This window comes from Homo sapiens, chromosome 10, assembly GCF_000001405.40.
Source record: "Homo sapiens chromosome 10, GRCh38.p14 Primary Assembly".
In the NCBI taxonomy this organism is placed as follows: Eukaryota; Metazoa; Chordata; class Mammalia; order Primates; family Hominidae; genus Homo; species Homo sapiens.
The window spans coordinates 99,863,487-100,090,144 of NC_000010.11; the positions used below are offsets into that span (position 1 = coordinate 99,863,487).

Here is a 226,658-nt window from a genome sequence, read left to right on the forward strand (position 1 = left end):
GGATACATGCGTAGAACATGCAGGTTTGTTACACAGGTATACATTTGCCATGGTGGTTTGCTGCACCTATCAACTCATTATCTAGGTTTTAAGCCCCGCATGCATTAGGTATTTGTCCTAATGCTCTCCCTCCCTTTGTCCCTCACCCCCCAACAGGCCCCAGTGTGTGGTGTTCCTCTCCCTGTGCCTATGTGTTCTCATTGTTCAACTCCCACTTCTAAGTGAGAACATGTGGTATTTGGTTTTCTGTTCCTGTGTTAGTTTGCTGAGAATGATGGTTTCCAGCTTCATCCATGTCCCTGCAAAGGACATGAACTCATACTTTTTTGTGGCTACATAGCATTCCGTGGTATATATGTGCCACATTTTCTTTATCCAGTCTATCATTGATGGGCATTTGAGTTGGTTCCAAGTCTTTGCTATTGTAAATAGTGCTGCAATAAACATACGTGTGCATGTGTTTTTATAGTAGAATGATTTATAATCCTTTGCGTATATACCCAGTAATGGGATTGGTGAGTCAAATGGTATTTCCGGCTCTAGATCCTTGAGGAATTTGCCATGTTGTCTTCCACGGTGGTTGAACTAATTTACACTCCCACCAACAGTGTAAAAGCGTTCCTTTTTCGCCACAGCCTCGCCAGCATCTGTTTCCTGACTTTTTAAATAATGGCCATTCTAACTGGCATGAGATGGTATTTCATTGTGGTTTTGATTTTCATTTCTCTAATGACCAGTGGTGATCTTTTTTTCATGTTTGTTGGACGCATAAATGTCATCTTTTGAGAAGTGTCTGTTCATATCCTTCGCCTACCTTTTTACGGGGTTTTTTTTTTTCTTGTAAATTTGTTGAAGTTCCTTGTAGATTCTGGATATTAGACTTTTGTCAGATGGATAGATTGCAAAAATTTTCTCCTATTCTGTAGGTTACCTGTTAACTCTGATGATGATTTCTTTTGCTGTGCAGGAGCTCTTTCATTTAATTGGATTCCATTTGTCTATTTTGTCTTTTGTTGCCATTGCTTTTGGTGTTTTAGTCATGAAGTCTTTGCCCATGCCTATGTTCTGAATGGTATTGCCTAGGTTTTCTTCTAGGGTTTTTGTGGTTTTGGGTTTTACATTTAAGTCTTTAATCCATCTTGAGTTAATTTTTGTATAAGGTGTAAGGAAGGGGTCCAGTTTCTGTTTTCTGCATATGGCTAGCCAGTTTTCCCAGCATCATCTATTTATTTTATTTTGAGATGGAGTTTTGCTCTTGTTGCCCAGGCTGGAGTGCAATGGCATGATCTCAGCTCACTGCAGCCTCTGGCTCCCAGGTTCAAGCAATTCTCCTGCCTCAGCCTCCTGAGTAGCTGGGATTACAGGCATGAGCCACCATGCCCAGCTAATTTTTTTTTTTTTTTTTTTTGTATTTTTAGTAGAGACGGGGTTTCTCCATGTTGGTCAGGCTGGTCTCTAACTCCCGACCTCAGGTGATCCACCTGCCTCGGCCTCCCAAAGTGCTGGGATTACAGGTGTGAGCCACTGTGCCCGGCCTTCCCAGCACCATTTATTAAATTAGGGAATCCTTTCCCCATTGCTTGTTTTTGTGGGGTTTATCGAAGATCAGATGGTTGTAGATGTGTGGTGTTATCTCTAAGGTCTCTGTTCTGTTCCATTGGTCTATATATCTGTTTTGGTACCAATACCATGCTGTTTTGGTTACTGTAGCCTTGTAGTATAGTTTGAAGTCAGGTAGTGTGATGCCTCCAGCTTTGTTCTTTTTGCTTAGGATTGTCTTGGCTTGTCTTGGCTATACAGGCTCTTTTTTGGTTCCATATGAAATTTCAAGTAGTTTTTTCTAATTCTGTGAAGTCAATTGTAGCTTGATGGGAATAGCATTGAATCTATAAATTACTTTGGGCAGTATGGCCATTTTCATGATATTGATTCTGCCTATCCATGAGCATGGAATGTTTTTCAATTTGTATCCTCTTATTTCCTTGAGCATTGGTTTGTAGTTCTCCTTGAAGAGGTCCTTCACATCCCATGTAAGTTGGATTCTTAGGTATTTTATTCTTTGTAGCAATTGTGTGGGGGGGTTCACTTGTGATTTGGCTCTCTGCTTGTCTATTGTTGGTGTATAGGAATGCTTGTGATTTTTGCACATTGATTTTGTATTTTAAGACTTTGCTGAAGTTGCTTATCAGTTTAAGGAGTTTTTGGGCTGAGAAGATGAGATTTTCTAAATGTTCAATCATATCGTCTGCAACCAGAGACAATTTGACTTCCTCTATTCCTATTTGAATACCTTTATTTCTCTTGCCTGATTGCCCTGGCCAGAACTTCCAATACTACATTGAATAGGAGTGGTGAGAGAGGGCATCCTTGTCTTGTGCTGGTTTTCAAAGGGAATGCTTCCAGCTTTTGCCCATTGGCTATGGGTTTGTCATAAATAGCTCTTATTATTTTGAGATGTTCCATCAATACCTAGTTTATTGAGAGTTTTTAGCATGAAGGGATTTTGAGTTTTATTGAGTATCTTGAACCAGTTTTGCATCCCAGGGATGAAGCTGACTTGGTCATGGTGGATAAGCTTTTCGATGTGCTGCTGGATTCAGTTTGCCAGTATTTTATTGAGGATTTTATTGAGGATTTATTGATGTTCATCAGGGATATCGGCCTGAAATTTTCTTTTTTTGTTGTGTCTCTGACAGGTTTTGGTATCAGGATGATACTGGCCTCATAAAATGGGTTAGGGAGGAGTCCCTCTTTTTCTATTATTTGGAATAGTTTCAGAAGGAATGGTACCAGCTCCTTTTTGTACCGCTGGTGGAATTCCATCTGGTCCTGGGCTTTTTTTGGTTAGTAGGCTATTCTTGCCTCAATTTCAGAACTTGTTATTAGTCTATTCAGGGATTTGACTTCTTCCTGGTTTAGTTTTGGGAGGGTGTATGTGTCCAGGAATTTATCCATTTCTTCTAGATTTTCTAGTTTATTTGTGGAGAGGTGTTTATAGTATTCTCTGATGGTAGTCTGTATTTCTGTGGGATCAGTGGTGGTATCCCCTTTATCATTTTTTACTGTATCTATTTGATTCTTCTGTTTTCTTCTTGATTAGTCTAGCTAGCAGTCTATTTTGTTAATCTTCATAAAAGCAGCTCCTGGATTCATTGATTTTTTTTTTTTTTAAGGGCTTTTTTTGTCTCTATTTCCTTCAGTTCTGCTCTGATCTTAGTTATTTCTTGTCTTCTGCTAGCTTTTGAATTTGTTTGCTCTTGCTTCTCTAATTATTTTAATTGTGATGTTAGGGTGTCAGTTTTTGACCTTTCCAGCTTCCTGATGGGGGCATTTTAGTGCTATAAATTTCCCTCTTAATACTGCTTTAGCTGTGTCCCAGAGATTCTGGTACGTTGTCTTTGTTCTCATTGGTTTCACAGAACTTCTTTATTTCTGACTTAATTTCATTATTTACCTAGTAGTCCTTCAGGAGCAGGTTGTTCAATTTCCACATAGTTGTGTGGTTTTGAGTGAGTTTCTTAATCCTGAGTTCTAATTTGATTGCACTGTGGTCTGAGAGACAGTTTGTTATGATTTCCGTTCTTTTGCATTTGCCAAGGACTGTTTTACTTCCAATTATGTGGTCGATTTTAGAGTAAGTGCTATTTGGTGCTGAGAAGAATGTATATTCTGCTGATTTGGGGCGGAGAGTTCTGTAGATGTCTAATAGGTCCGCTTGGTCCAGAGCTGAGTTCAAGTCCTGAATATCCTTGTTAATTTTCTGTCTCATTGCTCTAATATTGACAGTGGGGTGTTAAAGTCTCCCACTGTTATTGTGTGGGAGTTTAGTCTCTTTGTAGGTCTCTAAGAACTTGCTTTATGAGTCCGGGTGCTCCTGTATTGGGTGCATATATATTTAGGATAGTTAGCTCTTCTTGTTGCATTGATCCCTTTACCATTACGTAATGCCTTTGTTTGTCTTTTTTGATCTTTGTTGGTTTAAAGTTTGTTTTTTCAGAGACTAGGATTGTAACTCCTGCATTTTTTTTTCTTTCCATTTGCGTGGTTAATATTCCTCCATCCCTTTATTTTGAGCCTATGTGTGTCTTTGCACATGAGATGGGCCTCCTGAATACAGCACACTGATGGGTCTTGACTCTTAATCCAATTTGCCAGTCTGTGTCTTTTAATTTGGACATTTAGTCCATTTACATTTAAGGTTAATATTGTTATGTGTGAATTTGATCCTGACATCATGATGCTAGCTGGTTATTTTGCACATTAGTTGATGCAGTTTCTTCATACTGTTGTTGGTCTTTATATTTTGTTTTTTTTTTTTGCAGTGGCTGGTACTGGTTTTTCCTTTCCATATTTAGTACTTCCTTTAGGAGCTCTTGTAAGGCAGGCCTGGTGGTGACAAAATCCCTCAGCATTTGCTTGTCTGTAAAGGATTTTATTTATCCTCTGCTTATGAAGCTTAGTTTGGCTGGATATGAAATTCTGGGTTGAAAATTCTTTTCTTTAAGAATGTCAAGGCTGGGCTCATGCCTGTAATCCCAGCACTTTGGCAGGCCAAGGTGGGTGGATCACCTGAGATCAGGAGTTTGAGACCAGCCTGGCCAACATGGTGAAACCCCATCTCTACTAAAAATACAAAATTAGCCAGGTATGGTGGTGGGTGCCTGTAATCCCAGCTACTGGGGAGGCTGAGGCAAGAGAATTGCTTGAATCCGGAAGGCAGAGGTTGCAGGGAGCTGAGATCGCGCTATTGCACCCCAGCCTGGGCAACAAGAGTGAAACTCTATCTCAAGAAAATAAATGTTGAATATTGCCCCCCACTCTCTTCTGGCTTGTAGGGTTTCTGCAGAGAGATCTGCTGTTAGTCTGATGGGCTTCCCTTTGTAGGTAACTTGACCTTTCTCTGGCTGCCCTTAACATTTTTTCCTTCATTTCAACCTTAGAGAATCTGACAATTATATGTCTTGGGGTTGCTCTTCTCGAGAAGTATCTTAGTGGTGTTCTCTGCATTTCCCGAATTTGAACGTTGGCCTGTCTTGCTAGGTTGGGGAAGTTCTCCTGGAAAATATCCTGAAGTATGTTTTACAACTTGGTTCTGTTCTCCCCGTCACTTTCAGGTATACCAATCAATTGTAGGTTTGGTCTTTTCACATAGTCTCATATTTCTTGGAGGCTTTGTTCGTTCCTTTTCATTCTTTTTTCTCTAATCTTGTCTTCATGCCTTATTTCAGTAAGTTGATCTTCAATCTCTAATATCCTTTCTTCTGCTTGATTGACTTGGCTATTGATGTTTGCGTGTGCTTCACGAAGTTCTCCTGCTGTGTTTTTCAGCTCCATCAGGTAATTTATGTTCCTCTCAAAACTGGTTATTCTAGTTAGCAGTTCCTATAATCTTTTTTCAAGGTTCTTAGCTTCCTTGCATTGGGTTAGAACATGCTCCTTTAGCTCAGAGCTAAAGTTTGTTATTACCCACCTTCTGAAGCCTACTTCTGTCAATTCATCAATCTCATTCTCCATCCAGTTTTGTGCCCTTGCTGGAGAGGAGTTGTAATCATTTGGAGGAGGGGAGGCATTCTGGTCTTTGGAATTTTCAGCATTTTTGCGCTGGTTTTTCCTTATCTTCATGGATTTACCTACCTTTGATCTTTGAAGCTGATGACCTTTGGATGGGGTTTCTGTGTGGGGGTCCTTTTTGTTGATGTTGATGTTGATGTTGTTGCTTTCTGTTTTTCTTCTAACAGGCCCCTCTGCTGCAGTTCTGCTGCAGTTTGCTGGAGGTCCACTCCAGACCCTGTTCCCCTGGGTATCACCAGTGGAGGCTAACAGAACAACAAAGATTGCTTCCTACTCCTTCCTCTGGAAGCTTTGTCCCAGGGGGGCACCGGCCTGATGCCGGCTGGAGCTCTCCTGTACGAGGTGTCTGTTGACCCCTGCTGGGAGGTGTCTCCCAGTCAGGAGGCACAGGGATCAGGGACCCACTTGGGAAGGCAGTCTGTCCCTTAGCAGAGCTGGTGTGCTGTGCTGGGAGAATCCTTCTTGTCAGGATCAGCTGTTCTCTTCGGAGCTGGCAGGCAGGAACAATTAAATCAGCTGAAGCTGCACCCACAGCCACCCCTTCCCCCAGGTGCTCTGTCCCAGGGAGGTGGGAATTTTATCTGTATGCCCCTGACTGGGGCTGTTACCTTTCCTTCAAAGTATGCCCTGCCCAGTGAGGAGGAATCTAAAGAAGCAGTCTGGCCATGGCTGCTTAGCCACGCCGTGGTGAATTCCCGCCCAGTCTAAACCTCCTATCTCCTTAGCACTGTTGGGAAAACTGCCTACTAAAGCCTCAGTAATGGCGGATGCCCCTTCCTGCACCAAGCTTGGTCATCCCAGGTTGAATTGAGACTGCTGTGCTGGCAGTGAGAATTTCAAGCCAGTGGATCTTAGCTTGCTGGGCTCCGTGGGAGTGGCATCTGCTGAGCGAGACCACGTGGCTCTCTGGCTTCAGCCCCCTTTCCATTTCCAGAGGAGTGAACGGTTCTGTCTCACTGGGGTTCCAGGCGCCACTGGGGTATGAAAAAAACTCTTGCAGCTAGTTCAATGTCTGCCCAAACACCCACCCAGTTTTGTGTTTGAAACCTAGGGCCCTGATGGTGTTATCACATGAGGGAATCTCCTGATCTGCAGATTACAAAAACCAAGGGAAAAGGGTAGTATCCGGGCTGGGTAGCACAGTCCCTCACGGCTTCCCTTGGCTGGGGGAGGGAGGTCCCCTGGCTCCTTGAGTTTCTGGGGTGAAGCGACGCCCCACTCTGCTTCTGCTCACCCTCCATGGGTTGTACCCACAGCCTAACCCCCGTGAGATGAACTGGGTATCTCAGTTGTAAATGCAGAAATCGCCCGCCTTCTGCATTGGTCTCACTGGGAGCTGCAGACCAGAGCTCTTCCTATTCTATCTTGGCCCCTCCCCTCTTTCTTGTCTTTTTTTATAAAAGCCATTTTAACTGTGGTGAGATGATATCTCATTGTGGTTTCAATTTGCATTTATCTGGTTAGTGATATTGAGCTTTTTTTTTTTTTTCTTTTAAGACAAGGTCTCACTCTTACTCAGACTGGAGTATAGTAGCTCAATTATAGCTCACTGCAGCGTCAGCCTCCTGGGCTCAAGCCAGAAGCCTCCCACCTCAGCCTCCCAAGTAGCTGGGACCACAGACAGGCAGGCACCACCACTCCCAGCTAATTATTATTATTTTTGGCAGAGGTGGGTTCTCTCTATGTTGCCCAGGCTGGTCTTGAACTCCTGGGCTAAAGCAGTCCTCCCACCTCAGCCTCACGCAGTGCTGGGATTATAGGTGTGAGCTAACAGGCCTGGTCCCTTTGCCCAATTTTAAATTGGGTGTTTATTTTCTTTTCAATGAGTTATAAGACTTCTTTATATATTCCGGATACAATTCTCTTATCAGACGTATGAGTTGAAATATATTTTTCTTATTCTGTGGGTTGTCTTTTCACTTTGATAGTGTGTTTCTTGTTTTGTTTGGTTGTTTTTAGATGGGGTCTTGCTCTGTCACCCAGGCTGGAGTGCAGTGGCACAATCATGGCTCACTGCAGTTGCTACGTCCTGGGCTCAAGCAATCCTCCCACCTCAGCTTCCCAAGTAGCTGGGACTACACCACCATGCCTGGCTAATTGAAAAAAATTTTTTGTAGAGACGAGTTCTACCTGTGTTGCCCAGGCTGGTCTCAGATTCCTGGGCTCAAGAAATCCTGCCTTGGCCTCCCAAGGTGCTGCGGTTATAGGTGTGAGCCATCATGCCTGGCCAATGGCATTATAAGCACAAAAGTTTTCCATTTTGATGAGGTCTAATTTATCTGGTTTTTTTTTTTTTTTGGTCACTTTTGTTGTCATTTGAAGAAACTAAAGCCTAATCCAAGGTTGTGAGAACTTTTTCCCATTTTAAGAATTGTGTAGTTCTAACTCTTACATTTAGGTCTATGCTCCATTTGGAGTGAATTTTCGTGTGTGGTTTAGGAAGCGGTCTAACTTCATTCTCCTGCATGTGGATATCCAGTTGTCCTGGCACCATCTGTGCAAAAGATGGTTGTTTCCCCATTAAGTTGTTCTGACACCTTGGTCAATTCATATTTGACAATACATGTAAAGGTTTATTTTTATGTTTTTTGAGACGAGGTCTCACGCTGTCACCAGGCTGGAGTGCAGTAGCATGTTCACTGTTCACTGCAGCCCCAACCTCCCAGGCTCAAATAATCTTCCTACTTCGCCTCTCAAGTAGCTGGAATTACAGGTGTGCACCACCATGCCCAACTAAGTTTTGTATTTTTGTAGAAATGGAATTTCACCATGTTGCCTAGGTTGGTCTCGAATTCTGGGCTCAAGCAATCCTTCTACCTCAGCCTCACAAAGTGTTGGGGTTATAGGTGTGACCTGCTGTGCCTGGCCAAAGTTTTAGACCCTCAATCTATGTCTATCTTATGTCAGTCTCACATAGTCTTACTTATTGTAGTTTTATATCTTGTTCCTTTTTTCAAGATTGTTTTGGCTACTCTGGGTCCCTTGCGTTTCCATATGAATTTTAGGATCAGTGTGCGAATCTTCTTAACTTGGAGCAGATGCTATAGAAGACTCCCAATAGTGAACTGAGGACCAAAATTATCCAGAAGCCTCTACATGGTGAAGGAAAGATTAGGGAACCAGGCAGGTTATTTACTGGTACTAGGTGTATTTTGGAAATTTCCTAAAGAGTTGTTACCTCTGGGGGTGAGGGTACTCCCTACTGCCATGCAGGCCTCAATTTCCAAATGGTTCAGTCAAAAGACTGGATTTAGAGGATTAGAATTCCAAGAAATCCAAAGGTTCAGGAACAGAGGCAGCCAGGGCAGGACTCCAGACAGCTCTATGTAGACCAGGCCCTGGAGGAGAGTTGAAGGTTATGTGTTGTTTCCACATTGACCTAAAGCAATGGAGACTGGCTTAGACTCTTACTGCTATTCAATCCTTCCTTTAAAGGGCCAGTGTCCTCTTTTGATGAAGGCTCCCACAGAACTGACTAGGAAGGGCCATTCAATGGCTTAGGGCCAAAGTCCTTTTGGTTGTACACATGAGCTGGTGTGTTCTCAAGTGGGTATATAGCAAAGGGTTAAATACATGAGCTTTGCTCTCAGGGCTGGGATTGAAATCTGAGTCTTACTATTTCTATCTGGGTAAACCTGGTTGAGTTTCTTATCCTCTGAGCATGAGTCATTCTGTTTTTGAGACGGTCTCACTCTGCTGTCCAGGCTGGAGTGCAGTGGTGTGATCACGGCTTCCTGCAGCCTCAACCTGCTGGGCTCTGAGCATCAGTTTTGTTACTTCTACACACCTTGTAGTGTTCTTTTGTTGGGCGGGGGTAGGGGGTGACATAGGATAATGCAGGGTAAGCCTTGGCACAGTGCGTGGCTCAGTGAGTGGAAGATGCTATTTTGGACAGAACCCTGAGCTTCCCAGAAAGCTTACAGACTCTCTTGAGGACATTGTGTGCCATGGGATGTTCCTTGGAACCAAGGCACTCATATTAGCATCATATATAATACAAAATAACTAAGTAGAAACGTCTGGCCATTCCCTCATATTCTGAGAGTCTTCTGTTTGTTTGCACTGTGTGGCCATGAGGCCTTTGTTCTGGTGTGATGATGCTGGCACTTGGGGTAGATGCCAGTGCAAGAACTCAGTCATTTGACTTAAAAAGGGGAGTAGGGGACAGGGAGGAAGAGGGGAAAGCTCGGCAGTAGAAAAATGGGCGGAGAGGAATATTGAGGGAGAGTTGGACTGATGCCGGAAGAAGTAGAAGTCTTGTGTCGATGTTGAAAAGCAATATTTCCAGAAAGTTCTGCCTTAGATGTCATAGGTGGGGTTGTCGTCTTTCATACCCACAAGAAATCTTCCGTAAAGGTCTGTACTACTCTTCATGGCTTTGAAGTAGGTTTTGTGCTTTAAGAAAGTGTTCTGGATGCATAGAGATGTTGAGATAGGACAGTAAGGCAAGAGGACAGTGGCTGAATCTTTTTCTTACCTATATCTGATGTGATTCCTTCACGCTAACCTCCTGCTGGATCTGCAGAGCTGGAAGGGTAATTTGACGGTGGGTGCTTTGGGTGGAGAGGGTGCTGTGGGAGCAGTGGGTACAAGCTGGTAACAACCAGCTCCTACAAGACACAAACTCCATCCAGGACTGTATTTCCGGGTTCTTCTTCCTCGTGGCTTGAATCAAGAGGGGAACATAAGGGGTCAATGATTTGACCCACAGTGAACTCAGTAGTAAGCACCAAGCCTGCTGAAATGCTTTGCATGTATTTTTTCCCCTTTCCGGCTGGATGGTCCATTGGCACCCATCACTTCTCTGCTGTCTCCTAAGCTAGAAACCTGGGATCCATATATCCTAGATACATAGATAGGTTATCTAGAATAGTAAGGGCTTGTAATCCTAGGCCCTTACTACTCCTCTATCAAGAATGGGCAGGTGTGTTGCCTTGAGCAAATGTTAGTCACATGAGTGTCCACAGTGGTCTCAGGCATTCTCGTGAAGCTTCTATGCTACAGGCAGGCCTGGGGGCAAGTGTGCAGCTACCAGCCTGGAGTCTGGGGCTGTGAGGACCTGCTGGGCACTGGGTTTTACTGGGGTAGTGCTGAGGTCCAAGGTTGAATCTGGGACTCGCTTCCCTCTCTTCCCCCCATGCAGAGGGTGTTCCGATGTGTGCTGCGCTGCCTGCGGCTGAGGGAGGGGTTGGCACAGGTCCTGTGAACATGTCCTCCCTGCCCTCTCCAATGCATCTTTTCTTAATATTTGCATGCAACACCCAGGTGCTGTCATCTCTCACATGGTTTTCTTAGCGCTTAGGGTATTTTCATGCACAGATAGTTTAAGATGTTTCCATGGGGGGACAAGCACTGAAAGTCCTCCTCCAGTATCTCGCAGCTGTCCTGTTGCAGCATGGTGCATGTATTAACTCACGGAATCTTCCTATCAACTCTACAAGGTGGATGCTATTACTATCTCTACCTCAACCAGGGAACTGAGACAGAGGTGGGTACGTTGCCAAGGTCACAAAGCTGCCAAGTGTCAGAAGCCAGACAGTCTGGCTCCAGAACAAGGTGTACAGACTCAGCCTGAGCCTGCAGGCCCGAGTTTCAATTCACAACCCCTCAAAAACTTGATATATGACTTGGGTGAGTACGAATGTCTCTGGACCCCATTTTCCTAGTCTATCACATGAGAGTAGCATAGGTGACTTATCAGCTGCTTTCCTGCAGCCTACCCAATTCAGTGATTTCTATTCCTTAACAACACTGGGTGATCGCTTTACTGTCACCCACCATACTGTCCTCAATCCCACCTCTGCCACTAGCCCTGCCACTTCCTTCCCTGCCCCCAACTGCCTGAGCTGCTGCTCCGTGACCTTGTTAGATAACCTTGTGTATCAGTGTCCACATCTGCAATATCAGGGAAATACTTATCCCCTAGAGATCCCAGCTCTTCTGTTTCGTTAGAATTTCACAGGACAAGATGAAAATAGAGGCAGTCACCTGCAGCATGGACATATTTTGAGTATACAGAGATTTTTTTTTTTTTTTTTTTTGAGACAGGGTCTTGCTATCGCCCGGGCTAGGGTACAGTGGTGTGATCTTGGCTCACTGCAACCTCTGCCACCCAGGTTCAAGCAATTCTCAGCCACTTGATTAGCCAGGACTATTGGCATGCAGCACCATGCCCGGCTAATTTTTGTATTTTCAGTAGGGATGGGGTTTCACCATGTTGGCCAGGCTGGTCTCAAACTCTTGGCCTCAAGTGATCCGCCCACCTTGGCCTCCCAAAGTGCTGGTGGGATTACAGGTGTGAGCCACCACACTCGGCCTGAGTATATAGAGATTGTTGGAATCTTTGACAGAATGACTTTGGGCCTGCATTTCTTCAGTTAGCCTCTCCCATTCTCCCAGATCTGGACATCACTCATTGTCAAGAAGGCCTCCCCAGAAGCCCAGGAAAAACGTTCAGCTTAAACAAACAAACAAAAAAACCCGTTCAGCTTAAACATGGAAATCAAGAAAACATCCAAGGCCATTAGAAATGCTTTTATTTATAAAAGAACTACTTAAATATAAACATCTCTACATAGAAACACTCTTCACAAAAGGACTCTTGCATTACTGCCTTCTGACCACGACCAGCAGACACTGTGGATGTTAGGACTCCACGGTGTCTCCCGACTCCCAGGATTTTAAGGCTAAATGTGCACTTGGAGGAACAGGGGCTGTAAGGCTATTTCTTCCCTTTCTTTTAAAAGACAAATTTCATGGTTTCCCATTCCAAGATAGGCTTCATAGCTGGGGAAGATCTTAAGATTCTTGGTCTAAGGGGTAAGCAAATATCTTCCTGAGACTGGGAGGTATGATCAGGCACTTGGGAATCTGGCTTTGAATGTCATCTCTGAAGCATGGAAGTTAGTGGTGAAAAAAATCTTATTTCCAAGTCTAGGATAAGCTACTTCTGGAATGGCTTATCCCAATTCAAGTAAGTCACAGGTGTTATGTTGTCTGCATCTATGGATGTAACTAAACAGTCATTAGGGTGCTTGGATGAAGAAGAAAGACATCCAGTCTTCCATTAGGCTCAACTGGTTTCAGCTCAAAGCAGAACTAATACTTTTAATGGAATGGCTGGAGCTCTCATACTGTTACTCTAGGAAAATCTATCAATTATTGAGTCCAGGGCAGGGGGGCCACCAGACATCACAGACTGTGTAAAGACCATCAGAAAGGTGTCATTGAGGTTGCGGTATGGTGGCTTACACCTGTAATCTCAGCAGGGAGGCGGGAGGGTTGCTTGAGCCCAGGCGTTTAAGACCAGCCTGGGCAACATAGCAAGACCCCATCTCAAAAAAAAAAGCGGGGGGGCAGTGATTGTACCTAACAAGGGAAGAGAATCTTTCAGATGAAGGGTCAACAGAAAATAAAGACCCTAAACACTTCTAAAAGTAGAACGCAGTTGAATTTTGCATAACTAATCTGGGAATGGAGTAAAAGAAACAAGGTTACAGAATGTAGTGCTTTAGGGACTTTAGAAATTAGGGGCAGTATGTATGAGAATGTGTGCTGGACACTGGAGGTGTCCCAGGAGCTTTGAAGCACTAGGTTTGGTTCAATCCCGACAAACTCCCAGCCATGTGCAAGCACTGCCTCACGGGGTGCCCAGAGCCATGAATTCTTTTCATCTGAGTTGGCATCCGGTCAGCTGAGCATGGAACATGGGGCCACCCCAAACGCCGTACAGCACAACCATTACCAACACTGTCTATTGCTAGAGCACAGCTTCCTGCATACATAGGACACTGGGCTTCTGACTGCAAGTTTCTCCTTTCCAAAAGCCAGCTCTAAGACTTGTCTCTCTTCTCATAGTCACTAAGTCATTTGCAAAGCCCCAGGGTCCATTTCAAATTCTAGAGATTCTAGTGAGCATCAAGGTTTACAACCCAATCGAGGAGAACAAGATCTGTGGTGTGCTCCACCATGCCATGGTTAAGCAACGCAGACAGGGCCTGTGTCTCAGGAGCAGGCGCCCTCTCGGTGGGCCGCCAGAACCCTCGGCGGACTGAAAGCAAAGGCAGCAAGGCTGGGTGGCAGGCAACGTGGGCTCAGGTGTACTCGGTTTTGCGGATATAATTGGAGGGAACGTAGCCCTTCTTCCCGTTAACCTCAGCTAACCACCACTCTGTATTTCCTGTAACATCTTTAAACTCGAGGATCTTGAGTTTCTGATTGGCTGACACGCTCAGCTCATTTGGGTTTCGTGCCTTGAAGGTGTAGACAGCAAAATAGACCTGTGTGAGGGAGAGAGAGAAAATGGGAAATTGCTGGGAGCAATGCCATCCAACAGCTTCGTGCGGTGTTGGGGAGGGTTCCACATCCACATGCCCACATGTGGCTACTGAGCCCCTGAAATATGGCCAGTGAGACAGAGGAACTGAATTTTTAATCTTATTTAATTTTAACTAAAATAAATTTAAATAGGTACATACGGATGATGGCTACCATAATAGGGATGATTAAAAGAAAACACCAATTTGGCCGGGCACGGTGGCTCATGCCTGTAATCCCAGCACTCTGGGAGGCTGAGATGGGTGGATCACCTGAAGTTGGGAATTTAAGACCAGCCTGGCCAACATGGTGAAACCCCACCTCTACTAAAAATACAAAAATTAGCCGGGCGTGGTGGCACACACTTCTAATCCCAGCTACTCACGAGGCTGAGACAGGAGAATTGCTCCAACCCAGGATGCAGAGGTTGCAGTGAGCCAAGATCGCGCCACTGGACTCCAGACCCTGGGCGACAGAGTGAGACTCTGTCTTGGAACAAACACCAATTTGGGAGGCTGAGGGCAGATCACTAGAGGTCAGGAGTTTCAGACCAGCTGGTCAACATGGTGTGAAACCCCATTTCTACCAAAAACACGAAAAATAAGCATGATGGTGAACACCTGTGATCCCAGCTACTCCAGAGGTTGTGGCAGGAGAATTGCCTGAACCCAGCAGGCAGAGGTTGCACCACTGCACTCCAGCCTGGGCAACAGAGCAAGACTCCATTTTAAAAAAACTACCTTTTCAGTCTTTTAGAATTGCTTTAAAGGGTGGAAGACGAGCATACTCTTCCATACCTCCAACACAAATTATGAAAAAGAAAAACCAGAAAACCACAACCAACTTCAAAGAAAAGTTGATCTTTAGATGCCACAAACAAAGATCTCATGATCTAATGCCCATGGAAGGGAGGAGCTCAGGGAGGAGGAGAAGCCATGAGGCCCATGGGGGCCAGAGGGAGGGACACGTGCCCCAAGGGCTGGAGCTTTAGGACCTGGTCAGGGACTGGAGCTGAGACTACAACTACATTCCCTGCTCGAACTCAATCTAAGAAAGGTCCTTCTTTTCCCTTTGATGTGTCTATAATAACTGTCTGCTTGGTAGGCCCAGAATGGGGATGTTTGACCCGGGAAGTAGGTAGTAAGAGAAATCACCAGAAAAACGAGCATGCACAAAGCTCGGCTATGGCACTGAGGAATGTGCTATGGGAAGCCTGAACTGAGAAAGTGGGTAAAAACTGGACTCTTAGAATCCAGACAGTGGCAGAGGCAGCACCTCTACAACCCAGGACACGACTGGGCCTTCCCATGAGGGCAAATCCTTCTGGAGATGAGCTCGCAGACAAACCTGACAGTCAACACAGGAAGATGCTCCACTGAAGAGCGAGCAAAGGCAACAAACGGTGCAGCAAAGACTCTGCAGCTGTGAATCTGAAAATGGCTTTAAAGCATACAGGTTAGTTCAAGATATGGCCAGCTGTGGGTGGCTCACGCCTGTAATCCCAGCAAATTGGGAGGCCAAGGCAGGCAGCGAGGTCAGGAGATCGAGACCATCCTGGCCAACATAGGGAAACCCTGTCTCTAATAAAGTAGTCCCAGCTACTCAGGAAGCTGAGGCAGGAGAATCGCTTGAACCTGGGAGGCGGAGGTTGCAGTGAGCTGAGATTGCGCCACTGCACTCCAGCCTGGGCGACAGAGCAAGACTCTGTCTCAAAAAAAAAAAAAAAAACCCAAAACGTTTGAGATACAAAGCCTACAATCAAACTCATAAACGGGAACAGGCCATTACAAAGAGAATAGGAAAAACTGGGGCTGGGCACAATGGCTCACGCCTGTAATCCCAGCACTTTGGGAGGCCGAGGTGGGCGGATCACTTGAGGCCAGCAGTTCCAGACCAGCCTGGCCAACATGGTGAAGACTGTCTCTACTGAAAATACAAAAATTAGCTGGGTGTGTTGGTGTACACCTGTAATCCCAGCTACTCAGGAAGCTGAGGCATGAGAAATGAGAATTGCTTGAACTTGAGAGGTGGAGGTTGCAGTGAGCTGAGATCATGCATTCCCCATCCTGGGTGACAAACTCCTCAAAAAAAAAATAAAGTATGGTTACTTGAATCAAAAACCAAACAAGTGGATTAAATGGATGTTATACAACTGAAGAATTAGTGAACTGGAAGAATAATGAAGTTGTCATTATAGCACCTTTTAAACACCCAGTGACACAGAGGGGTCCAGGAATAGCCTGTGAAGTATCAGCAGGGGAAGGTGCTCAGAAGGCTCTGATGGCAGAGATTCCTTGTGTGCTTGAAAGGTGTGTCTGTGAGCTCATCTCAGATCACCCCTAGGCCTCAGGCAAGCCACTTCTGCCTCACCCCCGCTGGTACCCACAACACATCTGCTGCCGCCTGTGCCACAGTGGCAGGCCTCTTACGCACTCACCTGGTTGCCTTCTGCCTCACTGCCATCTGGCTCTGTACTTCTGTCTTCCGGAGCCTGGGCTGTTCTTGCACATCCTTTGACGAGGTCTTGACTTTGCCCATTTCGTCCTGGTACGGAGTAGCCAACTATTTCTGGATGCCTGAAGTTCCGGTAGCTCCTCGGCGTGGCAGTGGGTTGCTTTACATCTCTAGCTACATCTGCAGAGTCCCCTGACCTTGGCTGGGAGGTGGAGTCTGGGTCTGAAGGGCATCTGGAAGGACTACTCTCTGAATTACTCGGATTTAGGGATGCACTGAGAGTTCCTTGGTCACATTCTTTTGGCGGAGGAGATGCATCTTGAGGCTGCTTCTGGCAAGACCCCGAGGTAAAGGATACAGCCATGCTGCTGGGGTTGAAGGTCAGGGTGCTGCCGCTGTTCTGGCGTGGGAACCTGGGGGAGGAGCTGCCGTGCTCAGACTCTGTGGAGGAGTGGCTACCCACGGAGGCATCGGAGTGGCTGCGGCGAGGATTGTAGGGCTTTAGGAAAGAGCTGTACACGAAGCCTTTGGTGACTACAAAGGAAACAGGAAATATAAACAAGAACTCTTAGCAGAAGGCTGGACAGACAGAGGGAGCATTGAGAGAAAAAAAACTGATCTAGGTTATTCATCTGTAAAATGAAGAGTAAAACAAAAACTCAAAAGCCAGGCCAATAGTGAGAGACACAAAATAAAATGCCTAGTGACAAAGCGGCTTGGAACACTCAGTCCCAGGATGTGATGTGTGTAGGTAGAGATGAAGAGCCGCAGCTGCCTGCCGGTTCATTCATGTTCACAACCTCACAACAGATGCATGCTCAGGAGGCCCATGGCCAACTGAGAAGACAGCAATGAAAACAATCCATGTCTGGGAACCGGCATGGGAAGAGAATGTCATAGGACACTGAGATCATGCCTAAGAGGAAGGCTTGATGAAGCCTATGTTCAAATACAGCAAGTGTGGAAAAGACCGAGTTAAGAACCAGCCTCGGCAGCGCACGGGAGCTCACGCCTGTAATCCTAGCTCTTTGGGAAGCTGAGATGAGAGGATTGCTTGAGCCCAGTTCCCTGGTCAACACAGCGAGACTTCATCTCTATTTGAAACAAAACAAAACAAACTGGGTACAGTGGCTCATACCTGTAATCCAGGCACTTTGGGTGGCTGAGGAGGGCAGATCACCAGAGGTCAGGAGTTCACAACCAGCCTGGCCAACATGGTGAAGCCCCGTCTCTATTAAAAATACGAAAATATTAGCCGGATGTGGTGGTGCGCACCTGTAATCCCAGCTACTCAGGAGGCTAAGGCAGGAGAATCGCTTGAACCCAGGAGCCAGATGTTGCAGTGAGCCAAGACCATGCCATTGCACTCCAACCTGGGCAACAAGAACGAAACTCCGTCTCAAAAAAAAAGCCTCAGCTCAAGAAGCCCCTCCATAGACCTCCCTGCCCTCTTTCCCACCAGGACACGTGAATCCTTTGCTCTGAGAGTCTGGATATACTGGAAGGATGTTCTAACGTAGGAAACTGTTTGTTAGAATATACACGTAACGTGTACTGCACATGGTTCACTTTAATAAATTGCCCAAGATGACCAAGGGGGCTTTCAGCTAAAACTCAAGTATAAATTAGGGATTGCGTGAGCATCCACGTGACAATTTTTCATAACACTGTCAAGGCACAGACCCAGAGTATGTAGCCTCCATGAGAACAATGGCCATTACTCTATTGATCTTTGATGCATTTCCTGTACCTGACAGCTGATCTGAATACTGTGGCTTCCTGCTACCACTTCTCAAGTTTGAGTAGATAAAAACTGAAGGATGGAGCAGTTTCTTAAACAGCTTGGGACTTTAGGTCCATCTGTCTCTGACCCCAGCAGTAGCTGTCACCTGATGTCACCCTAACAGGCTCCATCCTCTGTCCTTCGTGTCCCACTTTTAATCTCTCGTTCTGTGTAAGCAGAAGTGGGGAGAAAAAAAATCCACAAGATGCTTTTAAAGAAACCAAGAAATGTGACATTTTTCAGTTCTGGGTGGTGAATACATAATGTCTGTCTAGATAGGGACCACAATCCCTACCTAAAATGCTTAGGGCCAGATATGTTTTGGAATTCAGATTCTTTTTAATTCTGGGAAGGTAGTCAAGTACCCATACTACATATTTTGTAAAACCCCCCAGCAGGGTCAGCACCCCGTAATCAATTCTGTTAATGAATATTCAGAATGAGATCCTGTCATTTGCGGCCACATGGTTGAACCTGGAGGACACGTTAAGTGAAATGAGCCAGGCGCAGAAAGACAAATACCATATAATCTCATTCACGTGGAATCTAGACAAGTTGATCTCATAGAGGTTGAGAGTAGAATGCTAGATACCAGAGGCTGGGGGTGGTGGAAGGGGAGGTGAGTCTGGGGAGAGGTTGCTCAACAGGTACAAAGTTAGGAGAAATAAGCTCTGGTGTTCTATTGCACAGTAAGGTTACTATAGCTAATGATAATGTATATTTCAAGATGGCTAGAAGCCAAGGATTCTGAATGATATCTCTGCAAAGAAATGACAAGTTTATAGCCTGGGCAACACAGGGAGACTGTCTCTACTAAAATAAAATTAACTGGGCATGGTCACGCATGCCTCTGGTCCCAGCTACTCAGGAGGCCGAGACAGGAGGATTGCTTGAGCCTGGGAGGTGGAGGCTGCAGTGAGCCAAGATTGTGCCCCTACAATCCAGCCTGGGTGACAAAGCTAGACCCTATCTCAAAATTATCGCACCGTACCCCATAGATATGAACAAGTATGTGTCAGTTATAAACTAAAACTTAAAGTATCTCACATAATTGCAAATAGGAAAGTTCTGATGTTTTTGTGTCATTCATGTTGGAGATGTAGTCATCCACCCATGATGTGAGCAACCTCTTGGCTGAATCAGATTGCAATCAAGCATTTAAAAAAAAATAAGGCCAGGTGCCGTGGCTCATGCTTGTAATCCTGGCACTTTGGAAGGTCAAGGCGGGATGGAACACCTGAGGTTAGGAGTTGGAGACCAGCCTGGTCAACATGGTGAAACCCCGTCTCTACAAAAAATACAAACAGTTAGCCAGGTGTGGTGGTGCGTGCTACTTGTGAGGCTGAGGCAGGAGAATCGCTTGAAGGCAGAGGTTGCAGTGAGCTGAGATCGTGCTGCTGCACTCTAGCCTGGGTGACAGAGCTAGACCCTGTCTTAAAAAATAATAAAAATGAAAAATACATACACATGACTATTCACACCAAAAGGATAAGTTACAATTATAAATAGTCTCACATCACCTTCATTCAGGTTTTGGCAAAAGTGTTTTTAGAGCTTTTTGGATTTTGGAAAAAGGGATTACAGATCAGTATTATCCCTTGTACACTTACTTAAATTCTGTAAATCACTCTCCCTCCAAAAAAGTTGTAAGCTGTTTTTAAAGTAATTCCCTAAATAGTCATGAGGTAAAACTGTCATGGGGAGAAGAAAGCAAATGAAATCCCACAGGTTTTTAATTTCCACAAGACAAATTCATGGAAACTGGAAGAGGTGCTGGGTGCGGTGGCTCACACCTATAATCCCAGCATTTTAGGAGGTCCAGGCAGGAGGACGGCTTGAGCCTAGAAGTTGGAGACCAGCCTGGACAACATGGCAAGACGTAATATCTATAAAATTATTAAAAAATTAGCTGGGCATGATGGCATACCTGTAGTCCCAGCTAGGACAGGAGGATCCCTTGAACCCAGGAGTAATAAGCTATGATTGTGCCACTGCACTCCAGCCTGGATAACAGAGCAAGACTGCCACAAAAAAAAAAAAAAAAAAAAAAAAAAAAAATTTGAAAAGAGGGCAGCTTATTTTGTGGCATACTGGGAACAGGCTAAGAAGGAACAGGATTCCGTGAGGCAGGACTTCCTGCCTGTAAGTGCTGTAAGATATGGCAAGAGCTTGCATGATAAGCAACGGTGTCTCCTCTGGAATTTGTCAAAACAAAAAGAGGTTTTGTTTCAGTAATGATCTTCACTCTCTAGAGAAGGTTAAGGTTATTTTTCAGGTTATTTTTCCCCTTAATCAAAGATACTTTTTGCTTTTTTTTCCTGGCCTAGTCCAGATTCGGGTGCAGCCAAAACTACTATTTTTTTTTTCCAGTTACAGTCCTCTGCTGCTTAAAATTCTTACCTCCATTGTCAATCAGCCAGCGGTTCTGGCTGCCCATGGGGTCTTTTTTCTTAATCACACCCACCAGGTCACCTTCCAAAAGTGAGACATCCAAGTCTTGAGCAGCATTGAAGTTCCGTTCTGCCTGGAAGAGTTTTTCAGGGGGATACCTGGCCAGGAGGGAGGCCCGGAGTTCTTCTGACTGTAGCATGTAACTTGGCTGAAAGGTAAGACGTTAACAAAAATCTCTCAGTGGCCACTACCCCAGCAGCCATATTTCATCCCAACATGTGGCCAGTCTCAGAAATGAGGCAGGGACAGTCAGTCACTGCCCATCTCACTCCCATCAGATGTTTTTGTGATGAAGCCAGCCCATGTGGCTAGGTAAAAATCAAGAGCCCTTAGGCAATGTTTGATGCCTTTATAGTTAAGAAAATTTAACACACACCTATTCTTACATTTGTTTTCTTGTGACAAACGTGATTAAAATGCCACTTAAAAAAAATCAAAATATCTAAGTGATATTAGTAGGTCTTCTTGTATTTTGTTAGGGACATTCTCGGTTAGGTTCATCTATCTTGACTTCCCCACCTGTGAAAGCAAGGAAGTCATAAGAAAAAAGGTAATAATAAATTCAGGCTGGGCATGGTTGCTCACACCTGTAATCCCAGCACTTTGGGAGGCCAAGGTGGGCAGATCACTTGAGGCCAGGACTTGGAGACCAGTCTGGTCAACATAGCGAAACCCTGTCTCTACTAAAAATACAATACAGGCATGGTAACGCATGCCTGTAATCCCAGCTACTCAAGAGGCTGAGGCAGGAGAATCACTTGAACCTGGGAGGGTGGAGGATGCAGTGAGCCAAGATCAGACCACTGCATTCCAGCCTGGGTGACAGAGCAAGGCTCTGTCTCAAAAAATCATAATTCTCCCTTTTAAGGTAATATAAATTAATGTCTATGGGATCATATGGGGCAAAAATATTGTAAGCAAAGATGTATCAGCAGTCCTCTAGCTGGTGTGCCTTATGCTAATTTTTAAAATATGGAAGAACTGAGGTTAAAAAAGACTAACTCCAGGTAAAAAAGGCAGCCAACCATTAACTGTTTAGCTGTATTACTTTTATGAATACATCATAAAAAATAGGCCTGGCAGAATTAATATACCCTTAAATCAGTTTCCTGAATTAATGAACCAATGAATTAATACTGGGTTAATCCCCTCCCCCCCACAAAAAAAGCCTGGGGATGGTGGCTCATGCCTGTAATCCCAGCACTTTGGGAGGCTGAGGCGGACAGATCACAAGGTCAAGAGATCGAGACCACCCTGGCCAACATGGTAAAACCCCATCTCTACTAAAAAATAGAAAAATTAGCTGGGCGTAGTGGCGTGTGCCTGTAGTCCCAGCTACTTGGGAGGCTGAAGCAGGAGAATTCACTTGAACCCAGAAGGCGCAGGTTGTAGTGAGCCAAGATCACACCACTGCACTCCAGCCTGGCAACAGAATGAGATGAGACTCTGTCTCAAAAAAAAAAATGGCGAATGCATGAGCCCATGATGGGTGAGAATGCAACACTATTCTCCATTTATTATGAAATACAGAAACTCCAATAGTGGGATCTGGGCCTGGGGGCCTGGCTGCAGGGTTCCCCCTCTTTACCCCGAGGCGGGGCTGCTGCTCTCAGTTCCCTACTCACCAGGCCCAGGAGTGGCTTTCGAGCAGACTGGCGGTCAATGGTTTTCCTCTCAAATGGCTTCTTGGTAGCTGGAAGAGACTCCGGGAAGAAGGTAAAAACCTGGAGTTGCTGCAGAACTCTGCTGTGCTCTTCGTGGAAGATGGCAATAAGGTTTCCCTCTCTGCCAGCCACTTTGAGTAACTGGGGTCCATGGGAAGAGCAGAGATAGAGAAAAGAAGAAAACACGATAAAAGATCCCAGAGAAAAGAAGAAAACATGATGAAAGATCCCGGATTGACAGTCTCCTTAGAACCACTGGAAGCTAAAGTTCAGCTGCAGCTCATTCTCTGAGCTACCGACACAGCAGCCTGATGCAAGACACAAGTTCTCCAGGGCACTGCCTGCGGGCCAGGTTGGCTGGCTCTTCTGGGAACTGCTCAAGAGGGAAAAGATGTTTCAGAAGCCACAGGCTTCATGACACCATCAAGGGATTAAGATTTCCTGAGGGATGAACTAGCGACACATTCAGTTTATCTAATTCAGATAATTTTTCAAACCATGCTACCATTTTTCCCAGAAAAATACCAGGCAAAGGCTATAGATGACCATCCCACTGAACAGGTAAGAAACTCACCGAAAGCAGTGGCTTTAATTGCTCCAGAGCCTGGTGCACAAAGTCACAGTGGGCTTCAGCATAGCCGTGGACACAGTTGGTGAAGAGGCCCTGGGCGTACTGGTGGAACTTGGGCAGCTCATCCAGCAGCTGTGCATTCAGGGCCTCATAGTTGTTCCGGGCCGACTGCAGCTCCTCCAGGGTCTTCTTGTCCTTTAGCTTTTCTGCCCGTTCTGTACAGTTATAGAAGTCCAGGAGCTTGTCAAAGCGTTTCTGTACCAGCTTATGGGGCCCTGTAAACATGCTCAGTAACTGATTTAAGGGGGAGATGACAAGCCGCTCTGTCCTCTCCTTCTGTAGGGACGAGAAAGGCACATTGCTCAGCTGGACAGCATCCCACATTTGTGATTATCCAAGTCACTCTTAAGGCTGACTTTGTTGTGTCCTGAACCACCTACTTCGTTTCTAGTACACAAGCTAAACCCATACAGATCTACAACAGTATTCTACTAACCCATCACTAGCCTCTACTTAAATACTCCACAAGACTTCTCACTAGATACCTTCAATTCCCACATCAAGGAGTATGTAAAATACACTAATCTCACTTGACCTCCTTGAGGTGATAAATGCTAAGCTGCACACTGATATGATGTGTGCATTAGAAACCAGCCGTGAAGTTTACCTGGTAACATTTATTATGTGTACATGTCTACATAGCTTGAATTTAACTCCAGAGTTAGTTGTTACATAAATCTGAGGTGGAATAACTTTCATACACTCATAAACCTTTAATCATAACTAGGTAATACCCATTTTTTTTTTTTTGAGACGGAGTCTTGCTCTGTCACCCAGGCTGGAGTGCAGTGGCGCAATCTCAGCTCACTGCAGCCTCAGCCTCCCAAGAAGTTGGGATTACAGGAGTCAGCCACCGCACACAGCCCCCATTTTTATCTTCCAAAGAATTTTTCTCTTGGTTGGGAACGGTGGCTCATGCCCATAATCCCAGCACTTTGGGAGGCCAAGGTGGGCAGACCACTTGAGGTCAGAAGTTTGAGACCAGCCTGGCAAAACCCCGTCTCTACTAAAAATACAAAAATTAGGCAGGTATGGTGGTGCATGCCTGTAGTCCCAGCTCCTTGGGAGGCTGAGGCAGGAGAATCGCTTGAACCTGGGAGGCAGAGGTTGCAGTGAGCAGAGATTGTGCCACTGCACTCCAGCCTGGGTGACAGAGTGAGACTCCATCTCAAAACAAAAATTATAAATTTTTCTCTTTAATTCTTTCTAACACACAGACATTAAGGGTAAGGCAATGAATACATAAAGAACATAAACAGGTACTTAGTAGTACTTAGTAGCATCTTATTAAAAATAATGTACAATTAGAACACCTGTCAGCTCCCCAGGTGGGCATGTCTTTTTCACCCTCAGGCCACTTATAGATCCCTACAAAACTATCAAACCCCATCCAGTTTTTTCTACAAGGGATTAAACAATCCCATATATATGGATTTAGAATTTCTCAAGAAATTTGGTCTTCAGTACTTCAAGCAATTTTTTTTTGAGACAGAGTTTCGCTCTTGTTGCCCAGGCTGGAGTACAATGGCATGATCTCGGCTCACCATGACCTCCACCTTCCAGGTTCAAGCAATTCTCCTGCCTCAGCCTCCCGAGTAGCTGGGATTACAGGTGTGCGCCACCACACCTGGCTAATTTTGTATTTTTAGTAGAGACAGGGTTTCTCCATGTTGGTCAGGCTGGTCTCAACTCCCAACCTCAGGTGATCCGCCCACCTCGGCCTCCCAAAATGCTGGGATTAGAGGCGTGAGCCACCATGCCCGGACTTAAAGTAGTTTTTACCATCTCAAATCTCTTTGGTAACATATTAACTATATTCCTAAATATTTGTCTTCAAGGTTTTTTTTTTGTTTGTTTGTTTGTTTTTGTTTTGAGGCAGAGTCTTGCTCTGTTGCCCAGGCTGGAGTACAGTGGTGCTATCTTGGTTCATTGCAACCTCCTCCTCCTGGGTTCAAGCTATTCTCCAGCCTCGGCCTCCTGAGTACCTGGGATTACAGGTGCCCACCACCATGCCCTGCTAATTTTTGTATTTTTAGTAGTGGCAGGGTTTCACCACCTTGGCCAGGCTGGTCTTGAACTCCTGACCTCAAGGGATCTGCCTGCCTCTGCCTCTCAAAGTGCTAGGATTACAGGCATGAGCCACTGTGCCTGGACCCTCTTCAAGTTATTATTCCTATAGTTGCTTTTATTTGATCAGAGTTCATTGCCTAGTTTTCCTTTGTCCTCTGAAACTAAATTAATCACAAGCTATTTTTTAAAAAACCTGTTTGTACAGACACAGGTCCTACATCTCCCTTTAACTAACTGAAAGTCATGTTGTGAATATCAAACCCCAATATGAATATAGCTAAAGGATGACTAATATGCCTGGTGCCCAGGGCCTGTGTCCGTGGAACTGACTTGCATGAGCTGATGTATTTGAGATGACCCTGGGAAGGGGGCCAACTTTTGAAGAAAAAGTTACTTACAAAGTTTGTGAAGAGCTGGTCACTGATGTAGCGATGCACCCTCTCAAACTGCTCCAGGTCCCGGTGTCCTCTCTCCATGCACACATCCCACATGCTCACAGCAGCCACCACTTTCACACATGCGGACTCCTGGAGCCAGTTAGGACAGACACAAGTCAGAACAGACAGAACTTTCCAGCTTTTGTCATACATTCCAAGACTGAATAGCAGTCTTGGAAAAATGAGTTCCATAATTTGAAATTTTCTAACTAGTCTGGTATTTTAGCTTTGAAATAAGCATATTTTCATAAACTATGACTTACGGGGCACAGAGAAAGGCTAAGACTTTTAATTCTTAACAAAACTGTTGAGGGCTTTTATCATCTCTTTAGCATTCCCCTATGTCCCTAATAGGGTTTCTTAATTTACCAAAAAGCAAATTATCAAATTAGAACCAAGATGATTCCTATAGGATTACGATAATGACCAGTCACCTCTCCTTCCTCAAGTCTTGGTTCATGCTGTCGCCATCTCAAAGACAACTGTCCTGCCATGTTACTGATCCTCAAAACCTGGTTTCCCATCCGACCCTGGCACTCCCAATAGCTCCTGCTGTGCTGCTTCCTTTTTTTGTCTTTGCAAAAAAATACTCTCTCACATGATTAGAATTGACTAATGCTTGCTTATTGTCATGATCTCCCTCACCCACCCTCCTAGTAAAAATGCGAGCTCCACAAAGGTAGAGACTTTTGTCTGTTTTGTTTGCTGACTCCACTATCACATAGTCAACTCCTCCTGACAGTGACTGAGTTTGAACTCCAGGTTGGTTTTCCAGGCTTTCTTTCGAGACCAGCCTGGCCAGCATGGTGAGACCCCATCTCTACAATGCTGGGCTGTAACCCAAACAAACTAAATACTCCATTAGTCTATTTCAAGGGCAAAAAGAGAAAAGTCTAAGACTTTTAATTCTTAAAAAACTGTTGAGGGCTTTTATCATCTCTTTGGCATTCCCCTATGTCCCTAATAGGGATTCTTAATTTAACAAAAAGTAAATTATCAAATTAGAACCAAGATGATTCCTATAGGATTAGGATAATGACCAGTTACCTCTCCTTCCTCAAGTCTTGGTTCATGCTGTCACCGTCTCAAAGACAACTGCCCTGCCATGCTACTGATCATCACAACCTGGTTTCCCATTCCTAAGCAAAGTCCCTAAGCAAAACCATCAGTGCCTCATACATTGGTTTGATGCTTTATTTTTATATCATTTTTAGACCTTTTGTCTTTAATATTTATATCTGTATATATAAAGCCAGGGCTTCGTCAGTAAGATAACCCAGGGAATGTTGCTAATTCCTCTTGAGTGGGAGATCTAATGTGAAAAGTGATGTCCTCTTGTTTTCTTTTAAAGGAATGTTATAAAGTCCCCAAATATCAGCCCATATGCCAATGTAGATACCAAATTATCCAGCCAATGGCCCTCAGCTTATGTTCTTGCTGGTTTTCTCGCTGTTAGTCAATCTAATTTTATTATTGGGCAGGCTTTTCATTTTGTGGCATGACAAAACTATTCAACATTTTCTCTCAATTTCTGTCAGCAGTCAGAACTAAATTGATACTTCCATCAGATGGTTTTCAACATTACATATATCCCAACCCAAAATGTATCAGTCACTGCTATGGAGGTGAGCCTTTTAAGGGCTGAGGGCTCAGGTATATAGTGTCACACTTTAGAAAACCTGGGGAGAAAATGGCCAACAGAGGGATATCAGCATGAGAGGGATATTAGGGGAAAGTCCTATGAAGCAGCAAGACAAAGAAACATACTCAGTAGCTGCCCCAATTGTGTGTTTTATTTTTCTTGAGATGGAGTCTCACTCTCACCCAGGTTGGAGTGCAATGGCATGATCTCAGCTCACTGCAACCTCCACCTCCCGGCGTCAAGCAATTCTCCTGCCTCAGCCTCCTGAGTAGCTGGGATTACAGGTGCCTGCCATCATGCCCAGCTAATTTTTGTAGTTTTAGTAGAGACAGGGTTTCACCACGTTGGCCAGGTTGGTCTCAAACTCCTGACGTCAGCTGATCTGCCCACCTCGGCCTCCCAAAGTGTTGGGATTACAGGCATGAGCAACTGTGCCCGGCCCTAGTTACATTTTTAAAACACAAGGGTGGAAGTTGGCTATTTACTCAATAAATGATAGGCCACTGGGTAACCAGCTGGAAAAATAAAGTTGAATCCCTGCTTCAAACCTGATTTACTAAAGTCCAGACAGAGCAATGATTTAATCTTAAAACTTAAAAAAAGATTTTAAAATCTTAAAAAATGGAATGATAAAAGTACTAGAACTCCCTCTCCCTCTCCCCCTCTCCCTCCCCCTCTCCCTCTCCCCACCGTCTCCCTCTCTTTCCACGGTCTCCCTCTCATGCGGAGCCAAAGCTGGACTGTACTGCTGCCATCTCGGCTCACTGCAACCTCCCTGCCTGATTCTCCTGCCTCAGCCTGCCCAGTGCCTGCGATTGCAGGCACGCGCCACCACGCCTGACTGGTTTTGGTGGAGACGGGGTTTCGCTGTGTTGGCCAGGCCGGTCTCCAGCCCCTAACCGCGAGTGATCCGCCAGCCTCGGCCTCCCGAGGTGCCGGGATTGCAGACGGAGTCTCGTTCACTCAGTGCTCAATGGTGCCCAGGCTGGAGTGCAGTGGCGTGATCTCGGCTCGCTACAACCTACACCTCCCAGCCGCCTGCCTTGGACTCCCAAAGTGCCGAGATTGCAGCCTCTGCCCGGCCGCCACCCCGTCTGGGAAGTGAGGAGTGTCTCTGCCTGGCCGCCCATCGTCTGGGATGTGAGGAGCCCCTCTGCCTGGCTGCCCAGTCTGGAAAGTGAGGAGCGTCTCTGCCCGGCCGCCATCCCACCTGGGAAGTGAGGAGCACCTCTTCCCGGCCGCCATCACATCTAGGAAGTGAGGAGCGTCTCTGCCCGGCCGCCCATCGTCTGAGACGTGGGGAGCGCCTCTGCCCCGCCGCCCCATCTGGGATGTGAGGAGCGCCTCTGCCCGGCCACGACCCCGTCTGGGAGGTGAGGAGCGTCTCTGCCGCCCCGTCCGGGAGGGAGGTGGGGGGGTCAGCCCCCTGCCCGGCCAGCCGCCCCGTCCGGGAGGTGAGGGGCGCCTCTGCCCGGCCGCCCCTACTGGGAAGTGAGGAGCCCCTCTGCCCGGCCAGCCGCCCCGTCCGGGAGGGAGGTGGGGGGGTCAGCTCCCCGCCCGGCCAGCCACCCCATCTGGGAGGTGAGGGGCGCCTCTGCCCGGCCGCCCCTACTGGGACGTGAAGAGCCCCTCTGCCCGGCCAGCCGCCCCGTCCAGGAGGGAGGTGGGGGGGTCAGCCCCCTGCCCGGCCAGCCGCCCCGTCCGGGAGGTGAGGGGCGCCTCTGCCCGGCCACCACCCCGTCTGGGAGGTGTGCCCAACAGCTCATTGAGAACGGGCCAGGATGACAATGGCGGCTTTGTGGAATAGAAAGGCGGGAAAGGTGGGGAAAAGATTGAGAAATCGGATGGTTGCCGTGTCTGTGTAGAAAGAAGTAGACATGGGAGACTTTTCATTTTGTTCTGCACTAAGAAAAATTCCTCTGCCTTGGGATCCTGTTGATCTGTGACCTTACCCCCAACCCTGCGCTCTCTGAAACATGTGCTGTGTCCACTCAGGGTTAAATGGATTAAGGGCGGTGCAAGATGTGCTTTGTTAAACAGATGCTTGAAGGCAGCATGCTCGTTAAGAGTCATCACCAATCCCTAATCTCAAGTAATCAGGGACACAAACACTGCGGAAGGCCGCAGGGTCCTCTGCCTAGGAAAACCAGAGACCTTTGTTCACTTGTTTATCTGCTGACCTTCCCTCCACTATTGTCCCATGACCCTGCCAAATCCCCCTCTGTGAGAAACACCCAAGAATTATCAATAAAAAAATAAATTAAAAAAAAATACTAAAACACGAGAATTTTTAAATGTTGGAACAGCAAAGTCCTTTCTACATATGACACAAAACTAAGAAGCCATAAAATGCAAGTTTAAACTCTTAAGCGGAGAAAACACTTTAAGCAAACTCAGAAGTCAATAAACTGAGGTAGGGGGAGGACATCTGCAAACCATCTCAGACAAAGGACTATATCCTCCAATAGATACAGAGATCAACAAACTGATAAAGATGCCAGAATATAGGTAAGTCACAGAAAAATATAATGATATAGACATATAAGAATATTCTCAACTCCATTCCTAATATAAGAAATGACAATTTAAACTATATTGAAATATTTTTTACCTCTCTTGCAGGCAAAGATAAAACCCACTGGTTTTGATAACACTGAGTTAGCAAGGGATATTGCTTGTGGAACTTTTCACCTTTACAACATCTCTGACATTTAACGGTAGTTGTCAAAATTTATACTGCCACAAGATTTGGCTCAGAAGTACACTGGCCTTCAGACAGACTCACATAGATCAGAAAATGATGTATCCACAAGGATATTCCTTGTATGACTAGTTCTAATCTTTTCCAACTACAAGCGATTTAAATATCTGCCAACAGGGGACTAGTTAAATATATTATGACTTGTCCACAGTGATATACTACGCAATTGTAAAGAACAATGGACCAAGGCCAGGCGCGGTGGCTCACGCCTGTAATTCCAACACTTTGGAAGACCAAGGTGGGTGGATCATGAAGTCAAGAGATCGACACCATCCTGGCCAACATGATGACACCCCGTCTCTATTAAAAATACAAAAATTAGCTGGGCGTGGTGGTGTACGCCTCAGCTACTTGGGAGGCTGAGGCAGGAGAACCACTTGAACCCAGGAGGCGGAGGTTGCAGTGAGCTGAGATTCTGCCACTGCACTCTAGCCTGGCGAGAGTGAGACTCTGTCTCAAAGGAAAAAAGAACAATGGGCCTCTGTGTGTATGGCTACATCACTTCTGAAATTTGATTAAGTGTGAAACCCAAGATGCTAGTGTATCTCCCACCTACACACACATGAAATCTCTGATAGGAGGGAAGAACTTAATGGATGGTGACTGTCTCTACAGAAGGTGACAAGGTAGGAGGAATAATTATTTTTACTTAGCCCTTTGGTACCTTTAAATTTTATACCATTTTATTCAGTTTAAAAACTTTTTTTTTAAAAAAGTTAAGGATCCCTTTTAAGGAAATTCTTTTATAAGATCAGATATTCAGGCTGGACATGGTGGCTCATGCCTGTAATCCCAGCACTTCGGGAGGCCAGTTTAAGACCAGCCTGGGCAACATAGTAAGACCTCATCTCTGCTTAAAAAAATTAGCCAGGTGTGGTGGTGTGCACCTGTGGTCCCAGCCACTGAGGTGGGAGGATTGCTTGAGCCCAGGACTTGGAGACTGCACTGAGCTATGATGGCACTATTGCACTCCAGTCTGGGTGAGAGAAAGAGACTCTGTCTCTAAAAGATCAGAGGGACAGGAGTATCCAGTACACTCACAGCATCCTATATTAAATCAATAGAGAAATTAGAGACAAGAATAGAAAGGATGGTGGTGCTGGTTCTGACCTCAGGGAGGAAGCATTGCTTGAGGCAAGGAAAGACCTAGGCTCACCTGATCTCCTTGGCTTCTCTAGATCTCAAAGCTGTTTATGGCTCTAATACCTTTAGAGGCCTTATTATAGCAACTGAATATTAATAAATTGGGAGCTGAAGTGATCAGAAAGCATACCACATAGGAACATTCTCTTACTCGTATTCACTGCTTGTTCTTTCTCGTTTACGTTTCCTGTTTACAGCTTCCTAGCTTTTGCATTCAATATTTGATTTTCAAACTGGTTTTGATAAAATGAACTGTAATAAGTAAAAGAAAAATAAGGTGTGTGTGGGATGAAGGGTGATGAAGACCAAAAAGAGGGTGGAAAAAGTTGGGCTGCTTTGAAATGAATGTGACAACATTGATCTAAATGCTATTACTGTTAAATAACCTACTGGCATCTCAACAAAAAGTATGATGGGGCATAATAGTAATTTGAGTCCAGATTACTCAGCATTCATTAAACAATATGACTGATGAACAGGAAAGGGGACAGAATTACATCGTATGTTAATCTAACTACAGTGATGTTGATGCTCACCCGGATGTGCTGGAGGTAGAGAGACAGGTCTCGGATAAAAGACTTAATCAATCTTTCTTGCATTCGGAAGTTTTTTTCTGTTTCTTCAAATACTTCATCTTTTATCTGTTCAAAAATAAACAAGTGCTGTTAGCAAATCTGGACACTCCTTTAATCTTACTGGCAAAAGTAGCTTGCTTTTTTTTTTTTTTTTTTGTGGAGACGGAGTTTTGCTCTTGTCGTCCAGGTTGGAGTGCAATGGCATGATCTTGGCTCACTGCAACCTCCGCCTCCTGGATTCAAGCAATTCTCCTGCGTCAGCCTCTCGCATAGCTGAGATTACAGGCTTGCATCACCACGCCCAGCTCATTTTTGTATTACTAGTAGAGATGGGGTTTCACCATGTTGGCCAGACTAGTCTCGAACTCCTGATCTCAGGTGATCCACCCCGCCTTGGCCTCCCAGAGTGCTGGGATTATAGGCATGAGCCACCACGCCCAGCCAAAAGTAGCTTCCTTAAAAACATCTTTTGTTCAAATTTTAAACCTTTAATGTTTTCCTGAATCATAGTGAATTGATTTAAACACCTGCATGTGGTTTCAAAAGACCTCCAAAATACACACAGGCCCTCCTTTAAACCTTCTTTGCAAGCCCTCTGCTCTGGCCAGGCTGCCCTCTTCACCCCAGCACTGCCATGTCTGCTGAACCTAGGACTGTTCCTCATGAGGTTCCCCTGCCTGGCAGGTCTTCTCCCTCCCTGTGGCATGCCTGCCCCCTTCCTATAAGGCTCAGGTCAACATGACTCTTGCTCTCACTGAACTGTTTTTCTAAAATACTACAGCATTTGGAGAACAAAATACAAAACCTAACAATGGACTATTTTCTGGCTTATATTTTCCATGAATTGTACCTTAATATATATAGTATAGCAGAATGATGTCTGCAGACTTCAGGTCAACTTTCAGCATCGCCGATAAACTGTTTTTCAATCCATTCAATCTCTTACACTTAACGTTTCCTTCTTTGTAACATCATGTATCCAACTAGGTGATCTCTTAAATTCCTGCTAGCTTAGTAAGTCTACAACTATAGTTTTGTCCCACCAAATCAATTATAAGCTCCTTAGAGGTGGTGAAAACTACCATAATTATTACATGTCAACTGATCTGACCCTCTAATTTGCCTTTGTAACCAGCAGCTGGAGGGCCCTGTCTCCACCAGCTCGTAAAACCGGAGGACGTCTGAGGAAGGGAACCACGCCAATTGACGCCAGGCAGGCTGTCTCATGGAGCCCTGAAAAGCTGTCAAAGATGCGCTAAGCCTTCCAGGATGGGGATCTCACCTGAGGAGCAAAGCCAGTGAGATGCTTCAGGTGACTGCTAACTCGGTTGGATTTCTTGATGATGGAGTGGATGTTCAGTTTGGAAATTTTCTCCATAAGGCTATCTTCATCACCCTTACGGTACTTGAGGACTAGGGAGTAAGTCAGAAAAGCACTTTCCTCAGCATGGGCATACTACAAAATGAGCCATAAAATGAGATGAACACCCAAACGGGAGCTAGTCCTTGTCTTCAATGAGCTTATAACAAAATATTAATCCAAATAATGATTTATGGACAGACATGATATCTGAAGCACAGCAGAGAGACAATGGGCAGCCAGGAGAGGGGCCAGAGACAAGGAGGAAAACAGCAGAGGGTGTTAAGGGAAAGAACTTAAGGAAATCTGAAGTCAATGCCTGGGTCTGCCACTTAAGGTATGGCATTAAATCAGTCATTTTACCTTGAGTCTCATTTTCCTCTTCAATAAAATGCAGAAAGCAATACTTGTAAGGCCATCTTAAATGGTGCCATACACAAATGAGATATTGATATCCAATCGTCTCCCATAGTAAAATGCTATACAGCAGTAATTTAATTACCATGTTAAACATTAGGCACAACCTACAGAAAAGTGTAGAGATAAAAGTAGAAGGGTGGCAAGGGGAAGACTGGGAGGCAGCAAAAAGGTATACCTGGTTGTAGAAGTTGGAGACTACATCGCATTAGGAGATTTGAACCAAGGGAAAGGGCTGGATGACCAGAGAGCTTTAGAAGCCACAGTCAACATCCCATCCTAATGCGGGTGACACAGTTGAAGTAGAAGGCAGAGAAATGATTTTAGATAACTTTAAAGTGTGGAGAAGAATGGAAAGACAAAAAGGTTACACTGTATTATATCTTGATATGAATAATAAATGAGCTCAGCACAGTCACTGTGCTATATATACTCACTGAATGCTCAAGTTAGGGCCTCAAGAGACCTGATGAGTGCATTCAGTGTTATGAAGAAGGAGTGGGTGGGTGGGCAACTGACTGTTTTAGGAGGGGAGGTGAGGGACTCAACCCAGAGAGGTCACTGGGCATGGGCAGTGAAGACAGGACAAGAAAGGTGAGCAGATTGGGGTTTTCTAAAAGACAAGAAGTCCTAGCTTTAGTAGAGGTAGTAAGACATCCAATTAGACACTTAGAAAAAAGTCTATGCATGGACTCCAGAGGAGCTCCATAAATGAGGTGAGGAGGAAACTGCCCGTGCTCGAATAAAACTTCCCATCACCTAGTCTCCACTGTCTTCATATCTCTTGAGAAAGGCTCTTATTGCTATATATTTTATTACAGATGCCTTATTTCCAATATACCATACTTCCGCTTTTTATCGTTACTTCTGCCTTTAATAAATACCACATTTTGGGCCGGGTGCAGTGGCTCACGCCTATAATCACAGCACTTTGGGAGGCTGAGAGTTCCAGACCAGCTTGGCCAACATGGTGAAACCCTGTCTCTACTAAAAATACAAAAATTAGCTGGGCATGGTGCCACATGCCTGTAATTCCAACTACTTGGGAGGCTGAAGTGGGAGAATTGCTTGAACATGGGAGGTGGAGGTTGCAGTGAGCTGAGATAGCACCACTGCACTCCAGCCTGGGGGACAGAGCAAGACTCTGTCTCAAAAAAAATAATAATAAAATATCATATTTCCCCCAAATTCTACCATTTCTTCATCACAGCCCTATTATACCTACCACCTGCCTTGTCCAACTCTAGCGAAGTAATGAATTGTTTTGAGAAGAAAAGCATTCTCAAAGGGCATACCTCCTTTTCAGCAATTATGCTGTTCTTACCCAGGTCCTTTCGCCGTTTATATTCATTAATGTTAACGTTGATTTCCTTGACCGCAAGGACTGCATTGGTTAAAGGCACTTTATCTGGGTGGGATTCTGGGGTGGAATTCAGCAACTCCATTAGCAACAGCGGGTAACGCATTACTCTCTGTACTGGTTTGATGAGGAAGGAGCCCAGGTTAATATAATTTGTGCATCCCCTGTAAGAGAAGGAAAAAAGACTTTAGTAAGCTATCAATAATATAGCGCCCAGCCTGGGAACATCGTGAGACCCCACCTTAAAAAAAACTTTTTTTTAACATAATAATAATGTACACCTATGGGCAGGATTTGTTCCTAAATATTGCTCTCTATTCTTTTACCCTACTTTCCAATTTCAGTCATTCAACATGTATTCATCTAATAAACACCAGGTACTGTTCTAGGTGCTGGGGATTTAATAGTAACCCCAAAAGTCCCTGTCCTGGTAGGAGAAGATAGGCAATAAACAGATAAGTAAAGTGTTCCCTTGGGGATAAGTGCTACGAAAGAAAACCCAGCAAGGTGAGTCTACTTCTAGGTTTGTCTATAAAGGAAGAAAATACAGTTGCTTAAGAGTTAGTTAGGAAAAATCCACAGAAGAAATGAGCGCATACATCAAGCAGCAATGGAACTTACCATTCGTTGTATAGGCTCCTGCAAGGCAGTGGGCATGAAAAGAAAAGAGACAGTTTATTAGAGAGAGAATCTTGAGTTTCACATTTTTCTCAGAACATAAATCATGTGGGACAAAAAATTATGAATGTTTATGGTAACATATTTAGTCTACTAAAAAATGTTAGCCCCGGCCAGGCATGGTGGCTCACGCCTGTAATCCCAGCACTTTGGGAGGCCGAGGCGGGTGGATCACCTGAGGTCAGGAGTTCAAGACCTGCCTGGCCAACCTGGTGAAACCCCGTCTATACTAAAAACATAAAAATTAGCTAGGCATGGTGGCACGTGCCTGTAATCCCAGCTACTGGGGGGCTGAGGCAGGGGATCGCTTGAACCCGGGAGGTGGAGGTTGCAGTGAGCTGAGAGCACCACTGCATTCCAGCCTGGACGACAGAGTGAGACTCTGTCTCTCCAAAAAATAAAAAAATAATAAAAAATAAAAAAGTTAGCCCCTAACTTCTCTTTGATCTACTTATCCATATATCTTTATACCTTGCTTCCCTAAGACCAGGACAATCTCACCTGATGTCTAGAATACCTTAGCTGGGCATGGTGGCTCACACCTATAATCCCAGCACTTTGGGAGGCCGAGGCAGGCGGATCACTTGAGGTCAGGAGTTTGAGACCAAGGTGGCCAACACGGTGAAACCCCATCTCCACTAAAAATACAAAAATTAGCCAGGTATGGTGGTGTGTGCCTGTAATTCCAGCTACTTGGGAGCCTAAGGCGGGAGAATCGCTTGAACCCGGGAGGCAGAGGTTGCAGTGAGCTAAGATTGTGCCACTGCATGCTGACCTGGGCAATAAGCTGAGATTACACCACTGCACTCTGGCCTGGGTGAGAGTGAGACTCCGTCTCAAAAAAAAAAACCCTGTATTTAGTCTTCTCACCTATGCTCTTATTTGGACCAAACCATCCTCTCCTGGCTGCTTTTTAACCTGATAACGCTAACCTAATACTCTATACAGATAAAACTTATTCACATGGACAAAAATACAATCAGGAAACCACTTAAATGATATATATCATGGATATCTTATGTTTAAAATAAGATGTCATCATCAAGTCCAGGCATATACACAGGTATAACTTAGAGAACTAAAGAGCTGTAATGGAAGTTAAGTGGTCAAAACTCCTACTTCAGATCTGCCAAGGAGTCCTGAAGATGCTTCTGGATCTTCTCATCCTTCTCGTAGATTTCAAGCAGCGCAATGGCCTCATCATGATTCTGGCAGTAAATCTTGTATGTTCCCTCAAGCTCATCCCGGTGACCAAGAAACACAGGTCCTTTGGAATACACACAAACATACAGTGTTTTTAGTAAACTTTCTTCTCAGTATACTAAATGTAAGGTACACAGCCAAACTTTAGTACCAGCTAAATCCTACCTATTACAAGAAATGATACTAAGACTATCCATCAAATAGTAAGAAACTTCCATCTAACAGCTTAAAGTTGTAATCATTTAAAGGAAAATTTAGAAAGCCATGTCATCCGTATATGTATGTATTCATTTTTTTTTGAGACAGGGTCTCTGTCACCCAGGCTGGAGTGCAGTGGCACAATCTCAGCCCACTGCAGACTCGACCTCCCAGACTCAGGTCGGTCCCTAGTAGCTGGGACCACGTGTGCATGCCACCATGCCCAGCTAATTTTTTGTATTTTTGGTAGAGAGGGGGTTTCGCCATGTTGCCCAGGCTCATGTATTTGTTTTAGAACAAACACACACACACACAATGTGACTGGCCTCTGAAACAGAGCCTCCAGTCCCTTTGCAGTCGAGCCAAGTCAGACATCTGAGAGCGTTCTCCATGTAGGGATGTAATGAGAACCCCATAAGGAGGACCCCCTCAGTTTCTTATTTTTTTTTCCTGAGACGGAGTCTCTTGTCGCCCAGGCTGGAGTGCAGTGGCACATCTCGGCTCACTGCAACATCCGCCTCCCTGGTTCAAGTGAGTCCTCTGCCTCAACCTCCCAAGTAGCTGGGATTACAGGTACACACCACCATACCCAGCTAATTTTTGTATTTTTAGTAGAGACGGAGTTCTTCTACAGCAGCAGTTTCTAACATTTTTGTGCATAAATAAGACTGGATAAAGTATATTACATTAAAATACCTATAATGATAAATCCCCAACTTATGATATAGTAACCTATATACTACTTTAGTTTTTTTGAGGCAGGGTCTCACTGTTGCCCAGGCTCCACTGCAGTGGTACGATCTTGGCTCACTGCAACCTCCACCTCCCAGGCTCAAGTGATCCTCCCACCTCTGCCTCCTGAGCAGCTGGGACTACAGATGTGCGCTGCCACACCTGGTTAATTTTTGTAATTTTAGTAGAGACAGGGTTTTGCCATGTTGGCCAGGCTGGTCTCAAACTCCTGGGCTCAAGCAATCCACCTGCCTGGGCCTCCCAAAGTGCTGGGATTACAGGTGTGAGCCCCAGCCATATGTACTTCTTTATAAGGTATTAAATAACCAAATGTAGCACTGAGTCTAACAATCCCCATACTGTCACAGCTTGAGGAGTGACACACACTGGTAACATTGGCTGCCTCTGGTTGAGGGTTACTGAAATTTCAAGACATTTGCAACGACCTAATCTGACAGAAACATGTGACTTCTGTTGGTGACAAAGTCACAGCTACTACTATGTGACTTATTCCCTACATTCATACTTTAAATAAATGCTATATTTCAGTTAAAAACTAGTAAAAAAAATAAAGAGGTCATTTTTTTCCCTATCCCCAGACCCCTCATCTAAAGTCAGTTAGGCATAGGAACAGTTCCTAAGCAAACTTCTACAGAACAATTGCCTTCAGAGCTGTGGCCTGAACGTGCGGGTCCCTGGCTTACTATGATGACTCTTCCTCTTGCCCTTCTTTCCTCCTCTCAGTGTATTTGGTGCTCCCTTCTTCAGCTCCATGTTCCACAAAAAAGAGCTCTCATCCTTGTTCTCCTCCCTCCAATATGATACTATTTACTGCTTCCCTACAACCAACCATCCCTACCAGCTGTCCAGGCACGACCCCTCCCCTCAGGGAGCCTATCGCTGCTTCTGTGGACTCACCTCTGTTCTCTCACTGTTGTGTCCCATGGAAGTCCCTGTTCTTGTGCAGAACTTTTTTTTTTCCTTTTTTTAAGACAGGGTCTCCTGCGTTGCCCAGGCTGGAGTGCAGTGGCACAATCTTGGCTCACTGCACCCGCCACCTCCTGGGCTCAAGTGATCCTCCGACCTCAGCCTCCTGAGTAGCTGGGACACCACCACACCTGCTAATTTTTGCATTTTTTGGTAGACGGGGTTTCGGCACGTTGGTCAGGCTGGTCACAAACTCTTGGGCTCAAGTGATCCACCTGCCTCGGCCCTTCCAAAGTGCTGGGATAACGGGCGTGAGTCACCATGCCTGGCCTAAAAAGTTTCTATTTAAATTATTTTCCTTAATGTATAACTCCTTTCTGTAAGAGAAACTTAACTTTTTTCATATCACCTCACACTGCCCTTTCTCACTGGAAGCCTCCCTTCTTTTTTTTTTTTTTTTTTTTTTTTGAGATGGAGTCTCGCTGTGTCACCCAGGCTGGAGTGCAGTGGCATGATCTCAACTCACTGCAACCTCTGCCTCCTGAGTTCAAGTGATTCTCCTGCCTCAGTCTCCTGAGTAGCTGGGATCACAGGCATGCGCCACCACGCCTGGCTCATTTTTGTATTTTTAGTAGAGACAGGGTTACACCATGTTGGCCAGGATGGTCTCAAACTCCTGATCTCAGGTGATCCGCCCGTCTCAGCCTCCCAAAGTGCTGGGATTACCGGTGTGAAACACCGCACCCGGCTGCCTCCCTTTAAAAAAAAAAAAAAAAAAAAATTGTTGGCTGGACGTAGTGGCTCAAGCCTGTAATCCCAGCAATTTGGGAGGCCAAGGTGGGCGGATCCCCTGAGGTCAGCAGTTCGAGACCAGCCTGGCCAACATGGCAAAACCCCGTCTCTACTAAAAATACAAAAATTAGCCAGGCATGGTGGCAGGCGCCTGTAATCCCAGCTACTCGGGAGACTGAGGCAGGAGAATCGTTTGAACCCAGGAGGCAGAGGTTGTAGTGAGCAGAGGTCGTGCCACTGCACTCCAGCCTGGGCAGAGAGCAAGATTCTGTCTTTAAAAAAAAAAAAAAAAAATTGTTTTGAGACAAGGTCTCACTCCACATCCTAGACTGGAGTGCAGTGTTGTGACCATTGCCAACTGCAGCCTCCAACACCTGGGCTCAACCAATCCTCCTGCCTCAGCCTCTCAAGAACCTGGGACTACAGGTATGTGCTACCACACCTGGGCAATTTTTTTTTTTTTTTTTTTTGTAGAAACGAGGTCTCACTATGTTGCCCAGGCTGGGCTTGAACTCCTGGCCTCAAGCAATCCTCCCGCCTTGGCCTCCCAAACTACTGAAATTACAGGCAGGAGCCACAGCACCTGGCCAGAAGCTTCCCTTCTGTCTACTCCTGCAACCTACCAGTCACAACAGTGGGGGTGGGGCTGGCTCCTTTTTCATCTTCACGGCCACTTTTTTTTTGTTTTGTTTTTTTTTAAGAGATGGGGCCTTGCTCTGTCACCCAGATTGGAGTGCACTGTCATGAACCAGCTCACTGCAGCCTTGACCTCCTGAGCTCAAGCAATTCTCTGCCCTCAGCCCCCCAAATAGCTGGAACTACAAGTGTGCCCCACCATACCTGGCTAATTTTTGTATGTTTTGTAGGGATGGTGTTTCACCTGGTTGGTCAGGCTGGTCTCGAACTCCCGAGCTCAGCAATCCACCCACCTTGGCCTCCCAAAGTGCTAGGATTACAGGCGTGGGCCACCGTGCCTGGCCTTCACGGCCACTTTGGAATTCCTAAAGCCACCCATGTCTTCATCTGGTTGCACCATTCTACATTAGTCTGCCACCTTCTTTTTGCAGCCCTTTCCCTAGTTGCATTCTTAGAATCTTCACCATCCAGACATGATTTACATTCAATTCGCCGTTCTTCAACTTCCCTGATAGTCACTGTTCTATATCAATTACAAACTAGCAAAGCTACACCTATAATCTCTTTCAAACTCTGGGTCACGAAATATACTTAATGGGTCACAGTCAGCACTGTTTTGATGAAATAGAATGGATTTTTTTTTTTTTTCTGTAGAGACGGGGTTTTCCCATGTTGCCCAGGCTGGTCCAGAACTCCTGGGCTCACATGATCTGCCCACCTTGCCTCGGCCTCCCAAAGTGTTGGGATTACTGGTGTGAGCCAACACGCCCGGCTGATCAAATAGAAAAGAAAATATCAGAAAACATCGGACATAAAAATTAGCTGGGTGTGGTGGTACGCATCTGTAGTCCCAGCTACTAGGGAGGCTGAGGTGGGAGGATCGCTTGAGCCCAGAAGGTAGAGGCTGCAGTGAGCTGTGATCACACTGCTACACCCCAGCTTGGGAAATAGCGTGAGACTGTCTCGAAAAAAAAAGGAAAACACTGGACATGGTAAAACTAAGCACAGACATACACAGAAACACACATCCTGGGTCATTATGAACAACATAGCTCTCGGCGGGATGTGTTTAAAATCAGGTAAAGCGAGTACTTTCCACCTATGACCATGTACCCAGAGTCTCCCAGTGCTGCTTGATCATTCTCTATCTCAGCCACCTGCCCTTTGCCCGTGGCTCCATAAGGCTTTAACTTGCCCTTCATGGTCTTCTCGGAGCCTTCCCTCATCGGATGTTTCAGACCTCATTTGTTCTTTGTGAATCCCCCACTGAACGCACGCCTGGCCTTCCGTTAGAGCCACCGGCATGGTACTCTCAGTCTTGGCTCCCTCAAGCCCCACCACCCACCATCCCTCCTCTAAAAATTAGTCCTTGCGCCTAGGTCTCAGCCTTTCAGTGTTGAGGCCTCTCTGCCACCTCTGTGTGTCTTCAACACATCGAAGCCTGCTACCCAACTCCTTGTTTGACTTTGGACAAGAAGCGAAGGGAAGAAGAAAAAATAAATGCAGGTGCTATCTTATGGAGGTGGGGCTATGGATATTTGCTTTCATTTCTCAGTTTATTGTCATAATCTAAGGTATAGTACACTATAGACACAGATGCTAAGACTCTCATTTCTGATTTGAATCAGACCTAAGGGGAGAAGGCGCCTTGCAGAAGCTGGTTAACTCCAACCACCTGAGAGCCCCAGGAACGACAACAGGTAATAAACTGGAAGAAAAATGAGTAACTGCTTAATTTAAAATTAAGCTCTTTTAGATAGCAGCCAACTTTATCTCATTTCTTTCTTAATACAAATAAATGACCCAGAGATACTTATTTCAAGTGCCTTAAAAAATCATATACACTGTCGTTTATGCTTCACCATCACACTAAAACTGGGTCACTGTGACTTCCTTCTGCCCAACTCAATGTGTGTATCTCCTTCCTCAACTTCCCTGACCTCTCTGGTTAGACTAAGGGCAAGAACCTCAGGTTCCAGTTTTTCTAACTGTTCCAGAAAATGCAAAAGACACAGTTGTATTCTGTATAGAGGCTAATGGCATTTGCCTGCACGACAGAAAGACTTGAGTTTGAATGCCAGTCCCATCAATTACTAGCCATGTGACCTGGGCAAATTACCTTCCCTCTAAGTGTCGGTTTCTTCACTGTAAAATAGGATAGAGTACCTAAACTGGCTGCAGAGTGGGTCACACCTGTAATCTTGCAGTGTGGGAGGACTGAGCTCAGGAATTCAAGACCAGCCTGGGCAACAGAGCAAGACCTCATCTCTACTAAAAATAAAAAAGCTAGTTGGGAGGCTGAGGTGGGAGGATCACTTGAGCCTGGGAGGTCAAGGCTGAGGTGAGCCATGATCACACCACTGCATTCTAGCCTAGGCAGCAGAGCAAGACCTTGTCTCAAAAACATGTGTGGCGGCTCGTGCCTATAATCACAGCATTTTGGGAGTCTGAGGAGGGAAGATCGCTTGAGGCCAGGCATCCAAGACTAGCCTGGGCAATATAGTGAGACTCCATCTCTACAAAAATTTAAAAACTAGCTGGGCCTGATGGTGCATGCCTATAGTTCCAGCTGCTCAGGGAGCTGAGGTGAGAAGATTGCTTGACCTGGGTAATCGAGGCTGTGGGTGAGCTGTCATTGTGCCACTGCAGTCCAGTCTGGATAACAATGTGAGACCCTGTCTAAAAAAAGAAGAAACAACAGTACCTAAACCTCAGAGGGCTGTCTATTGTAGAGAACAACTGAGATCCAGCTGGACCTATCTTGTGAGGGTATGTGGTGAGAGAAACACTCAGGAAACATTAACCATGCTACAACATCCCAGAGCTGTTTCCTCCTCCCTTCAGGGGGCAGAACCCTGATTTTTTTCCTGTGTCCGTTTTTCTCCCAGGTGAGTCAGGTAAATTCCATCTAGTGTAAGCCAGTGTCATGACCCATTCCCCTTTCTAGCCATCAGCTTAGCTGCATGCATGTCACCCACTTCTGGCCAACGAGAAATAAGGTATCTGATCAGGGAGCTCTGGAAAAGGTTTGCAAACTCTTAAAACGACACAGGGGTCACTCCTTCTGCTGGATGTTGTTGTATATGGTGTCATGGCTGGAACTGGGGTAGCCTCTTGTAATTAGGATTCTAATAAAGCAGCAAAATGATAGGATGTCCCCTCCCACACTGTGCCAGGGCTGGTCTGTAGGACCCACAGAACATGACAGAAGTGATGCTGTGTCATGTTCAAGATCAGGTTATAGAAGACTCTGTGGCTCCTGTCTCAGGCGTGCTTGCTCTTGCGTGCTCTCTCTCATTCTGTCTCTCGCTCTCTCTCACAGGTCACTCTAGGTGACTCATGACTCATGCCACGTCGTGAGGAAAGCCCAGGGAGAGGCTCACGTGGCAAGAAACTGACGCCTGAAGAACTGAGTGAGCTTTCTTGGAAGTAGATCCCTGAGCCCCAGATGATGGCAGTCCAGGCCAACAACTGACTCCAACCTCATGAGACCCTGGGCCAGAACCACCCAGCGGAGCCACCTCCAGACTCCTGACCTACAGAAGCAGCGAGGTAATACATGTTTAATGTTTTCAGCTGCTAAGTTTCAGTGAAATTGTTAAATAGCAATGGATAACCAATAAGTTCCCTTGTTTATAAGAACTAGATGAATGTTTTAAAAACATTTTGACAATGTCCCACATAAATGTATTTTAAATTATGACTCAGTACACATATATTTGAAATGAAAATAAAAGTTTCAGCCAGATGTGGTGGCTCACACCTGTAATCCCAGCAATGTGGGAGGCCGAGGTGGGTAGATCGCTTAAGCCCAGGAGTTTGAAACCAGCCTGGGCACAGCCTGGGCAACATGGCAAAACTCCATCTCTACAAAAAAAAAATTACAAAAATTAGCTGGGCGTGGTGGCACATGCCTGTATTCCCAGCTATGTGGGAGACCAAGGTAGGGAGGATGACTTGAGGCTGGGAGGTTGAGGCTGCAGTGAGCTGAATTCGCACCACTGCACTCCAACCTGGGCGACAGTGTAAAAATCCTGTGTCAAAAAAAAAACAACAGATAAGTTTCAAAAATTGGTAGTTAAACTTACAGTGCATTCTGATATTTTCTTTTGTTTTTTTTTTTCTTGAGACCAAGTCTTGCTCTGTACCCCAGGCAGTGGTGTAGTGGCTCGTGGCGCGATTTCAGCTCACTGCAGCCTCAACCTCCTAGACTCAAGCAATCCTCCAACCTTGGTCTCCCAAGTAGCTGGGATTACAGGAGCCCATGACCACGCCCAGCTCTATTTTTAGTACAGACAGGGTTTCACCATGTTGGCCAGGCTGATCTCAAACTCCTGACCTCAGGTGATCCTCTTGCCATGGCCTCCCAAAGTGCTGGGATTACAGGTGTGAGCCACTGTGCCTGGCCGCATTCTGGTATTTTCTTGAAAAATAAGTTGATCTCATGACCCAGTAATGGGCTGCAACCATGAGTGTGGAAAAACATTGTACTGTATGACATCCAAAACTACTTCTATTGCTAACATCCTATTATTACCCCAAAGTAGGCTGAGACAGAAGGAAAGCAGAGGACAAGTAACCTCTGGACTAAGTACCTACACCTGTATCTTCCCGGAGGCATAGTTACTCAGTATCAGGAAGGCCACTTACTCCTGCCCATGAAGTTTTTTTAAAAAGCTGCTTCTGAAACAACACAGGAGCTCATACCTACAGCATCGCTGATTTCCAGAGCAGCCAATAATTGCTTCGAGACCTTAATCACCATCTGCATATTTCCAAAAAGTCCCTCAAAATCAATGTTTGGTACCTGAGAAAAGGAAACAAAACATAAAAATGCACGGAAATGAGCTTAATGGCATTTCAATCATCTTAGGAACAGCTCTTCAAGAATTGTAGAAAAATTGCTCAAGGTCACTTTCTTCACTCACTTTCATGAAGTTTCCAGACTAGAAATATCCAACATTATCTTTAGTGTCATCCTTTGTCCTTGATCCAACTATTCTCTGCCACCCCAACCAGCACTTTAGTAAAGTGATAATGGAACCAATTTGGCCTACAAATGCACTGGGATACAAATTCCCACCCGCAACCAACATCCCGTAGCACTGCCTACCTGCTGCAGAAGTACTTGGGAGTGAATGCTCCAAGGGTGTAAACCCAAGCCCAGCCCAGCTGGTCAAGTTACAAGCAACAAGGACTATAAACCCCAGGACATTGTTACCCTTTTCTTACTACCTCCAGCATCTAGAAAAGTCCCTAGCCTACTCACATGTTAGTAAGGGTTTCCTGGATAAACTCTATATGAACAGGTACTAGAGTCATGTAACTGCTCACCCCCAGGTTTTGTTACATCATCACTCAGCCTTCTAGCAGGGCCACGATTCAGACTCCCTGGAACTGCTTTCAGGAGCCACAGAAACAGGAAGTGTCCTAGGAGTGACTGCAGTGTCTGGTAGGTTAACAGTAGACTTGACAAGTGAAAGGATGCTGAAGGCTTAGCTGATGACACACGTATGTTGAGGCCCTTGATTAAGAGCAGCAGCACTCACAGTCACAGTTTCTATTTCAAATCCAATAAATCTGTGGCGAAAGCTCCTATATCCTAATGCTTCTGGCCTGGAGGACCATATTCAAGGTCAAACTAACTCTGTCTCCCAGTTCCCACCTGTGCCTGCTGCATGGGTACCATGATCCGCTCAATACACATTTCCAGATCCCGAATGTAGTCTCTTTCTGTCTGAAGAAGTTCTTCTATGACCTTGGCTCTCTTCTCCAGCATCCTCTGCTCTGGATTTTCGGCAGACACAGACCCAGAAGGGGCCACCAGTGATGAAGACTGGGAGGAGAGGAGCGTCATTTCTAGAAGGGAAAAGAGAACTGGTTAGCAGCTCTGGGTGTAAAAGCAGCACCCTTCCACAGTTTGAGGCAAACAGAACCCATTTCCTGAGAACCAAAGGTCTCACTATTGTCAACCCTCAGGAAATCAGATCGCACATGTCAGTTGTAAACAGGGACAGCTGAAGCGCTTAGAAAGCCATCACTGCAGAGAGAACTCCAACCTGTGCAATACCATTTTGAGAATGTGTCCTGAAAAGAAGTAGCTAGCCCACTTTGAGTGAACAAAGCATGTCTACAAGCTCCTTGCAAAAGAGGTTAGAGGGGTCTGACCTTATAAGACTTGCTTTCACTTAATCAGATATAAAACATGGTCCATGATCAAAGCACCAGAAATAACAAGCTGGAAGTTCAAAATACAGATGTAGCACATTAAACAGAATATTATGGGGAACACAGAACAATGCCAACTAAGGGTAAAATAAAAAATAAGAAATTATCCATCTGAGATCTGGATAATTATAGGACCTATCATTTTCCAGTCACTGTAATGGTAGGTCAACACTAGCATATAATGAAATAGGTAAAAAAAATTGTTTAGATTTTCCCTATGAAAACCTTAACCAAAACTCACAAGCAGGTTTTGTTACTCAAATGTCCTAGTAGATACAAACTTACTATAAACATGAAGCTTATCAATGGTATTTTCAAGTATAAGAATCTCTAAGAACTAAACTGCATTATTCTAAAAAACAAATATGTATCCTGTCATTAGCTTTTACAATTATCTGACTATTACTTAGATACACAGGATGAGAGAGTTATCTATAAACATGGAACAGCGTTTGTTCATCTGAAATGAGCATTAAACATGGTAATAAGCAAAGGAAAAGAACAGCAGTGAAACAATCAGCCTCTGCTTAGTCTATCAAATTCTTTATGATCCAATTAAACAACTACAAATTTGGTATGTAAATATACTAGTAAGTCTGAGTACAATTACAGGACTATTTTAACCCAGGTTTAAGAAGCAAAAACACAAGTGTTCAAACTACTTAAGGAAAGTCGGCCTTCACAGCAGATTTTATTCTCCAAAACACTTTCCACACTGCTTTCTCTCAGAAGTTAGGAATTCTGGGACGGGTGCAGTGGCTCACGCCCATGATCCCAGCACTTTGGGAGGCCAAGGCTGGCAGATCACTTGAGGTCAGGAGTTCGAGACCAGCCTGGCCAACATGGCAAGCTTCCATCTCTACTAAAAATACAAAAATGCTAAGCATAGTGGCACACACCTGTGATCCCAGGTACTTGGGAGGCTGAGTCATGAGAATCACTTGAACCCAGGAGGCAGAGGTTGCAGCGACACGAGATAGTGCCATTATTGCACTCCAGACTGGGTGACAGAGAAAGACCCTGTCTCAAAAAAGTAATTCCAGTGTTTTAGAATACAACCCAAATTCTGGTTTCTAGATGCCATTCTCCACTAAAAGGAGGCAGGGTTCTTTGAAGAAATGGCTAATTCCAGGGCTGGGGCAGAGAAGGTATAGCTGAGCCTGAAATGTGGGAGAAAGTGAAGAAGTACTCAACAACATGGTGGGGATAGGTCAAAGGGCACAGAGGCCAGCTTGAAGGGGCTCCCACTGGCCAATCTGGCACAATTTGAGTATAAATGAAAAAGCACAATGGATTATTCCACTGAATAAGAACCTGTAAGTACATATTGATAATATGTAAGTACATAAATAAATGGGGGAGAAGAGAAAACTCTTTGTTATGGTAGAATGTCAGCTGATAAATAAGAGAAGAAATAATGGAGTCAGCAAATCACCATTTTAGGCCAAGTGTGGTGGCTCATGCCTATAATCCCAGCACTTTGGGAGGCCGAGGTGGGTAGATCACTTGAGCTTGGAGTTCAAGACCAGCCTGGGCAACATGGTGAAACCTCACCTCTACAAAAAATACAAAAATTAGCAGCACATGGACTGGCACACACCTATAGTCCCAGCTACTCAGGAGGCTGAGGTGGGAGGATGGCTTGAGCCTGGGTGGCAGAGGTTGCAGTAAGCTGAGATTATGCCACTGCACTCCAGCCTGAGTAAAAAAAAAATCTGGCCAGGTGCAGTGGCTCACGCCTGTCATCCCCGCACTTTGGGAGTCTGAGGCTGAGGCGGACAGATCACCTGAGGTCAGAAGTTCGAGACCAGCCTGACCAACATGGTGAAACCCCATCTCTACTAAAAATACAAAAATTTGTATTTTGCCTGTAATTCCAGCTATTCAGGAGGCTGAGGCAGAGGTTGCAGTGAGCCAAGATTGCACCACTGCACTCCAGCCTGGGAGAACAGAGCAAGACTCCATCTCAAAAAAAAATCCATGTTCATACAAAATACACACTGAAGCTTACTAAGGGGCACAATATATGCAATGTACTCTTAGTTCATTAAAGAAAAAAAAACTGCATGTGGAGAGTGGGGATTGACAGAGAATGAGATAAAAACAGCAAAATGTTAAATATGGGTGAATTTGTATAAAATGTATACAGGAGTTTTCATTGTACTATTGCAATTTTCTGTATATTTGGTATTATTCAAAATAAAACTTAAGACATAACAGAAAAAGCTCTTTCTCGAACTTTTTGGTAGAATGAATGGCAAAACTTGAAGCATAACCCTGATTTCATCAGTGTTCGATTATGATTCTAAATTCATTGTGTTACATATAAAATTTATTTCTAATAGGCTTGTTTTAAATTTTCTTTGTGATCTCAAAGCAACAGACTTTCAATCCCAAATATGGTCTCATTAGTGCCAAGTTGAGAATAGAAACTCATTTTAAATACAAGACTAAAAAGCTCTGGAGAGGGAGAACATTTACTGAATTCCTATCACATGCCAGGTACTTTACAGATTATATCCCTGAACTCATTTAATACTCACATCAGAATTTTTAAGTAGGTATTATTACTCCCATTTAATAGGTAAGAAAATCCAGGCTTGGAGAGGCTGACAAACTTGTCTGAGGTTATATAGTGAGTAAATGGCAGTTGTGGATTTAGAACCTAAATATATTTAAATCCAAATCCTGTGCACTTAATCCTGCACCATTTGGTTTCCCTGGCCTGGAATCTCAATGAGAAAAGGTCAGGGGCTTATTTGCTTCAAATCTTAAAAACTCCCTGGAAACCACTGTGTACTCTCCTGAGAATCAAAATTCTACTAATTATAGTAGTTGAAAACACAAAGTACCAGCAAGCACTTACTCATCAATCAGAAGCCAGCCAGCCTATGTATTAGATTTTTATTTCTTTAAAATGGAGAAAAACAATAACAATTCTTTTAAACTACCAGCGTGCCTTCCCCTGTGCCCCCACCCCCCGAAAATGGGGTTTATAAACTCTTGAGCAGCCTTTAAAAACCCAAACACTTTGGTGTGATTAAAAACCCCTGTGGGATGTTTTCACTATATTGCAGTTTCCTGGACACCATCCCTGGGATTCAGATTCAGCAAACCTGGGTGGGACCGGGGTATCCGCAATTTTAATAAAACCCTAGGTGTTTCCTTCCCTCCTCTTTCTCTTCCTCTCTCTTTAAAGGAGGGGGTTGTTACCCAGACTAGTTTCAAACTCCTGGGGCTCTCAAGCGATCCTCCCACCTCAGCCTCCCAAGTAGCTGGGACTATAGGCATGTGTCACTGCTCCTGGCAACCCAAGGTATTTCTGAAGACACAGGTGACCTTCAGGTGCCACAAACATTTATTAACACTCAAAGAGAGTTTTCAAAGATTAAGTCAAATTTTAAAGTCTGGCTTGAAATGACTGTAAGTATAAAAACTTTTTCCTTTATGCCACATATATTCTAATAAAAATATCTGCTCTAAAATTTTAGTATCTGGGCCATGCGTGGTGGCTCATGCCTGTAATCCTAGCGCTTTGGGAGTCTGAGGTGGGAAGACTGCTGGAGCCCAGGAGTTCAAGACCAGCCTGGGCAATATAGTGAGACACCCGTCTCTAAAAAAATTAAATTTTTAGTATCCCGGACAACAAAGCGGGAGAAGGCGGCCTTCACCCCCAGCCAGCTGTGGTGGAAAAAGAAGCTTTGAATCTTGCACTTCCCCACTATGTAGCTGGGGAGCCTTGGAAATGTCCACTTTTATCTCTTGGCCTCAATTTCCCAATCTATAAAATGAGGATAATAATACTTGCTTTGCAGAGTAGTTGAGGGAGTTAAACAAGGTAATAACCCAACAAACATAAGTCCTTTTCCCACAATGGGCCCGAATATGCCATCTGCACCTGATAGATGGTAAATACACTTGGTAAAATGTACCAAGCAGAAAAGTGCCCTGTGCAGACTCTAAAATTCCACTTTTCTATGAGAACAATAAAATGTGCAGACGAGCTCTTACTTTCTTCCTAGGATAGCCCGGCAGGTGTTAAAGGAGCTGGGACTGTTGCACAAATTTACTTCCTGTGATAAAACAATTAGTTGTGGGGTTCCTTCAGTGATTGTGGCTTACCCCCCACCCCAAGTCCTGATTCCATTCCTTCTCAAGACACCCCCAGCCCTTTCCGGTTAGTACATTATCACCAGGCTCACTTCCTAAAGTTCGAAGGAAGGGAGTCATTAGCCCACGGCTTCCCACAACTCCATCACACACACTTCAGAGTTAAAGAGCAGAGCCATGCGCCCTTCCCTTGCCTCAGAAAGCTGGATCTATCTCTAATGGGGAAAATTTTGAGCTCCCGGCCAGATCCCAGGTGCCCTTGAACAGGGACGAAGAGGCTGCCTGTTCCACTTCCTTCTGTGCTGGCTCCCACACCCCAGGACCTACCTGCAGTGCCCAGAGCTGGCTGTGTGTGGAGGTGTGGGCCTGAGGGTAAGCAGGCGGGACAGAATCTTCCCAGAGCTCTGGAATGCTCCACAACCCCCCAAACTCCTTTGAATAGGGTCGGCATTTCCCCCAGGCTTCCCACATTTACATATGAATCGCGCAAGTCACCCGGGCTATCACAGCAGGGCTTGTCCTAAAGGATGGAGCTGGAACCCTAAGCGTACTGGACTGAGAAGTGCACCAGCGGGCCCAGCAGTACCTGGATCAACACCTTCCTTTCTATTTGGTGTTCTTTCCTAGTCCTAAAACCCTCGAAATTCCACCTCTGGAGTTTGAATCTAAGATTATTATCTCTTCCTTTTCTACCCCATGCTAAGCCTTTTTGTTGTTGTTTTGCGTGGGAAATGGGGAATGCCCTTTTGAGGAAAGAATTCCAAAGGCCCAGCCATCTCTTGTGATGAGAGGCAAAACTGTGAAGTGGGCAGCAGTTGCCTGTTTAGTCTGCTCCTGAGCCTCTTTATGCAGTCTTTCACCCACAGCTTAGCCAAGGGACCCCAAACCTCCCCCTCCTTTAGGCAATGAACCCTAAAGCCATCACAGAGCAGATTTCAGCTGGGTAGTCCCAGGACAGCAAGAACAGGGATGGCAGGAGTGATTCACAGGAACTGGGAGTCCCGCTCACATCTTCCAAACATTTACACTTAAATGAACCAGGGAGAAGAAAGGCACACAACAATATGCCACAATTTTTTAAGAAAATGCACAATTTTGTAAGAAAATGGAGAACGGGGAAAAGAGACGAAAGAAAGGAAAATCTGCAAAAACCCATACATATTTCTATATAAACATATAGGCTGGGCGCAGTGGCTCACGTGAGGCCTGTAATCCCAGCACCCTGGGAGGCCGAGATGGGTGGATCACCTGAGGTCAGGAGTTTAAGACCAGCCTGGTCAACATGGTGAAACCCCATCTATACTAATAATACAAAAAAATTAGCCTGGTGTGGTGGCACACACTTGTAATCCCAGCTACTTGGGAGGCTGAGGCAGGAAAATCGCTTGAACCTGGGAGGTAGAGGCTGCAGTGAGCCGAGATCGTACCATTGCACTCCAGCCTGGGCAACAAGTGTGAAACTCTGTCTCAAAAAAAAAAAAAAATATATATATATATATATATACACACACACACATATATATACATATATATACACATATACACATATATACATCTACACACATATACACACATATACATATATACATACACACACACACACACACACGCATATATATAAAATTATGTAAGTGTAGAGAGAAAGGTCTGGAAGGAAAACACACGAAATTCATCCCAGAGTTTGTCTCAGGGAAGGACCTAGGATTTGGGGGAGAAGTTGAGATCAATGGGGACTCAAACTTAACCAGTACTTTTTAACCTCACAGGAACAAAATAATTAAAAAAAAAAAAGTCATACTGGCTGAGCACAGTGGCTCATGACTATAATTCCAGCATTTTGGGAGATAGAGGCGGGAGGATCACTTGAAACCAGGAGTTCGAGACCAGCCTGGGCAACATAGTGAGACCCTCAGTCTCTACAAAACAAACAACAAACAAAATTAGCTGGGCGTGGTAGCACGTGCCTGTAGTCCCAGCTACTCCGAAGGCTGAAGTGGGAGGATCACCTGGGCCTTCGAGGTTGAGGTTGCAGTGATCTGTGATAGCTCCACTGCACACCAGCCTGGACAACAGAGTGAGACCCTGTGTCAAAAAGAAAAGAAAACAAATATTTATATGGCACTATGTGTGTCATGCACTGTTCTAGGTATTTTACAAATATTAATTTAGCTTCAAAACACCCTATTATTGTCCCCATTTTACTGATGAGGAAGGAAGAAAAATTAAGTAACTGCCCCAGTAAGTAGAAGAGCTGAGATTTCAACCTACCTTGGCTCCAGAGTCTGTGCTCTTTACCAATAGCTATTCTGTCTCTTTTTTTCCCAGGAAGGCAAACCATATGCATTCTAACCTGGAATTCCACTTTTGGGTTTTGGTAGCCATCTGGTAGCTAATAGCAAAGTGGTGCAATTCTAGAGCACAATTTAACCTGATAATTAGAGCCACAGTTTGCCCACAATAAGACTGTGAACAATGATACATTTAAGCATATTTGCACATATTAATATGATTGCATTTATAAAATGCCACCCAATATAACATAAATTACCTAGACAGGCTGGGCACAGTGGCTCATGCCTGTAATCCTAGCACTTTTGGAAGCCAAGGCAGGCGGATCACCTGAGGTGAGGAGTTTGAGACCAGCCTGGCCAACATGGTGAAACTCTGTCTCTACTAACATTACAAAAATTAGTTGGGCGTGGTGGCGTGTGCCTGTAATCCCAGCTACCCAGGAGGCTGAGGCAGGAGAATCGCTGGAACCTGGGAGGCAGAGGCTGCGCCTCCAGCCTGGGCGACAGAGCGAGACTCTGTCTCAAAATAAAAAAATAAATAAGTAAATCCCTCAGACAGAATCTAACCTAGTTGTGTCATACACAGAAAATATGCAACGGTATTCCAGGTAATTTATGGCAGAAATTATGTGAAATGAAGGGAAAGGCCAATTTTATTAAGTCTTTTCATTTTAAAAGTTAAAATCGAGGGCAAAGAGGGATAGGGGAGTAAATTAAAACTTTAATATTTTTTCTACTTAAAAAAAAAAATCGAACCTCAATACTTTATCTACTTTAAAAAAAATCAAACCTTATAGCCCAGAAGCCTGCTTTTAGGAATTTATTCTACTAAATAATTGGACAAGGGCACAAATATGTTCATTCAGGGATGGTCAATGTTTTAAAAAGCTTAGAAGCAACCTAAACAGAAAGAACTAAAATTTCCTCAAAAGGGTCTGGGTAGAGAGCAGTGGAGTGTGCCTGTAGTGCCAGCTACTCAGGAGGCTGAGGCAGAAGAATTGCTTAATTCCAGGAGGCGGAGGGTGCAGTGAGCGAGATCACGCCACTGTACTCCAGCCTTGGTGACAGAGTGAGACTCTGTCTCAATAAAAAACCAAAAGAGCAAAAGGGCCCAGGTAAATAAACTATGGCATGCCCATATAATAAAATACTCTTATAAGGCCAGGCGCAGTGGCTCACACCTATAATTCCAGAACTTTGGGAGGCCAAGGCAGTGGATCACCCGAGGTCAGGAGTTCAAGACCAGCCTGGCTAACATGGCGAAAACCCGTCTCCACTAAAAATACAAAAATTAGTTGGTTGTGGTGGCACGCGCCTATAATCCCAGCTACTCTGGAGGCTGAGACAGGAGAATCACCTGAACCTGGGAGATGGAGGTTGCAGTGAGCTGAGGTTGTGCCAATGTACTCCAGCCTGGGTGACATCTAACGTGAATTGCTGAAAAAAGTTTATGAAAGAATTGTAGTTTTGTTAAAAAGGGAAAAATATTTTAAATGCACATATTTGAAAAGAGTGTTAAAGGTGACAGAAACCGAGTTTTTCCTTTCTTTTCACTTATTCCCATTTCTAGTATTTCTATGATGAATATATAATATTGCTATGACAAAGAATAATAAAGTAGAAAAAAGAACATTTGCTGTAAAACGAGAATGTTCTAACAGTCAGCCCCCAACTACCGTTAGTCCATTTCAAACGTTCTTTACATTTTAATAATCTGAGGTTTCTTTCCTGACCTATCAATCCCTATAAATGGATGAAGAAAATAGGGGCTGGGCGCGGTGGCTCATGCCTGCAATCCCAGCACTTTGGGAGGCCGAGGCGGGTGGATCACGAGGTCAGGAGTTCGAGACCAGCCTGGCCAACATGGTGAAACCCCGTCTCTAAAAAAAATACAAAAATTAGCTGGGCGCAGTGGTGCCCACCTGTAGTGTAGTCCCAGCTACTCAGGAGGCTGAGGCAGGAGAATCCCTTAAACCCAGGAAGCAGAGGTTGCATTGAGCCAAGATCGTGCCACTGCACTCCAGCCTGAGCGATGGAGTAAGACTCTGTCTCAAAAAAAAAAAAAAAAAAAAAAGAAAAGAAAGGAAAACATTGTTGAAATAATATGCAAAATAGAAAGCAAAAACACAACTGCCTGCCTAGCAACGCATCTAGAAGCAGTCTTTCTGCAGCAAACCCTGAGAGGAGGCGATTTGTCTGTACACGTGCTCATCTTCTCCCCAGCCCTGCCTGGAGGAATCACAAACCCTGGTTTTCCGTGTTACCACAACACTCTGGCCAGCCCACCCAACCCCCACTGCTTTTCCTCTAGCACCTACTTTACTTCTACTTGGAGAAATTTTATCCTGCTCTGTGTAAAACTTCCAGAGCTGCAGGGCTCATAGCAGACTTCCTGGATCACCAAACTTCAGAGGTAAATCTATTACAGTTAGGTCCTAAATCTCAACAGCAAGAGGAAAAACGTTCCTGGTGGCTTTTGCTCTGTAATGTCGGTCTATTTTGGCAAGTAGCCTGAAGTAAAATCCCTGCTGGGAGAAATTCCACCTCGGAGACCCAGCTCAAAGCCTCCCTTTCCCCTTTTCATATCCAGGTCCCAATCTAGGCAAACAGGACAACAAATGAGGATCAAGTGCCCAAATTACAGGAGTCTGCAACTTCTTTTTTTTTTTTGAAAAGGAGTCTCACTGTCGCCCAGGCTAGAGTGCAGTGGCACAATCTGGGCTCACTGCAACCTCCGCCTCCCAGGTTCAAACAATTATCCTGCCTTAGCCTCCCGAGTAGCTGGGATTACAGGCACCTGCCACTACACCCAGCTAATTTTTGTTCTTTTAGTAGAGACAAGGTTTCACCATGGTCTGCAACTTCTTATGCTGCAGGATAGTGAGTTTAATACTAGGAGTAACTCAAACACCATTTCTGAACACTCACCAAATACACATAAATCCTAGCATGGTATGCTGATAATCTTAAAACTGTGGGATTATTATTTTTTAATCTTTAGGCAGCATAAGTAAAATAATCGACACAGCAAAGATAATTTTTGTAAAATTAAAGTTATCACTGTTTAATAAGCAAATTTTTATGTCAGTCAATAAAACTTTACATGAAAAGCTCTATTTTCTACACACATACACACAGAATCCGATGTTCTATTTTACCAAGGCTCTTGAGGCAAGGTAATAGTGCTCACGTTTTACAAATGAGGAAACAGGCAAAGAGGAATAAAATGACTTGTTTAAGACCAAACAGCTCATAAAGCAGCATATTCAAAACTGGCCTCCCAAGCCAGTGCTCTCCATTAAACGTCAAGGCCCGTTCTGGATTTTGTGTCTTATCCATAAAAGCATGGCCATTTCCTGCATTATATTTCCATTAACACTACAGTGATGGTTCAAAATTTGCTCAACTACATAACCCTCTATTTTTCTCTCCTACTCTATAAAAATCACTTTCTTCAGTTTATATTAATTAGGCGGTTTACTTTTATTCCTTCCACTTGCTCTCATAACATTTTATATATCTTTTACAACTATCCCACCTTCCTCCCCAAAAATCAGTTGATCTAAATTATAATCGTTTAAAGTTTTAATTATAGGCTGGGTGCTGTGACTCACGCCTGTAATCCCAGCACTTTGGGAGGCCAAGGCAGGTTGATCACCTGAGGTAAGGAGTTTGAGACCAGCCTGGCCAACATGGTAAAACCCCGTCTTTACTAAAAATACAAGAATTAGCCGGATGTGGTGGCGTGCGCCACCAGCTACTTGGGAGGCTGAGGCAGGAGAATCGCTTGAACCTGGGAAGCGGAGGCTACAGTGAGCCAAGATGGTGCCACGGCACTACAGCTTGGGCGACAGAGGAAGACTCCATCTGGGAGCTGGGGCAAGGATATGGAAAGCTGAAATGTCCTCTAAAGCATTCTGTAGTTTCAGTCAAGTTGTTTCATCTGTTGGAACTTCAGGAATAGCAAAATAACTGGAGTTAAACTAGATGGTCTTTAAAGTTAGTTCCATTTGAGTGAATGAATCTAGTCTAACAGGCAAGATATAAATTCATGAAACAAAAGAATAAGACAAAATAGAATAAACTTAGGTAGTAAGTGTTTAGGTTTTATTTATTTAAAAGGGTGAACCTAATCTCTCAAAATAAGGATTACTATATTTCCATTTTTTTTTTTTTGAGACAGAGTTTTGCTCTTATTGCCCAGGCTGGAGTGCAATGATGTGATCTCGCCTCACCGCAACCTCCGCCTCCTGGGTTCAAGCAATTCTCCTGCCTCAGCCTCCCGAGTAGCTGGGATTACAGGCACGCGCCACCACGCCTGGCTAATTTTGTATTTTTAGTAGAGAAGGGGTTTCTCCATGTTGGTCACAGTGGCCTCAAACTCCCAACCTCAGGTGATCCACTCGCCTCGGCCTCCCAAAGTGCTGGGACTACAGGTGTGAGCCACCGCGCCCAGCCCTATATTTCCAATATTTTGATGGTAAAATCTGATTAAACCTAGGATATGGGTGGGGTAAAGTCACTTCATTCCCCTATCTCTTCCCAGACTTCGACTTTTGGGGATATATGTGGAGCTGCTCCTAGATCTTGGGAGAGCAGCAGGTGTGGTGAATAAAGCACTCAGACAATAATTCAGAAGGCCTCACCCTGCCTCCCTCCTACCTGTGTGACCTTGGACATGTTATACAACCTTTCTGGGCTGTTGCTTCTGTGTGTGTAACAAAGGGGTTGGGCCTGTTTGTCACTTTCAGCTCTGAACTCTGACGCGACTTCTCAGTCTTTTTTGTTTTGTTTTTGAGACAGAGTCTCGCTGTTGCCCAGGCTAGAATGCAGCGGCACACTCAAAGCTCACTGTAGCCTCAACCTCCTGGGCTCAAGCAATCCTCCCAAGTAGCTGGAACCACAGGCACAAGCCACCACGCCCAGTTATTTTTTTAATCTTTTGTAGAGATGGGGTCTCACTATGTTGCTCAGGCTGGGCTCCAACTCGTGAGCTCAAGGAATCTTCCTGCTTCAGCCTCCCAAAGTGCTAGGATTACAGGTGTGAGCCACCATGCCCAGCCGACTTCCCACTCTTTTACTTCATTTACTCCTCTCAGTTGGGTATGAGTACACCAACTTCTAACCAGTTCCGCAAGGAACATCACTTACTATGGGAGGCCTCTTTCTAATCATCCAGTTAGTCATTTCCTCTCAGCGAGCCCAGAGAACTGGGCACCTGCCACTATTATGAAACCTGTAACAACAAAGTTTAATGGTCTGTTTCCCTATTAGTCCTTGAACAGGACAAGCCTAGCTTGTCTCTGGGCCTTTTCCATCCTTTCTGCTCACCTACTGTCTTTTAAAGCTCAAATCCCAGCTTCTCCATGACACTTTCTCTAGTCCTTGGATTGCTCTTTCCTCGAAATTCACCTCTTCGGCAACAGGTAATAACCCTTGCTATTTAACTTCTGATACACACATTCTGGGACCCAAAGTAGAATATTTATTGAGCATCTATTATATGCCAAGTACTATGTTAGATTCTGGAAATACCATCTTCATCCACTGCTATCATGGAGCTTAGACTCTACTGGACTGACCTGTGTACTCTGTATGCACTCAACCTACAGTACTTAGCACAGCAAATGGCATTTAATAAATGGCAGCAATTGAGACCAGGTGTGGTGGCCCATGCCTGTAGTCTCAGCACTTCGGGAGGCTGAGGCAGGTGGATCACTTGAGGCCAGGAGATTGAGATCAGCCTGGCCAACATGGCAAAACTCTGTCTCTACTGAAAAAAAAAAAAAATACAAAAACGTAGCTGGGTGTGATGGTACATGCCTATAGTCCCAGCTACTCAGGTGGCTGAAGCATGAGAATCGCTTGAACCTGGGAGGTGGGGGCTGCAGTGTGCCAAGATCACGCCACTGCACTCCAGCCTGGGCAACAGAGTGAGATTCCATCTGAAAAAAAAAAAAAAAAAAAAAAAAAAGCAGCAACTAGTATTACTTAGCAGAGTGCCCTAAGCATCACTCTGCTATGATTGTGATGTTTTGGATTCAATGAAATGCAATATATTTCATTGATTTGTTTCCTTTCAGTTTATGATGAGAAGAAAGGGGTGTCTGACACTGTGGAACCAGGTCTGCTGTGCAGCTATGAATACAAACATGGATCTTCCTCCCAAATATGACTACCAGCACTGTCACACCCCTGTAGCCTGTTGGCCTGGTATTTATGTACAGCCACGGGCACTTCCTGGTTTCTCAGGAAATATCAAATTGGAAAACTGTGGTATCAGGGCGAATGAGTCAGAGATCTGAGGTCCCACCTGAGCATGCCATGATATTGCAAGTTAGTTGCTTTGATTCACTCCCCCTTCCCACTGTACCCCTTAACACCCTCAGGTCCATATGAAAGAAGATACCCTAGAAGAGTACATCTTCCCATCCTAACTCATTATCTTGCCTTTCCTTGATATCTCTCGCTTTTACAGAGGCCTGGGGTCTCCCCAGACCAACATTCCTTCATTGTTGATGGAATGTTATGTAAAAATAACATAGGTAATGGCTTGGGAAGAAAACACATAACCTAGCTGCTGCTGTTTTTTTTTTTTTTTTTTTTTTCTTAAAAAAAAAAAAAAGATCTCACTCTCTTGCCCAGGCTGGAGTGCAGTGGTGCAATCATAGCTCACTGCAGCCTCAACTTCCCGGGCTCAAGCAATCTTAACCACCTCAGCCTCCTGAACTGCTGGGACCACAGGCACGCACCACCATACCCTGCTAATTTTGTTTGTCTAGCTTCTTGAGAATACAACTCATGATCCCAGGAAGCAAGGCTGGATGAGAGTTGGCCAAATTGGAGCATTCCAATCTTGGAAGAGGAGTGCCTAATTTACTCGAAAGCTTCAGTTATCTCCCAACTCTTGAAGAAATATGGCCCTGCATTCATTTCCTCTTGCCTCCACATATTTATTTTTTCCCTCTCCTTTGCCTCTTAACTACCCCATTTATCTTCAAACATTTTCTCCTTTTCTTTTTCTTGACACTTTGAGGATCTTGTTGCATACCAAATAGCTTCAGACATTGACATCTCCTGTAATCCCAGCAGTTTGGGAGGCCGAGTCAGGCAGATCACCTGAGGTCAGGAGTTCAGCACCAGCCTGGCCAACTTGGCAAGACCCTGTCTCTACTAAAAATACAAAAATTAGGGCCAGGTGTGGTGGCTCACACCTGTAATCCTAGCACTTTGGGAGGCCGAGGTGGGCGGATCAGGAGGTCAGGAGTTCGACTCCAGCCTAGACAACATGGTGAAATCCCGTCTCTACTAAAAATACAAAAATTAGCCAGGTGTGGTGGCACATGCCTGTAATCTCAGCTACTCGGGAGGCTGAGGCAGAATCACTTGAACACCAGAGTCGGAGGCTGCAGTGCGCTGAGATCACACCACTGTACTGCAGCCTGGTCAAAAGAGTGAGAGTCCGTCTCCAAAAAAAATAATAATAAAATTCTGATTTCCTCCTGACCTCTTCCAATATTCTTGCCCCATCTCTCTTACTGCCTTCCTCCTCCTGCACTGTAACTGTGGGCATCTCTGAGGCTCAGTTCTCAGGCACCTGCTCCTCTCCCCAGCTGTTCCTTCCCTCTGTACCTGAGCTGTATCTCAGTGATACAGCTATGGAGGTGGCTCACCTCCATACAGGCCCAGCTCTGATTTCTTCCTTGAGCTCCAACCCAAACTCCTACTGGCGTCTAAGATTTCAGTACTCTAGTTCTTTCCTCCACTGTGTTCCTCACCACCTTCCCCACGTCTTTGTCACCACAACCCTATGTCTTTCTCATAGTTTCCCCAACCAGAACTGTTCTCCTTGCTTCTCTCTGCCTATCCCAACTCCATTATTTCTTTAAGTTTCAGCCAAGTTCAAACATTTCCCTACAGTCTTTTCTAATAGCTCAAGCAAAAACTGGTCTTTCGGCTGGGCATAGTGGCTCACGTCTGTAATCCCAGCACTTCGGGGGCCGAGATGGGTGGATCACCTGAAGCCAGGAGTTTGAAACCAGCCTGGCCAACATGGTGAAACCCCGTCCCTACAAAAAAATACAAAAATTAGCCAGGCATGGTGGTGCATACCTGTAATCCCAGCTACTCGGGAGGCTGAGACAGGAGAATCGCTTGAACCTGGGAGGCAGAGGTTGCAGTGAGCTGAGATTGTGCCACTGCACTCCAGCCTGGGCAACAGAGTAAGGCTCCAGGCCGGGTGCGGTGGCGGTAGCTCACACCTGTAATCCCAGTACTTTGGGAGGCCGAGGCGGGTGGATCACGAGGTCAGGAGATCGAGACCATCCTGGCTAACACGGTGAAACCCCGTCTCTACTAAAAATACAAAAAAAAAAAATTAGCCAGGCGTGGTGGCGGGCACCTGTAGTCCCAGCTACTCGGGAGGCTGAGGCAGGAGAATGGCATGGACCCAGGAAGCAGAGCTTGCAGTGAACTGAGATCGCACCACTGCACTCCAGCCCGGGCGACAGAGCGAGACTCCGTCTCAAAAATAACAAAAACAAAAAACAAAAAAGAAAACAAAAAACCTGGTCTACCTTCCAACTGTCCATAGCATTTACTGTCTATGCTATACATACTTCTTTTGTATTTTGTCTCTTCAACTGATCTGCAAGCTCCTGCATGGCAGGTGTTTAAGAGTATAGTTGCCTTCTCTGGATACCTTCAATGCTTGGTACAATGCCAAGTACAGACATTAGTTAATAAACACCTGGTGGACTGCAATTAAAGGAGATATGGGATCTATGTGCTGGTATATTAATAATAAGCTTGAATACAGACTGTTGGAACAGATATCATGTTCACATGTTTGCAATGAAAAGAAATCTTGAATACCAGAGTCCTAAAAACTTTGAGCTGTCTGTGTACTACTTCGCAAAAGTGCCTTCAAATCAATGCAGGTTTTTCTTATCTTGGGAGAAAGACAAAACAGAAGATTTTCCTGCTCCACAGCAATTACTGTCCCAACTTTTAAGGGACTGCTTTCATATCCTTATCACCACTGCCCTCCTAAACTCCCTGTCATATGCTCTGTGCCCCTGCTCCTACCCTCCACCAACCTACCAAATGCAAAGGTCTTTCCCGAGTCCATATCCTCTCTTGCACCTTTGCACCTCTGCTGTCTATAATATAGTTGCAACCTCTGTTGGCAGCCTCCCTCTGACTTTCCTAACACTTTTTTTTTCTGTGCACTCTGCAGAGAAATACCTAACACTTTTCTGATATTCTAAATTCATCTTTGCAGACTCAATCTACGGCTGTGCTTCTGCCTTCAAATGTGGTAATGCTGGAAAAGCATTCTAGGTGTCAAGAGAGCCAGATTCTATTCCTGCCCTAATCCTTGACCCAGTTACCTTGGAAACACATTTCAATTTCTCTGAGCTCTATCTCTTCATTTATAAAATAAATGGGTTGTATTTAAGTGTTTTTCAAACATTTTTTACTGTGACCCACACTTTATTTTTTATTTTATTTTTTTGAGACACAGTTTCACTCTGTCGCCCAGGCTGGAGTGCAGTGGCACAATCTCAGCTCACTGCAACCTCCACCTCCTGGGTTCAAGCGATTCTCCCGCCTCAGCCTCCGGAGTAGCTGGGACTACAGGCGCCCACCAACATGCCCAGCTAATTTTTGTATTTTTGTACACAGGGGGTTTCACCATGTTGGCAAGGCTGGTCTCAAACTCCTGACCTCAAGTGATCTGCCCACCTCGGCCTCCCAAAGTGCTGGTATTTCAGGCGTGAGCCACTGTGCCTGGCCTGACCCACACTTTAGGCTGTAACTCACATTTACATAATACATTTATGTCTATACACATACACATACACAAAGTATTACATGCTTACTTTTACTACATAGAATGTAGTATGAAAGTTTTTTCTATTTACTTTTATTTTTCAGAACTGCTGATTGCAACCCCCAAACAGACTTCAAGACCCAGTCATGAGTGGCTACCCATTATTTACAAAAACATGGGATTGTGGCTATATAAGCTTCCTTCCAGTAATAACATAAGAGGCTCCTATTTTGTAGCCTTCCAACCCTGAACCTTTAGCCCTCTCTAGTTTTGTTTAGAGCCCTCTCTAGTTTCATAGTTTTCTCTGTAAGAGCTCTTCATTTAGATATCCTAATATTATTTACATGCAAAACAGGTAACGTGGAATTTGAAACACCAGGTCCCCTTCTCATCATAACCATGTATGTTATTAGCAAGTGCAAAACCCTAGTGCCCACACTTGGTCTAGTAATGGTAGAGTAGCTCACATTGTACTAATCTCCCTACTTATAACTACCAAAAACACTTTACAAGATTTATTTTTTTAACTTTTATTTACTTTTATTTTTCTAGAGATGTGGTCTCACTCTGTCACCCAGGCTGCAGTATAGTGGCATCATCATAGCTCACTATAGCCTCGACCTGCCAGGCTCAAGTGATCCTCCCACCTCAGCCTTCTGACAGATATTTTAAAAAATAACTATATGCAGGCACTGAAAAGCAATCAAAAGCAGGCAGAATTTGGAGGGGATATGACTCAAAACAAGGGAAGCAAACTAGGTAAGATGCACCTGTCTCCAGTCCTCCCCTCAGGGCACTCCCTAGTCTTTTAGGACGCCGGGAAATAAAGCAAAAGAAGAAAGCCCACATGGGGCAATCTTACTGGGCTGAGCAGCCAAAGGTTCCAGTCTGGGGGCTCTGAAGACATTAGCTATTAAGGGGGAAATCCTGGAAAACAGTAAGCCACAGAGAGGAGAGCCCCAAAATCTGTGCAGAAATGCCTCTCAATCCTTCAACTGTGCATGCAGGTGATGAGACTCCAAGGAACCCCGTGGAAAGCTGGAGGCCAGAAGAGCCCAGCAGATAGATCTTCACCAACTGTCTGGCTCTGGGAAGACACAGTTTGAAATTTGAGTCCCTCCAAGTTAGGAGGTTCAATAAACACTTCCAGTTTTCTGTTGAAACCTCCGAAGGGCCACACCTTAGGAATAAGGCCCACCTCTCAGAACTAGAGGTCCACACCCTAGGACTAAGAGCAAACCCCTAACAGACCTGCCCTAAAAAAACCTCAGATGGAGGCCTCAGGAGAATGACTGATCAGGCCGGTGAGAAAGGAAAGCCTGGGGGAAAACTTGGCTTCCTGCCTGGGGGAGAGGCTGGAGAGCAGCCACTGAACAGAGCTCTGTCTCAGATGGAGGAGGGGTGGCAAGGGGAAGACGGGAGAAGAGGAAGGGACAGGACATTCCACTTAGACAATCAAACTTGAAGTGTTTACGGTCTAGGGTAGATGTCCAACAGGGAGCAGGGACTATCAATCTGGAACTCAGAGACGAAACCATGGAGTGACAGGTGGGTGGCGCAACTTATAAAGGGGAAGGGAGGTGGGCAGATAAAACACAAAGAAATGGCCATTTATGAGCACCTACTATGTTCCGGATATGTGACTGTTTTATTTTTCTATCTCATTATGAGAGAGGTATTATCTTCACTTTACAAATTGAGAATCCGAAGCTCCAAGAGGTTAAGTAATTTTTGTCAAGTTAAGGCCATTTAGTAAATGGTGGAGCTGAGATTTGAACTCAGGGCAGACCAACTCTGATGCTTGTTCCTTTGTGTAATTACACAGTGTTCCCTTGTAATATTCAGGAAGGGCAATGGCGTGAGAGAGCTAACAAAGAACGTTAGAATGCTGAAAGATTTCTAGTAAAGACAGAATTTGTTATAGGTCAAGAAGGATATTAGGGGTACAAAAAGGGGTGAACTAAATATGAATATACTTTCAAAAGTTAAGTCCTCAAAGATAAAGAGAGTTGTAGAAATGGAAATGATATTGGGTGGAACCGAGCTGGTTTCAGGGAGATCAGAGGGCACATTACAACACTGCAGAGAGAAGGGTTTCACTCCTGTTAAGTCAAACAGAATAAACACACTTTGATTACAGTTGGGAGGCTTAATACAATAAGGAACTAAACATAGGAAACAAAGTTCACCAAAGGAACAGATGCGGGGGGAAGGGAAGAGGAACAATACAAAAACCAATATAAAGAATCACAGAATCAGACTTTTTTCTTTTTTAGCTGGAAGGAATTTAGAAGTTATCCAGTCCCTATCATTTCAGAGAGAAAATGCACCTAGGAAAAAATGACTAGCTGCTAAAAACCTCAGCCTCCCAACTAAAGCTGGGTTTGGTTTCATTTTTGTCTTTATAGGTGCAGGTTAAGAGCCTGTTAGGTCCAAAATGGTGCCCCAGAAATTCAAGTTAAGTCAAGCCCATGTTGGAAGACCACCAGGTAAACCACCGGCCATCCCAGGACCATAGCAGGCTTATCTTTTCAGTCTGTGGTGGCCCCTAGTACAAATCTAACCAGCCAGCCCATTCTGAAGGAGACCTAGACGAGAAACTTTCTACTTAAGGGGAGGGCATGAGATGGATTTTTCAGATCATTCACATTCTCTGACTAACCTTTATCCTCTGGTCACAGCCTGGACCCCAAAATTGGCCAGAACCAGAAAGGCCGTTTGGCATGAAGACAACATACAGCATACACACACACGAAAGGTTTAACAGAGAGTTCAGTAATTATAAAAATAACACAGTAGAAATAAAGCTCACTTATGAGAACTGAAGAAAAGATATAATGGCAAGAAAGAAAGAACCTCTACATGATAAAAGACTCCTAATATTCTCATTTCACAGACAACGTAGTTAAGGCTCAGTGAGATGAAGTGATTTGAAAGCTAGAAATAATCTTCTGGAATCCACAAGAGTGTCAGTACTCATCATTCACTTAAGATTCCTGAATGTCAAGGAGTGAACAATCTATAAAACAAATCAGGGCTACTCTGGGCACACTGCCTATGGGGTAGCCCTGCTCTGAAAGGAGCGGTAAAAAAAAAAAATTAAAATGAAGGCCTGGCAATGGTGGCTTACACTTGTAATCCCAGTACTTTGGGAAGCAGAGGTGGGTGGTTCGCTCAAGCCCAGGAGTTCAAGATCAGCCTGGGCAACATGGTGAAACCCTGCCCCTACAAAAAAATAAAAAAGTAGCCGGGCATGGTGGCATGTACCCATAGTCCCAGCTACTCAGGAGGCTAAAGTGGGAGGATCTCTTGAGCCCAGGAGTTTGAGGCTGCAGTGAGCCATGACCGTGCCACTGTTCTCCAGCCAGGGGGACAGAATGAGATCTTGTTTCAAAAAAATAAATAAATAAAAATAAAGTCAAGTCTTCTTTTCCATTAATGTCCAAAGAAGTGTAGAGACTGAGAGAAAAAAAAAAAAACATGCCAGGAAAATGAATTTTAGCTTGATGCCCTGATAATAAACTTGCTGCCTCGACAAGATGAACAAAAACATGAAAGTAAGAAAGGAAAGATACTTGAGATTAGAGACATCTGAAAAAACCAGGAAGCGTAAATAAAAGTTCCCATGAGAGCGCTATCCGAATGTTGCATATTTTTAGCACTGTATATATACTCTTGCTCTGTACAATGCCTTCCAAAGTAATTAAATCTCTAAGGTTGTTCTCACTCAAGGTGCACTTGATAAGAAGTTCAGGGCCCGGGCTCCTTAAGAACACAAGTGCTCCTAGTACCTGGTATAACTACCCTTTAAATCTATCTTTATGCTTTATCTTAAGAAGGCTGGCTGAGTTCATACCTTGGGTTTTCTTGCTGTTTTGCACGAACTCTGAGCGCCTCAGGGTGCTGGGTGCTGTGCGGCGGAGGCAACTATTCCTTCTCCAAGTCTCTGGGCCATTTAATTTTTTCTCTTCCTCTAAATGCCAGATGTTCTTCTCTAATGACGAGCTCTGAGGAATCCCCAAATGATGTCCTCCTTGTTCTCCCCTGGTACACTGAGTCTGCAGACCATCCAGAAGGATCCTGCTGCCCCCATGTGCCTTTGTTCTTGGTATGTCAGTGCCATTATACTCCAAATTCTCCATTTGATGGAGAGAATCTGTCCCTCTGGAATTACGAGATTTATATGCACAGTTTGCAAATAAAGCATCATAGCCTTTATTTTCTGTATCAAAATCACCCTGATCCATAATATGAGTCTTTGCTTTGGGATACATGTTGTCATTTTGATGAACATTCCTGTCCCCTTCATGGTATTTGATAAATTCCTTATCTTCATTGACACCATTCGAATCTGAAAAGCTCACAGGCTGACCATCAGGATAACTCCCAGGAACATGATATAAATTGCTGTGTTCTCTACAATAAAAATTAGTTGCCCAACAATCCTCAAGATTATGGTTAACATTCTCATGGTCTATATACCACAACTGAGGTTGACCTAAATTCGCTGAAGAATCATCCAAACCCCTACAGTCAGTCAACTGTTCAGCTTTTTTAGAGTCCTCAGGATTATAATTCAGATTCTTACAGTCTGAGTAGCCATTTGCCTCCCCGTATCCACCAGCTTTCGAGGTCACATCTGGGCTTCTCGTAGGTGAATTATCCTTCGTCCCAGGGCTGAGACTCTCATAATCTACATTTTCTGGACTCCTATAACCATCATGACCTCCGTGGTACACACAGCCCTTTCCACTTTCATGTGCTTCCCCACAGTCCATATAGCTTGGTTCACTCTGTTCAAAATCCCAGTATCCACAATCCCTTTTTCTGTAGGGCTGATGCTGTCCCTTGGCCCAGTACCTGGGATCCAAGTCATTTTCTCTGTAGAGTCCATCCAGCACTGTAAGGTTCCTTTTCCGTACACTCCCGTAGTCTTCATACTCCCAGCTGGAGTCCCAGTGCCTTTTCTCCTCCACTTCCCTTTCTTTTCTAGCCTTCTGGGTTTCACACATATTCTATGTGCTTAAAGACAAAGGTTTTACTATTCTTTTCCATGGGCCTGGGCTGGGCTGTGGACAGGTGCAGTCTAGCCTAAGGCTGGATTTGTCCTGCTTAAAATGTCTCCCAACCATTCCAGACACTCTTCTCGTTGCTCTAGTCGGAGCGCAGTGAGATGTGGAGTTATTTCAACCTCAGGATCCAATCAGCGAGCTACTCTATCTTTCTCCAGAGGCCAGAAGATAATGAGTAACTAGTATGCATGTGATTGGAGTTGCCAGCTTTGTTTGGTGTTTCCCTCAAGCTGGTCAAACTGGCTTGGCTGCTTTACTTGCTGAAGATAGAGGCATTCTGCTACTCCAAAGGTTTTGCAGGAAAAGTCGTGTGAAAGAGAAACAGCACCCCTTTAGAAGTCCAGGTCAGGTCATATATCAGTCTCCCCCGCCTCTTTAATCCTTTAGTAAGCCACCAGGGGTATAAACAAGTGCTTTCCTTCTCAAGCTGCACCTCCATTCCCCATCCTCCAAGTCCACCTTTCTAATCCTTGAACATCTGAAACCTTTCAGGACTTCATCCCTTAACTTAGAGTCAGGACTCTTCTGACTGCTTTGCTTTTCTGGAATTGAAGTCACCAGTTAGTGTACACTCCAATCGCAAGCTGCTGAAGCTCCCACCTGCAGACAGTTAGTCATACGACTGAAGGAAGAAAAAGTACTTCCTTTTACTTTGATCTGGTGAGTAGGTGATTTTATAGCGTAAACATTCTTCCCAGAATGGAGTTAGGTATGCTTTCACATTTTCCCAGATACTTGTCATGCCAGGGAAGCATCAAAAACATTCATTTCTTAAACCTCTTTTCTAGTTAATTCATACAACATATTTAAGAAGTCGAAAATGAGGCCAGAAATCAAAAAGGCAGGTAAATGGCTATTTAAATCAACAAATATTAGATGGTTACCTATCATAGAGGAGGCATTGTGGAACAGAAAAAGACAAACAAATTAGTCCCTGCCTCTTACAATGCAGAAGCAACACGCTTAAAGAAAGATCTAATGTGATAAGTGCTATGGAGCAAAGACAAACAGCAACAGCACCAAAGCAAAGTCCCTGGCATGGCAAGTGGAGGCTTCAGGGAAGCGGTTGGATGTGAACAGTGACTTCTAGGAGAAGCAGGATCTCTGCAGACTTCACATATGGAGCACTAAGAAATGGGGAATCATCTGAAGGATATAATACGTGGAAAATAAGAGAGGAGGCTGAAGAGATAGGTTGGGGTGGACCCCAGAGGATGTCAATGACATTTATTTTATTCAATGGAAAGCAAAGAGTCATGAGGTTTTTGAGCAGGGGAAACACATGCTAAGAGACAGGCCTTAATAAGATTACTCTTTTAGCTGTCTGGTCATTTCTTAGATATCTAGGAATGATTCCTTGAACTTTAATCCTTATTTGTGAAATAATATCCAGAACCCTGAGGAAAACTGCCTTATATGCTTTGTTAATAATTACATGTTTACTCTTGGGTAACTACTAATTCTCTCTGGAACTCAATCTACCCATCAATAAAATGAGGCAGTTGGCCACAATGACTCCTCGGATTCCCCCAGCATGTTTCTAGATCACCTGCCCCCTCAAACAAAAGGCCAATAAAAAACAAATTGACCAGTGGTATTCATCAGTCAAAGCACATGTGTTGTAAATTTGTGATGCCATGAATGTGAGCTCTCAGGAAAGAAGTTCTGACATGGCTCGTATGGAAACCTGAATAAAATACTCTACGTGGTCAGGCTGCATAAAGCACATAGTTCCCCTGGCATTTAGAGACAGCCCAAAAGGAGTCCGTGAGGAACCCAGGACTGCAGTCAGACTGCTCATATCCGATTCTAAGAAGACCTGCACTCCTTTTTACCATTTTATTCCTAATGCATTTCCTGTTCAAATAAAAAATCCAACCAGAGGAAACAAGCAGTGTGGCTGGGATTAATTGTGCATGAGTCAAAGGCTCAGGCTGACCCTAAGGGTCACCACACTTCCTATTTTTCTGTTCTCAAAATCTGGTCTTGCTCGTGCAGGAGTTCCTCATATTGGCATTTCAGAAGTCTGGGAATGACCACTAGTTATTCTGGAGATACCAATCTAATGGAAAAAGTGATCCGTTCCTAAGGAATCACCTAGGATCCCAGGGGAATAGCTTGTATGACTCTTTCTGATGAAAAACAGAGACTTACGGTTCAGTAACAGGGCTATAAAACAGGGGCATTGAGGCAGAATATGGTGACCCACACCTTTAATCTCAGCAGTTTAGGAGGCCTAGGTGGGAGGATCACTTGAGCCCAGGAGTTTGAGGCCAGCTTGGGCAACAAATGAGACCCCATCTCCACAATAACAAAAAAAAAATTAGCTGGGCACAGTGGCACACACCTGTAGTCCCAGCTACTCAGGAGGCTGAGGCAGGAGGATTGCTTGAGCCTGGGAGGTCAAGGCTACAATGAGCAGTGATTGAGCCACTGCCCTCCAGCCTGGGTAACAGACTGAGACCCTGTCTCAAAAAATAATAATAATCAAATGAATTTTAAAATAAAAGGGGTATTGAACTAAATAATCTCTAAAGTACTTTCCAGGTTCTAAGTTGTGTATGTTTTTGAAGATTCACCTTTACTGTGTAGAAATAACCAATAAAATAGCAATCCATCAGGTAATAAAGCTTATCAAAACAGTTACCCTGTTGAAAATAGACAGGAAAACAAGCTTTATTATATGGGTTCAGGGGGATCTGGCAAAAAAGGAAAATAGCATAATTCTACAGCTTTAAGAAAGCCAGTTGATTTCAAAGCCAGCAGAGTGGGAGTTATGGCACGCTTTTATTCTTCCCCTTCACCAAGAGGCCCATTGTGTCTGAACAGCAGTCAGTCACCAGTGCATTCCCTCTGTGTTCTCGATGGATGGCCTTAGGGCCAGAGGGGGAAAAATCACTTGTTGTTGTTTTTGTTTTTTTGTTTTTTTTTGAGACGGAGTCTCGCTCTATCACTCAGGCTGGAGTGCAGTGGCGCGATCTTGGCTCACTGCAAGCTCCGCCTCCCAGGTTCACACCATTCTCCTGCCTCAGCCTCCGCAGCAGCTGGGACTACAGGCGCCCGCCACCATGCCCGGCTAAAGTTTTGTAATTTTAGTAGAGACAGGGTTTCACCGTGTTAGCCAGGATGGTCTCAATCTCCTGACCTCATGATCCCCCTGCCTCGGCGTCCCAAAGTGTTGGGATTACAGGCGTGAGCCACTGCGCCCAGCCTTGTGATTTTTTAGGACCCCAACTTCTGACCAAGGGATAGGGAATCATAAGTTAAAGGAATGCAGAAATACAGGACCAAGACCCTATTTTTGGGGAACACTGAAACCAAATAATATCAAATTTGTGAAAATGTTGGGCACCTCTCTCTAAGTCTAAAATCTTAGGTGCTGTATAGTATATAAAAATACCAGTGTCAGAATTCATGATGTAGACAATAATTTCTTTTCTAGGCTATAGACAGCCAAGATGAATGTGAGCTTCTAAGGTTTTTTAGAGAAGCAAGCCTAGGTTTCAGATGGAGAGACAGTGTAACTGGAGTAAGGCTTTGGGGTTAATAATGATGCGGCTTCATAACAATAAAAACCTCCTTGTGTGGAATAGGGTCTCATATCATAGGTGAGATAATATTGGATAGTTGGAGAAGGGGAAAGTTGTGACTGGATAATCATGAATGTAAGTTTGCTTTGGGGTGAAAGCATAAGTCTTTTGGTAGCTCAGTAAACCTCTACAGAGAGTGTCCAGAGCAAATTTATTTTTTATATATTTTGGGTAATAAGAATAGGATTACTGAGGAAGAAGCCATTAGCAGTAGGCTCCTTGTGCTTCATGGTAAAAGTTTGGCCCGGGGAGGGAGATGGTAAAACTGGTACATTTGTAATCTTGATTTGTCAGGAATCATTTGGTAGACGTGAGGAAATAATGCGTGGGGACAAGATTTCAAAGGGTGAGATGGTGGGAATTGGACCAGGGTCGTAGCATAGAGCAATTAGTAGAAGGAAGAGGCCGGGCACAGTGGCTCATACCTGAAATCCCAGCACTGTGGGAGACTCAGGCGGGTGGATCACTTGAGTCCAGGAGTTCGAGACCAGCCTGGGCAACATAGTGAGACCCTGTCAAAATAAAAATTAGGTATGGTGGCGCATGCCTGTAGTCTCAGCTACTTAGGAGGCTGAGGTGGGACAATCAGTTGAGCCCGGGTGGTCAAGGCTGCAGTAAGCCATGATTGCACCACTGCACTCAGCCTTGGTGATAGGGTGAGACCCTGTCTCCACAAAAAAAAAAAAAAAAAAAAAAAAAAGAAAAGAAAAAGGGAAGAAATATTTTGAAAGAAGGAATTAGAAGAAAAAAGGAAATGAGCAGCAGAAGTCAGTTTGGAAAGCAGAATGTAATGAATTTATTTGGGAGTTGGAGTTGAAGAATCATCATCATTAGCAAATGAACATCAAGTGCTTGCCATGCAAAAGGCATCATACCAGACTCTTGAGATACCAAAGAGAAGGTGGTACCTACCATTAAGGAACTGTAACCTACTTGGGAATATAAGACAGACTTAGTTTTTTTTTTCTTATTTACTTTATTTTACTTTTTAGAGACAGGGCCTCTCTTTGTCACCCAGGTTGGAGTGCAGTGGTCCGATCATAGTTCACTGTAGCCTTGAACTGTTGGGCTCAAGCAGTCTTCCCACCTCAGCCTCACGAGTAGCTGAGACTACAGGCAATAGCCACCTTGCCTGAGTAGACTTAAATTTTTTGTTGTTGTTGTTGTTGAGATGGAGTTTTGCTCTCGTCACACAGGCTGGAGTGCAATGGTGCAACCTCAGCTCACTGCAACCTCTGCCTCCCAGGTTCAAGCCATTTTTCTGCCTCAGCCTCTCGAGTAGCTGGGGTTATAGGCATACACCCTGCCGCCCGGCTAATTTTGTATTCTTAGTAGACACAGGGTTTCACCATGTTGGCCAGGCTAGTCTTGAACTCCTGACCTGAGGTGATCCTGCGCACCTCGGCCTCCCGAAGTGCTGGGATTGCAGGCGTGAGCCACCGCACCTGGCCTAATTTTTTTTTAAATCAAGAGCATATAAAAATCAAGAGCATAAAAGATAACCCGGTTTTCCAATGTGCTTGACTATAAAATGACCCATAGGATTTTGCCAGGTGCTTTGCTACCCAGATCTTATTTTACCTAGGCCAGGTGCATTCCTTGAACACCTCTGACTTGGGTACTGAGTGAGAAGGAAATTTTAACTATAAAAGTATAGGTAAGATTAACTTTAATCTAACTGTAAGATTAAAATAATCTACAAGTGAATAGCTTATAATCAGATAATCAAGAGTTTGTTATAAAACAATTGATGATAAAATTAGAGTAATTTTTTCAAAATTAAATCATAAATCATATAGAACTGAATTTTAATTTCATTTTTCCAGAAACATATACTGTGCTCTTATCCTTTCTTTACCTCAACTTCTTCTACAATAAGACAGATGCTAACTGTTCAGCTTACATTTTGTGAGGATAACCTGAAAATTGGTTATTTTCAAAAACAAAAGTGGTGATTATTGGTACCTTCTTTTAAGATCTCATTATAATATATTTTCAGGATAGGGACAGTTCAAGAAGGCCTCTGGAGAACATGATTGAACATTCATTGCCCATACCCTTCATCTCCAACAAAGAACCCTTTACTGAAGATTTCTTTTTTCTTTTTTTTTTTTTTTTTGAGACACGGTCTCACTCTGTTGCCCAGGCCGGAGTGCAGTGGTGCCATCACAGCTCACTGCAGGCTCAAACAATCCATGTTTCTATTTTCCCTCACAACTTATTTTTGCTTTCCTCAAATACTTGATGTGCTATTACGTGCCTTTTGGATTCTTTACTGACTTACTGAATAAGCCTTTATTTATTTACTGGAGTTAGGGTCTTGCTCTGTTGCCCAGGCTGAAGTGAAGTGGTATGATCTAAGCTCACTGAAGCTTTGAACTCCTGGGCTCAAGGGAGCCTCCCACCTCAGCCTCCCTAGTAGCTGGGACTACAGGCATTTGTCACCATGCCCAGCCAAAATGAAACTCTAGATTGTCAAACCTTCTTTTATTTCTTATTCTTTGAGACAGAGTGTTACTCTGTCACCCAGGCTGGAGTGCAGTGGCATGATCTTGGCTCACTGCAACCTCTACATCTCCAGGGTTCAAGAGATTGTCCTGCCTCAGCCTCCCAAGTAGCTGAGATTACAGGTGCCCGCCACCACGCCCAGCTAATTTTTATATTTTTCAGTAGAGACGGGGTTTCACCATGTTGGCCAGGCTGGTCTTGAACTCCTGAACTCCTGACCTGATCACTCCTCAAGTGATCCGCCCACCTTGGCCTCCCAAAGTGCTGGGACTACAGGTGCACCAGACCCAAACGAACCTCTATATTGTCAAAACTTCTGATGTCCACTTGTTCTGGTCCCTTGTACCTCCTCAACCAACAGCAGCAGCAGCAACAGCCCAGGCAGCTACCATGTTTTCAGTGTGTACTATGGGCTACGATCAGCACTAGGAAGATGGTAGAGGTTTTCCATTTTCACTACCCTCCAAGGAGGGTATTTATTATACTTGTTTTACCACAGATAAAGAAACAATCTGCGAGTGTGAATAACCTGTCCAAGATCACATAAACTAGTACATGGCAGGGCCACAGTTTGAACCCAGATCTGTTTGATTTCATGGCACTAGACTAAGAAGAATATCTCAAAACACAGTAAATCTTAATTTCCCTCAAACCAAGTGAACAAACAAATAGAAAGTATCCTGGCCTAATTCAAAAGTGGACCACTACCGAGGCAAGCCATGTACACCCCAACACCACCATTCTCTCTTTGTTTCCAGTCCTGGCCGACCAACCCTGCCCTCAGCTGGGCCTCACCAGCCAACCACCATGAGCACACAGAATGGCAGTGACACACAAGACAGCCCAGCACTGAGTGACTCAGTCATTACAACCTATCACCTAAACCCAACAAAGATTGTGACTTGGTTCACCAAACCAATAGGAAGTCAACATTATTCGGGAGGACAGCTTTCACCACAAGTTAAAACAGAGCAACAGTGTAACAGAGAGAGCACTGGAGACCAAATGAGGAAATGACACCTGCCTTCTAGAAGTTCAATTTCTGCTAATAACCAGTTTTCAGGTATGATTACCCTCTTTGGCTGTCACTTTCCTATGTAGGAAATGTGGACATTAATGATTTCTCTGCCACTTTAAGTCTACAATTCTATGATCTTGCTTATTTCTAATCCAATTAAAAGATTAAACTTTCTCTGTTATGGAAAACAAAGTTCACTAGCAACTTGATATCTTTGATAAAGCTAGCAAGATAAGAAAAATACACCTAATCAACCAAGAGAAGAGATAAAAAGAGAGGACTAAATTGTAGGTAAGGATCCTAGTTATAAAAAGAAATTATTGACCAGGTGTGGTGGCTCAGGCCTGTAATCCCAGCACTTTGGGAGGCCAAGGTGGGCGGATCACTTGAGGTCAGAAGTTCCAAACCAGCCTGGCCAACATGGTGTAACCCCATCTCTACTAAAAATACAAAAAATTAGCTGGGTGTGGTGGCAGGATCTGTAATCCCAGCTACTCAGGAGGCTGAGGCAGGAGAATCGCTTGAGCCTGGGAGGCGGAGGTTGCAGTGAGCCAAGATGGGTGCCACTGCATTCCAGCCTCGGTGACACAGTGAGACTCCATCTCAAAAAATAAAAAAAAGAAATTATAGTTGGGCAAGTGGAGAGTGAACAGTTGGTTACAAAAGGGGGCTTCCCCCACCCTTTCTAAGTCCGATTGCCTTTAGGACTTTAAAGATAAGCAGTTTGCATAAAGAGGTAAACTCCCTCAGCTTTATCTCCACACTACTATGACTCAGATCTAAACAAAAGCTGTGAATGGGTTGCCATTTTTGAGTAATAAATCTGTGTACAGAGAAAGTGGCCGAGGAAAGAGGGAGGATGACTTTTCTACTTTTCTCAATGGTAGGACTGCTGGTGAAATAGAACCCTGTAGACAACCATCCCTCCTTCAGCACCCCCTCTCACTTTACACAACAGTCACACTCCACTGGCTCTTTTCAGCAGTCCTGAAGCACCACCTCACCGTGATGTTTGCTATTTGCTCCTAGTGGGTGGGCCATCATGACTATCTGTGTGATGCCCAGAGTGGATAGACTGCCACCTATTCTAGAAGTGAGGATGGAGAAGTAGGATTTGGAAGGAGAGAGAAGAGACAGAGAAGGTAGAAGAAGGGTAAAGGAAAAAAGGGAGAAAAGTGTGCCAAAAAAAAAAAGAGCAAGAATATGTAACTCCCTAAACTTTTGTGGATTCCTCTGTGACTGCCCATGTTGTTGCTCCACTGAGGGTCAACAACTCCTCACTCTCTAGGACTCTGCCCAGTGACATTCTGATTCCTACAGTTCTTGCTATTTTCCAGAGAACCTTGCAAATATCTCTCTTGGCTAACCTATGCTGTTACTTCATTATACTTGCTTACCTCCTTTTATTATACTGAAAGTTCCTTGAGGGCTAGGATGGTCTAACTTGTCTTCCTATCTCTAGCACAGCTCTGTAGATGGTAAAACCTCTTTGCAAAAATTATAACACTGAGAAAATTATAACAGTGAGAAAATTACAACAATGAAAGAGATTGGATCTAAACAACCCTCATCTTGTCTTTAACCTCCAAACTGTCCTTGATCACTCCTGGGCTTGGCCTAAGCCAACTGTGGGAGAAATTTAGTTTACAGTTGAAATGGAAATAGCCCTTCCACTTTCTAAAACTAAACCACTTTTGTAAAACTAATGAAAGGTCACCAAGTCAGAAGGATGAGAGGAGCCTAATTCTGCTAAGATATAGACATAAAGGATTACTAGCCATTATTTAGAAGGTAACAAGATTTGCAACTTCCGCAATCACCCCTGCAGATAACGCCATTACTGTAGAACCTAAGATTAATCTTTTGAGATGTCTTTTCAGGCTTTTGCATTTCTGAGGACTGATGGCTCCACCTGGACCTGCCAACCAGTCCTGTGGTCCCACCCAGAAAGGGACTTGGTACAGGAGGACCACTGTCCACATCCCTATGGTTGCATCCGCAACCAATCAGCAGCACCCATTCCCCTAGCCCCCTGGCCACTAAACTGCCCTGGAAAAACCTCTGCATTTTTTAGACTGATTTGAGTAGTAACTCCATCTCCCACATGGAGTGGCCAGCTGCATGTCAATCACTCTTTCTTCATGCAATGGCCTCAGTGAATTGGTTTTGTTTGTGCAGTGGGCAGGAAGAACCCATTGGGTGATTACAATGGGGTACACAGTAGGTATTTAAATGTTTAATGAATCAATGCATGTAGCATTTATTTGGCACATGCTAGATGCTAGGTAGAGGGCAATCTAGCTTAGAGGTTAAGTGCACAGGCTTTGATAGCCCTGGACTTAAATCCTGACTTTGCCACTTAATAGCTGTATAATCTTGGGGAGGTTATTTAATCTCTCTAGGCTTGTTTCTTCACCTTTTCACCATCAAACCTACCCTGCTACCTGCCTGTGAACCCAAACACTCTGCCTCCCACCTTTAACAATGGAGGAAGGGTCCCTGCTCTGATCCCAGGCCAATCTCTCCGTTGGCTTGCCAGACCCCTCCCCTCCTGACCACTCACTATCTAATAGCAGTGAGGCCTCCTCTCCCTGCTTCTTCAATGTGCCCATTCTAGTGGATCAGTCCCGTAAACTTATGAACGCGTACTAATGTTTCTCATCTTACAAACGACTTCCGCTGGCACCTCAATCCAACGTCCCCTGCTGCCACTACCCTATTTTTTTGCTTTCTTTTATAGCAAAACTCTTCGAAAGACTTTTGAGCACACTAAATGCTCAATGCCTCTCTTCCTTACCTCTCATTTTCTCTTTAATCCACTCCAATAGGGCTTGCATCCCAATATCATCCCTTCAGTGAAACTGCTCTTGACAAGGTCACCAAATCCCACAGTCATTTTGGAGACTTCACCTTACTTGGCCTCTCGGCAGCTTCTGATCCTGTCACTTGCCCTTTCTTTTTTTGAGACAGAGTCTAACTTTTTCACCCAGGCTGGAGTACGGTGGCGCGATCTTGGCTCATTGCAACCTCCACCTCCCATGTTCAAGTGATTCTCCTGCCTCAGCCTCCCGAGTGGCTGGGATTACAGGCACCCGCCACCACACTTGGCTAATTTTTGTGTTTTTAGTAGTGACGGGGTTTCACCATGTTGGTCCGGATGGTCGCAAACTCCTGACCTCAAGTGCTCCGCCCGCCTCGGCTTCCCAAAGTGCTGGGATTACAGGCGTGAGCCACCGCACCTGGCGTCACTTGCCCCTTCGTGAAACCGTTTTTCCATTTGGCTTTCCTTCTCCTTGGCTGGTTGCTTCTTCTTTGCTGGCCCATCTCCCTTGTCTTCCATATTCCTAAAGATTGGAATGCCCCAGGGCTAAGTTCTAGATCATATTCTCCTATACGCCCAATTAACTGGCACACAGCAGGAATTCAAGAAGTATTGATATGACCAGAAATGTGGTTGCTACTTGCAACTCTAATCCTTCCAGTTGCCTAACCTCAGGGTTACCCCTCAGGGTTACCCTTGACTCTTCTCAATTTTTTTTTTTTTTTGAGATGGAGTTTCACTCTTGTTGCCCAGACTGGAGTGCAATGGCACGATCTCGGCTCACCGCAACCTCCACCTCCCAGATTCAAGCGGTTCTCCTGCCTCAGCCTCCCTAGTAGCTGGGATTACAGGCATGTGCCACCATGCCCGGCTAATTTTGTATTTTTAGTAGAGACGGGGTTTCTCCATGTTGGTCAGGCTGGTCTTGAACTCCTGACCTCAGGTGATCCGCCCGCCTTGGCCTCCCAAAGTGCTGGGATTACAGGCATGAGCCACCACGCCTGGCCTCTTCTCAGTCTCTTATACCTCACATCTAATCCACCAGCAAGTCCTACTGGCTCTAACTCAAAATATGCTGAGAGCTGAGCACCTCTCATCCCTACTGCTGCCATCCTGGTCCAAGGTGCTGGCATCCATCCCTTGCCTGGGTCACTGCAGTAGCCTCCTAACTGGTCTCTCAGCCTCTGCCCTGTGTCTCTTCTGTCTATTCTCTTCTGTTAAATTGTAGGTCAGGTCATATTATTCCCCTGCTCAAAACCTTCCAGTAACTTCTCTTCTTACCCTAAATGATGAACTACAACTGTGCCGTTGCTCTAGCTGAACCAGTCTCCTTGCTTTTCCTCAAACATCTAACATACTCTCATTCTTGCTGTCTTATCTGTCTGGAACGATGCCTCCCACCCCCAGAAATGGTTTGGCTGGCCCCCAACAATCTTACTCAAACATTATTTTTCAGAAGGTTTTCTCTGATTTCTTTTCTCCATAGATTGTTTTCCCTTCTGACAAAAAGGCAAAAAAATATACTTAGAGTTTTACTTACTTATTGCTTGTCTTTTCCCATGAAGGCAGAGATTGATTGCTACTGTGACTCGAGATCACTGCCTGGAATACAGTGGGAGCTCAATCATACTGGTTGACTGATGACTGTCCTGTCTTTTGGGTCTTATTACATCTGGTAAAGTGAACAGTAAAAGGCAGCAAGCAGCTCAGGTAGGGGTGTGATGGTGGGAACACTCGCAACTAAGGGTCTCAGGCTATCTGAAGATGAATTATTTTCCTGTACCATGCTGCAAAGCCTCAGTGAAATCTGAAACCAATACTTAAGTACCTCAATGCATTCCAGCTTCTTCACCCTGTGCCTCGAGCTGAGAGTGCGAAAATGTTCACAAGGCCATCCTACAAACTGCTAAGAACAGTGACTCACAGGTCAATTATACCTCAGTTCACCATTCTAAGCTACATTTCTTGACATACATTCAACCATCCATCCTAAAATCAGAAACTAGTTTCTCTCCTGACTTAACATAGCCTATTAACGGGTTCTGATGATGGCTGCTGTCTTATACTAGGATAAAATCCTTTAGAAGTAACTCTGAGCTCATTTTTACTGAGCCAAAAGCCTCAACCAGATGTTACACAAGTTGAAGATACTTGCTTTTTTCCTACATACTGACAAACTAGAAAGAAAGATTATTATTTCCTTTACATAAACTTTCATTATCTTGAAAGACCACAGAATGGGCCAGGTGTGGTGGCTTACACCTGTAATCCCAGCACTTTGGGAGGCTGAGGGGGGGGCGGATCACCTGAGGTCAGGCGTTCGAGACTAGCCTGGCCAACATGGCAAAGCCCAGTCTCTACTAAAAATACAAAAATTAGCTGGGCATGGTGGCGGGCACCTGTAATCTCAGTTACTTAGGAGGCTGAGGCAGAAGAATCGCTTGAACCCGGGAGGCAGAGGTTACAGTTAGCCGAGATTGCACCACTACACTCCAGCCTAGGTGACAAGAGTGAGACTCTGTCTCAAAAAAAACCAACAAAAAAAAAAAACACAGAATGATTTGGCTATTTAATTCTATTATCTGTTACTAGTTTGAGAAGGAATTCTTGTGTGTGGTTTTTTGTTTGTTTGTTTGTTTGTTTGTTTGTTTTTTTGAGACAGTTTCACTCTGTCACCCAGGTTGGAGTGTGGAGTGCAATGATATGATGACAGCTCACTGCAGCCTCGGCCTCCTGGGCTCACCCAATCCTCCCACCTCAGTCTCCCTAGTAGCTGGAACTACAGGTGTACACCACCATATCCAGCTATTTTTGTATTTCTTTTAGGAACGGGGTCTCACCATGTTGCCTGGGCTGGTCTTAAAGCAATCCTCCTACCTTGGTCTCCCAAAGGGCTGGGAGGCATGAACTACCACACACAGGTATGAGCCACCATGCCCGGCTGAGAAATAATTCTTATACCTAAGGGATTCCAAGGAGGCTGCAGAATGACAAATTGCTTCTGCATATAAAACAGTTACACTTTAAAATTTTAAAAATCTGTCTAGAATATTACGTATCACTTTAGTATAAAGACGTTATTGTTCCATATCAGTCATTCTCCAGCTTGTTAATCTACTGGCTGTCTTTAGTGCATCTTAGATGCTACCCAGTAGACTGGGGAAATATTATTTTCCTGAAAAACATGTTCTGATTTAATTTGCAACAGACATCACTGAAAATTACTTGTAGAGTCTCTGGTCAACCTTCCTTTGACATTATCTTAAAGGCCAAAAAGAGGAAAGTTGAGGAGCAAGGTTCCTGACTCACTCTGTAGTTTGGCATCCATTGCACTGATTTAGAACAATGGGGTTCCGGAACTGACCCACACCGAAAGTAGCCATTGGTCATGATTCCAAGGCAGCAGGAAAGAGCATAATTAGCTGTAGAGGTCAATATCAATATGATCACTGGGGTTTCAAACACACATAAATATGAATGATAATATGACTATGTTTTTTTAAATTAATCAACGTGTAGCTAGTGCCTGGCTCATCATGTGTGCTCAAGAAATATACACTGAATAAAGAAATGAATGCACACCCTCTTTTCAAATTCAGGTGTGTGAACCTCACCAAGAGATAGGGTAGCACTAGGTAGTCCTGATCAGAGCTTCTAAAAATAATATGTACTGGGAAACCTGAAAGTCTGAGAACTACCTCTTAATGTTTCTACTGCTTTGCAAGTCAACCTGTTCAGACTTGAAGGTAGTGTGCTTGAGATCTGAACCTTAACTTGTTAATTAGCAACTCATTTGACTGGAAGCTCCTTGAGACCAGCGAGCACATCTATAATGTTCATCGCTATGTACCCAGCCCTTAGCACAGTGCCTGGCACATGGTAAAAATAAATTGAGTATTTCCTGGATGAATGAGTGATTGACCTGAATACCACACGGAAGCCCACAAAATGATGTTTCATTCCCCAACACACAGCAATCATAAATACTGTCTAGTATTCTACCCTGACTCTAGATGATAATTCCAAATTTAAAACTCCTAATTCTCAGTTACAGCCAAAGACTGGCTTATCTAAAACTAATACTGGACTTTTTATTTCCAATAATTGAAGTCTACATTATTTGGATCAGTCTCTCATAGAAAAAAAAAATCTTTAAAATAGAAATCTAAAAGGAGACCTTTTCTGTAATAAGCTAAGATCCTAAAGAACTCCCGAGGGTAAATCAGAATTGGGCCAGCCCTCTTGCTAAATTACAGCTGAGTTCCGATACCTTGGTCATCCAAGGTACAAGGTACACTGAGCCTTGAAATTGGTTTAAGTTGGACCTGGGCTGAGAATGACTAGTGTTTGTTTCCATGTGGAAATTCCTTCTCAGCATTTCTTAGGAAATTTATATGTCTTTCTAAATCAAAAACAAAAAAAACAAAAAAAATCAGCTGAGGACTCTAGGAAACAAGAGAAGGTACTAGGATTCTCCTGAGAGAATAAAGCCTAACAATAAATGCAGAGACATTAAGAGTTTAAAGAAATCCACCAATGTCAAGTTGACGCAAGAGCAGAGAATACTGGCACGCGGAGTAAAATGTTACAAGGTGACATTTCTGGGAATGAGGACAAGAGTGGGTAGGAGGGCCAGGGTCTAATCAGTTAGCTTTGCTCATAGTTGTTGCTATGTAATACATGTGTTTAGAAGAGTGTGTGCTCATGGCCCCGTGTGTTGCCAACAGTGAGTCATTCTTGCAAATAAAATAAAGATTAATAAGCTTACTTGTATAGTATGCTTTATACAGATCTTATAAGGGTAGTCTAAGAAATAAAGTTTTGCAAACAAAGTAAGTCCTTAGCAATTCTGACACATGATTCTGTACAGTGCTAAATCTTGCTCAGAGAGGCAAATGTTCCATTATTTGAAAACCACCCAGTAATGTTTGTCCAGTGTTTTCCACTGCTTAATATTTGCTATATAGTTCTTTATAAATGTTTTAACAGAAGAAATACAAAAGAGATGTGAATATTGCTGTGAAATATCCCTACACAAAATCAGGAACATATCTAAAATCTGAATTAGCACAAGCAATATCAATTTCAATGGCAAAGCCAAAATCAGAAGAAGCAGAAAAAATGTTTTCAACATTAAAAAGAAAATGAGCTTTCATGAGACAACATGCAACCGAACAGCCCTACCCAGAAATGCTTTTTTTTCTTTTTTTAATTGAGACGGAGTCTCGCTCTGTTGCCCAGGCTGTAGTGCAGTGGCACGATCTTGGCTCACTGCAACCTCTGCCTACTGGGTTCAAGCCATTCTCCTGCCTCAGTCTCCCAAGTAGCTGAGATTACAGGTGCACACCACTATGCCCTGCTAATTTTTTGTATTTTTAGTAGAGACAGGGTTTCACCATGTTGGCCAGGCTGGTCTCAAATTCCTGACCTCAAGTCATCCATCCGCCTCGGCCTCCCAGAGTGCTGGGATTACAGGCATGAGCCACTGAGCCCAGCTCCAGAAATGCTTTTGAATACACACTTAACAATTCCACCAACATCAACATAAAATGAAAACCTTTTTTTGATGTATGAAATATTAGTCACAAAACAAAGATCAACACTATCAGATAGAGCAACTAATGCTCTGTGTATTTAAAATACTATTTAAAGGCATGTAAACCAATGGAACAGAACAGAAAATCCAGAAATAGAGCTGCACACCTACAACCAAGTAATCTTCAACAAAGTTGACCAAAATAAGCAATGGGGAAAGAATTCTCTATACAATAAATGGTACTGGAAAAACTAACCATATGCAGAAGAATGAAACTGGACTTCCATCTCTCACCATATACAAAAATTAACTCAAGATGGATTAAAGACTTACATGTGAGGTCTCAAACTACACAAATCCTTGAATAAAACCTAGTTAACACTCTTCTAGACATTGGCTTAGGCAACCTGCAACAAAAACAAAAACTGACAACTGGAACCCAATTAAACTAAAGAGCTTCTGTACAGCAAAACAAACTATCAACAGAGTAAACAGACAACCTACAGACTGGGAAAAACTATATGTAAACTATGCATCCAACAAAGGCCTAACATCTAGAATTTATAAGGAACTTAACAAGAAAAAAAACAACCCCCCTAAACACTGGGCACAGGACATGAACTGACACTTCTCAAAAGAAGACATACAAGTGGCCAACAAATATATGAAAAAAATGCTTAACATCGCTAATCATCAGAGAAGTGCAAATCAAAACCAAATGAGAAACCATCTTACACCAGTCAGAATGGGTATTAAAGTAAAAAAATAACAGATATGTTGGCATGGTTGTAGAGAAAAGGGAACACTTATACACTGTTAGTGGGAATGTAAATTAGTTCAGCCCCTGTGGAAAGCAGTTTGGAGATTTCTTAAGGGGCTAAAAGTAGAACTATCATTCGACTTAGCAATCCCAGTATTGGGTATATGCCCAAAGGAAAATTCTTCTACCAAAAACACACCTGCACTCAGCTGACTCCAGCACTATTCACTACAGCAAAGACATGAAATCAACTTAGGTGCCTATCAACAGTGGACTGGATAAAGAAATCCTGGTATATATACACCATAAAATAGTATGTAGCCACAAAATAGAATGAAATCATGTCCTTTGCAGCAACATGGATGCAGCTGGAGGCCAGTATCCTAAGAAAATTAAGGCTGAAGCAGAAAACCAAATATTGCATGTTTTCACTTATAAGTGGGAGCTACACACTGGGTACACATGGACATAAAGATAGGAACAACAGACACTGGGGACTACAGGACAATGGAGGGAGGGAGGGAGGGAGGGAGGCAAAGGTTGAAAAACTGCCTATTAGGTACTATGTTCTCTTACACAGGTGATGGGATCAATTGAAGCCCAAACCTCAGCATTACACAATATACCCTTGTAACAAATCTGCATATGTACTCCCTGAATCTAACATTTAAAAGTTAAAATAAAATTCTATTTTAAGAGTAATTTAAAATACTAAATATTTGTGGTATTTCTTTCAATTTTTAAATAGTTTTTGACATTTATCTTGTACTAATGCTCTTTTAATGTTTTACATTATCACATTAATTTTCTGATTTTATAGATCTTCTATAGGTGTGTAAGATATTAAGGTTAGGAGAAGCTGAGCGAAGTATATGGAAGCTCTTATTTTTGCAGCTTTCTATAAATCTAAAATTATTTAAAAATGAAATTTAAGAATGTTTTTACGATGTTGATGATAGGGGAAGCTATGTATGTGTGGGGGCACGGGATATGGGAAATCTCTGTACCTTCCTTTCAATGTTGCTGTTAATCTAAAACAGCTCTTACAAAAAACAAGTCCTTTAAAAAAGTCTATTATCAGGTAGAGAATATTTTTACATGTTATTAAAATATATAATCATATCACGACATTGTGGCTCACAACAACAAACCGTGCATTTATCATACACAAATATAAAACCTCTGAAAATGTTAGTGTAATACTAGCACAGGAAAACTTGTCATCTTTGATTATGATCTCTACTACTATTCAAGAATGTGTAAGTAAAAGTTTTTTAAAATACAAGGTTATAATTTAGGAACTCCCAGGAATTCCAACTTCTTACTCCTGAATCTCAAATATTATTATCCTTCAGGAATTTGGAAACATTAGTTGACTACAAACAACTGACAGAAACAAATGCAAATTCTTTCTAGAGTTCAGGTGTCTTCACCTCAACTCTTAAGATTTTCCAAATACTATGACCAGCACACAGTAAGATAATCAGACACACAAAGAGCCTAGACCACAAAAATGAGAACCCATGTGACATCAAAAACAGTCCCACTAACACTGAATATCTTGGAATCATACACAGACTATAAAACAGCTATGCTTACCATATGGAAAGAAAATAAAAACCAAAGCTGGGCATGATGGCTCACATCTGTAATCCCAGCACTTTGGGAGGCCAAGGCAGGCGGATCACTTGAGGCTAGGAGTTCGAGACCAGGCTGACCAACATGGTGAAACCCCATCTCTACTAAAAATACAAAAATTAGCCAGGTGTGGTGGCGGGCACCTGTAATTCCAGCTACTCGGGAGGCTAAGGCAGAAGAATCACTTGAACCCGGGAGGCAGAAGTTGCAGTGAGCCAAGATCACGCCATTGCACTGCAGTCTGGGCAACAAGAGTGAGACTCCATCTCAAAAATAAATAAATAAATAAATAAATAAATAAATAAATAAATAAATAAATGCAGAGTTTTAAGAAGAGGCAGTAGCTACACTAAAAACCTCACTGTGGGTCTGGCACAGCACTGGTCTGACAAGGGGCCTGCCATCTCTGCACTGATTCCCAGGTCCCAAGTAGACCAGTTCAAAGTAACAACAGAAGTAGGAGATCTCTGAAAACTCTGGGAGGTAGAGCAGGCAATTCAATTCAAATCAATTCAGTTAAACTCAACTCCCTTCATTAGGTATTTGAGTCCCTACTATGTATAGAACATCATACCAGGTGTGTGGGAAATGACACACTGAATAATAGATAAAACCTGTCTTCTCAGTAAGCATATTAACAACTAAATATAATATTGATCAGAATTAGATAAATGTTATATTGAAAGTTCTTTAAATCTTAGGCCTTAAATTTTAAAATTATAACTTATACAGAACCAGATTAGAGAAGTAATGCCTGGTGCTCAAACTGGTTAATTTCCACCTCTTGAGGGATAGCTTATATTGTTGGATACACCTTTTATGAAGACAGAAAAAAATGACCTTATGAGAAATTGGCTGTTACTGCAAGGAATAAGTAATTTTATCATATTAGCAATAGATATTATCAAAACACCTTTTGAGAAATCAATCAAATCAACATTAACATACCCAATACTGTATTTGGTGGATTCAAATTTTACAAAGTCTTCCCGAAATAGACTACACCCACATTAAGTCTTTCACAGCACTAAACAGCAATTTTTTTAAAAAGTCAGAACACTTGCTGAATAAACTAATTCTGAAAATGAAGGTCTGGTGAATAAAAAAGAACACCAGTTTTATGTAGTACCAGTCCATTTACCCATTTAAAAACACTGCACACACAAAAAATAAAAATAAAAACACTGCAGTGTTCTTAAGCACAGAAGACATAACATTTTCCATGGAACACTATTAATTCTAAAAAGTACCATTACTGGGAAATTCCTGCTACCTGAAATTTGGGAGTCTTTTATTCTCCCACCTATATATTTGACATGGTTTGGCTGTGTCCCCACCCAAATCCCATCTTGAATTCCTACGTGTTGTGGGAGGGACCTGGTAGGAGGTAATTGAATCATGGGGGGCAGGTCTTTCCTGTGCTGTTCTCGTGACTGAATAAGTCTCACAAAAGATGGTGTTTTGAAAAACGGGAGTCTTCCCGCACAAGCTCTCTCTTTGCCAGCTGCCATCCACGTAAGATGTGACTTGCTCCTCCTTGCCTTCCACCATGATTGTGAGGCCTCCCCAACATGTGGAACGATAAGTCCATTAAACCTCTTTCTTTTGTAAATTGCCCGGTCTTGGGTATGTCTTTATCAGCAGTGTGAACATGGACTAATACAGGAAAATGGTACCAGTAAAGCGGGGCACTGCTTAAAAGATACCCGGAAATGTGGAACTGACTTTGGAACTGGGTAACAGGCGGAGGCTGGAACAATTTGGAGGGCTCAGAAGAAGACAGGAAAATGTGGAAAAGTTTGGAACTCCCTAGAGACTTGTTGAATGACTTTGACCAAAATGCTGATAAAGATATGGACAATGAAATCCAGGCTGAGGTGGTCTCAGAAGGAGATGAGGAACTTGTTGGGAACTGGACCAAAAGTGACTCTTGTTATATTTTAGCAAAGAGACTGGTAGCATTTTGCCTCTTCCCTAGAGATTTGTGGAACTTTGAACTTGAGAGAGATGATTTAGGGTATCTGGCAGAAAAAATTTCTAAGCAGCAAAGCATGCAAGAGGTGACTTGGGTGCTGTTAAAGGCATTCAGTTTTATAAGGGATGTACAGAACAGAAGTTCCAAAAATGTGCAGCCTGACAATGTGATAGAAAAGAAAATCCCATTTCCTGAAGAGAAAAACCAGCTGCAGAAATTTGCGTAAGTAATGAGCAGCCAAATGTTAATCCCCAAGACAATGGGGAAAATGTCTCCAGGGCATGTCAGAGGTCTTCACGGCAACTGCACCCATCACAGGCCCAAAGGCCTAGGAGGAAAGAGTGATTTCCTGGGCTGTGCCCAGGATCACTATGCTGTGTGCAGCCTAGGGACTTGGTGCCCTGTGTCCCAGCTGCTCCAGCCATGGCTGAAAGGGGCCAATGTAGAACTCAGGCCATGGCTTCAGAGGGTGCAAGCCCCAAGCCTTGGCAGCTTCCATGTGGTGTTGAGCCTGCGGGTGCACAGAAGAACTGAGGTTTGGGAACCTCTGCCTCGATTTCAGAGGATGTATGGAAATGCCTGGATGTCCAGGCAGAAGTTTGCTGCAGGTGCAGGGCTCTCATGGAGAACCTCTGCTGGGGCAGTGCAGAAGGAAAATGTGGGGTCAGAGCCTCTACACAGAGTCCCTACTGGGGCACCACCTAGTGGAGCTGTGAGAAGAGGGCCAAAATCTTCCAGACCCCAGAATGGTAGATCCACCAACAGCTTGCACCGTGTGCCTGGAAAAGCTGTAGACACTCAACATCAGCCCGTGAAAGCAGCCAGGAGGGAGGCTGTACCCTGGAGAGCCACAGGGGCAGAGCCGCCCAACACCATGGGAACCCACCTCTTGCATCGGTGTGACCTCGTTGTGAGACATGGAGTCAAAGGAGATCATTTTGGAGCTTTAAGATTTGACTGCCCCACTGGATTTCAGACTTGCGTGGGGCCTGTAGCCCCTTTGTTTTGGCCAATTTCTCCCATTTGGAATGGCTGTATTTACCCAATGCCTGTATCCCCATTGTTTCTAGGAAGTAACTAACTTGCTTTTGATTTTACAGGCTCATAGGCAGAAGGGACTTGCCTTGTCTCAGATGAGACGTCGAACTGTGGACTTTTGAGTTAATGCTGAAATGAGTTAAGACTTTGGGGGACTGTTGGGAAGGCATGATTAGTTTTGAAATGTGACGACATGAGATTTGGGAGGATCCAGGCAGAATGATATGGTTTGGCTGTGTCCCCACTCCAAACTCATCTTGAATTCCTATGTGTTGTGGGAGGGAGCCGGTGGGAGATAATTGAATCATGGGGGCAGGTCTTTCCTGTGCTGCTCTCGTGAGAGTGAGTAAGTCTCATGAGATCTGATGGTTTTGAAAAATGGGAGTCTCCCTACACAAACTCTCTCTTTGCCTGCTATCATCCATGTAAGACGTGACTTGCTCCTCCTTGCCTTCCACCATGATTGTGAGGCCTCCCCAACCATGTGGAATTGTAAGTCCATTAAACCTCTTCATTTTGTAAATTGCCCAGTATCTGGTATCTTCATCAGCAGTGTGAAAATGGACTAATACAATATCTAATGCAAGAATTGTTTACAGGTTTATCTTGAAACTTGTAGGTATAGAAAGTGATGGAGAATCTGGAGTTTGCTAGGGCTTTGGGAATGTAACACTCAGCCAAGGTTCCCTCAGAATTCTTTTTCAGGGACTCTGAAATCAAGGTATCTGGCATTCCCCTGAGAGCTCAAGTACTCATATTAAATGAACACCTTTTTGAGGACTTGTCTAAGCATCTACTTCATGCTGTAGCTTGAGGGTAAATGCTCCTGCTGTTCAGTACAAGCAACCCAGCGGCCTGGCTCCCTAGCTATCCCCTAATCAATTACACTGAATGTGCTCTAGGACCCCTCCTACCGCACCATCTCTTAGTCTGCAGTTCCCTTAGAACTCTGCCCACATGCATAATAGTCCTTTCCTAAGAATATTTTGAATAGAGGTTTCCCTCTCTTTCTGCTATATCATCTTTCAGAAGATTACTTGATTTCCAATAATACTCTTTTTTATTGGAATTTTTTTATTCTATTATTTCCATTCACTTTTATAGACCTAAAGTAGAAAGGGAGGGAGGTAGCTATATGTGCTCAGTCTGCCATCTTGATCCAGGATCTCTGGATCACCATTCTGCTTTTATCTCTTATTAGTATCCTGCTATTCCTAGACCCCCTGGGTTGCTTTCTATTATTGACTTTCCTGATGACACATAAGTTCAAATCTCTGGTACACAAGCCAAAAGTGACATGTATTCACGTTCTTGGGCCCTAGACCAATTGCTGTTGGTTGCCTACCTCTTGTACTCTTCCTATTTATAAATTTTTTCTCCTGTGAGTCTGGTGAATATGAATGAAGTCTCCAGAGGCTTATCATTCCCAAATTAAGGGAAATAATTTGAATTTTCAGTGTGCCAGTATAGGAAGCGGTGAACTATAGTTGTTAGAAACATAAGCTTAAATCCCAACTCCCTTGGCAAGTCACTTAATCTCTTTTCAAATTTAATTTAAAACTTTTTTTTTTTTTAAGAGACAGGTCTCTCTATGTTGCCCAGGCTGCTCTTGAACTCCTGGGCTCTAGTGATCCTCCTACGTCGGCCTCCCAAAGTGCTGGTATTACAGGCTTGAGCCTACTCAATATCTATGTCTTAGTTTCCTCATCTATAGAGTAGCCATATGAATTATCATTGTACCTTTAGGGTAGCTGTGAACATTCTTCCTGTAGGCAAATTCTAACACATGCTTACTAATATGGTAATAAATGTTAGCTATTACTATTATTAAAATCTACTCCCTTGGCCAGGCATGGTATCCCAGCACTTTGGGAGGCCAAGGTGGGTGGATCACTCGAGGTCAGGAGTTTGAGACCAGCCTGGGCAATGTGACAAAACCCCATCTCTGCTAAAAATAGAAAAATTAGCCAGGCGTGGTGGCATGCACCTGTAATCTCAGCTATTCAGGAGGCTGAGGCATGAGATCACTTGAACCCGGGAGGCACAGGTTGCAGTGAGCCAAGATCTCACCACTACAGCCTGGGTGACAGAGTAAGACTCTGTCTCAAAAAAAAAAAGAAAAAAAAGAAATCTACTCTCTGGACAGCAAAGATACAAGATGGAGTTTTCTCATGAGTCTTTCTTAACCTGGAAGTCTTTAGTGCTTAATGGAGCCTGATTAAAGAAAGTTCTACTTAGGGACTTCCCATCTGCACCACTGCTATGGATGCCATAGCAGAATAAGAGACATAAATGTCCCAGAGGTATATGTGTCTCCGAGGTATGAGATTCTTTTTTTTTTTGGAGACAGGGTCTCACTCTGTTGCCCAAGCTGGAGAGCAGTGGCATGATCATTGCTCACAGCAACCTCTGCCTCCCAGGTTCAAGCAATCCTCCCACCTCAGCCTCCCGAGTAGCTGGGACTACTGGGATATACCACCACTCCTGGCTAATTATTTTTTGTATTTTTTTGTAGAAGCAGGGTTTGGCCCTGTTGCCCAGGCTGGTCTCAAACTCCTGGGCTCAAGCAATCCACCCACCGCAGCCTTCCGAAGTGCTGGGATCACAGGTGTGAGCCACCGCACCCGGCAAGGTTTGAGATTCTTTATCTGAGCAGCAAATGAAGTCAGGAGGCTACAGCAGTCATAGGCTCAAAACAGAGTCAGAGGCTCAAGACAGCCTATCTAGGGTGATGAAATAAGAAATTAGGTAGTGAGGCTGGGTGCGGTGGCTCATGCCTGTAATCCCAGCACTTTGGGAGGTCAAGGTGGGCGGATCACCTGAGGTCAGGAGTTCGAGACCAGCCTGACCAACATGGAGAATTCCCATCTCTACTAAAAATACAAAATTAGCCAGGCATGGTGGCGCTTGCCTGTAATCCCAGCTACTCAGGAGGCTGAGGCAGGAGAATCGCTTGAACCTGGGAGGCAGAGGTTGTGGTAAGCCAAGGTCGCGCCATTGCACTCCAGCCTGGGCAACAAGAGCGAAACTCTGTCTCAAAAAAAAAAAAAAAAAAAAAAGAGGCCGGGCGTGGTGGCTCATGCCTGTAATCCCAACACTTTGGGAGGCCGAGGCAGGTGGATCACCCAAGGCCAGGAGTTCAAGACCAGCCTGGCAACATGGCAAAACACTGTCTCTACTAAAAATACAAAAATTAGCCAGGTGTGGTGATGGCGCATGTCTGCAATCCCAGCCATTTGGGAGGCTGAGGCAGGAGAATCACTTGAGCCCAGGAGGTGGAGGCTGCAGTGAGCCAAGTTCATGCCACTGCACTCCAGCCTGGGCAACAGAGCGAGACTGTCTCAAAAAAAAGGAAAAAAAAAAAAAGAAAAGAAATTAGGTAATGAAAATGTAAATCATTTTTTGTCCATCGAGGATGGTAACATATCCCTAAAAAGCCTGGGTAGGCTGTTTCTGGGACTTGTGAGTGTCAAGAAACAATTACATATTATTTCCTCGTCACTTACCTCTTAGTTGCTGGAGTTCCATATTCAAACTTTCAATGTTACTTTCACAGAACTTGAGATCCTCGAGGGTCTCTGCTCTTGATGATTCATCCTGCTTCTCCTCCAGCATGAGGTTTAGCTCTTCTTGAGCTCTACTGTACATATCCAAGTCCCGCTCCATTTCCTCAATCCTCACCAGCACTAAGGGGCATGGGGAGGTCTGGTCCAGACTCCTTCCCATATGACCAGGGCCCTCCTTTTCTAAGGTCTCACAGGTAGGACGGTGTCGAGATAGGAGCTTGGGGGATACCGCATTCGTTCTCTGCTGTGCTGAGGGAGGCAGGGGAGCTGGGCGAGAGGGTCGCACCACCAAGGGTGGTGCAGGTTTTAGGTTCTGGTCAACCAGCAAATGGGGAGAAGTGGATACCGGAGTACAGGGACGAGGTGGCGGTGGCCTTAGGGCCTTTCTCCTTTCCGGCAGCTCCTGCTCGGTGATTAACTTTGAGGAACCTCGGACAATATCCTTCTCAGAGTTAAAGTCCATGATTGAAAAGTGGCGTAAAATTTTATCTGGCTCTGTGCCGGGCCCTGCCAAGCTCTTCTCAAACTCGATCAGCTGTTGTGTCAGCTTCGAGTCCAGGTCAGTGCTGCCGTCTCCCTGTGAATGTGTTGCTGCTTCCATAACAAGCCCTTGGGCTTGCGGACCAGGCTTCATCTCCAATCTCTCTGAGATGGAGTAAACACTGGACGTGTGGTGCTTTTTAGTATAACTTGCTAGGTTGTGGAGCTGAGGACTTGATTGTCTGGGTTTGACTACCCTTGAAGCTGAAACAGAAGAGCCCCTGTAAAGAGGGAGCACTGGCTTCTGAAGAGTTTTTAGCTGGGAATACATTCTTTTGGGAGGTAGGCTGGCATAGTCTCTAGTCCTTGCTTCTAGGGGAAGAAGGTCGGGGTACTGTTCTGAGTGCGGGTGGCTCCCTCCCACTGTAGAATAATACTGGCTTTTCTGCAAGTTGGGATGAAAAGGGACCTGAGGTTGGGAGGAAATACCATTGACTACTTCTGTAGGGTCAGATGTGGGAGAGTCTGTGGCAAGAGGCATTTCCCACTCCACGCCTGGGCTTCTCGGGGGCCCTCCTGCGGTGTCCTCGTCCTGATAAGAGTTTCTGTCTGTGTCATACTCTGAAGTCAGATGACCGAGGGGAGAAGTGGGTGCTTCAGAAATAATGCAGTCAGGCTCCTCGGCCTCATGGTCACTGGTTTCATGTCTTTGTTCCTCTACTCCTAAGGTGTTCTCCAAACAATCCAAAGAAGTTTCCGGGATCCTGGCAAGGCTGCCTTCCTGGGGCAGAGCCATGGTTTCCTCCACCCGTGTGTCAGGACATAATTTCACAAACCGGTAAGGAAAGATGCCTGTCCTGCCCTTCAGGGATCCTTCCAGCCAGCCATCTTCCAAGGTCGCCAGAATTCGGATTTTATCCCCGACCTCGAAATCCAGCTCATTTGGCTCCAGGGCTTGGAATCTGTACAGGGCGACCCCATAGGTCCCTGGCTCCTCCTCATCCTCATCCGGCCCTATCTCTTCTTCTCCTACAGGGGTATCTACTTCACCATTAACAATGCAGTCATCTTGATTTCCAGAACTTACTGACTCATCCACAGTCCTCAGGGGCCCCAACAGCTCTACAAAACCTTCTGGAAAAATGCCTCTTCGGCCCTCTAACTCCCCTTCAAACCAGCCTGGTTCAGGAACTCCAATAATGGTGATCACATCCCCTTCCCTGAAGTCCAGCTCTTCATCCAGCTGAGCAGAAAGCCCCATTAGGGCCCGGGCTTGTCCCATGGAATATTCCGGAATCTGAAACAGGGCGCTCTGGGAGTGCCACTGCCGGCTCTGTGAGGAGAGGCAGAGCTCGCGGACACATGAAGATGGGAAGAAGCCCCGTGCGCCCCAGCAGCTTCGGCCCTGCAGCCAGCCTGCAGTGGGAATGCCATCGAGAATCACCAGGTCACCTAAAGAAAAGAGGAGCAGAGATGGTGACCTCAGTCATCACCCAGCAGAACATTATCACGACTAATAGTGCAACCTCTCATTTTAAACAGCTACCAAATTCAAGGAAATACACCTAGAGCTTTAGGAGCATGAACAATTTTGACAATTTATTGAATTGGAGCAGTTCTATAAACCTGTAGTTTTCAGAGTGTTCCATGGAACCCTACAGGTGGGTCTCCAAGATCCTAGCAGAGAATCTGTGAGGTCAAAACCATTCTCATAATAACACTAAGACTTTATCTACATATTTTACTCTGCTGACTTTTGTAATCTCTGTGAAAAAGCAATGGTGATTAAAACTGCTGGCCAGCTAGGTGCTGTGGCTTACACCAGAAATCCGAGCACTTTGGGAGGCCAAGGCAGGAGGATCGCTTGAGACCAGGAGTTCAAAACCAGCCTGGGCAACATGTCAAGACCTTGTCTCTACAATAAATTTAAAAATTAGCTGTGCACTGTGGCTCATGCCTGTAGTCCCAGCTATTCAGGAGGCTGAGGTGGGAGGATAGCTTGAACCCAGGAGGTCAAGGCTGCAGTAAGCTGTGATTTCACCACTACGCTCCAGTCTGGGTGACAGAGCAACACTTGTCTCAAAAATAAAAATAAAATGGCTGGGCGCGATGGCTCATGCCTGTGATCCCAGCACTTTGGGAGGCCAAGGCAGGCGGATCACTTGAGGTCAGGAGTTCGAGAGCAGCCTGGTCAACATGGTGAAACACCATCTCTACTAAAAATACAAAAATTAGCTGAGCATGGTGGCACGTGCCTGTAGTCCCAGCTATTCAGGAGGCTGAGGCAGAAATTAAACTCAGGAGGCAGAGGTCGCAGTGAGCCGAGATCGCACCACTGCACTCCAGCTTGGGCAACAGAGCAAGACTCCATCTCAAAAAAATAATAAATTAATTAAAAACTGCTGGCAATTCATAAGCAAAGGCAGTAGCCACAAATTACATGAATAGTCACTGTATGGTCATCGTATTCTTCACAACCATGTACTCACAGTTTTTAAAAAAGCCATTTTCAGTTAAGAAGCAATACAAATTATGCACTGTGCTAAATCTCAACCCTTAAGAACAATTCTTTTGTAATATTCTGTGTGACAATATAGGAATTACACATAAAGCACTTTTACTGCTGAGGAGAAGCACGAGTAACTGAGTTATATGCCTGAACCGTCTGTTTATTTTCACATAACACCATTTTATGTGCAAGAATGAATAACAGACAACTATGTTTATTCAGACTTAGATATCTGGCAGATGTTTCCTCCAAAATGAAAGTGAGTCTGAAACATCAAGGAGAACAAATGACAGTATTTGTTGCCAATGATAAAATTCCAACTTCCAAGAGAAAATGAGAATTTTGGAAAACTTGTATCTACTACCATGGGCTTGGCAGCTTTCCCATACTTAAAGATTCTTCTGATGAGATAGTAACAAATATGATTTTTTCACATTGTATGTTGAAATGGTCAACATTTGGAATAACTGAGTAGCTAATTGAATCAATATTTCCTAAATGACAAATGCATGCTGGTATAAAATCATTCATGGCTAAAAGATTCACACTCCAAAAGCAAGATAGATTAATGAATTTTAGTGTAATATTATGAAAGTTCACCGACGTAGTTTCAGATCCCACACTGCAATTAACTCGTAAGAAATTACCAATCGTTGAATTTTGGTGCAGTGTCAACGATGAATATTTGCAATTATTTGAAAAGACTATTAAAATACCTTTTCCTGTCTCCCATTGCATATTTGTGTAAGGCTGGATTTTCTTCACATAATTCCATGAAAACAACACATTGCAACAGATTGAATACAGATGCAAATAGAATCTGGTTTTCTTTTAGTAAGTTGAACATTAAAAATATTTACGAACATGTAAAGCAATGTCATTCCTCATTAATTTTTTTTTGTTTGGAAAGCTATACTTATTTTTCATAAAAATATGTTATTTACGTAAATATGTAATGGGTTTTTAATAGACTGATAAACAAGTTTTAAAAATTCCCAGTTGTAATAGCTAATATGATAAATATCAACAGACACAGCCCACATAAACAAAAGCTCTTTGGGAAAAATACAATAATTAGCCAGGTGTGGTGGTGCCCACCTGTGGTCACAGATACTTGGAAGGCTGAGGCGGGAGAGTCACTTGAACCTGGGAAGTCAAGGCTGCAGTGAGCCATGGCTGTGCTACTTGCACTCCAGCCTGGGCGACAGAGAAAGACACTGTCTCAAAAACAAAAACAAAACAAAAAAACCACCCAAAAAAACAAAAAAGCTCTTTGGGGTCTCAATAACTTTTAAGAGTATACAGGGAGGCCAGGTGCAGTGGCTCACACCTGTAATTCCAGCACTTTGGGAGGCTGAGGTAGAAGGATTGCTGGAGCAGAAGAGTTCAAGATCAGCCTGGGCAACATAGTGAGACCGCGTCTCTATTTAAAATTTAAAAAAAAATTAGCCGGTGTGGTGGTGAGCGCTATAGTCCCAGCTACTTGGGAACCTGAGGCAGGAGGATCGCTTCAGCCCAGGAATTTGAGCCTGCAGTGAGCTATGATGGCACCACTGCACTCCGGCCCGGGCAACAGAGTGAGACCGTGTCTCAAAAAAAAAAAACAAAAAAAAAACAAATCTTTAGTAAAGGGTTCTTTGTTGGAGATGAAGGGTATGGACAATGAATGTTCAATCATGTTCTCCAGAGGCCTTCTTGAACTGTCCCTATCCTGAAAATATATTATAATGAGATCTTAAAAGAAGGTACCAATAATCACCACTTTTGTTTTTGAAAATAACCAATTTTCAGGTTATCCTCACAAAACGTAAGCTGAACAGTTAGCATCTGTCTTATTGTAGAAGAAGTTGAGGTAAAGAAAGGATAAGAGCACAGTATATGTTTCTGGAAAAATGAAATTAAAATTCAGTTCTATATGATTTATGATTTAATTTTGAAAAAATTACTCTAATTTTATCAACTGTTTTATAACAAACTCTTGATTATCTGATTATAAGCTATTCACTTGTAGATTATCTATTTTAATCTTACAGTTAAGATTAAAGTTAATCTTACCTATACTTTTATAGTTAAAATTTCTTTCTCACTCAGTACCCAAGTCAGAGGTGCTCAAGGAATGCACCTGGCCTAGGTAAAATAAGATCTGGGTAGCAAAGCACCTGGCAAAATCCTATGAGTCATTTTATAGTCAAGCACATTGGAAAACTGGGTTATCTTTTATGCTCTTGATTTTTACATGCTCTTGATTTAAAAAAAAATTAGGCCAGGTGCGGTGGCTCACGCCTGTAATCCCAGCACTTCGGGAGGCCGAGGTGCGCAGGATCACCTCAGGTCAGGAGTTCAAGACTAGCCTGGCCAACATGGTGAAACCCTGTGTCTACTAAAAATACAAAATTAGCCAGGTGGGGGGGTGCACGCCTATAACCCCAGCTACTCGAGAGGCTGAGGCAGAAAAATGGCTTGAACCTGGGAGGCAGAGGTTGCAGTGAGCTGAGGCTGCACCATTGCACTCCAGCCTGTGTGACGAGAGCAAAACTCCATCTCAACAACAACAAAAAATTTAAGTCTACTCAGGCAAGGTGGCTATTGCCTGTAGTCTCAGCTACTCGTGAGGCTGAGGTGGAAGACTGCTTGAGCCCAACAGTTCAAGGCTACAGTGAACTATGATCGGACCACTGCACTCCAGCCTGGGTGACAAAGAGAGGCCCTGTCTCTAAAAAATAAAATAAAATAAATAAATAAGAAAAAAAAAAACTAAGTCTGTCTTATATTCCCAAGTAGGTTACAGTTCCTTAATGGTAGGTACCACCTTCTCTTTGGTATCTCAAGAGTCTGGTATGATGCCTTTTGCATGGCAAGCACTTGATGTTCATTTGCTAATGATGATTATTCTTCAACTCCAACTCCCAAATAAATTCATTACATTCTGCTTTCCAAACTGACTTCTGCTGCTCATTTCCTTTTTTCTTCTAATTCCTTCTTTCAAAATATTTCTTCCCTTTTTCTTTTTTTTTTTTTTTTTTTTTTTGTGGAGACAGGGTCTCACCCTATCACCAAGGCTGAGTGCAGTGGTGCAATCATGGCTTACTGCAGCCTTGACCACCCGGGCTCAACTGATTGTCCCACCTCAGCCTCCTAAGTAGCTGAGACTACAGGCATGCGCCACCATACCTAATTTTTATTTTGACAGGGTCTCACTATGTTGCCCAGGCTGGTCTCGAACTCCTGGACTCAAGTGATCCACCCGCCTGAGTCTCCCACAGTGCTGGGATTTCAGGTATGAGCCACTGTGCCCGGCCTCTTCCTTCTACTAATTGCTCTATGCTACGACCCTGGTCCAATTCCCACCATCTCACCCTTTGAAATCTTGTCCCCACGCATTATTTCTTCAAGTCTACCAATTGATTCATGACAAATCAAGATTACAAATGCACCAGTTTTACCATCTCCCTCCCCGGGCCAAACTTTTACCATGAAGCACAAGGAGCCTACTGCTAATGGCTTCTTCCTCAGTAATCCTATTCTTATTACCCAAAATATATAAAAAATAAATTTGCTCTGGACACTCTCTGTAGAGGTTTACTGAGCTACCAAAAGACTTATGCTTTCACCCCAAAGCAAACTTACATTCATGATTATCCAGTCACAACTTTCCCCTTCTCCAACTATCCAATATTATCTCACCTATGATATGAGACCCTATTCCACACAAGGAGGTTTTTATTGTTATGAAGCCGCATCATTATTAACCCCAAAGCCTTACTCCAGTTACACTGTCTCTCCATCTGAAACCTAGGCTTGCTTCTCTAAAAAACCTTAGAAGCTCACATTCATCTTGGCTGTCTATAGCCTAGAAAAGAAATTATTGTCTATATCATGAATTCTGACACTTGTATTTTTATATACTATACAGCACCTAACATAAGATTTTACACTTAGAGAGAGTTGCCCAAAATATTTTCACAAATTTGATATTATTTGGTTTCAGTGTTCCCCAAAAATAGGGTCTTGGTCCTGTATTTCTACATTCCTTTAACTTATGATTCCCTATCCCTTGGTCAGAAGTTGGGGTCCTAAAAAATCACAAGGCTGGGCGCAGTGGCTCACGCCTGTAATCCCAGCACTTTGGGACGCCGAGGCAGGGGGATCACGAGGTCAGGAGATTGAGACCATCCTGGCTAACACGGTGAAACCCTGTCTCTACTAAAATTACAAAACGTTAGCCGGGTGTGGTGGCGGGCGCCTGTAGTCCCAGCTACCAGGGAGGCTGAGGCAGGAGAACGGTGTGAACCTGGGAGGCGGAGCTTGCAGTGAGCCGAGATTGTGCCACTGCACTCCAGCCTGGGCGATAGAGCGAGACTCCGTCTCAAAAAAAAAAACAAACAAAAAACCACAAGTAATTTTTCCCCCTCTGGCCCTAAGGCCATCCATCGAGAACACAGAGGGAATGCACTGGTGACTGACTGCTGTTCAGACACAATGGGCCTCTTGGTGAAGGGGAAGAATAAAAGCGTGCCATAACTCCCACTCTGCTGGCTTTGAAATCAACTGGCTTTCTTAAAGCTGTAGAATTATGCTATTTTCCTTGTTTTGTCAGATCCCCCTGAACCCATATAATAAGGCTTGTTTTCCTATCTATTTTCAACAGGATAACTGTTTTGATAAGCTTTATTACCTGATGGACTGCTATTTTATTGGTTATTTCTACACAGTAAAGGTGAATCTTGAAAAACATACACAATTTAGAACCTGGAAAGTACTTTAGAGATTATTTAGTTCAATACCCTTTTTATTTTAAAATTCATTTGATTATTATTATTTTTTGAGACAGGGTCTCAGTCTGTTACCCAGGCTGGAGGGCAGTGGCTCAATCACTGCTCATTGTAGCCTTGACCTCCCAGGCTCAAGCAATCCTCCTGCCTCAGCCTCCTGAGTAGCTGGGACTACAGGTGTGTGCCACTGTGCCCAGCTAATTTTTTTTTTTGTTATTGTGGAGATGGGGTCTCATTTGTTGCCCAAGCTGGCCTCAAACTCCTGGGCTCAAGTGATCCTCCCACCTAGGCCTCCTAAACTGCTGAGATTAAAGGTGTGGGTCACCATATTCTGCCTCAATGCCCCTGTTTTATAGCCCTGTTACTGAACCGTAAGTCTCTGTTTTTCATCAGAAAGAGTCATACAAGCTATTCCCCTGGGGTCCTAGGTGATTCCTTAGGAACGGATCACTTTTTCCATTAGATTGGTATCTCCAGAATAACTAGTGGTCATTCCCAGACTTCTGAAATGCCAATATGAGGAACTCCTGCACGAGCAAGACCAGATTTTGAGAACAGAAAAATAGGAAGTGTGGTGACCCTTAGGGTCAGCCTGAGCCTTTGACTCATGCACAATTAATCCCAGCCACACTGCTTGTTTCCTCTGGTTGGATTTTTTATTTGAACAGGAAATGCATTAGGAATAAAATGGTAAAAAGGAGTGCAGGTCTTCTTAGAATCGGATATGAGCAGTCTGACTGCAGTCCTGGGTTCCTCACGGACTCCTTTTGGGCTGTCTCTAAATGCCAGGGGAACTATGTGCTTTATGCAGCCTGACCACGTAGAGTATTTTATTCAGGTTTCCATACGAGCCATGTCAGAACTTCTTTCCTGAGAGTTCACATTCATGGCATCACAAATTTATAACACATGTGCTTTGACTGATGAATACCACTGGTCAATTTATTTTTTATTGGCCTGTTGTTTGAGGGGGCAGGTTATAGGCAAGGGATGAGGATTCTGTCTTACGTGAGGCAATTATTAGTGATATTTTATCACTTGTCATAATATGCACTAACTTGTTTCTCTCCTCTCTGTCTTTTCCTTGTCCTATTCTCTCTCTTTTTTTTTTTTTTTTTTTTTTTTGGAGACAGAGACTTGCTCTGTCGCCCAGGCTGCAGTGCAGTGGTGCGATCTCGGCTCGCTGCAACCTCTGCTTTCCGGGTTCGAGCAATTTCTCCTGCCTCAGCCTCCCGAGGAGCTGGGATTACAGGTGCCTGCCACCATGCTGGTAGTGATGGGGTTTCACCATCTTGGCCAGGTTGATCTCAAACTCCTGACCTCGTGATCCACCCGCCTCAGCCTCCCAAAGTGCTGGGATTACAGGCGTGAGCCACTGCGCCCAGCCTCCTTGCACTAATCTCTTATTTTGGCTTTGTTCTTTACTCCCCTCCACCCCCCACCTTTCTTTTCTCCTGTTTTTGTTTTTTTTTTAGGATAGTCAGGGGCACTGGCCACCTGTTTTGATTCTTCTTCTAAGAGACAGACTTGTTTCTCAGTTTAAATATAACTCGAGGCCAGGCGTGGTGGCTCATGCCTGTAATCCCAGCACTTTGGCAGGTCGAGGCAGGCGGATTGCTTGAAGTCAGGAGTTCGAGACCAGCTTGGCCAAAATGGTGAAACCCTGTCTCTACTAAAAATACAAAAATTAGTTGGGTGTGGTGGCACACACCTGTAATCCCAGCTATTCGGGAGGCTAAGGCATGAATATCACTTGAACCAACGAGGCGGAAGTGGCAGTGAGCAGAAATTGCGCCACTGCACTCCCGCCTGGGCGACAGTGTGAGACTCCAGCCCAAGGAAAAAAAAAAAATATATATATATATATATATTTTAACTCAAAACAGTAGGAATAGTCCAAAACAATTACATAGCTTCAGGAAAAGGAAGAAGGGTGACATCTGCTGGAACAAAGATCAGTGGTTCTGATTTCACATAGAATCTCTCTGAGAACAGACACACAAAACTTCACAGACTTATCCCAGAAACAAGATACCCAAAGCACATCAATGAAGCCCAGGCGCCCAGGTTAAGACTAATAAGAATAGCTAGCATTTACTGAGCGCTTACCTACTACCACATGCTTTCCATGTACAACCTCATCTAATCCTCACAATCACCCTGAGGTAGGTATTATATTATTATCCTCATTTTGTAGATAAGAAAACTGAGGCTGAGAGACTTAAGTAACTAGTCCAAGGTCACAGCTATTAAGTGGTGGACTTGGATTTAAACTTAGGCCTGTCAGAATTCTTATCCCCTAAGCTATACTGCCTGCTCTAAATACATATAGACATCTATAAATTACACATATATTTTTTCTCTTATTAATCCTAATGATACTTCTTAAAGGTAAGTAAGTAACAGTGAACTAAAAAGGCACGTGGTAAAACACAACAGATCTCAAACATTATCTCACATACTTTTTTTTTTTTTTTTTTGAGATGGAGTTTCGCTCTTGTTGCCCAGGCTGGACTGCAGTGGCGCAATCTTGGCTCTCTGCAACCTCCACCTCCCGGGTTCAAGCAATTCTCCTGCCTCAGCCTCCCAAGTAGCTGCAATTACAGGTATGCACCATCATGCCCAGCTAATTTTGTATTTTTAGTAAAGATGGGGTTTCACCATGTTGGCCAGGCTGGTCTCGAACTCCTTACCTCAGGTGATCCACCCGCCTAGGCCTCCCAAAGTGCTGGGATTACAGGCTTGAGCTACCATGCCTGGCCCCACATACTCTTAAGGTTTCCAAATCCCCTCCTGACCTATTCCATCATCAACATTTCATTTACAGACACACTGATCTAATGGAAAAAGTGATTTTCAGTCTAGGAAGTTGAAGCGCCATCCCAAGCACTAGACTTAAAAAACAGGAAACCTAGATGCAAGTCTGATAAACTTGCATATCTGGCATAAAACAATACTTTCATTTTTTAGTGATTTTGTTTCCCACCAGTAAATACCTGTTGATGTGACTTGTCACGTATACAAAAAGAGAAATTAAAATCATTTGTGCACAAGCTAAGTTTCCCAGAAAAAGGCAAATTGCATAGGTATAACTAACTTCTCCATCCTCCAAGCCTTGTGTTTCCAAATTAAAAGACAGAGCTAAAAAAAAAACGTGAAAGGCATAGAAGGAAAGCTGACTGGTCAGTGTGTTTACTGGCAGTAGATTATCACAGAGAGGAGAACAAGATAAAACCATGGATAATTAGTACATCTCATTCTAGTCTCTCTTTCCCAGTGTATCCCCCTGCCCACATCCTCTTCCTTTGGATTCCACTTACATCTTTAAGCTTATTAGGCTTAACTGGTTAAAAGGTAGTCAAGATAAAATCTAGATTCCAGGTCCTGGCCTGACCTTGAGTCAGTCTTCAGACAGGTGACTCACGATGCCAGATTCTTTCTGAGAATCTCTCGGATGGCATGCTTCCTAAGAAAAGTTCATGCTACCCACATCCTCTGAACAGCTCAGCGGAAGCCACTGTACTCTTGTCCTTTCTCCATTCCATCAGATATGGACTACAGACTCCACTGGGAGAGCTATGAGTAAGGACAGATAAGGTCCCTGCTATAATCTCTTAATCTATTTCTGTCTACCTTCCCAACACTGATTAACAAGAAAGCATAGAGCTGAAGTAGAGACTGAGTATAAAGTGAAGTGTAAGAAACTCTCAAAACAACAGAGCGTGGTGGCGTTTTCTCTCGTTAATACGTTTTGTTTTTTTTTTGAAACAAGGTCTTGTTCTGTTGCCCAAGCTGGAGTGTAGTGGCGTAAACACAGCTCACTGCAGCCTCAACCTCCTGGGCTCAGGCTCCTGCCTCAGTTTCCTGAGTAGCTGGGACCACAGGCATATACCACTGGTATGCACCACCATGCCTGGCTAATTTAATTTTTTTTTTTTTTTTTGTAGAGACAGCGTCCTGCCATGTTGCCCAGGCTGATCTCAAACTCTTGGGCTCAAGGGATACTCTTGCCTTTGGCCTCCCAAAATGCTAGGATTACAGGCATGAGCCACTATACCCAGCCTCTTATCAATCCTAATGATACTTCTTAAAGTTAAGTAAGGTCTGTAATCCCAGCTACTCGGGAGACTGAGGTGGTAGCATCACTTGAGGCTAGGAGTTTCAGACCAGCCTGGGCAACAACGTGAGACCCTGTGTCTTAAAAAATAAAATAAAATTTGTATAATAAAAAATAAATAATCGCAGCACTTTGGGAGGCCAAGGTGGGCAGATCACAAGATCAGGAGTTCAAGACCAGCCTGACCAAGATGGTGAAACCCCATCTCTACTAAAAATACAAAAATTAGCTGGGTGTGGTGGCAGGTGCCTGTAGTCCCAGCTACTCAGGAGGCTGAGGAAGGAGAATCGCTTGAACCTGGGAGGCGGAGGTTGCAGTGAGCCGAGATCATGCCACTGCACTCCAGCCTCGACAGAATGAGACTCCGTCTCAAAAAACAAACAAATAAATAAATAAACAAAATAAAACAAAATCTAAAAATAAAGAAATTCTCAAAATAGATTTTGAGGATTAAGGTCAAAATCCATTATTCCATTCTTATCACTAAGGGTTAGAGAAGTTTGATAGGTTTTTCTGGGTGTGTGTGTGTGTGTGTGTGTGTGTGTGTGGGTATGTGTGTACATGATTTAAGAAATGAAGCCTGTCCCTTTTGTGCCATATGCCAAAGAGCAAGTAATGATATTAATAACACACCTAATAAGTTCTACTGTTTTGATGACTGAGTCATCACAAAATTGGATTGATCAGAAGCTTCTGTCTTTTAGACACTACTGGTTTCTCTGTTTATGCAGAATGGACTTAAGGATACTTGTTGAAATGGTTTATAGTTTGTTCATCTAATCAGAGTGCAAGAAGGGAGAAATACTTGGAAAATCACTGAGAGATAGCTATGACTACCTGTTTTAATTTATATTTATATATTTATGTATTATTTATTTGAGACAGGGTCTCGCTCTGTCACCCAGGCTGGAGTGCAGTGATGTGATCATAGCTCACTGACGCTTCCAACTCAAGCGATCCTCTTGCTGCAGCCTCCTGAGTTGTTAGGACTATAGGTGCATACCACCATGCCTGGCTAAGTATGACTATCTGTTTTAAATCACTTCCTTTTAAACTGGCTCTGATAAGACAGTAGTAAAATGCGGATGTTTTGCACCTATCTCTTAATTTCCACATCAAAATTCCTGCTCTACTATTATACATTAATAAATGGTAATATTGTTAGCAAAGCCGTACCCAGTTATTTTTTTCTCCCTCCGCCCACGCCCCGTATCAGTTTTTAAAAGAAAAAAAGAGAAATAAAGCCTGAAGTTGGTCAGGCGCAGTGACTCATGCCTGTAATCCCAGCACTTTGGGAGGCCGAGGCAGGCAGATTGTTTGAGCCTAGGAGTTCGAGACCAGCCTGGGCAATATGGCAAAACCCCATCTCTACCAAAAATACTAAAAATTAGCCCAGCGTGGTAGCACGTGCCTGCGGTCCCAGCTACTCATGAAGCTGAGGTGGGAGGACTGCTTGAGCCTGGGAGGCAGAGGTTGCAGTGAGCTGAGATCGCACCACTGAACTCCAGCCTGGGCAACAGAGTGAGACTACTGTCTCAAAAAAAAAAAAAAAAAGAGAGAGAGAGCATGAGCCTGAAGTGTGGCTATAGCATGGGGGCATTGGAAAGATAACACTGGACTTAGAATATGATCAGTTCATATTCTGAGGCCAAGACTTCCCACCTTCGGCCAACAGTCTTTGAATTTTGCTCTCATTATTTATAAAATACAGTTAATAATCCCCACTTTCCTACCTCCCAGGTCTGTGCTGAGGATCAAATGAGAATATATTTGTGAGAAAATACCTTGGAAATTTTAAAATGGTACTAAACTATAAGGCATCATTACGTCCACGCTATTTGGTATTGCCGAGGACTCTCTAGAGGTTAAGCCACTTCACAAATTCAAAAAGGATCTGGTTGTCGAAACGGGCAGACTCCAAAAATCTAATTTCAAATAGTCTACTATTTGATGAGCAGCTTACCTCGATGGAGGGGAAGATTATCCAACTCTTGGGATGTGAATTCACAAATGCACACAAACAGCCTCTCTCCCTCTTTTAGACTGGGAATGGTCACAATTTCCACAAAACTGCTGGGGAATTGTCCTGAAAATAAAAGCAAACATATTAAATTTTAATACTGAGATTTCTTTTCCCGTCTGTGTACAAGGACAAAAACTTTTCTTCTGAGTCCATGTATAGACCGTAACTTGAAAACTCAGGGAATACTCATAATTGGAGAATCTGTTGGAGAAGAAGTATAGTGCACAAAACTAGATGCATGCAGGACAGACAGAATGCAATTCAATTTGGTACGCATTTACTGGGGGCTGCTATAGGCAAAGCACGCTGCAGAGGAAAACATAAGACAGTTTTGGTTTTCAAAGATCTAAAAACCTAGTTCAGACAAAAAGTCGAATTCAGACATAAATAATAATTCAATCCTGAAATCTGGTATCATAACGTAAGTACACAAATTGTTACGGAAGTTCAGAAAAGGTAGGTAATAGGTCAGGAAGAACATAAAAAACTTTATGAAAACAATAGCATTTGAATCTGACGGTGGACAAGGTTTTAATAGGTGGTGGGAGAAAGACAGGGCCTGCCAGTTGGAAAGTATCAGAAAGTCTGATTGATTCTACCTTCTGTCTCTGGGTATATTTATCTCCAGACCCACCACCTTGGTCCATGCCATCACCATCCCTCACCTGGATTACTGCAGCGACCTTCCAAATGCTTCCCTGCCTTCAGTTTTGTCCCTTTCTATCATTCTTAAGTCTGCAGCAGTGAGTTTTCTAAAATTCAAATCTGATCATGTTCAAAGCACTTTCAGGGTTTCCCATTTTCTTCACTCCTTACCATGGCATACTCTGTCTCCCATGATCCAGCTTTTGCTCATCTCTCCAGCCCACCTTTCTCCCTCAACCACTCACACCTCATGCCCTACTAAACTTCTCTAGGTCCCCTGTGTTCTCACATTCCAGGGACCTTCAACAAGCAATCCTCTCTGCCTACCATCTTTCCTTGCTAACTCCTTCTCATCATTTTTGTCTCAGCTGAGATACCATTTCTACTGGGAAATAATTTATCTCCCAAATGTGGGTTAAGTGTCAACAGAGTGTGCTCGAAGGACTCCAACCCAGACTTACATAAATATGAGTACATGCAAGTTAAGGATTGGATTAACACAGATGCATGTGGTGTGGGAAAAGCTTCCACCCTTCCCTAGGCTTATTAATGAAAGAAATCGATGTGAACATATATCTTACAGAATTGAAGAAAGCTAACCAGGTGCGTGGAATGTGGGTGGTAGGTACCATGTAGGGTAAGGGATAACTTTAATAAATTTGGGCCAGCCATGGATCCAAGAAGGAGTGAACAGGATGAATCATGCTCCTTTGAAGAAAATGAAAGAAAGATCACTTCTCAGCCTTTTGCCTAAGATCAAGTGAAGAATGAAAGAAAGGGTAGAAAATGTTCAAAGAAGACAGCCAGAGGAAACAAGGTGGAGAGCACCTTGTGTTCCACAAATCATAAAGCTGGTTATGAAAAGCAGTAGTGCCGGGTGCGGTGGCTCACACCTGTAATCCCAGCACTTTGGGAGGCCGAGGCAGGCGGATCATGACGTCAGGAGATTGAGACCATCCTGGCTAACATGGTGAAACCCCGTCTCTACTAAAAATACAAAAAATTAGCCAGGCGTGGTGGCATGTGCCTGTAGTCCCAGCTACTCCGGAGGCTGAGGCAGGAGAATGGCATGAACCTGGGAGGTAGAGCTTGCAGTGAGCCGAGATCATGCCACTGCACTCCAGCCTGGGCAACAGAGCAAGACTCCGTCTCAAAAAAAAAAAAAAAAAAAAAAAAAAAGGAAAGCAGTAGTAAACAACAGGGTTATGAAGAAAGGAATAACATGTTTTGAGAAGAGGAATAATAGCACTGAACACAAAGGATAAAGACCTGGGAAGGGAAAGCGGGTGAAAGACAAAGACTTGGATAGAAACCTGGGCTGGGGCAGCTGGTGTCTAGTGGTGCAACCTCTTGAAGGAATCAACACAGAGATGGAATGGTAACAGAAATCTTCCCCTAACTGGTAGAGACCACATATGAATACAGTAGGTAAACACAAAAGGATTCTGAAATTTATTGACTTGGGCTTCCCATTTAGCTAGCTTTCTTTTCTTTCCTTCCTTCCTTCCTTTCTTTCTTTTCTTTCTCTTCCTCCCTCCCTACCTCCCATCCTTTCTTATTTATTTATTGAGATGGTGTCTTGCTATGTTGACCAGGCTGGTCATGAACTCTTGGCCTCAAGCAATCCTCCCATCTCAGCCTCCCAAAGTGCTGGGATTATAAGCATGACCCACCATGCCCAGCCTTTATTTTTATTTTTATTATTTATTTACTTATTTAGAGACAGAGTTTCACTCTTGTCGCCCAGGCTGGAATGCAATGGCACAATCTCAACTCACTGCAATCTTCACCTCCTGGGTTCAAGCAATTCTCCAGCCTTGCCTCCTGAGTAGCTGGGATTACAGGCACGCGCCACCACACCCAGCAAATTTTGTATTTTTAGTAGAGACAGGGTCTCACCATCTCACCATGTTGGCCAGGCTGGTCTTGAACTCCTGACTTCAGGGGATCCACCCACCTCAGCCTCCCAAAGTGCTGGGATTATAGGCATGAGCCACTGTGCCCAGCTAGGAATAATTTTCTTTCTTTCTTTCTTTCTTTCTTTTTTTTTTTTTAAGACAGGGTCTCACTCTGTTGCCCAGGCTGGAGTGCAGTGCCAGCCTTTATTTTTAATATGGAAAGAAGTCAGGGCCTGTGGTCCACTATGAGTCTCTTACTTACCTGTAACATCCTCCTTCTTTCCTAGAAGCCAAAATTCATCCACCACTGCCAGCACCTCAATAATATCTCCCACAAAGAGCGGCAGTTCTTCTGATACGCTAGGGCAGAAGTCAAAAATGGCTCGAACCACTGAGCCAGCCTCCATGTTTTATAACCTGGAAAGATAGATCAAGAGAAATAGAAAACATCAATATTTAAGACACTGCAATATAGATCTATTTCTTGGAATGATAAAGCTTAAGATACAAATATACTTAAAATGAAGCCAAAGCTAAGCAAATAAGTTAGTACTTCCTATTTTATTTTTGAGACAGGGTCTCACTCCCATCGCCCAGGCTGGAGTGCAGTGGAGCAATCATGGCTCACTGTAGCCTCGACTTCCTGGGCTCAGGTGATTCTCCCAGCTCAGTCTCCCAAGAAACTTGGGCTACAGGCATGTGCCACCATGTCCAGCTAATTTTTTGTATTTTTACTAGAGGCAGGGTTTCACCATGTTGCCCAGGCTGGTCTCAAACTCCTGGGCTGAAGCAATCTGCCTACCCTGGCCTCCCAAAGTGCTGGGATTACAGGCATGCTCCACTGTACCTGGCCTCATATTTTAAAATATCAAAGTTATTTCTCATTTCTTTTTCCCTTTTTGGGGGCCGGGGGAAACAGGTCTCGCTTTATCACCCAGGCTGGAGTGCAGTGGTGTGATCATAGCTCACTGCAGCCTCCAGCTCCTGGGCTCAAGTGATCCTCCTACCTCAGCTTTCTGAGTAGCTGGAACTACAGGCGCACACCACTGTGCCTGACTTTTTATTTTTATTTTTTGAGATGAAATCTCGCTGTGTGTTCCACACTGGAGTGCAGTGGCACAATCTTGGCTCACTGCCACCTCTGCCTCCTGGCTCAGCCTCCCAAGTGATTCTCAAGGCTCAGCCTCCCAAGTAGGTAGGACTACAGGCATGCACCACCATGCCCAACTAATTTTTGTATTTTTAGTAGAGACAGGGTTTTGCCACATTGGCCAGGCTCATCTCAAACTCCTGGCCTCAAGTGATCTGCCCACCTCAGCCTCCCAAAGTGCTGGGATTACAGGCGTGAGCCACTGCCTGCGGCATTTATTTATTTATTTATTTATTTATTTATTTGTAGAGATGAGATCTCACTTCGTTACCCAGGCTAGTGTTGAACTCCTGGCTTCAGTGATCCTCCTGCTTTGGCCTCCCAAAGTGTTGGGATTCCAGGCATGAGCCACCGCACCTGGTCTAATTTAAAAATAATAATTTCTTCATATATTTTTCATTTGGACCGCAAAGGAATTCAGGAACAAAACAAAACAAAACAAAACAAAAACCCTAGACCTCTCAGTGATAGAAAAGATTCAAGTGTCAGCAAATGTAGGCTTTTCAGAATGCCTGAAGAGGGCAGTAATGAAATTAACATTTTTAAAACACCAGACAACATGGTAATTTTAAAATACAATACTTTAAAAAGTAGAGATTTTAAATATGGCATTTTATTCCCTATAGATCTTAAAGATTAGGATACTAAGGCTCAGTATAGTTAGAAAACATTATTTGTCCAAGATCACAGTGCTCACAGCAGCAGGGCCAGAACTCAAACTGAGGGCATTCTGGTTCCTACCTACTGAGACTATCTGCAAACAAATGTACCACAACCTGAAGAACAGCAGCAGAACTATGCCTCAAAGGCCTAGATGGAAAACCTGTTGGGGACTGGCGCGGTGGCTCGCACCTGTAATCCCAGCACTTTGCGAGGCCAAGGCGGGCAGATCACCTGAGGTGAGGAGTTTTGAGGCCAGCCTGGGCAACATGGTGAAACCCCGTCTCTACTAAAAACACAAAAATCAGTCAGGCACAGTGGCGGGTGCCTGTAATCCCAGCTACTTGGGAGGCTGAGGCAGGAGAATCACTTGAACCTGGGAGGCCGAGGTTGCAGTGAGCCGAGATCATGCCATTCATTGCATTCCAGCCTGGGTGACGGAGTGAGACTCAGAAAAGGAAAAAGGAAAAGGAAAGGGAAAATCTATTGAATGGCTCATGCCTATAATCCTAGCACTTCGGGAGACTAAGGCTAGAGGATCAATTGCAGTCAGGAGTTCAAGACCAACGTGGGCAACACAGCACGACTTCACCTCTATTTTATAAAAAAAAAAGTTAGAAAAGTAAAAATCTGTAAGAAAGGAAGAAAGGACTATGTAGATGGCACCTCCAGACAAGATTTAGCATCCTATGCCAGATCAAGTATATGTTTTTGGTTCACAGAAGTCAGTGGCCCAACCCCGGGGAGTATCCTTGTACTGTTACGGTGTCTGTGCTGTAATAAGACGATGTGTCCATTACCTTGATGCATGTGGCTGGGGAACCTACGTATGTATTGAAGCAGCAGAAAGAGAGGACATAAGTAGTGGACATCCATCCCTCTGTAGACAATCAGCCTTGATGACAGCTACATTTCTCCCTAGGTCTCTTAAAGGAGCAGCTGAAGATCACCAGAGTATCCAGGCCTGAAATCTGTTTTTCTTTTCTTTTCTTTTTAGAGATGGGGTCTTGCTCTGTTGCCCAGGCTGGAGTGCAAAAATAGCTCACTGCAGCCTTGAACTCCTGGGCTCAAGTGATCCTCCTGCCTCAGCCTCCCAAGTACAAGTCTATTTTCAACCATCTCAAGTACTTATTTGGTCTTGGTAGAGATGAATGAGGACTCTACCTTCCATCTCACATACAACCATCATCACATCAAAAAGCATGAAGTGCCTAATTACAAAAAAAGAAAAGGTAGTGGTAGCTCTGTTAATTTTATTTATTTATGAGACAGGGTCCTATTCTGAGGCCCAGGCTGGAGAGCAGTGGCTCACCGTAGCCTCGATATCCAGGGCTCAAGCAATCTTCCCACCTCAGCCTCCTGGGTACATATGGCTACAGGTATGCATAACCATGCCCAGCTAATTTTTTTTGTACCTTTTTGTAGAGACAGGGTTTTACTATGTTGCCCAGGCTGGTCTCAAACTCCTGGGCCACCCACCTTGGCCTCCCAAAGTGCCAGGGGGTTACAGGGAGAAGCCACCATACCTGACCTCTGTTAATTTATAATCCAGCCAGGCACGGTGGCTCATGCCTGTAATCCCAGCACTTTGGGAGGCTGAGGCGGGTGGATCACCTGAGGTCAGGGAGCTCGAGACCAGCCTGACCAACATGGAGAAACCCCGTCTCTATTAAAATTACAAAATTAGCCAGGCGTGGTGGTGCATGCCTGTAATCCCAGCTACTCAGGAGGCTGAGGCAGGAGAATCACTTCAACCCAGGAGGCGGAGTTGCAGTGAGCCAAAATCGCACCATTGCACTCCAGCCTGGGCAACAAGAGCAAAACTATGTCTCAAAAAAAAAAAAAATTATATCCAAGAAAACACTGATGTGGATAAACATATTAGGCATATAATAAATCATTTAGTATATTAATATGGAGTACCTAGAAGATGTTAATAAATCATGCTACACAAACATTACCTATTTAATTTGTACTGTCAAGCAAAAGTAGGTTATCTTTGTGTTACTTATTATAGACTTTTTGTCTATAATAAGACGACTTGAGTCCACAGTGGAAAAGAGAAGTGGTAAGTGGGTATTTCCCACAGATGCTACTAACACATTTTCTCTAAGTATTACCAAAAAAAATCTAATTATAATTACATGCTGCAGAGGCAGCATATATGAATGTAAAGCACTAGGCTTCTGTAGTCAGAGAGACCCAGGTCCACAGGCCAGCTCCACTATTTATTAGCGATTTCACCTTGGACATCTTACTTAAACTCTCTGGGCTTCAGTTTCCTCATCCAGAAAAATGGAGATAATCATACTTTCATAATAACCATCAAGACTATTATAGTTATAACAGTGCCTAACATTCATTGAGTACTTCCTAGGTACATGCATTTACCATGTACTTCCCTGAGTCCTCGCAAGGACCCTATCATATGTTATTGGTTCCCATTTGGCAGGTGGGGACACGGGATCAGAGAGATGATAGCTGTCCAAGGTCACATAGTAAGTCAGAGGTGTAATGGGAACCCAAATCTGTCTGTCTCCAAAGCCTTAACCAGTATGCTAACAGTGTGAAAGCACCTAGGTCAGGGCTGGTATAGTAGCTGCTCAATAAACATTAGTCATTATTACAAAGCATCATTTCCATAATCAACTGCAAGCTCAAATTTGTGTCACTGATATAGCATCATCAGAGAATGTGCTATTTCAAACATATAAACTCTACGGAGCTTACCATTTCAACATGTCAAAACCTGGTTAACTTTGATTGTTTAAAAATAGACACACTCCAGACTTCCCTGACTTCTTTATTAGAAGACCTTGAACATGACTTACTCTTTGGCTGATGGGTCCAAGTTCATTATTAAGACTACACATTACTGTATTAAGCTGTGATACACAATACCAGCACTGTCTATCTTTTAGGCCTTTCTCTTTCAACGTCAGCCTACCCTCTGCTCTCCTCTGTCAACTTTTCCACGCCCTTGCTATATTGCTGTTTATGATCTGCTATGGAGGGGAGACCACACGCATACTACCAAAATTATGTAAAGTTCCTAGATAAATAAAAGTAAACAAGCTCTAAATGCGAGGCTAACAAACTCTACTGTGGTGGGAAAGGACACATGTTCGTGGTAGAGTTTTTCAACAGTTATTTTCATGTGCACTGAGGCCCCTTTCTTACTTTCTGGCTGTCTTCCAGAGGACTGAAGTTGCCAGATGTCAGATTTCCACATAAGGGTGGTGTCCTAAGTATTTTCTTAAAAAAAAAAACACCACACATAATGTCCTGCAAACTTCTTAGCCATCTAGATGTTTATGTTATTAAAACTATTCCTTAACCTTCGGCCAAATTAGATACTATTTTTCTTCTTATACTACATTTTCTCAGATTTCATCTATCAGACTAGATATATCTAATTATCTAAAATATCAAGTAAAGAATTAGCATAAACCCCATATAATTACTTAGAGAACTACCCCATTACACAAAGGGAGTAATGCTTGTAATCTGAAAGAGTTAAAGCTTCTCCCAGAGAACCTTTTCACTCTACCAGAAAATGACTCAGAAGCAGAGGAGAATCTGGCTCAATAAATACTTTTACTGACTGACCTCCTACTCCATTGGAATGAGTGCATAATCACTGAGGAGCACACACCCTAGAAGGGTACTGAAGTCACGGCCTCGCTAAATTACATGATTCATGTGTGAGACCCAAAAGTATGTATAATATGACGAATCTCATCTGTCTTCTCTGCCCTGTATACCCTATGAAAAGCAGCTACTCTTATTCATGCCAGGGCCATTTTAGAAGCCTGAGCATATATTTTGAAACAATCATAAATGGCTTCTATAAGCTGTTCCACCAACTCCAGATAGAAGTAAAAAGAACTGCAGAGGAAATCAGAACACAGATGGGCTTGAGAGAACACCGAGGAAATTACTGCTTATATGGCATGATTTCAGGGACAGCAGAAAAATTTGCTATGAAAACACCATCTTCTTCCCTTGCTGGTGAACGCCTATCTTTCCACCTTTAGGGAGTCATTCTGCATTTGAAATATAGATATATTTGGAAAGAAAATTCTTCAAACCCTTTTAGAATGTAAACTCTGTGAAGGAAGAGATTTATTTCATTCACTGGTCTACAGCAGTGCCTGGCACATAAAATATTTTCAGATTTTTGATGAACAAACGATTTGTTGAAGTTTGGGAAAATATATGAAACTCTTTTTTTATTCTTATCTTTTAAAAATTTTTTTCCAATAATCCAACCTGTCACAATATATGAAACTATTCATATCAAAATCTCAAGTTTTACTTACCTAAAACTAAATTAACCATCTCTTCCCCAAAAATAGTTTTACCTTCCAGCTTGTCTATCTATGTATGGCACTGGCAACAGTGCCATAGCAATGTCATAGAAATCTTCCAGGTCAAGCATTAATGTCTTGGACTTCTTCATCCTCTATGGCAGACGGTACACTAAGAACAACAGCTATTGTATGATTATCTACCAAGTGTCAGACACTGATCTAGGAGCTTAAATCCTCACGACTCCGCAAGGTAGACAGCAAGTCTCCAAAGCCAGGGTGCCTGCATTCCAATCCCAGCACCACCACTGAGCAATTTACTCAATCTCTTTAGCTGACAAATAGCTAAACCAGAACCCGAATTCAGGCCTGTTTGATTCCCATGCCCACGTTCTTTTTATGGCAAACATCACTTTTCTTAAACTTCATTGGTTCTTCCTTCAACATCCTCTAGACTTCCATTTTTCTGTTTCTCCAACATTTAACTATGAAAATTTTCAAACAGTGAGGTTGAAAGAATTTTACACCCACCACCTAGATTCTAGCATTAACATCTTACTGCAGTTACTTTATCACATATTATCTATCCCTTTATTCGTTTATCAATTTGTGTTATTTTTTGGATGCATTTCAAATATATATATTTTTTATTTTGATGCACTTCAAAATAAATCATAAACATTTCCCACCAAACTCTGACATATATATCTTAACTAGAGTCCAATATTTGTTTACGGTTTTTGTTGTTGTTGTTTTCTTTTTTGAGACAGGGTCTCTGTCACCTAGGCTACAGTGCAGTGGCGTGATCTTGGCTTACTCTAACCTCTGCCTCCCAGACTCAGGTGATCATCCCACCTCAGCCTCCTGAATATCTGCGATCACAGGTGTGTACCACCACACCTGGCTAATTTATTTACAGAGGTGAGGTTTTGCCATGTTGCCCAGGCTGGTGGTCTTGAACTCCTCAACTCAGGTGCTCTGCCCTCCTCGGCCTCCCAAATTGCTGGGATTACAGGCGTGAGCCACCACGCCTGGCCAGCAGTTTTTTTTTATTTTTGTTTTTTTAAAGTACCTTTTTCCTCTCCCTACTGGCCAAGGAATTACAAATTCTGGATTTTAACAGAATTGCAGTTCTGTTTTCCCCACTAAAATGGCAGTAAATCTGATTAATCTTTCTAAAATGTCAATTTATATATATAACACAGTTGGATGAGAATTTACAGGTCCTCCTATTTTCTATAATTCATACATTCAATGAATATTTATCAAGCCAAATGGCATCAACCAAAGCCCTATGCAAACTAAAAATCTGGCTTGACTGGGTAAGCTAATCATTTGATGACCCTTCACCCAACATTCTAGGTATTTATTCTCTAATCCTGTTGGTGGCGGACAGTAGCGTTTAGAGTCTCCTCTATTGTCCTAAGCAATTCAACTCCTATCACCAAGTATCTACCCAACTGGGAAAAAAATAAAGCCCGAGCACTAATCTCAAAAGGAGACACTCACTCAGTCTTACCCATTCAATGTGGGGGTCGGGGAAGGACTCAAATCTGCAGTGACTTTTTTTGTGCCTCAAGGATATTTTAATACTTTCTATGGACTAAAGCCTTTGGCAGTTACCTATTAATCCAGCTTTGCTCCAATGATGTGTCCAGGAACCTTCCTGGTGTTGTGTGGGAGATAAGTTATAGTCCCTGCACCCAAGAAGCTTAGTTTAGTCCCCACCAATTCCCAAAACATGTTCTGAGGACGCTAATCTTTGTGCTCCAAGACACAAGAGCTCCATGATCATGATAAACTCCAGGAAGGCTATAAACCATATTTCCTTCTTAGAGGAGCATTTTAAAATTAGCATATTAAAGACTGAAACAATTTGGCAAGAATCCTTTTCAATCTGGCATTTCTAAACTTGTCTGGCCACAGCACGCCGTTTTCAGGCCCCACTTCAGATTTGTGTAACCTTGTCCCACTCCACTTGTCATTCATAAATAATATTCAGGGCAGTCCCATCCAAACGAAATGTCTCAGCTCCCATAAGGCACTGTCCGCTCAGAACTTGTTTTTTGGTTTACTGCTGTTTATTTCCTCCATGGTCAGTCCCACATATTTAAACACTTTCCACACCTGGAGTACTTCCCCCAAATGATGCCACCTCTCCTGCTCAGGTCCACTCATTTGCCATGTCTTAAGTCCTGCAGCCCTTGCTCTTATATCAACCATCTTGCAGATTTGTGAGACATTGGACTGGACATGTAAAAGTTAAAAGCCATGAGAGTAAATGTATCAGAGAAAACATATTCAGAAATAAAATTTACAATGTAGAGCTGGGTGCGGTGGCTCAGGCCTGTAATCTCAGCACTTTGGGAGGCTGAGGCAGGCGGATCATCCGAGGTCAGGAGTTCAAGACAAGCCTGGCCAACGTGGCGAAACCCTATCTCTACTAAAAATACAAAAAAATTAGCCAAGTGTGGTGATGCATGCCTACAATCCCAGCTACTCAAGAGGCTGAGGCAGGAGAATCGTTTGAACCCAGAAGGCAGAGGTTGCAGTGAGCCAAGATTGGGCCACTGCACTCCAGCCTGGGCAACAGAGTAAGACTCCGTCTCAAAAAAAAAAAAAAAAAGTTACAATATGTATCACTGTAAAGTGCTACAACACAGATGAACCTTGAAGACATTAAGCTAAGGCTGGCCTCAGTGGCTAATGCCTGTAATCTTAGCACTCTGGGAGACCAAGAGGAGAGGATCACTTGAGCCCAGAAGGGCAACATAGTGAGAACCCAACTCTACAAAAAATTAGAATTAAAAAAAAAAAAATAGCTGGGCGCAGTGGCAGGTGCCTATAGTCTCAGCTATTCAGGAAGCTGAGGTGGGAGGGTTGCTTGAGCCCAGGAGATTGAGGCTGCCATGAACAGTGTTTGTGCCACTCATTCCAGCCTGAGCCACAGAGTGAGACCCTGTCTTAAAAAAAAAGATATTAAGCTAAGTGAAATCTGCCAGACACAAAAGGACAAATACTGCATGAATGAGGTACACAGAGGGGTCAAATTCATAAGAGATTAAAAGCTGAATGGTGGTTGCCAGGGGGTAGGGGCGAGAAGAGGAGATAGGGAGTTAGTATGTAATGGGTACAGCATTTCAGTTTAGGAAGATAAAAAAAGTTCTGGAGATGAATGGTAGTAATGGTTGAAAAGCAATGTGAATTACTTAATGCCACAAAACTGTAAACTTAAAAATGGTTAAAATGGTAAATTTTATGTTATGTACACTTACCACAATAAAAAAAAATTTTAAGGTATGTCATAAAACGTGAATGTGAAAGAAGGCCTGGAGGACTCAGTAATGTTTATTTTATTTTTTGAGACGGAGTCTAGCTCTGTTGCCCAGACTGGAGTGCAGTGGCTCAATCTCAGCTCACTGCAACCTTCACCTCCTGGGCTCAAGTAACTCTCGTGCCTCAGCCTCCTGAGTAGCTGGGATTACAGGTATGCACCACCACACCCAGCTAATTTTTGTATTTCTAGTAGAGATGGGGTTTCACCTTGTTGGCCAGGCTTGTCTCAAACTCCTGGCCTCAAGTGATCTGCCCGCCTTGGCCTCTCAAAGAGCTGGGATTACAGGTATGAGCCACTGTGCCTGGCCAGTAATTTTTATTAAGCAACATATCTTCAAGTCTGGACATACTTCATTAAAAAATCTCCTGAGATCACAAACTATAAACTTTTACCCTGATAGACACCGATATCAAACAGTTTAATAAGTAATTTCTAATGTGGCCTTTGGAATCAAAGTCTGAACTTGGCACAGATTGAGGATACCGAAAATCTGCCCTTTCAGGTCTGCCCCAGCCTACCCTGTGTTCCCGGAGGCTGGCCCACCAGAACTGAACAAGGCCTCCCCCATCTCTGGCTTTCAGTTGGGTTCAGCCAATGGATGGCACTGGCAGGAGGTCTGAAGGCAGAGGGACAGTGAGATTGTGATATTTACTCCCCTGGCTCTCTCCCTGCTGGGTTGTGAGTTGGCTGCGTTGCTCTATTAAACACCACAGCTACCATATGAAGACCTCCTCAAAACAGCTTTCTCTTGCATCAGGTAACCATTCCATCCCCCACCTCTTCAGGAGCAGGGTGGCTCTCCAGCTAGCCGTGACATATGGTACAATCCTTTGTTATTTTCCCTAAACTTCTCCATTCTGCTTTAAGTTGGACCTCTTCCAATTACCCAATTTGAGTGTGCCTTCTGTTTTCTGCTGGGCCCCTGAGTGATACACGCCCAAAAGGATGACTTGGATTTATGAGAACAACACATGAAAAGAATGGGGATGGCTAGGCGCAGTGGCTCACACCTATAATCCCAGCACTTTGGGAGGCAGAGGAGGGTGGATTGCTTGAGCCCAGGAGCTCGAGACCAGCCTGGGCAACATGGTGAAATCCTGTCTCTATAAAAACACAAAAATTAGCTGGGCGTGGTAGTGCACGCCTGTAGTCCCAGCTACTGGGGAGGCTGAGGTGGGAGGATAACTTGAGCCCAGGAAGTGGAGGCTGCAGTGAGCCTAGATCGTGCTACTGCAATCCAGCCTGGGCAACAGAGCGAGACCCTGTCTCAAAAAATAAATAAATAAATAAATAATAAAATAAAATAAAGAATTGAGCAAAGTATATGGAAAACTATAAAAATAGTTCCCTAAATCCACCATTCTAAATCCAGGTGAGAGGTAAGCACTGGAGACATACATTTTGAAGGTTTAAAAAAAATTTAGAAAAATATTAATGCCTGGGTTCCCTGTACTCCCCTAAATTAGTCAGTATATTCTTTCAAAAAGCACTGGTGAGGCTGGGCACGGTGGCTCACGCCTGTAATCCCAGCACTTTGGGAGGCCAAGACAGGCAGATCCCTTGGGCCCAGGAGTTCGAGTCCAGACTGGGCAACATGGCAAAACCCTGTCTCTACAAAAATATAAAAATTAGCTGGACGTGGTGGTGAACACCTGTGGTTCCAGCTACTCAGGGCGGGGGTATGGGGGAGCAGCTCTGAGGTGGCATTGCTTGAACCTGGGAAGTGGAGGTTGCAGCAAGCTGATCGCACTACTGCACTCCAGCCTGTGCAACAGAGCGAGACCCTGCCAAAAAAAAAAAAATTCAAATTCTGGGGTCCCAGAACAAAACTTCTGAAGGGGTTTCCTTAACTGAAAGACAAAAAACAGCTGTCTCTCCTTTCTTGCTTACTCTACCAGGAGAGACTGCCTACCTGGGAAGAGCTGGGAAAGAGATTCCCTTTCTGTAGGGGCAGTCCAGCGGAGGTTCCTTCAAAAGAATATGCTTCCATGAGCATCCTTATGTTTTGGAACTGCTTTCCAGAAAACATTACCTTTTGGGAACGAGAATCCATTTAAAAAATCTCAGGTCCCAGCAATGAGAAGGAATATCTAACCTTAAAAGCAACTGCACATTTCTCTTGTCCTTGACAATACAAGAGCTCATACAAGACAACACGAAGGCTAAATGAGTAATTTTTTCCCTTCGCATGAAAGGACGAGAGGTGTCAGAAAATGAAGTCTAAATCTGCTTCAGGAAGGAAGGAAATGAGAGAAGCTAGGAAAACAGCACTTCCTCCTATGGTTTATGTCGCTGGAGTTCACTCTGGACAGAAGGTCAGCAGTCACAGCCAGGTTCCTCAGAGATTCTTCAGATAACTAGCAACAGATGAGGGAAAAGCAGGACCCCTCTTGGCCGCAGCATCCCCACATGGCTGAGAAGCACGGCCTGGGCCATCTGCTCTTCAACAGCGGCCTCCTACCCTGCGTGCCCCCAGGACCGCAGCACTGACTCACCACACGGACTCTGGTTCCACAGGGTACAGAATGTCGAACTGGAAGAACAAATGAAAACCCTGCGCTGGCTTAGGTGAGCTGACCAGAGAAACTAGGGTAGGAAAGTAAAGGAATCTGCTGTCCTATACCGTCTGAAACTACTTATATTGCAACACTTTGCTGATTTCAAACTTGGCCCAAGTTGGAAGGCAACAACTCCAGATGGAACAGGATACATGTCAGAGTTTCCACCAATCGTGGAAGGCCGCCTCAGTCCTTCTCAGGATTTAAACTGAGCAACCCTTATCTAAACCACCCGAACACTTCTATAAATTTTTTTTGTTTTACGAAAGACAGAATTTAAAATAAGAAAGCTTCAGGATTGACTCTCACAGTACAGTAGTTTTAACTAATTTACAGCGTCTACGCCACCCATATTAAACTGCTGTTTTCCTTCCATTTTTAGCTCTTTTTTTAAAAAATTACTTCTATATCTCCACATCAGTTTTGTCTTTTTAATGAAACTGCACTGGTGGAGGGAGGTCCCAAGATTAATATTTCAGGACCTACAAAGTTTGAGGAAATTTACATTCAAGAAATATTTTCAAATGGGTTAACCTAGGAGTTCCTAAGTATCCTCTCAGACTCACATTTCTTAAATAATGCATGAATCTCAATTATGGGTGGAAATTTAAGAACCACTGACTCATAACTAAATAAACTGGACATGTCAGAGCTAAGTAGCTGAGCAACATATTAAAATTAACAGCTCCACTATGTTGCAGATGTAATACACATGACAGCAGTTACAGACGTGCAGATTAAGTGAAACTATAAAGTGAAACTTTAGGGTGTGGCTATAGATAACAAAGAACACAATAAACGTGTAAAAACACGCAGTTTTTAAGACAGTTTCCAGAAGACACTAAGAAAATTTATTAACCCAGTGTTCCAAGTTGTGAGGACAAATGTTAGTGAGATCTGCAAGGCAGGCATCTTGTTTCTTTTTCTTATCTGTTTCAAGCACAAACTTGTGTTTCTGCTACAGAAGATTTAAAAAGACATGAGGAATTTCTCTACCTTTCAACCTATTTTTTTTGACACAGGGTCTCACTCTGTTGCCCAGGCTAGAGTGCAGTGATGATCACGGCTCACTGCAGCCTTGACCTCCCAGGCTAAAGTGATTCTCCCACCTTAGCCTCACAAGTAGTTGGAACTACAGGCATGTGCCCCCACACCCAGATAATGAATTTACAAATTTTTCCCTTTTTTGTGTACAGACAGGATTTCATCATGTTGCCCAGGCTGGTCTTGAACTCGTGAGTTCAAGCAATCCTCCAGCCTCAGCTTCTCAAAAGTGCTGGGATTACAAGCATGAGCCACTGTGCCTGGCCTCAACCTATTTTAAGGTATAAAATATTCTTGATATTTTGGAAGAAAAATCAGGAAAAGAATTTAGAAAACTGAAGATTCTGAGGAAGAAAAATTGGGAGGAAACAAACTGTCCAATTGGAGTTAAAAATAGCTAAGATCATTAGCAGGGTAGGTGATTTTAGATCATTTTAAGGAGTACCAACATTTGAGCACCATGGAAAACCAGGGACGAGCAGCTTTACACAAACAACAACAAAAACTGCAGTACTGCTTGCCTTTTATAGAAACTACAGCCACTATACTTGAAAATAAAATGTATATATAATTTCAAGATGAACCAGAGAATATGCCACAACACGGCAAACCCAATGAATGGCTGATTCTTTAGATGGTGTCAAAAGAACTCAGTGTCCTTCTTTTTTTGAGTCAGGGTCTCGCTCAGCCACCCAGGGGAGAGTACCTACCTGGGAAGAGCTGGGAAAGGGGTTCCCTTTTTGTAGGGGCTGTCAGGTGGAGGTTCCTTCAAAAGAATATGCTTCCACGAGCATCCTTATGTCTTGGAACTGAACTCTCCAGTTAACATTACCTTTTGGGAATGAGAATCCATTTAAAAAATCTCAAGTCCCAGCAATGAGAAGGAATATCTAACCTTAAAAGCAACTGCACATTTCTCTTGTCCTTGACAATACAAGAGCTCATACAAGACAACACGAAGGCTAAATGAATAATTTCTTCTCTTTGTATGAAAGGATGAGAGGTGTCAGAAAGTGAAGTCTGGAGTGCAGTGACGCAATCTCAGCTCACTGCAACCTCTGCCTCCTGCACTCAAGTGATCCTCCTGCCTCAGCCTCCCATGTAGCTGGGACCACAGGCATGCACCACTATGCCTGGCTAATTTTTTATATTTTTTGTAGAGACGGGTTTCATCATGTTGGCCAGGCTGGTCTCAAACTCCTGAGCTCAAGCAATCCGCCTGCCTCGCCCTCTTGAAGTGCTGGAATTACAGGTGTGAGCCACGGTGCCTGGCCTCTCAATGTCCTAGATGTTCAAGCCTTTTTTCCCTCTCTAAGTCACAGAGGATATACATCTTTCTTATCCATTCAAGAAAGCAAAGGGGAATGTTCATGAGTAAAGTTAATGCTATTTCATGGAAAATCTTGACCCACATTAATTTATTAAAGTTCTGATTTAAAATGTTAGTTCTTAGCCAGATGCAGTGGTGTGTCCCTATAATTCCAGTTCTTTGGGAGGCCAAGGTGGGAGGGTTGCTTGAGGCCAGGAGTTCATGTCCAGCCTGGGCAACATAGTGAGACCCCATCTCTGGAAAAAAAAATTTAGTTCAGAGACTAACAGTATTTCCATGATATGTTCTGGTAAAGGACGGCTGCCCTTCACAAAAGCAAGGGAGAATTTATTTGGTGGGAAATGTGCCAAAATGATTCCAATTACTTTAAGCTGAATTTTGAAAAAGAGAAAAGAAAAAGTACAAAGCCCCAGATATAAAACTGCAAGGCGTGAGCTGAGATCGTGCCACTGTACTCCAGCCTGGGAGACAGAGCAAGACTCCGTCTCAAAAAAAAAAAAAAAAAAAAAAAAAAAAAAACCTGCAAGGCAGGATAATATGCAGGATAATATTTAATGAAGAAAACGGACAACAAACGCAAGTGAGCTTGAAACAATCAGAGGTTAGGACATCCATACAGTATATCAAGGCCCAGAGTATGAGCAACAAAGTGAGGCTGAAATTATAATACAACAAAGTAAAAACAGTCTATGACTCTTGAGGTATGTTAGAACTCATCCCAAAATTCAACAGTGGGAAGGTTCACTTCATGTAAAAGAAATCTCTAAGGCCGGGCACGTGGCTCACACCTATAATCCCAGCACTTTGGGAGGCCGAGGCGGGCGGATCACGAGGTCAGGAGATCGAGACCATCCTGGCTAACACGGTGAAACCCCGTCTCTACTAAAAATACAAAAAAATTAGCCGGGTGTGGTGGCGGGCACCTGTAGTCCCAGCTACTCGGGAGGCTGAGGCGGGAGAATGGCATGAACCCGGGAGGTGGAGCTTTCAGTGAGCTGAGATCGCGCCACTGCACTCTAGCCTGGGCGACAGAGCAAGACTCCATCTCAAAAAAAAAAAAAAAGAAATCTCTAACAGGAGATGGGGGCACTAACATGACATGTAAAGAAAATAAGACCAGGCAGGGTGGCTCATGCTTGTAATCCGAGCATTCTGGGAGGCCGAGGCTAGGATCACTTGAGGCTAGGAGCTAGAAACCAGCCTGGGCAACATAGTGAGATCTCATCTCCACAACAAATAAATAAGAAAAAGAAAATAATATATCCACATGAAAACCCATGAATCTGGGGATAAAACATTACGAAGAGTAGCTGGGATAAGATAAGAGTAGCTGGGATAAGGGAGAGGCTGGGTGCAGTGGTTCACGCCTGTAATCCTAGCACTTTGGGAGTCCAAGGCAGGTGGATCACCTGAGGTCAGGAGTTCGAGACCAACATGGCCAACATGGCAAAACCCTGTCTCTACTAAAAATATAAAAATTAGCTGGGCATGATGGTGTGCACCTGTAGTCCCAGCTACTTGGGAGCTGAGGCAGGAGGATCACTTGAACCCAGGGGAGGTGGAGGTTGCAGTGAGCTGAGATCATGCCACTGCACTCCTGCCTTGGCAACAGAGTAAGACCCCATGTCAAAAAAAAAAAAAGATGAAAGGAGAAAGAAACAGGTGGGAGATTTATATTACAGACTGCTATGAGAGAGAACAAAAAGGATATTTTAATAATATTACAAAATTGATACAGAAACTAACAGTAGCATGTGGTAGTTGATATAAACTGGACTACTAACTTCCTAACAATTAGCAAATGCATATGATCACAGGTCGATTAATTAACTATGTCCTAGAGACTCCACAGACTTTTGCGGGGCCATCTAGGCAGTTAGCATGTCTGATCATTGGGATTCCTGCTCAGAGGCAGGCGGGGGAAATAGTTCACAACTTCACACCAGTTCTGCAGTGTTTCATTTTGCTTAATAAAAAAAAAAATCATGAATAGTTGTTGAATTTTATCAAATGCTTTTCCTGCGTCCAATGAGATGACCATTTTCCCCCTTTATTCTGATGTCATAAGTTTAAATGTTAAATCAACCTTGCATTCCTGGGATAAATTCTACTTGCTTATGATGTATTATCCTCTTTAGAGACTTCAATTTTCAATTTGGTACTTTTTTGTTACAGATTTTTACACCTGTGCTCTCAAGGGTTATTAGTCTATAACTCCCTTTTCTTTAAATGTCCTTGTCAGATTTGCATATAAGGGTTAGTCTTGCTCTGTTCGTGCCTGGCCCACTGGGTACAGGAAAGGAAGAAGGGCTCCAATGATACCTAAAATTAAGTTTTCCAATAGCCAGGTAGAGGGGAGCTTAGAATAGGTAAAATGAGATTAGATAAGTAAATATCTAATGTCTTTACACCATAGTGTTATGAATTAGAATTCATACTAGCAACACTGAAACGAGACAAAGATCAGTGCATCATTTAACCACCATAATTCACAATTTGTCCCCACTCCTCTAGCAATATCTTGATATCTCTGACAATTTTATTTTTATTTTTATTTATTTATTTATTTATTTGAGACGGAGTCTTGCTCTGTCACCCAGGCTGGAGTGCAGTGGTTCAATCTTGGCTCACTGCAACCTCTGCCTCCTGGGTTCAAGTGACTCTCCTGCCTCAGCCTCCCGAGGAGCTGGGACTACAGGCATGAACCACCATACCCGGCTAATTTTTGTATTTTTAGTAGAGATGGGGTTTTACCATGTTGGCCAGGCTGGTCTCAAACTCCTGATCTCAAGTGATTTGTCTGCCTCGGCCTCCCAAAAGTGCTGAGATTATGGGCGTGAGCCACTGCACCCAGCCAACTTTTAGCCCTTTCTATACCCATGTCCATTCACCTCTATATTCAAACTTTTTCAGCTACTTCTTATTCTTATAATATATACGCTAGTAGACAGAACTGCTATTCAATAATCCTCACCCTCTTGTAGGAATTATATATCCTTACAAGATGTGTAATTATATGTGTATAATAATGTATATCATTATGTATATCATTAATAGTATACAAATATAGAATTGCATATCCATACCCTTTACTGTGTAATCATGCAGTGCCTCCCACTACAGGCAGAGTATGTTTCCCTGTCACATTTTGGTAGGACTTGGAGTGGAGTGGAGATGGCATAAGCACAGGCTTTCAGCCATTATTTTATGGTTTGGCCTGTCCTCTGGTGCTCCTGTAATCTGCCATTAGAAGAGCATGCCCTGAAAGCCCCTGGCTCTTTAGCCTGGGCCCCAGAATGAAGACAAGAAAAAACAGACTTGAGGCCAGGCGCAGTGGCTCACGCCTGTAATCCCAGCACTTTGGGAGGCTGAGGCAGGTGGATCATCTGAGGTCAAGAATTCGAGACCAGCCTAGCCAAGAAGGTGAAGCCCCATCTCTACTAAAAATACAAAAATTAGCCAGGTGTGGTGGTGGGCACCTGTGATCCCAGCTATTTGGGACACTGAGACAGGAGAATCACTTGAACCTGGGAGGCGGAGGTTGCAGTGAGCCGAGATCGCGCCATCGCACTCCAGCCTGGGCAACAAGAGCGAAACTCTGTCTCAAAAAAAAGAAAAAACAGACTTGAACCCAAATGGAAGACTATAGGATTCAACCTAGTCTAGCTCAGATCAGCTAAACTGCTATGTACCCCCTCTTCTATTAAACTGCTATGTACCCCCTCTTCTATTAAACTGCTATGTACCCCCTCTTCTATTAAACTGCCCCCTCTTCTATTAAACCCATACATAACTCTTACCATCTGAGTTAACTATTCTCTTTTGGATCCATCCCTGTTTCCTGTATGTCCTACAGGGCAGGGATTCTTTTTGTCTATTTTATTCACTGATGTCAATCAAGCACCTAGAGTTCTGCCTGATACACAGTAAGCCCTCCGTAAATATTTGCATGATGAATGGTTTAACATACTGAACTGTCTTAATTTATACATCAAAACGTACATTCACATTCCCAGTGATCACACTATTCTTTCCCACAGAGGTACATGAGGTTTCACAGGACTTATTTCCAGGTTAGGAAGGTTGGGTTTTGTTTTTTGGGCAATTAGCGGCACCTGAAGATTTTTTAGTAGGCAGATACAATGGTTAAAATTAGGATTGGCTGGCTAGGCGTGGTGGCTCATGCCTGTAATCCCAGCACTTTGAGAGGCTAAGGTGGGCAGATGGCTTGAGCTCAGGAGTTTGAGACCAGTCTGGGCAACATGGTGAAACTCATCTCTACTGAAAATACAAAAATTAGCTGGGCATGGTGGCGTGCAACCATAGTCCCAGCTACTCGGGAGGCTGAGGTGGGAGGATGGCTTCCACCCAGGAGGCAGAGGTTGCAGTGAGCTGAGATACACCACTGCACTCCGGCCTGGGTGACAAAGCCAGATCCTGTCTCAAAAAAAAAAATAAAAAATAGGATTGGTTGCAAATGACTAAACACCCCAAATTAATGAATAAAAAAAAAAAAAAGGACAAGAAAGACAGTGTGTGTATAAGTGTATATATATACACACATATACATATATACACACATATATATACACACACATATATACACACATATACACACAAATATACATATATATGCACATGTATATACACATATATACACATATATACACATATATACACACATATATACACACATATATACACATATATATATATACACATATACATATACACACACACACACACATATATATATATATATATAGCTTTTTCCAGGTGAAGGCAAAGATATTCTAAGCAACATCATTATTCTGGTTGTTTCTCTTCATCTCATTTTTTAAAAACAGGTTTATTGAGACATAATTCACATACTATACAATTCACCCATTTAAAGTGTACAATGAGTTTTTAGCATATTCAGAGTTGTGTGACCATTATCACTATCAATTTTAGAACTTCAAAACCTCATAAAGAATTTTTTTTTTTTTTTGAGATGAAGTCTCACTCTCTTGCCCAAGCTAGAGTGCAGTGGCGTGATCTCGGCTCACTGCAACCTCTGCCTCCCGGGTTCAATCGATTCTCCTGCCTCAGCCTCCTGAGTAGCTGGGACTACAGGCACGTGCCACCATGCCCGGCTGATGTTTGTATTTTTAGTAGAGACAGAGTTTCACTATGTCAGCCAGGGTGGTCTCAAACTCCTGACCTCGTGATCTGCCCACCTCGGCCTCCCAAAGTGCTGGGATTACAGGCGTGAGCCACCGCGGCCGGTCTGAGAAATTTTATACTCACTAGCAGTCACTTCCCATTTCCCCACAACATCCCCTCTCCTCTCCAGCCCTAGGCAAACACTAATCTACTTTCTCTATATATAGATTTGCCTATTTGGGACATTTCATATAAATGAAATCATGTAATATGTGGTCTTTTGTGATTGGCTTCCTAGTACAATGTTTTCAAGGTCTTCATATCATTTTAAAATAGAAATATGATCAGCTTCATCATGAAGACCTTGAAAACATTGTGCTAAGAAGCCAATCACAAAAGACCCCATATACTCTGGGAGGCCAAGGCAGGCGGATCACAAGGTCAGGAGATCGAGACCATCCTGGCTAACATGGTGAAACCCCATCTCTACTAAAAATACAAAAAGTTAGCCAGGCGTGGTGGCAGGCGCCTGTAGTCCCAGCTACTCGGGAGGCTGAGGCAGGAGAATGGTGTGAACCCAGGAGGCGAAGTTTGCAGTGAGCCGAGATTGCACCACTGCACTCCTACCTGGGTGACAGAGCGAGACTCCACCTCAAAAAAAAAAAAAAAAAGAAATATGATCAGCTTAGAGCGTATGTAAGTTAAGCTGGGAGCAGTAGCACATGCCTGTAATCTCACCACTTTAGGAGGCCAAGGGGGCAGATGGCTTGAGCTCAGGAGTTCAAGACCAGCCTGGGCAACATAGTGAGACCCCATCTCTAAAACAAAAAATCCAAAAATTGGGCGGGTGAGGTGGCATGTGCCTATTGTCCCAGCTACTTGGGAGGCTAAAGTGGGAGGACTGCTTGAGTCCAGGATGTTGAGGCTGCAGTGAGCTGAGATCACACCACTGCACTCCAGCCTGGGTGACAGAGCAAGATCCCGTCTCAAAAACAAAACAAAACAAAATGTAATAGTTAAGAGCACAGACTATAGAGCCAGACTACCTAGATCTATATGGCAGCTCCATCCCTTATTACAGCAATTACTTAACTTTTTATTAAAACAATTACTTAATTACTTACTTGCTTCTTTGGAGCAAGTTAATTCTCTGTGTCTTAACTTTCTTATCTGTAAAATGGGTTTAATAATAGAACCTGGCTGGGTAAAGTGGCTCACGCCTGTAATCCCAGCACTCTGGGAGGCTGAGGCAGGTAGATTGCCTGAATCTAGGAGTTTTTTTTTTTTTTTTTTGAGACGGAGTCTGGCTCTGTCACCCAGGCTGGAGTGCGGTGGCGTGATCTCGGCTCACTGCAAGCTCCACCTCCTGGGTTCACGCCATTCTCCTGCCTTAGCCTCCCGAGTAGCTGGGACTATAGGCGCCCGCCACTAAGCCCGGCTAATTTTTTGTGTTTTTAGTAGAGATGGGGTTTCACCGTGTTAGCCAGGATGGTCTCGATCTCATGACCTCGTGATCTACTCGCCTGGGCCTCCCAAAGTGCTGGGATTACAGGCATAAGACACCGCATCCGGCCGAGTCTAGGAGTTTTAAGACCAGACTGGGCAACATGGTGAAATCTGGTCTCTACAAAAAATACAAAAAATTAGCTGGGCATGGTGGTGTGCAACTGTAGCCCCAGCTAGTCAGGAGGCTGAGGTGGGAGGATCACTTGAGCCCAGGAGGTCAAGGCTGCAGTGAGTGGTGATTGCACCCTCTAATCTGGGCTACAGAGCAAGACCCTGACTCAACATAAAAATAAAAATAAAGATTCAACATAAAAATAAAAATAAAACCTGCTCATAGGGTTGTAATGAAATTAATATATGTAAAGCACTGAAAATAGTACCTCACAAATAGTAAGCATTACACCAGTGTCAGCTATTATCATTATCTGCATTAAAGAGAGAGGAATTGTAGATAGACACTCCCAAAACCTTTTTCATAGCATTGGGATGTATTCTGGTATTTAATATGTTTGAAAATGAATGTCTCAGGAATGGAAAATGAGCACTGACTGCTACTGGGTATGAAGTTTCTTTTGGGGGTAATGAAAATGCTCTGGAATTAGTGGTGAATGGGTGTACAACTTTGTGGATATACTAAAAACCACTGAATTATATACTTTTAAAAGGTGAATTTTATGGTATGTGAATTGTATCTCAATTTTTAAAAGTAAGTGTCTCTCCTCTTTCCGAAATCTCTATACTTCACACAAAATAGTGAAGGCAGGCCAGGCATGTTGGCTCATGCCTGTAATCCCAGCATTTTGGGAGGCCAAGGGGGTTGGATCACTTGAGGCCAGGAGTTCAAGACCAGTCTGGGCAACATAGTGAGACTGTCTCTACAAAAATTTATTAAAAATTAGCTGGGCATGCTGGTGTGCACCTGTAGTCCTAGCTACTTGGGAGGCTGAGGTGGAAGGATCGCTTAAGCCTGGGAGATTTGAGGCTGCAGTGAGCTGTGATCATGCCACTGCATTCCAGCCTGGGCAACAAAGCAAGACCCTGTCTTTAAAAAAACTGTGAAGGTAGAAAAAAAATAGAGAAGGCATACATGAATATTCTGCCTTGAAAAAAGCTAGAAATTTAAATAGCTTCCCTATTCTGCCACCCACATCCACCTCCCCTCCCCTACAAAGTTTTTCCTACACTTAATGTTTTAATAGATACTTTAAACTTGTGTTTTATGCCTGTTATAGGATGGGCATGGAGGGTAGGTAACAAACACAGTGTTTGATTAAGTGAACTTTCACTGGGTGGATGATGCTACATAAAAGAGCAAATTTAAAGAGAAGTCATATTTGCTACTGAATTGTATTAAGTAATAACTACATAACAGTTAGGAGCCCAGACTCCAGTCAGACAGAATTTAGTTTCAATTTCTGGCTCTGCCATTTATCAAGCTATGTGACCTTGGGCAAGTTACTTAAACCCCTCTGAACTTTAGTTTCCTCATCTGTAATGGAAGATAATAACAGTAATTTATTTCATAGGGCGTATAAGGATTAAATTTGATAATGTAGGTAAAACATTTAATACATTTCCTGGCAAATGGTACATACAGTACTCAGTAAATGTCAGCAATGAGAACAGTGATGACAATGGCGGGTGATGACGATTATGACCATCATCACCCAGGCGGAGGGGAACATAAATAATAGGGATGAGACAGCAGGCTCTAGGCGGGGCCAACTTCTCAAAACTGCTGCTGTCTTCTTGAGAGGAAGGGGGAGTCATGTGACTCTGTGGTTACTGGTCACCAGGACAACGCAATTGACGTGCCCCTCTACTCTAAGCTCTAAAATGAGCTGTGTCTTCACAGCAGACCCACAAGGATTTGGCAGAAGTTTATAAATGAGATCCCTGCATATGGGTCCAGGAAAGCCTTTGCCAAATGCCTTCCAGGAATAGAAGAGGGATATGAAATCAATTTACTGACTGTTCTAAAACATATCCTGTACTTCTAGGAAAAACATTGGCATTACTGTTAAATCCTTTAAACACATCAAACTATGATTCTCATCATCTTTTCTTTGGGGCTCCTGCAATAGCTTCCTAAATGGCTACCTACCAATCTTATCTGCCTTTGTCCTATTTTCCACACCCAACTAGGATTATCTTCTTAAAAATGGTTTTGTTTGTTTGTTTAAAGAGACAGGGTCTTGCTATGTTGCCCAGGCTGGACTCAAACTCCTACTCAAGTGATCCTATGGCTTCAGCCTCCCAAGCAGCTGGGCATGCGCCACTGTGCCCAGCTTGAAAACAATTTTTTTTTTTTTTTTGAGACAGTCTCACTCTGTTGCCCAGACTGGAGTGCGGTGGTGCGATGACAGCTCACTGCAGCCTTGACCTCCCAGTCTCAAGCAATCCTCCCATCTCAGCCTCCCAAGTAGCTGGGACGGCAGACGTGGGCCATCACGCTCAGCTAATTTTTGTATTTTTTGTAGAGATGGATTTCCCCATGTTGCCCAGGTTGGTCTCTTCCTGGGCTCAAGCCATCCACCCACCTTAGCCTCCTGAACTGCTGGGATTACAGGCATGATCACGGCACCTGGCAAAAACAGAAATCTTATACATCTTTACCGCCTGAAGTTCCTCTAAGGCTTCCCCATCCATCACTTGCAGGAAGTGTCTAAAACTTGTTTGCAGATCATACAAAGCTTGTCATGAGCTAGTCCCGGCATACAAGTTTGACCTCATTTCTTGACACCCTTCTACCTACCATATACACTAAGCTCTAGCCTCACCAAAATACTGGCAGGGGAATCTAGGAAAAAGACATCCAATTTTGTTTAAGTCATGACCAAACAGGCTTGTTGGGGGCATTTCATGGGGTGAGCTTTGAAGTGCTGGTGGGCCAGAGTGGTTGCAGATATGTGACTTGGAGCACCTGTGTCTTATGATGGACAGAAATAAAAGTGAATACACAGAGAGACAGGCTATTCTATAAGAATGTGACAAACAATCTGGAAGAGCAACTATATAAACACTGTCTGATTATCTTTGCCTTTTGGGGCCAGTGGCTGTTGCCAAAATAATAAACACGTCTGTCTTCAAGAAGGGACAGTGGAGTCACCCAGGTGCTGCCACGTCAGGCACAGTAGGCATTGATCTACAATGGGCAGTTCTCTGCAAGGCCACGTGGACACATTATTACAGTACAATTACATTTACAGACTGCTTTTCAAATACATTATCTCCTGTATGTATTATTGCTACCTGTGAACAGTTGTGAACATGAAGTGCTATTTTTATTGTTAGCTGATCACTGCAGGGAAAACAATCAGTAAACTAGCAAATCACCTCTCATCAACACTTACTGTGAATAATAATTATATTTTAATTTTTAAACGTTTGGAATCACAAGAAGAGAATATTCACCAAGCCTGAATCCCACCTATGGGATACAAGAATAACGTTTGAACATGTTGGTAAAATTCAACCCAAAGGCTGGGGGCGGTGGTTCACACCTGTAATCTCAGAACTTTGGGAGGCCAAGGCAGGTGGATCACCTGAGGTCAGAAGTTTGAGACCAGCCTGGCCAAAATGGCGAAACCCCGTCTCTACTAAAAATAAAAAATTGGCCAGGCATGGTGGCACCCGCCTGTAATCCCAGCTACTCAGGAGGCTGAGACACGAGGATCACTTGAAACCAGGAGGCAGCGGTTGCAGTGAGCCGAAATCGCACCACTGCAATCCAGCCTGAGTGACAAAGCGAGACTCCAACTAAATTAAAAAAATAAAATTCAACCCAAAAGATTTTCATAACTGTTTTCAACATCTTTAATCAAAGCAAAATCCTTACTTAAAATAACCAGCTAGTAAAATAATAATAAAAGTATTAAGTAGGGTTATAATAAATTTATTGAATGTCTTTCTTTTTCTAGTTTAGATTTTTAGTCTTGACTTATTAACCATTTGACTTTAAATGAAAATATTGACATTGAGATACTTTCTTCTTACACCCTTCAAATCACTAAATAAATCCAAACACAGCTGCATACTTCAACAATTTTCATTCTTTTCACTTTAATACTGGCTCACTATCCCACAGAACTATCACAGCTGACTAGAAGGTCAAGGCAGCAAAACTAAAAGAAAAATACAAGAAAACGGATTTCTTTGTGTCTACAGCAGTCCAGATGTTATAATTATTGAACAACATCTAGACACTGGTAGCAAAAAGAACAAGTAATTAAAACTATGGGTTTGAAAAACATGGATGAGTGTTATGTTCCACAGCCCATATAGCTGCTCAAAAATACGGGACTCTAACAGGCACTAACAAAGTCTGGTTTTAATGTAAACTCATCCTCCTCTTCCCTGACCCTCTAGGGATTCTCAGATGTTTCCTGATAAGCAGATCTAAACTGTAAGACAATAATATCCCAAGGAGTTTCTGGCACTCAGCCTCAGAAATCCTTAAAGCTACAAGCACTGTCTAAAAGAAGAAAACCAGGGTACTTATTCTCTTAACAATTTTCTCCCCTAACTCTAGGGAACACGAAAATGCCCTTCCACATAGCAGTTGTAAAATTCCTTCTGAGGCAGAATGTTTTCAACTAGAGATGGCCTGCTGTTGATAATGTCATTCCCTGACACCTGGAACATTTTGAAAGACTCCTCAGAAATGACCTTGGGGCCAGACCAAACTACAAGGGCCAGTGAATCCCTTCTATTTATGGAGGCCTGAATAACTTGGAACCTCCTGCAGTGACCAACAGATTAAAGGGTAAGTTAACTCACTACAGAGACAACAGCAAAGTTATATCAGACACCCTTAAAAAATCCAGAATGTGGGAAACTCTAGAGAATAAACGACCAGTTTCTTCAACAAATAAATTACAAGCAAAAAATTTAAATTTAAAAAAGGAGGCCAGGTGCGGTGGCTCATGCCTATAATCCCAGCACTTTGGAAGGCTGAGGCAGATGGATCACTTGAGCTCAGGAGTTCGAGACCAGCCTGGGCAACATGGCAAAACCATCTCTATTCCAGGCATGGTGGCTCACACCCATAATTCAAGCTACTTGGGTGGGTGGGGCACAAGAATCGCTTGAATCCAGGAGGCAAAGGCTGCAGTGAGCTGAGATCACGCCACTGCACTCTAGCCTGGGTGACAGAATGAGACTCTGTCTCAAAAAAAAAAAAAAAAAAAAAAAAAAGCTGGACGCGGTGGCTCACACCTGTAATCCCCAGCACTTTGGGAGGCCAAGGTGGGCAGATCACAAGGTCAGGAGATCAAGACCATCCTGGCTAACACAGTGAAACCCCATCTCTACTAAAAATACAAAAAATTAGCCAGGCGTGGTGGCGCACACCTGTATTCCCAGCTTCTCGGGAGGCTGAGGCAGGAGAATCGCTTGAACCCGGGAGGTGGAGGTTGCAATGAGCAGTGATCGCGCCACTGTACTCCAGCCTGGTGACAGAGCAAGACTCCGTCTCAAAAAAAAAAAAAGGAAAACCATAAATTCATAAATTAAAAGCCACTTAAGAAACACATTAACGGCCGGGCGCAGTGGCTCACGCCTGTAATCCCAACACTTTGGGAGGCTGAGGTGGGTGGATTGCCTGAGCTCAGGAGTTTGAAACCACCCTGGGCAACATGGTGAAACCCTGTCTCTACTAAACTACAAAAAACATTAGCCGGGTATAGTGGCACACGCCTGTAATGCCAGCTACTCAGGAGGCTGGGGCGGGAGAATCGCTAGAGCCCAGGAGGCAAAGGTTGCAGTGAGCCAAGATCACACCACTGCACTCCAGTTTGGGTGACAGAGTGAGACTCCGTCTCAAAAAAAAAAAAAAAAAAAGAAACACATTAACTAAATACAATACATGTACTTTTCTTGAACGCTGATTCAAACAAATCAATTGTTTAAGGAAAAATGAGGTAAGTGGGAAATTGTGAACATTGACTAGACTGTTGATTATATTAAGGAATTACTGCTGTTTTGGGGGGTGATAATAATGGTATTGTTGTCATACATAAATAAAAGGGAATCCTATTTTTTTTAAGTCATTAGAACCAAAAGGTCTATAAAACGGCAAAGGGAGGTGAAATACAGAAACCAAGTTAGCTTTTTAGATTTTAAATTGAGTGTTGGATACATGGACGTCAGATGTATTATTCTTTATTCATTTTTGTACATTTTAAATACTTTATTATGAAAAGGATTGAAAAGTCAAAGAATGCTACCTGGATGATTTCAGAGCTTTCTCCTTTCGGAGGTGCCACGTGGTTTCTGTCTGCAGCTGTCAGTGCAGAATCCAGAGAGGGGCTCCCTGAGCAGTTCCAGCTCCAGACAGAATCCTCCCTTCCCTCCACAGCTAACAGAGTGCTGGTGAGTTAGTCTCGCATACCCTGAAAAAGGACAACCTCAGTAACTGCTGGACTGTACAAGTCACTCACTGTCTTCAGGCACTCATTTACCTGGGGACCACTATGGCAAGACGGTTGAGAGCACGGGCTTTGGAGGTAAACAGACATGAGTTTGAATTTAATTCTATTCACTTAACAGTGGTACAACTTTAGGGCAAGTTTCTTACGATCTGTACCTCAGTTTCTCCATCTATAAAATGAAGATTCTAACAGCACCTTCCTCGTAAAATCATTTTACAATTAAATGACAATGCATGTAGTATGGTAGCTAAAATATGAGCTGCTGTTTTTACATTATTGTTGTTGTTACACACAGTAGTCCCCACCTTATCCGCGGTTTCACTTTCCACAGTTTCAGTTACCTATGGTCAACTGCAGTCTAAAAATAGGTGAGTACACTACTAAGACATTTTGATAGCAAGAGAGCCCACATTCACATAGCTTTTATTACAATATAGTGTTATAAGTATTCTATTTTGTTATTATTGTTGTTAATCTCTTACTGCACCTAATTTATAAATTAAACTGGATCGCAGGTAGGTACGTATAGGAAAATGCAGAGTATATGTAGGGTTGGTGCTATCCACAGTTTCACGTATTTACTGGAGGTCTTGGAATGTATACCCTGTGGAAAAGCAGGGACTACTTTATATAAGTGGATTTGGGCCAGACTTGAGGGCCAGGCAGGCAGCAGAGTTTAAAATTTACTGGGAGAGGTGGTAGGCACTGGTAAGTGTCAGGCAGTAGAATAATAAACAAAAGCGGTATTTCAGGAATATGAGCCAAGCAATGGCCTCTACAGGATAGACTGGGTGTGTGACACTGGCCTCAAGAACACCATTATGGTGTATTTGTGGCAGCTTTTTAATTTTTTAGCATTTTATATAGTGCTATTAATATAATTTGAAGACTTGCTTTAGAAAACAGTGACCAGGTATGCAAGGCATAACTGTTCATCGTAACAATTCTGAACCAGATTAGAATACTTACCGTTCAGAATACTTATTGTTCGGAAATGACAGAAAAGCTAAAAAGTTTCCACATTGCAGGGGAGGGGAGGAAAGAACCAACTAGAAAGCAGGAGGACCTGGGGTGTGAGGCTGGGGAGGTAAGCATAACTCGGCACATCCATTGCAACATTTTCTGCTGATGGGGCAGGCTCATTTATCCTAAGAGAATCACCTCATGAAAACAATGCAGAATGCACTCTGGGCCCAGACCCACAGCTAGAATGTCAGTGCTGATTATTCTCTCCCAGTCCATGTGTTTGTCAGCAACACAAACATTCACATGCTACTTTCGGGAAAATGCAGCCTCCGCAGGAGGGGCTAGAACAGATGCAGAGAGCTAATTTCTCTGTGTCTGGGTGGATGGTTTCATTTGCAATGTCAAAGACAAAAATGGGGATTCTACTAGCCTGCTGAACCTATGCATTGAAAGGAAGCTAAGAGAGCTTTCTTCTCTCACCCCTCCCTTAGATGACCCTTCTCTGGATCACAGTGTGGCTTCTTTACAGGTTGATTCATCTTATAGATTCATCTGTTGAGGGCACATCAGGTACCAGGCACTGTTCGAGGTGGGCTTGGGTTATGAACAGGGAACAAAACAAAGATTCCTGCCCTTGAAGAATTTTCTCCTTGAGGAATTGGGAAGGCAGACCATTGTGTTTTAGAAAGTGACACCTGTTATGGCAAAAAAAAAAAAAAAAAAAAAAAAAAAACCCAGCAGGGTACAGGAATGGGGAATTTCAGTTTCAACACCAAAGGACACTGGGGGAAAAAAGAGCCGGGCACGGTGGCTCACGCCTGTAATCCCAGCACTTTGGGAGGCCGAGGCGGGCAGATCACGAGGGAGGAGTTCAAGACCAGCCTGGCCAACATGGGGAAACTCCATCTCTACTAAAGAATACAAAAATTAGCCAGGTGTGGTGGTGCGTGCCTGTAATCCCAGCTACTCGGGAGGCTAAGGCAGGAGAATTGCTTGAACCCAGGAGGTGGAGGTTGCAGTGAGCCGAGATGGCACCACTGCACTCCAGCCTGGAGGACAGAGCAAGACTCCGTCTCATTAAAAAAAAAAAAAAAAAAAAAAAAAAAAAAAAAAAAAAAGGATAGAGAGTGAGAAAGGAAGGCAGGTAGACATTGAATCTCCTCACCATAGGGATGTTCACCTATGAATTCTGTCACTTCCACACTAGCAAAAAGTGATTAGGGAAACAAAACAATTGTGATGGGGTTTTGTTGTTGTTGTTTTTTTTTTTTTTTTGAGACAGGGTCTCACTCTGTTGCCCAGGCTGGAGTGCAGTGGTGCAAGCACAACTCACTGCAACCTCCACCTCCCAGGTTCAAGCAATTCTCCCACCTCAGCATCCTGAGTCGCTAGGACTACAGGCACATGCCACCATGCCCGGCTAGTTTTTGTATTTTTTGGTAGTGATGGGGTTTGGCCATGTTGTCCAGGCTGGTCTTGAACTCCTGAGCTCAAGTGATCCGCCCGCCTTGGCCTACCAAAGTGCCGGGATTACAGGTGTGAGCCACCGTACGTGGCCTGTGCTAGGTTTTCAGAGTCAAAAGAAAATAAATGACTATTTTCTCCATTCTATTTATTTTCTGAAAGATTAAAGCAAGTGTGGTCTAGATAAGGAAGGTGACAACCTGGGAGGACTGAACTGAAGCAAAGAGACCTCAAAAGTACTTCTCCCCTCCACACCCTTAAGCTAGTTTTTGGTCTGTTGGGCTTAGGGCTAGGATTGCTCCAAGTTCTGACAATGACTCTGGGCTGTTTGTGCACGGAGGCTCCCTCAGGCATAAACTGTTCCAAGAGAGGAGCAAGCTATCACCCCACTGCTACAAGTTAATTGTAAGTTTTCTATCGATTTTTCCCCAGAGAGCCAATCAAAGCAAAATGAACATGAGTTAATGATCTAGCCCTGAAAAAGGAGGGGTGATAGAAAATGATATAGTGCAATGTTAAGTGCCCTCTCCTCCTCAACATGCTCCCCCACCCCAATAAAAAACAGAGACAGAGAAATAACCAACGTTTTAGCAGGGGTTGGTGCTAAAAGGCAGGATTATAGATTCGCTTTTCTATATTTTACAGATGCTCTGTAATAAAGAGGTATAATTTCACAATTAGGAAAAAAAATGGCTAGTCTAAAAAGAAAGAAAAAGAAAGAGAGAGAAGAGCTGGCCATGAGAATTCACTGCCCAACACCCTAGCAGTTAGTGCTGCTAAACAGCTATCTATGGCTCTACTGACGAGCCACCTCAATATTTCTTGAGATATAATTTAGTAAGATTTATGCCTGAAGTAAAGACCGATCCACAGAGTAAGGAAACTATAATTTTACATATCTTATATTTACAATCATGCTGACAACAAAACTTATCATCCTGAGTATGGCTCTTTCTCTCATTTTTCACATCAGCTATTTAAATTCTGACTCGTAATGCCAGGAGGAAAAAGCTGACCTAATGGTGAAATAAACTTGTATTGGAATCTTGAGATGCTTTCCACAAATTATATATGTAGGGTTAATAAATATCTTCTGCTTGAAACAAAGTCAGCATAGGGTTAGGATTTTGGTATACAGCCTTCCTGATGCCATCTTATTTCCTCAAGGACAGATCCTGAAAAAGTACTTGGTAAGGCTTAATACCTATTTATGATGAAAACTCTCAGTAAACTAGGATTGAGGGTAATACCTTAAAACTTGATAAAGGTAACATACAAAACCTAAAACAAACATTATATGAAATAGGAAATCTTTAGACTCACTCTTTTTAAGACTGAGAACAAGACAAAGATGCCCGTTAGTGTAGCAGCTGTTTTGACACAGTTCTAGTAGTCCTGGCCAATGCTGTAAGGAAAGAAAAATGAATAAGAAGTATAAGAATGGGAAAGGGCTGGGCACGGTGGCTCAGGCCTGTAATCCCAGCACTTTGGGAGGCCAAGGCACGTGGATCACAAGGTCACATTGAGACCATCCTGGCTATCATGGTAAAACCCCATCTTTACCAAAAATACAAAAAAATTAGCCAGGCGTGGTGGCACACACCGGTAGCCCCAGCTACTCAGGAGGCTGAGGCAGGAGAATTGCTTGAACCTGGGAGGCGGAGGTTACAGTGAGCAGAGATCGAGCCACTGCACTCCAGCCTGGGCGACAGAGCGAGACTCCATTCCAAAAGAAAAACAAACAAACAAACAAAAAGAACTGATGAAGCATGTATTTAGAGATTAAAGGGACATGATGTCTACAATTAAAGGGGTCAGGGGAAAAAGCACACAAAGAAAACATACTCTTAGCACTCTTCTGTTAGCTTTAAATTATTTCCAAAATTATAAAAATGTCAGAAAAATGAGCTGAATAAACGGAAAGACACATTATATGCTCTTGGATGGAATGAGTTACTATTTCAGTGGCTCACACTTGTAATCCCAGCACACTTTGAGGTGGGAAGACCATTTGAGGCCAGGAGTTACTGGCCAGGGCCCAGCCAGGGCAACAGAGTGAGACCTCATCTCTATTAAAACAACAACAACAACAACAAAAAACTTATAAAAATATTTAGCTGGGTGTGGTGGCTGCAGTGAGCTATCATCGCACCACTGTACTCCAGCCTGGGCAACAGAGGGAGACCCTGTCTTAAAAAGAAAAATAAAAAATAAAAAAGCAACATGGCACATAAAAAATAAATAAATAAATAAAATAAGATGTTAACCCTCCTCAAATAATTTATAAACTCAATAAACTCCAATAAAAATTCCTCAAAAATATAATTTTTTGGCCAGGCACAGTGGCTCATGCCTGTAATCCAAGCACTTTGGGAGGCCAAGGCAGGAAGATTGCTGGAGCCCGGGAGTTCAAGACCGGCCTGGACAACAAAGGGCGTCCCTATCTCTAAAAAAATTACAAAAAAAAAAAAGAAAAATTAGCCAGGGATGGTGGCACATGCCTGTGGTCTCAGCTACTTGGGAGGCTAGAATGGGAGGATCACTTGAGCCTGGGAGGTTGAGGCTGCAGTGAGCCGTGATGGTGCCACTGCACTCCAGCCTGGGTAACAGAGTGACACAAGGTCTCAAAAGAAAAAATATATATATATAAATATATATGTATATATAATGTTTGGGTAGCCTGGTAAACTTATTCCAAATTTTATATGGAAAAAATAAATTTTGGTCCAGGAAGAGCTAAATAAACTTTAAGATGAATGGCTTGCTGTGCCAGTCATTAGGACATACTACAAAGTCACTGTAATAAAATTAGAGCAATTAAAAAAATGAAGTAAGAACTGACAGACTAATGGAACAAAATAAATGCTTAGGGCCAGACAAGTGTATCCATGGAAACCACAAATGAGAAAGAGATACCATAATTTCATAGAGGAAAGCATGGATTTTGTTGACATGTTATTAGAAAAACTGGGTCATTAAATGGAGAAAAATAGGGCTGGATTCCTATCTAACACATGAAAATGCGGGCCCTAGAGAGATGAAAGTCACAGACATGACCTAGGGTTCAGGAAGAGTTCCTTAAACAAAACTCCAAAAACATAAACCGCAAGTCAAAGAATTTATCTATTTGATTACATCAAAATTAAAAATATTTCTTGATCAAAGGATGGCAAAGACAAAACGAGAACTAAATGAGAAGATTTGATCAACAGATGTCAAGATGCCCAAATGAGAAGACATCTGCAAAGTCTAAACATAACAGGGAATAAATACCTATATTATAAAATCATTTCTGCAAGTCAACAGCAACAAAATAGATATCAACTCCAACAGAAAATGCCAAAGACATGAATAAGCAATTTACAGAGGAAGCTATCTGTATAAGAGATACTCAAAATCTCTAGTCATCAAAGAAATATAAATTAAAACGACAAGATATCACTTTGTGCTTACGAGATTGAAAACCATGGATAGCTGGAAAGAGGCGAGTGCTGGTGGGACATGAGGATACAGGAGTCCTCAAATATTAATACTTCCAGAGGCACAGAGACTGGGGCAGCCACTGTGGAGAGGCATCTGGCACTATTTAATCAAATTCAGTCTCTGCAAGCCTATAATCCAGCAATTCCACAGAAATATTATACAGCTTTGTAAGGAGACATGTAGGAAGATGTTCACTGCAGCAATATTTATGGTGTTAGGGGGTAGGAACAACTTGAGTAACCACTCACTACACAGAGAGCAGATAAAGCAAAACCAATGGATGCAAACAGCATGGGGTATAAATGCAGCATTCCAAAGCAGAGAATTAGACACATAACAATATGGATGGATCTTAAAAACACTACTCAGAGACCTGGCATGGTGGTTCATACCTGTAATCCCAGTACTTTGGGAGGCCAAGGCAGGCGGATCACCTGAGGTCAGGAGTTCGAGACCAGCCTGGCCAACATGGTGAAACCCCGTCTCTACTAAAATACAAAAAAATTAGCTGGGCGTGGTGGCGCATGACTGTAATTCCAGCTACTCAAGAGGCTGAGGCAGGAAATGGCTTGAACCCGGGAGGCGGAGGCTGCAGTGAGCCGAGATCTCGCCACTGTACTCCAGCCTGGGCAACAGAGTGAGACTCTTGTCTCAAAAGTCTCCAAAAAAAAAAAAAAAAAAAACCAAACTACATAAAGGAAAATGAATTACAGCATTATAAATCAAGATACATACACATAAAACAAACATTCCCACTTTGCAAGCTCCTACATAAACAAAAGGAAGCACATGCAATGCATTAAGAATGAACACCTGTGAGACATGAGATGAATGGGACAAGGGAATTCTACAACAAAACCAATCTTTTAGATTCCTTGCGTGTTATAAAAGAAAAACTCTTATGACCTACGATAAACACAGAATTGTTTCCTTCCCCAAAGTTCCCAATTTTCCAAACAACAAAAGCTACTCTGGTTGCCAGTTCTGTTGATGAGTAACAGCTTTTCATCCTTTTTCAATCAGGAAGGGAAAATTCAGGGATCAGCAAAGTACAAAAGGGATGAGCAGAGAATATTTACGAAACAGTGTTTTTGTTCTCATGACCTGACAATCTGACTGAAAAAGACCTGATTACCTCTTGATTTGGGATGATTCAGCTACAGGCAGGTTGGTGTCAAGTTTTCAGGTCATCTGAAGCGATTTACTTTCAGAACCTCTTCCCACGCAATCCTCTTGCCTCCCTGTAGAAATAATACCCTGCACTACTTGAAAACTTAAAATTCTTGAGCTAGAGAGGGCCCAGTTATTTTACAGATGAGGAAACGAAGACTCAGGGAAGAATTATGGTGTGAGTCACACAGCTCTAGCTTGAAAAGGTCTCCCTGACTCAGCCCTTGTCCTCTTCCTGTCTATTCTCAACCCAGCAGCCAGTTATCCTTTTAAAACATAAGTCATCATCAACTTCACTGTTCAAAGCTCTCCAACGGCTTCCCCCTCACTCAGTGTAAAGGCCAAAATCCTTACAATGACCTACACTGATGTGTCCTCCCCACTCCCACCCCCTCTCATCTGCTGCCACCTCCCCCCAACCCACATCCACACTGACTGGCCACCATGACCTTGCCACCCCTAACATGCCAAGCATGCTCCTGCACCAGGGTTTGGAACATGCTCATCCCACTGCCTCCTGCTCACTTCCTCATTTCCTTCCAGTCTCCCACCATGAGTTAGGCCAGGTGTGGTGGCCCATGCCTGTAATCCCAGCACTTTGGGAGGCCAAGGTGGGTGGATCGCTTGAGGCCAGGAGTTCCAGACCAGCCTGAGCGACATAGTGAAACCCCGCGTCTACTAAAAATACAAACATTGGCCCAGCGTGGTGATATAAGCCTGCAGTCCCAGCTTACTCGGGAGGCTGAGATGGGAGGATCACTTGAGCCCAGGAGGTTGAGGCTACAGTGAGCTGTGATCACGCCACTGCACTCCAGCCTGGGTGACAGAGCAAGACTCTGTCTCCAAAAAAAAAAAAGTTATCTCAGTAGAGGCTTTATTTGACCCCTCTATATAAAAAGTAAATCCCCTACCACACATATACATACACACACACACACTCTTACCCTTTCCTGACTCTAAAGTTCTCCACAGCATTATGATCCTTTGACCTATTCATTCACATATTTGTCTGTTTCCACCCAATTAGAATGTGTCTGTTCCACGAGGGCTTAGTCTGTTTTGTTCAAACTGGTTCCCCCTCCCAGCACCCACAGCATACACAAGTGCTACCACGACCCCGGCACACACAGGTGCCCCCCACAAGCACATACAGGTGTTCCTCCTCCCGGCACACACAGGTGCCCACCCTCTCAGCACACACAGGTGCTCAGTGAGAATGTGTTCAGTGAATAAACAAGTAAGGACCAAAAGCCATGCCTTCAGACTCCTCACACAATGCCCTATGTGCCTGCCCTCAAGTGCTGGTTCAATTCTTGGTGGTCACGTCCTTCAGTCAGAAGAAAAGATCTAGAAATCTAAAAATGAAATAATACATTTTAGCTACTCTATTTCACCTCCCACAGCTGCCTTTCATAGCAGGGAGGATAAAGAACACAACTAAAAGTTAACATCTTGGTTTAACGGCTCTTTCATTAAAGAGCTCATTTTACTGCTGCTACTTAAGAACTTTCTGCCTTTCCAGGCAAGAAACTAATAACTCATAATTAACTCCTGACCAACAAGACTAAGTTAACCAATCTTGAAAATTAGCTTATTCAGATGTTTTCCAGAGTGTGTATAATAAGAAACTATTTCATATTAATTGAATTGGTGTTGCAAAACTTTCCAGAAGTATTCTGAATGAATTCTAAGGATGCTTTGGCAGATGATCAAGCACATTCGAGAATTTCACAGGAGATAATCTCGTAATAATACCATGTTGTAGGTAATCCATTAGCTGACTCTAGAAACAACAGAATACTAAACCTAGAAAATAAGCCAAAAGCCAGGCTCGGTGGCTCACGCCTGTAATCCCAGCATTTTGGGAGGCTGAGGCAGGCGGATCACCTGAAGTCAGGAGCCAGAAAAGAGGAAGAGATTGATGGAACGTTGAGGGAAATGCCCTGCCTTGGGGCTGCAAGACAAATAAATAACTGGTGCATATTTAAACAGATCGTTTATGAAGATTATTATTATCTCAGCCAAAAAATACACAATATGAACACTGTATAAAAGTCAATTTATCACATTCTCTGAGTCAGACTGTTCTTGGCTTATTGCAAAAGTTATCAGTGCACTGCACGAACCCCGTTCCCAAGCCAGACTTGAGCTACTCTCCACCCTCCAGAAATCACTCCATTGCAGCCTCTGAATTTAAGTGAATTTAACACGTAAGTATCTGCAATTTGAAAAGTCACTTTTCACTTATTTTAGCCCAACCCTGATAAAGTGACTGAGAGAGCTGAGAATAATGAATTTGAAGATTCGCTATGCCCCATTATGCAGAATTCTAAAAATCTTTTCTTCTTAAAACATTTTTATTATCACAATGAGTGACGTGTTTCAAGTTAACATGTAAAATCGGAGAACTCGAGACAGAAGAGGACCTTAGAGATCCTTTAATTCAATATTTTAGAGAAAAATGGGTAGAGGATAAACTAACTTGCTGATCACCGTGTCGGTATTCATGCTGTGAAAGTAATAAACGGAACACCAACTGAGAAATGATCCCCGAATGCTGTCAGGTACTTCAGTCTTGCAAAAACTACTACAGATTAATCAGTCCTGCTCATCCGTTTAACTCAGCTATGTAAACAAGCAGAGCTAGACTATGCTCAAACCCTAAATATTAGCGTTACCACTCGCCTGCCACATACTACAGCATCATTAGTTATGAAAGTGTTTTAATACAAGATCTTCATGTTTGTGTAAAAGAATTACTATAAAACAGACCTAAAGGCAAGTTACCCATATTCCAGAATAAGTGAGTGCCAAAAATATTCACCCTTCATTACAGTACAAATGAGACAGGCAGTAATAATGAGACTGCATTTAAAGTTGTTTTTGCACTTAAAATTTAAGTCTATACTCCTCATCTGCATCAGGCCCCGGCCTGTTTGGTAACCTCAATATTCCTTTACTAAAGTGACAGCATCACCACCCTTTGAGACACAGATGCCCGGTGGACATCTGTGCCTGCAGCAGGAACGCGGGTGTCCGCGGGTTTCTGCAAAACTCCACCATGACCAAAGCTGCATCTCCAGCTGAACAGGTCTAACCCTTGCTTCGGAAGCCATCTGTCCCTGTCTCCCTGACACAGAATCACGGCCTCCTATGCCGTAAGGCTCCGAACATCTGTAAAATCAGCGGGGTGGACTAACGCAGAATTCTTTTTCCAGCTCTCAAAATTCCGCCTCATTGCCGGAGTGGCAGGGCGGTGCAGAGAAAGAGCCCTGGGCTTGACACCGCTTGAAAAGCCCACGTTCGCATTGCTCTGACCACCCCTCCAACTCCCGGGGACTACAGGAGTGCGAGGGGGCCCGCTGCGCCCCACTGTCCCTCGCGGGCTCCTGGCCCACAGAGCGCAGCACAGCGCCGCCGCTGGGAAAGGGCCGATACAGGCCTAGCCGCGCGGCGCGGCGCGGCGCGTCTCTCGGGGTGCGGGTCCCCTCCGCCCGCGGCCCCGGACCGCGACCCCCGCTCCCCGCCCGGCCCCCGCCCGGCTCCGGCCTGGCCCGGCCTCTGACCTGCTTTCCGCCGCCCGGCGGTCCCTCGGCGCGGCAGGCAGTTGCAGCCGCCAGTCCCCAGCCCGCTGTCACCTCCGCCCCTGGAAGCGGCGGGCGGGTCGATCCCGTGTGAGTCAGCGCGCCGCCCCGCCTCCCGCTCAGGCTTCCGCCTCTGCCGGCGCGGTCCGCGCGGCCCCGGGGGCGCCAAGCTCCGCTGCCCGCGCGCCCACCTCTCCGGCGCCCGCCCCGCGCTCGCGCCCCCTGGCGGCCGGCCCGGCCCTGCTCGCCTCGCGACGTCAGAGGGGCGTCGCTCCCAGAACGGCCACCGGGGAAACTGAGGCACGGGGGCCCGCCCCCGCCGCAGCGCGCCGACACGGCTCGTCGGGCCTCGGCCTCACGCAGTCCTACGTGCAGCCCCGGCTGCGGACAAGTTCCTCCACTCTTGCTGTTCCCCCACTCCCGACACCACCCTCCAACCTAGAAAAAAGTCAAAATTCCATTCAGAGAAGTCCAAGTCGATTCCTGTCTGCGTGTGATGCTGTCCTCTTTGCTACCCCGAGGCAGTTTCCCTTATTATGCCACACAATACTCGCTGGGGTTCGCCTCTATCTGTCCCATTTTTTTCTGAGGAAAGTCTCTCAGGACATCTTTGAGAATTTGAGAGCAAGAAATGACAGAAGCAAGAACTGGGCAGGGCTGTCAGAACTCCTCCTCCGACTCAGTTTCTGAATCCCCGCAGTATTCCCGTTGTTTGTTTAAAGACCACGAAGTTACACAGCTTGGCTATGTTGCTGGAATTGCTGCGCCTCACGTTTCTGGAATCTACCTAGAGGATTCTGAAGAAGGCGGCGAGTCTATGACTGTGCATGCACAACAAAAATAAATATTTCACAAATCTCATCCCATGCTGTATATGTTTCTCCTTCCCTTTGCTTTTTAAAAACTTGTGGTTAAATATATATCACATGAAATTTACCATTTTAATCCTTTTTAAGTGTACAGTTCAGTGGCATTAAGTACATTGACATTGTTCTGCAACCATCACCACCATCCAGCTCCAGAACTTTTTCATCTTCCCAAACTGAAACTGTACCCATTAAACACTAACTCCTCATTCTCCAGCCCCTGGTAACCATCATTCTACTTTCTGTCTCTATGATTACTCTGGATACCTCATATAAGTGGGATCATACAATATTGTCCTTTTGTGAGTGGCTTCTTTCACCTAGCATAATGTCTTCAAGGCTCACCCATGTTGTAGCATGCGTTAGAATATCCTTCCTTTTGAAGGCTGAATAATACTCAATTGTACGTATATAACATCTTTGGTTTATCCCATCTTTCTGTGGACATTTGGGTTGTTTGTACCTTTAGGCTATGGTGAATAATGCTGCAATGAACATGGGTGTACAAATATCTGAGTCCCTACTTTCAATTCTTTTGGGTATATATCCAGAAGAATTGCTGGATCATGTGGTAATTCTGTGTTTAATTTTTTGAGAAGCCACCATACTGTTTTTTTTTCCTTTGCTTTTTGAAGCATGTTAACACTGTAAAGAGAACATTTTGTAGTAAAATATCAACGTTCGGAGAGTCTTTAAAATTCTTAGCAATGCTTCATTTGCCTGTAAAACTGTGACTTTTCGGCGGATCACGAGGTCAAGAGAACGAGACCATCCTGGTCAACATGGTGAAACCCTGTCTCTACTAAAAATAAAAAATTAGCTGGTCATGGTGGTGGGTGCCTGTAGTCCCAGCTACTCGGGAGGCTGAGGCAGGAGAATCGCTTGAACCCGGGAGGTAGAGGTTGCAGTGAGCTGAGATCGCGCCACTGCACTCCAGCGTGGTGACACAGCGAGACTCCGTCTCAAATAAATAAATAAATAAATAAATAAATAAATATTTTAAAACAAGTGACTTTTCTTTCCTCAAGAAAGTAATTAACATTGCAAATCTATTGTCTTTATTTTTGGATAATGTTATTAGCCAAAATAAAAATAACTTATTATTCAGTTTCCTACAATTTTGTTTTCTGTGGATGTAGCTTTCTAAAGTTGTTTGGAGTCAAGTATGCCATATGAAATTCAGATGAAAAATCAAGCATTTCGTTTTATTTATTTTTTTCGCCACGTTGGTCAGGCTGGGCTTGAACTCCTGACCTCAGGTGATCCACCCTCCTCGGCCTCCCAAAGTACTGGGATTACAGGCATGAACCACTGCGCCCAGCCTGGGGATCGGAGTTTTTTGTTTGTTTGTTTTTTTGAGACGGAGTCTCGCTCCGTCTCCCAGGCTTGAGTGCAGCGGCGTGATCTCGGCTCATTGCAAGCTCCGCCTTCTGGGTTCCCGCCATTCTCCTGCCTCAGCCTCCCGAGTAGCTGGTACTGCAGGCGCCCGCCACCACGCCTGGCTAATTTTTTTTTTGTATTTTTGTAGTAGAAACGGACTATCACCGTGTTAGCCAGGATTGTCTCCATCTCCTGACCTTGTGGAGTTTTTAAAGATAATTTGGCTGGTGGGGTCTTGAGAAGTGGGGAGTGCTGATTGGTCAGGTTGGAGATGGAAACATAGGGGGTCAAAATGAGGTTTTCTTGCTGTTTTCTGCTCCTGGGTGCAATGCAGAACTGGTTGAGCCAGATTACCGGTCTGGATGGTGTCAGCAGATCCATCAACTGCAGGGTCTGCAAAATATCTCAAATACTGATCTTAGGTTTTGAAATAGTGATGTTATTCCAGGAGCAATTTGGGAGGTTCAGGCTCTTGGAGTCAGAGGCTGCATGACCCCTAAACTGTAATTTTTTTTTTTTTTTTTTTTTTTGAGACGGAGTCTTAGTCTACCGCCCAGGCTGGAGTGCAGGGGTGCAATCTCAGCTCACTGCAACCTCCACCTCCCGAGTTGAAGCGATTCTCGTGCCTCAGCCTCCCTAGTAGCTGAAATTACAAGCATGCACCACCACGTCCAGCTAATTTTTGTATTTTTAGTAGAGATGAGGTTTCACATTGTTGGCCAGGCTGGTCTCAAACTCCTGGCCTCAAGTGATCCATCCACCTCAGTCTCCCAAAGTTCTGGGATTACAGGTGTGAGCCACCACTCCCGGCCTTAAACTGTAATTTCTAATCTTGTAGCTAATTTGTTAGTCCTGCAAAGGCAGACTGGTCCCTAGGCAAGAAGGGGGTCTTTTTGGCAAAGGGCTATTATCAATTTTGTTTCAGAGTCATGAACTGAATTCTTTCCCAAAGTTAGTTCAGCCTATGCCCAGGAATGAACGAGGACAACTTAAAGGTTAGAAGCAAGATGGGGTCAGTTAGGTCTGCTTTCTTTCACTTCATAAGTTCCTCAGTTAAAATTTTGCAAAGGTGGTTTTATACTTTTCATTTATCAATGAATTCTTACTGTACATTTGTGATGTAACAGGCATTGTGCTAGGTGTTTGGCATTCAGGCTGACCAACACAGACAAGATCCTTGCCTTCATGGAGCTCACATTCTAGAGTAGGGTAACAGACAATAAAGAAATAAACAAATGATAATCCAGACAATCATGGGGTGTAGTTGAGTGTTATGAAGGAAACAAACCAACTGATGCGATAGATTAGATCACAGAGAATTAAAGCCTAGTGCCCTAGGCATTTGTTGTATGTAATGAGTTAACTTCTCTCCTATGCAATGTTGGGGCTTAGAAACCAATACCCTAAAATAGGGTGCTTTGTACATGTTGAGCTGAAAAAGCAGTCTCAAGGTCTCTCTCAACCTCCTCCCACCTGCCCCTCTTCACTGTCTCTCCCAAAGCATAGTATTCTCTGAAGTTTCCTTATCTGTCCAAAGTCCTGACCTACCAAAGAAAAACAATTATCTCTGATCTCTTTCCTGAGTTTTAATTAACTGAACCCACATTGCAAGAAAGAAGACCAAAGTCTGTCAATAAACCTGGACAGACTTTTGTCACAAACCACTGTCTGGTCTGCAGGCCCAACAGACTTTGTCCCAGACCATTGGAAGTTCCTCAAGTTCATTGAATTCTCCCTAGTAATCATTTATTGCCCTCAATAGAATTCCTCTTCTTCACCCTCCCATAACCTGTTTTGCCAGCATCCAAGTCACCATTTTTTCTGTAGCCTCAAGATGGTACATAAGCTTCTGCACCCCATTGGGGGGTTGGTCTTCCGTGTCACATAAAACTATTGTCAAACAGATGCATATGCCAATTAATCTGCCTTTTGTGACCTGATTTTTCAGCAAAACTTCAGAGGGCGAAGAGGAAGTTCACCTGACCCCAACAGCAACCAGAACAGTTCAAGTCATACTCAGTCCTTGAAAGAACTAAGAGGACAATTCACTCCACACAGCTTCTATGTCATGTGGTTTAGATAAGGAATCTAGGCTGATAAAGGCCAAAGTGAGGGATGGGAACCTTCTCTGAATATAGAGATAGTTGGGGAAATCCCCTCTGGGGATGTAACATTTACCTGAAACTTGAATAATGAGAAAGAATCAAGCCGGACATGGTGGCTCAAGCCTGTAGTCCCACGATCTGCAGTGAGCCATGATGGCACCACTGCACTCCAGCCTGTGTGACAGAGTGAAACCCCATCTCAAAAAAAGAGAGAAAGAATCAGCCATGTAAAGAGCTCTTCAGGCAGGAGAAACTGCAGGTGCAAAATCTTGAAGTAGAAAGCCATCTAGTACGTTTCGGAAACACAAAATAAGCCATGTGAACAAAGGAGGCAGTTTTATGAGATCAGATTAGAAAACAAACAGGGCCAGGTGCAGTGTCACGCATCTGTAATCCCAGCTACTTTGGAGGGTGAGGTGAGAGGCTCACTTGAGCCCAGAAGTTCAAGATTGCAGCACATTATGATTGTGCCTGTGAATAGCCACTGCACTCCAGCCTGGGCAACATAGCAAGACCCTGTCTCTTAATAATAATAATAATAACTATCTTTTTTTTTCTTTTTTTTTTTTTGAGATGCAGTCTCGCTCTGTCGCCCAGGCCGGAGTGCAGTAGTGCGTGCAATCTTGGTTCACTGCAACCTCTGCCTCCCAGGTTCAACTGATTTTCCTGCCTCAGCCTCCCAAGTAGCTGGGACTACAGGCATGCGCCACCACAACCGGTTAATTTTTGTATTTTTAGTAGAGATGGGGTTGCATCATGTTGGTCAGACTGGTCTTGAACTCCTGACCTCAGGTGATCCACCCTCCTCGGCCTCCCAAAGTGCTGGGATTACAAGCATGAGCCACCGCACACGGCCAAATAATAACTATCTAACAAACAGTATGTAGGTCATTTCTGGTTTGGTGAGCCATGGTAAAGAGATTGATTTTTGTGATAAGTTGATGTATTGAGACGTGATTAAAATATCCCCAAATGAAGGGACTGAAATGAAAATAACCAAACGAGATAAATGTGTGTGGAACTGCCTTGTTAACAATAAGGATTATATCTGTATATGTCATATTAAAACTAAAAAGTACATTGTTTTTCCCCTTGAATAATCCTCAATAAACCAAAACACAGAATGGCTCAATTCATATTTTGATTCATCTAATTGATTAAAACTATTTGGGTGTGTCATCCTTTGATATACCGTAAGTACTATCACGGTTATGAGGGGCTGCACCATGAACTAACAGTTTGGCATGACTTGGCCCCATATCAAAGGCAACTCCCTCTGGCTTCCCCCCACAATGCACCATGTCACAGCCATAAGCTGTTGTTTGCAATGGCAAGCAGATGAGAGTAGTGAGCTGCTGAAACTAATCAAAGCTGGCCTTGCTCATGCTATGTCAGCTAACCGTCCATCCTGGAATAGCCAGGGGACCAAATTCCAGGGTGGTGGGGAGGAGGGGATGTATAGATAAAATACTGTTAATATATGCTTATTTCTATTATAAAAGAAAATGTGATCCAACAACCTAGTGATAGAACATGGAAGACATAGGTTTGCATCCTAAAATGTCAGACATCACATGAAAATACTAACAACTATTCATCAAAATGTTGACACAATGCACCTGGCAGTCTCATGGCCAAGGTTCAGAACGGTGAGAATTCAAGTTGAAAAGAGATCGACAGAGGAAGATTGGTGATCAGATCTCACAGGCAAAGGAGAAGTCAGCATGGTTTTCTTTTCTTTTTTTTTTTGAGACGGAGTTTCACTCTTGTTGCCCAGGCTGGAGTGCAATGGCGGGATCTCGGCTCACTGCAACCTCCGCCTCCCGAGTTCAAGCAATTCTCCTGCCTAAGCCTCCCAAGTATCTGGGATTACAGGCGCCCACCACCACAACCGTTTAATTTTTCTATTTTTAGTAGAGATGGGGATTCACCTCGTTGGCCAGGCTGTTCTCGAACTCCTGACCTCACCTCAGGTGATCCACTTGCCTCGGCCTCCCAAAGTGCTGGGATTACAGGCGGAGCCACCACACCCGGCCAAGTCAGGATAGTTTTCACAGAGGGCATCTGTCTGGTGGACTTGAACTAGGACAAGGCCAACTCCTAGAAGACAACAGAGGCCATTTGGTTTCATTTAGGGATAGACCCTGGTTGGCAAGAGTAAGACCAGGTCTTGTTTTGTTCTTCCTAGAAGAGAACAGACCCTATAAGAAAGCTTCTGTATTCTGAAGAAAAGACTGTATCATGTTTATCTTCAGGGCTGTTCTTAATATATTGATATATTGATGCCTAGGGACTCCTCTTCCTATCTACTTGCAGAAGCTTGAATTGGTTTACGGGAAAACAGAGAATTATTTCACACTCAGAAGTAAAAACCATGGCTGGACGCAATGTCTCACACCTGTAATCCCAGCACTCTGGGAGGCTGAGGTGGGGTGGATCGCTTGAGGCCAAGAGTTCAAGACCAGCCTGGCCAACATGCTGAAACCCTGTCTCTACTAAAAATACAAAACTTAGCCGGGCATGGTGGTGTGTGGCTGTAATCCCAGCTACTTGGAAGGCTGATGTGTGAGATGTATCTCCCTCAAACCTTGCTACAACATTAGTAATGTACCAATGTCTGACATTAAAAAAAAATCATTGGCTTGTAAAATAAAAGCCTTCTATAAACTACAGTGTGTTTCAAATACTATATTTGAGTATTTTTAAAAAGAACAAAATTGTGGTCACTTTATTTCTTCATTTATTTATTCTTCCTCTGATTCCAGAAAGGATTTAAGGAAACTCACTCAATTCCTTTGATCTAGTGCCGGGATGGACTTCATCCCAAAGGGCTCACATGGGACAATCTAAAAGGAAGTCAAAGATGCCTTTTCTCCCCGCTCCTGCGGGGTGAACATGGATCCAAGGGGTGACTTTCTTTGCCGAAGTAGGGGGATCACCTGAGGTCAGGAGTTTGAGACCAGCCTGACCAACATGGTGAAACCCCGTCTCTACTAAAAATACAAAATATACTTGGGCATGGTGTTGCACACCTGTAATCCCAGCTACTCAGGAGGCTGAGGCAGGAGAATAGCTTGAACCTGGGAGGCGGAGGTTGCAGTGAACCGAGATCGTGCCACTGCACTCCAGCCTGGGCAACAGAGTAAGATTCCATCTCCAGAAAAAATAAAATAAAATAAGGGCCAGGCATGGTGGGGCACGCCTGTAATCCCAGCACTTTGGAAGGCCGAGGTGGGTGGATCACCTGAGATCGGGAGATCTAGACCAGCCTGACCAACATGGTGAAAACCTGTCTCTACTAAATACAAAAAAATTAGCCGGGTGTGGTGGCGCATGCCTGTAATCCCAGCTGCTTGGGAGGCTGAGGCAGGAGAATTGCTTGAACCCAGGAGGCGGAGGTTGCAGTGAGCTAAGATCATGCCATTGCACTCCAACCTGGGCAACAAGAGCGAAATTCCATTTAAAAATAAAAAATAAGAATCAATAAAAACAAATTAACTAAAAGAGAGCATTCTGAATGTTTTCACCACAAAGAAGTAATAAATATTTGAGATGATGGATTTGCTAATTACTCTGATTTGCTAATTATACAATGTATACATATATTGTACCCCATAAATATGTACAATTATATGTCAATGAAAGATAAATAAAACAGAAAAAAGTCACAGTAAAATCAAAATGATGCTTAAATTCAACAAAATTATAATGCTCTTTTGTTGTTTTGTCCACAACCATCATTCCTGTTTTTTTTCTTTTTGAGATGGAGTCTCGCTCTGTTGCCCAGGCTGGAGTGCAGTGGCATGATCTCCACTCACTGCAACCTCTGCCTCCCACGGTCAAGCAATTCTCCTGCCTCAGCCTCCCAAGTAGCTGGGATTGCAGGCATGTGCCACCATGCCCGGCTAACTTTTCTATTTTTAGTAGAGACGGGGTTTTATGTTGGCCAAGCTGGTCTCGAATTCCTGGCCTCAAGTGATCTGCCTGTCTTGATCTCCCAGGGATTTTTTGTTTGTTTGTTTTAATGGGAAACAACTCATCTATACTCGCAGTCCCCCATATTTCCATTCCAGCACCCAGAAGTGATCATATGACCCCAGACTGACCAATCAGAGTCACTGTGATAGTTTTAGAGATAGGCACGTAATCCAGTTTGTGCTATTGAGATTCATGCTCAAGAATCAATAGTTTGTTGCTAAACTGTGTTAAATGAAATTTATAGGAGGCCATTGGGTGGAACTGAGCTCTTGCACTAGGCTTAACAGATAAAACCAAAATGGAGTTACTCATACTGAAGTTTCCACCAAGCCAAAACTAAGCTATTTATTTGATCTTCCAAGAAATCAGGCAAGAAATAGATAATAGCCAAATCCCCAAACAGGCCTGTTTTGGGAAGCATGATGAGGTGGCCCCCTCTGCTTTAACCTTTATAAGGAAAGTAACTTTGTAACAACCAATCAGTTTTTGTTCTGTTCCTGCGTTCTTCAGCCCTCTTCTGCCTATAAAGTCAAATTTCTCTGCTCAACTCATCTGAACACTCATTCTATCTTATAGAATGAGTTGTTGCCCAATTCTAGAATTGCAAATAAAAGCCAATTCGATCTTTAATCTAAATTTGTTGTAATTTTGTCTTTTGATAGCTGAGAGAAGATAAGCTAAAAGGAGCTGTTGTTCACCTTGCCTCATGGAGAGAGACTATGTGAGAATGAAGTCACTACTGAAGACAATGAAATCAAGAAATGGAGAGAGATTCCATACCACCTAACTTAGGCACCTCAATCCAGCTATGTCTGGATTTTTAGTTATATGCCAATAAAGGTCTCATCTCTAAACTACTGGCTCAATATGCCAGTCTAAGATGGAAGATTTACTATTTCCTAGTAAGATGAGAAAAATTTCATTTACAAGACTTCTTTATTCTGAGATTATACCTTTCCTAATTTTTGGTGTTAGAGTATTTACGAATTGATGGTGATAGTGGATAACAATTGTATTTTACCAATAGTCCTTAATAGAAAATTAGAAAGTTAGTCCAAAATAGAAAGTAGCCAGGCATGGTGGCTCATGCCTGTAGCCCCAATACTTCGGGAGGCTGAAGGAGGAGGATCACATGAGCTCAGGAGTTCAAGACCAGCCTGGGCAAGATGGTGAAACCCCCATCTCTACAAAAAATTTAAAAATTAGCCAGGCATAGTGGTACATGCCTGTAGTCTCAGTTACTCAGGAGGCTGAGAAAGGAGGATCACTTGAGCCCAGGAGGTCAAGGTTGCAGGCAGCTGTGATTGTGCCACTGCACTCCAGCCTGGGCAACAGAACAATACCCTATCGAAAAAAAAAAAAAAAAGAAAGTTGGTGGGCCCTTTATCCTTCCATTAAAAAAAAATTAGGTCATTTTGTAGGTCATAAGCATGATGATTGAGTTTTCATGCTCATGCGTGAGATGTACCTCCCTCAAACCTTGCTACAACATTGGTAATGTACCAATGTCTGACATTAAAAAAAATTATTGGCTTGTAAAATAAAAGCCTTCTATAAACTACCGTGTGTTTCAAATACTATATTTGGATATTTTTAAAAAGAACAAAATTGTGGTCACTTTATTTCTTCATTTATTTATTCTTCATCTGATTCCAGAAAGGATTTGAGGAAACTCACTCAATTCCTTTGATCTAGTGCCCGGGATGGACTTCATCCCAAAGGGCTCATATGGGACAATCTAAAAGGAAGTCAAAGATGCCTTTTCTCCCTCCTCCTGCAGGGTGAACATGGATCCAAGCGGTGACTTTCTTTGCCTCCTCCCTGAGACTGCAGGGGGAGGCAGGCAGAGTAACAGCAGAAACAAGCAGTGCTTTTTCTGTTTGGCTTTTCCCCGGGCTGCTGGCCTCTTATCCCTTCATGGCTCCAGGCAGTGCTTCTTAGGTGATGCTACACCCACCTGCAGCAGGGCCTGGTGGGGTGGGGGCGAAGGGGTGCAGGAAGTATGTGAACAGAATGAAGGTGGGAGAAAGAAAGATTAACGAGTAGCAGTGTGGGGAGGATCATGAAGTGGTGAGGGAAAGAATAAGAGACAGTAGGGGTAGGGGGAAGCCTTTATAAATAGTGATATTTAACTTCTGGGAGGAGGGAGAGAAGTGATGTTTGCTTAAGCATTTGCTCAGGGGGAATGTTTACTCATGGTTAAACCCAGAATACAGTTAGTGTTAAAGTAGAAATGAAGCTGCATTCCAGGCAGGAGGTGGGCATGGTGGATTGCAGGGTGTGTGCTGAGAGTGTGTGTATGAGACAAATTGTGGTACCACATGTGTAAAGATGATGCTCTAGACACAGGAAGTCTAACTTCTCCAGTTCTGATGGCAGATTTGTACCAAGTCATGCTGTCCTACTTTCTATATCCTTGCTTTCGAGATGGCTGGTTGGGTTTAGGGGTGTTTTCTGTGGCCACGGAGAAAGTGAATCTTACTGGCTCACTTATTAATAGACTCAGTGTGGTTTGGATGCTACACTGTCTTGGACCTATGCTGAGTTAGACTTCTAGCACATTGAGATCATAAATCAGGAAACTGAGCATGCACACACACCCCCTTACGTTCAAGAGATGCAGTTGCTAGAACCAGGTGGGCTCTTTCCTGCCACAGGGCTCCTGGGCTTGCTATTTGAGTGGCTGCAGCTGTGCCTGGGAGGATGGGGCCCCTGCCTGATCCCGGGCCCCAAGAGGACCGGGATGCCTGGGTCCATAGCCATGGCTTGGGCAGTTGCAGCGGCACCTGGGGAGCTCCTGCCCCAACTCGGAAGGAATGGGGCTCCCGCTGGTCCCTGGCTCCCGCTGGCTCTATTGAGCTTGCAGCCCCAGCTGCACCTCCCTGCTGCAGCCGGCGTGATGGCAGCAGCCACTCCAGATGGCCCGCCGCTGCCATCATAAGCACATGGTGGGTTTCTTTGGCAACCAGACCCATCCTGAAGCTATCTAGGGGCTTTCAGCTACCAGTCATCTCATTAACATAAACTCAGGTGTAATTCAAATTCAGGGGCTTGTTACCGGTAGCAAAAGAGCTCCTATCACCTCTGTCATTCAGGAAGTTACAAGGGTTTTAGAAGTTGTACACCAGGGGACAAAGACAAAATATATATTTCTTAATAGGTCTGCTAAGTTAGGTTTATCATAAAGCTGCCTCCTTACACAGTTCAAGTTCAGTGTAAAGATTTTGCCATACATAGTGAACTATAACCTTATTGGATGCATAAACAGACTGTAACCTATTCTTGTGCCAATCACTGAATTTAAGCCAATCAAAGGTGACCAACTATTCAAAATGTGTCCAAATAAGGCAAATGCAAAGCTGTAACCAATCCAACTGTTTCTGTCCATCACTTTCCTTTTTCTGCCTGTAAGTCTTTTTTGACTACGCAGCTGTGCAGGAGTCTTTCTGAACCTATTCTGCTTTGGGGGCTGCCTGATTTGCAAATCATTCTTTGCTCAATAAACTCTCTGTTAAATTTAATTTGCCTAAGGGTTTTTTTTTTTTTTTTGAGATGAAGTTTCGCTTTTGTCACCCAGGCTGGAGTGCAGTGGTGCAATCTCAGCTCACTGCAACCTCTACCTCCCGGGTTCAAGCGATTCTCCTGCCTCAGCCTCCTGAGTAGCTGGGATTACAGGTGCCTGCCACCACACCCAGCTTTTTTGTTTTTTTGAGACGGAGTCTCGCTCTGTCGCCCAGGCAGGAGTGCAGTGGCATGATCTCAGCTCACTGCAAGCTCTGCCTCCTGGGTTCACGCCATTCTCCTGCCCCAGCCTCCCGAGTAGCTGGGACTGCAGGTGCCCGCCACCACGACCGGCTAATTTTTTGTATTTTTAGTAAAGACAGGGTTTCACCATGTTAGCCAGGATGGTCTTGATTTCCTGACCTCGTGATCCACCCGCCTCAGCCTTCCAAAGTGCTGGGATTACAGGCATGAGCCCGGCCTGTGTTTTTTTTTTTAATAGAGACAGGGTTTCGCTATGTTGGGCAGGTTGGTCTCGAACTCCTGACCTCAGGTGATCCACCTGCCTCGGCCTCCCAAAGTGCTGGGATTACAGGTGTGAGCCACCACGCCCGGCCCTAAGGTTTTCTTTTTAACAGATGGTGTCAGAAATGGGATCTGAAGTAGAGCTTCTACCCCCACCAGGGGCATTGAGTGACTAATGAGGTACCAACCAGACTCATTTTGTCCATTGCTCTCTCTTACAACTGAGGATCGTGGGTATCTTCTCTCTCAGATTCTGAAGCTCTATGGGTTTGTGTTTTGAGCTATCTGTTTGAGTGAATTTTTTATATGAATTGGGTTTGGAAGTTGTGATACAAACTGGACTAGGTCTAGGATCAGATTACATGCAATAGTTAACTGGCTTTGATCCAGTTAGACGCCTCAGATGTCTGAGTGGTTCACAGAGAAACTGGCAGTAAATGGTAATAGCACAGAGGCTGTGAACTTCAGCTTTTAGAAATTCACAGAGATTTTTGTGTTGTAGTATTCCTTTTGTTTCCTTTTCTTGCACACTTAGGTAGAAAAAAAAGCATTAGCTAAGTTAATCAAAGGGATCTGAGAGTTAAGGACAAGATCCAAAGTAAAAATGGGGGTCCCTGGCCAGGCACGGTGGCTCACGCCTGTAATCCCAGCACTTTGGGAGGCCAAGGCGGCGGATCACCTGAGGTCGGGAGTTCAAGACCAGCCTGACCAACATGGAGAAACCGTGTCTCTACTAAAAATACAAAATTAGCCAGGTGTGCTGCCGCATGCCTGTAATCCCAGCTACTAGGGAGGTTAAGGCAGGAGATCACTTGAACCTGGGAGGCGGAGGCTGTGGTGAGCTGAGATCCTGCCATTGCACTCCAGCCTGGGCAACAAGAGTGAGACTCCGTCTCAAAATAATAATAATAATCCTTTACTACTGAAGAACTTAGTACTCCACCTTCCAGCTATGCTTACCTATACATGCATAAATATTAGGCTCTGGAGCCAGGCATGGTGGCTCATGCCTGTAATCCCAGCACTTTGGGAGGCCGAGGCAGACAAATCACGAGGTCAGAAGTTCGAGACCAGCCTGGCCAACATGGTGAAACCCTGTCTCTCCTAAAAATGCAAAAAATTACCTGAGTGTAGTAGTAGGCACCTGTAATCCCAGCTACTCAGGAAGCTGAGGCAGGAGAATCACTTGAACCCGGGAGGCGGAGGTTGCAGTGAGCCGAGATCGCGCCACTGCACTCCAGCCCTGGCAACAGAGTCAGACTCTGTCTCAAAAAAAAAAAAAAAAAAAAAAAAAATTAGGCCCTGGAAGCAGCAAACACAGAAATGGCAACACCTTACTAAAAATAATACAAAACTACAACATTTCAAATGAATACTGCACTTTTAAAAGTGTATTTAAAAATGAGGGCCCCAGGCTGGGCATGGTGGCTGTCGCCTGTAATCCCAGTGCTTTGGGAGTCTGAGGCAGGAGGACTGCTTGAGCCTAGGACTTTGAGACCAGCCTGGGCAATATAGTGAGATCTTGTCTCTACAAAAAACACAACACAATTAGCTAGGTGTGATGCACATACCTGTAGTCATAGCTACTCAGGAGCCTGAGGTGGGAGGATCTCTTGAGCCTAGGAGATTGAGGCTGCAGTGAGCTGTGATCACACCACTACACTTCAGCCTGGGTGACAGAACAAGACCCTGTGTCAAAAAAAAAGTTTTAAAAAATGAGGGCCCCAGGCCAGGCGCAGTGGCTCACGCCTGTAATTCTAGCACTTTGGGAGGCCGAGGCAGGCGGATCACGAGGTCAGGAGATCGAGACCATCCTGGCTAACACAGTGAAACCCCGTCTCTATTAAAAATACAAAAAATTAGCCGGGCATGGTGGTGGGCGCCTGTAGTCCCAGCTACTCGGGAGATTGAGGCAGGAGAATGGCGAGAACCCAGGAGGCGGAGCTTGCGGTGAGCCGAGATTGCGCCACTGCACTCCAGCCTGGGCGACAGAGCAAGACTCTGTCTCAAAAAAAAAAAAACAAACAAACAAAAAAATGAGGTCTCCAGAATTAGTTTCATTCAGAGATAATTATTGATGTACAGAAGCTTCTGAAAAGATTTCAATATTTTTATTGATTTTAAAAAAGATCTGGTTGGGCGCAGTGGCTTATGCCTATAATCTCAGCACTTTGGGAGGCCGAGGTGGGCGGATCACCTGAGGTCAGGAGTTCAAGACCAGCCTGGTCAACATGGCAAAACCCTCTCTCTACTAAAAAACACAAAAATTAGTCAGTCAGGCATGGTGGCAGATACCTGTAATTCCAGCTACTTGGGAGGCTGAGGCAGGAAAATTGCTTGCGCCCAGGAGGCAGAGGTTGCAGTGAGCCGAGATCATGCCATGGCACTCCAGCCTGGGCGACAGAGCGAGACTTCACTTCAAAAAAATAAAAATAAATAAATAAATAAATAAAAAGATATTTATATGTTGTGAAAATGCCAATGAACAACATAGTTTAAAAGTAAATAATTGGCTGGGCATGGTGGCTCACGCCTGTAATCCCAGCACTTTGGGAGGCCACAGTGGGCAGATCACTTGAGGTCAGGAGTTGAAGACCAGCCTGGCCAACATGGTGAAACTTCGTCTCTACTAAAAATACAAAAATCAGCTGGGCGTAGCGGCGCACGTCTGTAGTCCCAGCTACTCAACAGGCTGAGGCATGAGAATCGCTTGAACATGGAAGCAGAGGTTGCAGTGAGCTGAGATGGCGTCACTACGCTTCAGCCTGGGTGACCAAGCGAGACTCTGTCTCCAAAAAAAAAAAAAGTAAATAACAAAACAAAGGGGAAAAAAAAGACTGTTTATAAAAAGTAAATAGAAGGCTTATGTGACTAAACGATAAGAAGAGTTAAATCTTTGTAATCCCAGAATTTTGGGAGGTCAACACAGGAGGATCGCTTGAGCCCAGGAGCTCCAGACCAGCCTGGGCAACAAAGTGAGACATTGTCTCTACAAAAAATTTAAAACTTAGCCAGGCATGGTAATGTGTGCCTGTAATCCCAGCTACTCAGAAGGCTGAGGTGGGAGGGTTGCTTGAGCCCAGGAGGTCAAGACTGCAATAAGCCATGATCACATCACTGCACTCCAGCCTAGGCAACAGAGCAAGATTCTGAGAAGAAGAAAGAAGAAAGATCAAAGAAGGAAGAAGAAAGAAGAAAGAAGGAAAGGAAGAACAAGAGGAATTAAATCTGCTCATCCTTTAGCTTCATTACTATCTGGCATGAGATGGGATAGTTCCCTTCACCCTTACCCCCTTCGTGGGTGGGCAGGAACTGGAGTGGTTTGTTTCACTCAGCCTGCAGTCCTTGGATGGCTAAGTGTTAACAGCTCAGTGAAGGGTCAGGGTGACAGCCTCCTGCACCTGCCTTTTTGACACCCAAGTTCTTTTTCAGTGTGCAGGAAGAATCAGATCACACAGACTGTTTGAAGACTGGCTCTCAGCAGCATGTGGAGCTGGAAAGGGGATGGTGCAGGAAGAAGGTGATCTTTCCCTGAAGCCGCACCATCTGAAGTTAGCTATTTGTAGTCTCTGATGCTCAGTTGCTTGCTTCTCTGCTTGCTGCTCAGCTGCTTGTATCCTGAGGCTCAGCAGCTGGCGTTCCGGACCACTTGCATCGGCTGCTCATGTTGCTCTTTCTTTTTTCTGCCAACTGGTCTGGTTTTTATGGACACAGGATGGGGGTGGGGTGGGCCAAAAAGGCAATCATTTGGGCGGAAAAAATAGGATCAGCTGTTTTCGCTTAGGGCAGAGGTTCCAGGCTTAAGAGTGGAGTTTAGCCAGGAGGAGGTCCTGAGAACATTTGCCCACGGTGGTTGGGGCACAGCTTGGTTTTATACATTTTAGAGAGGCATGAGACATCAATAAAATACATTTAAGAAATACATTGGTTTGGTCCAGAAAGGTGGAACAACTCAAACCGGGGCAGGGCTTCCAGACTATAGGTGAATTTAAACATTTTCTGGTTGACAATTGGTTGAGTTTGTCTAAAGACCTGGGATTGATAGAGAGGGAATGTTCAGGTTAAGATAAAGATTGTGGAGACCAAAGTTATTTTGAAGTCTTATAGTGGCTGCCCTTAGAGGCAATAGATGACAAATGTTTCCTATTCAGATTTAGTTAATCTCTTTAGGTTATTTTTGCCTGGATTTACTGGTCAGACAGAAATGTATTTTAGGGTAAAATATTTTGACCTTCTTTGTCTCATAATGTTATGCAGAGTCAGGTTGGAAAGTAAATCACGATATTTTTGCCTGGATTTACTGGTCAGACAGATGTATGCTCTCTCTGCTACATGTTTTAAAGTTATACTACTGCTGCTTCTTAATATTTTTTGATACTTGTTTGATTTGACTGTGAGCTTATGATTTTGGTTTTGAGCCTCTGGATTCTGGGGTCTGGATGAGTGGTCATGGTGAAACTGCCTTTGCAAAATATGACAGTAAGAGACCAGGCGTGGTGGCTCATGTAATCCCAACACTCTGGGAGGCCAAGGCGGGTGGATCACTTGAGGCCAGGAGTTTGAGACCAGCCTGGCCAACATGGCGAAACCCAGTCTCTAATGAAAATACAAAAATTAGGCCAGGCGTGTTGGTTCACGCCTGTAATCCCAGCACTTTGAGAGGCCGACGACGGTGGATCACAAGGTCAGGAGTTCAAGACCAGCCTGACCAACATGGTGAAACCCCGTCTCTACTAAAAATACAAAAATTAGCCAGGCGTGGTAGTGCACGCCTGTAATCCCAGCTACTCAGGAGGCTGAGGCAGGAGAATTGCTTGAACCCAGGAGGCGGAGGTTGCAGTGAGCCAAGATTGCACCATTGCACTCCAGCCTGGGCGACAGAGCGAGACTCCATGTCAAAAAAAAAAAAATTAGCCAGATATGGTGGCGCATGCCTGTGGTCCCAGCTATTCAGGAGGCTGAGGCAGGAGAATTGCTTGAGCCCAGGAGGCAGAGGTTGCGCTGGGCCAAGATCATGCCACTGCACTCCAGCCTGGATGACAGAGCGAGACTCCATGTCAAAAAAAAAATGACAGTAAGATAAATCTGGCATAGTTGACTCTATCTTCCTTCTGTCCTCCAAGCTGTCCTTGGTCATTTCTGGGCATAGGCCAAACTAACTTCGGGGGGAATTTAGTTTACAGTTTAAAGAAAGGATGATAATAGTCCCTCCCTAAAACTTACCCACTCCTTGCTCAGAGACTGAAACCTACCTTTTTAAGATTAATGAAAGGGCACAAGAATAGCATCATGGGAGGGGCTTGAATTCTGCTAAGATAGAGGCATAGTTTCTTTTGTTTTGTTTTGCTTTAGAGACAGAGTCTTACCCTGTTGCTCAGACTGGAATGCAGTGGTGCAATCATAGTTCACTTTAATCTTGAACTCCTAGGCTTAACTGATCCTCCCACCTTAGCCTCCCAAGTAGTTGGGACTATAAATGCATACCACCACGCCCTACTAATTTTTTTATTTTTTAATTTTTGTAGAGCCAAGTGTGTTAGGCTGTTCTTGCATTGCTATAAAGAAAAACCAAAGACTAGGTAATTTATAAAGAAAAGAGGTTTAATTGCCTCATGGTTCCACAGGCTGTACAGGAAGCATAGTGCTGGCCTCTACTCAGCTTCTGAGGAGGCCTCAGGGAGTTTTCACTTGATGAAAGCAGGAGCAAGAGAGAGTGGGGAGGGAGGTGCTGTGTACTTTTAAACAATCAGATCACACGAGAACTCACTCATTATCATAAGGATTCCAGCAAGGCATGAGGGATCTGCCTCCCTAACCCAAACATCTCCCACCAGGCCCCGCCTCCAAAATTGTGGATTACATTTCAAACTGAGACTTAGTGGGAACACATATCCAAACCATATCACCAGGGTCTCACATTGTTTCCCAGGTTTGTAGGTGTAATTTCGATAAGCCCTTACTGCTTAGGAGTCATGTGGCCAGAGGGCACAAGATTTGTAACTTCCCCAATTGCTCCTATAGAAAACATTACTATTGTAGAACCTAAGGTTGGTTTTCTTTAGATATCTTTCAGACTGACCCCAACTAGACTCATGACTTATGACTCAGCTGATCCTGTGGCCCCTCCCAGAAGCAGACTCAGAGCAAGAGGACGATTCTCCACACACCTATGATTTCATCTCCAGCCAATCAGCAGCACCCATTCCCTAGCCCCCTGCCCAACAAATTGTCCATAAAATCCCCTAACCTTCAAACCTTCAGGGAGAGTGATTTGACTGATAACTCCAGTCAAATGGGCCAGCCTTGCATCAGTTAAACTTTTTGTCTACTGCAATGTGGTGGTCTCAATAAATTGATTTTGTCTGTGCAGCAGGCAAGAAGAACCTGTGGGGTGATTACAAAGGCGGGCCTGGGGACATGTTCCCAGTGCCTAGACCACCAGCTGCAAGGCAGAGTCAAACTCAATTATGGTCCCTTTTCCCTGCCCCAGCTTTGCCTCCTACCTATTCTAGGAGGGCTTTGATCCTCCAGGTATCATCTTCACACTCTGTCTTCTGTCCTGAGCTCTACACCTGGTATATAAATTCAGGACTCAGGCCCTGCCCTTTATAGTCCCTCTGGGTGCCACATGACTACATGAGACCCAAGACGACTAGCAAAGACATTGGGGAGGGTACCTGTGACACAGTTTCAAAATTCTCTTTTTTTTTTTTTTTTTTTGAGAGAGAGTCTCACTCTATAGCCCAGGCTGGAGTGCAATGGTGTGATCTCGGCTCACTGCAACTTCCGCCTCCCAGGTAAAGTGATTCTCATGCCTCACCCTCCCAAGTTGCTGGGATGACATCCACCACCACACCCAGCTAACTTTTGGATTTTTGGTAGAGACGAGGTTTCGCCATGTTGCCCAGGCTGGTCTCCAACTCCTGAACTCAAGTGATCCACCCACCTTGGCCTCCCAAAGTGCTGGGATTATAGGCGTGAACCATTCCACCCAGCCCAAAATTCTTTTCAGTATTTAAAATACTTGGCCAGGCAGGGCATGATGGCTCATGCTTGAGCTCAGGAGTTCAAGAACAGCCTGGGCAACATGGAGAAACTCTGTCTCTACTAAAAATACAAAAAATTAGCTGGGCCTGGTGGCATGTGGCTGTAATCCCAGCTATTCAGGTAGCTGAGGGAGAATTGCTTGAACCTGGGAGGCAGAGGTTGCAGTGAGCTGAGATCATGTCATTGTGCTCCAGCTTGAATGACAGAGCAAGGCTCTGTATCAAAAAAAAGGTCAGGTGCAGTGGCACATGCCTGTAATCCCAGCACTTTGGGAGTCAAGGCAGGAAGATCACCAGAGGTCAGGAGTTCAAGACCAGCCTGGCCACATGGTGAAACCGTGTCTCTACTAAAAATACAAAACAATTAGCCGGGCATGGTAGTATGCACCTGTAGTCCCAGCTACTCAGGAGGCTGAGGCAGGAGAATCGCTTGAACCCAGGAGGTGGAGGTTGCAGTGAGCCGAGATCATGCCATTGCACTCCAGCCTAGGTGACAGAGCAAGACTCCATCTCAAAAAAAAAAAGAAAAAAAAAATTAGCCAGGCATGGTGGTGCACACCTGTAATCCCAGCTACTCAGGAGTCTGAGGCAGGAGAATCATTGAACCCGGGAGGCAGAGCTTGCAGTAAGCCGAGATAACACTACTGCACTCCAGCCTGGGTGACAAAAAGTGAGATTCTGTCTCAAAAAAAAAAAAAAAAAAAAATTGGCTGGGCACAGTGGCTCACATCTATAATCCCAGCACTTTAGAAAGCCAGCACTTTGGGAGATGGGCAAATTGCTTGAGCCTAGGAGTTGAAGACAAGCCTGGGCAACATAGAGACTCTGACTCTATAAAAAACATACAAAAATATATTAGCTGGGCATGTGTGATGGTGCATGTCTCTAGTCCCAGCTACTTGGGAGGCTGAGATGGGAGGATTACCTGAGCCCAGGAGGTTGAGGCTGCAGTGAGCTGAGATAGCACCACTGCACTCCAGCCTGAGTGACAGAGTGAGAAGCTGTCTCAAAAAATAGATACACATATAAGATTAAGATTTCCTTGGTAAGGCCGGGTGTGGTCGTTCATGCCTGTAATCCCAGCACTTTAGGAGGCCGAGGCAGGCAGATCACGAGGTCAGGAGATTGAGACCAGCCTGGCCAACCTGGTGAAACCCTGTCTCTACTAAAAATACAAAAACTTAGCTGGGATTGGTGGCAGGTGCCTGTAGTCTCAGCTACTTGGGAGGCTGAGGCAGGAGAATTGCTTGAACCCAGGAGGTGGAGGTTGCAGTGAGCCGAGATCGTGCCATTGCACTCCAGCCTGGGCAACAAGAGCAAAACTCCGTCTCAAAAAAAAAAAAAAAAAAAAAAAAAAAGATTGCCTTGGTCAAAGTTATTGCAGACTGATGACAATCAGATCCATCTCTAGTGGAAAACATAAATTGAATCCTCATGAAATAGTCACTGAAAAGCCTATGCTCTTAATCATAGAACCCCATGTATCTTCTGCTCCTAAACTCTAAAATGGCTAAATGCTTTAACACTTTAATGCATTATGGCCGGGCGCAGTGGCTCACGCCTGTAATCCCAGCACTTTGGGAGGCCAGGGCGGGCGGATCACCTGAGGTCAGGAGTTTGAGACCAGCCTGGCCAGCATGGTGAAACCCCATCTCTACTAAAAATACACAAATTAGCCAGGCATGGTGGCAAGCACCTGTAATCCCAGCTACTCAGGAGGCTGAGGCAGGAGAATCGCTTGAACCTGGGAGGTGGAGGTTGTGGTGAGCTGATATCGTGCCACTGCACTCCAGCCTGGGTGACAGAGCAAGACTTCATCTGGAAAACAAACAAAAAAACCACAAACAAACAAAAAAAAACTTTAATGCATTATGCCAAAAGTGTGTTTTCATCAGGTTAAGAAAGCTTTTCATGGTCTACTCACTGATCAAACTCTTCACAACCTAGGACTAAAAGATGGGTTCTTCTGAGAACATTAGAGAAAGACTGCCCTTGTCACCCACATTGCAGCAAAACTTCTAAACCTTAAACTTTAGGTTCCTAATCTCACAACTCAGAAGGGTCCCTCCAGATTCTTAGAACTATCCCCCTTTGGGGACCTTAATGTAAATCTGGCTGGGCATGCTGGCTCATGCCTATAATCCCAGCACTTTGGGAGGCTGAGGTGGGAGGACTGCTTGAGCCCAGGAGTTCAAGACCAGCCTGAGCAACATAGTGGGACTCTGTCTCTACAAAAACTTTAAAAGGCCGGACGCGGTGGCTCACGCCTATAATCCCAGCACTTTGGGAGGCCGAGGCAGGTGGATCACGAGGTCAGGAAATCGAGACCATCCTGGCTAACACCGTGAAACCCCGTCTCTACTAAAAATACAAAAAATTGGCTGGGCGTGGTGGCGGGCGCCTATAGTCCCAGCTACTCAGGAGGCTGAGGCAGGAGTATGGCGTGAACCCGGGAGGTGGAGCTTGCAGTGGGCTGAGATTGCGCCACGGCACTCCAGCCTGGGCGACAGAGCGAGACTCCGTTTCAAAAAAAAAAACTTTAAAAAAGTAGCCAGGCATAGTGGCACGCTCCTGTAATCCCAGAACTTTGGGAGGCTGAGGCAGGCTAATACCTTGATCTCAGGAGTTCAAGACCACTCTGGTCAACATGGTGAAACCCTATCTCTACAAAAAATACAAAAATTAGCCAGGCACAATGGTACGCACCTGTAGTCCCAGCTACTCGGGAGGCTCAGATGGGAAGATTGCTGCAGCCCAGGAGTTCGAGGCTGCAGTGAGCTGGGATTGTGTCACTGCACACCAGCCTGAGCGACAGAGCAAATAAGACTCTGTTTCAAAAAAAAAAAAGAAAGAAAGAAAGAAAAGAAAAGAAAGAAAGAAATCTACCCAGGGAAGTTTCTCCCTATAAGCAGACAGCATCTTAGATGTAGACAGCTATTTCCCAGGATCACAGATCAAGACTCCTCTGGTATCATGAGACTGTTATCTCTCAGTTTTTTCCTTGCTTATGCCTCTATGAACAATAGAACTGAAAAAGAGGTATCTTGTGTGCACTCACAGGGTATACTTTTATTTGTACATGGACAAACTTATCTCTTGATACATGGAAGATAAGGAGGCAACATGGGCAAGAAATTTTAATACCCTTGTTGGTCCATAATCAGTCAGAAACAGAACATTGGACTTCTCTTAGGGGTTAAGAGAACACTTTTGTTTTTGTTTCCCTTCAGAATTCAATATGAAAGCTTAAAGCTGCCTTCTTACATATTTTAAGTTCAGCCTAAAGGTTTTTTTGTACATAGTGAACTGTAACCAAAATGTGTAAATGGGCTGTAACCTTACTGTTATACCAATCATTGAGTTTTGACCAATCAAAGGTGGGCAACTGTTTAAACTGTGTTCAAATAAGGCAAATATCAAACTATATACAATCCAGCTGCTTCTGTACGTCCACTTCTGCTTTATGTACATCACTTTCCTTTTTCTGTCCATAAAATTTAGACCACACAGCAGCGACAGAGTCTCCCTGAACTTATTCTGGTTTGGGTGCTACCTGGTTCACAAATCATTCTTTGCTCAATTAAAAATTGTTAAATTTAATCTAAGGTTTTTTTTTTTTTTTTGAAATAACAGAAAATGTAGGTTTTTCTTTTTCTTTTTTTTTTTTTCTTTGAGACACAGTCTCGTTCTATGGCCCAGGCTGGAGTGCAGTGGTGCGATCTCGGCTCACTGCAGCCTCTGCCTCCTGGGTTCAAGCAATTCTCATGCCTCAGCCTCCCTAGTAGCTGGGATTACAGGCATGAGGCACCACACCTGGCTAATTTTTGTATTTTTAGTAGAGATGGGGTTTCACCATGTTGGTCAGGCTGGTCTCGAACTCCTGACCTCATGATACACCCGCCTCAGCCTCCCAAAGTGTTGGGATTACAGGCGTGAGCCACCGCACCCAGCCGAGGTTTTTCTTAATTAAGAAAACTTTTTTTAATTGAGACGAGGTCTATGTTGCCCAGGTTGGTCTTGAACTCCTGAACTCAAGCAGTTCTCCTGACTCAGCCTCCCAAAGCACTGGAATTACAGGTGCGAGCCACTACACTTGACCTGTCTAAGGTTTTTCTTTTAATAGGTCACAATATCACACTGTGAATTCATTTCTGGGATCTTTAACAGAAATAAACTTGATTTCCTTGTATTGAGACCTTACCATTTTAGAAATTTTTTCTTTTTGAGACTGGTTCTTGCTCTGTCACCCAGGCTGGGGTGCAGTGGCATGATGGTAGCTCACTGCAGCCTTGACCTCCTGGGCTCAAGTGATCCTCCCACCTCAGCTTCCCAAGTAGCTGGGACTACAGACATGCATCACCACACCTGGCTTTTTCATGTTTTTTTGTAGAGACAGTGGGCTCACTACGCATGTTTCTCTCTTCCTGATTTCTCCAAAATTTGGAAACTAGTTGTGAGTATTCTTAACTTATGGCAATATAGTTATTTGCATAAGTGCAATAAGAATCTGTTTTCTTTTGTAACAAGACACAATTGGAGACACTGGTTAAATTTTACCAAGGTTTGGACTGGAATGGTATGCCTTCAGATGCAGACTCCTTTAAGGAATCAAAGTTGACTTATAGAGCCAATGAACCAATAAAAGCCCCTTGGGACAGCTGGCCTCATGCCTTATCTACATAGTCCCTGCACAGGTTCCTCGCCTATGGTATGTATGGAATGTCACTTTCTGACAGGCCCAGGAGCCCCAAGTTTTCTTGGGACCTTGAAGTGAGGAATTCACCCAATTATTACTGGTATTTGCAGGCACAGGCTGGGCTTAAGGCATTAAAGTAGAATCTGAGGTTCTTTATGGAATAAAGTTCCAGCAAAGCCTGTTTTTTGTTTTGAAGAGGAGCCTATATGGCAAATAATTATTCTTTCTGACTTTATGCAAATACTCTGGCCAAGTATAATAAGACTGAAACTTATTTTGCAAATGAGTTTGTCCTGTGATTTGTCTTTATGAAAACAGGACTGGAGAGAGAAAAATTATGTTTTAAAATAAACTATAGTACACCTGTTTTTAGATTCTAGTGTTGCCTAGTGTTTTTCAATTTTTAGTATTTTCCACAGTTTTAACTGAATTCCAAAATTTTTCCTGACTACATGTCTCCAAAATAATGTTTTCCATTTTTTTCCTTACTTCCTTTCCTTTTTCCCCCCATTTTTCCTGATTTGAAATTACCAGAGGGAGGCCGAGGGGGGTGGATCACTTGAAGTCAGGAGTTCAAGACCAGCCTGGCCAACATGGTGAAACCCTGTCTCTACTAAAGACACAAAAATCAGCTGGGCGTGGTGGTGCATGTCTGTAATCCCAGCTATTCAGGAGGCTGAGGCAGGAGAATCACTTGAACCTGGGAGGCAGAGATTGTAGTGAGCCAAGATCATGCCACTGCAGTCCAGCCATGGTAAAAGAACAAGTCTCTGTCTTAAAAAAAAAAAAAAAAAAGGAAAAGAAATCACTAGAAATTAAGCTTTGCTTTCTTAAAGCCCTGTGAACTGAAGCTAGACAACTTAAACTTTGGAAGAAAATACATATGTAAGCCACTTTCATACATGTCTACTGATGTAAGAACTTCAGAGTAACGTGGCCTGTATCGATTTTCCAGGATTGTTCTTCATTTTTTGTTTGTTGTTGTTTTCTCCCTTCCTCCCCTATTTTCTCTTTGTTGGACATAAGACTCCACAATCTGCTAAAAATGAGCTTTTCTAATAATGTGGGACTTACTAATCTAAGAATAAACCGTCCTAGCCATGAGAGATGAGACATAACCTGAGACCAGAGGCTCATTTCCTCCTAAAAAGCTTTCTCCAAAAGATATTAAAAAGGGGAGAAATGTGAAAGGAGAATCACCAAAGGGTAAAGTCAAGCTGGGAACTGCATCAGACAAACCTGCCTCCCATTCTATTCCTAAGTAAGATGGCCACAAAGATTTAAAATAATAATAATAATAATAATAATAATAATAATAATAATAATAATAATAATAATAAAAGCTACATACCCCCCTCACAATTTGCCCACAAGGAAATTCCTTGTAGACAAAGGACAGACAGAACTCAAAAAGTCATCTCTCTGCTCACCTGAGACAAATCCATATCTGATTGCTTCCTTTGCCCTATTGTTTCACTAAGCCAGACTAAGGCATAAGTGAGTATTCACTCGTGCCTTGTGTATTCAGCGAAAGGCTAATCAGAAACTCAAAAGAATGCAACCATTTGTCTTTTATCTACCTATTACCTGGAAGCCCCCTCCCCACTTCGAGTTGTCCTACCTTTCTGGACCAAACCAATGTATATCTTACTTATACTGATTCATGTCTCATGTCTCCCTGAAATGTGTAAAACCAAGCTGTGTACTGACCATCTCGGGCAAATGTCGTCAGGACCTGCTGAGGCTGTGTCATGGGCATGTCCTTAACTGTGACAAGATAAACTTTCTAAATTGATTGAGACTTGTCTGACATACTCTTGGTTTACACATGCTATCTTGTATTTACAGAGTCCACCCACATGCATGGAAGGAGAATTATACAAGTGCATGGGTCATTCAAAGATGTGAGAATTCTCCCTACCAGGGTTTCTAATTTAAAAAATAGATGCACAAAACTATTACTACTAGATAAAAGAAGAAAAATAGTGAAAGAGGTGAGAAGGAGAAAAAATGTGAAAGTAATATTGGAGATTGTGCACTCAGTTCATATGTATAATACGTTTCTTTATATTCTGAGTGTTGGGATATAAAGATACAAAGACAGGGCAGTCACAACTTACTGGAGTGGAAACCCACCAGCAGAAACCTCCGTGGGAACCAGTACCAGGTCCAGAAGTCATCAGGTGTCATGCTGCCTGAAAACTGGCAATTTTCCTATCTCCTCAAGTGAGGGGGGGAATTACTGTGTCATGAAATCCTCAACTTAGAAGGAAAAGTGCCAAGAAGAATAAGGAACTAATAAAGGTTGGATTCCAGTGTATGAATTTGTTTTTTTTTGTTGTTTTTTTTTTTTTTTGAGATGGAGTCTCACTCTGTCGCCCAGGCTGGAGTGCAGTGGTGTGATCTCGGTTCACTGCAACCACTGTCTCCCGGGTTCAGGAGATTCTCCTGCCTCAGCCTCCTGAGTGGCTTGAAGTTTTTTTAAAAAAGAGAGAGAAAAAAAAGACAGGGTGGGCTTGGTTCAGCCTCTCAGGAGAATGCCTCACCTCCAAGCTCCTTTTTGCACCCCTAAGTCCTTGATGTCGCTGGCAGATAAGTGATAATCCTCCGAGGAGAGTGTGGGGTGAGGGTTGGCCTTCCGCCTCCTGACTGATTTATAAGGGCGGCACCTTTAATCCTCACAAACTCAGAGTGATAAAACCACATTTGCAAAATTATAACTGAAGAAATTATGACAGTGAAAGAAATCAGACCTAACCGACTCTATCTTGCTTCTAACCTTTAAGCTGTCCTTGGTCATTCCTGGATGTAGGCCGAACTAACTTTGGGAAGGAATTCAGTTCATGGTTTGACTCTGTAACAAAATTGGTAATAGACCTTTCCTAAAAAGACCCCCTTCTTGCATGGGGACCAGTCTGCCTTTGCAGGACTAACAAACTGGCTACAAGATTAGAAATTACAGTTTACGGGACATGCAGCCTCTGGCTCCAAGAGCCTGAACCTCCCCAAATTGCTCCTGAGGATAAAATCACTATTGTAAAACCTAAGATCAGTGTTTGAGATATTTTGCAGACCCTGTACTCGACGGATCAGCATACATCACCCAGACTGGTAATCTGGCCCAACCAGTTCTGCCGTCGCACCCAGGAACAGAAGACATTAAGAAAACCTCATTTCAACCCCCTAGGATTCCATCTCCAACCTGACCAATCAGCACTCCCCACTTCCCAAGACCCTGCCCACCAAATTATCTTTAAAAACTCTGATCCCCAAGCCGGGCACGGTGGCTCACACCTGTAATCCCAGCACTCTGGGAGGCCTAGGTGGGCAGATCACTTGAGGTCAGGAGTTCGAGACCAGCCTGGCCAACATGGTGAAACCCCGTATCTACTAAAAATACAAAAATTAGCTGGGTGTGGTGGCGTGTGCCTGTAATCCCAGCTACTAGGGAGGCTGAGGCAGGAGAATCGCTTGAACCTGGGAGGCGGAGGTTGCAGTGAGCTGAGATTGCACCACTGGCACTCCAGCCTGGGGGACAGAGCAAGACTCCATCTCAAAAAGAATAAACCAAACAAACAAACAACAAAAACTCTGATCCCCAAATGCTCAGGGAGACTGATCTGAGTAATAATAAAACTCAGGTCTCCTGCACAGCCAGCTCTGCATGAATTACTCTTTCTCCATGCAATTCCCGTCTTGATAAATCACCTCTGTCTACACAGCAGGCAAGGTATACTCAATGGGCCATTACAGTGAGGTAGATTTTCTTTTTCTTCTTTTCTTTTCATTTTTCTTTTCTTTTCTGTTCTTTCTTTTCTTTTCCTCTTTTCTTTTTCTTTCTTTTCTTTTTTTGATAGGGTCTCACATTGTTGCCCAGGCTGGAGTACAGTGATGCAATCATAGCTCACTGCAGCTTCCACCTCCCCAGCTCAAGCGATCCTCCTGCCTCAGCCTCCTGAGTAACTGGGACTACAGGTCCATGCCACCACACCCAGCTCATTTTTGCATTTTTTGTAGAGAGGGTTTTGCCATGTTCCCCAGGCTGGTCTCAAACTCCTGCGATCCTCCTGCCTCAGCCTCCCAAAGTGTTGGGACTGCAGGTGTGAGTCACCATGCCCGGCCAGATATTCTTTCTTTTTTTTTTTTCTTCAGATGAATAACTATGACTCAGAGAAGGTAAGTTATTTGCTCAAGGTCACACAGCCAATAAGGAACAGAGCTAGAGTTAAAACCCACGTCTGTCGGAGTCCAAAACCTGTGCCCTTCATTAGGGGCTTCTTCCCCTTTAGGAAACACCACCTATCCAGGCTGGCATTCCAAGCAGAGGGTTTCCTCTTCAAAGTAACTTTCTAGCTATAAAATAGAAAGGGTACCAGCCAGGAGAGGGCTGAGGCCAAAGTTGGAAGCCCTTCCTTCATATCCTGTCAACCCTGCCCACTCTCGTCCTGTGAGTCCTGGTTTCGTGCCCTTTGTATGCACAGAGAAATTTTCATGTGGTTATAGCCAGACCCTGTATTTTCCATATAATACTTGGTCTGTATAATCACCTCTGGCTTGAGTGCATTTTACTAAGAATGGTTTTTAGGGCTTGGTTTAAAAATCTGCATCTCCTTTAGTACTTAAAATCCTCAGGTGGTGGGCAGGGTGGATCTGAGTCAGACTGGAAGTCCAAAAGCAGCAGAGAAGCCCTAGGGAGCTAGCAGGAAGTGCTCTGGAGTTTCCTGGTGTTCCCCACCCCTGCTGCCTGCCCGGGCTAAGGCCACCTTTTCTCCTGGCTTTTAGTGGTCTCCCCTCTGCCTCAGCCAGCTCTTCAGGCAGCAGTCAGGCACTCATTCTAAACTGATTCTGCACTCCCCTCAGCAGAACCCTTCAATGGCTACTTGTTTTTCTCAGGATAAAGTCCAAACTCTGTGCTATGGCTCAAAGGTCCTTCATGATTTGGTCCCTCCCTACCCCACTGGCCTTGGCTTCTGGCATCTCACTCAGCTGCCACCATGCTGAATTTCATGCAGCTCTCTTGAACAAGCTGCAAATCTTCCAAGAGCCTCAAGCTGTGCTGTCTCCTCAGCCTAACTATTGTTCCCCCATTTCTTTCCACCTGGCCAATGCCTCTTTATCTGACCTCATTATATCTCACCTTAGACTCCACTAGCTCTGGGAACCCTTTCCTGACCTTCCCAAGACTAGAGTAAGGCCCTTGCCACTGGCTTCTGTCCTCACCCCAGAGTCAACAGAATCCCAGCAATTATTACAAGATACTGGAGTGATCTGTTTCCCTTCCCAAGTAGCCTGTGGCTGCACTGAGATAATGGACTGTATCTTCTTCCTCTTTATATTTTCTGAATTTATTGAGAGCAAGGACTCAAAATATGTTCCCTGCATGAATAAACGGAAGAATGAATAAAATTCTGTGGCTATGCCAGTGAAAGTACTGTGACCGTATTTCATAAACATTAGCTCTGTCAGGTGACTTCGTACCAAGGAACCTAAACACAAAGTAAGTGATATTCAGACAATCTGGGAAACAGTGCATGCAGCAACCTCAGGTATAAAGTTTCACTGAATTGAAAAATGGAAACCCTCTCAAATAGTGGCCTCTTTATAACAGCAAGAAAGGCACCAAGGAACATGGGATTAAAATTAGGAAGAAATAAAAAATAGAAAGAAACAATTAGCCTTTTAACCTGAGGAGTGAATTCCCTAAGTGGGAAAAGATACATTTTCTTCTGTTTTCTTTTTGACCACAGATAGAGAGATTGCTCAGGTAACAGAAAAATGAATTATGTGTTAATCCTAATCCCGAATGGCCTCCAGGGGAGGGCGAGTTGTCACAGCTAGAGCACCTATGTTTTCTGATGGGTATGGGAATACAGTCAGCCCTCCGTATCTGCAGGTTCCCATTCAACCAACCTTGGATCAAAACTATTTAAGTAAATAAATAAATAAAAAATAATAATACAGACTGGGCACCATGGCTCATGCCTATAATCTCAGCACTTTAGAAGGCAGAGGCGGGAGGATCACTTGAGCCCAGGAGTTTGAGATCCTATCACTACAAAGAAATTTAAAAATTAGCCAGGTATGATGTCACGTGCCTGTGTTCACCATGTTGGCCAGCTACTTGGGAGGCTGAAGTGAGAGGATTTCTTGAGCTCGGGAGATTGAGGCTGCAGTAAGCCATGACTGCACCACTGCATTCCAGCCTGGGTGACAGAGTGAGGCTGTCAGAAAAACAAAAAATAAAATAATGCAACAATAAAAATAGTACCAAGTAAAAATACAATATAACAAAACTATTTACACAGCATTTACATTGTATCAGGTATTATAAGTAATCTAGAGATGACTTAAAAGTATATGGGAGGATATACCTAGGCTAAATGCAAATACTATGCCATTTTATAAAAGGAACTGGAGCACTCTTGGATTTTGGTATCTGAGAGGGTGCTGGAACCAACTGGGTGCCAAGGGATCACCATACCATGTCACTTAACAATGTGGGTACATTCTGAGAAATGTATCCCTAGGTGATTTAATCATTGCAGAAACATTATAGCATGTACTTGTACAAACCTAGGTGGTATAGCCTCCTACACACATAGGCTGAAAGGTACAGCCTATTGCTCCTAGGCTACAAATCTGGACAGCATGTTACTATACTGAATGCTGCAGGCAATTGTAACACAGTGGTAATTGTGTTACATATTCTTTTTTTTTTTTTTTTCAGATGGAGTCTCACTCTGTCACCCAGGCTGGAGTGCAGTGGTGCAATCTCGGCTCACCGCAACCTCCACCTCCTGGGTTCAAGCAATTCTCCTGCCTCAGCCTCCCAAGTAGCTAGGATTACAGGTGCCTGCCACCACACCCAGCTAATTTTTTGTATTTTTAGTAGAGATGGGGTTCACCATGTTGGCCAGGCTGGTCTCGAACTCCTGACCTCAGGTGATCCACCCAACTCGGCCTCCCAAAGTGCTGGGATTACAGGCATGAGCTACCGTGCTCAGCCTGTGTTACGTATTCTAAATCTAAACATATCTAACCTAAATCTAAACATATCTAAATATAGAAAAGTATAGTAAAACCATGGTATTATAATCTTATGAGACCACCATTATACACACGGTCCACTGTTAACCAAAACGTCATTATGTGGCACAAGGCTGTAATTATTTAGTAGAGTTCAATTTCTCAGTGGTAAGAAAAGGGCTGGTTAATTAGAGGTGCTGTGGGGAGAGGGGTAGATGAGGAAACTGGAGCCTGCCCTGTCTAACTGAGGCTGAGCTCTGAAACAAGGTGTATGGCAAAAAACCACTTCCCACAGGGGACTCAGGAACCCCCACATGCCCAATGAGGGTTTGTAAACTTGAGTGCTGCAAGGTAGGTGATGAAAGACTACACATCCCTTCAAAATCTTTAGTAACATCTACTTTGCTCAATAATGTTTTTAGTGCAAATGGGTTCTTCCTGGGGAACTCAAAGAGGTGGAGAGTGCTATGTCGTGCTGGGGACAGAGCCAGGATGCAGCCATGCCTTAGGGGCAGCTGCACATATTTCCATATCCAGCAAATGTTTTGAAAGATGCATATTTATTAAATGTCCATGTACAAAGAAGGGTAGCCATGGCACTAGGTATTTGCATGTCAAATTCTTTGCTTATTAAGATGCTATTGGCTATTGCTGAAATGATCCTCTGGGATTTCAGAAGAACTGGTCACCTAATTTTGCTATGGGAACAACATCAATGATGGATCACTTACTTCAGCATTTCAGACATGGTTCAGAAATCTTCACTGAGCACTAACTCTTCTGCAAACTCTGTGCTAGATTCTGGAGGTGCAGCTGCCAACCAGCCAGAACCAGTCTCTGGATGCAGTGTGGACTGGCATGGAGCCTAAACCAGACTCTCAGAATAGAAAAACCTTACCAAACACCACTAGATGTATGTACTACCACATCAGCTTTCTTTTCTTTCTTTCTTTCTTTTTTTTGAGACAGAGTTTCACTTTTTTGCCCAGGCTGGAGTGAAGTGGTGCGATCTCAGCTCACTGCAACCTCTACCCCACAGGTTCAAGTGATTCTCCTGCCTTAGCCTCCTGAGTAGCCGGGATTACAGGTGCATGCCACCATGACCAGCTAATTTTTTGTATTTTTAGTAGAGACAGGGTTTCACCATGTTGGCCAGGCTGGTTCCGAACTCTTGAACTTAGGTGATCCACCTGCCTCGGCCTCCCAAAGTGCTAGGATTACAGATGTGAGCCACCACACCCGGCCACCACATCACCTTTCAATAGATCCTAATTTTTTTCATGATGACCTAGAGATGGCTTACCCCTGGAACAGATGGAGACCATTCTGAATTGTTCTGAATATGTTTGTATTTAAATATGTCCCAGATAATAAAATAGAAAGAATGCTTGATCTGATCTGAGAGCAGGAGCAAAGCCTTTCTGAAGGGTTGCCTGGCACTGTGGGTTTCAGGCAGGGCCTCTCTGCAGCTGCCTCATCTCCATTTCTTTCTTTCTGGCTTGGGGCTGCACTTTGGCTCTGACTCCGTGCCTTCTGCTGGGAGCTCTCCTCACAGGGCTTACTTGAGGGATGCTTCTTTTGAGGTGGAAGTTAACCTGGAAGAAAAAAAGCAGGAGCTACGAGATCCGTTTGGACCATCTTTTGCCATAGTTCCAGTTTCTGAGGGCTGGGTACTAGGGAAAATTATTATAGCAGTGACCCAGAGAAGCACTGGTGGTGTCATATAGACTTGGCTAACGTTCCCCCAAAATTGGTATGCAATCATTGGTGATAGATAGAGTGTGACTGGATGAACTTAATATACATTGATTTTACATGTATTAGAAAAAGATGGGCTGGGTGTGGTGGCTCATGGCTGTAATCCCAGCACTTGGGAGGCTGAGGTGGTGGATCACCTGAGGTCAGGAGTTCAAGACCACACCGGGCAATATGGTGAAACCCTGTCTCTACTAAAAATACAAAGAAATTAGCCAGGTGTGGTGGTGCACACCTATAGTCCCAGCTACTCAGGAGGCTGAGGCGGTAGAATTGCTTGAACCCAGGAGGTGGAGGCTGCAGTGAGCTGAGATCTTGCCACTGCACTCCAGCCTGGGTGACAGCGAGACTCCATCTCAAAAAAAAAAAAAAAAAAGAAAAAAATTAGGTTGGGCATGGTGGCTGTAATCCTTGCACTTTAGGAGGCTGAGGCGGGCAGATCACTTGAGATCAGGAGTTAGAGACCAGCCTGGCCAACATGGTGAAACCCCGTCTCTACTGAAAATACAAAAATTAGCTGGGCTGGTGGCACATGCCTATAGTTCCAGCTACTCGGGAGGCTGAGGCAGGAGAACTGCTTGAACTCAGCAGGCAGAGGTTACAGAGAGCCAAGATCACGCCACTGCACTCCAGCCTGGGTGACAGAGTGAGATTCCATCTCAAAAAGAAAAAAAAAAGTAAAGAAAAGAAAGAAAAATATATCTACACATCAAATATGATTTCACCAATACTGCCACTTAGGACAAGAGCCATGATTGACGGTGCTGTAACAATCTTCTTTATGCTGCCTGGGTGACTCACAGGTGCCATGCTCAGGCATGCCAGTAAGTGTCACCATGCTTCAGAACTAAACCTTCTGCCTACTTGTTTGACTTCAAAGATAGTAGAGATGATAAAGAGTGTTGGTATGGACTTGGGGATTTATTTTACTTTTCTTTTTTTTTTTAATTTTAGAGATGGGGTCTTGTTATGTTGTCCAGGCTGGACTCAAACTCCTGGGTTCAAGATCCCCCTGCCTCAGCCTCTCAGCCTCCTGAGTAGCTGGGATTACAGGCACATGCCACCACATCCTGCTTGGATTCTTAAACTGGAAATTTCCATGTGTGTTAATGCATCCTTTCAAGCACTACATTGCAACCTCTCTTCTGGCCACAGCACGCAGATGGAAAGATACTTTTCACTGACAAATGTGGGACATTCTGGGTGTGGAAGAGCCGTAGAACTATCCCAGGCTGAAGAGGAAGGAGAGGGAGTGGCACAGTGTCCTAACCACACTCCTCTGGGGCAGGCCTGGGCTTTCCCACCCTTGGAACAGCTTGAGCCCCTGAAGCCAGCTGGGAGTTAAAAAACATGTCACTGACTAAGAGGCCTCTCTGTAGGGTTATTTCCTGCCCCTTCCGCAAAAATTGATAGCCAGTTTTTCTGCTAGTTCCTCCAGGAGGGAAGGGGAGAATCAGAGCCAACTGTGCTGTATTATTTACCAATTCCTATTTAGTAACATAGGAATCTAGACAGAAAAAAATGAGAGAGAAGAGAGACAAGAAAATGAGGCAAGGACAGAGGAAAAGGAAAGGAGTGGTGACATGTGGAAGGCCTTGGGGAAAAGCAAAGAAAACACTGGGCCCCGGAAGATATTTTATTTCATTTTATTTTTATTTTGAGATAAGGTCTTACTCTGTCATCCAGGCTGGAGTGCAGTGGTGCAATCACGGTTCACTGCAGGCTCCATCTCCTGGGTTCAAGTGATCCTCCCACCTCAGCCTCCCAAGTAGCTGGCACTACATGTGCATGACACCATGCCCGGCTAATTTTTGAACTGTTTTGTAGAGATATGATTTCGCCATGTTGCCCAGGCTGGTCTCAAACCCCTGGGCTCAAGTGATCTGCCAGCCTCAGCCTTCCAAAGTGCTGAGATTACAGGTATGAGTCACCGCACCCAGCTGAGACATTTTAAAGCTGGAAACTCTGTAGTAAACAATCTTTTTTTTTTTTTTTGAGATGGAGTCTTGCTCTGTCACCCAGGCTGGAGTGCAGCGGCACAATCTCGGCTCACTGCAACCTCCGCCCCCTGGGTTCAAGCAATTCTCTTGCCTCAGCCTCCCAAGGAGCTGGGATTACAGGCATGAGCTACCACACTTGGCTAATTTTTGTATTTTGAGTAGAGACAGGGCTTCGCCATGTTGGCCAGGCTGGTCTCGAATTCCTGACCTCAAGTGATCCGCCTGCCTCAGCCTCCTGAAGTGCTGGGATTACAGGTGTGAACCACCACACCTGGGCAATATTTTTTTCCTTTTTTCTTTCCCAGACAGATGGATATCTGCTTTAGACTGGGAAGGGAGATAGACTCCTTTGTGATCAATAAATGGGTTTTTAGTTGTTACTGTGTCTGGAAATTGTATCCAAATGACAGACATCTTTTCTCCTCTGAGTATATTTGACATAATGATGGGTTATGTTAATTTATTTAAAGAATATGTGAAAAGGGGGGCAAAATCCTTTGAAATTGAGTGTGTTACTCAAGAGGACGTGCAGTTGTTTGAATTTGGCGTTGAACAGACTTGCTGGTAATGCAAAACTTATATATGTAGCTGCTTAACAGTCATTCAATTTTAGGATATAACAAGAAAAAAGGGAAAGAGGACCCCAGATCAGCTCATAGGCTGCAATGAAAGATTTACTCTCTGTTTCCTGCAACTGTAAGCAGAAGTAATTTACATTATTTAGGAGATGGGACTAGGGGAGGGGATGGAGGAAGAAACTATCTGGAAATTCTCAAAGGACTTAAAGCATAGTTCTTTCTCCTGATCCTTGTGTTACAATAAGGAGCTACAAACACAGGTTGTACACTTAGTATGAGTTCTGTAACACATTGGCTAAGAAGGGAGCCAGAGAGCCTGATATAGGTTCGAATCCTGACTCCCACCACTTGCTATGTGATATTACACAAGTTTCTTTTATCTTCTCTAAGCCACAAATGGGGATACTTGCATCTACCTCACAGGGTTGTTGTGAAGGTTAAATGAGATAATGCTGGAAAGCTCTCATATCATGTCATACATAGTACTTATTCAATAAATAGTAAAAGACAAGCTTGACTGGACTGCATTGTGTTAATAGGGAAAGGTGGTGGGAGGGTCTACTAAGGGTTGTGTACAGGAGTGAGGCGGCCCTAGGAAAGGCTGACTTTTAGGAAATGAGATCTGTAGATGTCTGTTAAATAGGACTGCCTCATTATTTTGTCCTCATTTGAGAAATCTGAGGATTAGTGTCTACGATCTCTGAGCTCTGTTAGCTCTGAGATCTTAATACAACCAAAACTGAAAAGATCCAGGCTGTAAAATCAAAGAAGTTCTTTGCTTCTCATCCTATCTATAAAAGAAAGCCCTGGAGAGTTTAATCTTGAAGAGTAGCTGGCTTTTTGCGGCATGAGTGGAAAGCAAGATCAGGGCCCAGGGAGCACCAGAAGGGATGGTAGAGCGCCCTCTGGTGGCAGTCCTTGCCAGTGGCACAGAAGAATGCAAGCCCGCTGCCTTCTCTGTAAAAACTGGTCTTAAAGAAACCATCAGATTTAGGCCGATCACAGTCTAGGCGGAGGGAGCACAGTGGCTCACGCCTGTAATCCCAGTGCTTTGGAAGGCCAAGGTGTGAGGATCTCTTGAACTCAGGAGTTCAAGGCTGCAGTGAGCCATGACTGTACCACTGCCCTCCAGCCTGGGCTACACAGAGAACCCGTCTCTACAAAAAATAACAAAAATTAGGCCAGGTGCAGTGGCTCACGCCTGTAATCTCAGCACTTTGGGAGGCCGAGGAGGGTGGATCACCTGAGGTCAGGAGTCCAAGACCAGCCTGGCCAACATGGTGAAAACCCGTCTCTACTAAAAATGCAAAAATTAGCTGGGCGTGGTGGCACATGCCTGTAGTCCCAGCTACTTGGGAGGTTGAGGCAGGAGAATCACTTGAACCCGGGAGGCGGAGGTTGCAGTGAGCCGAGAATGTGCCATTCACTCCAGCCAGGGCAACAGAGCAAGACTCTAGTCTCAAAAAATAAAAATAAAAATGGCCGGGTGCGGTGGCTCACGTCTGTAATCCTAGCACTTTGGGAGGCCGAGGTGGGCAGATCACCTGAGGTCAGGAGTTCAAGATCAGCCTGGCCAACATGGCAAACCCCTGTCTCTACTAAAAATACAAAAAATAGCTGAAGATGGTGGCACATGCCTGTAATCCCAGCTACTTGGGAGGCTGAGGCAGGAGAATTGCTTGAACCCAAAAGACAGTGGTTGGAGTGAGCCGAGATTGAGCCACTGCACTCCAGCCTGGGTGGCAGAGCGAGACTCTGTCGAAAAAAAAAAAAAATTAGCTGGACATGGCGGCATGTGCCTGTAGTCCCAGCTACTTGGAAAGATGAAGCAGAAGATCTCTTGAGTCTGAGGCTGCAGTGAGCCATAATCACGCCAGTGCACAGCCTGAGGGACAGAGACACTCCCTGTCTCTATGAAAGAAGAAGAGGAGGAAGAGGAGGAGGACAAGGAAGAGGAGGAGATATCTGACCTATCTTGTTTGACTGTAGGTCAAGGAGAAGGAGGAGGAGAAGAAAGAGAGGAGGAGGAGGACATATCTGACCTCCCTTGTTTGACTGTAGGTCATAAGACCCTACCTTGTTTGACTATAGGTCATGAGTCCCTCTTTCCAGAGAGGGTACTGACCCACACACAGAAGGAAGAAATTCATGGTCAGAGAGCCCAGAAGAATCTGGAAAGATAGGCCTTGCTAGATTTCTTCACTCAGTGCATAGCATTAGCTGATACTTTTTTTGTCCAGTTGCATTTATTACCTAGCTGTACCTACTTTGTTGAACCTACACATAAAAGTGGACAATTTCCCCGGTATCTTTGGGCCTTCATTCTGAAGGCTCCTGTGTATACACGTTAAATAAATTGGTATGCTCACACAAAACAAAAAAAGAAAAAACAGGCCGGGCATGGTGGCTCATGCCTGTAATCCCAGCACTTTGGGAGGCCGAGGTGGGCAGATCACCTGAGGTCAGAAGTTCGAGACCAGCCTGACCAACATGGAAAAACCCCATTTCTACTAAAAAAAACCCACCAAAAATTAGCCAGGTATGGTGGCACATGCCTGTAATCCCAGCTACTCAAGAGGCTGAGGCAGGAGAATCACTTAAACCTGGGAGGCGGGTGTTGCGGTGAGCCGAGATCATGCCATTGCACTCCAGCCTGGGCAACAAGAGCGAAACCCCCTCTCAAAATAACAATAATAATTATAATAATAAAATAAAATAAAAATAAATTGGTATGGCTTTTCTCCAATTAATCTGCCTTTTGAGAGTTGATTTGGCCCCTGCATACTAAAGGCTTTATGTGCATGTTCTCATTTCAGCCTCTGGTGAAGGAGGCACTATTATTACCAATTTACTGAGAATAAGAGAGATTAGGTAATTTGTCCAAGGTCTGTGGGCAAATGAGCTGAATTTAGAACTAGACAGTGCTTTAAATCACTATGCTATGTTAGACAGAAGAGGAAAAGCCAAAAGGAAGTGAGGAAGGATATAACAGGAGAGTGACAGAACAAAAATTAGGATGTGCGAGCAATTAATTCTTTAAAAAACAGTAAAAGAAAGAAGCTGGGCAAAGATTAGAGCTGTGCAATCACTTAAGATTTTGCAAGGGCCAAGGGTGGTGGCTCATGCCTGTAATCTCAGCACTTTGGGAGGCTGAGGCAGGCAGATCACTTGAGCCCAGGAGTTCAAGACCAGCCTGGGTAACATGACGAAATCCTTTTTCTAAAAAAAGAAAAATTAGGCGGGCATGGTGGTGTGTGCTTATACTCACTCCCAGCTACTCGGGAGGCTTAGGCGGCAGGATTGCTTCGGCCCAGGAGATCGAGGCTGCAGTGAGCCACAGTGGTGCCACTGCACTCCAGCCTGGGTGACAGAGCAGGACACTGTCCTCCAAAAAAAGACTGTATAAGTGATCTCTACAGTGCACCGTCAAGCTCAGCCTAACTCACCAACGTTGGTTCCGCAGGACCCACGGTCACAGTTACTGTCTCTGGGTCATACCCAGGTGCTGTGGCACTAACAGTGTAGATACCTGGAAGCAGCAGCCGGAAGTAATCACCATGGTCACCTGAAAGTCACAAAGATATAACTCAGTCTACTGATTAAAAATCTGTCCCAAATAAGCTAGGGTTTTTATCTGACTACAAGGTTGGCTTTTCTTTTTTTTTGAGACGGGGTCTTGCTCTGTCACCCAGGCTGGAGTGAAGTGGTGTGATCTCAGCTCACTGCAACCTCTGCCTCTCAGGTTCAAGCAATTCTCCTGCCTCAGTCTCCCAAGTAGCTGGGATTACAGGTGCGTGCCACCATGCTCAGCTAATTTTTGTATTTTTAGTAGAGACGGGGTTTCATCATGTTGGCCAGGCTAATATCGAACCCCTGACCTCAGGTGATCTGCCCGCCTCAGCCTCCCAGTGCTGGGATTACAGGCGTGAGCCGCTGAGCCCGTTGGCTTTTTTTTTTTTTTGAGATGGAGTCTCACTCTGTCACTCTGTTGCCCAGGCTGGAATGCAGTGGTATGATCTCAGCTCACTGCAACCCCTACCTCCTGGGTTCAAGCAATTCTCCTGCCTCAGCCTCCCAAGTAGCTGGGATTAGAGGCGTGCACCACCACACCCAGCTAATTTTTATATTTTTAGTAGAGACGGGGTTTCACCATGTTGGCCAGGCTGGTCTCAAACTCCTGGCCTCAGGTGATTTGCCAGCCTTGGCCTCCCAAAGTGCTGGGATTACAGGCATGAGCCACCGAGCCCGGCCGTCTTTTCTTTTTCAAAATAAATAAACAGAGTCCGGTTCTCACTATGTTGCCCAGGCTGGTCTCAAACTCCTGGGCTCAAGTGATCCTTCCGCCTCAGCCTCCCAAAGTGCTGCGATTACAGGCATGAGCCACTGCCCCCAGCCTGGCTTTTCTTAATAGCATGAAACTAGTAAAGATTTAAATCATTTGTGGACTATCTTAATAGGAGTACGGCCTCAGCTCCTACGAAGCAGGAATTTTACTGTGCTCTACACTGAACATGTTAAATGTAATTCTAGACCCTGTAGTTTAATACAAACTCCCCTCCAGTAAAGGATCACTAGGAGAGAGGAAAGGTTGAAAGGTCTGTGAATGTTTTGCCTAATAAAGAAACTACATGAGACCACAGTTTTGATATTTGAAAGGCCACTGTGAAGAAATGATGTCTATCTAAAGAAATAAGAATGAGAAGTATGGGTTTAAGTTGCAGGGAGGCAGATTTTGCTAGACAGAAATAAAACCTACTGAGGCCAGGTGCGGTGGCTCATGCCTGTAATCCCAGCACTTTGGGAGGCCCAGGTGGGTGGATCACCTGAGGTCAGGAGTTTGAGACCAGCCTGGCCAACATGGTGAAACCCCCATCTCTACTAAAAATACGAAAATTAGCCAGGCGTGGTGGCACATGCTTGTAGTCTCAGCTACTTGGGAGGCTGAGGCAGGGTAATTGCTGGACCGTGAGAGGTGGAGGCTGCAGTGAGCCGAGATCGCGCCACTGCACTCCAGCCTTGGTGACAGAGCAAGATTCTGTCTCAAATAGAACAAACAAACAAACAAACAAACAAATCTGTTGAGAGAAACAGAGCTACAAAAAAAGGAATGGACTGCTTTATGCAATTGTGAGCACTCAAGCACAGACTAGATCAGAAGCCTGGAAAGGCCACGCAGATGTACAGTGCAAAACCTGTACCACTGAACATGGAGGCCCTGGGTTGGACAAAAAGCTGCCGGTGGTGTTATATGGGTGTAATCTTATATTCAATGGGAAGGCTGGACTACATGACCAGTAAAGATACGATTTTGAGAGTCCTATCTCTTTTTTTGAGATAGGGTCTCATTCTGTTGCCCAGGCTAGAGTGCAGTGGTGCTATCATAGCTCACTGCAACCTTGAACTCCCAGACTCAAGCAATTTTCCTGCCTCAGCCTTTTGAATAGCTGGGACTATAGACACACACCACTGTGACTGGTAAATTTTATTATTTTTATTTTTTGTAGAGATGGAGGTCTTGCTATGTTGACCAGCATGGTCTTGAACTCTTGACCTCAAGCAATTCTCCCAGCTCAGCCTCCCAAAGTGCTGGGATTACAGGCATATGCCATTGTGCCCAGTGAGAATCTTATTTTTAATATTTCTTCTATTGGGCTGGTTGCAGTGGCTCATACCACTGCACTCCAGCCTGGGCGACAGAGCGAGACTCTGCCTCAAAAAACAAAAAAATTTCTTTTATCATCTTCAAAAGTATGGCAAGGGAAAAATAAAATTCAAAAGAAGCCTGTTTTTCTATAACAAGGAAAGTGCATTTTGGCTAATGACTTTCCATCCCTTTAGACTCAATTATGACAGTGATTTTAAAATTCATTTTAAGTATATAGCAATGAATATTTGAAATAATAAATACAATAAACATTGAGACAAACAATAATGAAGAAGTCTTTTTCTGCCCCCTATTAAATGTCTGTAATTTACTTTAAAATACTTCAGCAAAGTACATGTGTTGGATAGTTGAAATGACACCCCAGGGGTTGTCATTTTCTTAACTGGGGACTTGAATCCTGAAGTGGTTAGCGAGTGTTGTATCAGAAAGGCCCCATTCCAGATGCAGCTACTATGAGGGCTTCAGCTAGCTTTCTCTCTCATCAACACTAGATGCTTTGCTAAGTAATATAATGAATGTTTACAATGGGTTTTTTCCCTGATGAAATGAAAAAAAATTTTTTTTTTTTTGAGATGGAGTCTTGCTCTGTCGCCCAGGCTGGAGTACAGTGGCTCAATCCTGGCTCACTGCAACCTCCACCTCCTGGGTTCAAGCGATTCTCCTGCCTCAGCCTCCTGAGTATCTGGGACTACAGGTGCCTGCCACCATGCCTGGCTAATTTTTTGTATTTTTAGTAGAGACGGGGTTTTACCACGTAGGCCAGGCTGGTCTTGAACTCCTGACCTTAGGTGATCCACCCGCCTTGGCCTCCCAAAGCGCTGGGATTACAGGCATGAGCTACTGTGCCCAGCCTAATAATTTGTTAATTAACACAATGGCTGGTGAAAGTGGCACTTATTGGAAAAATTAGTGGGGTTTAATATGTTTTGTTTTTATTGTTGTTTTGAAACAGAGTCTCACTCTGCCCAGGCTGGAGTGCAGTGACGTGATTTCGGCTCACTGCAACCTCCACCTCCCGGGTTCAAATGATTCTCATGCCTCTGTGCCTCAGCTTCCCGAGTAGCTGGGACTACAGACCACACCACCACACCCAGCTAATTTTTTTTTTTTTTGAGACAGAGTCTCACTCTGTCACCCAGGCTGGAGTGCAGTGGCATGATCTTGCCTAACTGCAACCTCCACCTCCTGGGTTCAAGCGATTCTCCTGCCTCAGCCTCCTGAGTAGCTGGGATCACAGGCACACGCCACTATACCTGGCTAATTTTTTGTATTTTAGTAGAGATGGGGTTTCACCATGTTGCCTAGGCTGGTTGCGAATTCCTGAGCTCAGGCAATCCCCCCACCTCGGCCTCCCAAAGTGCTGGGATTACAGGTGTGAGCCACCGCTCCTGGCCACACCCAGCTAATTTTTGTAGTTTTAGTAGAGACAGGGGTTTCACCATGTTGGCCAGGCCGGTCTTGAGCTCCTGACCTCAAGTGTTCCTCTCACCTGAGCCTCCCAAACTGTTGAGATTACAAGCATGAGCCACTGTGCCCAGCAATATATGTTGATTGGCTGGAATGTTTTACAGACATTCCCACACTTGCTTGGATAGAGCATAAAATCTAGCAAAAGCCAGGTGTGCATTCCTGGAATCCCAGCACTTTGGGAGGCTGAGGCAGGCAGATGACTTGAGCTCAGGAGTTCGAGACCAGCCTGGACAACAGGGCAAAACTCTGTCTCTGTAAAAAAATAAAAATAAAAAATAAAAAAATTAGCTGAGCATGGTGGTATGCACTTGTAGTTCCAGCTACTTGGGAGGCTGAGGAGGGAGGCTCACCTGAGCCTGGAAGGTCAAGGCTGCAGTGAGCCCTGACTGCACCACTGCACTGCAGCCCAGGCAATAGAGTGAGACCCTGTAATCCAGCTATTTGGGAGGCTGAGGCAGAAGAATTGCTTGAGTTTGAGACCAGCTTGGGCAACATAGTGAGACCCCATCACCTTGCTAGAAAGAATCTAGCAAGCCCTGAAGAAGGCTGTGCTCATAAGGATGATTCCTACGACTCAGAAACATTTCTGTAAAAAAAGGAAAAAGAAGAAACAAATAAAAAGGATGGTTCCTGAGTTTGGATTCCTAAACAGTCCTGTGTCCAGACATTTGGCTAATAGGCTCTGGTTGTCTGATACTTCACTGTGAGGCTACAGGATTCTGCCTTTAGACATTACCTTTGCCTTGAATGAACCTTTCATGTAAGATGCACTGAGATCACTTTAAAGGACAGAAAGCTGAGAGTTCATCCAGCTTAAACAGATTGTAGGAATTGTGAAATGGCTGCTTGGTAATAAATGTTAGTGTAGTAAAATTCAGGTGAGACTTGCTAGTATTAAGGTTGTGTGGAGGGCTGGGTGTGGTGGCTCACACCTGTAACCCTAGTACTTTGGGAGGCTTTTGAGCCAAGGAGCTTGAAACCAGCCTGGGCAACATGGTGAAACCCCATCTCTACAAAAAACACAAAAAATTAGTCAGATGTGGTGTTGCATGCTTGTAGTCCTAGCTACATTGGAGGCTGAGTTAGGAGGATGGCTTGAGCTCAGGAGGCAGAGGTTGCAGTGAGATCACACCATTGCCCTCCAGCCTGGATGGTGGAATGAGACTCCTTTTCAAAAAAAAAAAGAAAAAGAAAAAAAGGTGGGGATTTAGGCAAATCTCACCTACCTGTAACCATAACCATTTGTAGCCACTGTTATGCATTAAAAGCAAAATAAAACAAAAAAAAAATCCTACAAGTTGTGCATGATCAAGCTGGGCTGAGTCAGCTTACAACACCATTCTGCTGTGAGATAATTCTGTACCCTTCTAGGAGGTTCCAGGTAGCTCTAAGATCCGCCTCCACCATCAATCTTGCCCCCACAGTAAGCCTATGATGGAAAGAATCTTGCTAACTTTCCCAATGGAGGTGTAGGGAAATGCCAAGTCAGCGACAAGGCTAACTATCTGTTTCACAGTCCTCTTTCTACCCGATTTCACACCAGTATGTGAGCTATTAACAGGCTTAAGCCCAGAAAATACCCCTAACAAAATTGTATGCGGTAGCAACTCCTGAATGCTGATGAGAAGTTACATTTACATCAGTCTTTCCTGGTCCTGACCTCTCAGGGATTGCTTGCATCAGAAGCAAAAGATTTTCCATTAAAACATCTTGGTTGTTTGATTCAGCCTCTTAATTTACTGTCTCCATTTTCATTGCCCTTCTTTCCTCCATCCCCCCCACTCCCAGCATCCTTGACACCCCTGCTGGTTTCACTAGCTTACAAACTGGCCCCTTGATTATGCTGAAGAAGATGCAGGAGTTAACGCTTCCTTCTTACCCCTAAGCAGTGACCACCTACCTGAAGTGACATCATGGTTAATCCCACTGACAGAAATGACAGCATTGGCGAGATTATTGTAATTCTCATCAAGCACCATTCCCTTGATGCCCTGGTGAACCTGCAGGAACAAGTATATAGTTATGATCATAAAACATTTGTACCATTTGTACAGTGTTTTAGAGTCTCAAAGCCCTTTCTCTTATGTTTTTGTATTTTATCTTCACAAAGATGATGGTAATAGTCCCTTAACTGGTCTCTTTGCCTCTCTCCCTGCCCCAATTAATCTCTTCGCAATTAGAGTGGTCAGAGCGTTCCTGTTAAAGCCTGACTCAAATCATGTCACTATCCTACTCAAAACCTAACTCACTTTGAGCAAAAGCTAAAGTTCTTGTGATGGTCTGTCTGTAAAGCTACCTGTTAGCTCTCTGATCCCATCTCCAACCACCTTTTCTCTCCCTTACTTCTGAGATCAGTCCAGCCACACTGGTGTCCTGGTTTTCTTTTCTTTCTTTCTTTTTTTTTTTTTTTTTTTAATTTTTTTTATTTGCTGTGACAGACTATAGTAAAATACACATAAAATAAAATTTACCATTTTAAGTGTACAGTTCAGTGTTATTAAATACATTTAGCTAGGTGCAGTGGCTCATGCCTGTAATTCCAGCACTTTGGGAGGCCGAGGTGGGCGGATCACCTGAGGTCAGGAGTTTGAGACCAGCCTGGCCAACATGGTGAAACCCCGTCTCTATTAAAAATACAAAAATTAGCCAGGTGTGGTGGTGGGCGCCTGTAATCCTAGCTACTCAGGAGGCCGAGACAGGAGAATCGCTTAAACTGAGGAGGCGGAGGTTGCAGTGGGCTTAGATCACGCCACTGCACTCCAGCCTGGGCAACAGAGTGAGACTCCATCTAAAAAAAAAAAAATTTGTAATGTTGTGCGACCATCATCACCACCCATCTGCATAACTCTTTTTATCTTAAAAAACTGAAACCCTATATCTATTAAACAATGATTCTCCATTATCCCCCCCCCCAGCCCCTGGCAACCACCATTTTATCAACACTTTTCATCTCTATAATTTTGACTACTCTAAGTACCTAATATAAGTGGAATAATACAGTATTTGTCTTTTTGTGGATGGCTAATTTCACTTGGCATAATGTCCTCAAGATTCATCCATGTTGTAGCATGTGTCAGAATTTCCTTCCTTTTTTTGAGATGGAGTTTCGCTCTCGTTGCCCAGGCTGGAGTGCAATGGCGCAATCTCAGCTCACCATAACCTCCACTTCCCGGGTTCAAGCGATTCTCCTGCCTCAGCCTCTCAAGTAGCTGGGATTACAGGCATGCGCCACCACACCCAGCTAATTTTGTATTTTTAGTAAAGACAGGGTTTCTCCATGTTGGTCAGGCTGGTCTCAAACTCCCAAACTCAGGTGATCCGCCCGCCTCGGCCTCCCAAAGTGCTGGGATTACAGGCATGAGCCACCACGCCTAGAGACAATTTCTTTCCTTTTTAAGGCTGTATAATATTCCACTGTATGGATATACCACATTTGTTTATACAGTCATCCACCAATGAACACTGGGTTGCTCCCACTTTTTGGCTATTGTAAATAATGCTGTTACAAATATGGATGTGCAAATATCTCTTTGAGGCCCTTATTTCCGTTCTTTTGAATATATACCCAAAAGTGGCATTGCTGGAGCACATAGGAATTCTAATTATTTGAGGAATTGCCAGTAACTGTTTTTCATAATGATTGTACCACTTTACATTCCCATTAATAGTGCACAAGGGTTCCAATTTCTCCACATCCTTGCAAACATTTGTGAAGTTCTGTTTTTTTGATAGCAGCCATCCTAATCAATTTGAGGTGGAATCTCACTGTAGTTTTAATTTGCATTTCCCTAATGATTAGTGGTGCTGAGCATTTTTCATATTCTTTTTGTTGGTTTTGTATTTGCAGTTGTGTCCATTTCAAGGAACCCTTTTGTCCCCTAGATATCTGCATGTTTCTGTCCCTCACCTCCTTGAAATTTTTGTTTAAATGTCACCTCCTCTGTAAGACTTTCTTCATAGCATTTCTCTTTTAACATGTTATACAATTTATTGCTTACTGCCTGTCTTTCCTCACTAGAAGGTAAGTTCCATATGGGCAGGGATATTTGCTTATTTATTCATAATTCACAGCATATAGTACAGTTTCTGACAAATAGTTGTGCTTGATAATTTTTTTTGAGAAGGCTCTTGCTCTGCTGCCCAGGCTGGAGTGCAATGGCATGATCACAGCACACTGTAGCCTTGACCTCCCAGCACAAGACAAGCGATCCTCCCACCTCATCCTCCTGTGTAGCTGGGTCTACAGGAGCATGCCACCATGCTTGGCTATCTTTTTTTTTTTTTTAGTAGACATGGGGTCTAGCTATGTTGCCCAGGCTGGTCTCAAACTCCTGAGCCCAAGTGATCCTCCCATCTCAGCTTCCCACACTGCCGGGATTACAGGTGAGAACCACTGCGTTCAGCTGCTCAATAATGTTGAATGAATAAATCTCAATGGAAGAAGACGCCCAGATCTATTGGACTGAGTCAGAGCAAAAGTCAGACCTGAACCAGTGAAACACCTTGCCTGCCATTGAGAAGCACTTCTCTTTTTGCAAACATGAGAGTTAACAAATGAGATTTTACCTGTTCCAGGAACTGGATTAGGGCTTCCCGATTACCCAGCCACTCCCGCTGTAACTCCTCTTCGGGGGGAAACTTGTCGCAACTCAGTTCCAGCGTGATCTCAAAGCAGTTGGTATGGAGATAATTAAAGTCTTGCATTCCTAAGGGAAAGAGGGCAGCAGCAGATTTCCATAACCAGGTTCCCACCCAATGCCCCATCTCATCTCTCTCTCTCTCTTTTTAAAATTTTCTGTTTTTATTTATTTGGGAATTACCTTTTAATTTTATTTATTTCATTGGCACATAATGTGTACATATTCATGTACATCACATAATAATATGTACATATTCATGGGGCACACATAGTGACGTTTCAATAGACACATGTATAGTGATTGGTGTAAATGAGTGGGGCAAGAGTCCGAGGAGATTAGTTGTGGCAATAAAAATAATCAGGGAAATTAGTATAAGGGACCAGGTTCGTCCCTTAATGTTATGTATCGTTATTATTTGTTTTAAGGTGAGTTGAAGTAGTCATTGTTGAGTGGTGATTAGTCGGTTGTTGATGAGGTATTTGGAGGTTGGGACCAGTAAGGGGGGAAATAGGATGATTGGTACTGTGGCGGGTAGGCCTAGTACTGTAGGGGTAATGAATGAAGCGAATAAATTTTCGTTCATTTTGGTTCTCAGGGCTTACTGTAGTTTTTTATTTTAATAAATTTTGGTGAGGTGGGCAGATGGCAGTGTGTGTTTAGTATTTTTAGTTGGGTGATGAGAAATAACGTGAGGAGTATTGGGGTGATGATAGCAGGTCATACAGTGGTATTTAGCTGTGGCATTTCACTGTAAAGAGATAATGATTCTCTTAGTCTTTAACTTAAAAGGTTAATGCTGGGTTAGCTTTACAGTGAACTCTGGCGAGGGCTAATCAGGCTAATTAGGCTAATTAGAATATCCATCCTCCCAAACATTTATCATTTCTTTGTGTTGGAAACATCCAGCACCCCCTTCATTACCTTCTTTTTTTCTTTTCTTCATCAACTTCTATTCTACCTCTTGACCTCTATTTCTTTCTTTCCTCCATAACATTTTTCCCAAGTTCCCAGTTCACATGCCTCTCTCTCTGCAGTTTCGTTTCCTCTCTTCATAAATGCCCCTTTTGTCATCTTCATCCTTTATGTTTTTTTTCCATTTCATGACTGAATTTCACTTCTTGTCCCTTTTAACATTTCCAAAGTCTGCATATTAGCTGTGCCTTACTATAGACTATGCACATGACCTGTTTTTAAAAGAATAGATTTTTCTCCTTAAACTACAATGTTCTTCAGACCTGGGAGGTTAGGAATGAGATTAATATTTTGCTTTCACATCCCTTCTCCTATCTAAGAACACAATATTAATCTGAAAATACCCATCCCAGAAAAACAGACTCCTGAAGAAGCAGAAGACAGCTATATTTTCTTCTTTTTCTATAAAATACTTGCTTGTTCTGATCTTCCACATTATTCAATTGAATCAATTACTTTTTAATATGTTTCTCATTATTAGGATGGTTATTTACATTATAATTTCATTTGGGTTAAAAATTATCCACTTAAAAATGTCTGTACTACCCAAAGTGATCTACAGATTCAATGCAATCCCTATCAAAATCCCAATGATGTTTGTTGCAAAAATAGAAAGCCCATCCTAAAATTCATATGGAATTTTAAGCAACCCAGAAGAGCAAAAATAATCTTGAAAAAGAAGAACAAAGCTAGAAAAACAAAGCTAGAGACTCACAATTTCTGATTTTGAAGCTTACTACAAAGCTACAGTAATCAAAACAATGTGGTACTGGTGTAAAGACAGGTATATAGATCAATGGAAAGGAAGACAGCCCAGAAACCCTTGCATATATGGTCAAAGCAATTTTGACAAGAATGCCAAGACCATTCAATGGGGAAAGGACAGTCATGTCAACAAATGGTGCTGGAGAAACTGGATATCCAAATGCAAAAGAATGAAGCTGGAGCCTTACCTAACACCATATACAAAAATTAACTCAAGATGGATTGGCAACCTAAACGTAAGACCCAAAACTATAAAACTCTTAGAAGAATATATAGGGCAAAAGCTTCATGACATTGGATTTGGCAATGATTTCCTGGATATAAAATCAAAGACACAGGCAACAAAAGAAAAAAAATAACAGATTAGACTTCATGAAAATGGAAAAATTTTGTTCATCAAAAGACAGTATCTCTAGGACAGAATAGGTGACGACAGAATCAAACTGACCAACAAACAAACAAATACAATGTCAACAGAGTAAAAAGGCAACCATGGAATGGGAAAAATATTTGTGATACATATATCTGATAAGATATTAATATTCAGCATACACAGAGAACTCCTAAAACATAACAATAACAACAACAACAAAACCCAAACAACTTGATTTTTTAAATGGGCAAAGGACTTGAATAGACATTTCTCCAAAGAAGGTATATAAATAGCCAATAAGCACATGAAAAGATGCTCAATATCACTAATCATTAGAGAAATGCAAATCAAACTACTGTGAGATATTACCTTGAACTTATTAGGATGGCTACTATCAAAAAAAAAAAAAAAAAGAGTTGGTGAGGATGTGGAAAAATTGAAACTCCCGTGCACAGGTGGTGTTTTCTATGGAAAACAGTATGGTAGTTCCTCAAAAAAATTAAAAATAGAACTACCTTATGTCCAACAGTTCCACTTCTGGGTTTATATATCCAAAAGAACAGAAATCAGGGTCTCAAGGAGATACTTGCACATCAGGTTTGTAGCACCATTATTCACAAAAGCTAAAATGTGAAAGCAACCCAAGTGTCCATTGGTGGATAAATGAGAAACAAAATGTGGTATAAACGTATAATGGAATATTGTTCAGCCTTAAAAAGTAAGGAAATTCTGACAAACGCCATAACATGGATGAACTTTGAGGACATTATGGTAAGTGAAATAAGGCATTCACAAAAAGACAAATATTGCATGATCCCACTTATATGAGGTACTTAGAGCAGTCAAAATCATAAAGACAAAAAGTAGAATGGTGGTTGCCAGGGGCTGGGGTAAGGGGAAATGGAGAGTTATTGTTTAATGGGTATAGGGTTTCAGTTTTACAAGCTGAAAAGAGTTCTGGAGATGAGTGCTGGTGATGACTGTACAACATCACAAATGTACTTAATAATACGGAATCATATGCTTAAAAATTATTACAATGGTAAATTTTATGTTATGTATATTTTACCACAATAAAAATGAAGCTGGGCATGGTGGCTCATGCCTGTAATCCCAGCACTTTGGGAGGCTGAGGCGGGCGGATCACTTGAGGTCAGGAGTTTGAGAACAGCCTGACCAACATGGTGAAACCCCGTCCCTACTAAAAATACAAAAATTAGCCAGGTGTGGTGGCAGGTCCCTGTAGTCCCAGCTACTTGGGAGGCCGAGGCAGGAGAATCGCTTGAGCCGGGAGGCAGAGTTGCAATGAGCCAAGATGGAGCCACTGCACTCCAGCCTGGGTGACAGAAAGAGACTCCAACTCAAAATAAATAAATAAATGAAGATGAAAAAAATTATCACTTACTTTTTAAGCTGATGAATGCAAGCAGCTGTTACAGAAAGAATGGGGAAAGTTGAAGAATAATAACTACAGCCTATTAAATTGGCTCTCTCCAAATAGTATGGAGGTTCCTCAAAAAACTAGAAATAGAACTACTAGTTGATTCAGCAATCCCACTGCTGGGTATATACCCAAAACAAAGGAAATCAGTATGTTGAAGAGTTATCTGCGCTCCCTTGTTTGCTGCAGCACTATTCACAATAGCCAAGATTTGGAAGCAACCTAAGTGTGCATCAACAGACGAATGGATAAAGAAAATGTGGCACATATACACAATGGAGTACTATTCAGTCATTAAAAAAAATAAGATCCTGTCATTTGCAAAAACAGGGATGAAGCCAGGCACAGAAAAACAGACTTTGCATGTTCTTTCTCATTTGTGGGAGCTAAAAATTTAAATAATTGAACTCATGAAAATAAAGAGGAAGGATGGTTACCAGAGGCTGGGAAGGATGGTGGGGGTGGGGAGAATGGGGATGGTTAATAGATACAAAAAATAGTTAGAAAGAATGAATGATAGCACAAAAGGGTGACTACCATCAGCAATAATTTGCTGTAACTTTTAGAATAACTGAGGGAGTACAATTGGAATGTTGGTAACACAAAGAAATGAATGCTTGAGGGGATGGACATGTCATTTACCCTGATGTAATTATTACACATTGCATGCCTGTATTAAAATATCACATATACCCCATAAATATATACACTTCGTATGTATCCATAAAAATTAAAAAATGCTTGAATAAAATAAATAAGTAAATTGGTTCTCTCCATGCATTAGAATCACCTAGAAGGCTGAAACTTCTGGCTAAATACAGCTTGCTGGGCTTCACCCTCAGAGTTTCTGATTCAGTAGGTACGAGGTGGGGTACCACTTATTAGAAATGTACATTTCTAGTAAGTTCCCAGCTCATGCTGATATGCTAATCAAGAGACCACACTGTTGGAAGAACCATTTTGATAAATTTAATGACTTTGGAATTGTACCAGCTTAATTTAGGGCAATGATTCTCAGTGGAGGCATGGGCCTTGCTCTCTCAGAGGATGGAGAGGGAGAGGGAGGAGAGAGAGAAAAAAAGAACAAGCATAATTTGAAAAAGTATATTGGTTATTTTCAATTTGGAGGGCAAAAAATATTTTGCTTTCCTAATGCAAACTAAAGAAAGTAACTTTAAAAAAACATTTAAAATTACGGATGTATTTATTTATTTATTTTTCAGAGACAGGGTCTCGCTCTGCTGCCCAGGCTGGAGTGCAGTGTCATGATCATAGCTCACTGTAGCCTTGAACTCCCACCTTAAGCCATCCTCCCACCTCAGCCTCTCAAAGCGCTGAGATTACAGGTATGAGCCACTGCGCCCAGCCGTGCCTTGTATTCAAGCGAGTTTTTGTCCCCAGTCTACCCTCCCAGTACATGGCAACTCCTCAGTTTTGCACCTCTCTACTCTCCACAGGACCAGCCACCAACTCAGTTCTCACCAATCTGCTGCCTGGGCCATGGCCAGGTCAGATTTGAAGGATGGGGAAAGACAGGTGCTAGAGAATGATTCCTAAAAGAACTCAGCTTCTTGCTCCAGACTCTTCTCTATTCTTCAATCCAGTGAAGGCTCATAAACGGAGGTTCTATCTTGACCCCTGGTCATGGGGAAGGCCCAGGGGATAGAGACAGAAGTCTCTTGTGGAGGTTTCTGCTCTTGAAGGTTACATTATCAATGGCCAATGTCCATGGCAAACCCCTGCTTGTGGGGGCCTGGCAGTTAGGGTCCAGGGAATGTATCTCAGGGGAACTGGTTGTGCCCAGGCCAGCTCCTCTGCTCATCTGTTGTTGTGTGAGGCATACTACTGTGCTACTTTTTAAAATACAGTTACACCATTTATAAGCCAGGCATTTCCAAATGCCTTATGTGTATTATTTTATTTAATACTCATATTAAAATTACGAGGCAAGTATTCTTTCTTTTTTTTTTTTTTGGAGTCTCACTCCGTTGTCCAGGCTGGAGTGCAGTGGTGCAATCTTGGCTCACTGCACTGCAGCCTTGACTTCCTGGGCTCAGGTGATCCTCCCACCTCAGCCTCCCCATTAGCTGGGACTACAGGTGTGCACCACCATGCCCACCTAATTTTTCTTTTTTTTTTTTTTGGTAGGGATGAGGTCTTGCTATGATGCCCAGGCTGGTCTCAAACAACTGGCCTCAAGAGATTCTCCCTTCTCGGCCTCCCAAGGTGCTGGGATTATAGGCATCAGTCACCATGCCTGGCCTTATTATTCTTAATTACAGATGAGGAAACCAAAGCACAGAGAGAATAAGTAATTATCCATCCCAGAGCCACATGACTAGTAAATGGGCATGAGAGTTTCAACCCAATCTACTCTCAGATACCACAAATGACTACATTATTTTCCTCCTATGCCCTAATCTATTGTGTAAACCACCAGTTTTACAGGACCAAAAGGTGTCCCTACTTTAGTTATTTTTTGTTTTTGTTTTTGTTTTTTCGAGACGGAGTCTCACTCTGTCACCCAGGCTGGAGTGCAGTGATGCGATCATGGCTCACTGCAAACTCTGCCTCCCGGGTTCATGCCATTCTCCTGACTCAGCCTCCCGAGTAGCTGGGACTACAGGCGCCCGCCACCACACCCGGCTAATTTTTTCATATTTTTAGTAGAGACGGGGTTTCACTGTGTTAGCCAGGATGGTCTCGATCTCCTGACCTCGTGATCCACCCTCCTCGGCCTCCCAAAGTGCTGGGATAACAGGCGTGAGCCACTGTGCCCAGCCATCCCCACCTTAGTTTTAAAGAATCACAATATGATCACTAAATGCCAACCTGAGACTTCCTCATTTTCCAGATCTCAACTTGAGTGCAAAATTCTATGCTATTCCCATTGTTTCCCTGAGAAAACTGGGAATTTAGAAGGAGAAATGAGCACTATTCCACTTCAGCTTGAGCAGTTCCCAGGACTCCCCTTACCCTTGCTGAGAGAATACCAGGAAGCCCCATTGGTGATGCCATCTGGGAAGTAATCTCCGCAGTTCCAACCTTGGAACATCCATCCATGTGCATAGGAGTAGACCTTGGCCAGCTAGAGGAAAAGCAGGAGGAAAACGACCTTGATGATTCCCAACTCAAATGGCAATGCTCCTACTCACAACTAGGTTGAAGCCAAGAAGCCCTGCTGGGTATATAAACAGTGGATTATTTGCTTTAGTGAAAGAAAATAGGATCAGGGATAGAAACAGCGTGTGTATGTGTGTGTGTATGTGTGTATATGTAGGTGGGTATGTGTGAATGCATGTGTGTGAATGTGACTGTGTGTCTAAGAGAGTGTATGTGTGGTAGACTAGAGTTAGGAGATCTGTATTCTGATTTTGTCACTATCTTGGGGCTGAGTTTTCTCTTGTGCAAAGTGAGGAGTTGCACTAGATGATATTGAAGGTCCCTTGTTTTTGTGCCATTTTCTAGCCGAATTTTGTCAAAGAAATCAAGGAGTAAGTAAGGCAAGACTTCTCCAGTAAAAGTAATGCATATTTAGGGGGTGAGAGTCGTGCGTTGCAGGGAGAGGAATATATTTGAACTCTATAATTCTCCTTCATTACTATTTACTATACAGTGGACAAAGTGAGATCAATGGAGAAAAAAACAATGTGCTATTCACCATGTAGTTCATTAATGATTAATACTTAATATCATTAATGTTTATTTAAATTATATAGATATATTATATATTAATATATTAGTATATAATTTTTTTTTTGAGACGGAGTTTCACTCTTGTCACCCAGGCTGGAGTGCAGTGGCACAATCTTGGCTCACTGCAACCTCCGCCTCCCAGCTTCAAGTGATTCTCCTGTCTCAGCCTCCCAAGTAGCTGGGATTACAGGCACCCACCACCGTGCCTGGTTAATTTTTTTATTTTTAGTACAGACAGTGTTTCGCCATGTTGGGCAGGCTGGTCTCAAACTCCTGACCTCAGGCAATTCGTCTGCCTCGGCCTCCCAAAGTGCTGGGATTACAGGCGTGAGCCACCGCACCAGGCCAATAATTACAAATTTATTATATTATGCCATTTTATATATTAATATAAAATTAATGTTAACATATCGTTTTGAACTGTTATTTAAACCTTTTTCATGTAGTCTATTTTTCTTTTTTTCTTTAAGGCCCCACCTAATACTATCACAGTCTATTTTTCATTAATATGGATTTATTATCATAAAATTCTACTTTAGACCCCCCCAAAAATTCACATTTAATGACACTCGTGCTATTAGTCTTCGGGCATATTTCTTGCTCATCATTAGCCTAAGTATTTTCTGCATCGTGGTAATTACTATGAAGCTTTCTTTGTATTTACTTTGTTATGAATCTATGGCTTATCATTCAAAACCAAATGTCATTTACTAGACTGTAAGCTCCTCACAAACAAGCGGTATTTTCAATTATTTTCTGTGGCCTCGCACTGAAAAGGGTTCTGTGTTACTGACCTTAAGCTCACCTCCTGAGCCCCAAGTTCCCCTGGCGGGACAAGCTGCTTCTCCACATACCTTCTGGAAGAGCTTGTCGTCAGGCGTGGGGGTGCTGGCGGTGCGGCGGACCCCTCGGACCCGGTGCTCAAAGGACTTGTCATACGGGTAATTGGCCACCACCGCCCCTCCGTGGAGATTGGCTGAAAGAACAAAGTTGAAGGAGTGCATCCACCGGATCACCGCCCGGGTCTCGGGTTCCACCTGGGAGGAGGCGAGAGGTTGGCGGTGAAGGGCCAACTGGGGCTACCAAACAAACGGCGGTTAGAGTAAGTCTGTCAGGAAGTGGCCTGAGGAGATAAAATGTCTGAATGAAACATTGAGCGTCCTGGCGGATATGAAAAGTGGAGATGGGGAAATGTTGACCTTTGGAATGATGGTTTCAACAATGGCGTGTATAGAACTTTTTTCAAAATGAAATCTTATGTGGAATCCCAATATACAAAAGAGGTAAAGAGAGAGCATTTAGGGCAAGGAAACTATTCTGTATGATACCATAATGGTGGCTATATATCATCATACCTTTGTTGAGACCCATAGAATGCACAATACCAAGAGAGCAGTAAGGTAAGTATGGACTGGGAGCGCTCATGGTGAGTTAAGGTAGGTTCATGACTGACTGTGATAAACACACCCCTCTGGGGTGGGATGTTGATGGTGGGGTGGGTGGAGTGGGGTGGGGAGTATATGAGAACTCTGTACTTTTTGCTCAATTTTGCTGTGAACCTAAAACTACCCTAAAAAATAAAGTCTGTTGAGAGAGAAAGGGAGAGAGAGAGAGAAGTTTTTTTTTTTGTTTTGTTTTTTGAGACAGGATCTTACTCTGTCACCCAGACTGGAGTGCAGTGGTGCAATCTCAGTTCATTGCAGCCTCCACCTCCCGGACTCAAGCGATCCTCCTACCTCAGCCTCCCTAGTAGCTGGGACTACAGGCATGCAACACCACACCTGGCTAATTTTTGTATTTTTTGTAGAGATGGGGTTTTGCCATGTTACTGAGGCTGGTCTTGAGCTCCTCAAGCAATGTGCCCATCTCCACCTCCCAAAGTGTTGGGATTACAGGCGTGAGCCACCATTCCCAGCCAAAAAAGAGAAGTTCTGTATGAAGAGATATCATGATTGGAGAGCTCAGAGCCCCAACTTGGCCTCTCTCTGGACCCTAGAAAAGGGTTTCCCATTTTACCCACTGCTCCAGTGACTTCTAAGTCATCTTAGCAGAAATTTAGGACTCCAATAAATCAATCTTAAAAATGCTAGTTTACAGTGATGGTTTTCAACCTCCTTCCTCCCTGCTGTAATATTGACATGTAGAACACACTCCTGTGGTCAAATCCAAATTTCATGGGTTAGACATACTGTCAGATGGGCCAGTCTTGGCTAAGCAGTGAAATTCCACCTTTCTATTGCATATTATATTGCTAGTGAGTGACAATATTCCAAAGAAAGCCTTGAATCCACTGGGACTTGCAGTGTAAGTAAATAATTTACAGTCTACAGCATTTTTCCTCCTCTCAGGATGAACAAGTTTAGAGATTATGTAGTGTTACTGTGTTAATGGCTCCTTCTGGACCAAGGTCAGCTCTACAGGCTCCATCTTTTCCATCCCAAGGGGACTGGATAAATAGGGTTGAGTCTTAATCAGAATGAATATAATTGCGAGGGCACCAGTCTTGGTCTGTGACCAGGGCTCAGACCCTCTGGGGCAGTTCTGTCTTTGTGTCCTAAGCCTCTATCAGAACAAGGCCAGCTTTTCACTGTTCCTCTTCCTCAAGGATATTCCATCAGGAGCGAGGGAAACCTCTTTGCTTTTCCCCCTAAAATTTAGACAGAGGATTGAGTGGGAGCCTAGTTATCATTGATTCAATTACCTTATTTTACTTAGAGAAACAAGTTTATTACATCAGAACATTCTTCTGGTTGGATATCCTGACTAACACGAAGTTCTTTGCTTTTTGGTTTTGGTTTTGGTTTTTTTGTGAGATGGAGTCTTGATCTGTCGCCCAGACTAGAGTGCAGTGATGCCATCTGCAACCTCCGCCATCTGGGTTCAAGCAATTCTCCTGCTTCAGCCTCCCAAGTAGCTGGGATTATAGGCGCCCACCACCACAGCTGGCTAATTTTTGTATTTTTAGTAGGATGGGGTTTCACCATGTTAGCCAGGCTGGTCTCGAACTCCTGACCTCAGCTGATCTGCCCGCTTCTGCCTCCCAAAGTGCTGGGATTACAGGTGTGAGCCACTGCGCCCAGCCTTACAAAGTTATTTTTTATTTACTATTTACTTGAACCAAGAGGATAGTTGCTGTTTGAAATCTAACATGTCAGCATGGCTTTTGCTTCATTTTCAAGGGAGAAAAAAACCCCAGAATACTCCATTTGGGAAACTCCCAATTAAAAGGCTTACACCTGCTTTGCTTTTCTTTCCCCAGTCTCTAAATTTAGACATTCACAAATAGAACATTTCAAACTATCCCACACAGCGTGATCACCAGGGGTGGCAGTGATGCTTAGAGAATGCCTAGTTATTTTCAGGAGCAGGCCCACCAGCAGGGTGAAACCACTCACATTACCAAGGACTTCCATTATAGGCCTCTTGGAGAGTGAGGCCTAGGAATATGGAATGGGATCCTCTGATTGGAAGAGTAAGGGAAATCAGGGAGGGTATAGTAATGATAAAGTAGTCAAAGGTCATATAGAAGGGGAAAAGGGGCCAGGTGTGGTGGCTCACACCTGTAATCCCAGCACTTTGGGAGGCTGAGGTGGGCAGATCACAAGGCCAGGAGTTCGAGACCAGCCTGACCAACATGGTAAAACCCTGTCTCTACTAAAAATACAAAAATTGGCCAGGGGTGGTGGCACGTGCCTGTAATCCCAGCTACTCAGGAGACTGAGGCAGGAGAATCGCTTGAACCCAGGAGGAAGAGGTTGCAGTGAGCCAAGATTGTGCCACTGCACTCCAGCCTGGAGGGTAAAAGAGCAAGACTCTGTCTCAAAAAAAAAAAAAAAGAAAGAAAGGGAAAAGAAAAAACTAAGGGTTAGATTCCCTGAACTTTTTTTTTTTTTTTTTTGAGACGGAGTCTCGCTCTGTCACCCAAGCTGGAGTGCAGTGGCACTATCTCAGCTCACTGCAACCTCTGCCTCCCAGGCTCATGCCATTCTCCTGCCTCAGCCTCCCAAGTAGCTGGGACTGCAGGCGCCCGCCACCACGCCTGGCTAATTTTTTGTATTTTTAGTAGAGATGGGGTTTCACCATGTTAGCCAGGATGGTCTCGATCTCCTGACCTCGTGATCCGCCCGCCTCGGCCTCCCAAAGTGCTGGGATTACAGGCGTGAGCCACCGCGCCCAGTCCCGAAAACTAAGGGTTAGATTCCTTGAACTTTTTTTTTGTTTGTTTGTTTTGGAGACAGGGTCTCTTGCTCTGTCACCCAGGCTGGAGCAGGCAGGACAATAGTTCACTGTAACCTTGAACTCTTAAACTCCTTCAAGGGATCCTCCCAAATAGCTAAGTCTATGACATGTGCCACTACACCCAGCTAAATTTTGTATTTTTATTTTGTAGAGATGGGGCCTCACTGTGTTGCCCAGGCTAGTCTCAAACTCCTGACCTCAAGCAATCCTCCCGTCTCAGCTTCCCAAAGTGCTGGGATTACAGGTGTGAGACACCACACCCAGCCTGAGCCTCTTTCTATAGCTAATTGTTGGTAAGCACACAGCTTATCACGAGTAAGACAGACGTCTCTATAGAATGCTTCTGTCCACAGTCTAGTGTAGTAGAAAGAATGTTGGAATAAGAATCAGAAGGCCTGCATCTTCATCCCGATTCCATCAATCACTACCTGTGAGAATGTAAATTATTTTCTCTCTAAGTGTAATAGCTATAAAACAGAGATGGATAACACTGCTTGGTGCATTTCACATGATGTCATGATCAACTGAAACTGGCTGTGAAATAATTCTGGAAAATTGTTAAGAACCATGCAACCAAATGATACTGCTTTCATATCCTTCACCACAATCACCACTAATATCAAACATTTAACCAGGCACGGTGGCTCACGCCTGTAATCCCAGCACTTTGGGAGGCTGAGGCAGGCAGATCACGAAGTCAGGAGTTTGAGACCAGCCTGGTCAAACGGTGAAACCCCGTCTCTACTAAAAATACAAAAATTAGCTGGGCATGGTGGTGTGCATCTTTAATCCCAGCTACTCAGGAGGCTGAGGCAGGAGAATCTCTTGGACCTGGGAGGCGAAGGCTGCAGTGAGCTGAGATCGCACCATTACACTCCAGCCTGGGCGACAGAGCGAGACTCTGTCTTAAAAAAAAAAAAAAATCACTTAGTGTGTGCTCCATGGAGGGCTCTATGCTGAGGAGAAAATAAATACAAAGACACGGAAGAAATATATATTATTGCTCTAGATGGGTTAATACTGAGTTGAGTTGATGCTTAATTCTTGCTTGTTTAGTTGATGTAAAGATGGCTTAGCAGTCTTTCTGCAAGAAATTCCAGATGCTGATTTACCTGCTTTGTTTGCAAATTTCATCTCCTACCTGACTTTTCCAGTTGTCTGGAAGGGGCAGGTGGTGGTTGGGGCCTCCGTACTTCTCGTTATAGTAGATATAGGTATTGAGATCAGGGAAGTTGCGGTTCAGGTCCACTCCATTTGCATTGTTCCTGCCAACTAGATACCCAGGCTTGTTTGGGCCCTAAAGGAAAATGAAAAGATGAAAAATGAAGGTTTCAGATTGAATACTATATTTTCTAACTTTTTTTTTTGGAGACAGGTTCTCACACTGTTGCCCAGGCTGAAGTGCAGTGGTACAATCTTGGCTTACTGCAACCTCTACCTACTGGGCTCAAGCAATCCTCCCACCTCAGTCTCCTGAGTAGCTGGGACTACAAGCACACACCACCACACCCGCTAATTGTTCTTTATTCTTTTCTTTTTTTGGTAGAGATGAGGCTGGTTGCCCAGGCTGGTATCAAACTCCTGGGCTCAAGTGATCCACCCACCTCGCCCTTCCAAAGTGCTGAGAGGCCAGGTGCAGTGGCTCACACCTGTAATCTCAGCACTTTGGGAGGCGGAGGCAGGTGGATCACTTGAGGTCAGAAGTTCAAGATCAGCCTGGCCAAAATGGTGAAACACCATCTCTACTAAAAAATACAAAAATTAGCTGGGTGTGGTGGCGTGTGCCTGTAGTCCCAGCTACTTGGGAGGCTGAGGCACGAGAATCACTTAAACTCAGGAAGTGAGGTTGCAATGGGCCAAGAACATGCCATTGCACTACAGCCTGGGTGACAGAGCAAGGCTCTGTCTAAAAAAAACAAACCAAACAAAGTGCTGAGATTACAGGCAAGAGCTACTACATGCAGCCATGAATCCTATATTTGAAGCACATTGTATAGTTCTTAGATATTAGCTTAATCAAATGATGTAGCATTTTTTTTCCTTTAGTCCCCGTCACAAGAAGATGAATCATTTTCTACTTTGACTTATCCAAAGTCACAGTGGTGGACTTCAAGTTCCCTGCAGATCACGTGTAAGAGGTACATATCTCAAGAGAAGTTCTAATAAGAGTAGGGTGTTTCGGGATCATGGGAACCCCAATGTTTTATGAACAGCTTTATTGAGATATAATTCACATACTATAAAATTTGCTCATTTTAAATGTACAATTCAATGAATTTTAGTATGTTTACGGAGTTGTATAATCATCATTGCAATCTAATTTTAGAACATTTCTGTCACACCAAATAGACACCTCATTCCCATTTACAGTCACTTCTCATTTTCATCCTAGCGTAGGTAATAACTTTATCTCTCCTTAGACTTGCCTCTTCTGGACAGATCACATAAGTGGGTCATACATTATCTGTTCTTTTGTGGGTTTTTCCCCCACACTGGGCATAATGTTTGTGAGGTTCATGTATGTTGTAGCATGTATCAGTACTTCATTTCTTTCTATTGCTGAATAGTTCCATTATGTGGATTTATCACATTTTGTTTATCCATTCACCAGTATTAGTATTAGTTTAATACTATTAGTATTAGGAAACTGTGTTAGTTTCCTAGGGCTGCCATAACAATCACCACAAACTAGGTGGTTTATAACAACAGCAATTTATTCTCCAATTTATTCTCTGGAGGCTAGAAGTTGTAATCAAGTCAACTGGATGGGCGGCACGCTCTCTGGTCCCCTTCTTTGTTTCTTCCAGGTTCTGGTGGCCAGAGGAAGTCCTTGGCATTCTTTGGCTCTTAGACCCATCACTCTAATTTCTGCTTTCATCTTCATATGGCCTCCTCCCCAGTCTGTCTGCATCTCTATTCGCAAATTTCTTTCTTCTTACAAGGACACCAGTTATGCTGGATTTAGAGTCCATCCTGATTCTAGGTGACCTCATCTCAATTGTATCCGTAAAGACCCTCAGTAGGCCCTCCATATCCATGGGTTCCACATGTGTGGATTCAACCAACCTCTGATTGAAAATGTAGTTAGGCCTATGATGGTTGCATCTGTACTGAATATGTACATACTTTTTTCTTGTCATTATTCCTTAAACAGTACATTATAACAACTGTTTACATAGCATTTACATTGTACTGGGTAACATAAGTAACCTAGGGATGATTTAAAGTATACAGGAGGATGTGCATAAGTTATGTGCAAATACTATGCCATTTTATATAAGGGACTTGAGCATCCAAGGATTTTGATATTGGTGGGGGGCCCTGGAATCAATCACCTACGGATACTGAAGGATGACTATGTATTTCCAAATAAGATCATAGTCACAGATTTCAGGTGAATGCGAATTTTGGCGAAGGGTGGTAGGGGGAGATTCATGGACATTTGGGTTGTTTTCACCTTTTGGCTATTGTTAATAATGCTGCTTTGAACATCCACGTACAAGTCTTTGTGTGGATGTATGTTTTCATTTCCTCTGGGTAGATATCTGTAAGTAGAACTGCCGAGTCATAAGCTAAGTCCATGTTTAACTGTTTTTTGTTGTTTGTTTTTGTTTTTGTTTTGAGACAGGGTCTCACTCTGTTGCCTAGGCTGGAGTATAACAGCATGATCATGGCTCACTGCAGCCTCAACCTCCTGGGCTCAGGTGATCCTCCCACCTCAGCCTCCTGGTAGCTGGTGTTTACAGGCACGCGCCACAACACCTGGCTAATTTTAAATTATTTGTAAAGATGGGGTTTTGCCATGTTGCCTACGCTGGTCTCAAACTTCTAGGCTCAAGTGATCCACCCACCTCCCAAAGTGCTGGGATTAACAGACGTGAGCCACTACGGCCTTATGTTTAACTTTTTGAGAAACTGTTAAACTGTTTTTCAAAGTGGTTACACTATGGAAACTCACTCCTCCCCCCTTCAAAAAATTTAGGATGCTTACTTATCTTTCTTTTGAGCAATATCAACTTTCTGGATCCCTTAATTTCTCTGTCCATATTTCAGATTTTATCATTTATTTGCTCATGTATTCACTCACTCATTAGGTCATCTATTTAGTCAACCAACATTTACTTAAGTCCTTCTCTATTCAGAGCTCTCAGATAGACACTGGGGAAAGAGATAAGTGAGACATTGTAGTCTAGCCTTCTAGGAATTCATAGTACACATGGGGAGATGGACACACACATAAATAATTAAATACATAGAGTGATAGAATAGAGATATGTTAAAAGGCTCATTCAAAATTGAAATTCCATTTAATGTTTTGTGTGGCATTGGAGAAGGGAAATAGTGCCAACTGGGTCCCTGTAGACTGAGAAGGTGGAGCCCAAATTGTTGGCTGTTCCTGGAAGTGAATGAATGGATGCCGGGAAGCTACAATCTCACAGATGAATCGCCGTTCTCATATTTTCCCTTTTCTAACCAATAAAATGCGGCAGATTACATTTTTTTCTAAGAATTCAGTATTATTCTCAGATTTCTCCTCTTTTCATGGCACCCTGCTTGTATTTCATTTTTAGATCCTATTGAAAACATAATTGTTTTGAAGTTCCTTTAAGTTTCCTACATCAGTTGTGTTCCAGTGGAAAACATTTATTGGATCTTTCATTTTGGTGTACACTTCTGTGACATAATGATTTTCTTTATGCTTCCAGGGGCTTGTCACTGCTTGCTTATTTATATCAAGGCAACTCTTGACTGTCAGCATAAACAGCTATGGGCATTATCCACTGATTTCCCTGCACACTGGTCAATAGTTAAGTTGGCAGGAAGGGGCTTCCCCTAACAGAAGGTTTCATAAACAGGGCTAGTGTTGTGTTTCCTATTACTGCTGTAACAAATTACCCCAAATTTAGTGGTTTAAAACAGCACGAGTGTATTGTCTCATAGTTTTGGAGGTCAGAAGACTAAAACGGGTCTCACAGGCCTAAAAGCAAGGTGTCTCTCCAGTTTCTAGAGATCATTCACATTCCTTGGCTCTTCCATCTTTTTTTTTTTTTTTTTTTTTTGAGACAGAGTTTTGCTCTTGTTGCCCAGGCTGGAGTGCAATGGCGTGATCTCAGCTCACCGCAACCTTCATCTCCCAGGTTCAAGTGATTCTCCTGCCTCAGCCTCCCGAGTAGCTGGGATTACAGGCATGTGTTACCACGCCTGGCTAATTTTGTATTTTTAGTAGAGACAGGGTTTCTCCATGTTGGTCAGGCTGGTCTTGAACTTCTGACCTCAGGTGATCCTCCTACTTCAGCCTCCCAAAGTGCTGGGATTACAGGCCTGAGCCACGGCGCCCAGCCAAGGCTCTTCCATCTTTAAAGCCAGCCGTGTAACATCTTCAGAGCTCTCTCTGACTGTGACCTTTGGCCTCCCTCTTCTACATTTAAAGGACCCTCGTAATTGATTACACTGGGCCCCATCCCCCCCCCACAATACTCCAGGTTATTTTAAGGTCAACTGATTAGCAACCTTAGTTCCATCTGCAACCTTAATTCCTCCTTGCCCAGTAACATAACATATTCATAGGTTCTGAGGATTAGGACATGGACATCTTTGGTGGGGGGCATTATTCTGGCCACCTACAAGTGGCTTCAAAGTCTGGTGGCCAGGAAGTTCTTCTCTGTGTAGCCACGCAGACAGCTTGCCTCTGGGCATGGCAGGTATCTCTGAGAGTCTGAGAACCTGATGGGTCCTCTCGGGTTCAGGTTCAAGATCTGCTCCCTCTGAACAAGAACACAGCAGGTGAGCAGAGGTGACCAGCTTCCCAGAGATGGCTCTAAGATTCAGTGGACTGGCAGGGATTTTCCCCACTCCCTCCCACCCCACCTACTGCAAAGGATGTGGGCAGGACTGTGCAATGGCACGATCTCGGCTCACCACAGCCTCCGCCTCCTGGGTTCAAGCAACTCCCCTGCCTCAGCCTCCCAAGTAGGTGGAATTACAGGCATATGCCACCATGCCTGGCTAATTTTTTGTATATTTAGTAGAGACAGGGTTTCTCCATGTTGGTCAGGCTGATCTCGAACTCCCGACCTCAGGTGATCCACCCACCTCAGCCTCCCAAAGTGCTGGGATTACAGGCATGAGCCACCACGCCCGGCCGAAAACCCTGCCTTTTAAACACAGCTTTTAAAGGAACATCTCCATTGCATAAGGCAGATCGATGCCTGGCCTCACCCTTGACAATACTACTCAGTAGGCCTGCGGTGGGACCTGGGAATCTGTACTTCAAAATCTTCATCTGTGATTCTGATGCACAGCCACAGAAGAGAACCATTGATTTAAAGTTACGCATATCGATCTGAAACACTTAAGATGTTACTAATAATAATAAGACAAATGTTAGGCACGCTGACATTTTGAATTTATGTTAGAAAATAAAGTAAAAAGTCCTGCCAGGCACGGTGGCTCACGCCTGTAATCCCAGCACTTTGGGAGGCTGAGGTGGGTGGATCACCTGAGGCCAGGAGTTCAAGACCAGCCTGGCCAACCTGGCGAAATCCCGTCTCTACTAAAACTACAAAAAATTAGCTGGGCATGGTGGCGCACGCCTGTAGACCCAGCTACTCGAGGGCTGAGGCAGGAGAATTGCTTGAACCTGGGAGGCAGAAATCGCAGTGAGCCGAGATCGCACCACTGCACTCCAGCCTGGGCAACAAAGTAAGACTCTATCCCAAAAAAAGAAAGCCCTTAGACATTTTTTCTTATCGGTCCCACTGCAAATATAACTCTAAAATATAGAATCAATAGACTAAGTGCTATACTAGTAGAGGAAACAACTCTATGGAAATATAATAAAGTATGAAGAATGTAGAATTAGCCCCCTACCCCCAGTTCTGGGGAAAGCCTGTTGTCCTTGTTATTTTCTCCACAAATGCAAATGGAAATGTAGTGTGGAAGAAAGAAAGGTATGTAGGGTTTGATGCTGAAAGTCCAGGAAAGGAGCTTTATTTTGCAATATCCCTCCACATCTGTTGAGTATTTTCCAGGTTACAAAGTGTTATCACAGATATTGCCACATTAATCCTCACAATAAAACCCTGAGGTCATCTGGAAAGGTGTTGAGGGAATGCAGGCTCAGAGAGAGCCCATGTTTATTGCCTGAGGTGCTGTAGGACTGAACCCACCTCTTCATCCTTTCTTATATTTCTGATGGATTTTTTCTCTTGGCCATTTCATCTTTTACTTTTAACATTTGTGATATTTACAGTGGGACAGAGAGGGAATCTTGTCCACTGGACTTTATTTCCTAAGAAGGCCTTGATCTCTCCCCGGCATCTCCCTTGGACCTCGTACCTGGGCAGCAGCCACCTCGTAGCCGTCGGGGTTCATGGATGGCAGGATGTGAATGCGCGTGTCCTGGATGAGCTGGACGATGCGCTGGTTCCTGTTCCGGAACTCCTCGCACAGAAACTCCGACAGCTGCAGCATCAGCTCGCGGCCCAACGCTTCGTTGCCGTGCATGTTCCCCACATACTTGACCTCTGGTTCCACTGCAAGGAAGAGAAAAGATGGGGGAAGCTTGGAAGTGTCATTGATGCCTAACCTTGCAGAAGGACCTTTTTTCTCTTTTTCAGTAACGAATGAAAGAAAATCTCATGCTTTCATTGGGTCTTTTGCAATAATCCCTGAGCCCCTTCCTAACCAATTACAGTTACAAAACCTACAAAAATTCATGCCAGGGATGATAATGAGTGCCATGTATTGAACCCCCATAGTGTACTAGACAGTTATGTTCAATACTGCTAAAATTCACAGAAAACTTGTAAAGTGGGCATTAATAGCCTCAGGGTGAGGGTAATAAGGATGGGAGAGGTTAAGTAACTTGTCTGAGGTTGCCTAGCTAATGGCTCTATAGAGGCCCAAGCCCAGGTGGCACTTACAGTGCCATTTACAGTAGCATGCTGCTTCTCAGAGACAAATCTTTCAGGATAAGGATGTTCCCCAGAACCTGTTTTCATGAAGTACTCTAGGTTTTAGCGTAACAGCCGCTAATGATCCCAGTTGAAAACTTAGTTTTCTTGGCACTTGAAAAGTTTCTTGCTCCATCTGAACAAGAACACAGCAGGTGAGCAGAGGTGACCAGCTCCGCAGCGATGGATCTAAGATTCAGTGGGCTGGCAGGGGTTTTCCCCACTCCCTCCCACCCCACCTACCATGAAGAATAGGATTGGGGGCAGGACTGAGCTCGTTCTCCATTGTCCCCACTGAAGTACAGGAAAACTAAAATCACTCCTTCAAATCTAAGCAGGCCAAATCTGAAGGCACAGAATAGGAAGGCACCTGCTATGTCTCATTCCTCAGTCTTCTCTTGGGCCATGTTAACTGTTCAACTTGAGGTAAGAATTGAGGATCTGAAAGTTTCTGGGGTCACCTAAAGAAAATCATTCTTGCCCTCTTTTAAGAGGAAGGAGAAAAGCTCTTGCCAAATGATTTTTCTTACACCCAATACTTTCCTGCGTCCATGACTTTTCTGGTTCTGTACCTCTTCATCTTCTCATTTCCAAATCCTTCTCACCACCCTTCTAGGCCCAGTTCACATGATACTCTGTGAAGTCATCTTGGGTTCTCCTTGATGAGAGAGAGCTCTCTGTTGACTTCCCCGGTTTTACCTTTTTTTTTTTTTTTTTTTTTGAGATGGAGTCTCACTCTGTCACCCAGTCTGGAGTGCAGTGGCAAAATCCCAGTTCACTGCAACCTCCACCTCCCAGGTTCAAGCAATTCTCCTGCCTCAGCCTCCCAATTAGCTGGGACTACAGGTGCCTGCCACCACACTTGGCTGATTTTTATATTTTTAATAGAGACAGGGTTTCACCATGTTGGCCAGGCTGGTCTCAAACTCCCGACTTCAGGTGATCCACCCGCCTTGGCCTCCCAAAGTGCTAGGATTACAGGTGTGAGCCATTGCACCCGGCTGGGTTTTACCTATTTTTATATATGTTCTATTTCCTTTTCCGGACCTGGCCTTAGCAGTGTACATAATTTTTAACTTGTGACACCATCCATTATTATTTATCTTAGTATACCTACAGCAGTTTTTCTCAAAGGAATGCTTATAATCCATAAGGATCATGTGGTGGATTTTCCATAGCGAGTATTCTTTAATCTTAGTGTATTTTTTTAAATCATAGATTATGTCTTTCTTACTTTTCTTGGTGTTAAAATGTCTTTTCTGTTAGAAAAGGATGGATATAGTAGATGACAGGTAGTTTTCTTCACATCCTTATTCAGTAAAATAAAATTTGGAAGATCTGTTTTAGTTCCCTCCGGTCTCCTATTTATTTAAAAAAAAACAACAACAACACTTTTTTTAACTTCTTTATGAAATCTGTAAGTCTGGGAACCACTGCCCTGTAGAACTTTGGACAGTGCCATGCACTTAGCAGATGCTTAATGGCAGATTCTTTTGGCTCTCCTTTTTCTTTTTTCTTTTTCTTTTTTTTAATTTAGAGACAGGGTCTTGCTCAGTCATTCATGCTGGAGTGCAGTGGCACAATCATAGCTCAGGATAGCCTCTCGAATTTCTCAGTTCAAGCCATCCTCCCGCCTCAGCCTCCTGAGGAGCTGGGACCACAAGTGCACACTACCACACGAGGCTAATTTTCTAAAAAAAAAATTTATTACAGAGACAAGTCTCACTATGTTGTCCAGACTGGTCTGAAACTTTTGGCCTCAGGCAGTCCTCCCAAAGTACTGGGATTACAGGCATAAGCCACCACAGCTGGCCTCTACTTTCAATATATCTGGAACACAACCACTTCTCATAACAATCACTGCTACCATTTTGGTTCAAGCCCCTGCACCTTCAAGCTTGGTACTATTGGCAATATTAGGTTATTGCAATAAATCTCCCACTTGGTCTCCCTGCAGCTGCCTAGCCCCTTTAAAGTCTATTATCCAGAGTCAGGGGTTGGCAAAACTTTTTTATAAAGAACTAGAGAGTAAATCCTTTAGGCTTTGTGGGCCGTGATGTCTCTGTCACAGCTACTCAACTCTTCCAGCAAAAGCAGCCATGGACAAGATAAAAGTGAATGGGCGTGATTATGTTCCCATAAAACTTCATTTACCAAAACAGGTGGCTGGCCCTTGGGCTGTAGTTTGCTGACCCCTGTTCTGAGTGATCTTTACAAAATTTAAGACAGATCGTCTCCCCCTTCTGCTTAAAAAACCCTCCAGTGGCTTCTCACTTGACTCAAAGTAAAAGCCCAGATCTTTACCAGGGCCTATGAGGCCCTGCGTGATCTCCTGTTGCCTGGTGTCCCCATCACATGGCTGTGACCTCCTCTCTTGCTCTCCCCTCATTCACTCGGCTGGAGCCGCACTGGCCCCCTTGCTGTTCCTCACATGTGCCAAGCATGCTCCAGAGCATTGCCTTTGCTCTTCCCTCTGCCCGTCATCTTTTCCTCCTCAATATCAGCACGGCATGTGCCATCACACCCATCCTTCAGCTCTCTGTTCAAAGCCACCTCAGTGGAGACGCCTCTCCTGAGTGCCTCTCCTGCTCCTCCTTGTCTTCCTCCATGCCATCCTTATCTCTTTTTCCTGATTTAGTTTTCTCTACAGCACTTATTTCCATCTGATGTAATATGTATTTACGTAGTTACCCATTTATTGTCAGTCTTACCCCACTAGAATTCGGGCCCATGAGGGCAGGGTCTTTGTTTTATTCTCTGCTGTACTTCCAGAGTCTACAAAAGTGCCTGCATATTGTAGGTGATTGGTAAATATTTGTGGAATGAATGAATTAAAGGAATGAATGGGTGAATAGCAGTTATAGTGCTTCAGAGAAAAGAGGGAACAGTGAGGGCTAGAGTCCTGTGAAAAAGCTTCAAAGAAGGCCTTGAAAGCTAGAAAGTACAGGAGCACCAACAAGGGGGCTTGGAGTGTTGGGGGGCTAACCCCATGATGTCCATGAACACTCACGAGCTTCCACAGTGAACATATGATCTGATTGACAGCAGGCTGCTTGCTATGGAAGTGCAGTTTCAAAGCGAGGCAATTATCCCAGGTAACCCCATGGCCTTCTATGAGCCTCCTCCATGCAATATTCTGAATCCCATGGCCAGTCCATTGAGTGTGAGGCTTTTAAAGTAGGAAAGTGGGATTATGTCAAGATTTAGGAAAATTTTTCTGGCATCTGTGTACCAAATGGAAGATTCAGAGTGCAGCAGTTCGAAGTTAGAGACCTGGCTGGGCACGGTGGCTCACGCCTGTAATCCCAACACTTTGGGAGGCCAAGGCGGGTGGATCACTTGAGGTCAGGAGTTTGAGACCAGCCTGGCCAACACGGTGAAACCCCGTCTCTACTAAAAATAAAAAAAATTAGCCAGGCATGGTAGTGCACGCCTGTAATCCCAGCTACTTGGGAGGCTGAGGCAGGAGAATTGCTTGAACCCGGGAGGTGGAGGTTTCAGTGAGCTGAGATTGCACCACTGCATTCCAGCCTGGGCAACAGAGTGAGACTCCATCTCAAAAAAAAAAAAAAATGAAGTTAGAAACCAGTTGGGAGTTCAGTGCAATCATGTAGGCAGCTTGTGATGGAGTCTGGACTTGGGCAGGGGATGTGGAAGCGAAGAGGTAAAGGGAGATTTGAAGTTGAGTTTGAAGGAGGAACTGGTAAGGAAAGAAGTGAGAAATTAGAAACAACTTAAATGTCCATCAATATATGGACAGTTAAACATAGTCATGCAATGAGCTATTACACAGCCAAAACCACAGTGATGTAGATCTGCACTTATAGACATGGATGCTATCCATAACAGATTGTGAAATGAGAAGGGCAGTTATAATACAATTTCATTTTTATAGAAACAATTACATGTGTTTGAGTCAGGGTTTAAATATGCATAGAAAAAAGTCTGGAAGGATATACATCAATACATTAACAGTGGTGGGATTTGGGGTGAGTTTTATTATTTTTTTTCCTTATCTAATCTCTAAATTTTAATCCAAACATGGATTGCTTTTACAGTAGAAACAAACTAAAAAAAGGAATCCAGGCTAAGTGCGGTGGCTCACGCCTGTAATCCCAACACTGGGAGGCCAAGGTGGGTGGATCGCCTGAGCCCAGGAGTTTGAGATTAGCCTGGTTAACATGATGAAACCCTGTCTCTACTAAAAATACAAAAATTAGCCGGGCGTATTGGTGCATGCCTGTGGTCCCAGCTACCTAGGAGGCTGAGGGGAAAGGATCACCTGAGCCCAGGAGGTGGAGGCTGCAGTGAGCTGAGATCATGCCACTGCATTCCAGCCTGGGCAACAGAGCCAGACCCCGTCTCAAAAAAATAAAAAATAAAAAAGAATCCAGTAAATAAAACTGACACCCAAGTCCCCAAACTCTCTCTGGAATACCACACTGTCACTCCCCGAAGAGATTCCCCTATACCCTTCTAAGTTTCCTGGCAGAACTAGAAGGGCTCATTGTTTTTGCCTATGTCTCCTGAGCCATTGGGTGGGGAAAGACAGAACAATAGTAAGGGGAAAAGAAAGGAAATGGGGGAAATGAAGGGATATGGGACATGAGCAGGGAAGAAGACTCATCTTTTACCATTAAAGTTTTGAGCAAACAGAACCCAAAAAGGAGGAAAGATCTGAAGGCTGAAGGAGGGTTATAGCTCCCCAGAGGCAGTGGCAGTTTGAGGGCTAAGAGGGAAATAGCACAGGCTGAGAAAGAGATAATACCTTGTAGGCGGAGGCGTCCACGGACCACCCCAGAAACCACTCCAATTACTGGATTTGCAAGGGAAAGGCCCTGCCCCACACACCCTCAAGAGCTGTTCAGAACTTACAGGGCTCGTGGATTCCAGGGTGGTCGCTGAACTCCAGCACGTAGAGGTGTCTCCCCTCCACGCTGCGCCCAATGCTGTAGACCCGCGTGATGCCGGGGCATTCGTTTTGCACCTTGTACAGCGTCCGCACAAGATCATCATAGCGGTGGTGGCGAAAGGTCACCGGGGCAACCAACTTGAAGAGAAGGAGGAGGTGGAGGAAGACTGAGAGCAGGTCTGACATCTTGCTGGGCTTTTTCAAAGAGAGCCACTGAAACGCGCCCCACCTCCTTAAACAACCTAGCCTCTTCACCCGCCAAAATCCAAGGTCCACCTAGCTTCCCGCTTGTAAACACCAGTCCAAATTGGAAGACGTTCCCAGCTGTCCGTCCAAGGCTGGAAATTCTTTATGTCGTTCTGGAATAGCCACTCATCTCTCCTCCCTCACTCCCTTTCTTTCTCTAATCCAGGAAAGCCTTTTGAAAGGTTTTTTGCACTTCCCCAGATGGGTAGTTTCACTGATTCTGGTTTACTGGTTAACTGGACTGTAAACAGGCTTCAATAAATAGCTGCTTATAACCCTTTGATTCCTGGAGAATTTTTTAAAACTTGGCCTGTGCCTGTTCCTTTTATTACAACTTTCAAAAAGAGTTCTCTGTCCCTTTTGATCCATCCCACGTACTGCTGCCTGCCTATCTTTCTGAAGCATGGCTGTATTTTGTCCTTTTTTTCCTCAAAAATCTTTCAACAGATGCCATTAAGAAAAGGAAAAGATTAGCCTCGGACTGGGAGAAAACAATTGTAAATCATGTATCCGATAATACCCCCATAATACGTAAAGAATCCTTACAATACAATAAGAAAACAAACAACCCAATTAAAACATGGGCAAAACATTTGACCAAAATAGATATACAAATGGCTAATAAGCACATTTAAAGATGTTCAGTGTCATTAGTCATTAAGGAAATACAAATTAAAACCACATGAGATCCAGTCATGGTGGCTCATGCCTATAATCTCAGCACTTTGGGAGGCCAAATTGGGAGGATCACTTGAGCCCAGGAGTTTGAGATCAGCCTGGGCAACATAGCAAGACCCCACCTCTACAAATATTTTTAAAATTAGCTGGGTGTGATGGCATGCCTGTAGTTCCAGCTACTAGGGAGGCTGAGGCAGAGAATCACTTGAACCTGGGTGGTGGGGCCTGAAGTGAGCCATGATCATGCCACTACACTCCAGCCTGGGCAACAGAGTGAGACCTCATCTCAAAAAACAAACAAACAAAAATCACACATGAAATATACTTTACCTCCACTAGAATGGCTACAATAAAAAAGACAGACAATAACAAATGTTGGTGAGAATAGGGAGAAACTGGAACCCTCATAAATAGTGCAGCCAGACCAGGTGCAGTGGCTCATGCCTGTAGCCCAGGACTTTGAGAGGCCGAGGCAGGTGGATCACGAGGTCAAGAGATCGAGATCATCCTGGCAAACATGGCAAAACCCCCTCTCTACTAAAAATACAAAAATTAGCTGGGCATGGTGGCACACGCCTGTAGTCCCAGCTACTCAGGAGTCTGAGGCAGGAGAATTGCTTGAACCTGAGAGGAGGAGGTTGCAGTGAGCTGAGATCACGCCACTGCACTCCAGCTTGGTGACAGAGCGAGACTCCATCTCAAAAAAAATAAAAAATAAAGATAAACAAATAAATAGTACAGCCAGTTTGGAAAACAGTTTAGCAGTTTCTTACAAGGTTAAATATATACTTACTATATAATACAACAGTTTCACTCCTAGGTACCTATGCAAGAGAAATGAAAACACACATCCACACAAAAACTTGTACATAAATGTCCATAGCAGTATTGTTCACAAGAGACAAAAAGTGGAAACAACCCAAATGTCCATTAACCACTGAGCGGATAAACAAAATATGGCATATCCATACAATGAAATAGTATTTGACAATAAAAAGGAGTGGAGTGCTAATATATTGTACAATGTGAATGAATCTTACACATGCCTGGTAAAAGAAGCCAGACCCAAAACACCACAAGTGGACACAAAATTTCTTTTTAGAGTGATAGAAATGTTCTAAAATTAGATTGTGGTGATGGTGATGTCTATACAACTCGATAAATATACTAAAATTCATTGAATTGCATACTTAAAACAGATGAATTCTATGATATGCAAATTGTATCTCAATAAAGCTGTTTTTAAAAGGGAATAAAAAATAAGTACAGCCCTCTGAAAGAATTAAATATAAATTTACCATACAACTCAACAATTCCATTCCTGGGTATGTACCCAATAGAACAAACTTGCCCACAGAATGTTCACAGCAGCATTATTCATAATAGGCAAAAAGTAGAAACTACCTAAATGTCTATCAACTGGTGAATAAATAAAATATGATATAACCATACAATTGAACACTATTCAGCAAAAAAAAGAATAAAATGCGACTACATGCTACAATGTGGATGAACTTCAAAAACACTATGCAAAGTGAAAGAAGCCAGACATGAAAAAAACACATAATGTATAATTCCATTTATATGAAATGTCCTGCAAAGGTAAACCTATAGAGACAGAAGGTAAAATAATGTTCCCCTGAGGTTGGGGATGGGAATGGAAATTAACTGTAAATGGGCATGAGGGATTTATTTTCTAACGGATGAATCAGCCACTCAAACTGGATCCAAGGAAGATCTTATTGGAGTGATGGAGATGTTCTAGAACTGGGTGATGGTAATAGTTGGTCAGCTTGATAACTTTACTAAACATCATTTAATCATAAACTTACCGGGTACGGTGGCTCACGCCTGTAATCCCAGCACTTTGGGAGGCTGAGGCAGGTGGCTCACTTGAGATCAGGAGTTCTAGACCAGCCTAGCCAACATGGTGAAACTCCATCTCTACTAAAAATATAAAAATTAGCTGGGTGTGGTGGCACCCGCCTATAATCCCAGGTACTCAGGAGGTTGAGGCAGAAGAATTTCTTGAACCCGGGAGGCGGAGGTTGCCGTGAGCTGAGATCATGCCACTGCACTCCAGCCTGGGCGACAGAGAGAGACTTCATCTCAAAAAAAAAAAAAAAAAATCATTTAATTGTAAACTTAAAAAGGGTGAAATTTGTGGTATGTAAATCAGACCTTAAAAAATTGGTTTTTTAAATTTATTTGTTTATTTATTGAGAGAGAGTCTCACTCTTTTCACCTAGGCTGGAGTGCAACGGTGCAATCTCCACTCACTGCAACCTCTGCCTCCTGGGTTCAAGTGATTCTCCTGCCTCAGCCTCCAGAATAGCTGGGATTACAGGCACCCGCCACCACGCCCAGCTAATTTTTGTATTTTTAGTAGAGACAGGGTTTCACTATTTTGGCCAGGCTAGTCTCGAACTCCTGGCCTCAGATCATCTGCCCACCTCGGTCTCCCAAAGTGCTGGGATTACAGGCATGAGCTATTGCGCCTGGCCTAAAATTGTTGTTTTTAAAAAGCAAAGTTTCAATGAACATTCATGTACTGTCGTGTAAAATTCAAATGCCTCAGATAGCCTTTTTGTCCTTGCTACCAAGTCCAGTTGTAACTTGTCATCCTGTCCCTCATTCTAGTGCAGCACTGTTGCTCCACCTACTATCTTTGGAGAATGCCCCTGCCTTCCTGCTTTCACTCATGCTATTTCCCTAGGTAGCTCAATCCAGCTCAAATTCTGGGTCTTCCTTACCTCCCCTTGTAGTTGCTGCTACAATCAGTCTTTGTACCTCCAATTCCTATCACTTTCTCTGTTATGCACTACTCACCATGTTAGGTGTTGGGTGTCAGGGTAGAGTGCAGCCCTGCTGGCACACTGCTCTTGCTCTCCAGGGTGATCTGCAGCCCCCTAGCATAGAGCTGGGCACAGGTGCTCAACATTTGTTGAATGAATGAGTGAGTGAATGAATGAACACACAAATCCATTATTGACTTTCCCCCTTGCATCCTGCTGCTCCGTCTTTAGCAAACTTTCCCAAGAAAATCCTATGTTTTTATAACCAGTCAGTAAAGACAGCGATTCCATCTTGGATATACTGGGTGAACACTATGTGGCCAGGCCAGTCCGGCTCACAGAGAGGTGGCCCAGATAGTCACAGAGGGTTGGCCCTGATAAGAACTAAACTGGCAGTACCAAACATCTGCTGCCTATACCCACAGCTCAAATCCCATAATTTTCTGAGGAGAGCCTGTCCCCCCAGGTGGTAAAGGTAGGAATCAAGGCATCACTAAGGCTGTCACACATTAAGCCTTTGATCTAGGACAGTATCTACTGTCATTACTGAGGGCTTGGCTTAGTAACTCCCCAGTGTGCCTATGGTTCTTTATGGGGCCTCACTCATGCCAAACAGATGAATCCCATTCTCCGGGAGAGGAATGCACCCTCTCTACCTGTTTGCACAGTGGATTCTTGTAAACAGGGAATATCCTCTGTCAATGAGAAGTATCAGGGATGAGGTAGCTATGCCTTCCCTGGAATTCCACAGAGTACCAGAGTGATGCCTGCAAGCCAGAGGGCATACATCGCCTCTCAAAGCAACTAGAAGTAAAAGGTTCATGGCCTTCAGTGTCAGAGGGATATGATTTCAAATCCAAGTGCAACCCTTTCTTAGGCCATTTGACCTTGGGCAAATGACTTAACTTCCCTAAACCTCAGTTTCTTTCTGTATAGGATAGGGAAATATAGCTCCTCCCTATGGGTTGTTGTGTGGATTAAATAAGATGTTGTATGTAAGGCCTTTTTCACAGTGCCTAGCACATAGCAAGGGCTCAATAAATATTAGTAGTAGTAGAAATAGCAGCAACAACATCATTAAGCATCTACTTTGTGCTAGAGACCATGCCAGGTGATGGGGATAAAAGTCATTCATTCAACAAATATAGTAAAGTCTTTACTACTAAAAGCCAAAGGCTTTACATATAATGTCCTTTTTCAATCTACAACAAAACCAACAAAGATCCTGCCCATGTGGTGCTTATATTCCAGTGAAGAAACAGACACAATTAAGAGTGAAAAAGCAGTCTCTCTCCTCACAGATACAGAAAAGGAAACAAGCACAACACAGAGGGATGAGTGATGAATATAACCACATAGGACCACCAAGCAGGTTCACCTCACCTAGTTTTGGGAGGTCAGAGAGGGCTGGCTGGAGGATCTGCGGGAGTGAAACTAACAAGATTATTTTTAGAGTCCTGTCTCCCACTGTGGTATGCACAATAGTGACCCTCCCAAAAGTGTCCACACCCTAATCCTTGGAAACTGAAATGTTATGTTACATGGCAAAGGGGAATGAAGTTTGCAGAAAAAATGAAGGTTGCAGCCCAACGTGGTGGCTCACACCTGTAATCCAAGCACTTTGGGAGGCCAAGGCATGAGGATTGTTTGAGCCCAGGAGTTTGAGACCAGCCTGGGCAACATGGCAAGACCCCATCTCTACAAAAAATCAAAGGTTAGCCAGGCATGGTGGTGCATACCTGTGGTCTCAGCTACTCAGGAGGCTGAGGTGGGAGGATCGCTTGAGTCCAGGAGGTCAAGGCTGCAGGTGAGCCACGGTCATGCCACTGCACTCCAGCCTTGGTGACAGAGTGAGACCTGTCTCACTGGCCTCAAAGATGGTGGAAGAGTACCACGAGCTACAGAATGTGAACACCCTCTAAAAACTGCAAAAGGCAAGGAAACGCATGCTCCCTGGGACATCCAGCAAGGAACACAGCTCTGCCGGCACCCTGATATTAGTACAATGAGACCCATTGCAGACTTCTGATCTCTAGACCTGTAAGATAATACATTTGTGTTGTTTTAAAATTTGTGCTCATTTTTTTAACCACAGCAATAGGAAACAAATACACCCCCAAATACCCACACAACTGGGGCTCCTGGGGAGAGGCTGGAACAGAAAGCTTCATTGTCTGACATCCTTCCAAGGTCTTGATTCAAATCTTGGGCAGCTAGCCCTGCAAATGGCTGTATAGGTCTGGACCAAATGGTATCATCAGAGTTCTTTCTGTTTCTTCTCCTCCTCACCCTAATTTTAGGCATTTCCTTCTTTCTGGGTTCTCAGTGTCCTCAATGTTGTCCCCGCCTGGACAGATGCATCTCCATTCTGCCTTAGGCAAATATTAATAACACTTTACAATTCTATGTTGCCTTACAGAGTACCAACTACTTCTTTATTTATTCCTCCCAAGGAGGAGGGTACCGTAATTTCATTTTAGAAGAGAAATTTTCCCAGAGTCACATAACTAGTAAGTGGTGGAGGAGGGCCTGGACTCTGGCACAGTTAGCCTAACGTCCTGCTCAATGCATTTCAGTGAATTCAGATATGGAACAAGGGTAGGAAGCCACCAGAGACAGATTAGCAAAGAGAGTACGTTCAAATCTGGAAAGGGTTGGAAGGAGACAGAAGGATATTTACCCTTAAGTAGGGACATGGGGGCAATTGTCCTCTTTCCTTTGTCTTCTTTCCCTAGACCTAGACAAAGGAGAGAGGAGAAAGGGGAAGGGAGAGGGTGAGAGCAAGAGCAAAAGAGCAAGCAAGAGAGAGAGAGAGACAGAGAGCAAGCGAGCGAGAGAGAGAGAGAGAGAGAGAGAGAGAATGCCAGCCCTGTGTAGGCAAATGAACCAACCTTCCCAAACCAGAACTCTACTTATCATAGTTTTAAGATTTCTTTCTTTATATCCCCAGCAGTAACTCTGCAGAGAAGTCTTGATATAATTTAACCCTGCTCAATAAATGTTAGTTGACTGCACCTATAAATGAATCAAGAGTTCAGGCTGGGTGCGGTGGCTCACACCTGTAATCCCAGCACTTCGGGAGGTCAAGGCAGGTGGATCATTTGAGGTCAGGAGTTCAAGACCAGGCTGGCCAACATGGTGAGACCCTGTCTCTACTAAAAATACAAAAACTAGGCAGGTGTGGTGGCGTGTGCCTGTAATCCCAGCTACTTGGGAGGCTGAGGCAGGAGAATCGCTTAACCCTGGGAGATGGAGGATGCAGTTAGTGAGATTGCACCACTGCACTCCAGTCTGGGTGACAGAGTGAGACTCCGTCTTGAAAAAAAAAAAAAAAAAAAAAAAAGAGTTCAGCTTAGTTCAAATCACCAATCACTCTTTGAGAGATATTTGGATTTTAAGTGTTATGAGAGGGGTGGAGCAAAGGGAACCCAGCAAAGTCTGGAAGGCAAGGAAAGTCAGTCCTCAAGCCAGACCAAGCCCTTTCCAATTCTCTTTCCCATCCATCTCATACTTCTGGTCTTAGCACCACGGTCAACAACACTGAGAGAACTTTCTCAATCATCTCTTCTGGAACTTTCCCTGGTCATGCTGTCTGATCATCCTGCTTATTTCAGTCAGTATTGGGCTGCCAATCTGTAATTACCTTGTTTATTCGCTTTCTTGTTTATGGACTGCCTCTCCCAGTAGAAGCTAAGCTCAATGAAGGCCAAGACTATTTTATCCTACTGTTCACCACTTAATCCCAGTACAATGTGCTGAATAAATGAAAAACCAAATGAAGTTATGTCTGAACTGAGATCTGAGATCCTAATGAGGAAATGTTAACCAGATGAAGGGGGTAGAGAAGCTTGGGGTGGAATGGGGAGAGTTTTTGAGAGGGAAGAGCATGGTGGTCCCTCCTAATCACCCTGACCTATTGGAATCACCCAGGATCTGTCCTTGAATTTCTTCTCTTTCTCTTTCCATGCACCTACTCCCAGACGATCTCATTTACAAATCCCACTATAAGCTGGTAACTTTCAAATGTATTTCTCTTGCTTCTGCTTCTCTGAACTCTAGAATTTCATTTCTACTGCTTATCTCCCATCACCACTGGGATTTCTAACAGGCATCCATGCCTAATGCTGCCCATCTGCCTCCAGTCCCCGGGGTGAGTAGAGACTGACAGATACAAATTGTGTCCATTTTTCTTTTCTTTTTTCTTTTGAGACAGAATCTCACTCTGTCACCCAGGCTGCAGTGCAGTAGCGTGATCTCAGCTCACTGCAACATCCGCCTCCCGAGCTCAAGTGATCCTCCCACCTCAATCTCCTGAGTAGATGGGACTACAGGCAGCCACCGCCATGCCCAGCTAACTTTTAATTTTTTGTAGAGATGGTGTCTCACTATGCCCAGGCTGGTGGCTGGTCTCAAACTCCTGGGCTCAAGCGATTCTTCCACCTCAGCCTCCCAAATTGCTGGGATACAGGCATGAGCCACTGCACCTGACTCTGTCCATTTTTCTTGAGAGACCTGTACATCCCATTTACATATGTGGGAACCACTAAAATTTAAATGATCTACCCAGATCATATAACTTATATTTGTTTATATCTGAGTCAAGGCACCAAAAGAAAAAAGAAAAAAAAATCCTATATTTAGCATAACTGGAGATTAAATTGGCTTTCTTTTTCTTCTTCTTTTTCTTTTTTTTGAGACAGAGTCTCACTCTGTTGCCCAGGGTGAAGTGCAGTGGTGTGATCTCGGCTCACTGCAACCTCTGCCTCCCAGGTTCAAGCGATTCTCCTGCCTCAGCCTCCCAAGTAGCTGGGACTATAGGTGCCCACCACCAAGCCCAGCTAATTGTTTTTGTATTTTTAGTAGAGTCAGGGTTTCACTATGTTGGCCAGGCTGGTCTCAAACTCCTAACCTCGTGATCCACCCACTTTGCCCTCCCAAAGTGTTGGGATTACAGGCATGAGCCACCACGCCCGGCCTAAATTGGCT

At 43.9% G+C, this 226,658-nt stretch overlaps 2 protein-coding genes, 2 long non-coding RNA genes, 1 other non-coding gene and 1 pseudogene across 16 annotated transcripts, besides 17 other annotated features; 3 read left to right on the forward strand and 3 right to left on the reverse strand.

Annotated features, from left to right (window-relative positions):
- Positions 6,827 to 6,976: an enhancer, noted in NCBI's record as "active region_3873". NCBI's record gives its function as "activates an Ori minimal core promoter by ATAC-STARR-seq in GM12878 lymphoblastoid cells {active_cell/tissue: GM12878}" and the evidence as "EXISTENCE:reporter gene assay evidence [ECO:0000049][PMID:35858748]".
- Positions 12,085 to 146,461, reverse strand: DNMBP (dynamin binding protein). 12 transcript variants are annotated; one of them, XM_047424910.1, is made up of 18 exons: positions 142,751 to 146,097; positions 139,456 to 139,537; positions 108,494 to 108,648; positions 105,629 to 105,751; positions 91,728 to 93,719; positions 45,467 to 45,660; positions 44,509 to 44,608; positions 36,433 to 36,580; positions 35,257 to 35,274; positions 34,600 to 34,799; positions 32,781 to 32,911; positions 31,460 to 31,564; positions 25,339 to 25,467; positions 22,814 to 23,146; positions 22,201 to 22,380; positions 20,525 to 20,723; positions 16,325 to 16,875; positions 12,085 to 13,850 (listed from the first exon to the last, which is right to left on the reverse strand). In XM_047424910.1, exons 3-18 carry the CDS (start codon positions 108,636 to 108,638, stop codon positions 13,665 to 13,667), a joined length of 4,734 nt encoding a protein of 1,577 aa, XP_047280866.1. In that variant the 5' UTR covers positions 108,639 to 108,648; positions 139,456 to 139,537; positions 142,751 to 146,097; the 3' UTR covers positions 12,085 to 13,664. The 12 variants fall into 12 exon arrangements, 10 of the variants coding, with proteins under 10 accessions (XP_047280866.1, NP_001428216.1, NP_056036.1 ...); NR_199816.1 differs by lacking the exons at positions 139,456 to 139,537; positions 142,751 to 146,097 and adding exons at positions 17,617 to 17,714; positions 146,352 to 146,461 and having other exon boundaries at positions 12,091 to 13,850; NM_001441287.1 differs by lacking the exon at positions 142,751 to 146,097 and adding an exon at positions 146,352 to 146,461 and having other exon boundaries at positions 12,091 to 13,850.
- Positions 27,642 to 28,501: an enhancer, noted in NCBI's record as "H3K27ac-H3K4me1 hESC enhancer chr10:101650885-101651744 (GRCh37/hg19 assembly coordinates)". NCBI's record gives its function as "activates a minimal SCP1, AML or CMV promoter by ChIP-STARR-seq in naive H9 embryonic stem cells {active_cell/tissue: H9 hESC(naive)}" and the evidence as "EXISTENCE:reporter gene assay evidence [ECO:0000049][PMID:30033119]".
- Positions 42,446 to 43,645: an enhancer, noted in NCBI's record as "MED14-independent group 3 enhancer chr10:101665689-101666888 (GRCh37/hg19 assembly coordinates)". NCBI's record gives its function as "activates an origin of replication core promoter dependent on BRD2, BRD4, P300/CBP and CDK7 cofactors, and independent of MED14, by STARR-seq in HCT116 cells {active_cell/tissue: HCT116}" and the evidence as "EXISTENCE:reporter gene assay evidence [ECO:0000049][PMID:35650434]".
- Positions 49,790 to 50,412: an enhancer, noted in NCBI's record as "OCT4-NANOG-H3K27ac-H3K4me1 hESC enhancer chr10:101673033-101673655 (GRCh37/hg19 assembly coordinates)". NCBI's record gives its function as "activates a minimal SCP1, AML or CMV promoter by ChIP-STARR-seq in primed H9 embryonic stem cells {active_cell/tissue: H9 hESC(primed)}" and the evidence as "EXISTENCE:reporter gene assay evidence [ECO:0000049][PMID:30033119]".
- Positions 50,413 to 51,035: an enhancer, noted in NCBI's record as "OCT4-NANOG-H3K27ac-H3K4me1 hESC enhancer chr10:101673656-101674278 (GRCh37/hg19 assembly coordinates)". NCBI's record gives its function as "activates a minimal SCP1, AML or CMV promoter by ChIP-STARR-seq in naive and primed H9 embryonic stem cells {active_cell/tissue: H9 hESC(naive and primed)}" and the evidence as "EXISTENCE:reporter gene assay evidence [ECO:0000049][PMID:30033119]".
- DNMBP-AS1 (DNMBP antisense RNA 1) lies at positions 63,719 to 95,512 on the forward strand. The gene is made up of 5 exons (NR_024130.3): positions 63,719 to 63,813; positions 64,674 to 64,754; positions 92,188 to 92,346; positions 92,996 to 93,105; positions 93,303 to 95,512. It is a non-coding gene; the product is annotated as a DNMBP antisense RNA 1 (long non-coding RNA).
- Positions 92,830 to 93,477: an enhancer, noted in NCBI's record as "H3K27ac-H3K4me1 hESC enhancer chr10:101716073-101716720 (GRCh37/hg19 assembly coordinates)". NCBI's record gives its function as "activates a minimal SCP1, AML or CMV promoter by ChIP-STARR-seq in naive H9 embryonic stem cells {active_cell/tissue: H9 hESC(naive)}" and the evidence as "EXISTENCE:reporter gene assay evidence [ECO:0000049][PMID:30033119]".
- Positions 93,478 to 94,124: an enhancer, noted in NCBI's record as "H3K27ac-H3K4me1 hESC enhancer chr10:101716721-101717367 (GRCh37/hg19 assembly coordinates)". NCBI's record gives its function as "activates a minimal SCP1, AML or CMV promoter by ChIP-STARR-seq in naive H9 embryonic stem cells {active_cell/tissue: H9 hESC(naive)}" and the evidence as "EXISTENCE:reporter gene assay evidence [ECO:0000049][PMID:30033119]".
- LOC124902490 (uncharacterized) lies at positions 118,286 to 120,621 on the forward strand. The gene is made up of 2 exons (XR_007062266.1): positions 118,286 to 118,445; positions 119,587 to 120,621. It is a non-coding gene; the product is annotated as an uncharacterized LOC124902490 (long non-coding RNA).
- Positions 120,031 to 120,240: an enhancer, noted in NCBI's record as "active region_3874". NCBI's record gives its function as "activates an Ori minimal core promoter by ATAC-STARR-seq in GM12878 lymphoblastoid cells {active_cell/tissue: GM12878}" and the evidence as "EXISTENCE:reporter gene assay evidence [ECO:0000049][PMID:35858748]".
- Positions 121,128 to 121,287: an enhancer, noted in NCBI's record as "active region_3875". NCBI's record gives its function as "activates an Ori minimal core promoter by ATAC-STARR-seq in GM12878 lymphoblastoid cells {active_cell/tissue: GM12878}" and the evidence as "EXISTENCE:reporter gene assay evidence [ECO:0000049][PMID:35858748]".
- Positions 142,888 to 142,967: an enhancer, noted in NCBI's record as "active region_3876". NCBI's record gives its function as "activates an Ori minimal core promoter by ATAC-STARR-seq in GM12878 lymphoblastoid cells {active_cell/tissue: GM12878}" and the evidence as "EXISTENCE:reporter gene assay evidence [ECO:0000049][PMID:35858748]".
- Positions 143,518 to 143,577: an enhancer, noted in NCBI's record as "active region_3877". NCBI's record gives its function as "activates an Ori minimal core promoter by ATAC-STARR-seq in GM12878 lymphoblastoid cells {active_cell/tissue: GM12878}" and the evidence as "EXISTENCE:reporter gene assay evidence [ECO:0000049][PMID:35858748]".
- Positions 146,234 to 146,753: a silencer, noted in NCBI's record as "silent region_2699". NCBI's record gives its function as "represses an Ori minimal core promoter by ATAC-STARR-seq in GM12878 lymphoblastoid cells {active_cell/tissue: GM12878}" and the evidence as "EXISTENCE:reporter gene assay evidence [ECO:0000049][PMID:35858748]".
- Positions 150,462 to 150,581: an enhancer, noted in NCBI's record as "active region_3878". NCBI's record gives its function as "activates an Ori minimal core promoter by ATAC-STARR-seq in GM12878 lymphoblastoid cells {active_cell/tissue: GM12878}" and the evidence as "EXISTENCE:reporter gene assay evidence [ECO:0000049][PMID:35858748]".
- Positions 150,592 to 151,141: an enhancer, noted in NCBI's record as "active region_3879". NCBI's record gives its function as "activates an Ori minimal core promoter by ATAC-STARR-seq in GM12878 lymphoblastoid cells {active_cell/tissue: GM12878}" and the evidence as "EXISTENCE:reporter gene assay evidence [ECO:0000049][PMID:35858748]".
- LOC124902583 (small nucleolar RNA U13) lies at positions 156,108 to 156,213 on the forward strand. The gene has a single exon (XR_007062416.1). It is a non-coding gene; the product is annotated as a small nucleolar RNA U13 (small nucleolar RNA).
- Positions 157,182 to 157,381: a silencer, noted in NCBI's record as "silent region_2700". NCBI's record gives its function as "represses an Ori minimal core promoter by ATAC-STARR-seq in GM12878 lymphoblastoid cells {active_cell/tissue: GM12878}" and the evidence as "EXISTENCE:reporter gene assay evidence [ECO:0000049][PMID:35858748]".
- Positions 178,707 to 218,383, reverse strand: CPN1 (carboxypeptidase N subunit 1). The gene is made up of 9 exons (NM_001308.3): positions 217,917 to 218,383; positions 212,425 to 212,621; positions 206,228 to 206,383; positions 201,702 to 201,884; positions 200,128 to 200,239; positions 193,527 to 193,666; positions 190,861 to 190,960; positions 185,272 to 185,390; positions 178,707 to 179,087 (listed from the first exon to the last, which is right to left on the reverse strand). The coding sequence occupies exons 1-9, from the start codon at positions 218,137 to 218,139 to the stop codon at positions 178,941 to 178,943; spliced, it is 1,377 nt and encodes a 458-aa protein (NP_001299.1). The 5' UTR covers positions 218,140 to 218,383; the 3' UTR covers positions 178,707 to 178,940.
- Positions 180,870 to 181,696: an enhancer, noted in NCBI's record as "H3K27ac hESC enhancer chr10:101804113-101804939 (GRCh37/hg19 assembly coordinates)". NCBI's record gives its function as "activates a minimal SCP1, AML or CMV promoter by ChIP-STARR-seq in naive H9 embryonic stem cells {active_cell/tissue: H9 hESC(naive)}" and the evidence as "EXISTENCE:reporter gene assay evidence [ECO:0000049][PMID:30033119]".
- On the reverse strand, positions 194,151 to 194,305 carry MTATP8P4 (MT-ATP8 pseudogene 4; annotated as a pseudogene).
- Positions 213,516 to 213,575: a silencer, noted in NCBI's record as "silent region_2701". NCBI's record gives its function as "represses an Ori minimal core promoter by ATAC-STARR-seq in GM12878 lymphoblastoid cells {active_cell/tissue: GM12878}" and the evidence as "EXISTENCE:reporter gene assay evidence [ECO:0000049][PMID:35858748]".

Bases quoted from the DNA above. Each gene is read 5' to 3' on its own strand.
- DNMBP (XM_047424910.1), bottom strand. From the start codon at position 108,638: ATGGAGGCTGGCTCAGTGGTTCGAGCCATTTTTGACTTCTGCCCTAGC. The intron at 105,752-108,493 runs GTAAGTAAGAGA...TTTTATTTTCAG, and splicing joins AAAGAAGGAGGATGTTACAG to GACAATTCCCCAGCAGTTTT. The intron at 20,724-22,200 runs GTGAGTAGGGAA...CTTACCTTTCAG, and splicing joins GAAAGCCACTCCTGGGCCTG to CCAAGTTACATGCTACAGTC.
- CPN1 (NM_001308.3), bottom strand. From the start codon at position 218,139: ATGTCAGACCTGCTCTCAGTCTTCCTCCACCTCCTCCTTCTCTTCAAG. The intron at 190,961-193,526 runs GTAAAATCTCAT...TTGTTCCTGCAG, and splicing joins TAATCCAGTTCCTGGAACAG to GTTCACCAGGGCATCAAGGG. The intron at 179,088-185,271 runs GTGAGTTAGGCT...TTTTTCTTCCAG, and splicing joins GTCCTGCGGAACCAACGTTG to GTTAACTTCCACCTCAAAAG.